The 288358-nt window shown below is 41.7% G+C and overlaps 1 protein-coding gene and 1 long non-coding RNA gene across 3 annotated transcripts; one reads left to right on the top strand and one right to left on the bottom strand.

Moving 5' to 3' along the window:
• Positions 1 to 95048: 95048 nt before the first annotated feature.
• Positions 95049 to 109067, bottom strand: LOC122563294 (uncharacterized). The gene is made up of 3 exons (XR_006315554.2): positions 108968 to 109067; positions 99560 to 99652; positions 95049 to 95811 (listed from the first exon to the last, which is right to left on the bottom strand). It is a non-coding gene; the product is annotated as an uncharacterized LOC122563294 (long non-coding RNA).
• Positions 109068 to 109216: 149 nt separating this feature from the next.
• On the top strand, positions 109217 to 261091 carry trim33 (tripartite motif containing 33). Of its 2 annotated transcripts, XM_043716995.2 has the most exons (20): positions 109217 to 109901; positions 156994 to 157112; positions 176916 to 177063; positions 187636 to 187768; positions 205335 to 205451; positions 209053 to 209167; positions 209254 to 209400; positions 214174 to 214291; positions 214793 to 215040; positions 215606 to 215785; positions 217160 to 217360; positions 219101 to 219248; positions 222845 to 222920; positions 230732 to 230900; positions 232465 to 232817; positions 234187 to 234310; positions 235706 to 235780; positions 250132 to 250284; positions 254618 to 254692; positions 257007 to 261091. In XM_043716995.2, exons 1-20 carry the CDS (start codon positions 109322 to 109324, stop codon positions 257220 to 257222), a joined length of 3495 nt encoding a protein of 1164 aa, XP_043572930.2. In that variant the 5' UTR covers positions 109217 to 109321; the 3' UTR covers positions 257223 to 261091. The 2 variants fall into 2 exon arrangements, with proteins under 2 accessions (XP_043572930.2, XP_043572931.2); XM_043716996.2 differs by lacking the exon at positions 254618 to 254692.
• The last annotated feature ends 27267 nt before the right edge of the window (positions 261092 to 288358 follow it).

Raw genomic sequence — 288358 nt, 5'->3', positions numbered from 1 at the left:
TTAACAATAATTTACAAACATCTAATGTCTTGACCACATTACTGCTGTAAACATGTGCCAGGAAAAACAGACAATATGATTTCTGGTTTGTGAGTCCTTTTGATGGCATCATAAGATGATGAGTGGAGAAATGAAGTGTCTCCTTTCAACAGGTCTTATAAGAGCAGGTTATTGGGATGTGATCCACAGCTTGGAAATTATTGAAACATTTGAACTTCAAGTCATCTCTCATCTTGTGAAGGTGGTAGTTGCAGTAAGCTTGAGAATGTCAGGCAAGTACTGCCATGGAAGAATTTGAAACAAGGGATGAGAATTAATAAAAAGAAAATTGTGAGGCTATAGTTACTCTCTCTGTTCCAATGATCAATCTGCTCTTCTATTGAGGAAAACTCCTATATTGAAGCAATAACCAGAAATTTATTAGCAGCACCATTAAGATCCCTTCAAATTGGAAGAGAGAGAGAGAGAGATAGACAGAGGCCAGAAAAGTCTGGGAACAGCTGGCTTATACAGATTGTGATTCAACACTAGAAACAAGAAACTCTTTCTTTCAAATCTCCAAGGTTACGGTGTCTGCAGCATTGATGGATTCTCCCCAGATGCTTTGCCTCATGAGTTATGAGGGAAGCATATGCTCGATGTATGCCAAGTCTGAACTTTAGAATAACTTCTGGTGTAATTATTGTTTACTCCCTCATGTTTTCACTGTTGTAAACCACTCTCTACAATTCTATTGTTATCCTACTCCCAATATTTTAAGAGTATATATTTGCTATCATTCAACAATTCTATGTTATTCTGAATTTTGAAATGATGTTTCCTCTCTTGTGAAGAAAACAAAGAGACATTTTTCGCTATCCTAAATGAGCCAGGAATTCTCAAAAAGACAAATATACATTCTCTTAATATTAAGTTAAACAAAATTCTTCTACTTCCATCAAAACAGCAATTTAAGGAGTATCAACTCCAAGTACATCAAGAAAATAATTTTCAAAAAAGCTTTCTTTAACTTTTAAAATGATTAGTTTCTGAAGAAACCACATGCAGAATTTTGTTCAGTTCTAGAGGTTCCAGTTATGTGTGGTGGAGCAAGCAAGGTTACACAGAGACATACACTTGGCCTTCTCTGCCTGTCTTCATTCCTATATAACTATGATGAGAATTCTTTTGTCACTTTCCTGCTACTTCTTTTTCTCCTTTCTACTCTTGAAGAAGTCCCTTTTGGGTTAGGTCTCAGACTAAAACCAGCACTGGAAGCTCTATCATGCCTCAACTCATAGTCATTCTTTGAATTGTCCCTTTGGATGACTGTAGAGTTTCTGGGCCTCACTGCTGATCCTTATGCCCTTTTAGCCTAAAGTCTACACAAACAGACTTACAGGAGAGGTCAGGAACGAGAATGCTGACCACTTAGCTTCTCATTTACCCAGGAATACTGAGGCCAACTGTAATAATCTCCATGATAGCTATCTCACTTCCCCTTTGTTGGTTCTCATCCGATAACAGTGACCTGAAGCCAAAATGTAGACTCCAATGAAATGCAGATGATGTTTGCATGTTAGAGGTACCATTCTTTTGGATGAGGTAAACAGAGACATTATGTGATCTCTCAGGTACATGTAAAAGGTCCCATTGTACTATTTTCAAGACAGAAGGCACTGGATGCTACAAAGATATAGATCCTAACAATATCACATTCCAAAGAAGAGTCATTTGGGACTCAAAATGTTAACTCTGTGTCTCAGTCCACAGATGCTGCCAGACCTGCTGAGTTTCTGTAGCACTTTCTGCTTGTTCAGCAATAATCTTCTGCCAGGGCTACTCAGCTTGACTTCAAGCTTTGATTTAAAACAGCAGAATTCCAGAAGTGAGATAAGATTGGCTGCACTTGACACCAATGCAACATTTGACTTCACGTGACATCAAGGAGCTGTAGCAAATCTAGAGTCCATGGGTTTCTGGGAAAAACTCATCACTGGATAGAATCATATCCTTCTAAATTGTTGGGCGCACATGCAGCTGTTCTGATGTTCCACACACGGCCATTAGTGTTGGCACACTAACTATAGCATTGACTTCCAGCTCTGGAAGTTGCTGTTGCGCACCAGACTTGGAGGCTTGTGCAGTCAGTAAGAAAGTGAGAGGGAACGCTGGTCATACCTGGCACAAAGGAAAATGGTAATGGTTGTTGAGGTTGATCACTTCAGTCCTGCACCATCTCTGCAAGAGTTCCTCAGGCAGTCCTAGGCCCAACCACTTACAGCTGCTGCAGCAATTACTTGCCTTCTGTCACAAGATCAGAAGTGGAGATGTTCGCTGATGATTGCACAATATTCAACACCATTCACCTCAGATAATGACGCAGTCCATGTCAATATGCAGCTAGACCTGGACAACATACAGGCTTGTACTGATAAGTGGCCAGTAACATTTGTGCTATACTGCGACAGGTAATGGTCAGCTCCAACAAGTGAGGATCTAACCATTTCCCCATGACATTCAATAGCATTACAATCACTGAATTCCCCACTATTGACATTCTTGGGGCTTACCATTAATCAGAAAATTAAGTGGACCAGCAATATAAATGATGATGAAGTTCTGGATGTAGGTTTTCTCGCTGAGCTGGAAGGTTCATTTCCGGACGTTTCGTCACCCTACCAGGTAACATCTTCAGTGGGCCTACGGGCAAAGCACTGCTGATGATTCCTGCTCTTTTATTTATATGTTTGGGTTTCTTTGGCTTGGTGATCCCATTTCCTGTGGTTATGTCATTCCCTGTTCTTTTTGTCAGGGGGTGGTAGATAGGGTCTAACTCAATGGTGTTTATTGATAGAGTTCTGGTTGTAATGCCATGCTTCTAGGAATTCTCGTGTGTGTCTCTGTTTGGCTTGTCCTAGGATGGATGTGAGGTCCCAGTCGAAATGGTGTTCTTCCTTATCTGTATGTAAGGATACTAGTGAAAGTGAAAAAAAAAACAGGAAATGATATCACCACAGGAAATGACATCACCAACCCAAAGAAAACCAAACATATAAATAGAAAACAAAAATCATCAGCAGTGCTTTGCCCAGAGGCCCACTGAAGATGTTACCTAGTAGGGTGATGAAACGTCTGGAAATGAACCTTCCATTTCAGCGAGCAAACCTACACCAGAACCTCAACCTGAGCTACAAATCTTCTCAAAACTTGCTATGATGAGGGGGTGCTGGTGTTGGATTGGAGTGAACAAAGTTAAGAATCACACCATGTTATATTCCAACTATAAAAAAATGTAACTTCTTACAAAGGAGCAATGTTCCAAAAGCTAGGATTTCCAAATAAACCTGTTGGACTATAACCTGGTGTTGTGATTTTTAACTTCAGCAATATCAATACAATAGCTATAAAAGATGATCAAAGGACAAGCGTCCTGTGATGAACAACTTACTTCCTGACTCTCTATGATTTACAAGGCAAAAGACAGAGTATGATGAAATACTTCCTACTTGCCTGGGTGAGTGCAGCTTCAACATCGGTCAAGAAGCTCATCACCATCTTGGACAAAGCAGCCCATTTAATTCACACACCATTACTGCCATCAACATTTATTCCCTCTACCAATGAAAATGGCATCTTAAATTTTCCAAAATTTCTGAGAGTCAGGGAAGGTCCCAACAGATTGAAAGATAAAAAATGTAACTCCATTATTCAATAAAATAAAACAGAAAGCATTTATGGTACAATGCTACAAGTTGAACCCCAAACCAAATTCTCTGTCCCTTTGTCCACCTCACTGACAACTGCATGAAGTAATTTTTATACAAAACTAGTCGATATGTCCAAAACATGGACAACATTGTTTAAAAAGAAAGGCCACTCAGTTAAAACAGAAATGAGGCAACTGAAGTGCATTTTGTACTCATTCACACAATGTGGCCACCTCTGGCTATTTATTGTGCATCCTTAATAGCTCTTGAGAAGGTATGGGTGAGCCACCTCTCACAGTGCTATTAGGAACAGAGTTCCAAGTATTAGGAACAGTGAATGAATGACTATATATATTGTTCGACAGGGCAAGGGTTGCTACTGTTTCTGGTGCCTAGATTGATACAGGGTGGCCTGACACCTGCCACTTCAACACAACATCATGTTCCCTGGCCAATAATTCCATCCTGGCATTTTGCCAGGGCAGCGAGGAGAGAAGGAGGAGTGAAGCGAGGATTGCCGGGAAGGGCAAGTTTTCCCGCATAAAAAGGGACTTACCTCAGGAGTCGGGCCTCCATTTTGCCAGAGGGGTGAGGAGAGAAGGAGGAGTGAAGTGAGGGCTGCCAGGAAAGTAAGGGCTTAATTTATATTTGGGCAGTGGCTAAACCTGAGATACTACACGTGTAGTATCTCCCTCCCACCTCCCTCCTCTAACTGGAAGAAAAAGACTGTGTAAGGTAAGGCTTTTATTTCTTATCTTTCTTTTTCATTTATTTAAGTGCATTGCTTGGTTTTAGTTAGTTCATATAAAGCTAAGCTTACAATGGCAGGGGACCTCAGACCCGCGGCGTGTGACTCTTGTTTGATGTGGGAGCTTAGGAACGTGTCTGATGTTCCTGACCCTTACACTTGCAAGACGTGTGTCCAGCTGCCGCTGTTGTTTGACCGCATGACGGCTCTGGAGCTGCAGATGGACTCACTGTGGAGCATCCGCGATGCTGAGGAGATCGTGGATAGCACATTTAGTGAACTGGTCACACCGCAGGTTAGGATTGCTGAGGGAGACAGTGAATGGGTGACCAAAAGACAGAAGAAGAGTAGGAAGGCAGTGCAGGTGTCCCCTGCAGTCATCTCCCTCCAAAGCAGGTATACCATTTTGGACACTGTTGGGGGAGATGGCTCACCAGGGGAGGGCACCAGTTGTCAAGATCATGGCACCGTGGCAGGCACTGCTGTTCAGAAGGGCGGGAAAAAGACTCGTAGGGCTATAGTCATAGGGGATTCTATTGTGAGGGGAGTAGATAAGCGGATCTGTGGCCGAAAACGGCACTCCCGGATGGTATGTTGACTCCCAGGTGCCCGGGTCAGGGATGTCACCGATCGGCTGCAGAGGAGCATTCTAAAAGGGGAGGGTGACAGCCAGTTGTCTTGGTGCATATAGGCACCAACTATATAAGTAGAAAATAAAATGAGATCCTGAAAGAAGAATTCAGGGAGTTAGGAGAGAAGTTAAAGGGGAGGAACTCAAAGGTAGTGATCTTGGGATTACTACCAGTGCCACGTGCTAGCCAGCGTAGAAATGAAAAAATAGGCAGGATGAACACGTGGCTTGAGAGATGGTGTAGGAGGGAGGGGTTCAGATTTGTTGAACATTGGGACCCGTTCCGGGGAAGGTGGGACTATTACCAAATGGACGGTCTACATCTGAACCAGACCGGAACCAATGTCCTTGGGGGAGATTTTGCTCCTGCTGTTGGGGAGGTTTAAACTAATGTGGCAGGGGCCTGGGAACCAGAAGAGAAAACAAGTAGGCAGTGAGGTGGAGACTGTAAGAATTATGAAGATAACACTAATAAAGGGAAGAATAGGCAGAAAGCAGGTGAGCACAAAAGAATTGGTGGCTTGAAATACATCTACTTTAATGCAAGGAGTATAATGTGTAAGGCAGATGAACTTAGGGCTTGGATTGGTGCCTGGGATTATGACATTATTGCCATCACAGAGACTTGGTTGAAGGAAGGGCATGATGATTGGCAACTAAATGTTCCAGGATATAGACGCTTCAGACAGGACAGGGAGGGAATTAAAAGAGGGGGTGGAATTGCAATGCTGGTCAGGGACGATATCACGGCTGTGCTAAAGGAGGACACTATGATGGTCTTGGGTAGTGAGGCATTATGGGTGGAGCTGAGAAATAAGAAGGGTGCAGTTACATTGTTGGGGCTGTATTACAGGCCTCCCAACAGTGAGCGTGAGGTAGAAGAACAAATAGGTAAACAGATTATGAATAGATGTAGAGGCAATAGGGTGGTGGTGATGGGAGATTTTAATTTTCCCAACATTGACTGGGATACACTTAGCTTCAGAGGTCTGGACGGAGTAGAATTTGTATGAAGCGTCCTGGAGAGTTTTCGAGAGCAGCATGTCAATAGTCCGATGAGGGAAGGGGCCATATTAGACCTGGTACTGGGGAACGAGCCAGGACAGGTGGTAGAAGTTACGGTGGGGGATTTCTTTGGGAACAGTGACCACAATTCTGTAAGTTTTAGAATACTCCTAAATAAAGAAGAGAGTGGTCCTAAGGGAAGAGTACTAAACTGGGCCAAGGCCAATTATATCAAAATTAGGCTGGAGCTGGGAAATGTAGATTGGATACAGCTATTTGAAGGGAAGTCCACATTTGAGATGTGGGAGGCTTTCAAAGATAGGTTAATGGTAGTGCAGGATAGGTATGTCCCGTTGAAGGCAAAGGATAGGAAGGGCAAAATTCATGAACCGTGGATGACAGGAGAAATTGTACGACTAGCCAAGAGGAAAAGGGAAGCGTACATAAGGTCTAGGCAGCTAAGAACAGAAAGGGCCCTGGAGGAATATCGGAAGAGTAGGACAACTCTTAAACAAGGAATCAAGCAGGCTAAAAGGAGTCATGAAATAGCTTTGGCGAGCAGAATTAAGGAAAATCCCAAAGCATTTTATTCTTATATAAGAAGCAATTGGGTAACTAGAGAAAGGATTGGTCCACTAAAGGATAACGAAGGAAGGCTGTGTGCCAAACGTGAGAGAATAGGTGAGATTCTGAATGATTACTTTGCATCAGTGTTCACTGAGGAGAGGAACATGATGAATGTTGAGATTAGAGATAGAAGTTTGATTAGTCTGGATCACGTTGGCATAAGTAGGGAAGATGTGTTGGGTAGGCTAGAGATTATTAAGGTGGACAAATCCTCAGGACCGGATGGGATCTATCCCAGGTTGCTGAGGGAGGCGAGAGCGGAAATAGCTGGGGCTTTGACAGATATCTTTGTGGCACCCTTAAATACAGGTGAGGTGCTGGAGGACTGGAAAGTTGCTCATGTTGTCCCCCTGTACAAGAAGGGTAGTAGGGATATTCCGGGTAACTAGACCAGTGAGTCTGACGTAGGTGGTGGGAAAGTTGCTGGAGAGGGTACTGAGAGATAGGATCTATTTATATTTTGAAAAGAATGAGCTTATCAGTGATAGGCAACATGGTTTTGTGTGGGGGAAATCATGCCTTATCAACTTAATAGGTGGATAAAAAACTGGTTGAGCAACAAGAGGCAGAGAGTAGTAGTTGAAGTGAGTTTCTCAAAATGGAGAAAGGTGACCAGTGGTGTTCCACAGGGGTCAGTACTGGGGCCACAGTTGTTTGTAATATATATATATATATATAATCTGGAAGAGGGCACTGTTGGTATGATCAGCAAATTTACAGATGACACAAAGATTGGTGGAGTAGTAGAAAGCATAAGGGACTGTCAGAGAATACAGGAGGATATAGATAGACTGGAGAGTTGGGCAGAAAAGTGGCAGATGGCTTTCAATCCAGACAAATATAAGGTGATGCATTTCGGCAAGACTAATTCTAGAGCAAATTATACAATGAATGGAAGAGCCTTGGGAAAAGTTGATGGGCAGAGAGATCTGGGAGTACAGGTCCATTGTACCCTGCACAGGTGTATAGAGTGGTCAAGAAGGCATATAGTATGCTTGCCTTCATTGGACGAGGTATTGAGTATAAGAGCTGGCAAGTCATGTCAAAATTGTACAAGACATTGGTTCGGCCACATTTAGAATACTGTGTACAGTTCTGGTTGCCACATTACCAAAAGATGTGGACGCTTTGGAGAGGGTGTAGCGAAGGTTTACGAGGATGTTGCCTGCTAATGAAGGTGCTAGCTATGAAGAGAAGTTGAGTAGATTAGGTTTATTTTCACTAGAAAAAAAGGAGATTGAGGGGGGATCTGATTGAGGTTTACAAAATCATGAAGGATATAGACAGGGTGGATAGAGATAAGCTTTTTCCCAGGGCGAAGGATTCAATAACCAGATGTCATGCTTTCAAGGTGAGAGGTGGAAAGTTTAAGGGGGATGCATGCTGCAAGTACTTCACACAGAGGGTGGTGGGCATTTGGAACGCGTTGCCAGCAGAGGTGGTAGAGGCAGGCACGGTAGGTTCATTTAAGATGCGTCTGGACAGATGCATGAGTAGGTGGGGAGCAGAGGAATACAAATGCTTAGGAATTGACCAACAGGTTTAGACAGTACATTTGGATCGGCTCAGGCTTGGGGGCCAAAGGGCCTGTTCCTGGGCTGTAAATTTTCTTTGTTCTTTGTTCTTTGTTCTTTATTCTTTGTTCTTTATCCTGGGCCTGCTGCAATGTTCCAACATCGTTCAGTGCAAGCTGGAAGAACAGCAGCTCATTTTCCATTTGAGGATCCTGCAGCCTTCAGGACTCAGTATCGAGTTCAATAATTTCATAATTTGAAAACTTTCCTCTGTGCTCTTTACCCACCTCCCATAACCCTGGTTCTGTCTTGATACGGGCTGCTTTCAACACAGCCAACCCATATTCACCTATGTATGGGCCCCACTATCAGCTTTTGTTTCTCCCTCAGTTACCATTATTCATCCTTTGTCTGCCTAGTTGTCTTTCTCTTCCTCTGAGCTCCATCACCACCTATCTGTGCAATGGCACCCATACCCCATGCCATTGTCCTCAGTCTGTACACCACATTTTCCAGGCTACTAAGAGTACTGAAGAAGGGTAACTGGAATTGAGATGTTAATTCTGTTACACTCTCCACAGATGCTGCCAGGAGTGCTGAGTTTACGCAGCAATTTCTGTTTGTGTTTTGACTCTGGGTGCTTCACCCAGTTTCTATCCTTTTAGACTTTGTACCCATTTGATGCAGCTTGATACATCCATTTCAGAAGGCATTTGCCAATCAACCATATTACTGAGAGTCTGGAGTCTCATGTAGGCCAGACTGGGAAAACATGGCAGAGTTTCTCCTGTAAGAGACATTACTGAATCAATAAATTTACAACAATCAACCTTTACTGCAACTAGCTTTCAATTCTAGATTTTATCAATTGACTATAAATTCCACCAGCTGCAATGGTGGGAATTGAAATTGTCCTGGAGCATTAGCCCTGGACCTTTGGATTACTAGCCCATGACAGTACAACTAAGTCACCACCATAGCCAAACTGCTCAAACGTTGACAGCTACAGTTCCCTGCTTTTGCTTTCTTTCCAAAATAAGAGAAAAGACTTGTATTTATGCAGCACCTTTCACAAATTCAGGATGTCACAAAGAAAATTACAGACAAAGTGCTAATAATTGTAACCACTGTTGTAAAGTGGAAAATGCAGAAGCCAATTTGCACATGGCAACCTCCTGCAAACAGCATTATGATAATAAACAGACAATCTGTTTTTGTGATTTTGGCTCAGGGATAAGTATTGGCCAGGACACTGAGGAAACTTCCCTGAGCAACTTTGATATGCTTTCACAGACCTTTCACATGTACACAGGAGGGCAGAATGTGCCTCAGTTTATCGTATTCCCTCTGTACTGACCCTCCAACAGTGCTGAACTCCCTCAGTACTCACTGTTCCACTGTGCTGCCCTCCCTCAGCACTGACCATCCAATAGAAGTCAGGAATTCTACATCATGTAAATCACAACATGTTTCCTCATTGCCTACCCACCATCCTCAACGCACAAGTCAGAAAGGTAATCAGATACTGTCTATTTGCCTGGATGGGTACAGCTCCAATAACATTCAAGAATTTGACATCATCCGGGAAAAAGCATCCTGCATTTTGGCACATCACCACCAGTTTCAAAATTCACTCCCTCCACCACTGATGCACAATGGCAGCATGTCTACCATCTATATGATACACTGCAACAAATCACCCTCTGGATTGCTGTTACTTCACTGTTTTTGTGTCAGAATCCTGGAACTCCCTCCCTAACAGCACTGTGAATATGCCGATATCCCAAGGACTGCAGTGGTTCAGGAAAGGAATATACCATCACCTTCTCAAGGGCAATTAAGAATATTCAATAAATACTGTTAAAAATGACATAACAGCAATAGGTTTATTTGGAAGTATAGGTAGACAACCCTTCATCTGAAATCCCAAAATCCGAAAAGCTCCAAAATCTGAAGGTTTTTGTGAAGTTTTTATCTCATTAACAATGTCGTTTGGCGTGCAAACAGTTAACCCAACTCCACACCCACTCTGATGTGACATGGGGAGGGCGTGGCCCAGCACTGGCAGGCCTCAATTCTGTGTCAGGGCTTGTAGTACTCACTGTGACTCTGCTGCTTGGTAAGATTTCTTAAAACTTTCACTGTTGAACTATCACTTATTCTGAAATTTGAAAACTTCAGATTTCCGAAAACCAGCTGGTCCCGAGCATTTCAGATAAAGGATTGTGTACTAGCTTTCGGAGCTCTGCTCCTTCATCAGGTAGCTGGATCATAAGACACAGAATGTATTGCAAAAGATCACAATGTCATGCAACTAAAGTTATATATTGAACAAACCTAGATTGCTGTTAAGTCTTTCATCTTTGAAAATGAGTTGCAGATTTTGGTTCATTAATATTTAAATCCCAGAACTTCTTTCAAGTCACATTCTCGAGATTGTTTAAGGTTTTATGAGAAAAAGTGACATCTCAGCTCAGACAATGTATGAGGTTAGAGTCTGTATGTATTCCAATATTGAGTCAGACTGGTTCTATTTCCAAAGTAGGAATTTATAAAATGTAACATGGATTGACTGCCTGAAGATTGAGTGCTTTTTGAATAAAATGGAACGTATCTGCAATTACAATTCTACAAATGCAAATTCACCCCATAGACTTATATGTGTGTGTATGTGCATGGGAGGGAGAGAAAGAGAGAGTGTGTGTGTGTCTGTCTGTGTTTGAAAGAGAGAGTGTATGTGAGAATGTGTGTTTGCATGTATGCATGCTTGGTAGAGTGTGTGCATGAGTGTGACAGAGCATAAGCCTCTGTGAGAGGGCATCTGCATTGGTGTGTGTGTGGGGTGTGTATGTGTGTGTGTCTGAGAGATGTGTATGAGAGATGGTCTGTGTGAGTGTGTGAGAGCGTATAGTGTAGTGGGGTCACCTCTAGTGTGAGATGAACCCAAGCTCCTGGTTGAGGCCATCTTTGTAGGTACCAAAATTGGCTATCATCCTCTGTTGATAGCCAAGTTCGGCACTTATAAGGATGGCCTCAACCGGGACCTTGGGTTTATCTCACACCACAGGTAACCCCACTACACTATACACTCACTCACACACACCCACACACAAGCACACTTACGCACACACCCTATCAAGCATGCACATATGCAAACGCACACTTTCACACACAACCATGCTCACACAGTCAAAAGCACACACTCACACTTTCTTTCTCTCTCTCTCTCTCACACACAAACACACAGTGTCTCTCTCTCTCTCTTCCCCTCTCCCCCTCACACACATGCACACACACATATAAGTCTATGGGGTAAATTTGCATTTGCATAATTGTAATTGCAGATACATTCTATTGTATTAAAAAACACACACAATCTTCAGGCAGTCAATCCATGTAACATTTTATAAATTCCTACCTTGGAACTAGAACCAGTCTGGCTCAAGCTTGGAATACATACAGACTCTAACATCACACCTTTAATACATTGTCTGAGCTGAGATGTCACCTTTTTTTATAACAAAACCTTAAGTTATTTCGAGAATGTGACTTGAAAGAAGTTCTGGGATTTACATATTAATGAACTGAAACTTGCAACCCATTTTAAAAGATGAAAGACTTAACAGCAATCTGGGTTTGTTCAATATATAATTTTAGTTGCATGACACTGTGAGCTTTTGCTACACATTCTGTGTCTTATGATCCTGCTCAACAGTTATCTTATGAAGGAGCAGCACTCCGAAAGCTAGTACTTCCAAATAACCCTGTTGGACTATACCCTGGTAATTTTTAACTTGGTCCACCCTAGTCCAACACTGGCACCTTCACACAATAAATACTGGTCTAACCAGCATCACCCACTTTCCATGAATGTATTTTAAAAAACTACAAGAATGTTATTCTCCTTTTAGAGTTTTGATGCCACTGGCTCTGGTCATTCTCCAGGAGATGCTACGTTTTTTGCTGTGAGCGGTGATGGCTGATCCAGCTTGGAGGGCATCATAGCTGAGTAGCATCCTATCCTTCATTTGACATCCATATTCAACCAATTTGATGGTTTGATGATTCCTTTGCTGAATCTGCAGCTTTCTGATTTCTGGTTTGATGATTCCTTTGCAGTTTTCTGATTTCTGCCTGTAAAGCAAATGGCACTGGGTGCACCTTGCAGAATCATGGAACTCTTCCCTGGTCAACATGCAAGGTGGCCTTGGCTCCTTTGATAGCCCCAAAACCTTCCTGAAAATCTTCCAGGTATTTAATCAGGACTTCACTAAGGCAGCCATTTTCTAATCGAAAAATGTTGATCCAATCTAGGCGAATCTTTGGCAACCAATTTCATCCCATCAATCTTGGGCCTGAGCATTATTCCACAATCAGTGGTAACTGAACTAGCTGCTTCTCAAAAAAGACTGGAACAGAAGTTGTATTCTTAATCTGAAAATGTTCCCCAATATTGGTTCTCAAATTAGACAAGGTCATGAACAAACTTGAGGGTTGGAGTCAAGAGCAAACTTTGTTAAAGACTGGTTCTGTGATCACTGAAACAGCCACGCTGGTATTCACCTCCATTAGAAATGGGTGACCATTGAGCGAGGTGATTATTTTGATTGGTTCTGATTTGGATGTTGCTAAGCAATTCCACAAACAGGCTGTAGGTGGACTTTCCAGGGTGTGCACTCTCCTAGATACTCAATTTCAAACTAGTAGGATTCTTTTGCTGTCTTTGAATCCACATATAGCAGCAACTGCAATGGCTGGCTGGCCTGGATCCTGAAGAAAATTTTAACCATTTGGTCAAGGCTTGGCTTTGTTTTGGGATTTTGCTGTGGGCTGACCTTGGATCCCTCTGTTCAGGAGATGTTCTGAGTAGGTTTATGCAATTGCTTTCACTCAAGTGGTGTTCCCCGAGTTCAGTCAGACTGTTGAGGATGCCTACTTCCATCAGAATACTGTGCAATTTATATCCTGCATTTGTTGCATTTTCTGATGATAAAACCAGTTGTGGTGCCTGTTTGAAGTCCAATTGAGCTTCAGCTAGTAGGTGCTTTTGCGTGGTTACATCATTAATCTCTCATACAAAACGGTCTCTCAGCATTTCATTAAGGGTTAAAACAAAGTCACATGCCTCTGACTGTCATCTTAACCTAATCAAAATTCCCTACATAGTTTCCCTTAGTCTTGAGTAAAGCCACTACTACCTCAGATTTAGAGGTGGCTTGGGGTCGTAATATTCCTTAACTAAATCCATCAACTCTTGAAAGGCTTTAGGATTTAGTGTCTCAAGGCAAGTTATGCTCCTAATAACTGAACAAGCTGTGAGTCCACAAGCTGTCAGGAGAACTACTCGTTGGGCCAGATGAAAACCAATGTCATTTGCTCAGAAAAAAATAATACACTCGTTCCACATATTGGGCCCAATCTTTAACACCAGAGTCAAATCAATCAAGCTTCCCAAATAATGGCATGATGCAAGCAATGCTACCCCCCAACTCAAAGACAACTGTGTTGAGGGAGTTTCTTCAGGACACGTTTTACTCGTCGCCAATGAAATAATTCCACAGAGGCCGGTATCCCATCACCAAGTCAGTCTTTACTTATATATGGAAAGTCCTTGACACTGATTCAGCTCCCAAAGAGCCAGCTCTCAGTGAGAGGATGTCAGCCAATCCTGTTTTTATCTGTTAGCCAAGGCTCCCTCAATAGGCCAGATTAACAGGCCCAATCAGGGAATTAGGGCGGCACAGTGGCTTAGTGGTTAGCACTGCTGCCTCACAGCACCAGGGCACCAGGTACGATTCCAGTGCCGGGTAACTGTCTGTACATAGTGTGTGCATTGTCCCCGCGTTGGCTTGGATTTCCTCCTTGTGCTCCTGTTTTCTTCCACAACCCAAAGATGTGCAAGTTAGGTGAATTGGTCATGCTAAATTACCCATAGTGTTTAGGGATGGGTAGGTTAGGTGCATTAGTCTGGGGTAAATGTAGAGTAATAGGGTAGGAGAATGGGTCTGGGAGGGTTACTCCTCAGAGGGTCGGTTTGGACCTGTTGGGCAAAATGGCCTGTTTCCGCACTGTAGGGATTCTATGATTTTATGATATTCTATGAGGTGCACCTGGCTGACCTTGTTACAATAACAACAGCAGGGATTCCCATATATCAGTGGGTATGTCTGATTATTTCGGGTATGCTTTGAGGACATCTTCTCCACTATCCTCCTGGGAGTCACATGCCATGACTGATCTTCAAGTGGAGCAGTTGCTTCTGGTATGAGCTTGTGGGTTATGTGTCCTGATCAGCAGAGCTGATACTGAGTGATTAATGCTGCAATGTTGGGCATGCTAGCGTGACAAAGATGCAGCTGCTGGACCGGCATTCTTTCCAATGGATTTGAACGATCTTGCAAAGCCATCGTTGGTACTTCTTCAGTGCTTTCAGGTGTCTGCTGTAGGTTGTCTGAATCTTCTTTACAAACAGGAACGTGGGGAAAACTGCTATCCAGTAAAGCATGGCCTTAATTACAAATCTGAGATTCTGATCCTTGAATACTCTCTTGCTCCGTCGGCTGAAGGTTTAGTTCACACTTTGGTAGCGATGTTGAATTTCATTATCTATGTCTGTCTTTGTATACAGAATGGTCCAAATCATAGGAAGAGCGATTATATCAATGCCTGGAGGTTTGAGCATGGATTCCTTTAATTACACAAAGCTGAGTATTGTAATATGATTTGACATCAAAGGAGAAGGTTCCAGCTTTTGGTGGGAGTAGTTAGTGAGGTTCCCTAGAACAGTGAGGGCCCTGCTGAAAACAACTGGTAGGTAGTCAGAAGGAAGGCATCTACAGAAACAAAATCTCATCATCTTAGTCTGAAAGATACCAAGGGGCGTGAGGACAATTATATAATAATTATATAATTAATAATTATTGTAGTTTGGTGTCCGAATAATAAACTTCATTTGGACAACATGAGAACTTATTTACCTAATTAGAGGGAATTCCTCACAACCCTGTCTCTCTAACAATAATGCTCATTGGTCATCTTCAGGAGACAAATAAACCATTTCATGCAATAGACAGCAGGTCCTTTCCAACAAACTTCAGTACTTTGTTCTTGTGAACCAAGGAACCGAGGCAGTGGGTGTTGGCAATGCCTGAGGATCTGGGTATCATGATAGAACCTGATGCTGTCTCCAACCAAGTCCACAATTGTATTATTTCCATTCAGGTCAACTCCCTGACCATGAACACACAGGGAGTTACCAATCTCCCAGCTGAAATGAAATGGTAGCACAAATCAGATTATTAAACCTAGTGGTTTCCTGCAAGTCCAGTTAACACTGTTTATTCACTGGGTCAGTAATTTTAAGGTGACAATTCAGAGCTGACAGAATCTGTCATATTGCAAAAAACACAATGTGCTAATTTTATCCATTTCTTGGAATGGATTTATGGAAATTCCACATGCCTTACTTCAGTCGCTCTGGTGTAATCTTGCCCTCAGCAATAACCGCATGAATAAACACAGTTAGCTGGACTAACAGGATATGCACTCCTTCATCACATCCAATGTCCTCTGTAGCAGCAGATCCCTATGAGAGCAGAGAAACATGAGTTGTCTCTCTCCAGCTAATGCAGCACACAGCTGAGAAAACCTCTCGCTGCAGAGGTTCAATAATAGCCTGGAGGTACCTATAGTCTTTGGACCTCTGTCTCCGAGGTGCCTCTGTGCTGCAGAAGGTACTGGACTTGCCACCTACTCCACATCAGATAATTTAATAGGCCTGTATGTAAACATTACATGTAACAACTCATTCTGTTCCAATGAGGTAAGTGATAATACTTGGCCAATTGAATATTTTAAAACTTTTTTGTGCTGGTTCTGTCCTAATAATTGCCGAGTCATGTTAAAGGAAATTTGTATTTATCTTTAGTAATTGCATACTTTCAAAATGTAGTCACTGCTGTTGTGTGGACAAATATTGAAAGAGCAGGGGCCTGGTAATAAATAATGAAGGATAATTTGTCTCAGAGGTTTTGCTGAAGGATCAAGGATGGTCAGAATATTTAGAAAACCCTGATATTTCTTGTGATGCCATTTGAAGGTAGTGTGGGACGTGAACCAGACGGTGATATCCGAGAGATTGCCCTGAGATTGATAAAGGAGAAGAATATCACCTCTGGGAACTAGTAGTTGAAATGTGTTATGACAATCTTTACGACATTAATGGAAAAAGAACTGAGTGGCAAGACACTAGAAGCTCAGAGTAAAAGATAGATCGCTTTGTACTAGTCCACAGATCCCTGAGACAGGCCAGGTTAATTAGGTCATTAAGAAGGAATGGGGGACACTTGCGTGTATCAATCAAGGCATTGGTCATAAGAGCTGGGAGGTAAGGATCTTGTGACACAGTGTTAGTTCCCTATCTCTGAGCCAGGAGGCCTGAGTTCAAGTCCCATCTACTCCAGTGGTGTGTAATGAACAGGTTGATTAGAAAATTAAAGAGTAAGGCGATTGCATCTTGCAGTGCAGAGGTAGTGTTCCTGCGCCTAGGCCAGAAGGCCTAGGTTCAAGTACCACCTGCTCCAGAGGTATGCCATAACGTCTCTGAACAAGCTGACTTTTTAAAAAAAGAGCAGGCAAGTTATGTTGGAGCAATACAGAACTTTGGTTAGATCACAGCTGGAGTACTGTGTGCAATTCTGATCACCACACTATCAATAGGATGTGCTTGCACTGAAGAGGGTGCAGAGATTCACCAGGATGTTACCTGGGGTTTAGCAATGAAGAGAGGCTGGATAAGCTTGGGTTGCTTTCTTTGGAGGAGAGAAACTTGATAGCAGTGTATAAGATTATGAGGGGCATGGAAAGGATGGATAGGAAGCAGTTGTTCTCCTGAGTTGAAGGGTCAACAACAAGGCAACACATTTTTAAGGTAAAAAGCAGAAGGTTTAAAAGAGATTTTTAATAAAATATTTTATACCCAGAGAATGAAGAGGATCTGGAATGTACTGCTTGGAAGGGTAGAAAGGACAGGAAACCTCACAAGCTTTGAAAAGCACTTGGACAAGCATTTGAAATGTCATAACATTCAAGGCTATGGGCCTCATGCTGGAAAGTGGGGCTGGTGTAGATTATGCATTGTTTTGGCAGTACAGACTCAATAAGGCCAAAGAGCATCTTTGTTCTGTCTTATTCTGTGATTCTATGATAACTTGCATTTATATAGTGCTTCATGGTGTCCCATTAAGTTTTACAACCAATGACGTTATTTTTAAAGTGTGCGTATTGTTGAAATCTAGGAAATGTTGCAGCTGATTTGAACACAGCAAGATCCACAAACAGCAATGTGATGGTGACTAATAATTTTTTATGATATTGATGTTGGTGGAGGGATATACAGTATATATTATCCTAGACACAGGAAGTAATTCCTATGATCTTCCTCAAATAGTGCAGTGAGATGCTGTCATAATTCAGACTGGGGACAAGCAAAGCTAAATAACAGGCCTCATACTGTTCAACGTCTAGCTGACAGTGGCTGTTCACCTGAAAGATTGACTGCTGTGATTTTGGAGAAGATTTGTAGCTCAGGTTATGGATCAGGTTGTAAGTTTGCTCGCTGAGCTGGTAGATTTGTTCTCAGACGATTCGTCACCATGCGAAGTAACATTCATCGGAGGCTCATTGATCATATTGCCTATTACGGTGACAAAATGTCTGAGAACAAATCAGCGATCAAACTTACAACCAGATTGACTGCTGTCAGGTGTCAGTATTAAATACCTTCCAGATGGACATCCTTAGTTAAATCCAAGCCAAAACTATATTGACCATTACAGACCCACATTTGGATGACTGCCATGTCATTGCCCAAACTATACCAGACTTACAAATCACTCATGATCTCTTTAACTGGGCTATCAAAAAACTTGGAGATCAACCCATACCCACTTAGCCAAATGTTACAGTTTCCACATATGTTGAAGCAGAGATTCTGAAATATGTTGAATATTTCCCAGATCTACAGCCTCCTCTCTCAAAGGGCCACCATTGAAGTGCAGATCCGAGACTGGATCAGCTGCAACAGTTCAGCCTTCAATAAACTATAGCAGAGTGTTTGAGAAGAAAGATCTCCACATATCAACAAAAGTCCTAGTTTACAAAGCAGTTGTTGTCACCACACTCCTGTATGCAGTAAGACCTGGATGTACGAGTGACACATAACAGCCTAGAGAAATTTCATTAGTAATGCCTTTGCCTCATGCTTCCGATGCAGTGGGAGTGCCATTAAATATTTGCCAGTGTTCTTTTGGAAGTAAGGTTCACAAACATTCAGACAAGCTTCCAACAAAATCAAGTTTGTTGGACCGAATGCAGTGTTGTATGGTCAAAAACACTCTCCTCCCATGTTGTGTTTTCTTAACTCTTAGACGGCTAATATTCCAGGGGAGGACAAAGGAAATGCTTCAAACCCTGAAGCTTTCCTTGAAGCACAGCGACACTGACCATAATGATGGGAGGAACTTGCTTCTATTGTACAGTGGTGACAAGTTATCCAACAAGTTGCATGACACTGTTGATTCACAATGTTGAATGATCAGTATCTGAGGAGGAGAGAAAAGGAAGCAATCCTGCACTTCAAACGTACTGGCCCAAAGATCAAAATTGCAGGTCAAGAATTGGCATGTTCATTCATATCAAGTCCCATGGTACAAACTCACAAACCTGTGGCTATGTCATTCTCGAACTGAGAGACATTTAGCACCACGATTTCAAATCAGAGAGAAGATGCAGGGGTTTGGTTCACCACCTCATTGAAATACCATCAGCATTCCATCAATATATTCAAAGCAAAGGATAAATCTCTGTGGACTGTGGCATGAAAATCACATTAATATTCTCAGAACAATTTAACATGTCCACTATAAGCTATAATCTTTCCACAAGAAGGGAAAATCCCTATCAGGTTTGCCACGATCTTTTATTAAAAAGTAATGTAACATCGGCACAACAAACCCTGAAACCTGGGGTTCCTGTCTTTTCAGTGTGACAGCATTGCATAAGCTTATTTTCAAGATTGTTTTAGAGTCACTAACTTTGTTAGACTGACTATTATCTTTTCCTAGTTGTGTTGATCTGTAATATATAACAGGCTGTTTTACACAGCCTATTAAAACATACTTATGAATCAACAGAATCCTCAGTTCCAGGGCTTGTCACATTCTGTAGAAAAACATGGGACACCTGTTATCACTTCCTCTCTGGTAATGGAAAAGCAGCTCAGACATATCCTGATGCTAGGCTTGCAGGACAGTGACTACCCTTCATCATTGTGTTGTTGGCTGTCAAGCACTAAGGATATCCTAAGGTCATAAAATCAAACTATAAAGTTTGTTTTTTCATAAGCAACTGTACAGAATCAATCTGCTTTGGTTCTGTATATAAAGACTTTTTTATGAATAAATTATGTTTTTGAAATAAAAAAGGAGAGACATAAGGTTAAGCAAGAGGGAGAGAGAAACATGAGAGAGAGCACTCAGTAGATGTCTCACCAAAGACCATTTTAAAAAATGGTTGCCTTTTATGTCTTCTTCAGTGCACATATGATCATAGGCCTTCTTTTTTGATATAGTGACACCCGAAGATTTATCATGCCTTTCTGGGGGAAGGTAAGGGTATGAGGGATGGTGCAGGAGTGATTGGTATTGGAAACAGTGGCTCTTGCTGTATCTCCTCCTGCCTTGTGGCCTTATTTCAGATTAGGTTAAAAATCACACCTCACCAACAGATATTCCAACAGATTTATTTGGAAGTACAAACTTTTGGAGCGCTGTTCCTTTGTCAGGTAGCTAGTGGCGTAGGATCACAGGACACAGGGTTTATAGCAAAAGATCACAGTGTCATACACTGATATGATATATTGAACAAACCTAGATTGCTGTTAAGTCTTTCATCTTTTAGAATGGGGATGCAGGTTTTGATTCATTAATATGTAAATCCCAGAACTTCTTTCAAGTTACATTCTTGAGATAGCTTAAGATTTTATAAAAAAAAGGTGACATCCCAGCTCAGACAATGCATTAAAAGTGTGAGGTTAGAGTCTGAACGTATTCCAACCTTGAGTCAGACTGGTTCCATTTCTAAAGTAGGAATATATAAAATGTCACATGGATTATAAAACAAAATTGACAGCTTACAGATTGTGTGCTTTTTGAACAAAATAGAATGTATTTGCAAATATAGTTCTGTAACTCACACACACACACACACGTGGAACGTTCTCTCTCTCTCTTTCTCTCTCATTGTCTCTTACCCTCACATGCACGCACACATACATATAAGTCTTTGGGGTGAATTTGCATTTGCAGAGCTGTATTTGCAGAAACATTCCATTTTGTTCAAAAAGCACACAATTAAATGTTAGAAAGTTAGGCTTTTGCACATCATTGTCCATGCATTTCAAAAATCCAGGATAAAAACAAGAAATTGATCACTTAAAACAAATTAGTAATGAATAAAAATGACCACTAAAAAGTGCCAACAGATTACTTAACAGAACCTTTTTGGTTTTTTCACTTAAGAAGCATAGAGAGAGACTTATCCGGTCCCACTACGGATCACCAGGGAAGTAAATGGTGAATTGGGCTGAGCTAAGGCTTTGGGGTTAATTAATACCAAATTTGTATTCATCCTTGACAGATTGTAGACCAAGCTGATCTCAGTGGAAATTATCTGAAAGTGTGGCTTGGTAATGGGTTGCCTCATAACCTGGGTTTCAGCCACTCCCACCCTGCTTTGAAGATAGGTTTTTAGGTGTGGGAAAGGAGGAGTTGGACAAGTCCGGCACACTCTCAGGCTGACACATTGTTCCCCTCTCACTCCTTCCTTCATAGTTGCCCTCCTTCATGGACTCACTCCTTCCCTCTCTGTCTGATACTCACTCCTTCACACACTCATTTAATCCCACATTCCCTCGGAGTCTCCTAATTCTTTACAGACTCTTTCACTCCCTAACAGATTTTCTCATTCACAGATTCCCTCCTTCTCACCTTCACAAATCTATTCACTTTGTCATAGACTCAGAAAGGAGAAAGTGAGGACTGCAGATGCTGAAGATCAGAGTCAAGAATGTGGTGCTGGAAAAGCACAACAGGTCGGGCAATATACGAGGACCAGGAAAATCGATGTTTCGGGCAAAAGCCACTCATAGACTCACCCCTGCCTCATAGGTTCATTCTCACTCTCCATTCCAGACTGCCTCCTTAATTGACTCTCAGTCTCTCTCCCTTATTCCATAGGACCTGTGAAGTTTGAGGATTTGTTTGACTCTGGAATGATTGCAATGCTGTGAAAACATTTTTCTTCTCTCTGTGCTATTTAAAACTCAAGCGGCCCTGGATGCAGACTGTTGTTCCTGCTGCTCTTCCTCATGAGCTCTTGCCACCATCTTGTGCTTCTTAAGGGGTCCACAGCTGTGTGGAATGGAGAGAGACTGGCTAAAGTCAAACATAGACCTGTGGAAACTAAAGAGAGAATCTGCACCTTCTCACTGTTTGCTGCTTCTCCAATCATAGACCATTTCTCCCCATTATTTACTACTGATAGCCTCACAGACAGAAAAATGGTTGATGAGTATCTCTACAGCAAATCCCTTATCCATTCTTCTATGTGACTTGGCAAGGCCTGACAGGCTGCATATGCAGCCTTAGGGCAAGCATATGATTCTGTCTGTTAGACAAGCTTGACCCTCATAATGTACACTTATTTTGTGCAGCATCCCTTGACGTGGCACCTTGTCAAATTCCTTTTGGAAATCCAAATACGCCACATTTACTGGTCCTCCTTTATTCACCTTGTGTTACCTTTTCAAAAACAGCTTTAATGAATCTTTTAAAATTGATTTCCCTTTTAGAAAGATAAATGTATTGTGATGAAGCTGCTCCTTTAAGGTTATGCAGTCCTTGGTTTTTATTTAGAGATGTCATGAATGACACAGATTCTGAAATGTCTGGGGTGTAGGGTTTATGTCGATTCTCCTGCTCCTCGGATGCTGCCTGGCCTGCTGTGTTTTTCCGGCGCCACACTTTTCGACTGTAGGGTTTTAAGGCCAATTTGATACTAGGTAACAGATATTGCCTCAGGCAGAGGATTTCAAGTTTAAAAAAACACTTATACAATAAAAGTGGAGTGGCCTGTTCTCCCAGCTCAACTTTTCTCTGGTTTGTTTTTTTAAAAAGCCATACTGTGAAAAAAGGCTGCTGGACCCAAAGAAGGAGGTCCAGGCTGGTACTCTGTCTCTGATTCCTATTCTGTAAGAACCTGTGTTTGATTTTACCTTTTGTGCTAAGGCGTGTTTATGGGAATTGTTGCAAGTATTTGGAACAGCATCGTTAAGTTGGGATGAATTGTTGGGTTTGCAGAGTGGTTAAGTTATTAGGTATTCTGTTTTCTGTTGTTTATGTTTCATTTAGTAATCTTGTAAATTAATTCTTTTTTGTTTAAAATGAAGTGGTTTGACCAGCTGATTCTCTCCTGGAATAGCCACATTACACCTGCTTAAAACAACTAGCAAAGTTAGGGTCTGGGCTACCTTCTTGAAATGTTTTGAGGGGGTCTGGCCTGGTCCATAACAGCATATTCAGCCTGATCACACTATGATTTTCTAAATATCCAACTATAAGCCCCATGATAATAAATTCTGACAATTTCTTTGATAGATATTAGATTATCTGGCCTATAGTTCACTGATTTTGTCTCCTCTTCTCAAGGTATTACTTTGATTGTTTCCTAATCTATAGGGGCCCTTCCAGAATCTATGGAATTTTTGAAGCTTACTACCAATATGATCTTTGCAGCTACTCTTATGATGCAGACTATCTGGTCCTGGGGGCTTGTCAGCTTTAGCTCTGATAGTTTTCTTAACAACTTTCCTTCACATACTCATGCAGACCCTCTCTCTTACACACACTCTCTCTCTTACACACACTCTCTCTCATATACACACTCTCTCTCATATACACACACATACACTCTCCACATTCACACCCAGGTACACACCCTCTCATGAGCTTATACTCCATCACACTCATACACACACTTTACCAAGCATGCACACATGCAAACACACACACTGTCACGTGCACTCACACTCACATGCACACATTCATACTTTCTCTCTCTCCCTCACACACATGCACACACATATAAGTCTACAAGGTGATTTTGTATTTGCAGAATTATGTTTGCAGATACATTCTATTTTGCTCAACAGTGCACAAACTGCAGACAGTCAATGCACTTATCTCTCAACTTATCTCTCCACCCTGGAGGCTCCCAGCCTCCATTCCTGATGAAGGGCTTTTGCCCGAAACATCGATTTTCCTGCTCCTTGGATGCTGCCTGACCTGCTGTGCTTTTCCAGCACCACTCTAATCTAAACTCTGATTTACAGCATCTGCAGTCCTCACTTTTGCCTAGACAGCCAATACAGTCAGTCTATCCAGGTCATATTTTATAAATTCCGCTTTGGAAATAGAACCAGTCTGACTCAAAGTTGGAATACAGACAGAGTCTAAATCTCACAACCTTTAATACATTGTCTGAGCTGAGATGTCACCATTTTTTTATAAAGCCTTAAGCTATCTCGAGAATGTGACTTAAAAGAAGTTCTGCAATTTACTTATTAATGAACCAAAACCTGCAATCCATTTCAAAAGAGAATAGACTTAACATCAATCTAGGTTTGTTCGATATATCATTTCAGTTGCATGGCACTGTAATCTTTTGCTATAAATTCTGTGTCTTATGGTCCTGCTCCACAGCTACCTGATGAAGGAGCAGCGCTCCGAAAGCTAGTGCTTCCAATTAAACCTGTTGGGCTATAACCTGGTGTGTGATTTTAAATTTTGTACACCCCATCCAACGCTGGCTCCTCCATATTACTGAATGGTGCAGCAGACACAAATAACGTACTCTTGCTCTTATGAGTAGTTGCTTCTTTCTGTGTGATCAGTCAAATGGCCAAACTAGCTGGCAGTGACCTCCTTGGACTGCCACTTTTATACTCCAAAACATAAACGTCTCAGACCACATTGACGACTATCAATTACTGATATCTTATCACTAATCTATAATCGTCTTATCTGCAGCCTGAGGGCTCAACGTCATTTACACTATCTCTGCCGGAGTTGCTCAAGTTGAAGGCTTATCTGCTGAACTCTCAGTCATTGACTTTTTGAAATAAAGTATTCCAAATGAGCCTTTCTAGTTTCCATAGTCTGACATGATTATTTAGTTCTTATCGGCTTGACCTTGCAGCTTGTCACAGACAAGGATACCTGTTTACTCAGGAAATTTGGTTTAGATTACTAAAAATAGTCTCAAACCACATCAAACATTCTACAGAATTTGTCTGGAACTTGGCTCTCAGTGTACTGTTTCTTTCCAGTCAATGAAATTATAATGTAGATTTGCTCAATTCAGATATGTCCACATCTCCCCAAACTCCTCATAGCAGCAATTCAAATATTTTATGTGCTTCCTTGGATTTGGTATGTGATCAAATCTATGTTATAACTTGACAGAATGCAACAGCAGTATACCTTCAACAATCTGAGTACAGAGGAACCTTGATTATCCGAATGAGATGGGCGGGCATTATTTTGTTTGGATAATCGATTATTCAGTTAATCTTGATTCAATGCCTCTCCTCTTGGGTTCGGAGTTTTTAGAAGTTTGTTTTATCCTCCTTCTGCCTACCTTGCTCTTATTTCGTCTCAGGGTTTGTTTCTGAGCAGACACACACTTGTGTGTAAGGGACCTGCAGCATTGCTGAAGCATCCCCCGATCAGTTCAATGGGATTGACACAGCAAGCAATTGCTAAGTCTGCTCCCCATTCGGGAGACTAGGCAGCAGCACACCGCACATGAGCCCCCGCGCACCCCCCACCCCCATCTACCCCCAACCCCGTCCATCAGCCTGTCTCTCTGTCGGGTTATATGTGTATATATGTATTTGAATGAACTGGAATTTAAACCTCTTCAGGTTTACTACAGGACTTGTTTTTGAAATATCACAAATAGTGATACAAAATAAAATCACTCTAAATCCATCTCTCTCAACAAGCCTCTGTGACCACAGCAAAATTCAGTGAAGCTTATGGGCGAACTCCACAGAGGAGCGGTTATAACTGCACTTCCTCTTGAAACCTCAGTCCAGTGCTTCCTGCTGCAAGAGGGTCTGACTCAGAGAGTTTAGGGTGAAGGGGAATGGGATGGGATTGTCCGTCCCCAGGAAACAAAGAAAAGTCTTTCTCCCACAGTGAAACAAATTGGTGGTTAATAATGTGTGCACATTTTGGAAGTTCCTGAACCAGTCCAATTATACTCCATTTACAGAAGTTACAGGAATAGAGTTCTAAATCTGTCCTTGATCACTCTTTCTCCTTATTACCCTCACTGTTTGTCAGCTTTGACTCAGTGGTAGCACTTTTGCGAATGAGTCAGAAAGGCATGGGTTCATGTCCTACGAGAGCACATACTCTAAGCTTAACACTTAATAATGCATTTTTTTAAAGAAACATGATTTTGAATTGAGCCTCTGTTTTCCTGCTCAAGTGGAAGAGGTCTGATGAAGCATTTCAAAGAAACTCTGATGTCACTGACGCATTGGCTGATACTTATCCTAATCAATGTCTCCAATACTAGAGTGACTGATTAGTTATCTTAACTGCGCTCTACAGATATAAGTTGGATGCCACGTTTGCCTTTAAAACAACAGTGACTACATTGGGTATAAACCACTTTGAGATATCCTGAGGATATCATAGAATCCTTTCAGTTTGGAAGCACGCTATTTAATGGGCGGCACGGTGGCACAGTGCTTAGCACTGCTGCCTCACAGCGCCAGAGACCTGGGTTCAATTCCCGCCTCAGGCGACTGACTGTGTGGAGTTTGCACATTCTCCCCGTGTCTGCGTGGGTTTCCTCCGGGTGCTCCGGTTTCCTCCCACAATCCAAAAATGTGCAGGTTAGGTGAATTGGCCATGCTAAATTGCCCGTAGTGTTAGGTTAAGGGATAAATGTAGGGGAATGGGTCTGGGTGGGTTGTGCGTCGGTGTGGACTTGTTGGGCCGAAGGGCCTGTTTCCACACTGTAAGTAATCTAATCTAATCTAATCTAATCTAATCTAATCTAATCTAATCTAATCTAATCTATTTGGCTCTTCAGGTCCATGCCGACTCACCAAAGAGCATCCCACCCAGACCCATCCCCCTAACCTATCCCTGTGACCCTGCACTTCCCATGGGTAATCCACTTAGCCTGCACATCCATAAGATTGTAAGACATAGGAGCAGAAATTAGGCCATTCAGCCCATCGAGTCTTCTCCGCCATTCAATCATGGCTGATAAGTTTCACAACCCCATTCTCCCTCTCTTTCTGTAACTCTTGATCCCCTTGATACTCAAGAACCTATTTATCTCAGTCTTAAATATACTCAATGACCTGGCCCCCATAGCCTTCTGTGGCAGTGAATTCCACAGATTTACCATTCTCTGGCTGAAGACGTTTCTCCTTATCTCCATTCCAAAAAGTCTTCCCTTTACTCTAAGGTTGTGCCCTCAGGCTCTAGTCTCTCCTACCGATGGAAACATCTACCCAGCATCTACTCTGTCCAGGTCATTCAATATTCTGTAAGTTTCAATTAGATCCCCCCCCCCACCTCATCCTTCTAAGCTCCATCAAGTATAAACCCAGAGTCCTCAAATGTTCCTATATGTTAAGCTTTTCATTCCTGGGACTATTCTCGTAAACCTCCTCTGAACATCTCCAGGGCTAGTACATCCTTCCTGAGATATGGGACCCAAAACTGCACGCAATACTCCAAATGTGGTCTGACTGGAGCATTATAGAGCCTTAAAAGTACATTCCTGCTTCTTTATTCAAGTGGTCTCAACATAAATGCCATCATTGCATTTACCTTCTTAACTACTGACTCAACCTGCAAGTTTTCCTTGAGAGAATCCTGGGACTTGAACTCCCAAGTCTCTTTGCACTTCAAGCTTCTGAATATTCTCTCCATTTAGAAAATAGTCCAGGTTACTATTTTTCCTACCAAAGTGCATGACCTCACACTTTCCCATGTTGTACTGGACACTATGGGCAGTTTAGCATGGCCAATCCATCCAAAGTGCACATCTTTGGACTGTGGGAGGAAAATGGAGCACCCAGTGGAAACCCACACAGGCATAGGGAGAATGCACAAACCCCGCACAGATATTCGCCCGAGGGTGGAAATAAACTCCAGTCCCTGGTGCTGTGAGGCAACAGCGCTAACCACTGTGCCATCCATATGGAGACATGCCAATCCATGCGTTTTCTCTCCTGTAGAATGACAGCTCCAACACTTATCCAAGACTGTTTGCAAAACAGAAATGAAGATGTAAAAATTAACTTTAGACGAAACTACAAAATGGTTAACAGTGATCCAGCAACTTTTGTTGTGCTCAATTGACTTCACTGAAGGAGAAAGTAGCAGAGTGTAACGCACACTGTTATTTCACTATTACTCATTCTGCACAATCATGAGGGGAACTTATGCACCAAAAGTCTTAAAAGAATAATGACTGCTTAAAAAAGTACTTTCATCCAGCACAATCCGTAAAGTGATTTGACATTGCTAACACCAGTATCCTCTGCATTCTCATTATCCAGACAGAATAATTAATGTACGTGAATTGTGCAGTTCACTGAAATAAATAACTTGCTAGACTTGTCTTATTGTAAAATCTTACAACACTGAACGTTCATTCAGCCCATTGCTGTTATGTTTTATGTTGAAGTTAGTCTCAAACCACAGCTTTTTCTCTATCACCTCACAAATAAGGCCCATTAAAGAACATAGTCAATTGCATTTCAAATGTTGCTACAGGATCTGATTTCATCACCTTTCCAGTTATGCATTGAAAATCTTAACAAATACTTAGAACATAGAACACAGAACGATACAGCACAGAACAGGCCCTTCGGCCCTCGATGTTGTGCCGACCCATGAACTATTCTCAGCTTGACCCCCTACACTCTCTCAAAATCATCCATGTGCTTATCTAAGGATTGTTTAAATCTCCCTAATGTGGCTGAGTTGATTACATTAGCAGGTAGGGCATTCCACGCCCTTATCACTCTCTGAGTAAAGAACCTGCCTCTGACATCTGTCTTAAATCTATCACCCCTCAATTTGTAGTTATGCCCCCTCATACAAGCTGACGTCATCATCCTAGGAAAAGACTTTCACTGTCTACCCTATCTAATCCTCTGATCATCTTGTATGTCTCTATCAAACCCTCTCTTAGCCTTCTTCTTGCCAATGAGAACAGGTTCGAGTCTCTCAGCCTTTCCTCATAAGACCTTCTCTCCAGACCAGGCAACATCCTGGTAAATCTCCTCTGCACCTTTGCCAATGCTTCCACATCCTTCCCGAAATATGGGGACCAGAACTGTGCACAATATTCCAAGTGTGGCTGCACCAGCGTTTTATAAAGTTGCAGCATGATATTGTGGCTCCGGAACTCAATCCTTCTACGAATGAAACCTAACATACCGTATGCCTTCTTAACAGCACTATCCACCTGGGTGGCAACTTTCAGGAATCTATGTACATGGACTCCAAGATCCCTCTGCACATTCATACTACCAAGAATCTTGCTGTTGACCCAGTACTCTGCCTTCCTGTTATGCTTCCCAAAGTGCATCACCTCACATTTAGCTGCATTGAACTCCATTTGCCACCTCTCAGCCCAATTCTGCAGTTTATCCAAGTCCCCCTGCAACCTGTAACATTCTTCCACACTGTCCACTGCTCCACTGACTTTAGTGTCGTCTGCACTTATATGAAAAAAAGTGCTCAGTTCTTGTCTAATTTTTATACCAATTATTTTAAATTTATGATCTCTGGCTACAAACCCATTTGCTGGAGAAAACTGTTCCTATTTAGTCGATCAAAATCCATTATTTTCAAAACTTCTATTTAGTCTCTCCTCCACTTTTGTGGCCTGAGGAGACCATTGCTAAATGCTCCAATGTCTCCAGAAAGCAAAAATCCCTCTTCTCTGGCATCATCCTGGTAAGCCTCCTCTGAACTTACCCCAGGGTCTTGACTTCCTTCCTCAAGCATGGCACCCAGAAGTCTACAAATTCTTAAGGTGAAGTCTAATTCGTTATTTGTATATGACTTCCTTGTGTTTGTAATCAATATCCTTATTTACAAAGACAAATATCCTATACAATTTCTTCACCATCTTATCAATCTGCCTGGACTCTTCAAATCAGTACTCGGGTCCCTTTGCACTTCACTTTCTGTCAAAATAGTACAAATGAGATTATTTTGCATCTGTATGTAATCTATCCAAAGTACAACATTTTCTACTTACCCATATAAAATCACATGAGCCATTTGTCTTCAATTTTGCCAGACTGTCCACATCCTCCTGAAGTTTGCTACTATCCTCCTCTTAACTACCTAACAAGGTTTGGTATCATCTTCAAACTCTACTCTCCGTGATCATGTTCACGTCACTAAAAACTACAAGAAAGACAAAGATCCTGTTACTGAACCAGGGATGCCAATCGCTGCATGCTTCTCTCCAGAGGGAAAAACATGTGTTCATCACTATACTCTGCCTCCCACTGCTTCATCAATTCTGCACCAAATTAATGACATGGTTATAAGCTTGCCCAAGACATCAGTTTGATTTGATTTGATTTATTCATTGTCATGTGCAGTGAAAGTACAGTGAAAAACTTTGTTTACAAGCAGATCATAGGAAGCAAGATCATACAGACCATAGACAATCATAGAGTCCTATAGCACAGAGACAGGCCCTTTGGCCCAAACTGATCCATGGTAACCAAAATATATGTCCACACTAATCCCATTTCTCTGTGTCTGGCCAATATCCTCCTAATCATTTTCTATCCATGTATTTGTCCAAATGCCTTTTAAATGTTGTAAATTACCCGCCTCAACCATTTCTGCTGGCAGCTCACTCCATACGCATACCACCCTCTGTAAAAAAGTTGTACCTCAGGTTCCCTTTTATTCTTTCCTTTTTAACCTTAAACTGGTGCCCTCCAGTCCTCGATTGCCCAAACCTGGGAAAAAAGATTGAGTGCATTCACCTTATCCATGCCTCTCATTATCTTACACACATCTATAAGCTCCCCTCTCAGTCTGCTACGCTCTAAAGAAAAAGGTCCTAGCTTATCCAGCCTCTCCCTATTACTCAGACCATTGAGTCCAGGCACGTCCTTGTAAATTTCTTCTGCACTCTTTCTAGTTTAATGACATCCTTCCTATAGCAAGGTGACCAAAACTGAACACAATACTCCAAACGCGGCTTCACCAACATCCTGTATAAGATTAGATTACTTACAGTGTGGAAACAGGCCCTTCGGCCCAACAAGTCCACACCGACCCACCAAAGCGCAACCCACCCAGACCCATTCCCCTATATTTACCCCTTCACCTAACACAACAGGCAATTTAGCATGGCCAATTCACCTAACCTGCACATATTTGGACTGTGGGAGGAAACCGGAGCACCTGGAGGAAACCCAAGCAGACACAGGGAGAATGTGCAAACTCCACACAGACAGTCGCCTGAGGTGGGAATTGAACCCGGGTTTCTGGCGCTGTGAGGCAGCAGTGCTAACCACTATGACCATGCCGCCCTCATCAACCTTCCTAGTCACTTCATCAAAGAGCTCTAACAAACTTGTGAGGCATGATCTCCCACTCACAAAGCCAGGCTGACCACTCCTAATCAAACCCTGTTTTTCCAAAAGCATGTATATCTTATCTCTCAGAATCTTCTCAAGTAACTTACCCACCATAGATGTTAGGCTTACTGGTCTATAGTTCCCAGGCTTTTCTTTGCAGCCCTTCTTGAATAATGGCACAACATTCACTACCCTCCAGTCTTCCGGGACTTCACCTGTGGCTAATGATGATGCAAAAATATCAGCCAGGGCCCTACAATTTCTTCTCTAGCCTCTTGCAGTGTTCCTGGATATATCTGGTCAGGACCATGAGATTTCTCCAACTTCATATATTCTAATACATCTAACACCTCCTCTACTGTGACATGGACAGTCTTCAAGATATCACCACTAATGTCCCCAAGTTCCTAAATCTTCATGTTTTTCTCCATGATAAACACAGAGGAGAAATATTCATTGAGGACCTTGCCCATCTCCTGCAGTTCAACACATACATGTCCACTTTGGTCCTTGAGGGGGCCTATACTCTGTTTAGTTATTCTTTTTTCTTTAATATACTTAAATGACATCTTTGGATTCACCCAAATCTTTTCAGCCAAGGCTATCTCATGCTCCCTTTCTCACCTTCCTGATTTCCTTCTTCAGTCACCTCCTGTATTCCCCATATACCTCCAGGGATTCCCTTGATCCCAGCTGCCTGTAACATGAGCCACGCTTCCTTTTTTCTGGTCAATGCCTCAATATCTGTTGTCATCCAGGGTTTCCTATTCCTGCCATCTTGCCCTTCACCCTCATAGGAACATATGGAGCTTGAACTCTAGCTAACTCACTTTAAAGGCCTCCCACTTGCTGGAAGTCCCTTTGCATCCGAACAAATTACTTCAATCAACTCCTGCAAGCTCCTGTCTAACTCCATCAAAATTTGCCTTGCCTCAGTTTAGAACTTGAACCTGGGGACCAGTTTTTTCCCTCTCCATAACTATTTTAAAATTAATAGAACTATTGTCACTGTCCCACAGGGCTTCTCCACTGTCACTTCAGTCCCTTGTCCTGCCCTGTTTCCCAAGAGTAGGTCGAGTTTTGCCCCTTCCCAAGTAGGACCCTCTATACACTGCTTGAGGAAACTTTCCTGAAGGCACTTAACAAATTCCACCATATCTAAGCCCTTAAAGCTCTGGCAGTCTCAGCCTATGTTAGGAACATTAAAATCCCCTATTGTGACAACCCTATTGCTCCCGCAAATCTCCCCAATCTCCCTGTATATTTGTTCTTCTAATTCCTGTTGACTATTCAGGGGCCTATAGTACAAACCCAATAACATCACCATCCCCTTCTTATTTCTTAGATCCACTCACAAAGACTCATTGGATGATCCTTCATTTACTTCATCTGACTACTGCTGTGATATCCGCCTGAATCAAAAATACAACTCCCCCTCCCCTCTTTCCACCACCTCTGCCCTGACTAAAGCACCTGTACCGTGGCACATTAAGCTGCCATTCCTGTCCCTCCCTCAGCCATGTTTCTGTAATGGCTATAATATCCCAGTCCCACGTACCTATCCACGCCTGAGTTCATCAGCCTTACCTGTCAGCCCTCTTCATTGAAGGAGATGCAGTTTAATCCAACAGGTATTCCTTGCTCCCTGTTATGTTCCAGCTTGACCTGTCTCTTCAACTTACTATTTCTGATTACAGTCTCTCCTTCCAGCCTTGCACTTCCCTCTATGCTACTGAGGATCCCCACCCCACTGCCAATCTAGTTTAAATGCTCCCTTGCAGCACTAACAAACCTGGCCGCCAAAATATTGGTTCCCCTCCAGTTCAGGTGCAACCTGTCCCTCTTGAACAGGTCACCTCTGCCCCACAAAAGATCCAAATGATCTAAAAATCTGAATCCCTGCCCCCATCACTAATTCTTTATCCACTCATTCATCAGCCAAATCCTCTTATTCTTACCCTCACTAGCATGTGGCACTGGAAGTAATCTGAAGATTATCACTGATGAGGTCCTGGTTTTTAACATTTTTCCTAGCTCTCTATAATCACTCCTGAGGACCTCATCCCTATTTAGATAGAACATAGAATAATACAGCGCAGAACAGGCCCTTCAGCCCACGATGTTGTGCCGACCATTGATCCTCATGTAAGGTAAACTTAATGTACGAACCCTCAAATTTCTGTGACCATATGCATGTCCAGCAGTCTCTTAAATATCTCCAATGACCTCGCTTCCACAACTGCTGCTGGCAATGCATTCCATGCTCCCACAACTCTCTGCATAAAGAACCTGCCTCTGACATCCCCTCTATACTTTCTGCCAAACAGCTTAAAACTATGACCCCTTGTGTTAACAATTTCTGCCCTGGGAAAAAGTCTCTGGCTATCAACTCTATCTATGCCTCTCATTATCTTGTACACCTCAATTAGGTCCCCTCTCTTCCTTCCCTTTTCCAATGAAAAAAGTCCAAGCTCAAACCTACATCAGTTCTACCTACATCATTTGTGCCAACGTGTACAATGATTTCTGGCTGCTCCCCCGCCCCCCCTTGAGAATGTTCTGCAGCTGCTCTGAGACATCCGAGACCCTGGCACCTGGGAGGCCACACACTATCCTCGATTCCCGTTTGCGGTCACAGAATCTCCTATCTGACCCATAACTATCGAGTCTCCTACCACTAAAGACCTGTTTACCTTTACCCTTTCCGACTGTGTCCCAGAACCAGTCGTAGTGCCCCCAACCTGGTTACTGCTGCTTTCCCATAAATGGTCATCTTCCCCCAACAGTATCCAAAATCATATACTTGTTTTCAAGGGGAATGGCCACAGGGGATTCCTGCAATCTCTGCCTACTCCCTTTGCCTTTCCTGGTGGTCACCCGGCTACTCTCTGCCTGTACCTTAGGTGTGACCACCTCACTAAACTCTTATCTGTGAAGTGTTCAGCATCTCGGATATTCCTGAGTGTATCCAGCTCCAGCTCCAGCTCCAGCTCCCTAACATGGTCTCCCAGGAGCTGCAGTTGGGTGCACTTCTGATAGGTGTAGTCATCAGGGATGACGGAAGTCTCCCTGAACTCCCACATCCTGCAGGGTGAAAAAATCTCAGGCAGAGATGTATAGTTTACTTCGCACAGGGTGTGCGCGAGGCAAGATCAACAATAGCAAGATCAGCATTATTTGAACTTAGAGAGTCAATTCATCAATACAAACGGTCGGGAAGAAAGCTGTTCTTGAACCTGTTGGTGTGTGTATTGAAGCTCCTGTGTCTTCTGCCTGATAGAAGGGGTTTAGGAGAGGTTGAAGATATGGGGCTGAACTGTACGCTTTTACAGCTGATTGCATGTTACATTGACTTTTTTTTCAAGGATTCTCACCGAGAGGCCAATGAGATTTCTCACCACATCTTACCAAACATATCTCATTAACAACCTGTCCCAACTCTATGATGTCCCGCGAGTCAGATTCTATCCCATCTTACTAAGCGCTTTTCCAGAAACAACTCACCACTTAAGGTAAATCTACTGAAAGACTGGTGTCCCTGGTAACCATACCATGCTTAAAAGGCCTCTATTCACCAGAACAAGCAGCCACAAAGCCACGCTACTCATGACGCAAAGCTGTCATGGCTGACACATCCTCACACATACAATCAATCCCATTCTCTCACCCTTGCTGCTGTTTAGCCACCAGGTCTCATAGCTTCTTGAAAGTGAAGTCCCAGGTAGACAGGGTGGTTTGGCATGGTTGCCTTCATTGGTCAGAACAATGAGTACAGGAGGTGAGCAATCATATTGTGGCTATACAGGGCTTTGGCGAGGCCAATATTAAAAAAACTGTGTCCAACTCTGGTGTCTCTGCCTTCAGAAGGATGTTGTTAAACCTTAAAGGGTCAGAAAAGATTTACAAGGATGTTGCCAGGACTGGAGGGTTTGATCTAAAGGAAAGGCTAAATAGGCTGGGGTTATTTTCTCTGGGGCATCAGAGTCCTTATAGAGATTTACAAGATCATGAGGGGCATGGATAGGGTGAACAGCGAAAGTCTTTTTTCAGGGTAGGTGAGTCCAAAATTAGAGGGCATAGAGTCATGGAAATATACAGCAGGGAAACAGATCCTTCAGTCAGACTCGTCCATGCCAACCAGATATCTTATATAAATCTACTCCCATTTGTTAGAATTTGGCCTATTTCCCTCTAAACCCTTCCTATTCACATAGCCGTCTAGATGTCTTTTAAATGTTGTAATCGTACCAGCCTCCACCACTTTCATACACGCACCACTCTCTGTGTGAAAAAGTTGCCCCTAAGGTCCCTTTTATATCTTTCCCCTCTCACCCTAAACCTATGCCCTCCAGTTTTAGATTACCCCATCCCAGGGAAAAGACTTTGTCTATTTACCCTATCCATGCTCCTCATGACTTTATAAACCTCTATAAGGTCACACCTTAGCCTCCGACGCTCCAAAGAAAATAGTATCAGCCTATTCAATCTTTCCCTTATAGCTCAAACTCTCCAACCCTGGCAACATCCTCATAAATCTTTTTTGATTGCTTTCAGGTTTCACAATATCCTTTGTATAGGAGGAAGCCAGACATGTACACAATACTCCAAAAGTGGCCTAACCAATGTTCTGTACAGCCTCAACAGGACCTCCCAACTCCTATACTCAATGCACTGACCAACAAAGATAAGCATATCAAACACTTTCTTCACCATCCTATCTACCTGCAACTCCACTTTCAAGGAACAATGAATCTGCACTCCAAAGTCTTTTTGTTTAGCAACACTCCTCAAACCTTACCATTAAGTGTATAAGTCCTGTCCTAATTTGCCTTTCCAAAATACAACACCTCACATTTATCTAAATTAAACTCCATCTGACACTCCTCGGCCCAGTGGTCCATCTGATCAAGATCCTGTTGTACTCTTATGTAACCTTCTTTGCTGTCCACCTCCAATTTTAGTGACATCTAAAAATTGCTAACCATACTTCCTATGTTTAAGGTAAGAAGGTAAAAGTTTAAAAAAGGACCTGAGTGGTAACTTTTTCATGCAAAAGATGGTGCATGTATGGAACAAGTTGCTGGAGGAAGTGGCGGAGACTGGTGCAATTACAACATTTAAAAGACATCTGGATGGGTATATGAATAGGGAGGGTTTAGAGGGATATGAGCCAAATGCAGTAATAATCAGACTGAGCATATTCTCATACAGGTAGACATTCATTGTTCCAAAACCCTCAGGACCAGCTGTCTTTCGGATTTTGGAATTTTTCAGATAAGGGATTAAATGACATTTTCATAGTAAAATAAACAAAAAATTACCAAAAAGCAGACACACCTGTGATTAGTACGAGCACTGAGACAAAATTGATGCCTGTCACTGCTGGGCCATGCTGCTCAGTGACGTGGGTCGAGTGGGCATGGAGATGCGTTAGCTGAATGCACGCCAAACAACCTTGTTAATGAGAAAAAACCTTCAGGAAAAACATTGGATTTCGGTGCTTTTTGGATTTCAGAATTTCAGACAAAAGATTGTCTATCTATACTTACGGATATCCTCACCAGATTCACGCAAGCCATTCGCATCTGAGACCAAAATGCCTCAACAATAACATGTGTTAAAGTGTGTCGGAGAATTGTCCAATTTCAAATACAGCTCATACATAGACCCTGTGAAATTGACACGCTTGTTTATTTCACAATATTGTGGGAAGAGGTTAATGACCGCTCAAGTACAAAATGGCCGCTCTGCACCGATGAGTCAGAACCTCTTCCCTCAGTTACAGACATATGCAGTTTATAAAGGGTTACAAATAGTTGATAGTTTAATAATATCGAAAAGGGCTACTAATATTGGTAATCCAAGATAGAGGACGGAAAGAATTTCTGGCTGTAAGAGCTGCTCCTTTTTTTGAGGTATTTTAGGTGCTGGAGGTAATTTCCTCGAATTCCAGGAGCAGCAATTACTGTTTTATATGCTGTTGCATTGTTTTGAAACTTTGGAAAAAAAAAGTCAAAACAACAGCAGTTTAAAAGGAAGAAGAGCAGACAAAGGAAGCACGTGGTGAGGACAGCGCAGGAGAGAGCGAGAGAGAGAATCTGCACAGTTACTGCCTTTGCTGTTTGAATTCGTGTATCGCTGGACATCGGCGTGCATCTGGGAAAATTAACAAACAGTGAAATTCACAACTAATCTTGGAGGAACTGTTGGGCGAAATTCACAGCACAGAATCAGATAAGTTAATTGTTGTTTTAAGTCTGTTCAAGAGAAAGGCTGCAGTAGTGAGTATAGTGGATTCTTTCTTGATTTTGGAGATAAGTCTCTTGATTAAACTTAAAATATAAGCCATAGCTATTAATTTAACCCGGGGCAGTGTTTGTAGAGGAATAAGATGGTGTTATTTTCTGGGTCTATAGATTGTGAAGGAGCAAAAATGGCCTTTGCAGTAATATGTACTTCTTGTCAGATGTGAGAGTTTAAAGCAAGTTTAAGGGTTACTGCAGATTATATCTGCCGTAAATGCTGTTGGATACGAATCCTATCAGATCGAGTGGGTGGGTTGGAGAGACAGATAGAAGCGATGAGGAATTTTCAACAGTAACAGTATGTGATGGATGGCAGTTATAGGAAGGGGGGAAAGTCTCAGATGCAGTCACATAGATGGGTTAACTCCAGGAAGGGTAAGAGAGATAGGCACCTAGTGCAGGAGTCTTTTCTGGATATACCCATTTGAAACAGGTATGCTGTTTTGGAAAATGTAGGGGGTGATGGATTCTCAGGGGAACGTAGCACGAACATCCAAGTTTATGGTATTGAGACGGCTCTAATGCAATGAGGGGCACGTCGAGTTCCAAGAAATCAATTATGTTCGGGGATTCTCTAGTTCGTGGTACAGACGTTTCTGTGGCTAGCAGAGAAAAAGCAGAATGGTGTGTTCTTTTCCTGGTGCCAGGATCAAGGATGTCTCAGAGAGGGTGCAGAATGTTCTCACGGGAGAGAGGGGCCAGCAGGAGGTCATTGTCCACATTGGAACCAACGACACAGGAAGGGAAAAGGTTGAGACTCTGAAGGGAGATTACAGAGAGTTAGGCAGAAATTTAAAAAAGAGGACCTCAAGGGTAGTAATATCTGGATTACTCCCAGTGCTACGAGCTAGTGAGGGCAGGAATAGAAGGATAGAGCAGATGAATGCATGGCTGAGGAGCTGGTGTATGGGAAAAAAATTCACATTTTTGGATCATTTTGGATCATTGGAATCTCTTTTGGGGTAGAAGTGACCTGTACAAGAAGGACGGATAGCACCTAAAATGGAAGGGGACTGATATACTGGCAGGGAAATTAGCTAGAACTGCTTGGGATGATTTAAATTACTAAGGTGGGGGGGCTGGGACCCAGCGAGATAGTGAGGAAAGAGATCGATCTGAGATGGGTACAGCTGAGAACAGAAGTGAGTCAAACAGTCAGGGCAGGCAGGGACAAGGTAGATTAATAAATTAAACTACATTTATTTCAATGCAAGGGGCCTAACAGGGAAGGCAGATGAACTCAGGGTATGGTGAGGAACATGGGACTGGGATATCATAACAATTACAGAATCATGGCTCAGGGATGGGCAGGACTGGCAGCCTAATGTTCCAGGATACAAATGCTACAGGAAGGATAGAAAGGGAGGCAAGAGAAAAGGGGGAGTGGCATTTTTGATAAGGGATAGCATTACAGTTGTGCTGAGGGAGGATATTCCCGAAAATACATCCAGGGAAGTTATTTGGGTGGAACTGAGAAGTAGGAAAGGGATGATCATCTTATTGGGATTGTATTATAGACCCCCCCAATAGTCAGAGGGAAATTGAGAAACAAACTTGTAAGGAGATCTCACCTATCTCTAAGAATAATAGAGTAGTTATGGTAGGGGATTTTAAATTTCCAAACATCGACTGGGACTGCCATAGTGTTAAAGGTTTAGATGGAGGAATTTCTTAAGTGTGTACAAGACAATTTTCTGATTCAGAATGTGGATGTACCAACTAGAGAAGGTGCAAAACTTGACTTACTCTTGGGAAATAAGGCAGGGCAGGTTACTGAGGTGTCAGTGTTTATGGCAGCATGGTGGCACAGTGGTTAGCACTGCTGCCTCACAGCGCCGGAGACCCGGGTTCAATTCCTGCCTCAGGCGACTGACTGTGTGGAGTTTGCACATTCTCCCCGTGTCTGCGTGGGTTTCCTCCGGGTGCTCCAGTTTCCTCCCACAATCCAAAGATGTGCAGGTCAGGTGAATTGGCCATGCTAAATTGCCCCTAGTGTTAGGTAAGGGGTAAATGTAGGGGTATGGGTGGGTTGTGCTTCGGCGGGCTGGTGTGGACTTGTTGGGCCGAAGGACCTGTTTCCACACTGTAAGTAATCTAATCTAATCAGTGGGGGAGTTGCTACCATAATTCTATTCGTTTTAAAATAGTGATGGAAAAGAATAGACCAGATCTAAAAGTTGAAGTTCTAAATTGGAGAAGGGCCAATTTTGACAGTATTAGGCAAGAACTTTCAAAAGCTGATTGGAGGCAGATGTTTGCAGGTAAAGGGATGGCTGGAAAATGGGAAGCCTTCAGAAATGAGATAACAAGAATCCAGAGAAAGTATATTCCTGTCAGGGTGAAAGGGAGGGCTGGTAGGTATAGGGAATGCTGGATGACTAAAGAAATTGAGGGTTTGGTTAAAAAATAGAAGGAAGCATATGCAAGGTATAGACAGGATAGATCAAGTGAATCCTTAGAAGAGTATAAAGGAAGTAGGAGTATACTTAAGAGGGAACTCAGGAGGGCAAAAAGGGGACATGAGATAGCTTTGGCAAATAGAACTAAGGAGAATTCAAAGTGGAGTTGCAGGTAGATAGGATAGTGAAGAAGGCATTTGGTATGCTTTCCTTGAGTATTGAGTACAGGAGTTGGGAGGTCATGTTGCAGCTGTACAGGACATTGGTTTGGCCACTGTTGGAATATTGCATGCAATTCTGGTCTCCTTCCTATCGGAAAGATGTTGTGAAACTTGAAAGAGTTCAGAAAAAAATTACAAGGATGTTGCCCGGGTTGGAGGATCTGAGCCACAGGGAGAGGCTGAACAGGCTGGGGCTGTTTTCCCTGGAGCATCGGAGGCTGAGGGGCGACCTTATAGAGGTTTACAAAATTATGAGGGGCATGGATAGGATAAATAGACAAAGTCTTTTCCCTGGGATCAGGGAGTCCAGAATTAGAGGGCATAGGTTTAGGGTGAGAGGGGAAAGATATAAAAGAGACCTACGGGGCAACTTTTTCACGTAGACGGTGGTACGTGAATGGAATAAGCTGCCAGACGATGTGGTGGAGGCTGGTACAATTGCAACATTTAAGAGGCATTTGGATAGGTATATGAATAGGATGGGTTTGGAGGGATATGGGCTGGGTGCTGGCAGGTGGGACTAGATTGGGTTGGGATATCTGGTCGGCATGGACAGGTTGGACCGAAGGGTCTGTTTCCATGCTGTACATCTCTATGACTCTATAGACTAAGGAATCATTCAGGGTGAAGGAAGCTGTTTAGGCCCTGATGCCTGTGCAGGCTCTTTAAAATGCTTTCCAATTATACGTACATTCCCCTGTTCTGTCCCTGTAACATTGCTATTTTGTTCCTTTTCAAGAATGAGTTTGGTCTTGTTCTCTGGAATTCAGTAGGTTTGTGGTGCATATGGGTCTGCTCATTAGTAATCCTGTTGGGACAATTCTTTCTGTTGGTTAATTTATGAATCCTTTTAATCAATTATTGAAATCATCACCTGAATGGTAACCACAAGGGTGATTCCACTCAAATTGGGGTCCCCTCCATTTATATTGCCTGTGGTTATTGGGGCAACTCTCTATATCAGACAATTAATGTCAGCCATTTGTTATTCACATAAACATCAAATACAAAGGCATTGTTCTTTTATATTGTGAATTGCTTAGTTTGGACAGGCTCAGCTGTTCGTTCACAGCTGTTTAACCTCCAATTATTTCAATGAAGTGTTTATAATAACATTCTATGATTTTATAGCTGGGAACCAGACTAGCACACTGACAATATCTCATTCTCAGGCTTCTTCGAGTTCTGAATCAATCATGAGTTCCTCATGTGGATTGCTTTAACTAGTATAACCTAGTGACTAGTACGGTTTCTTCCAGCCGTACAATCCTCTGAGAGCTCTGTGCTTCTCCAGTTCTGGTAGATTTGAGGTTAATTCCAAAGTGTTCAATGGGGGATCAGTCAGTTGCCTGGACATTAGACTCTGGAATATGATCCTAAATCTTTCAGCCTCTCTATCTGTCACACCTTCTTTAAAGACACTTTCTAAAACCTATCTCTGACCAAGCTGATGTTCACCTGCCCTTCGTTTCCCTACAGGAATCAGCATCAAATTTTGTTTGATAATCCTTCGATGAAGTATCTTTGTTTGTTTTACAATAGGCATTGCACAAATGCCAATTGTTGTCAGTTTATAATGGAGTGGATCAATTTTTTCAAACAGTACCAAATGTTAAATGTTACTGGTTCATTCATTCTTTGCTGCAGCTGTATCTTTCTGTCTCTGTTTTACTCCAGCATCTGTCTCATGTCTGTCGCGATGAGAAGAAAAAAAAGTATTGATTTTCCTTCATCCAGTTTTCCTTCCTGTTAGGCTCATGCATGAGATTCATTAATAGCAATGATCTCTGACCTTTGGCTAACACAGGCCACCATAGGGGTGCATGCCCTCCTACCTCTATCCCCTGCAGCTTTAGTTGGCTGAGTTCTTTTGATTTACTTTTCGTGTTTCTCTTGCTTTTCTTTCCCCGTGGCCTGTCTTTCTTGTAAATTTTGGGCAATTGTTTCCTGCATGATAAAGAAATGTATTTATTGTGAGCCAGTGACCGCTTTGTAACATGAGATTTGTACACATAGGCAGCACAAAGATCATGAAGCAAGGGTTCTTTATTCCATTGGTTTTAGGTCATTCCAACTCTAAAGGGAAAGGAAGGTGAAACACGGAAGATACAGTATTTACATAGAATCAACTCTGTGGTTTGTGTCTGGTGAGAAAGCCCTTTGTTTGTCTGCTTCTTCTCCACCTAAACTTCCTTCCCTCAAAGCCACCCTTCATACAAGAAGTATTTGTTCATCTGCTCCAGTTGCTCTGCTCATTGCCTTCTCTCACCATCACCACCTGCTGCTGGAGGTCCCAATGCAACTGTTACAACTGTCCTGCTTCGTGACCTCCCTCACCACATCACTTGCAGGTGGAGGCTGTGTTCTGCACTTCCCTGCTTGAGGCTTGCTAGCCTTGCAACTATGCATAGCTTACAGTGATGTTTGCAAAGTCATAGATAGAGTCATAGAGACGTACAGCATGGAAACAGACCCTTCGGTCCAACTTGTCTATGCTGACCAGCTATCCCAACCCAATCTAGTGCCACTTGCCGGCACCCGGCCCATATCCCTCTGAACTCTTCCTATTCATATACCAACCCAGATGCCTTTTTCTTCTCAGAGCTTGTCTCTCTGTCCTCTTGGATGCTATCTCAAATACCTAGCTCAGCCTCGTGTGATACTTGTCTATCCATTCATTGACCTGGTCATCTCCAGAAGGTGTGGTGAGCCCAAAGAAATGGTCCAGCCACGAGTGGTATTATAAGCATAAACCAGCTCCAGAAGGGGCTCAAGCTACTTTTATTTACTTTCAGGAAGTAAGATGCACAGATGAGCATGAAAAGTACAGTTGAATCATTCACACTTTCCATTATCCTCTGGAAGGATACATGTCTTGACAATGCTACTGATGTGGCAAAACTCCTGTAGGATCTTGCTCTTAAAGCCCCTGAATCTGACATGGATTAACTAAACTGTACACTGTGGGAGAAGGGGAAACCATTTTGATTTCAGAAGCCAATTTTCCTAGCTAAGAGGGGACATACCCCCAGTATCCACAATAAGTGATGTCTCAAGTGATACACAGGGAATGACTGTGAACAAGCCATTTCCTAATCAGAGGAAACACGTTAACTAAACGACTTGCTAATGGGATTATCTCACTGACAATGATACTTCACCTCCGCACCCATTGGCAGGAGCCCCAATGGCTTTCTCGCTCTATGGGGAACCCTAGCTAAAACAATGCCTCCGCAGACAAGATATCATCAAACTACTTAAAGTTGATGACCACAGGCCATGAGCCACTTTGCAGAAGATGCAACTAATCGGTGCTGTCAGACCATTAATATAGAGTCATAGAGTCATAGAGATGTAAGTATGGAAACAGACCCTTCGGTCCAACCCATCCATGCTGACCAGATATCCCAACCCAATCTAGTCCCACCTGTCAGCACCCAGTCCATATCCCTCCAAACCCTTCCTATTCATATACCTATCCAAATGCTCTTAAATGTTGCAATTGTACCAGGCTCCACTACATCCTCTGGCAGGTCATTCCATACACGTACCACCCTCTGCGTGAAAAAGTTGCCCCATAGGTCTCTTTTATATCTTTCCCCTCTCACCCTAGTTCTGGACTCCCCGACTCCAGGGAAAAGACTTTGTCTATTTATCCTATCCATGCCCCTCATAATTTTGTAAACCTCTATAAGGTCACCCCCTCAGCCTCCGACGCTCCAGGGAAAACAGCCCCAGCCTGTTCAGCCTTTCCCTGTAGCTCAGATCCTCCAACCCTGGCAACACCCTTGTAAATCTTTTCTGAACTCTTTCAAGTTTCACAACATCTTTCCGATAGGAAGGAGACCAGAATTGCACGCAAGATTCCAACAGTGGCCAAACCAATGTCCTGTACAGCCACAACATGACCTCCCAACTCCTGTACTCAATACTCTGACCAATAAAGGAAAGCATACCAAATGCCTTCTTCACTATCCTATCTACCTGCAACTCCACTTTCAAGGAGCTATGAACCTGCACTCCAAGGTCTCTTTGTTCAGCAACACTCCCTAGGACCTTACCATTAAGTGTATAAGTCCTGCTAAGATTTGCTTTCCCAAAATGTAGCACCTCGCATTTATCTAAATTAAACTCCATCTGCCACTTCTCAGCCCATTGGCCCATCTGGTCCAGATCCTGTTGTAATCTGAGGTAATCCTCTTCACTGTCCACTACACCTCCAAGTTTGGTGTCATCTGCAAACTTACTAACTGTACCTCTTATGCTCGCATCCAAACCATTTATGTAAATGGCAAAAAGTAGAGGACCTAGCACCAATCCTTGTGGCACTCCACTGGTCACAGGCCTCCAGTCTGAAAAACAACCCTCCATCACCACCCTCTGTCTTCTACCATTGAGCCAGTTCTGTATCCAAATGGCATGTTCTCCCTTTATTCCATGAGATCTAACCTTGCTAATCAGTCTCCCATGGGGAACCTTGTTGAACACCTTACTGAAGTCCATATAGATCACATTTACTGCTCTGCCCTCATCAATGTTCTTTGCTACTTCTTCAAAATACTCAGTCAAGTTTGTGAGACATGATTTCCCAAGCACAAAGCCATGATGACTATCCTGAATCAGTCCTTGCCTTTCCAAGTACATGTACATCCTATCCCTCAGGATTCCCTCCAACAACTTGCCCACCACTGAGGTCAGGCTCACCAGTCCATAGTTCCCTGGCTTGTCTTTACTGCCCTTCTTAAAGAGTGGCACCATGTTTGCCAACCTCCAGTCTACCGGCATCTCACCTGTGACTATCTATGATACAAATATCTCAGCAAGAGGCCCAGCAATCACTTGTCTAGTTTCCCACAGAGTTCTCGGGTACACCTGATCAGGTCCTGGGGATTTATCCACCTTTAACTGTTTCAAGACATCCAGCACTTCCTCCTCTGTAATCTGGACATTTTGCAAGATGTGACCATCTATTTCCCTACAGTCTATATCTTCCATTTCCTTTTCCACTGTAAATACTGATGCAAAATATTCATTTATTATCTCCCCCATTTTCTGTGGCTCCACACAAAGGCTGCCTTGCTGATCTTTGAGTGGCCCTATTCTCTCCCTAGTTACCCTTTTGTCCTTAATATATTTGTAAAAACCCTTTGGATTCTCCTTAATTCTATTTGCCAACACTATCTCATGTCCCCTTTTTGCCCTCCTGCATTGAGTAATTGAGTCATAGAGACGTACAGCATGGAAACAGACCCTTCAGTCCAACTCATCCATGCCGACCAGATATCCCAACCCAAAGTAGTCCCATCTGCCAGCACAAGGCCCATATCCCTCCAAACCCTTCCTATTCATATACCCATTCAGATGCCTTTTGAATGTTGCAATTGTACGAGCCTCCACCATTTCCTCTGGCAACTCATTCCATACACGTACCACCCTCTGCATGAAAATGTTGCCCCTTAGGTTTCTTTTATATCTTACCCCTCTCACCCTAAACCTATGCCCTCTAGTTCTGGACTCCCCCACCCCAAGGAAAATGCTTTGTCTATTTACCCTATCCATGCCCCTCATGATTTTGTAAACCTCTATAACGTCGCCCCTCAGCCTCCGACGCTCCAGGGAAAATAGCCCCAGCCTGTTCAGCCTCTCCCTGTAGCTCAAATCCTTCAACCCTGGCAACATCCTTGTAAATCTTTTCTGAACACTTTCAAGTTTCATAACATCTTTCTGATAGGAAGGAGACCAGAATTGCACGCAATATTCCAATAGTGGCATAACGAATGTCCTGTACAGCCGCAACATGACCACCCAACTCCTGTACTCAATACTCAAGGAAAGCATACCAAACGCCTTCTTCACTATCCTATCGACTCCACTTTCAAGGAGCAATGAACTTGCACTCCAAGGTCTCTTTGTTCATCAACACTCCCTAGGACCTTACCATTAAGTGCATAAATACTGCTAAGATTTGCTTTCCCAAAATGTAGCACCTCACATGTATCTGAATTAAACTCCATCTGCCACTTCTCAGCTCAGTGGCCCATCTGATCAAGATCCTGTTGTGCTCTGAGATAACCTTCCTCGCTGTTCACCACACCTCCAATTTTGGTGTCATCTGCAAACTTACTAACTGTACCTCTTATGCTCAAATCCATATCATTTATATAAATAATGAAGAGTAGTGGACCCAGCACCGATCCTTGTGGCACTCCACTGGTCACAGGCCTCCAGTCTGAAAAACAACCCTCCACCACCACCCTCTGTCTTCTACCTTTGATGATGAGAATCACACGATAGTGTTCCATGGATTCTCTAAAGATAACGGCAGACTATAATGCCATTGCTACCACTGCCGTGAAAATGTTTCAATACAATGAACCGGGGAAATAATAGTGGTATTTAACGTTAAACTATTAACCAACTAATCTTCTAGGACCTGGGTTCAAATCCAGCCATGGCAGATGGTGGAATTTAAATTCAATAAAACTCTGGAATGAAGAGCCTAATGATAATCATGTCACCAATTGTCAGAAAAACACATCTTGTTCATTGATGACCTTTAGGGCAGGAATCTGCCATCCTTAGCTGGTTTGGTTTATATGTGACTCTTGACCCACAGCAATGTGGTTGATTCTTAACTGCACTCTGGGCAATTAGGGATAGGTAATAAATGCTGGCATAGCCCATGAATGAATAAAAAATAACCTTGAGAGAACAGCATATCCAAGAATATGCATGCACTTCCACACAACACAGAAGCCTCTTGACATGTAGCTCTATGAATTCACTGGGAATGATCTTCTGGAATTCCACGTAAGTACTTGTTGAAGGGTTTGGATCACCGACAACACTACATTAGAAATCACACTCTCTGTGATGCGTGCTGATATTACTTCTATCATCTGAATAGCTGCCTGGAGGGATCCATTTTAGGGAAGTACACCAAACAAAAAATAGACTCAAGGTGCACCTTTTGAATGGAGCAGAAAAATGGGGATTAGCAAAGAAACAATCCAAAGTGAAATTATGGGACTACTTTGTAGTGCAATCAAACACGTGAACAGATTCCAACATCATCATACCTTAAATGCTGATTTTGTCATAAAAACTAGATTATTAGTTCATTTGAGCAAAAATGATGGAATTTAAGACCTACTAAGGTGTAAACTCATCATTTGAATGATATCTCCCTTACTAGGACTGCTGCATTTTACACATTCCCTTACTTCTGTGACAAATTAGGGAAAATCTTAAATGGTGAGGAAAGACTGCCTTATCCTTCACCAGTCCTGCACAACAAATCCCAAACACAGACCATGTTTTAAGTCCTACTAATCTATCAAACTCTATCCACATTGGGGAGACAGGACGCCAACTTGGGGATCACTTCAGAGAAAATCTCTGGGTCACCCACACCAACCAACTCCACCACCAAAAACTTCAACTCCCCCTCCCACTCCATCAAGGACATGCAGGGCCTGGCCCTCCTCCGTCACCAAACCCTAACCACCTAATGCCTGGAGGAAGAATGCCTCTTCTTCTGTCTTGGAACCCTGCAAACACACGGGATTAATGTGGATTTCACCAGTTTCCTCATTGCCTGTCCCCCAACCTTATCCCAGTCCCAAGCCTCCAACTCAGCATCACCCTCTTGACCTGTCCATTGTCATTCCCATCTATCCACTCCACCCTCCTCTCCGACCAATCACTTCTCCACCCACCTTCATATACCTATTGTATTCCCAGCTATTTTCTCCCCAGCCACATCACCCTCTCATGTATCTCTCAGCATCCCGCCACCACCCCCCCGCCACTCCCCCCCACCCCACTCCCCCCCCCACCCCCCCCAGCCCACAAGCCTCATTCCTGATGAAGGGATTATGGCCAAAATGTTGATTCTCCTACTCCTCAGATGCTGCCTGACCTCTCTGCTTTTCCAGCATCCCACTCTCGACTCTGATCTCCAACATCTGCATAGAGTCATAGAGTCACAGAAATGTACAGCACATAAACAGACCCTTCAGTCCAACCTGTCCATGCCGGCCAGATATCCCAAACCAGTCTAGTCCCACTTACCAGCACCTGGCCCATATCCCTCCTAACCCTTCCTATTCATATACCCATCCAAATGCCTTTTAAATGTTGCAATTGTACCAGCCTCCACTACTTCCTCTGGTGGCTCATTCCATACACATACCACCCTCTGAGTGAAAAAGTTGCCCCTTAGGTCCCTTTTATATCTTTCCTCTCCCACCCTAAACCTATGCCTTCTAGTTCTGGATTCCCCCACCCACTCCAGGGAAAAGGCTTTGTCTATTTACCCTATCCATGCCCCTCATGATTTTACAAACCTTGATAAGGTCACCCCTCAGCCTCTGACACTCCAGGGAAAACAGCCCTAGTTATTCAACCTCTCTCTATAGCTCAAATCCTCCAATCCTGGCAACATCCTTGTAAAATGTTTCTGAACCCTTTCAGGTTTCACAACATCTTTCCGAAAGGAAGGAGACCAGATGTGCATGCAATACTCCAAAAGTGGCCTAACTAATGTCCTGTACAGCTGCAACATGCCCTCCCAACTCCTATAATCAGTGGTCTGACCAATAAAGGAAAGCGTTCCAAATGCCGTCTTCATTATCCTATCTACCTGCAACTCCACTTTCAAAGAAGTATAAAACTGCACTCCAAGGTCTCTTTATTCAGCAACACTCCCTAGGACCTTGCCATTAAGTATATAGATCCTGCTAAGATTTGCTTTCCCACTATTTATCTAAATTAAACTCCATCTGCCACTTCTCAGCCCATTGGCCCATCTGATCAAGATCCTGTTGTAATCTGAGGTAACCTTCTTCGCTGTCCACTACACCTCCAATTTTGGTGTCATCTGCAAAATTACTAACTATACTCTTATGCTCACATCCAAATCATTTATATAAATAGTGAAAAGTAGTGGACGCAGCATCGATCCTTTTGGCACTCCACTGGTCACAGGTTTCCAGTCTGAAAAACAATCCTCCACCACCATTCTCTGTCTTCTACCTTTGAGCCAGTTCTGTATCCAAACGGCTAGTTCTCCCTGTATTCCATGAGATCTAACCTTGCTAACCAGTCTCCCATGAGGAACCTTGTTGAACGCCTTACTGAAGTCCATATAGATCACATCTACCGCTCTGCCCTCATCAATCCTCTTTGTTACTTCTTCAAAAAACTCAATCAAGTTTGTGAGACATGATTTCCCAGGCACAAAGCCATGTTGACTATCCTTAATCAGTCATTGCCTTTCCAAATACATGTACATCCTGTCCCTCAGGACTCCCTCCAACAACTTGCCCACCACTGATGTCAGGCTCACCAGTCTATAGTTCCCTGGCTTGTCCTTACCACCCTTCTTAAAGAGTGGCACCACGTTTGCCAACCTCCAGTCTTCTGGCACCTCACCTGTGACTATTGATGATAACAATATCTCAGCAAGGGGCCCAGCAATCACTTCCCTCACTTCCCACAGAGTTCTAGTGTACACCTGATTAGATCCTAGGAATTTATCCACTTTTATGCGTTTTAAGACATCCAGCACCAGCTCCTCTGTAATATGGACATCTATTTTTCTACATTCTACATCTTCCATATCCTTTTCCACAGTAAACACTGATGCAATATATTTGTTTAGTATCTCCCCTATCTCCTGCAGCTTCACACAAATGCTGCCTTGCTGATCTTTGAGGGGCTGTATTCTCTCCCTATTTAGTCTTTTGTCCTTAATGTTTTGCAAAAACCCTTTGTGTTCTCCTTAACTCTATTAGCCAAAGCTATCTCATTTCCCCTTTTTGCCCTCCTGATTTCTCTCTTAAGTATACTCCTACTGCCTTTATATTTTTGTAAGGATTCACTTGATCTATCCTGTCTATACCTGACATATACTTCCTTCTTTTTCTTCAGTCCTCACTTTCTCCAAGAGGAGGTCGGTGCAAAGGGATGCAGATAGGTTAAGTGAGTGGGCAAAAATTTGGCGCATGGAGAATAATGTGGTAAATTGTGAACTTGTTCACTTTGGCAGGAAGAATAGGAAAGGATAGTATACAAGTTAAATGAGATGGATTGCTGAACTTGGAGGTACAGAGAGCACAGATGTTTTGGTACATGAGTCACAAAAAGTTTAGCTTTAAGATATGGCAAGCATCTAGGAAGGAAAGTGGGATGTTGGCACTTATTGCAAGATAAATAGTATATCAGAATAGGGTCTTAGTGAGACCGCATCTGCACTATTCTATACTGTTTTAGTCTCCTAATTTATAAAAGAATATAACTTCAATAGAAGCAGTTCACAGAATGTTCACTCATTGGTGGGGTGAAGAGTTTATCTAATGAATAAAGGTTGAACAGGTTAGGCCTTTGCACATTGGAATTTAGAATGAGAGGTGATCTTAACCTGCTGCAATGCACCATTCCCTTATATGTTTCCAAGGTTTTGTGCACTTGGATTATCAAGGCCATTTGTCACCAAGAGAAATAGTCCTTGCATGCCTAGATAGCAGCACACACACTGATTATAGTCCATAATGGAATGGGTACAAGAGTTTCAGCTCTCTCCACACTCTGTACATACCAGCTGTCATCACAAGCTCTGCCGTTGGACAGCAGAGAATCAGGCACTTTGTTTGTACAACCATGAGCAGTTTAAGCCCATATGCCTCAATGCCTCAATACTCAATGCCTCAAAGATTCTGGAAGAAGCACACAGATCCTAGTAAGTTTTCTTATGGGATCTGTAGGGGAGCAGAAGCTTCTGTTCAGGATAGAGCAGTGTACAGCCCCAAGCCAGTGAGAAGGCATGAGATGACTGCAGTGCAATGCCATGATAGTCATACAGCGTGGCTGGTCAAGCAAGGTAAGGGAACACACCATTACCTTCCATTAAGTCAGTGTGGAAGCATTCATCATCCTTACAATTGGTTCTCCATCAAGCTCCCTTAAAAAGCTTTTAATGCTGCCCTGACTGGTCATTATGGTGCAGGATTTACTTAGTGTCACAAGACGATTACCCACTTTCACTTTCCAGCACAAAACTGCTCAGTTCTAATGGATATTCTACATTATGTCTCAGATTTCTTTTTCCCTCCTTGTTGCATCTCTTAATCAGAGGTACAAACAAAACTGACTCTTTAGCTGCTGAAGTATTTTCATCTGGTTTTTCATTTTATAAAAATTGAACAAATTCACTGAAAATCTTACCTTTCTCCTCAGCAAAAGAAGATAATAGGTATTAAATCGTATGTCTTAAAATAATTTCCTTGTTTCTTATATGTTTAGAACTGCAATATCATATTCAGGACAAAATTAATACAAGTTATTATATATTTCAAAGAGAACGAACAATTTATGCTCAGCACAATGGAATGGACAGACTTACCTGTAGTGCGTTTATAATGAAAATCAAGAAGCCAAAATGCAAACTAACAGCTTTTTTTTTAACCTTCTCCACCAAGAATTCATTGAACCATAAAACTGCACAGCACAGATGGAGGCCAGTTGCTCCATTAAGCCTGCCAATTATTCTGTAGAATTATCCAGTTAGTGCCACTCTCCAGTTCTTTCCCCTTATCCCTCTACTTTGTTCCACTTCAACCATTTATTGATTCGATTTTGAAAGTTACTATTCTACCAGCCTATCAGGCAGAGTATTCTAAATTTTGACCACTCATTATGTCACCTCTGGTTCTTTTTCCAATCATTTTAAGTCAAAGCTCTCTATTCACCAACCATTCAATAGAGCAATTAAAATTGAGCTGTCATAATCATTTTTCCAAATAGAAAAGCCCTTTATGTTTTACTTTACTTTATTGAGTCTCCTTTTAGCCTGCAAAGCTGATTAAGGTTGGTTAGAAATGTAGACTAAAAGGGAAAAGGGGGATGTGGGAAACATTTAAAGAAATCACCTGCATTTAAAATTTTCAACAAAATGCATCTCAGGCTTACTAGAGAAGGTAAGGATCATGTTCAACAAGATTGGTAGCTAGGAACCAGTAAAACATGACTGAAGATTGATAGAAAAGGGATATTATAAAATGAGGCAAGTCAGTTAGCTCAGTTGGCTAGGTGGTTAGCATGTGGCTTAGAATAATGCGAACAGTGCAGATCTGTAACTCATTATCAATTAGAAAAACTTATGAGCTTACTCCTTGCTGCTCCTAAGTGTGAAATACAAGGGTAAAAACAGCTCAAGATGAATCATAAGCAGAAGATGTGCCAAGGAACAGTTTCTGTGCAGATCATATAGAGTAAATAGATTATGAAGATAAACTAACCAGAAATATAAACACTATTTGCACGGCATTCAGAAAGATATAAAAAGCAGGAGAGTAGCTAAAGTAAACATCTGTTTCTTAGAAGCAGATGACAGAAAATTACCACAAAGAATAAGGAATTGGCAGGCAATTTGATCAAATACTTTGTGTATGTTTTCATAGTAGATGACATAAATTTCATACTGGAAATAGAGGGGTAACCAAGAAGATAACGAGACTGAGGAGCATGAAATATTTAATGTTAGCAGAGGAAAAGTATCACAGAATAAAGAGATTAAAAGCTGACAAATTCCTTGCATTTGATGACCCACATGCTGAATTCTAAAGGAAGTAACAACAAAATAAACTGGTCACAATTTTCCAAAATTCCCCAGATTGTGGAATAATTATAGTGCTGGAAGTTATCAAATGAAACGCTACTTCCAAGAAAGGAGAGACAGAGAAATCAGAAAACTACAGGCCAGGTTAACCTGGCATCAATCAACAAGAAAATGTTAGAATTGCATGCATTTTGAAAAATCAATTATTGACTGGATTTTTTTACCATACCAGAAGTCCTAGCACAGTGCCTGAAAGTGGGAGGAGACCTTACTTCTTACTTCTGCTGGTGCTGGCCAATTAAAAAACCTTCATTGGGACCATCTTTCAGACAAGGGTATTGGCCAACCTCAAGAGCTGCCAATTTAATCAGAGGTCTGCGAGCTTATCAGTGTAATTGTAATGGTAGCAGCACTGAGGCTTCATTGTGGATGAGAATACACTCCAACTACAGAATGTCCATGAAGACAGTCAAATGTTGTGAGGAAAGGTGGGATGTGAAGACCACGCCAGTGATTTTGATGTGATGGAATGAGTGTTCCCTCAGTGGTCCATCCTTTGATGCCCATCAGTGTTTACCTAGGCATCTTCTTACATGTTGTGGGGCCTCTCTACTTGGATAAAGTGCACATTGAGACAAGAACTGGTTCAATTGCCCTCTCACTGGGTGTTTGTGCCACCAAGTTTCCTGAATTTAGCATGGCAGCAGGAAGACAGTGAATCCCTCCTCTAATGCCAACTCCCATCATTTTGCCAACTCTCATCATTATGCCAGCATTTTCATCTCTTAGCCCACACATTGGCCATGGAAAATATAGCCCAGCATTTTTTTGTGAAAGGGAAATCATGCTGGACAAATTTATTCGAGCTATTTGAGGAGGTAGCTGGAAGGGTAGATAAACAGGAATCAGTAGATGTGGTTTACTTGGATTCCCAATAGATATTCAATAAGATGCCACTCAAAAGTTGCAGTTTGAGGACTAATAGAGTTGTGGGCAATTTATTAGTTAACATTAGTTGAAGATTAGTGGACAGACAAGTAACAAATAGTAAGATAAGTGACATTTTTCAGTTGGTGGGCTATAACTGGTTAAGACCCACAAGGGCCAATGCTGCAACCTCAGTTATTTACAAAATATATTAATGATTTACAAAAAAAAGTAGTGTATCCAATTGATGCAAAGTTAGGTGGATATGTAAGTTCTGGAGGGGTTACAAAGAGACTGCAAACAAATATGGCTCAGTGAGAAACAAGATGAAGTATGATGTGGGGAAGTGTAAAGTTATTCATTTGGTCATAAGAAAACAAAAGCAGAATATCCCAGCATTTTTTTAAAAAAGGTGTAAAAGTTGTAAAAAGTTGTTCTCATTCAAGGAACACCCGATGTTGGCACATTGTCACAACAAGAAATTAGAAATGCAATTGACATGTTGGTCTTTATTACAAGGAGATTGGCATATAAGTACAAAGGATTCTTATTACAATTGGACAGGGCTTTCAGGAGATTACACCTGTAGTATAGTTTTACATAGTTTAATCTTCACATTTAAAGAAAGATATATTTGCCTTGGAGGTAGGATAACAAAAAAATCACTGGATTGATTCTGGAGAAGGGAGAATTGTCCTATGAATAGCAAATAGGACCTATCTTCTGGAATTTAGAAGAATTAGATGTCTTTCAAATACACACAATGCTGTCACTTCTCAAGGGCTACTTTATGTCTTTGGAGCACAGATTTTGCTGTTGACTTACTTCAATCACTTCACAGAAAGCAGCTAAAGTACTCTGAGATTTGAAATCATTGTTTCATAAAACCTGCAAATATTTAGTGCACATTTCTGGCTATTTCTGCACAATGATCATTTGTAAGTTATTCCAGTTACATAAGATGGTTCAGTTGACCATACATTTTATCTTATTTTACATTTCACACTTCAGTACCTACCTGAACAGGCAGAGATGTAATCACAATTTTTTGGATCATTCATAGGCTAGGCAACATTTGTTGAGAGAAAGAGACAGAGTTAACATTTCATATCGGTGAGGAGAAAGTGAGGGCTGCAGATGCTGGAGATCAGAGCTGAAAATGTGTTGCTGGAAAAGCGCAGCAGGTCAGGCAGCATCCAAGGAACAGGATGCCCGAAACGTCGATTCTCCTGTTCCTTGGATGCTGCCTGACCTGCTGCACTTTTCCAGCAACACATTTTCAGCTCAGATTTCATATCGGTGGCCTCTCATTCTTTCTCTCCAAAAAGCCCCACATTATCTAAGGGTTGCCAATAATGGCCCAAGTCATAATATCAATATGGTGGAAGGCAGGTGTCCCCAAGAGCTATCTCAGCTGGTACAGAGATTGAATCCACATTCTTGGCATTAATACATGCCATATTCCACCCATCTAGTCAATTGAGTTAACTGACATTTTGGCCTTCCATTAAAACTTGAAGATCTTACAGATGTAATGGGTTTTAAGTATAAGAAGTGAGGAAGGATTAAAAGGGAAGGCGATTCACAATGTGCAAGTGTCATGAGCAGATAATATCATCAGGCAGAGATGTAGGAAGTTAGTGGTGGAGTCACAGTCCTCCGAAAGTATTGTTCAGCTGAATAGTGAACCCCAAGGGCCATCATAAAAAATATATGTGAGGATACAAATTAGAAGTAGGAATAGGCCATTCAGATCTTTGGTCTTACCTCAACATCCAATAAACGCATGACTGCGGCCTCAACCTCTGTTGCTATCTTTTGATTCCTTTTGTAAGTCAAGAATCTAAAACATTTTGAAAAAATTATCACTGACCTTGTCTCTACTCCTTTCTGACAGATCTGTCAGATAACTCCCTCCCCAAGGAGGGAGATAGCAAGAAGGAGAACGATAGAGATGAATATTTCAGGTACTGACAGAAATGCCACATGCACTCTCTAATATAGCAGACAGGATGGGCAAAGATAAACTCAGTTATTAGGAGATTGGTGATTTATGGAATACTTGTACTGGAGAGAATGGCTACTCCCATGGAGCTTTAAACACATGTCTCAACTGAGTCGGCATGTATTTTCAAATGCTGTGATCTTACAGCACATCATTAATTGCTGCCAAGCTTATATGGTGGTACCAGAGATGGATGATAACACAAGGAATTGGGAATTTTGCTAAAATGGGGAATGTGAGTAGCCTGCCCATGTCTTTGTTGAAGCCACATGAGATGCACTATGTCGAAGTGGTAGGAAGTGTAAGTTTAAGAAATTATACACTACGACAACAATAAATCACAACAGTAATTTACAAAATGTTTTTGTTAATTTTCATTTCTTTAGAATGACACATAAAATGTACTTCCACATTTTCCCATCATTGTGTCCCAAGTGTCAACTAGTGCTTTCACTTGTCTCCCTGGTGAAAGCCAAAGATGACATGTGGATGATTATTTGAACTTCTCCTCCTGTTCACACAGCACAGTGCTGTCATCATCGTTTCAATGTGCAATCCACTCTAGAGGATGTCTTCTCAAAGCCCTGTGCAATTGGAAAAGAATCCCCTATCATTGGACACCAATCTTCTCGTAAGAAAGGCCGACATGTCTGTGCACTTCTCCATAGATGATGTTATGTCCAACATATGATACTCAAATTCTTAGTCTCAGATCAGTGAAGCCAATCTACTATAACCCTTTGTAATTGCTCCAAGCATAATCTGTAGGGCTGGTGTTTTAGGCGGCACAGTGGCTCAGTGGTTAGCTACAGCAAACTTTGATTCGGTTGAGAATGAGTCAGTAAGTTAGTGAGAATACCCAGAGGTCATTGAAGACATTTTCAAATGACCTATTGGTGTTATGATCCCCATACAGTTTAATAACTTGTAAAAGGATTTGAATTTAAATGATTAATTGGAAGTGTAACAAGAATTCAAGTTTTAAAACTTCTATTTTAACAACTAAAAACATTATTGAAATACAATTTGTTAGACAATTTACACAAAGTACTGAAAATATTTCACATTTAACTTTGAGAAAATGGTGGATAAATATATCCGATTACAAAATGGGAAAGCTTTAAAATGAAAAGAAAGCAAGGAAGGGGTCTCCAACAATCTATCAATCTCAGCCTTGAATATGCTCAGTTACTGAATATTGAAAGTTCCCTTAAATAGAGAACTTTAAAGATTCACAACCAGAGGTGCAGATCACTGTAATCTAATTGAATGGCAGAACACGCTCAAGGAGCTGAATGGCCTTCTCACTGCCTTATTGAACAAGAGGAACAAATAAATCTCATACTACCTCAGCTTTGATTCCACTGTTTTCCCGTATTACTTTATGATTTTCTTCTCATTCATCCTTATGCAGTTTTAATTCTTGTTTTCATTTCTTTCGTGCTCATACTTGTTCACCTTCACTGTCTGCCTCATGCCCATTATCTTCTTAATTTCCTTTGAAAACTTCATTTTTCAATCTACTTCACATGGGTTTTCTGTAGTCTAGTCCTTCTTCTCACGTTGTCAGTTTGTGTGCATGCATTATATTTCGGTTCCTTTGTCTTTCTTCTTCCCTTAGGTTCTTTTAAAGGTTTCATGATTTTGTTAAGTTATTAAATTGTAATATATTGTTAATCATTGTTTTGTTACCAAATGTTCCAGAACGTGAAGAATCAGCCAATTGAGAGCACACTCTTTACATTAACAAAGATAGATAACTATTTGACAAAGGGTCAGGCAGCATCTGAGGAGCAGGTAAATCGATGTTTCGGGCAAAAACCCTTCATCAGGAATACAGGCAGGAAACCTCCGGGGTGGAGAGATAAATGCCCCACCCCCCCCCATTTACCTCTCCACCCTGGAGGCTTCCCGCCTCTATTCCTGATCTCCATGGATAGTGATGAAGAAAGGTATAATAAAACAAGAAGAAGATACTGTCTGTAAGTCAGATGCAATACTGGCATCTACACCTCACAAAAAGCAGGACAAATCCAAACCAGCCAATTACTACCCTGTCAATCCACTATCAATCATCAGCAAAATGACAGAATGGATTGTCAACAGTGCTATCAAGCAGCATCTTTACACTGCAATAGCCAGATCACTGACATTGGATTTGGGTTCTGCCAGGGCCACTCAGTTCTTTTACAACTTTGATCCAAATGTGGACAAAAGAGCTGAATTCAAGAGATGAGTTTAGAGTGCCTGTCTTTGACATCAAGGTGTGTGACATCAAGAAGCCTCAGAAAAACTGAAGTCAAGAGATTTGGGAGGAAAACTCTTCAAAATGGTTGGAATTACGTGTAGCACAAAGGAACATGTTTGTGATTGCTGGAGGTTAAGATGAATTATTAATTTTATCAGCAATATTATGTGCTGAGACCAGCATTCTGTGAGACTGGCAGCATTGTGACATTCAGTCATACAGAGAGTTCTAAGTGTAAGTGACTGGTAACATTCAACTCTGTCCTGTTATAGGGGAATGACTTATTGCAAGTCGTTGATAGATCACTCAATACATCAAAACGTCACTATAAAGCAACTCCAGTGTCCCAATGAGTTGAAAAAAGAGAAAAAGAGACATGTTGGGAGCATTTTAGATGTTCTGCAGGGAAGGTTTAGCTAGATATTTTCTAATCAACCTGTTCAGAGACATTATTATACACCCTGGAGCAGGTTGAACTTGAATCTTGGACAACTAGTCCAGTGGCAGGGACACTACCACTGCACCACTAGAACCTCATTATACTGCGGAGAAGGCAAGCTGAAGTCAGCCTATGAATAAGTGCTTGAGTGCAATTTCTGAAGTCCAAGGGAGCATGGATCCAAGGAAATTACAGAACAGGAGTAGTCATTGAAGGAATCCATGACAGAGCAGACCTGAATTTTCAAAGCTAGATCAGCAATTTGAAGATTTATAATCCTTTGTGTAGTTTAGTGAGATTTGATCTCCCACCATGTCATGGAATAATAGGGACGGTAACAACATCCCTAATTAGATCATAAGATAACTTGATGATGATAGCACCCAGAATCACAACAAAATATTGGCTATCAGCTCTGGCATGACATAATTTGGGGGCTTTAGCTGTACTTGTAGTCCACAAACAAACATGAGTGCTTGGTTGAGGCTATCACGGTGAATTTTACTTTGGAACTCAAAACTGAAATGGCTTTGTCTGTTGCTATGACTTTTCTGGGAGGGAAGATTTACACCTGATTGATTTGCAAACATTCATCAAGGTTAGTTTAAAAGCATTGGCAGAAACGTTGAAGTTAGAAGTAAAACAAGAAGTGAAAAAAAGCCGTGGTAGTTGAGGTAATAAGCTAACAACTAGGATTGGAAGAAAAGTCTAAGCCAGAGGAAACACAGCTTGAGTTGACTAGGATTCACTTGCAGATGGATCAGCTTGCGGTAGAAAAAGAGACAATGTTTAAACTTACCCTTCAAAGATACAAAAAAAATGAGAAGGCATGAATGCAGTAAAGAAAATTTAAATCACATCAGCAAAAGTAGCAGTTCAGGGAAGGAGGGAAGTTCTATTTGGAGGTTCGCTTTCAACAAAAATCTTCCTTTGGTTCCTGGATTTATGGAAGGAGATATATTTTCGTCAACTTGAGATAATTGCTAAAAAATTGATAATGCCAAAAGACTCATGGAGTCTTGTACCATAAAATGTCATAACTGGTAAAACAGTTCCTCCCAAACATTTTCCCACTGTGACCCCATTTTGAGGCTTGAAAACTGTTGCAACTCCTTGAGGAGTGGCAGGGGAGTGGGAGAAGACCCATTGGAGCAGTAGGAAGTGGAGATCAGCCATTGATTCTTCTGAGCTTGCAACACCAAAGTTTAAGCTTAAGACCCTCACTTTAGAAAGCCATGTGACATTTATGGGTGTTTATTCTAATCTTTCAGTCAAACAATCTTCAGATTGTGAGGCAGTTAAAACTGTGACACTTAACATCAATGACCTTGTTTCTGAAGCTTGCCAATTAAGGTTTAGGGTAAAGGTAAAAGCTACTCAGACAACTATTGAATTCACTAAGGAAAAGTATGGGAACAATGCTTTTCATCACCAACATTAGTTAGAGAAAACTTTTGAAAATGTGAGGGCATTCATGATTATGCAAGAATCTAGGAATAGTATTTCAGAAACAATTAATAAAAATAAAATAAAAACATCTGATTTGGTATCTAAAACCAACGCAGCAGCAGCTTTGACAGATGGTATTTCACATTGAGAAGTGAAACAATTAAATCTCATATTTTGTCCATTTTAAAAATAAAGATTATTGATCCCTGAGAAGGTCAGAAATAATTTGGTGATTTCACCTGGAATCCTAACAATAAGTATAGCGATCTGGTCTGCAATCATAAGTAGGTTAATCATCTCAGTCCTAGGACATTACTGTAGGAACTCTTCAGCATAGTGTCCTTGGCCTCACCATATTGAGCTGCTTCAATAATATCTTACTTCAGTCATCATGAGGCTAAATGGAGGGATATTTGATGTTCTGCATTTTTCATGATTTCTCAGATATTGAAGCAGTCCCTTATCCATATGGTGTTACAGACAATGACCATTTCCAATATGGAAGAAATTAACTATTTTGCTTTGACATTCAGTGGCATTACCATTACTTAATCCCAAGTATTAACGTCCTGGGGTTACCATTGACTAGAAATTGAATTGAAACAGCATGAAGACTGAGCAAGTCAGAGGCTTAAAATTCTGCAGTGACTAACTCACCTCCTGATTGCCCAAATCCTGTGTGCTATGTACATGTCAGGAATACTCCCCACTTGTCTGAATGAATGCAACCCCACCAACACTCAAGAAGTTCGTCACCATCCACCTTACTTGATTGGCACCATATCTATTATCTTAAACATTCATTCTCTTCAACAGTGGTGCACAGTGGCAGCAGTGTGTACCAACTAAAATATCCACTGCAGGAGCTGAGCAAGGTTTCTTCAACTGTACCTTCCAAATCTGCAATCTCTCCCATCAAGAAGGACAAGGGCAGCAGATACAAGGGAACACCACTATCAAATTCCCCTCCAAGCCACACACCATCTTGGCTTGAAAATATATCGCTATTCCTTCAATGATGCTGGGTCAAAATCCTGACCTTCCATGCATTGTGGTGTACTTATACCATATGGATTAGAGCAATTCAAGGGCAAAAATGAATAGGCATTAAGGCACTAGATCTCATGAATACATTAATAAATAGTGTATAACTTTAAACTACCTGCATTCAGACTTCAATTCTCCATCTTTGTTTTTTATTTTTTTTGCAATGGAGCAAGCTGAAGGCATAACATTTTGTCATTCTGTTACCTGTATTGCTACACTCTTTCTTTTATATTGACTTCAACTACTTCAGACTTTATCCACTTTTTTGATTTCCCTGTATTCAACTTCAAACCTCCCTTAACCTTTCATTTCCAGTTCAGCCAATCCCATGAAATTTCTTTCATTATACATTTCCTTATTCATTTCATTTAATATAACTTCAACCAATTATCCATTTCCTGTTTTCTATTGCAGCATTTTACAGATCATGGTTCCTCTTCATATGTGTATGTGTTTAATTTTCATTTCCACTTCCTCTATTCCTTGATAAATGTTGTTCACCTGTAGTTTATTCCAGTTCCATTGTCTCCATAGATATTGCCTGACATGTTGTTTATTTTTCAGTCTTACTTTTCTGCTTTTAATTCCTTCTTGTACAAATCTTAGCTGCCTAATTCAATCACGAGTAAGTAATAACAACACCACTTTGTCATTCAATGGAACAATTTGTTCTTGTAGCTGGCCGATCTCACTACTTGTCCAAAGAGCTGTCACCATCACTGCTTTTCAGCCTCCACGACCTTCTCATGTAACAGACAGTGACAGAAAATAATCAGAAAGGCTAATGGAATTCTGGGCTTTGTACCTGGAAGACTAAAATACAGGAGGCATAAGCCATACTCCAGTTAAGTCCTGATTAGATCACACCTTCTGACAATTGTACCTTAGGAAGGAAATGTTTTAAAACTCAGAAAATGCTGGAAATATGGATCGGTGGAGAGAGAAACAGCATCAATGTTTCAGATGGCTAACCATTCAATTGAAACATTAATTTTAAAATTCTGTTGTGTTAAGTACCGGCATATTCAACACCGCTGGTACTACTTAACAACCAATATGTTGTTCATGTAACCTACGCACTTCTGGTACATGCTGTGCGGAATATTATTTTAGGCAGTATGTTCATCTTATCAATTCTTGGTTTCTGATACCTTTATTGACCAGGACTGTTCTAATGTAACTGTAGCTTAACATAAACAGTATTTGTTTCAATACAATGTAAACTACAATAATATATACAGAACAACCTTGATTATCCAAATGAGATGGGCAGGGAGTATTTTGTTTGGATAACTGATTGTTCAGTTAACTGATCAGGGTTCCCATAGCAGCGGCAAAAACGGGAACAGAGTACTGTGGCGACCCTATTCCTGCTCCTGCTGCACTTTTATTTAAATTTAATAAAATTTTTATGGGACCTTGAGATCTTGTTTAGGTAATTTGAAATTCGGATAATTGATGTTTGGATAACTGAGGTTGTTTTGTATTCTTACTACAGGCAGTATATTGAAATAAATATTTTGTAAGAATTCTTACGATAATTCCACAAATTTTCTATGAGCAGTCTGTGCATAGGGGTTTACAAAAGATATTTGAATTGAAGGTGCAATTATACTGCTACCTTAGCATCACTGCAAAGTAACTTTCACTTGAGTCCTGAACTGGTACAACAGGGTAATGCTGCAGGATCTCCCAGTAAAAGGCCACATAACATGAGTTCTGAGGGTCACTCAAGCTGAAACATTAACTGATTTCTCTCCATAGATGCTGCCAGACTTACTGTGCTTTTCCAGCACGACTTTTGTAATATGACTCGAGCTTGAAACTGCATTTTCAGCAGCAATGCATCAAGTCTGATTCCCCATTACTAAGGTGCTTTGCTGTTAATTCCTGAGTATCTTAAAAATTGCAGAAATCATTGGCACAAATCTTCAGATATATTGTTACGAAGTCGAAAGAGTGTATGTACACATTAAGATAAGGTATGTTCTGAATTTTAACATAAACTTAAAGTACAGCCACAGCTGCCAGAACAGCTAGGAAGCAGGCTGTTCCAAAATAGATACATGTAATAATTGGCTGTTAAATGGATACCTGAGTTTTGGTTGCTGTTTGACAATAAATAAAATTTAACCAATTAATTTAAATTATGCTAAAACCCAATTGAGTTTGAATTTATTGTATTGACAACATTGGACCAATGAGAGGGAACGATGTTGGGGATGTAAAAATGTGGGCATTTTGAAAATTGGTCAAAGCAGCTGCCATAGAGCCAGAGAGCTAATTGTCCATTTAACATTTTGCTCTCAAAGAAGTTGGAAGGTACTCTTTCTCTATCAAAAAGTACTTTTTCCTGTAAAACATACTCACAGTAAAAAGAAAGAAGATGACCCAGGGAGATCAGTAGATGGAAGAGTGAAGATAGTGGAAAAGACAGAGACTGTGTGGACTTGAGATTAAAGTAATATTTAATAATTGTATTATTGGAATAGCATGTTAATAGAATTGGGTTCAGTTAAGGGAAAGAATGTTTGGTTTGTTAATAGTTTTATTTACTGTTCACTATTAGAGTTAGGAAAATAAATCGTTATGTTTTTTTAAATAGTGGAAATTAGGATATTCTTTCACTCCCTCACACCTTTGACAGTTTACAGGAGAGGCAAGCTTTTCTGGGTATTTAGTTTTAATTAACAGAGGGGTTTGACCTCCGTGTTGTAATATGTTAAGATGTTTGTTGCTGCTGTACATCGGTTCTCAGTGGTAGCTCTGATGTGTGCATATGTGCCGAAATTCTGCATGTTTAAACTAACAACAGACAGAATTAAATGCCTAGACTGCATTATGGATTCCTTTTACATGACATACCATTGGAAACTTAGGCTAGATGCTCAGAAGTTGTCCAGAAATTTGCTCAGAATTTAACTCACTCTGTCAACCGCATGCTTAAGATTGAGGGTGAAAGATTTTGGTAGCAGAAACTGTATCTGGAAGGTCTTAATAACAGTAGTGTCGAAACATTTCACATTTCAATTATTTTCTCACTCATGAGGCCAGTGAACAAATTCTGGAAAGATAGGGATTTCCAGTGCACTCAAAATTGAAAGCCCTGTTGTGCACGAGGTCAATAGCTGTCAGCCATGAAGAGCCCTTCACAGCACAACACATGTAGTGACAGGAAAATTAAAACGAAAAGTTTCTGAGAACACATAGGTGACTCTTCATTGCAAGCAGAAGCTTCTAAATACTGCCACTTTATATCAGCATCTATCCGATTGGGCATCATTGTAACTGCAGCTGTAACCATCATGCAACACAGCCTATCGATCCTTAATGCCTTACCATGTTTGAATCCTGTCTAGGGGAGTGCTACATTTTCCATAATGTCCAGTGTAGCGTTACATCTTACCATTATTCATTCCATTGTCAACTTGGAAGGGCAGCCCTGTACGATGAGTGACCAGACCCCTGAGTGATCTTGCTACAGCTCCCAAATGACTTACTGCTAATCTGGTTGAATGGACACTGGCCCAGTCTGGGACTGAAAACAAAATGGAACTCCTGGACCTTACCTCCTTAACTTTCAACCAACCATGTCCAAACCCCTTGACTGATATTGAATTATACCCTTGAGTCAGAGTCATAGAGATGCACAACACAGAAACAGACCCTTTAGTCCAACTCATTCATGCTGACCAGATATCCCAACCCAATCTAGTCCCACCTGCCAGCACTCAGCCCATATCCCTCCAAACCCTTCCTATTCATATACCAATCCAGATGCTTTTTAAATGTTGCAATTGTACTAGACTCCACCACTTCCTCTGGCAGTTCATTCCATGTATATACCATCCTCTGTGTGAAAAAGTTGCCCCTTAGGTCTCTTTTATATCTTTCCCCTCTCACCCTAAACCTATGCCCTCTAGTTCTGGACTTCCCCACCCCAGGGAAAAGACCTTGTCCTTACCACCACCCTTCTTAAATAGTGGCACCACATTAGCCAATCTCCAGTCTTCTGGCACCTCACCTGCGAGTATCGATGTTACAAACATCTCAGCAAGGGGCCCAGCAATCACTTCTCTAGCTCCCCACAGAGTTCTTGGGTACACCTGATCAGGTCCTGGGGAATTATCCACCTTTATGAGTTTCAAGACATCCAGCATTTTTCAAGACGTCACCACTGATTTCCCTACATTCAATATCTTCCATGTTTTTCTTCACATAAACACTGATGCAAAATACTCATTTAGTATCTCCCCCATTTCCTGTGGCTCCACACAAAGGCTGCCTTGCTGATCTTTGAGGGACATTATTCTCTCCCTAGTTACCCTTTTGTCCTTAGTGTCCTTTGGATTCTCCTTAACCCTATTTGCCAAAGCTATTTTTGCCCTCCTGATTTCCTTCTTAAGTATACTCCTACTGCCTTTATACTTTTCTAAGGATTCACTCGATCTATCCTGTCTATACCTGAGATGCCGGTGTTGGACTGGGGTGTACAAAGTTAAAAATCACACAACACCAGGTTATAGTCCAACAGGTTTAATTGGAAGCACACTAGCCTTCGGAGCGACGCTCCTTCATCAGGTGATTATGAAGGAGCATCGCTCCGAAAGCTAGTGTGCTTCCAATTAAACCTGTTGGACTATAACCCGTTGTTGTGTGATTTTTAACTTTGAATACCTGACATATGCTTCCTTCGTTTTCTTAAACAAACCCTCAATTTTTCTTGTCATCCAGCATTACCTACACCCACCAGTCTTTCCTTTCACCCTGACAGGAATATATTGTATCTGGACTCTTGTTATCTCATATCTGAAGGCTTCCCATTTCCAGCTGTCCCTTTACCTGCAAACATCTGTCCCCAATCAGCTTTTGAAAGTTTTGCCTAATTCATCAAAATTAGACTTCCTCCAATTTGGAACTTCAACTTTTAGATTTGGTCTATCCTTTTCCATCACTATTTTAAAGCTAATAGAATTATGGTCACTGGCCCCAAAGTGCTCCCCCACTGATACCTCAGTCACCTGCCCTTCCTTATTTCACAAGAGTAGGTCAAGTTTTGCACCTTCTCTAGTAGGTATATCCACATACTGAATCAGAAAATTGTCTCGTACACACTTAACAAATTCCTGTCCATCTAAACACTTAACACTATGGTAGTCCCAGTCTATGTTTAGAAAGTTAAAATCCCCTAACATAACCTCCCTATTACTCTTAGAGATAGCTGAGTTCTCCTTACAAATTTGTTTCTCAATTTCCCTCTGACTATTGGGGGGTCTATAATACAATCGTAATAAGGTGATCATCCCTTTCATATTTCTCAGTTCCATCCAAACTTCCCAGGATGTATTTCTGGGAATATCCTCTCTAAGTACAACTGTAATGCTGTCCTTATCAAAAATGCCACTCCCCCCTCCTCTTTTGTCTCTCTTTCTATCCGTCCTGTCGCATTTCTATTCTGGTTCATTAAGCTGCCAGTTTGTCCATCCCCGAGCCACGTTCCTGTAATTGCTATGATATCCTCGTCCCATGTTCCTAACAATGCCCTGAGTTCACCTGCCTTCTCTGTTAGGCCTTTTGCATTGAAATAAATGCAGTTTAATTTATCAGTCCTACCTTGTTCTCTGCTTTGACCCTGCCTGTCCTGACTGCTTGACTTGCTTCTTTTCTCAACTGTACCAATCTCAAACTGTTCTCTTTCCTCACTATCTCCCTGGGGCCCTCACCCCCCACCCCCACCTTACTAGTTTAAATCCTCCCAAACAGCTCTAGCAAATCTCCCTCTCAGTATATTAGCCCCTTTCCAATTCAGGTGCAACCTATCCTTCTTGTATTGGTCACTTCTACCTCAGAGGAGATTCCAATGATCCAAAAATGTGAATCCTTCTCCCATACACCAGCTTCTCAGCCATACATTCATCTGCTTTCTCCTCCTACTCCTACCCTCACTAGCTTGTAGCACCAGGAGTAATCCAGACATTTCTACCCTCGAGGACCTCCTTTTTAAATTCCTGCCTAACTTTCTATATTCTCCCTTCAAAATCTCATCCTATTCCCTTCCTATGTCATTGGTTCCAATGCGTACAATGACCGCCTGCTGGTCCCTCTCCCCCTTGAGAACATTTTGCACTCTTTCTGAGACATCTTTGATCCTGGCACCAGGGAAGCAACACACCATTCTGCTTTTTCCCTGTTGGCCATAGAAACGTCTGTCTGTGCCTGACTAGAGAGTCCCTAAACACATCGACTGCTTGGAACCTGACGGACCCGTCATTACGTTAGAGCCTGTCTTGATATCAGAAACTTGGCTGTTCGTGCTACATTCCCCTGAGAATCCATCATCCCCTATATTTTCCAAAACAGCGTGCATGTTTGAAATGGGGATAGCCACAGAAGACTCCTGCACTACCTGCCTACGTCTCTTACCTTTCCTGGAGTTAATCCATCTGTATGATTTATCTACAACTTTTTTCCCTTTCTGTAACTGCCATCCATCTAGCATCCCCTGATTGATGATAGTCTTTCTTAGGTTTACTGAGGACCCCACCCCTTAGACTTTGAGACATAGCCATTTGATTGAGGCCCATACAGTGTGTTTGCTGCATAAGTTGCTGACACTTGATGTGGCATTGAAATAGCACAGTGCTATAAGACAATAGACAATAGGTGCAGGAGTAGGCCATTCTGCCCTTCGAGCCTGCACCACCATTCAATATGACCATGGCTGATCATCCTTAATCAGTCTCCTGTTCCTGCCTTATCTCCATAACTCTTGATTCCACTATCCTTGAGAGCTCTATCCAACTCTTTCTGAAATGAATCCAGAGATTGGGCCTCCACTGCCCTCCGGGGCAGAGTATTCCACACAGCCACCACTCCCTGGGTGAAGAAGTTTCTCCTCATCTTTGTCCTAAATGACCCCCACTTTCACTGGTCATTGCTAATATATATGACATGTTGCTTGTCTTTATTAAGAGAAAAGCAAGACAGTGTTAGATGTACCTATAAGTCCGGAGTGACATGTTTCCTTTTTGTGTATTGTCACAAGGCAAGGCAGAGATGCTGTGAGTATCCAAGTAGGTGCAGAGTGAATTTACTGCAGTCAGTCCAGATGGTTGTGTTGCAGTAAGTTTGAAAACGGGATGTTATACTGCAGTCAGTTTGTAGACGGCCTCTGCTGCAGTCAGTCTGGGATGGGGGCTATGCTGCAGTCAGCCAAGGGCAAGAGGGGTGTGGAAAGGGCAAGCCTTGCTGTAATTTTGGGGAGGGCGGTATTCGACAGTCGGTGGGGGAGTGGAGAGGGGGCTATACTACAGTCAGAGGGGAGTGGAAAGAGGGGCTGTACTACAGTCAGAGGGAAGTGGAAAGGGAGCTATACTGCAGTCAGTGGGGAGTGGAAAGGGGGCAATACTACAGTCGGGGGGGAGTGGAAGGGGGGTGGCATATCACCATCGGGGGGAATGGAAAGGGGGCTATACTACAATCAGGAATGAGTGGAAAGGGGGCTATACTGCAGTCGGGGGGAGTGGAAAGGGGGGTCATACCACAGTCAGGGGGAAGTGGAAAGGGGGGTCATACCACAGTTGGGGAGGGGGTGGAAAGGGGGCTATACTATGGTCAAGGGGAGTGGAAAGGGGGGGTCATACCACAGACAAGGGGGGAGTAGAAAGGGGTGTGGAAAATGTGTCTAAGTGTTGCTCCTGCAGAAGTCAGGTACTCAGAAGTCATAAAGACTCAGTGTGCAGAAGTGATAAGACCCAGTGTTGCGTCAGCAAAAGTAATAAGACTCAGCTATTAAGGGGGGGTTGCACGCTAACAACAGGCCACAGACAGATGTGGTAAGCCGATTAGATTAGCAGATGCACAGAGCAATACAACTGTCACATATGAAGTAAAAGGGGAGGTACAGGGAGGCTTATAAAAAACTGTATGAATGTGCAATAATATTATTCAGAAGTGTGCCTACTTTGCAGTCACCTGGCTTGCGAGAACGTATGAATAAAGACTGCTTCGGAATTTGACTTGGCAGTGAGCTTCGTTTCTCACAATTATAGGCCAATTAGCCTAACCTCAGTTGTTGGTAAAATTCTAGAATCCATCATTAAGGATGAGGTTTCTAAATTCTTGGAAGAGCAGGGTAGGATTAGAACCATCGTCAGACCATAGCGAAACAACGGTTGGAGGAAGAACGCCTCATCTTCCGGCTAGGAACCCTCCAACCACAAGGGATGAACTCGGATTTCACCAGTTTCCTCATTTCCCCTCCCCCCAGCCTGTCTCAGTCAAATCCATCAAATTCAGCACCGCCTCCCTAACCTGCAATCTTCTTCCCGACCTCTCCGCCCCCACCCCAATCTGTCCTATCACCCTCACCTTGACCTTTTTCCACCTATCACATTTCCGACGCCCCTCCCCCAAGTCCCTCCTCCCTATCTTTTATCTTAGCCTGCTGGACAAACTTTCCTCATTCCTGAAGAAGGGCTAATGCCCGAAACGTCGATTCTCCTGTTCCCTGGATGCTGCCTGGCCTGCTGCGCTTCTCCAGCAACACATTTCCATCTCTGATCTCCAGCATCTGCAGACCTCATTTTCTCTTCTAGGATTAGAACAAGTCAACGTGGATTTAGTAGGGGGAGGTCGTGCCTGACAAACCTGTTGGAATTCTTTGAAGAGGTGACAAGTAGGTTAGACCAGGGAAACCCAGTGGATGTGGTCTATCTAGACTTCCAAAAGGCCTTTGATAAGGTGCCACACGGGAGGCTGCGTCCAGTTTTGGTCCCCACACCTCAGGAAGGACATACTGGCACTGGAGCGTCCAGCGGAGATTCACACGGATGATCCCTGGAATGGTAGGTCTAACATACGAGGAATGGCTGAGGATCCTGGGATTGTATTCATTGGAGTTTAGAAGATTAAGGGGAGATCTAATAGAAACTAACAAGATAATACATGGCTTGGAAAGGGTGGACGCTAGGACATTGCTTCTGTTAGGCGAGGAGACTAGGACCCGTGGACACAGCCTTAGAATTAGAGGGGGTAAATTCAGAACAGAAATGCGGAAACATTTCTTCAGCCAGACAGTGGTGGGCCATTGGAATTCATTGCCGCGGAGTGCAGTGGAGGCCGGGACGCTAAATGTCTTCAAGGCAGAGATTGATAAATTCTTGATGTCACAAGGAATTAAGGGCTACGGGGAGAATGCGGGTAAATGGAGTTGAAATGCCCATCAGCCATGATTGAATGGCAGAGTGGACTCGATGGGCCGAATGGCCTTACTTCCACCCCTATGTCTTATAGTCTTAACTGGGGGCCTCATTCGGGATACTGTCATCACCAGCGGAGTGGTCACCGTCGACAACTGGGAAGACGCATCTCGTTCCTTTTAGAATGGTCCTGTGTCTTTTGTCGGTGAGTGCCCTGTCCAGGCGACTGACAAGGATCCTAGAGGAGTCATTCTGAACCAGGGCAGGAAAATAAGGCAGGCACAGAATGGTAAGCACAGCTGCAGTCAGGCAACTCCGTGCACGGACCAAGGTAAGAAAAGAGACTTTTAAGTATTACCTTGGTGACTGGGGGGTATGATACCTGTCGAATTGAGGGACTGATGGGTTGAACACCACAGGAGGCAATGAACCTCGGGGCAAGTGAAATAAGACTCCTGGGAAAACGGATAGAGAAGTCTTGGAAAAACATCCCTCCGGAAAGTTCTTTGGGAGGAATGTTCCCCTGGGTTTGATTGGGGTTAGAGTCCCCAAGGTTTGATTGGGGTTAGAGTCCCCTGGGTTTGATTGGGGTTAGAGTCCCCTGGGTTTGATTGGGGTTAGAGTCCCCAAGGTTTGATTGGGGTTAGAGTCCCCTGGGTTTGATTGGGGTTAGAGTCCCCTGGGTTTGATTGGGGTTAGAGTCCCCTGGGTTTGATTGGGGTTAGAGTCCCCTGGGTTTGATTGGGGTTAGAGTCTCCTAGGTTTGATTGGGGTTAGAGTCCCCTGGGTTTGATTGGGGTTAGAATCCTCTGAGTTTGATTGGGGTTAGAGTCCCCTGGGTTTGATTGGGGTTAGAGTCCCCTAGGTTTGATTGGGATTAGAGTCCCCAATATAGTATGAAAACTATGACAGGAAAGGAGGAAAAATCGCCCTTGGCACTCCCTCCCCCTTGGGACGCCCCCGCCATATAACCCCGCCAAAATGAACCTGACGATCTACAAGCCGATGGTGCTAGGTTAGGGGTGGCGGCTGGTGGTGAACAAGGTGTGGGGGGGGGAAGATAAGGAACGGGTGAAGGTTGTGAGGTCAACGGTCCCGAAAGGAGGACTGACGAAGGAAGTAAAGCAACTAGAAAAGGATATTGAGGAATATCCGTTCTCAAAATTCAAGGAACAACACCCGGAGACAAATGTATATCCTCTCAGGGAAGTTCCCATAGGGCAGGGAATAATTGGCTTTGTAAATGCCCCTTTAACAAGCGGCGAAGTCAGGACATTTAAGAAGGAGACGAAACTTCTTATTGAAGATTCTGTGGGTCTATCTGAGCAAGTAGATCAATTCCTAGGTCCCAATCTATACACTTGGACAGAGTTGATGTTGCAAGCGGGCATCAGAGCCGCCCCGCATTTGCCACGGGACTATGCCTACATCGGTAAAACTATAGGAATTCATTTTGTGTTTTAAACGGCAGCCGCAGCTTAAACCCACAGAACTCAGCAGCTGCCGGTCCGCCTACGTGACCGGGAGATGGGAGCCAGAGGACAGATCAAATCCACACTAGGCCAGACACTAACCATGACTCATAGACAGAAACTCCGGAGCTAATAAATTAATATGGAAACCCATCTCCTAATCAAATCAAGAGACTGACTGAAACACACCCATATTCATCAATACAGAACCATCCTGACACAAAGGACAGGCATCCACCAGACATGAACGAACAGACTAATACACACCAGCACCCCAAGGGAACAAAGGGGGGTGCTAGTCCCCAGTTTTCACAGAGAGAGACAAGCAGATAGTACCCGGACCTGTTTACATAATCCAATTAGCACCCTATTGTGTGTACACTGCAACTCTCCTGGGACGGCAGGAAACCCACCATTTGCACCTACTCCAGTGATGATGGGGAACTATCATCCCATTCATACTCAAAATCCTCACATCCTGACAACGAAAGGTATATAATGTGTAGCAGTGCGCGGGAACAGCAGAACAGCCGAGATTCGGACCTCGGTTGGTCTCCGCCGGTGTTACTGTATCAATAAACGTTACCGATTGTTGAACCGCACTCTGGGCTCAGACTGATATCGTTTCATTTGCACTAACAATTGGGGGCTCGTCCGGGATAACGACGGCTGCTGGATCCCTGCGACGGCACTGGGTGAGTATCTTTACTCTTTTACTTCTCGCGTAAAAGTCTCCCAGTGCCCCGGAAGGGGCTTCACTGCTGGCCGTTATCTGAACCTGTGAACAGAGTGAGTCCGGCAGTCGTGTAATGGTAGAGTACTCTTTAAAAGTGTGTGTGTGTGAGTGATCTTTTGCAGGTGGGCGATTGGGGTCGCGGAACACTAGTAAATGTGTGCGTGATTATTATTATTGTCGTTTATTGTTAATGTGCTACTGTGACTGACGGACTATCCTTGGACCGACGACTTTAGGTACGAGACCCCGACAGATTGACCCCCCGCCCCCCCGTTTAAAAACCGACCAAACAAGCCTTCCTGGTTGACCTCTGCAGTGGGAGATAGGGCACCGCATTGTACGTTGAACCCAGTTTTAGCGCCTTCCTTGCGTACGCGGTAGAGGCTGGGAGGTCTACGCGCACCACAAGAAGGGAAGTCCTCCAAAGCAGCCTGAGACGCGGAGCCTCTGGGGCAAGCGACGGTTACGCGCTCTGCCCATTGACTTCGCGGTCCCGAGGTGTTGGCCTCTGCAGGATCAGGTGCGGTTAGGTCTGAGTTCACGCCCCCCCCCCCTTGCACTCGGGCCCCTGGTTCACGCCCAGTGTTCGTGGGGTACATACGGCCGCTGAACGTCAGGCAGTGAGAGAGAGAGACTCACGGAAACCCAGGGTCGCGCGCTCAGGAATCAACACACGCCCCGTCTGAAACTATCCCCACCCCTGCCCAGGTTGACCCGCGGGGCTAGGGTTCGACTTACAGGGAGTGGGCTCCCCGACTGGGAGATTAACAAGCTAGTGCCAGCGCGCCTTAGCACGCCTGCTAGCTTTACTTTAGTTTAGCTTCTGTCAAGTTACACCCGCTGCGCCCCTACCATGCGTGAAAGCGCGGCTGAAGACCCAGATTGGAGGCCGGAGGGTTCCCTTACCCGTTTTATAGCCGACGAGAATAAAAAAGTTATTAAGGCTATGCTTCGCTCAGGCTGGCGACCCGCTGACCCGCTGGATGTACAGTGCGAGTGGCGGGCCCGTCAGAAGAAAGATAGGTACGAGAAAGCTTGTGTCCTGGTGCTACAGGCACACGTTAGGCTTGCTGGCAAGGTTCAGCTTTATGTCCAAGACAAGAAAAAGCAGGCCACAGAGCACCTAGAAGCCCAGGCGCTTGCTGCCCGTATGGTTTTACTGACCTTATCCGATGCGCCCAGCGCCCCGCCGTCCCCCACCTGGGACTGGGAGGGGCTCACGGACAATCTGGACCCCCGGGAATCACGCACAGGCTACGTCCGTGCAGCCCCGGTGAAAGTTGAATATACCCCCGGGGGAGGGGAGAGGGGGCGGGCCACGACCCTTGCCCATAACCCCCGCCTTAAGATGACCTACGTCTCCCTGACCCCGGGCGACACCATGAAACTTCTGGACAGGCTCCCCGCCCTTAAGCCTCGGCACAATAACGCTGAATTTTGGCAGAGGCTTAGGGAGATGCAGATCTGCCACAACCTTCACAATAGGGACGTGGCCGGCCTGGTCCGGATCAAACTCCCGGAGAACCTGTGGTCCAGGCTCCAGCCTGTGCACCAGAATGGGTCCTGGTGCGCTGACCTCAGCGACAGCCGTCGAGAACAGGAGGTTGCCCTCGCCGACTTCAAGGCTGATGTCAGCGAGGCGCTCGGCCATACACCGGTCGACTGGAACGCCATTGTGGGAATCACTCAGAAACCTGGGGAGGGCGCCCAGGAATATGGGATCTGCAAGATTGAGGCATTCCGAGCACACAGCGGGGTTCCTGACGCTGATAGGCAGAACCCCGCATTTGTCCAATTATACAAAGACGGCCTGAGCCCCGCACACCAGGCAGTCCTATGGACAGGCCTGGTGCCCTATGTCACCTTTGCGGAGCTTGAGAACTGGGCCATGTGCCTTGACAACCGTGCGCCGCCCGCCGTTGCAGCAGTTTCGACGGTCGGACTGGACGTTTGCTTCCGCTGCAAATGGACGGGGCACCGCAAAGCCTAATGCCCGCTCTCTTTCCAACGCCCTGGGGTCCGGGTCCGAAGGGGGGCCAGCCACCTTCACAGCCACACTCCTCCCCCCCCCCCCCACGACCAGGATCGCTCCAAACAAGGGGTCAACAGCGACCCCAGCGCCCACAAACCCCGCAGCCCAAGCCCGAAACCCACCACCCCTGACTGGGATCAACTCAGTTGGGGCCAGCTGCTCGAGCTTTTACAGCTGCTGGCCCGACGCAAAGACTGAGTAGCGTCGGCCCCCATCCAGGGAGCCGACCCCCGTTTCTGGGTTTCCGCATCGCTAGGGGGCCGCCGATGCAAGATTTTGATTGATACGGGGGTGTCGGTCTCCCTCACCGACCTCGACATTCCCTCAACCCACCACTCCATTTCAATTAAAGGGGTTGGGGGAAGCTCGGTTATTGCACGCCAAAGCGAGGCCGTCCTCCTCGAGGTAGACAACATTTTACTCCCCGTGCATTTCTGGGTTTGCCCAAACTCGGAGGGGACGATTATGGGTATCGACCTTCTGGGCGAACTGGGGGCGGTGGTGGACGCGTTCCACCGCCGCCTCCTGTGGACATCCCGCAAATTTCACAAGAGCGCCCACGAGGGTAGATGGGTGCCCACTAAATCCGTCGCTGCGCTTGCCCCCAGTGTGCCCATCGCCTCGGACTGGGCCAAGGATGGTGCCTTCGGGGCCGTCTGCCAACTAGTCCCGGAGGTGTGGGCCGTGAGCAAGCAGGACTGCGGCCTCGTCCGCTCCCCTCCTGAGCGGATACCCGGTCCCATACACGCCCTGCACCGACAATATACGATTAAACCTGAGGCGCTGCGCGCCACTGAGGCAATCGTTGCCAAGGTCACCCGGCACGGCGTCCTGCGCCCCACGGTGTCCACCACCAACTCCCCTATATGACCAGTCCGGAAGCCGGATGGGAGCTACAGGCTCACCATCGACTACATGGCACTCAATAGGGTCACCCCCAGAGACCACCCTATCGTAGCCAGCCTGACCACCATCTTCAACGGCCTCGAACCCTCACACCGGATCTTTACAGTCCTGGACATGGCGAATGGCTTTTGGTCCATTCCCCTGCACCGTGACTCACAGGACAGGTTTGCCTTCACGCTGCGGGACAGACAGTATACATGGACCCGCCTGCCGCAGGGCTTCCACAACAGCCCTAACATTTTCCACAGGGTCATGAGCCGGACCCTGGAGAGGTGCGACCTCTCCCCCTTCTCGAGCACCCTCCTACAGTATGTAGACGACCTTTTGATCGCGTCCACGGACGCACGCCACCACCTGGGAGCCCTGGCCGCTGTCCTGCGGACCCTTGGCCGGGCAGGATTCAAAATAAGCCCCACGAAGGCCCAGGTTGGACTGGCTAAAGTCTGGTACCTGGGACACGACATCAGCTAGGGAAGCAAGACCCTACCCCCCGACTGCAAGTCGGCCATCGCCGACATGCCGCGGCCGGACACAGTCAGGAGAATCTGCCGCGTCTTGGGGCTTTTTAACTACTGCCGCTCTTTCATTGTACATTTCGCCACTCTCGCCAAACCCATTCAGCGCCTAGTGAAGGGGGGCAGGCCAGGAGCGGAGAGGGTGGTATGGGGACCCGAACAGGACAACGCTTATTCTAAGTTAAAGTCCCATCTCCTCAGCGCCCCGGCCCTGCGCCTCCCCGACCTATCAAAGCCCTTGCACATCTTTTACGGCCTCGAGGGAGGGTTTTACAGAGCTGTTGTCACCCAAACCTCAGGCGACCACATGAGACCAGTGGGTTACTACTCCACAAAGGAGTCCCCGGTCGTGAAGGGCATGCACTGCTGCGTGGCGGTGCTGGATTGCGCCGCATGGGCGGTCTGGGTGTGTGAGTCGGTCACCATCCGGCCAGATAATTTTACACACTAGACACACGATAGTCGAACTCCTGAATACGGGCCGCCTCTGGACGGTCTCGGATGCCCGCAGGGCAACTTGGGACGCGGTTCTCCTCCCCCGGGACCAGTCCATTCAGATCGTTAGGGACACAGGGCCAAACCCCGCCGACGGGATTATCGCGGTAGGGGAACCCCACCATTGCCAGGCCGCCATCAAATCGGCGGAGGGGGACTGCGTGGCCAACAGCCCGGTCCCTGATCCCGACCTGACCGTGTATGTGGACGGCTCACGTAGGCTTGTCGAGGGATGGGCGGTGGTCGACCATACCGGGACCACCCGAGCACAGGGAACGATGGGGGGGCGACACCTCCGCCCAGGTCGCGGAGCTGGCCGCCCTCATCGCCGCACTCCGCCTGGGAACAGGCAAGTGGGTAAACATCTTTACCGACAGCCAGTACGCTTTCGGGATAGTGTGGAGCCCCCGGGGCTTTATTACGGCCGTCGGTGGCCAGATTAAACACAAAAATACGGTCGCGACCTGGTGGCGGCCGCACGCCTCCCCCTGCTCGCCACGGTGGTGAAAATCAAAGTACACCAGCGGGCCACCACCGCTGAACAGCTAGGGAATCATTGGGCCGACCTGGCTGCCAAGGCCGCCGCAGGCGCGGTGCTACCGCCCGCGTATGCAGCACCGGCTACTGAGGTCCAGGACGTGAACGTCGTGGACATCCAGAAATGCGCACAGCCCGGAGAGGTAGAGGACTGGCTGGCAAAGGGCGCAGCCCGCGACCCCAATGGAGTGTGGCGGCATGGCGGCAGGGTCGTGGCCCCCGCGGCCATCAGAACAACCTTGATGCAACTACACCACGAGCCAGACCACGCGGGCCGCGGCAGAACGCTTGCTAGGCTCCAGACCGACTGGTGGTGGCCTGGCCTCGGCCGCGACGTGGCCAAACACTGCCCCCGATGCGTTGTCTGTGCCCAGCTCAACCAGGGGCGGCCCCTGCGCATTCCCCTGGCGCACCAGCCATGGCCCAAGGGGCCCTGGGAGAACCTCCAGGTTGATTTCACAGGCCCCCTACCCTCCAGCCGTGGCAAGAAGTATTGCCTGGTGATCGTTGACCATTTCACGCGCTGGGTAGAAGCCTTCCCTACACGGGACTGTACATCCGCCACCGTGGCCAGAGTGCTGGCCTTCGACATCTTCCCACGCTGGGGGGTCCCCCTCCAGATTGACTCGGACCAGGGCACGCACTTCACTGGGAGCGCAATGAAACTGGCCTGCCGCCTCCTAGGCATCAGACAGCGCTTCCACGTCCCATTCCATCCCCAGAGCTCCGGGATGGTCGAGCGCATGAACTGGACTCTCAAAACAGCGATCGCGAAGGCGATCGCCGAAACAGGGCAGGGCTGGGCGGACGTTCTGCCCTGCATACTGATGCGCTTAAGGGCCACCACAGGCCGCTCCACTGGCCTCACTCCCTTCGAGCTCATGACGGGAAGGGCCATGCGACTACCAGAGAACATCATGGTCGGGGGGGAAGACATGGCTCCCCTGAGGGACAGGGTGATGCGCTATATCAGGCAGCTCGACGCGCAGCTGCGGGCCCTTAGACAAACTGCGCGCGACCAGCAGGACATTAGGGACCAGACAAAACTGCAACCGCATCTGCCCGCCCAACCCCTTCCCGGCGTTGGGGACAAAGTCCTGGTCAGGGCTGCCCCCGACCGGCCCGGCTTCGCCCCCCGGTGGCTGGGACCGCACGAAATCATCCTCACCAGCGACACTTGTGCCTGTGTCGACATGAAAGGAAAGGGCAGATGGAAACACTGGTCCCAGCTTAAACCCTTCCCTTAAGCCCTGACCGGACAGAACCCCCCCCCCCCCCCCCCCCCACCTTTGACTTGACTCTAACCGCCTCCCTTTTCTCCTTACAGCGCGACGGGCGGATCGGTCCTGTGGGGCCTGCTCCGACACACACTAACCCTACATCCTTGGTAAGGGTGCCTCTCTCTCTCTTCCTCTCTTCCCACAGATCATGCTTCACCAGTGCACCGCTCTCCTCCCTGCTCTCCTCTTCGCCCTACGACTGATGCCTTCTTTCCCCGAGATACATGACAACTTCTACCGCCACGGTGTTGCCTTCAACGCATCCGACGCCATCTGTATTCCTGCAAGGGACAAGCCCGACGAGATCGACGCTGGAGGTCCTCCCGGGCGTACAGACACTCTGTTTATTCTGCACGTCGGAGCGCGACCCGCGGCCGACCTGCCTCCGGCGTGCTGAGGCGATGGACTTGGGGGCTGCATGTTCGGGACAATGTGTGCCATGCCAGAGGACCTCTCCTCTGCCCCGACCTTTGATGCTTTTACTTTACGGGATCTGTCTGTTTGCGGGTATTATGAGCCCACCAATGCCGCGGTAATCTCCTTGTATTTGTGCTTTCCACCCACCCCAACCACACCACCCCCGACTACAACTCCCGAGATATTATGACAACGTCCAACCCGAGGTCGTACCTGTGCTGGTCAATATATCGGGCATCCGGGTACCGGACTATTGCACAGCACAGGTACGCAACCTATACGCCATGATGGGGAAGGAGGTTATAGAGAGGGCCATAGACGCCATGGGGGCAACCCACTACCGGACCGACATACATAACACACACACACAACGACACAGACGTGACATAGTCAACGAGGCTCTCACAGGACTCAACACGGGGACATCCGTAGTAAACTCCCTAGACATCCAGGGCCTTAACAAAAAGATCGAGCAACTAAAAGGGGTAATGAGGGACCTGCTACAGAGGTCTCTCACAAATCAGGCAGACCAGACACTCCTGGAGGAAGAGGGAGCATACATCCAGCTCAACGACATTGCAGTCCTGGAAACACACGCCCACACCATTAACCGCCTTATAGACCGGGAAAGAGAAAACACGGCCCATATCCACGAGGGGCAGCTGTGCCATGCGTATGGCCTGTGGATGGTAGCCCAGATCCGGCATAATCTTGACCAGGTCCAAAGGGGGGAGGTGCCCGACTGGATCGACAGCGCCAAACTGGCCTCACTCGCGGGGCGCTCCGGGTCGCTCGACAGCCGGACTCTGAAGGGTATGACCAGAGTATACCCAGTGATACCTGACTGTGAGGTCAGTGAGGCGACAGGAGTCGGGATTGTCCTCCTGATACCCGTGGTCACCCCAGGGTCTGGGCCATTTCCCCTGTTTCACATTGAGAACATCGGAGTCATACGGGAAAACGCTTCCCTCAAATATCGTTTAGCTCACCACACAGCCATATCTCAAAACGGCGCTGTGTACGGGGTGCCGTTTACAGGTTGCAAGCGGCGGGAGGCAATTACCATCTGCCCTCACCCCTTACGAAGGAGTGAAACAGTGGAATGCGGGTTCAACTGGACACAGGACTGCACCCTTGAAATCCAACCCACGGGCCCCCACTTCACTAGGGTGGGGTATGGTGGAAGGGGACAGTATTGTGTTTCCACTCTTTAAACCTCATTTTGGTATAACGGACTGCAGTGCCCGATTCCCCAGCACGAGTTCTGCTTCACCCCCAGGCGCCCAGTCACGGTTGGGTAAGCTCACATCTCAGAGGTCCGACGACGGAACCCCGAGTCCATACAAACTACTGACAAATTCAGGGACACCCTCAGGGAATATCAGGAGCCCGAACAAGCCCCCATCCCACATTTGGTCGAGGTCTTACGGGAGCTTAGGACCCGGGTAGGACACTCAGTGAAACTGTACCACCAGTTGCAATCACATATAAAGGACCTAGAGGAGGACACAGACACAGCTCTGCAGTCCTAGGGGTGGGCACAGAAGGTGTGGGATTGGGGCCTAAACATAAACATTCAGCCCTGGATCCGAATCATCTCGCACACCATTGTAGGCATACAGTTACTGCTGGCTCTGGCGGCGTGTCACTCATGCCGTTAGCACAAGAAACGAAAGACCAGAAAGACCATGCTCCACGCCATAGACTCCTGGCGGGCGATCAGGCACCACGAGCTGACAGGGCTCGAGTTAATGTAACCATCTCTCGGGACTATCCAAAGGCCCCATGACTGCAGCATGACGGCCGGCGTAATGTATCGGGCGAGGAACCGACTTTCAAGATATCGGCATCAGGGGTGTGGACGTGTCCAACCCCTTGCCGAAAGGGGGGACTACAAGCGGACATCAGAGCCGCCCCGCATTTCCCACGGGACTATGCCTACATCGGTAAAACTATAGGAATTCATTTTGTGTTTTAAACGGCAGCCGCAGCTTAAACCCACAGAACTCAGCAGTTACCAGTCCGCCTACGTGACCGGGAGATGGGAGCCAGAGGACAGATCAAATCCACACTAGGCCAGACACTAACCATGACTCATAGACAGAAACTCCGGAGCTAATAAATTAATATGGAAACCCATCTCCTAATCAAATCAAGAGACTGACTGAAACACACCCATATTCATCAATACAGAACCACCCTGACACAAAGGACAGGCATCCACCAGACAGGAACGAACAGACTAATACACACCAGCACCCCAAGGGAACAAAGGGGGGTGCTAGCCCCCAGCCCTCACAGAGAGAGACAAGCAGATAGTACCCGGACCCGTTCACACAATCCAATTAGCACCCTATTGTGTGTACACTGCAACTCTCCTGGGACGGCAGGAAACCCACCATTTGCACCTACTCCAGCGATGATGGGGAACTATCATCCCATTCATACTCAAAATCCTCACATCCTAACAACGAAAGGTATATAATGTGTAGCAGCGCGCGGGAACAGCAGAACAGCCGAGATTCGGACCTCGGTTGGTCTCCGCCGGTGTTACTGTATCAATAAACGTTACCGATTGTTGAACCGCACTCTGGGCCCGGACTGATATCGTTTCATCCGCGCTAACAATGTCTATTTTAAATATTCTCTTCACTGGGGAAGAGAGAGGGACGATCAGAAAAGCAGCTATGAGGTTGTGGGAATGAGAACACCCTCCTGGGGAGGGAGTTATGTCAGCTGAACAGAAGTTTCCCAATACAGACCCAGGCTGGGAAACAACGAGGCAGATGACCAAATCCAGATGAAGGACCTCAAGGACTTAATAATAAAAGGAATCAGAGAGGCAGTCCCTAAATCCCAGAATTTAACAAAAGCGTTTGAGGTCCGGCAAGAGAAACGAGACTCCCTTAGCATTCTTACAGAGACTGTGGGACTCAATGAGAAAGTATTCAGGTATGAATCCTGAGGATTCAGTAGCTCAGGGCCTCCTTAAAATACATTTTGTGACTAAGGCATGGCTGGATATCCAAAAGAAAATACAAAAAATTGAGGGATGGAGTGAAAAATCATTGGATGAATTATTGAGAGAGGCACAGAAAGTGTTTGTAAAGAGAGAGGATAAGAAGCAAAAACAGAAGGCGAAAATGATGATAGCCACGGTTGATGAGGTAGTCAAGAAAAAGAATTAGTGGAAGGATTAAAGAAAAGTTTGATCCATACCTCTATGCTTACATTACCTTCCCTAGATAAGCTCTTTCACTTGTGTGCCACTGTTGATAAGGGAGCAGCCCTAGGAGTCCTGACCCAGCGATGGGGAGGGATGAAACAGCCGGTAGCATTCTTGTCTAAATTATTCGATCCAGTTTCTAGGGGCTGGCCTGAGTGTGTGCAGGCAGTAGCAGCAACTGCACTACTGGTGGAAGAAAGTCGAAAACTCACATTCGGCAAGGCATTGATAGTAAGCACCCCGCATCAAGTACGGGCTATACAGAACCAGAAGGCAGGGCGGTGGCTTTCGGACTCTAGAATTTTAAAATACGAAGCAATTTTAATAGAGAAGGATGACCTCACGTTGATCACAGACACTTGTCTGAATCTAGCTACTTTTCTCTGGAGGGGGGAGGACGTAGCTCCCTCGGACCCAGAACACGACTGCCTTGACATCATAGAATATCAGACTAAAGTAAGAATGGACCTTAGGGACATCCCTCTCCACACAGGGGCCAGACTGTTTGTGGATGGGTCCTCCAGAATAATTGAAGGCAAAAGACACAACGGATATGTGGTAGTGGATGGAATGGAGGGGAGTGTAGTCGAGGCTCGTAGGCTGCCCAATAACTGGTCGGCACAGACTTGCGAACTCTATGCGCTAGAATGTGCTCTTAAGGCCCTGGTGGGGAAGGAAGGAACTGTCTACACAGATTCGGGGTGGGACACACATTTCGGAAAATATGGCAGGAGAGAGGACTGGTAAACAGTAGAGGTAAAGAACTGGCTCATGAGGCATTAGTTCAGCAAGTATTGGAATCCCTTTTGCTGCCAAAGGAGATAGCCATAGTCCACGTTAATAGTCATTAGAGAGGAGATGATCCCGAAACAAGGGGAAATAGGTTGGCGGATGAAGTCGCTAAGGTGGCAGCTCTGAACCCACAGGTCACCCCGATATTTACCTTGGTCCTGACAATACAGGAACCTGTGGGAAGACCACTATTTAGTGCTAGGGAAGAGAAGGAGTTGGAGAAACTAGGGGATTACGAAAACAGTAGAAGGGAAATGGGTGCTACCCGATGGTCGGGAAATGTTATCTAAGATGCTGATGCGAGAAATCATGGCTGTCCTACATCAGGGAAGTCATCGGGGAGTGCAGGCAATGTGTGATTTGGTTCTTAGGAAATATGGACGTAAAGGGATATACACGATTGCCAAACAGATATGTGAAGGCTGTATAACATGTAAGAAGATAAACAAGAAGGTACAAAGGAAACAGGTCCCAGGTGGGAGAGACCCTGGGCTAAAACTATTCCAGAGCATACAGGTGGATTACACTGAATTGCCCCGGGTAGGAAGGCTAAAATACATGTTGGTTACAGTAGACCATTTATCCGGTTGGGTGGAAGCATACCCCCTGGTCACAGCAACAGCAAGTGGGGTGTCTAAGATAATTCTTGAGCAGATAGTTCCCTGCTATGGGACAGTGGAGCATATAGACTCGTCCCGGGAAGCCACTTCACCTCTAAGGTGCTCCAGGGAATAATGCAAAGTTTGGAAATCTTCTGGGATTTTCACACCCCCTAGCATCCTCCGTCTTCAGGGAGGGTTGAGCGGATGAACCAAACTCTTAAAAGACAGTTGTCCAAATTGGTATTAGAGACCAGACTCCCCTGGACCCGATGTTTGCTGATAGCACTCCTACGAGTGCGAACAGCTCCAAGGAAAGATTTGGATCTGTCCTCTTATGAAATATTGTTTGAGCTGCCATACTTGGGAACGACAGGGGGACTGTCAATCCCTGAGACTAAGGACTTGTTCTTAAGAAAGTATCTACTGGGCCTGGCCTCCTCTTTGTCTTTTCTCAGGAGACAGGGTTTACTCGCACAGACTCCATCTCTCGATTTTGCTCGTTCACCCAAGCCAGCCGGGAGACTGGGTCCTTGTGAAGTCATGGACAGAGACTAAAGTACAACCGGATTGGGAAGGGCCGTACCAGGCTCTTTTGACTACCGAAATGGTGATAAGAACGGCAGAAAAAGGTTGGACTCACTACACCAGAGTTAAGGTACCAATGGAGTCTCCGGTTGAGAAATAAGTCTGGACAGCTGAATCATCGAAAGAACCATTGAAACTCAAGCTAAAAGACTTTGAGTGACTGATTATACAGTGGCAACGCGAGCGCGGGATAATTTCTATAAGATTGTATATTAACTCTCTCGGTCTTCAGCACTATTTTTGGAAGAGGTGGATACTTAGGTATACTATCTTAACTCTCCTAGTCTTAGGATTTCATCGAACCTTGGTGTGGTCGTCTTCCTTGGTAGTAATGGTCCCCGAGAGTGCAAATCCGCAAGTAATAGATACCAATGCCTGCAGCCTAGCTGATTGTGGAAATGTAGAAAATCAGAGACAATACAGCTACTCAGAGATACATCTTAAGTCCTACAGGGTTGGCCTTGGGGGTGGTACTTGGATTAATCCACTCATCACAGTACACCGGGGCCCCTTCCGGCCAGCTCTTGAGTGTCCCGATAAGAAGTGTAACCCAATATATTTAACGATAAAGAAAACCACATGGTACGAAGTGGTTCTGGGAGGGGACACCTATCAGGTCCAATTAAATGAAACATTTGGGATAGAGATGAAAGCAAAAGGGAAGGTTTTCTCAGGCTGTTGTTTCCGCATACAGGTGGGCAACGGGAAGTGGCCAGTCGAAGTAAATGAAAAGAGCACTCAGATGCCACAGGTATATCCTTTCGCCCCTTCCAATGACCCTAAGGTGGTAAAATTTATAGAGGTAAAACAGACCATCGAAATAGAAACTGGCTACGAGGATACAAATGCCTGGCTTGAATGGGTAAAGTACACTGTGATAAGTCTGAACAAAAACAATTGCGATGCACGTGCCTCCGGTAGGCCAGTGGCCCAGGTAGTTCCCTTTCCGCTCGGGTGGCAGCGAGACAGGGAGGGCATGGAATGCATGATATCCCTGTATCAGGATAAGACTGCATGGAATAATGGGAATTGTACTTCCCGATCACTAATGTTCTCTCCCTTGGAGAAGAAAGATTTAAAAATCCTCCCCCCCCACGTTTTTGGCCATGGTCAGAAATCACATGTCGTGTGTTTGCAGACAAGGTCTAAATCAAATCAGAGACTTGGGAGAGCTGAAATCGTGTATCGAAATTGAAAATGTGACCGGAACAGACAAGGGAGGGAACTACTCAGCGCTGCAGGTTCCCTGAGTGGATCTGTGGCGGTACTGTGGAGGGAGAATACTGAGACCCACCCTACCTCCAGATTGGGGAGGCATATGTGCAATTGTACAATTGGCAATCCCATTCACCTTGGCATTTGAAAAGGAAAGGATTGTGACAAAAGGGAGTTGGAGTAAAAGATCATTATTGGAAACCTCTTTTGATGACCGTATATACCTAGACTCTATCGGAGTTCCTAGAGGGGTGCTGGATGAGTTCAAGGCTCGCAACCAGATTGCAGCAGGCTTTGAGTCGGCTCTCTTCTGGTGGGTAACGGTCAACAAGAATGTGGATTGGATAAACTATATTTTCTATAATCAGCAGAGGTCCATTAACTATACTAGGGATGCAGTCAAGGGTATAGCAGAGCAGCTCGATGCAAGAATGGCTTGGGAGAATAGAATGGCCTTAGACATGATCCTAGCTGAGAAAGGCAGCGTATGCGTGATGTTAGGGGGGAGCTTTTGTACCTTTATTCAAATAACACAGCGCCCGATGGGTCAATCACTCGAGCCCTGCGGGGGTTGACTACCTTAGCAGAGGAGCTGGCTGAGAATTCAGGAGTAGACACATCGCTCACTTGGTGGCTGGATTCATCGTTTGGGAAATGGAAAGGTATAGTGGTCTCCATACTCACCTCCTTGATAGTGGTTGCTGGAGTACTGATAGCTATAGGATGTTTCATCGTACCTTGTGCATGGGGACTAACCCAGCGGCTGATTGAAACAAATGCCCCTAACAGGTAGTCAGCGAGAGGAACTCTACCTGTTGAACAATAAGGGGATTAATGATCTTGAAGAAGTTTCAAAGATAGATGAGGTCTCAGGAATGCTGCTGACAAACTTGGAGGCGGCCTCTGAGGGATATGCAGAAGACAACAAAATCTTAACCAAAAAGAAAAGGGGGTGTGGAAAATGTGTCTAAGTATTGCTTCTGCAGAAGTCAGGTACTCAGAAGTCACAAAGACCCAGTGTTGCGTCAGCAAAAGTAATAAGATTCAGTTATCAAGGGGGGTTGCACGCTAACAACAGGCCACAGACAGATATGGTAAGCCAATTAGATTAGCAGATGCACAGAGCAATACAACTGTCACATATGAGGTAAAAGAGGAGGTACAGGTATAAATGTGCAATAATATTATTCAGAAGTGTGCCTACTTTGTGGTCACCCGGGTTTGCAAGAACATATAAATAAAGACTACTTCGGAATGTGACTTGGACTAAAATTATTTGGCAGTGAGCTTCGTTTCTTACAGGGGCTATACTACAGTCAGGGTGGAGTGGAAAGGGGGCTATACTGCAGTCAGGGGTGAGTGGAAAAGGGGGGTCATACCTCAGTCAAGGGGGGAATGGAAATGGGGTAATACTAGTCAGGAATGAGTGGAAAGGGGGCTATACTGCAGTCAGGGGAGACTGGAAAGGGGGGGTCATACCAGAGTCAAGGGGGGAGTGGAAAGGGGGCTATACTACTGTCAAGGAGAGTGGAAAGAGGGCTTTATGACAGACAGGGGGAAGTGGAAAGGGGGCTGTACAATAGTCAGGGGGAGTGGAAGGGGGGCTATACTGCAGTTGGAGGGAGCGGAGAGGGGACTATACTGCAGTTGGAGGGGAGTGGAGAGGGGGGCTATACTCCAATGTGGGGAGTCGAAAGGGGCTGTCACTTCAGTCATGGGGAGAGGGAGGCCTATCACTGCAGTTAGGGAGGGAATGGAGGGGGGCACTCACTGCAGTTGCAGGAGAAGGGGGTGATGTGCTGCAGTTGGGGAGGGGAGAAGGGTTGATCTGCAGTTGGTGGGGGAGTGGATGTGGGGCTATCATTGCAGTCGAGGGAAGGGGGGTTGTCACCACAGTTGAGGGTGGGAAGTAGGGGTGCTGTGTTGCTTGCCACATGTAGTCATGGACAACACCAAAGGCACATTGACTGTCTGCATACATATTCACGTTTTTTCCTTTTGCTAGTTCCAGTGCTTTAGTGAGTGCTACCAGTTCTGCTACCTGTGCGGTCTGACTTCCATCAATCCTTCCAGAAATAACTGTTTGTAACTTATCATTTATCACAGCCCATCCTGTTCGGGGCGACCCTGCTACTTATTTTCTTGACCCATCCAAGAGGGTCTCCTCAGCTGTCTCTAGGAGAGGGATCCTGTATTCGCCCCCTATCTTCATTCCCTCTATATCCCCACAGTTGTGTGGTTCCCCTGTGTTTAGAATTCCCTCAGCTGGGGTTTCTCCTCTATCCCTAACTATTACCACAGACTGACTTGGGGGTAAAATAGCTGCTTCCCACTTTGCACTTCTCATATTGGAGACAGCCCTCAGTTTCCCTGTGTTTAGCATCACTACTAGGGTGTGTTTAATGTGGAGAATGACATTCCCTGTCATTACTATGGGCTCACTAAAGAGCCAAGCAGTGCAGTCTAAGGCTGCTATACACCTGGGGAATCCAGTGACTACTGGCCCTTCTGTAGTTGAGTAGTACCCTACAGGCCTTCTCCTGCTACCGTGTCTTCGATGACCACTGCGGAGTAAACTCCTCCCTCATTATTACAGTGGATGCGAAAATCCTAGCTGGGATCTGGCAGCCCAAGTCCAGGGACCGATATGAGTCGAGTTTTAAGCTGACTGTATGCCTCCTCCTGTTCTGGCCCCCAGGTTACAGGTTCCAAGACAGGCTTGCCTTCTTTAATTAATCTCTGGATTGGTTCAGCCAATTTTGCGAACTCGGGTATAAAGCTCCAACTGTAGTTGAATAGCCCCGTGACCTTTCTGACCCCCCCGACAGTGGCAGGTCACGACATCTGTTGGATTGCTTTCTTGTGGTCATTGGGTATTTCGTTGAGTCCCTGGGATATGAGGTATCCCAGGTAAAAGTCTTGTGTTTTGCCAATTTGTGCCTTTGTGGGGCTGACTTTTAACCCTGCGGTTGCCAATTCCTGTAATACTAGCCTTAAAGATTCCTGGTGTCCTGACTCGGACTCTGAGGCAATTAGGATATCAACTACATATTGGAGGGCAGTAACTCTACTGGTAAATCTATTCTCTTTAGGATGTCGCTCATCATCCTGTGAAAAATAGAGGGGTTGTTGTGGCAGGCGAGTCCACGTGTACTGCCTGTTCAATACTATAAAAGCGAATTTATTCTGGGACTCAGGGTGTAACGGAATGGACCAGAAGCCATTGGCTATGTCTAAAACAGTAAAAATCTTGTGCTCGAGGGCCAAGCCCTTTAAGATGGTTGAGGGGTCTGCTATAATGGGGTGCAATTTGGGGGTGACCTTATTTAGCCCTGTATAATCAATGGTGAGCCTGTAGCTCCCGTCAGACTTTATTAGTGGCCACGTTGGGGAATTAGTTGTACTTGTGGTTTCTTTCAGGATTCCCTGTTTCACTAGTCCTTTCACTATCTCCACAACTGCTTTCTCCACTTCGGGTTTTATTGGGTGTTGCCGGTGGGGCTTATGCTCTGGTCCGGGAACCCTTATCGGGTCTCTGTTAACTAGACCTGTATCTAACTTTGTTTCTGACCAGGCTCCACAGATGGAGGCGCAGATGGCTCCAAATCCCCCCTTTTCGAGGTTCAAGTCCCTACTGGTGGCTGTAGCCACTTTCATAATTTCAAGGTGACTTGTAAGTTTCCCAATCTCAGTTTTCTGACCGTCCTGTCTGGGCCAAATCAATTTCCCTTTTGCACAATCAATTAGAACATTATATTCTCTCATGAGATCATTGCCCGTCATGGTGCCCTCGTTATTTTGGCATACATAGAATTTCATGGGGACATATATATTGTTCATTTCTACAAGAATAGTTTTTCTTAGGTAAGCTGGTGTTTTATCCCCTCGTACCCCAGTTAAGTGAATCATTTTATTGTGTGGGGTAAGGTAAGTTTGTGATGGATACAGCCGCTCCTGTGTCCTCTAACATTTCACAAGTCCTCCCTCCTATTACTGCGGGTATGTGAATTCTCCCCTCTCACTTACCCTCATGGATGGGGGCAGCCGGTTGTCAGCTCTGCTAACCTTGGCACTCCCCTGGTTCCGTGGTGGTCTGGGTGGTGTTTGGGGATGCCCAAAGCTTTTTCCAGCGCACTGCTTGCGTGTGTCCTGTTCTTTTGCAGTGGCTGCAGTATTTTACATTGTTCCCTGGTGTATCCCCTGCTTGTGGGACCCTATATTCTCTAGCAAAGTGTCCCTGTTGGCCACAGTTGTAGCACAATCATTTTATTCTGCTCTTGCCTCCAGTAGGCTGCTTTTGTCATTTCTGCATCCTGCACCTCCACTCAACTAGGTCATCATAATCCTGGGACATTATTACTCCCATTTTCAGGATGGCTTGGTGGGTGCTCGATTGCCCTTCTTTAAAAGCTTGGATGAATGCCCGATCTGGGTTTGCTTGCCTTGAGCTTTCCTGATGGACCCTAAATAATCATTCCCCATATTCAGTGGCTCCTTCCCCTTTAAGTTGCTTAGTGTCCATGATCCTGCACCAGTTTGTGGGAGCATTCCTCTGGATTCTCTCTTTAAGATTGGTGAAGGGGGTGGATTGAGCATCTATCTCAGCTGTGAGGATGACGGCATGTGTCCACCATCCTCCCCTAAAGTCTCGGGCTGCTGTGGCATCGGGTCAGCCAGCTACCTGGCTCCACTTGTCCGCTGGGCAAGCTCCCTGGACAAGCTGGTGTATGCCCTCAGGTGTAGTTGGTGCCCGACCCATAAGGTATCCAGCTCTTCCCAGAACCTGGTATTTGCGCTCTGGAGCTGTAATTTGCCCAGGGAGGCCATAATTTATTGCCTCTCCCCTGGGGTGAAGGGTTTATAATTTGCTTTGGGCTGTGAGTCTGTTACTCCTCTGGTAATGGGCACTAAGTTATACTCTTGCATGGTTTGTCCAACAGAGGGAGCAGTTGGTCCCTCCTGGACAGTCTTATAGGAGGGGAGAGAGTCAATCTCCCTTTCCTCCTATACTTTTTCTAATCTTTGTTCCAGCTCTTTTATCCTATCCTTCAGCTCTTCAATTTGTTGTTGGCCTTTTCTCCACCTACCTGTAGCTAATTGATACACTAACACTACTCCTATCTTTTTAGTTTTGTTTCATTTTTGTTTATCTATCCACTCTCTCTGTTGTGCTAATGTCTGGAATGGATCCCAACCACTTTTCTTCATTTGCTCTGTCAATCCTTGTCTGTTTGCCTTGTATTTCTCAATAAGGGAACCTGCAGTGTTCCCTTTAAAACTTTGATCTACCATTTAGCAGATTGTGTACCCCTGGATACCACCAACAGTAAAGTGTTCCTAACCAGTGGGGACTTCTCTACCCCCGGCTAATAATACCGTCCCAGCACCGTCCGTACGGCTGTAGCAGCCTCCTTGTAAGCTCTCTACTGGTGGGAATTCTCTGCCTGAGAAATCGGTACCTACCGGGAATGCTGGCTCAGTAGGGTGTGCTCTCTACCAGTGGGATTTCTCTACCCTCCCGGTCACCTCCACTGACCCAACACCCCCTGATAGGCCCAGAAACCTACCTCTAGCCCAGTGTGCTCTCTACCGGTGGGACTCATTATCCTCCCGGCCACCGCCACTATTCAAGCTCTGTCATTCTACTACAGACTGACGGGGTATCACGGTTACTCTCAGTGTCCATGCTCCCCACCTCGGTAACGTGCACTCCACTGAGGTTTGGCTCTTGGTCAGGGTGATCAGCTCCTCTTCCTCACCACATTGGAAATTACAAGTACAGACAGCACCCCACTTTTAACTGAAACTCTAACTGGACTCTGTGTTGTTCACCCTTAGAGTCCATTACCTGACTTTGCCACTTGCCCCTCACAACTCCTAGTGCCTTCGGCGCCTCAATTCCCACTTCATATCCCAATCTTCACGTGGGGGCTACCCCTCTTAACAACCGGTTTAGGGCAGGACTTTTGAGACAGGCACTACCTTGTCCTCTGGCTGTTTCAGCACAAGCAGCAGGCTCTTACAACAGTTAATACAATTAACACTTATTCTCCACAGACATGCACTTAACTGTAAGAAATCAGACACTACAATCGGTATACCTTTTAAACTGTGTCCTTGGCCCAGTCTGACTCTTCCCATTTGCAGGTACAAATTTGTTCTTACCCCAGCTCCCCAAACGTAGCCTTCGACCAGGGCTCCAGTAACAAGAACCCTGCTCGCAGCACCAATTGTTGCGGGATAAATCACCAGCCTTGGAGTCAGAGTCAGAGTCGGGGTTCAATGACAGAGTTTATTGTACAAGGAAATTCTGGAGTTCCGACGAGAGAAAGACACCAACAGTACATTAGTCATTTGTGATTCTTCTCTCAACCCGGAGCACGTCAAGATACTTTTATACATTTTGTGATATAATAGGTCAGTGATGAGATTATATTGTCTCTGTAACATAGTTTGTTTGTTGTAAACATTGCAGAATCGGTCATAGTTTTGATACAGTCATTGTCAGTTCCAGCGCAGCCTTTGTTAATTTCAGTGTGGTTGTTGTCAGTTTCAATGTCTGCGCTGAAGTAATGGGCGCTAATCCCTCTTCCTGAGAAGGACGATTACTGCAGCCCTGGTTATTAGCACTTTGTACTGAGTCCGTATCAAACTGTTAGCATTTTTATCAAAGGTGTTCGCTGGGCCCAGACACTTCGGCGGGCAGTATACACTACTCATGTGTATTCTGTTCCCCACCCTCCTTAATCAACTTGGCTGTGAGTCATTGTGCTGGCATTCTGGTGGCCACAGGCAGTGTCTGTGTTTGCTCTGCTATCTCTTTCCATATTGTATCCAGCGGCCATCTTGTGTGTCAAGTGGTCAACCTAAAGCTCAGCTGCTATCTTGTGTATCCATGTGTCAAGTGTCACCCTTTCCCATGCCATCTCCCACTTCATTTGCAAACAGGAATATATGTGAGATCCCCATTCTGAATGAAGAAAAATATGGCAAACTAAATCAAGGTTCTTTGCCAATAGTAAGGTCGAGAGAATTATGCCACCAAAGGAAGGATATAACAGATGGGCCAAAATATCCCCTTCAGCCTTTCTTTGTTATTTGAACAGATAGTTCCAATTATTTGACTGGGGTTCTTGTGGCACAGTGGTGGTGTTCCTACATCTGAGCTAGGAAGCCTAGGTTCAAGTCCCAGTTGCTTAAGTGTGTTTAATAACATCCCTGAGCAGGTTGATTTAAAAAAAATGCAAACAAGGAATTTTTCACAGGCTGTACAGAATATTTTAAAACAGACTTGGAATGTTCATTTAAAGACAAAGCTGCTCCTTTTATAATCTTGGAATTAAGAATACTGCAAACTATGTACATCTGTCACTGTATCCACCACCTGCCTCGCACATTGCAGAGTCAGGAGATTGTACATCGGATTTATCAACCCTCTCAGAAGCCATTGAACCACAGGGAAGACATCTTCAATAAAGAGAAAAAGACAGGAGGTGAAAGATTGTGAAGCTCTTCAGGCTGAACATTCTTTGCTGGGCCCTCTGCTTTTTGTCATTTATATAAATGATTTGGATGCGAGCATAGGAGGTACAGTTAATAAGTTTGCAGATGACACCAAAATTGGAGGTGTCGTGGACAGCGAAGAGGGTTACCTCAGATTACAACAGGATCTGGACCAGATGGGCCAAGAAGTGGCAGATGGAGTTTAATTCAGATAAATGCGAGGTGCTGCATTTTGGGAAAGCAAATCTTAGCAGGACTTATACACTTAATGGTAAGGTCCTAGGGAGTGTTGCTGGACAAAGAGACCTTGGAGTGCAGGTTCATAGCTCCTTGAAAGTGGAGTCGCAGGTAGATAGGATAGTGAAAAGGGCGATTGGAATGCTTTCCTTTATTGGTCAGAGTATTGAGTACAGGAGTTGGGAGGTCATGTTGCAGCTGTACAGGACATTGGTTAGGCCACTGTTGGAATATTGCATGCAATTCTGGTCTCCTTCCTATCGGAAAGATGTTGTGAAACTTGAAATGGTTCAGAAAAGATTTACAAGGATGTTGCCAGGGTTGGAGGATCTGAGCTACAGGGAGAGGCTGAACAGACTGGGGCTGTTTTCCCTGGAGTGTCGGAGGCTGAGGGGTGACTTTATAGAGGTTTACAAAATTATGAGGGGCACGTATAGGATAAATAGACAAAGTCTTTTCCCTGGGGTTGGGGAGTCCAGAACGAGAGGGCATAGGTTTAGGGTGAGAGGGGAAAGATATAAAAGAGACCTTAGGGGCAACTTTTTCACGCAGAGGGTGGTACGTGTATGGAATGATCTGCCAGAAGATGTGGTGGAGGGTGGTACAATTGCAACATTTAAGAGGCATTTGGATGGTTATATGAATAGGAAGGGTTTGGAGGGATATGAGCCGTGTGCTGGCAGGTGAGACTAGATTGGGTTGGGATATCTGGTCGGCATGGATGGGTTGGACCGAAGGGTCTGTTTCCATGCTGTACATCTCTATGATTCTATGATATGAAAAACTTTTAAAAGATCAAAGTAACAATGTTGGGAGGGGGAGATCAAAACAGAGTCAGAGACCAACATACAAATATAGAAGAATGACAAAGAGTATAGTAACTTTTAGGTTGCAGTTCAATCAAAAGACAAAGGGACTTTAAAAGCTGAGTGATCAACAAGCTGAGAGACAATTTTTGTTTTATTTAACAGACAGAGTCATAGAGATGTACAGCACGGAAACAGACCCTTCGGTCCAACCTGTCCATGCTGACCACATATCCCAACCCAATCTGGTCCCACCTGCCAGCACCCGGCCCATATCCCTCCAAACCCTTCCTGTTCATATACCCATCCAAATTCCTTTTAAATGTTGCAATTGTACCAGCCTTCACCACTTCCTCTGGCAGCTCATTCCATACACGTACCACCCTCTGTGTGAAAAAGTTGCCCCTTAGGTCTCTTTTACATCTTTCCCCTCTCACCCTAAACCTATGCCCTCTAGTTCTGGACTCCCTGACCCCAGAGCAATGTCACTGGCATTCAGCTAGTTACTATTAATATTAAATAGTTTGTGCAGATCTTGTGATTCAAAAATCAGAAGAAATTGCTACTTTCCATCTTGACAACAGCAACTTCTATGTATTTATGCAGCACCTTTAGCATCATAAAACACAATGGGGTACTTCACGTGAGAATTATAAAATAAGATATGACAATGTGCTCTGGTTTCCTTACAGTCTAAATATGTGCAAGTTAGGTGGATTGGCCATGTTAAATTGCCCTTGGTGTCCAGGGATGTGCAGGCTAGGTGGGTTAGCCACAGGAAACGTAGGGTTACAGGGATAGGGTAGGAAGGTTAGTATAGGTGGGATGCTATTAAGAGGGGTGGTGTGGACTCGATGGGCCAAATGGTCTGCTTGTGCACTCTATGGATTCTATGATTCTAAATATATAATGCTGTTAACATAGCAAAATGTACCCAGTGGCTTCACAGAAGTGTTTTGAACAAGGTGTCCCATAATGCAATATTAGGATTGATGATGCAATATGAGGAGCAACTTGAAGGGGAAATAATATAAAAACAGGCTAAGGAGTTTACTGAGAGCATTTAAGGGTTTAGGGCTTTGGTGGCTGAAGTCACAGTTGTCAGTTGTGACATGGTTAAGATCTGGAATGTTCAGGTCGGAATTAGAGGAGTGCAAAATCTTGAGGATTGTAGGGCTAAATTAGATTGTTATGTAAATAAAACTCCACAGGCATCCACTATACAGAAAGTGTGATCATTGTTATATCTTTGTCACTATAACTTTCAACGATGTGTCAAAATCTGGAAAGGATACGTTTCCTGAATTCGTCACTGTCCCTTGCAGACAATATGTGGAGGAACCAGTGTTGGACTGGGGTGGACAAAGTTAAAAATCATACAACACCAGGTTATAGTCCAACAGGTTAATTTGGAAGCACTTTTCACAGCGCTGCTCCTTCTTCAGGTGGTTGTGAAGCAGAACCATAAGATACAAAATTTATAGCTAAAGATTACAGTGTCATGCAAGTAAAATTATATAGTTAACAAACCTAGATTGTTAAGTCTTGCATTTTTTAGAATGGGTTACAGGTTATGGTTCATTAGTATGTAAATCCCAGAACTTCTTTTAAGTCACGTTCTCAAGATAACTTAAGGGTTTATGAAAAAAAAGGTGATATCTCAGGGATGTCTCAATCTTGAGATACAGACAGACTCTGACCTCACACCTTTAATGCATTATCTGAGCTGAGATGTCACCTGGGATACAAGTTGATGCAGCCTGTTGGTGATGTCACAAAGCAACTTCTTGGAAATTGAGCCCGAACTTGTTTGCAAGTTAAAAATCACACAACACCAGGTTATAGTCCAACAGGTTTATTTGTAAGCATTAGCTTTTGGAGTGCTGCTCCTTCTTCAGGTGGTTGTGAAGCAGGACAATAAGAGACAGAATTTATAGCAAAAAATTAGCGTCATGCAAGTAAAATGATATATTTAACAAACCTAGATTGTTGTTAAGTCTTTCATCTTTTAGAATGGATTGCAGATTTTGGTTCATTAATATGTAAATCCCAGAACTTCTTTTAAGTAACATTCTCAAGATGATTTAAGGTTTTATTAAAAAAAGGTGATATCTCAGCTCAGACAATGCATTAAAGATGTGAGGTCAGAGTCTGTCTCTATCCTAAGATTGAGACAATCCCTAAAATGTCACTTTTTTTATAAAACCTTAAGTCATCTTGAGAATGTGACCAGAGGTGTTAAAGACCCCCATGTGTTCGTTGTCTCTGTGCAGATTCTTGACTTGAGACCCCAAGTTACACCCTGACCCATCGACACAGAACTTAACAAATAGACTCTCGTAGAAGCTTACTTTGGAAATTGTTTAATGCGAGGAAATTGTCCCGCTGACATTATCCAAACAATATTGGTGGTCAGATTTTGGCTAAGTGTTGCACCATAACAATTAAATTCTTTTTTCACTTCTGCATTGGGTGAGATGCATGATCTTACTTCATTGGTTATGCTGTTTTTGGACTGCTCTTTGTCTGCCACCACCCAACTGATCTTGCCATCAGCTGCAACTGGAACCATCAGCTGCCATTGAAGAGGAGATGATTCCAGTATATTCTGTGAGGGAGAAAAATAGACCCACCAAAATCAGAACTCTCTGTCAGACAAAAGAAATAGATGGAGAGTAGCAGAGTGCAGGTGATGATACCCAGTTGATAATACAACTGAAAACCAGGATAAATAAAGAAAGTTAATTGAGAAACGAAATAATATAGTCATAGAGATGTACAGCATGGAAACAGACCCTTCGGTCCAATCCATATAGTCCTACCTGCCAGCACCCGGTCCATATCCCTCCAAACCCTTCCTATTCATAGACCCATCCAGATGCCTCCTAAATGTTGCAATTGTACCAGCTTCCACCACTTCGGCAAGGAGAAAATACAGAAAGAGCTAACATAAATGGAAATATAAAAGTCTTCTACAGGCACATAAATATTAAAAATCTGGGAAAAGGTTGAGACAAAAAGGAGATTTGCATATAGAGGTAGAAAATATGGATGAAGTACTAAATGGATTATCTCATTTTATCAACCATAAGAGGTGATGCTTCTGAGGTCACGGAGGTAGGAGAGGTTGTTAAGACACAGGATGAAACAACATACTAAAATTGATAAAGAGGTTCTAAAAGGTAGGCATCATATTTGAATTTGATAAGATGGCAGTTCAGATATATACAGCTGAGGACACTGAGGGAAATAAGAGTGGAAATTGCTGGTTCACTGGTCATAATCTTGCAGTTTTCTATTGATAGGGTACTTGGTACCAGAGGACTAGAGACACCTTTTCTCTAGAAAAGATGAAATGATAAACTCAGTAAGTACAGGCCAGTCAGTATAACCTCAATGGTTGGAAGCTTTTCGTGAATAATTATTTGAGAAAATTAAAGGTCATTTGGAAAAATATGGCTGAATTAATAAAAGCTAGAATCACTATGTTAAAAGTAAATGTGTTTATCTAAAAAAAGGAATTCAACAAGTTTGATAGCATCTGCAGAGAAAGAAAGAATTAATGTTAACCCAGTTCTGAAGAAGAGCAATAGTGGACTCAAAATGTTCTCTGTAGCTTAGTTCTGAAGAAGAGACTTAGCAGAGTTGAAATATTAACTCTATTTCTCTTTTTACAGATGCTGCTAGACCAGATGGGTTTCTCCAGAACTTTCTGCTTTTATTTTAGATTCTCAGTACCTGCAATATTTTACTTTTATTTAGTGTTTAACTAACTTCATTGACATTTTGTTTTTGGATCAGGTAACGGAGAAAGTTGATGAGAATAATACGGTACACACAGTGGGTCGACTTCTAAAAGGAATTTGATAAAGTGTCACATAACATGCTTGCTAGTTGAAGCTTGAGGAAAAATAAGAACAGGAACAGCATGGATACAAACTTCAGGAAATCAAATGTAGTGGGTGCAGTTTGTTTTCGAACTGGAGCTCAGTATTTAGTGCGCTTCCTCAGGGGTTGGGACTAGGGTCACTGCTTTTCTTGGTGAACAATAATGACATAATCTTGAGCACAATTTCAAAATTTGCAGATGGCATTAAATTTGAAAATGTATGAACTGTAGAAATGATAATTATAGAATTCAAGACGACACAGTTGAAGGAGTAGGCAAACATGAAGTAAATGTGATTTAATGTGGGCAAGTGTGAATTTCTTTGTAGGAAGAAATTTAAAATTAGAATACAATTCTAAAGGGGCTACATGAACAGAAAGATGGGGGTAAAGGTGCATAAATCATAGAAGGTCGTAGGACAGATTGATAAAATGATTATAGAGTCATAAAGATGTACAGCACAGAAACAGACCCTTTGGTCCAACTTGCAAGGTTGGGCCGGCTGGACTCATTTCCACTCTTGTTTACACGTGTGAGTGGTGACTTGATTGAAGTGTACAAACTCCTCAGTTGTACTGACAAGGTGGACATAGAAAAGATCTTCCTCTTGTGGATAAGTTCAAGACTAGGTGACAGATCACAGTTTTAAAATTCGGGTTGCCTTTTTTAGGACAAACATGAGGAGAATTATTTTTCTCTCAAAGGGCTGTGTGACTAGAACTCTATCTCAGAGGGGGTGATTGAATTGGTTAAAGAGCGTAATGAATAGATTATTCAAAACATAAAATGCTGGAAGGCACAGCCAGTCAGGTAGCATCTGTGGAGAGAATGCAAGCTAATGTTTTGAGTCTCGATGATTCTTCATCAGAGCTGACGTGAAGTGTGGAAGGGGAGCATTTATGCAAGAGTGTGGGGGTGGAGTGCTGGGGAAAAAGGGTACTAGTAGTGCAGATTAATTGATTGGAATAGATAATGTGGATAGATTATTATTAGGCAAGGGATACAAAGATTATTGGGGTAGTTGGAAATTTGGAATTTCAAACATAAACACTTTAGCCATGGCCTTATTGAATAGTGGAACAGGCTTGAGTGGCTGAATGGTCTAGTTTTGTTCTTATTTAATAGGTTTATAAACAACAAGTTTAGATATTCTGAGAAAGTTGATAAGCGTTTTTATATAAGTATTCAAAAGCATAAAAAACCTAGACAAAGTAAGTGGAACAAAACTGTACTCATTGGTGGAAGGATTAAGAACATGAGGGCATGAATTTACAATGACTGGCAAAAGGGTTTTGTGTAGAGGGTAATTGAGCTCTGCAATTGTCCGAAACTGGTGGAAGGCTTTCAGTATACAATATGATAGCCACTTGAAGAGAAAATTTACAGGGCTACAGGGAAACGATGGAAGAATGGAAATAGCTAAATTGCCCTTGCAGAGAGCCAACATGATATCAAGTGTTTTGGCCCTTCTGTGTTGTAAAACTTCAATGATTCTAGCAAGCCAGAATGATTTTCAACAAGGCTGACTAATATGTTTGACACATAGACCGGTACAGGCAACATTCCAATATCAGTTTATGGTTGAGCTGAATATACACAGTGGGGACAGGGTATGTTTTTGTTTGTTATTAACAGATGGGCTGAATGTCCTTGCTGATGTATACCTGCCTTATGATTTGTGATCTAATGAAGCAATGGCAGCTCCTGCTGGTGAGTAACAGCAATGCTACTAATTAATCTTCTTGGCATCACTTTTGTATTTAGCTCAAGTTTCCAAGAAACAAAAGGAAATGGGAACAAGTGTCTGAAGTGTCAATCTTGGTTACATTTAGCACCATCTTTCTTTTCCTTTAGGAAAATACCAAGTGGATTATCAACTTGTAAAGTCCAGAATAACATTTCTATTAAGGAGAAGGTAGCAAACAAATATCAGTTGGAGGAATGTATACAGACCAATAGCCTGCATTGATTTTCATGTTAAACATTTTTCCACTGAGTGTCCATATTCTATCTTTTCCTCTTAAGTGTTAGTCCTGAATGATTATTGTCACAACAAACATTCAGCAGGGAAATGATTAAATCAGAGTAAAGTTCAGATTGCAAACTCAACATGGTTCACAAGCATCATCTGTAAGAACAATCCAATGTGGCATTACAGGAGAAAATCAGCTGAACTTTTGCTTCAGCAGAATGTTATCCCAGTTCTTTGTGAGGGTTGCTAGAATGTTCCTTAAAAAAATTGTAACAATATTACTGTGCGGGGAAAAATGTGGAGCCTAAATTCCTTATCTTGTCTGTACAAATGTTTCAGCTGTGGCTCCGTGATAACACTCTTGATATTGTGTTAAAAGATTGTGGGTTTAATTCCCACTCCCCCGACTTGTGCACATAACAATAAAAACGTGCATGCACATCATTGGATGTCCCAAAGCATTTTACAGCTTTTAATAATTTTCATCTGTCTCACCTGAAAGCAAGCACCTCTAACAGTGCAGAATGTTCTCAGTATGGTGTAATGTCAGCCTAGAGACATAAGGCTTGTACCCACAATCTTCTGACTCTGGCAAAAGAGTGAACATAATTCAGAATGACATTTCAGTACAGTACTCAGGAGTGTTGCATGCATCAGTGGTGCCACTTTTCTGGATGAAACCATTGCTTCATTTCCCCCCTCAGGTGAATGTAAAAGAACCAGTTGTACTATTTTGAAGAAATCAACATCAGTAAAACATATTATCTCACTAAGTTTGTAGGACTTCACTGTGAAGATGTTTCCTACAATACAACATTGGTGTCATTTCAAAAGTACTTAGTTGGTTGTGAAGCATTTCTAGGCTTCTTAAGGGGAGGGTGTGAGAGACTTGTGTGACTGGCAGGAGGGAAAGCTGTTTAATCCACAGTGTTTTTAAGTAAAAAGCACTTACTTTTCCATTAGGTTTTTAGGTCAGAGTCAAGCCTACAAGTTAGGCCATGTCCATTACTTAAAAAACCCCAGCAACTTAAAGGGACCTCACATCTGTTAGCCCTCAGGCAAAGTTCCATGGCAGCCACTGCTACTTTGGAGTTTGCAATCTCAAAACTTTGGCTGTCAATTCCACTGGAAGTCATGACCATCACCATGGGAGTCCAGGACTTATCATGATAAGAGGGGCCGTTGCATGGGACCAATATTATCTGAATTTCTTCTCTGAATCATCCCAATTTAGACATACATTTCAGCTTTGGTGGAACTCCCTATGTAAAATTGTGGAAGCAATTTCATTATATGGACTGTGGGAATTCAAGGCAACTCACCACCACTATTTCAAGGGCAACAAATGATGAATTATAAATGCTGGAAGGCCCACATTTCAAAAATAAGTAAACAATTGTGGCTGTCTGTGACATGGCACACACACTAGTTACACAGGATTGAAAATTATATTCAGTTAGAAAACAACATACTGAAAATAGAAATGTCAGATTGACAGAGATGGCACAGTTCTGAGGCCAGGTTGAATACTCATTGCATTGACAGCATGAAAGGAATTTTATTCTACATGTGGGCTAAAGTATATTTGTCTTAAGAATGATTGGTGCTAAGTCTGGACAAAAGGCAGAAACATTTCATTGAACACCAAAAGTGCATGCACACACGTTTGCACAAGCACAGAGTCAGTAAACTTTGTTACCTATGGTTATCTACTTCACATATTATTGTTATGAAAAATAATTGGTAAAATGTCCACCATGATTCTATAATTAAGTTGAAATGTCTGGAAATTTATTTATTGATCTGTCAAGTAGTATAGTGTCATATTACTCAAATCCATATCTTGTATACCTGCAAACATAAATTTGCTAAATTAGGCTTCTGAACAAGAAATTAAGGAATATAATTTTTAAAACACACTAAGGAATTCCAATTCATTCATTCTCAGAGATTTCCAATATTATACTACATCTTACATCCTCGGTCTGTTTGTCCTTATGCAACCGACAAACTATTTGAATCCAAGATGGGGCAATAGAGTCTTGTGGTCCTAATAAACTTCAACTGTCTCTCGCTCAATTCAATTTTACTTTAGCTTCTCAATAAATCTAACCATAATATCAATTTGGCTGAGTTGATAGCATTGTTTACATTGATACTTTCACTTGTAGTTGCAGGTGGGTGGAAGAATAATGAGTGGATCTTCTGCCTACTCTGATTTGTCAAATGTCTGGGAGGAGTTTTGAAACTACCTGCATATGTTTCCTAGCATTGACTAGGATTGGAATTTTCCTCTTGCTGGATGCTGTTGCAGGCCAAAATAACATTCTGCCTAACACATTTGAGCAGTGTTACGTTTATATTTCAGTGCTGCCGTGATTCAAAAGAAAGAGGTTGTACATCACAGTGATTGGCAGATTAAATCAAACATCACGTTTCTTCAGTTGTTTGAAATATGCAGAGCACAGACCACATACACCAACCCGCACTTGAAAAACATGAACAAAATGTCTGTTAGCTATGATTCCTCATTTGGGTAAAACTTGTTGAAGAATTCCAAGTGCACTTGTTACAATGTTAACAACAAATTTAAGATAATCAATTGAACTCATAATGTGGCTTATTTATATTTCCTAAAGTTCTCTTTACAGCAAAAATCAAGTTCTGTACTATTAAGTAATTGATTCTACCAGTATCCTTTTTTGCATTGGTAATGTTATAGTTAAGTAACGTAGGCTAATGCTCTGGACATGGGCTCAAATCCCACCATAGTAGTTTATATAATTTAAATGCAATTATTAACACTGGAATTTAAAACTAATCTCAATAATGGCAACCATGAAACTATCATCACGTGAAAAGAAATCTGCTGTCTGTACCTGATCTGCCTACATATGACTTCAGACCCTAGTACTATGGTTGACTCTTGATAGCCCTCTGACATGACCAAGCAAACCAGTTCAACGCAACTCAGGATAGGTGGCACATGCTGCCCATTCCAATAATGCCAACATTCCATGAAAATTCCCCTGATCTCCTTGATTGATTCTGCTCGATACATGCTTAAGAAACAATAAATTTTTCAAAAGAGACTTCCCTTTTATAAATAAAACAAATAACTGCAGATGCTGGAGATCTGAAACACAAACTGTAAGTGATGGAGAAACTCAGGAAGCCTGGCAACAGCTGTGGAGAGAGAAAGAGTTCATATTTCGAGTTTAGTAATGGGACAAGGTCTGACATGCTGAGTTTCTCCAGTACGTACTGTTTTTGTTCCTTTTCATAAAATCATGTTGACGTTGCTTGATTACATTATGATTTCCTAAACGTCCTGCTGCTACTTCATCCGTAACAGATTCCAGTATTTTCATAATGACTGATGTTAGACGAGTGGCCTATAGTTTCTAGCTTTGGGTCAAAGTGATATAGGTAGGTTACATGAGTGGACAAAGATCAGAAAAATTGAGTACAATGTGGGAAACTATGAAATTGTCTATTTTGGCTGGAAGAATAAAAAAGCATATCTAAATGGTGAGAAATTACAGAGCTCTGAAGAGCTAACAGATCGAGGTGGCAGAGCACCTTCATTGCAATAGGTTAAAATGCAGATACAACAAGTCATTAGGAATAGTATGTCATAGTGTATGGAGAGGGAACTGGATCACAAAAGTAGGAAGTTTATATTTCAATTATAGATTGCTTTTAATAGACTACATCTGGAGTACGCTGTACAGTACTGATGCCCTTATTTAGGTGCAAAAGTGGTGGGATCATGGAGAAGATTTGTAGGAGAAAGTGAGGTCTGCAGATGCTGGAGATCAAAGTTGAAACTTTATTGCTGGAACAGCACAGCAGGTCAGGCAGCATCCAGGGAACAGGAGATTCGACGTTTCGGGCACAGGCCCTTCTTCGGGAATGAGCAGAGAGTGTTCAGCAGGAGAAGATAAAAGGTAGGGAGGAGGGACTTGGAGGAGGGGAGTTGGAAATGTGATAGGTGGAAAGAGGTCAAGGTGAGGGTGATAGGTCGGAGTAGGATGGAGGCGGAGAGGTCAAGAAGAAGACTGCAGGTCAGGAAGGCGGTGCCGGGCTGGAGGGATCCGGCTGAGACAAGGTGGGGGGAGGGGGGATGAAGAAACTGGTGAAGTCCAACTGGTGAAGATTTTTAGCTCAGGCTGTGGATCAGGTTGTGGGTTTGCTGTCTGAGCTGGTACATTTGTTCGCAGACATTTCGTCACCATGCTAGGTAACATCATCAGTGAGGAGAAAGTGAGGTCTGCAGATGCTGGAGATCAGAGATGGAAATGTGTTGCTGGAAAAGCGCAGCAGGTCAGGCAGCATCCAGGGAACAGGAGAATCGACGTTTCGGGCATAAGCCCTTCTTCAGGAATGAGGAAAGTTTGTCCAGCAGGCTAAGATAAAAGGTGGGGAGGAGGGACTTGGGGGAGGGGCGTCGGAAATGTGATAGGTGGAAAGAGGTCAAGGTGAGGGTGATAGGTCAGACTGGGGTGTGGGCGGAGAGGTCGGGAAGAAGATTGCAGGTTAGGAAGGCGGTGCTGAATTCGATGGATTTGACTGAGACAGGGTGGGGGGAGGGGAAATGAGGAAACTGGTGAAATCCGAGTTCATCCCTTGTGGTTGGAGGGTTCCTAGGCGGAAGATGAGGCGTTCTTCCTCCAACCGTCGTTTTGTTGTGGTCTGACGATGGAGGAGTCCAAAGATCTGCATATCCTTGGTGGAGTGGGAGGGGGAATTGAAATGTTGAGCCACAGGGTGGTTGGGTTGGTTGGTCCGGGAAGAAGATTGCAGGTTAGGAAGGCCCCCACCCCAGTCTGACCTATCACCCTCACCTTGACCTCTTTCCACCTATCACATTTCCGACGCCCCTCCCCCAAGTCCCTCCTCCCCACCTTTTATCTTAGCCTGCTGGACAAACTTTCCTCATTCCTGAAGAAGGGCTTATGCCCGAAACGTCGATTCTCCTGTTCCCTGGATGCTGCCTGACCTGCTGCGCTTTTCCAGCAACACATTTCCAACATCATCAGTGAGCCTCCAGTTAGGCGTTGATGTTCTGTCCCACTGCTATTTATCTGTCTTGGTTTGTTGTGGTAGGTGATATCATTTCTGGTTCTGTTTCTGAGAGGTTGGTAAATGAGGTCCAATTCTATATGTTTGTTAATGGGGTTTGGGTTTGAATACCAGGCCTCTAGGAATTTCCGTGTGTGTCTTTATTTAGCCTGTCCCAGGTTTAATGTATTGTCCTAGTCGAACTGGTGTCCCTCTTTGTCTGTATGTATGGATTCCAGTGATGGTTGGTCATGTCTTTTGGTGGCAATTTTCCTACCCATTTATCCCATGTAATGTTTGTTGCTGTCCTTGCATTGTATTTTGTATACAATGTTTGTTCTGTTAATTGTTGGTACAGGGTCCTTTAAATTCATCAGGAGCTGTTTCAGTGTGATGGTAGGTTTATGGGCTACCATGATGCCTAGGGGCTAGAGTAGTCTGGTCACCATCTCTGAAATGTCTTTGATGTATGGCATTAGACAATAGACAATAGGTGCAGGAGTAGGCCATTCTGCCCTTCGAACCTGCACCACCATTCAATGTGATCATGGCTGATCATCCTTAATCAGTATCCTGTTCCTGCCTTATCTCCATAACCCTTGATTCCACTATCCTTGAGAGCTCTATCCAATTCTTTCTTAAATGAATCCAGAGACTGGTCCTCCACTGCCCTCTGGGGCAGAGCATTCCACATAGCCACCATTCTCTGGGTGAAATTTCTTCTCATCTCTGTCCTAAATGGTCTACCCCGTATTTTTAAGCTGTGTCCTCTGGTTCGGCACTCACCCATCAGCGGAAACATATTTCCTGCCTCCAGAGTGTCCAATCCTTTAATCAGATCCCCTCTCAGTCTTCTAAACTCAAGGGTATACAAGCCTAGTCGCTCCAGTCTTTCAGCGTAAGGTAGTCCCGCCATTCCAGGAATTGACCTCGTGAACCTACACTGCACTCCCTCAATAGCCAGAATGTCTTTGCTCAAACTTGGAGACCAGAACTGCACACAATACTCCAGGTGTGGTCTCACCAGGGCCTGTACAGCTGCAGAAGAACCTCTTTGTTTCTATACTCAATCCCTCTTGTTATGAAGGCCAGCATGCTATTAGCCTTCTTCACTACCTGCTGTACCTGCATGCTTACCTTCGTTGACTGGTGTACAAGAACACCCAGCTCTCTTTGTACTGCCCCTTTACCTAAATTGATTCCATTTAGGTAGTAATTTGCCTTCCTGTTCTTGCCACCAAAGTGGATAACCATACATTTATCCACATTAAACTGCATCTGCCATGCATCTGACCACTCACCTAACCTGTCCAGGTCACCCTGTAATCTCCTAACATCCTCATCACATTTCATCCTGCCACCCCGCTTAGTATCATCAGCAAATTTGCTAATGTTATTACTAATACCATCTTCTATATCATTAATATATATTGTAAAAAGCTGCGGTCCCAGCACTGATCCCTGCGGTACTCCACTGGTCACTGCCTGCCATTCCGAAATGGAGCCGTTTATCACTACTCTTTGTTTCCTGTCAACCAACCAACTTTCAATCTAAGTTAGTACTTTGCCCCCAATACCATGTGCCCTAGGTTTGCTCACTAACCTCCTATGTGGAACTTTATCAAAAGCTTTCTGAAAGTCCAGGTACACTACATCTACTGGATCTCCCTCGTCCATCTTCAGAGTTACATCCTCAAAAAATTCCATAAGATTAGTCAAGCATGATTTCCCCTTCATAAATCCATGCTGACTCTGACCTATCCTGTTACTACTATCCAGATGTGTCGTAATTTCATCCTTTATAATAGACTCCAGCATCTTTCCCACCACTGAGGTCAGACTAACTGGTCTATAATTTCCTGCTTTCTCTCTCCCACCTTTCTTAAAATGTGGTACAACATTAGCCACCCTCCAATCCGCAGGAATTGATCGCGAATCTATCGAACTCTGGAAAATAATCACCAATGCATCCACGATATCTCGAGCCACCTCCTTCAGTACCCTGGGATGTAGACCATCAGGCCTCTTGTTTATTTATTTTTGGTAATAGTGAGCTTTGAGAAGTTTGTACCTCAAGTTGAGGTTCTGGACATAAGTTTGCTCGCTGAGCTGGAAGGTTTGTTTTCAGAGGTTTCATTACCATAATAGGTAACATAATCAGTGAGCCTCTGGTAAAGCACTGGTGGTATGGCCCGCTTTTCATTTATGTGTTTTGGGTTGGTGATGCCATTTCCTGTGGTGATGTCATGTCCTGTTCTTTTTCTCAGGGGACAGTAAGTCGGATCCAAATCAATGTATTTGTTGAGGCTCACTTTTCTTTATCTTGGTATGCTGTTGTTTAGTGTTGATGGCTTGTTCTGGCATACCTGCACATTCATGGTCAGTCATGTTAGTGTACAGAGTTTTTCGGCGCGAAATGTCTCATTCATATTTGTGGAGTTGGTTGTGGGCATCATTTACCATAACTGCTGCAAGTCCATGTGCTGTAGACTTTGTAGTGATTGATGCAACTGAATGGTTTGTTCGGCCATTTCAGAGGGCAGTTAAGAGTCAACCACATTGCTATGGTTCTGGAATCACAGATAGATGAGAGCAGGCAGGGATTTTCTTACTTTAAGGACACTGGCATGCTTTTTGTGTTTTCTACTGTGAAGACTGAAATGTTGGCTAAAAGTTTGTCATTTCCTATATTTGTACATGCAGATAAGAATTTAGGTGGTCCACACTGAATGAACCTACTTTTCACTATTACAATTTAAAATGTGAGATCTCAATTGCTCAATTTCAATCCTGTCTGTACCCGACCTTCCCTGGTGGCCACGCCCTCCTTGCAGATTAATGCTTGATAGCCAGTTTCATCTTTGTGACCAGTTCTGGAAAACATTTTGCAATGTTAAAGATTCTGTAAGTAAGCTAGTGTCATTTTGACAAATATTTATTAATGTTAACTGGAATCCCTGTAGGCTGGTACAATTATAACATTTAAAAGGCATCTAGATGGGTACATGAATAGGAAGGGTTCTGAGGAATAAGGACCATATGTTGGCAAATGGGACGAGATGAATTTAGTCAGCATGAGTTGGACCAAAGAGTTTGTTTCCATGCTGTAAATCTCTATGACTCTAAGAGATGGCTTTGGTTAGTTGCTGGACACAGTAAAACTCTAAGGTTTGTTTCTCAGAATTACAGGAATCATAGAATCCCTACAGTGTGGAAACAGGCCATTAGGCCAATAAGTCCACACCAACCCTCCAAAGAGTAACCTGCACAAACCATTCCTCTTCTTTATTACCCTATATATACCCCTGACTTATGCACCTCACCTACACATGTTTGGATTGTGGGAGGAAACCAGAGCACCTGGAGGAAACGCATGCAGACAAGGTGAGAATGTGCAAACTCCACACAGACAGTCGCCCGAGACTGGAATTCAACCTGGGCCCATGGCTCTGTAAGGTAGCAGTGCTAACCACTGAACCACCATGCCGGTGATAAAGAAACTCTTGACCTTGGTTTTCATACCACTGAAATATTATGATCAAAAGTTTAAATATTATTTTGGATCATCATAGGAACTACATACACATGGTGAAATTTGTTAAAGCAAACATAGAAGCCATGGAAATTCTCTTGTTATTTTCAATAACAAAACATTAACAGTAGCAGTGGTGGAACAGTTCATTTGTCAGCCTCTGAAACCAAATGACAGGCAACTATTCTTTCACAATATTAATTAAAACATGATATTTTAACATTGATGATATCTGCTCAAAGGAAAAGGTCATAACTTAATTGCAGCACCTATTTCCTGCAGGAGACCACATAAGTATTTAAAATTATCACAGGGCTTTGCTCCTAAGTGTAATGTCAAGTTTTTTGGTCCTCTGCAACTATGGTGACTTTACTTTTAATTCCAAAAAGAAAATACAATTCATTGCTGACAGAAGTCTATTTCTCAAATTTGTTCTTAAGTGTAACCTGAACATTTGCTCAAACGTGTAACATGAAAATTACTGCTTCTCAACAATCAGTGCTGAAATTGTGTTGCTGGAAAAGCGCAGCAGGTCAGGCAGCATCCAAGAGCAGGAGAATCGACGTTTCGGGCATGAGCCCTTCCTGAATAAGCCCTTCTTCAGGAAGGGCTCATGCCCGAAACGTCGATTCTCCTGCTCCTTGGATGCTGCCTGACCTGCTGCGCTTTTCCAGCAACACATTTTCAGCTCTGATCTCCAGCATCTGCAGTCTTCACTTTCTCCTCAACAATCAGTGACCAACTTCATTTTCTGGTTTTAATTCTTACTCATTCTCACAGAGATGTACAGCACAGACACAGACCCTTCGGTCCAACTCTTCCATGCCGATCAGATATCCTAACTTCATCTAGTCCCATTTGCCAGCACACGGCCCATATCCCTGCAAACCATTCCTATTCAAAAGCCCATCCAGATGCCTCTTAAATGTTGCAATTGTACCAGCCTCCACCACATCCTCTGGTCTCTTTTATATCTCCCCCCCTAAACCTATGCCCCTCTAGTTCTGGACTCCCTCACCTCAATGGAAGACTATTTACCCTATCCATGCCTCTCATAATTTTATGAACTTCTATAAGATCACCCCCTCAGCCTCCGATACTCCAGGGAAAACAGCCCCAGCCTGTTCAGCCTCTCCCTGTAGCTCAGATCCTCCAACCCTGGCAACATCCTTGTAAATCTTTTCGGAACCCTTTCAAGTTTCACATCTTTCCGATAGTAACAGTCTTAAACATATACTCATTATGTATGAAATTGAGTATACCATCAGTGTTGTAAAGAGAATTAAATAAAGTGCACTGGTGACTACCTTGCAGCGATTTCAAAGCGCCGTGGGTCTGCTTGTCTGACTAAGTGCTACGGACACGTGACACCAGCCCGCCATTTGCCGCACGTCGGCGACCTACACAATCAACTGGAACGAACCGACGACGTGCCGTGCGTCCTGACATCTGCCATCCCCTGCTGGGCGGCGTGGGTGCAGATGACCAATGACTAGACGGGTTGTATCAGGCGGCGGGACGCGGGCGCGCTCGGCCAATGAACGCCGCTGTTGGAGGTGGCGGTTGGTCGGTGTCGGACAAGCTCGAGAGAGTTTTGAATGTGAGCGTGCGCGGAGCGCGCGGGAGAGCGAGCGAACGAGGGAAAGAAAGGAGGAGAAAAGATGGCGGAAAACAAAGGTGGAAATAATATAGAGGCGAACGGTGTTAGTGAGAAGAGCGGCCTGCTCGACAAGGATGAGGACAGCCGGGAGAAATCGGAGCCGGAGGTTAATGCGCCGTCGGGATTGGCGACGACGTCGACAACGACAACCACAGGATCAATAACAACAACAGCGGCGGTACCGCTATCATCGGCCACGGCGGCTGAGGGACCGGGTCAGAGCCCAGGCCTGAGTCCGGGAGCAGGTCCCGGACCAAGCCCAGGGCCGAGTCCGGGACCGGGACCAGGCCCAGGCCCGAGTCCAGCGTCAGGAACCAGTCCGGGTGGGGGCCCAGAGAAAACGGTAGCCGTCCCGGTCGCGCCTCAGGCCGCGGCCCCCGCTGAGGTGAATCTGAACCTCTTGGATGAGTGCGCCGTGTGCCGTGAATCGCTACAAGGGAAGGAGCCCAAGCTACTGCCCTGCCTCCACTCCTTCTGCAAGCGCTGTCTGCCGGAACCGGAGCGTCAGCTGAGCATCCCTATCCCCGCCGCGGGCAATAACGCCGCAGGAAATAACGGAGACTCGCCGACCATCCAACAGGGTAAGTACCGACTCGCAGCCCTGGGTTAGGGGATCCACCCGGCCACTGCGGACTTCACTGGCAACTTTTACAATTTAATGCCGTCCTCTCTCGACATATCAAATTCCCCGAAGTTGTGACATGGTGAACTCCTCTTCCGATTGCAGTAGTGTGGCAAATATTTTGTCAGTTTCTAACTTGATTTGGTGCCTTGGGTAAACAGAATACGTGTTGCAAAGGAATGCAAGAAACCTTGGTTGTCTCACGTTGTGTTGATGCTTATGAAAAAGGTTTTAGTTTGGTTCCAAAAATAAAACCTTAATTTGTATCTGTTTCGCACTATATTTGTTTGTCTTTCGAAGTGGTGACGGCGTCTCTTAATGTAGATTATCATTTGTAATGGTCAAGAGTTCACCTTGTAAGTACTACAGAACTTCTCTTACATGAGAATAGACAAAGAATCCAGATTCAAACGTACCTTAGGTTGCGCATATGTTGACATGTTTTTCCCGAACTTACTCTGTCTGCATTTTTGTTTTAATAGCATTTTTTTCACGATTATTTGTGTAGTACTCTGAGTAGACCTGGTGTGTTATCAAATGTAAAACTGTATTTGAGTGTCATTGTGTAATTAGTACTGTTCAAGTATGTTATATTAATTATATTTGAATACATACTACACAGCTGATATATTTAAATTGGGATTTCAAATAGGACAAGTTATGTATTGATAAATTGGTTTACAAATTCTTGCTTCCTCCCAATGAACATATTTAAAATAAAACTGAGCTGAGCTGAACAAATTGTCTATTTCAAAACTCTGCAAATTTTAGTACAGTTCTGTTGTTAAAAATATGCTATTGTTGTAAACTCAATTCCACCTATTTTTGAGTCAGATGTAAGGTCTGTCCTATCTCAAGTTCTTTAATTTAAAGTGAACACCATATCATTCTTTAGTTTTGACTTGTGTAGTTCAAGCAGAATTCACTTCAATAGGTAAGAGTTGGCTGTATCCCAACCAACCAATTTCTCCCCTGTTCAAGATTTTTTTCAAACGTTGAGTTATGTTCAACTCTTGCACATTCCTGATTTTAATTACTCTTCCTAACCCCCTTTGCCTCCTAAATCCACTTCTATAAGACATTCTGTGATAATTACCCCAAATGGGGTGACACGTAGCTCAGTAGTTAGCAGCATCAGGGACCCAGGTTCGATTCCAGCCTTGGTCTGTGTAGAGTTTGTACATTCTCCCAGTGTCTGCGTGGGTTTCCTCCGGGTGCTCCAGTTTCCTCCCACAGTCCAAAGATGTGCAGGTCAGGTGAATTGGCCATGCTAAATTGCCACTAGTATTAGGTGTATTAGTCAGAGGGAAATGGGTTTGGGTGGGTTACTCTTCAGAGGGTCATTGTGGATTTGTTGGGCTGAAGGGCCTGTTTCCACACTTCAAGGAATCTGATCTAATGTATTTTTGAGCATTTGTTTCAATTGTCCCTGCTGTAGCTTGGCGTCTTGCTTTATATTGCCTCTGTGAAGTAACTTGGCATTTTGTTGCATTGGAGTCGCTACATAGAAAGTTATTTCAAATGTGCTAATAGTTGTTAGTATATCAATGGGCAGAAACTGTTTTGGAAACTATTTGACAATATTAATTAGATAATTGTGCAATTGGAGATAGCAGGTGTAAGCTTTGCATGACAAAATACATTTTAAAATTCTGATTAAATCCCTCTGGCTTTGGTGATTGACAAGGTAAACAAATTATTTAGTTTTATGATTTCATGGAGTTGGGTGAAGTTTTTTAATTGTTCGTTTGAGTTATCCTTTGTACAAATGGCCCTCCTCTTAGCCCTCAAAAAATAAGGACTTGTGAATTAACTTGACCCGTTGCTGGTCCAGACCTTCTGAATGAATGAGTGGTTAACCTTGGGTTGTTTATGCTGAATGTCAGGACCTGGAAGAAATTCCTTTTTGTGCGTACGTGTGACACTAATGTGCAAAATGTAAACTTCTGATGGACAGAGATATGATTTGGATCATCAGCAGATCCTTTTGCTATTGGCTCTGCTATTGTAGATATTTTCTAATCACCCTGGTCAGATGTTATGACACCTATCTTGAGCATATGGAACTTGGACCTGGGTGTCATGAATCCCTGGACCCTGTGCTTATAGATTTAGGCTGCATGCCTTGGACTTGCCAAGAAATTTACTTGGGGAATAGTCACACTGTTAATCACAGGCATTTGGTATGAACAGAATATTCAATTGGAAAGGTCTTATACATTTGGAAGTCAGCTTGCTGAACAATTAACACTGCTCCCTACACCCTACATTTAGTCCCTTATGCAATGCAAAACATCCTAGTACGTTGGATAAATCTATCCACTTACTACCTATTGGATAAACAAATAATTGGCAATAAATGCACTCAATGATCTGATGCATTTTATCTTTTAATTTGAAGCACTTCATACAAGACTTCTCTATCCTTACAATGAATGAAAGGATCTACAAACTCAATATGCAAATTCATTTTAAAATTTTTTAGCACTTAAAATATGACATAACATGGCAAGTTCAATGGATCAGATTGACAATTGCTCCATTGTTGGCCTGAAGGAGGGGTGTGGTATTGACCATTCTGCACTGCATTGTGGCCACTTGTTATTTGTTTTGGTTACATTCCTTAGATGGGATAGAAAACCCCTAAATCTCCAATGCACATGGGTAAGTAATGTGGCATTTTCCACTGGCAGGAAGATTTGGACTAGTATTTTCTCAGCAACTGCTCTGTTCAAAAGATGTTGGATATATGAAATAAACATAAGCATGGAGGTTAATTTTGATAAACTGTGAAATGCCATAATGCCTGTTGCAATGGTTGAGTTTGACTGTTAAAACTTAGTTTTGTGAAAATACCTGATCTTAAAAGTAAGAAATAGCAATTATTTAGAAAAACAAAATTAAGGTTTAAATTTTAGTGCTTCTGAAAAATGTTCAGTGGAAGTGATCACCAGGAATTACTTCACAGCTGAGCATGGTCGCTAAAATGGTATAGCAGCTTTAAGTCACGTGGTAAGCATGGGTATTTGGATTTGACAAGCTTGAATAGGCATTTTTGTAATTTGTTACAATTGGCTGACCAAATGAACGAGGAAGGTGAGCAAAACAAGTATAGATTACTAATCTGTGACAACTTCCTATAATGAGGCAAATGTAGTTTGATCGTTCAAACTCTGAGCATATGTTTTTCTTTTTTCATGCAAGTTCTTTTCAGCTTTGATAGATGAACAGGATTCAGTGCTGTTATTTGAAAAAGAATAAGTTCTTCTAGTGTTTGGGGTAACATCCTTCATCAAACCATGCTGGTTTGACACAGGTTGCATTGTAGCTTTGTGTATGCGAAATAGAGCTGACTTTGTTTACACAAATCTATTCATACACTGCTTTACTGATATACAGACAGGGTACAGCATAGATAATATTTATTTGATCTGGATCCACTAAGACCATTTGTGGGATCCAGCAGCCAACAGCAAAGATCAAGGGGCTGGAAAAGACCACAACTGTGTTGAAATTGTCATCAATATGAAGCAGTACTCGTCTTTCTAATTATCTTTGAGCTTTGTGGTCTGTCTAGTTTCATAGAAGTGGAAGAAAGTAAGATGGAGGCTAAAATTCAATTCTATCACTGGCTTCAGAATGGCAATTTTACTGATGGACTTCAATATTCCTGCAAGTAATTGTTCTGTTGTTAACTATTTTAAAGAATGCATCAGAATGTCGGCATATTTACATTTGCTATTGATCTGGTGTTGCAGAGAAATGATAATTGTTTGGTTTGTATCATCATGCCAGAAGAACACAGCAATTTGATGCTATTTGAGTCTGGTTAAATATCAACTGTGAATGTTATCCTTTTATAGCCATTTTGTAACCAGAGCTTCTAAGGCAACCAAGTCAAGGTGATGAGGTAGGGATGGAGAGAAAGGTGTGGTGAATTACTGCTGTTCAATAGTTCTACCTTTTTCAAAATATATAAATTGAGAAAGAAAAAATCTTATTTCTATTTTTAGCATTAAAATGATTAATGTATGTACAGTGTTTTATTGTAGTTGTGGTAAATTTTGGAAATCTTGATCTGGCAGTATCCTGGCCACTTAGGAAAATGCTCACATCTCTCAATAGGTAATACTTTAATGGGGGATACGGGTTTAATACAGGTTTTTTTAATAACAATGAGTAAATTTATTTTTGTAGGAGATAAGAATAGTGTAATCTTACAATGAGCATAGATTGTGACTGCACCTCCATATTGAATAAGTTTGCAAGGGAGGCAGTTACTGTAACATGGCATTTATGCTTTGATTGGGCAGTATTCATTGACAAATTGCAGACGCAGATTTATTAAATTTCATCATTGCATTTCATCCAGATGATTTTTATTACCTCATTGATCATAGTGGTAATTTTGGAAAAGGTGCCACTCTTTGGGGGGGGAAAAAATCGCATATTGGAGTGCTTATGAAAGTATTTCCCATGCACTCTTGTTTGCTAATCAAACACATGCTTCTTGCCAAACAGAAATATGTATATAGTTTAGTTGGCTGCGTGGCCAATTTGTGGTTCAAAATGAAGCCAACAGGTGTGGGTTAAATTCCCACACTTTGAGGTTACCATAAAGGATTTTCTTTTTCTCTATCGTCGCCTGAGGCATGGTAACTCTGTAAAGAGCTATATAGTCTGATACGACTAAGATAATTTTACTGTTGTCACAGTAGTTCTGAAATTAAGATGCTGAACCAAGGGTGTAGGTTTGCTCGCTGGGCTGTAGGTTTGATATCCAGACGTTTCATTACCTGGCTAGGTAACATCATTAGTGGCGACCTCCAAGTGAAGCGAAGCTGTTGTCTCCTGCTTTCTATTTGTATCTTTCTCCTGGATGGGGCTCCAGGGGGTTGTGGTGATGTCATTTCCCGTTCATTTTCTGAGTGGTTGATAGATGGCATCTAGATCTGTGTGTTTGTTTATGGTGTTGTGGTTGGAGTGCCAGGCCCCTAGGAATTCTCTGGCATGTCTTTGCTTAGCCTGTCCCAGTCGAAATGGTGGTTTTGTTTGTACCCAGTACAACCCATGGAATAAAACCAATGTCATCTACAAAATTCCATGCAAGGACTGCCACAAACACTATGTAGGACAAACAGGAAGAAAGTTAGCCACCAGGATACACGAACACCAGCTAGCCACAAAAAGACACAACCCTCTCTTCCTCATAGCCTTACACATGGATGAAAAAAACCACCATTTCGACTGGGACAACACATCTATCCTGGGACAGGCTAAGCAAAGACATGCCAGAGAATTCCTAGAGGCCTGGCACTCCAACCACAGCGCCATAAACAAACACACAAATCTAGATGCCATCTATCAACCCCTCAGAAAATGAACAGGAAGTGACATCACCTCAAACCCCAGGAACCCCATCCAGGAGAAAGATACAAATAGAAAGCAGGAGACAACAGCTTCGCTTCACTTGGAGGTCGCCACTGATGTTACCTAGCCAGGTAATGAAACGTCTGGATATCAAACCTAGAGCTCAGCGAGCAAACCTACACCCTCAACCTGAGCTACAAACCTTGCAAAAATGCTGAACTAAGTTAGATAACCAAAGAGAATTTAAGTTTGCTATTTAAGTATGGATCATTTGTAGTGATCACCTTTATTGAGAAAAAAAAATACAGGTAGTTTTTTGATAATGTGTTCCGGCAGCACGATTTGCTTATAATGTCACTCAGGAATTAAGGAACGGTATTTTTGAGAATGCTTACCTGTGTCCTCAACAGCGCTATTTCAGCGGTGATTGTTTCATTCTGCGTATGCGCCGATGTCAACTGCTGATAGAGCAGCTTTCTGTAAGAGGAACTGTAGTAAGCAGCTTTCTGAGAGAGATACATTAAGTAACTTCCTGTGAAAGGTACGCTACTCCTAGATTATCCCTTTTTTTAAAAAAGTGTAGGGACATGGTGACAAGAATGTTAGTAAGATGCATTCTGGTGATTAAAATTGCAGGTGGTGAATGCAAAACAGAAGCTATAACACTGGAAGAGGCGCACTTTCTCTCTCTCTCTCTCTCACATACACTCACACCCCCCCACGCGCACACTCATACACCTACACACACACTCACAGGCACTCGCACTTCCACATGCTCTCACATACTCGGTCACCCCTGCGCGCACGTGCATACAAATTTGTGAGGTGAATTTGTATTGCAGAATTACGTTTTATTTTCTCAAAAACTGCAGAAATCTATGGAAGATTCTGTATATTGGGACACAGTCATACTTTAACCTCACACCTTCGATGCATTATCTGAGCTGAGATTGTTACAGATATCTTGAACGTTCTGGGATTTACATATGAAGAACCGAAACTAACGTCATTCTAAAAGACGGAAGACTTAGTCAAAATTTGTTTAATATTACATTCCATGACACTGCAATCATGATGCTATAAATTCTGTCTTATGATTCTGCTCCACAAGCACCTGATGAAGCAGCATTTTGAAAGCTAGTGCTTCTGAATAATCATGTGTGGACTATAACCTGATGTGATTTTTAATTTTGTTCACCCAGTCCAACACAAACATCTCCAAATCATAGATATTGTAAAATGTTTTGAGTGTAAGAAGACAATATATATGACAAGATTGCTTAACAGGAACGAGGGAGTCTACCTTTATGCACCATGATGATCCTCTGTCCCTGCATTAACAATATTTTTAAAGTGTACCGTGATTTTTGAGCAATCATGAGTGATATTTTTTGTTGGTCTGCCCTAACCGTACTTGTCCCATAGGCCCCATCACTTATATTACACAATTTTCTATTAAGTGAGGTTTTGCTGGAATGCAACTACAGCTTATAGGAGAACTATCTGTAGGTATTCTATGAAGTGCATTGGAAGCATTTACTGTTGGGTTGCACATAGATTGTAAATATAAGAGTAATAACAGTCATGTTTTCAGTTGGGTGTTTTGATACATTTTTAATGTCAGAGTCATACAGCACAGAAACAGATGCTTTGGTTCAACTCATCCATGCGGACCACGTTTCCCAAGCTAAACTAGTCCCACTTGCCTGCTTTTGTCCCATATCCCTCTAAACCTTTTCTATTCATGTACCTACCTAAATGTTGTAACTGTATCTGCATCAACCACTTTCTAATAGGAGTTCATTCCACAAATGAACCACTGTGTGAAAAAGTTGCCTCTTAGATCCCTTTTAAATCTTTGTCCTCTCACCTTAAAATTATGCCACCTACTTTTTAACTTGCCGCGTGAGAGAAAAGATCTTTGCTATTCACCTTATCTATGCCTATCACAATTTTTATAAACCTCTCCTTGATCTCCTATGATACAGTAGAAAAATGTCCCAGCCTATCTGGCCTCTCCCTTAAATTCAGATCTTCCAATCCAGGCAACATCCTGGTAAATCTTTTCTGCAGCCTCGCGAACTTAATAATATCCTTCCTATAGCAGGGCAACTAGAACTATACACAGTACTCCAGAAGTTTTCTCACCAATGTTCTGTACAACCTCAACGTGATGTCTCAACTCCCATACTCAGTGGTCTGAGAATGAAGAGAAAGTGAGGTCTGCAGATGCTGGAGATCAGAGCTGAAAATGTGTTGCTGGAAAAGCGCAGCAGGTCAGGCAGCATCCAGGGAACAGGAGAATCGACGTTTCGGGCATAAGCTCTTCTTCAGGAATGCTTTAGGTCAAAAATTTCTTCTGAATAGGTGTTGTCCAATTAGGTCAATGGGCTAAGGGTCGGCAAATGGAGTTAAATTTGGATAAATGCAAGATACTGCATTTTGGTAAAACAGATAAGGGCAGGACTGATCTAGTTAATGCTAGAGATCTATGTAATGCTGTCAGACAGAGACCTAAGAGTTCAGGTACATTGTTCATTGAAAGTAGACAAGGTGGTTTAAAAAGCATTTACTGAAGACAAGCGTGGTAAATGCTTTTTAAACCACCTTGTCTACTTTCAATGAACAATGTACCTGAACTCTTAGGTCTCTGTCTGACAGCATTACATAGATCTCTAGCATTAACTAGATCAGTCCTGCCCTTATCTGTTTTACCAAAATGCAGTATCTTGCATTTATCCAAATTTAACTCCACTTGCCGACCCTTAGCCCATTGACCTAATTGGACAACACCTATTCAGAAGAAAGTTTTGACCTAAAGCATTCCTGAAGAAGGGCTCATGCCCGAAACATCGATTCCCCTGCTCCTTGGATGCAACCTAACCTGCGCTTTTCCAGCAACACATTTTCAGCATTGATCTAATTGACCAAGAAAGATCCCTTTGTATTCCTAGATAACCTCCTTCACTGCAGTCCTCACTTTCTCATAACTTATTTCACTGTCAACTACACCACCAATTTTGGTGTCATCTGCAAACTTCCAAGCCATGCCTTCTAAATTCTCATCCTCAATGCTTATGTAAATGAGGATCAGCTATGTTTGCAGCACCATGGGTCACAGTCCTCCACCACTACCCTCCACTTTGTACTGTCAAACCGATTTGTAACCAGCTAGCAAGCTCTCCCTGAATCCCATGTGATGTAACTTTGCTAATCAGTCTACCATGTGGAACTTGTCATAGTCTTTGCTAAAGTTCAGCCGGACAATATCTACCATGCTGTTCCCATCAATCTTTTAGATTATGTCCTCAAAAACACTCAATAAACTGTGGTCACCTCTCACCGCAGACTGTTAAATTTCAAGAGGCAAAGAACTATCCCAGATTTCACTATTTAAAGTAAAAATTAACAAGTTTATTTTTAAGCCCAAAAGAGAGCAGTAAAGCACCAGCTGTATACCACTCGTTTCTCTTAAACCTATCTTTTGTCTCCCACTCTACAATACTGGTCCTATTTTTAAAAATAAACCCCGATTAAGAGTTACAAAAAATTTTTTAATCAAATTTCAAAGCTAGTCAGCTTTGTCAGTTCTCCTTTGTAGATGTTTTGCTGTGTTTTCCTGGGTCGTGTCGTCTTCAGTCTTCTGCAAAACTTTCTTCTGAATAGGTGTTGTCCTGTTCCTGCCTCAGTCGAAGCAAAATGCTCAGAGACAGTATCGTTTTATCTCATTTATTTTTATTCTGGGCCCTGGAGTGAGAGAGCATGATCGCCCATGTGCACAGAGACATGAATTCTGTCTTCTCTCGAATAGCAGATTCTTAGTAAATTATATAGTCACTTACAGGGAGGAGCATCCAAATAAGGCAACGTACATATTGATTAGGTGACCGTTACAATCAGCGAGTGTCAATCGTAAAGATTAAGCCATCTGCTGTTACTCAATGAATGTTCTTAACCTTGTTAACTGGCTTCACAATGAATACTTTTCACCTTGTTAACTGACTTTACATACTGAATGCCTCTTCATCTTGTTAAATGGCATTGCATAGTGAATGCTTTTCCACCTTGTTAACCCACTGCCCTTGTCTCCAGCACCTTATTGTTTACTGCAAGTTCTTATCTGATCTGAGTCATGCTAGCTGAACCTTTTTGTTTCACAAAAACTCAACTCTTTCCCTAACTGCTCATACCTTTGAGAAAGTGTATAAGGTACCTTTCAGAGAGCTGATTAGCTAGCAATTCATACTTGTTGGTTTTCTTGGCAGTTTTCGGTAGTTTTCTCCTAACTGTTCAAATGTCTGATTTTTATACTCCAACATAGTGGATCATTTCATTGTTTTGATGTCCTCCCAAACAGTGAAATTTAAATTTGATTTTGGTGACTGAGGCATAATTTAAACTGGCCGAATTTGAATTTGTTTTTGTTCCATTGATAACGCAGCACCAGCAAAGTGTGTCAACCAAATGGTACATTTTTAAATATTTCAGTACATTGTGCTTCTCTAAGTCCTTGCCAGCTTCCTCTCTCTTAAAGGTGCAGTATCCACCTATACCTTCATAACAATATGCGCCATTACTGTTTCATGGCTTCTTCTATCCCCTTCATCCAACAATGCTTAGATTTGGTCTCTTTATTTATCACCTTTTTTGGTATGCAAGTAGGCTGTACTTGAAATTACTATTCTTTCAATGTACATGTTGTATTTTGGATCGTTTGAGTTGATTGAGGATTAAGAATTGTATTCCTTCTCTTGTACTGTTCAACATTTCTGCTTTGTGTACTGCATTCTTTTCTGCTAATCCAATACAGATGAACCTTAATTATCCGAATGATGTGGGCGGGAGTATTTTGTTGGATAATTGAATGTTTGGATAAACAAATGCCGGATAACACAATTTCGCCAAGCGTTGGGACCTTGCAATCTTGCTGGATAATCCGAAATTTGGATAATCGCGGTACCTCTGTATACTGATGACTACCCTCCACTGTACTGGTGGACCTCTGTGCAAGGCAATCCAATCCATTGTTAAGGTATAACCTACTATTTTTAAATAATTATTTCCTATCCCTGAATTAGTCCCAATGTTAAGTGAATCCAGAGCTCCCGTCCTGCAATATATTTCAAGCCACATTATTATTCTTAACATGCAACATTATGTAGCTTGTAATTCAGAGGTGTTCAAGATCTTAATTTCTTCAATGCCTAACAGATAAGTTGGCGAAAAGGCAGGTATGTGATACAGTGCCTTCAACAGCACAGTTCCATTCCAGAACTGGCTGAGGTTGCCGCTTTGGAAGAATAAATACTTTCCATTGAGCACTGCTTTAAGTGGTATACCTCTAAAAGACTACTGCACTTCCTGCCTCTAACTGTTACAAATATCCAACTGTCTACTGACCTGATCCTCTGAGATTATTATCCCATTGGAAAGTTTGACCGAGCAAGTTCAGATCCTTCCTTTCAAATTCAGAAATCCTGAGCTTGAGCTGAAGCATTTGGATGTATTTGCTACACATGCTGCTTTCTGTGAGAATTGAAGAGTGTGGTGCTGGAAAAGCACAGCTGGTCAGGCAGCATCTGAGGAGCAGGAGAATCAGAGTTTTGAACATAAGCCCTTCATCTCACCACGGAAATTCCAAGTGATAGGTTTCAACTGCTTTCCACATCCAAAACATCTTTAGCCGTCTGTTAGAATTCATAAATACTTTGTATAAACTTTTAATTAACTCATTTAGACTTGCTCTTATCCGTTCACAGTTTTTATACATCTAATCCAAAGACAGTGCTCCTTCCATAACAAGAGTTAATAGTGAAGGCAGGGGTACAAAGTCCACTGAACCTATATGCCTCATCCCTCTGTCCCCTTTAAAAAAAAATTGCTACAAAATATTTAAGATATTTGGACAGTTACTTGGATAGGAAAGGTTTAGAGGGATATTGGCCAAACACAGGCAAATAGGACTGGTTCACTTCAGGAAACCTGGTCGGCATAGAAACATTGGACCGAAGGGCCTGTTTCCATGCTGTATGACTGTCACTCTATTTGATGATGCTGATAATATTTTCTTTTTAACTTGGCTCACATTTGGTCACACCTGAACTGCAGACTCACTAAACAATCTTATCCGTACGTTGTCAGGTGATGTCATTTCTTGACTTTATTCTCGTGCTTTCTCTGCCTTCCTCACTCTTCCTGACTCCCTCAGGCATTCCTCCTTGAGTTGATGTAGTGTATGATCTTATTGAATGGAGTCGCTCAATAGACGGTGGATATTTCCTGTTTCTTAGTATTGCATATTCCACTAGTTTGTTAATGTAGTTTCATATCTTTATCTAAAGCAGAATGGAGCTGAGCTGCTCACGTTTCATTGAGGTTTTCTCACACTCCGAATTGCAATATTTGAATAGTATTTTATATGTATCTATGTAAGTAGGTTAGGCCGATAAATGATATCTGATCAAAAAATGCGCAGAAGACGGTGAGAATTTTAATTTGCACCTGTAGATGCTTTATGTTGTATTATCCACTGTTTCTTTCACATTGCTGGTTTTGTGAATTAGGACTGGTTCAAGCAAAGTCCCTAGGTCTGATTGCATTTCCTGTAACTGTTAGAACTTGTTTGTTATGCTTTGCACCAGGAAAGTTGTTCAGTTATCATGTGAATGTAATGCTGATCATCAGACCAATTGAAGTCTATTAAAACGAAGTGTTAAATCTGGCTGTGTGGAGTTGGCACTTTCTCCCTGTGTCTGTGTGGGTTTCCTCTGGGTGCTCCGGTTTCCTCCCACTGTTGGGTTCTTTTCCAGAGGTTTCTCACATGAGATTCAATTTGTGCGCAGCAGCTTTTGCAAACCGTTAAAGTTATTAAAGCTTGTACGAGCCAGATGACCCCTTTGATCCTATCATGGGTGTGTGAAGTCATGTCAGAGGCCCCGAACAAAAAAAACACACCCTCTTTGTACAGGTCATTTGGTAATGCTCATAGATATTCTGTTCCCCTCCCCACCCCCACACCACCATAACCATAACCACAACCACATGTTACTCCAGGTACAATGGTAGGATGAGGTTATCCATGGAGATAATGAAAATGCCCTAATCCTGCAGAATCGTGATGCAAGTGATTTCCTGACTCAAGTGATTTCCCAAGACCATGATAAGTCCTAGCTTCGGGGGATGGCTATGAAAGCATTTTTGAATGAAAGGGATTGAATGAGAGTTCAGTTTGATAATAGGAGAGTAGCAGTAAATGGCTGTCCAAATGAAGTGGGAGTCAGCCACATTCCTGCATGTGTTGTCCCCACCCACTTTCAGAATCTGAAGAAAGACAGTGTGGTTTTAACCCTTTAACATTACATGAATGTCCAGAGAGAGAGTACAATTTAATCTTTTAACATTACACCACAATCCAGAGATGCGCAGGTTAGCTGAACTGGCCATGCTAAATTGCCCATGGTGTTCAGGGATGTGTAGGCTGGGTGTATTAGTCAGGGAAAATGTAGAGTAATAGGTGCAGAGGAATGGGTCTAGGTGGGATACTCTTCGGAGGGTCGGTGGGACTTGTTGGGCCAAATGGCTTGTTTCCAGATTGTAGGAAGTCTGATTCTAAATCATTTAATTGCTTAGCATAGAATTCAGAAAAATCAAAAAAAACAAAAACCCATCAATTTTTAAACCAATTAAAAAATAAGATTAGGAGAAATAAATCTGACAACTGAACTGCTGTGCAATTATATCTTCTGAAAAAAAAATTCTTTCTTGACAACCTAATCTTTTTCAAATGCTGGAGGATATCTTATTCCAGTTCTGTAAATATTATATTCATTCTTTCTTTCTTTCTTTCTTTCTTTCTTTCTTTCTTTCTTTTCTTTCTTTCTTCTTTCTTTCTTTCTTCTTTCTTTTTCTTTCTTTCTTTCTTTCTTTCTTTCTTTCTTTCTTTCTTTCTTTCTTTCTTTCTTTCTTTCTTTCTTTCTTTCTTTCTTTCTTCTTTCTTTCTTTCTTTCTTTCTTTCTTTCTTTCTTTCTTTTCTTTCTTTCTTTCTTTCTTTCTTCTTTCTTTCTTCTTTTCTTCTTTCTTTCTTTCTTCTTTCTTTCTGTCTTTCTTTCTGTCTTTCTTTCTTTCTTTCCTTTCTTTCTTTCTTTCTTTCTTTCTTTCTTTCTTTCTTTCTTTCCTTTCTTTCTTTCTTTCTTTCTTTCTTTCTTTCTTTCTTTCTTTCTTTCTTTCTTTCTTTCTGTCTTTCTTTCTGTCTTTCTTTCTGTCTTTCTTTCTGTCTTTCTTCTGTCTTTCTTTCTGTCTTCTTTCTGTCTTTTCTTTCTTTCTTTCTTTCTTTCTTTCTTTCTTTCTTTCTTTCTTTCTTTCTTTCTTTCTTTCTTTCTTTCTTTCTTTCTTTCTTTCTTTCTTCTTTCTTCTGTCTTTCTCATAACTTAGCACATCTTGTCCAGTAGTCCCTGTGTTCGATGTGGGGATAAAGAAAACAGAAAAAGGCAATATCCAACAACACCTTATTCCAGCCTTGTACATACAATTCTACTTAACTCATTCATTAGCTTGTGTAGACTTTCATATAACTTGGCACGTGTGCAGTAGTCCCAGTGCACTTCTGTTGCATTTTGTCAAAATTACTTTTAAACCCAATTTCAGTTCTAGCTGAACCAAGACTTGAGCGTTATGCATTAACTTTCTTTCCCTGCTTTTAAATGCTGTCTTCTTTTAAGTTGAATGTGTTCTTTTTGATGGACTAGCTCCATATCCGTCTTGGATGAACTTCCCCTTAAGCTAAATTACTGGTGTGATATAAAATACGTATAAATCAGAGTTTAATGTTTATTTTTAGTTTGTATTTGGATTTTGAGTTGTAAGTATAGGTTTTCTGTAGAGTTAATTATAAACTTGAGTATTTGTATGGCCATAGTGAATTCTTTTAACAGTTTTGAAGGCTACTTTGGCAGTTTAATAGCTGTGTGCCCTTTAGAGTTTTATGACTTTGTGTGGACGATTGTGCTTTAAGATCTACTAGAAATTTGTATAATTGGATTATTTTGTAGGACTAAGAGAAACACTCCATTTGGAGAGATTTTTGTTTGTTCCAAAACAAAGTAAAACATTCTGTGAAGTCCTTATGAGTACATGTTTAAAGGAATACTCCTGAGAAGGGGAGAATATAGCAAGACTAAATAACTTGGAGTTAAGTGTTAGGCTAAAACCCTGAAGAGGACTCTAAGCTGCGTTGTTTAAAGTGTCATATATGGTAGCTTATTTGAGATTCCGGTCTAGATCAAAGTCACAGTTACTGTAAACATATTGAGGTGTGAGTACTGTACAAGGGTTGTTGGGTAAGCCATAAGGGGTTTTTGTTTAGATTTGGTGATTAAATGTTTTGACTATTAATGACAATATATTTTTAAGCACACAGTATATCTCTTTGAATTTGTGCTGTAATTCAATAGATTGCTTTATTCTATTTATCTCCTCATTTTGTTTGCTTCATAAACTTTGATTCTGTTATTAAAGCAAAATCTGCAACACCAGGCTTGCATTTTGAGAAAGGACACCAGTTAAGACTAGAACAAAATAAGATTTGTTACGCCACATTGCAATCTGGGATCTGATTTATCAATCAATAACATTAGCTGAATTCATAACCTTAACAGTAAAGCCATCCAATTAGATTTCTCTTCCCAGTCACTTTACTTGATGTAGATCATTGGCAACAATGGCGCCTGTCATAAGAGTTAGGAACAAAAGTAGACCATCTTTCAGTATGATCATAGCAAGTCTTGTGCTTCACCTTCTCAAGCAAAGTAGCACCATAAGGGATCTGCAGTGGTGTACAGGAGGCGGATCTGGATGACAACCTGGTCCCAAACCTGAATGCTTACAGAGACCAGGGTAGATATTTGTGATCCACGCTGATCTCTTGTTGATCAAGGGATGGACAGGGCTCTCGACAGACCAGTTCTCTGGTATAGTGGGGCAAGTCCTGGAATAGATGGATATTGTCATGGATCCTCTGCTCTGGGATTCTGTTGGACTATTTGGAATGGATCACGTGGTTCAGCATGGATGTCAGGAGAGACAAAACCTTGTGACGATCTTTTGATCTGTACACTGAAAAGGGAGGCGAAAGTGAGGTCTACAAAGACCGTTGCCTCCATGACTATCTGGTTAGTTCCACGCCCCCTAACAACCCACCTTCCTCTGCCACTGCAAGAATTGCAAAACCTGTGCCCACACCACCTCCAGCCTTACCTCCATCCAAGGCTACAAAGGAGCCTTCCACATCAATCAAAGTTACACCTGCATTTCCACGCGTCATTTATTGTATCCGGCGCTCCCGATGTGGTCCCCTTTACGTTGAGGAGACTGGACGTCTTTTCGATGAGCGCTTTAGGGAACGTCCCCAGGATACTCTCACCAATCAACCCCACCGCCCCGTGGCCGAACATTTCAACTCCCCCTCCCATTTTGTCGAGGGCATGGAGGTCATGGGCCGCCTCCATCGCCATTCCCTCACCACCCAACGTCGAGAGGAAGAATGCCTCATCTTCTGCCTCGGAACACTTCAACCCCAGAGCATCAATGTGGACTTCACGAGTTTCCTCATTTCCCCTCTCTTCACTTTACCCCGATTCCAATCTTCCAGCTCAGCACCATCCTCATGACCTGTCCTACCTGTCAATCTTCGTCCTCACCTCCATCCACCTATTGCACTCTTAGCTACTTTCTCCCCAGCCCTACTCCCCTCACATCTATCTCTCCACCCCAGAGGCTCCCAGCCTCATTCCTGATGAAGGGCTCCTGCCTGAAACATCGATTTTCCTGCTCCTCGGATGCTGCCTGACCTGCTGTGCTTTTCCAGCAATCTTGACACTGAAAATGGAGACAGGGTGCCAGTCTCTTAAGAAACAAACATTCCTTTTCTTGGGCAGTGGAACCTTTATCCTACACCAAGAAAGGGGTAACTCCAGTTGTTAAGGCTTCTTTCAGGCGTTTGTAACTCCAGCATGGTGTGTAGTTAAACGAGCTCCAGCCTTACCAGGTCAGGGATTGAATATGTCACCTGGTGCACGGAGGCTGCCAGAACTCAGGAGAAATGCACTGTTGAAATGTTCAGGCAGTCAGTTCTGGATGCAGTCAGTATGAAAATTCCAGTACACATCTGCCAAGACCCTCAAACTCCCATTTACTGACATTGCTAGGTCCCCTGTCCTTGAGTAAGATTGAAATCTCTTTTCCCCCCCCCCCAGTCCCTGAGGACAATGTAGTGGTCTTCAATGGGGCTTTCATCAAAGAAATATGTTGACCGACCAAGGCAACATTTAGGTTCAAAGTGGACTATTACATCTCCTTGTAGAATAGTCAGTTAACCAAAAAAAAGTCTTGCACTGGTTCCTTAACTTCAAAGATCTGACTGAAAAAGTGGGGCCAGTAGGTTGTTTACCCTGACAGACTTGGGTACAAAGTGATCTCTCCTTGCCACACCAGACCTTAGGTGACTTTGTTACCCAGAGTGGTGTGGATTTCTTGCAGAGGGCAAATTGCATTTTTTCTGTGCCTGAGCGCTGAGATGTTGAGGCCAGCAGCACCATGCCACCCACCATCACCATCTCCCTTAATATGTGGAGCGGCATGTGAGGCTTTTGCCTCCTTCAGAAATCCATTGAAGAATGTCTTGAATTGTTGCTGGGCATTTTAGGTAGATCAAAAAAATGCTTCAAAATGGTTCCTGTGGTCCAAAACATTTATATTCTGACAACTGAAGTTCTTCTTGAGGAAATCTCAGGCAACCTCAGAATGAAGGGAGACTTTGCAGAGGGCACTTGGGAATTTATGACCTCGCTGGAAATGAGCCAAGTCATCCCCAGTGTTTGATTTCTCTGGGCAGTTGTCCTCCATGCCTAAGCCCTCAACCTGCAAGTGAGGCCCAAAGGGCTTTGTTCCTCTGGAGGTCCAAGGTACTGGTGTTGAAGTCTCCTTCCTCAATCCAATGACTCAGTAACATCCAAAGCATCAGCAGTTAACAAAGTCCACTTGTTGCAAGATGCTGTGCCACTTCCAGCATAGGTACCTTACCCCACCCCCGTCTCCCTCATTCTGACAACCCTTTCTACTTCCTCCCAAATCTGTCCATAAAACTAGAAAGGTGGGGGAAAGCTTGAACAAACGAGTAGTTCAGGGAAGTCACACGTCTGAGATGTTTTCCTCGGCGTAGGCATGCTTTGGCATTGCAGGAATGGGCTTGGGAATCTTGAATATGGTGGCTCAAGCTCCAGTTCGGGCACTCGGCTGAAGTTTTATGGGCTTGCAGCTGTCACACGTGTCACCAAGGACATTTTTGTTTGGAGCAATACAGGGCTAGGAACCATGTTGATTTGAACCCTTGAGATGTGGTGGACCCAGGATTATGAAACGATGCACCCTGGAGCAGAGGGAGTCAGGAACCACGCATCTCCATCTGTTGCACCATGTTGATTTCAGGCAGTAAATGGATGTCCTTCTCTGCTCTGCTTACCATCTTGAGTGGCAATATCCAGCCCAGGCTTCCTCCACCCCATATGTTATTAACTCCAGTCACCCACTGTGGCCAGGCACTCCCTTCCACCAACCACTCATATCTGTGATGCAAATTTCTGACAGTAGCTGCCACTCCTGACTAGTCCAGTAACATTACCACAATGCCATTGCCTCCACACGTTTCCTTCTCTGGGTTTAGGACATTTGCCCAGTTACCAATACATCTTTCAGATTCTATAGTTTTACTGTCAGACGTGAAGTTTTCTTTTCCATTTATAAAGCCTTACTGCTGCACCAACTTTATAATAACATTTGTTCCATTTTAAAATGCGTTTCTTGCCTTCCTGAGTGAACTGTATGTGCCAATTATTTATCAATGTTTTTCTTTCTTGTTTAGTGTCCTAGCCTTTTATCCATTCCTTTCCATTCAAAATGTTGGTTTGAAATATTTTAAGCTGCTGGTTTTGCATTTATTTGCCAGTGTTGTTTCACACTCCACTTGCTTGAGCCTTGAATAGGCATCTGTTAATAGGCATGTAGTTTTGTCAATTGCCCTTTTTTCTTGAATTTTTCCTGTTCCTTGGTCATACTGAAGCAGAATCACGGTCATCACTTTATCAACTGTTTCCTTTTTTTTAGGCATTTTGCTTACTAATTGCACTCATTTGATTATTCAAAATTTTCCTTCTGTGTTCAGCTACAATTTGCTTAGAAAAACACTTGCGACATAGTACAAAAAAGTCAATGTGATGTTTTTGGATTAATTAAATCCAGAATTCGCTGCTTTATTTGGAGGTTCCACTCTCATTTTCCAATTTCATCCTCCTGTCAATGATGTGCATTTTTAAAATTAATTCATAGAATTTGGGTGTTACTGGCTAGGCCTACACTTATTGCCCACCCTGATTGAGCCAAGCACATTGTTGTGGGTCTAGTGTCACCCATGTCTGTCAGATTTCATCTTCTCTATTGGATGAGAGTGAACTATGTCACCACCTGACATTGTGGGATTCAAACCCATGTCTCCAACGACTGGTCTAGGTATTTCCTGATGAAGGGCTTTTTGCCTGAAATGTCGATTTTTGACTACTAGTCTAAAGACGCTGCCACTATACCCAGGCTTCCACTATTGTTTGAACAAGGTCTATGTAACAGGTCATACAATGAATTTTGTATCCTTGTAAAAATTGCAGCAATCCTGGTTTTTAAAGCAGTTCCTATTGCATTTAATACACAATCAAAAGTACAGGGAAAAAATAATGAAGGCATGGTCTTCAGAGATTTGTGACCTCAACCTTTCGTGATCTTGCTCTCCATTTAAGTTTGTGTTCCAGTGTTGTTATAATCATCTCCAGTTTATTTTCCACCTCTTTCCCCCTGCCTCAATCACCCCCATCTCTTCTCCTCCTCTTCCTCCTCCCTCCCTCCCTCCCTCCCTCCCTCCTCCCTCCTTTTTGCTTTTGAGTGCAAACTTTGAGATGTTGGAGATACTTGGATTGTTTTCATTAGAGTGTTAGAGGCTGAGGGGTGACCTGATAGAAGTATATCTAATTTTGATAGGCATGCAAAGGTTGGATAGTCGAATATTTTTGCCCAGGCTGGAAATGTCAAACACTAGAGGGCATATGTTTAAGGTGAAGGTGAGGAGGTTGAAATGAGCTGTGCGAGGCAAGTCTCCTCCACCCAAAAAAAAAAGAGGGTTCTAGAATTCTGGAATGCTTGCCCGGAGAGGCAATTGAAGCAGACATGACAGCAAGAGGCATTTAATTAGATATGTGAACTGGCCGGGAACAAAGAGAATGATCATGTTCAGACAGATGGGATTAGTTTGGAATGACCTAATGGTTGGTGCAGACGTGGTAGCGTGAAATGGCCTGTTCCTGTGCTATTCTGTTCAATGTTCTATTACCATTTGACATTTAATTGCTCAATAACTCTGTCCTTTGACTTATTTTGTCACTAGGTATTAACCAACAAATGAAAAATATTCAAGCTGCAGAAAAAACATGAAGCTGACTGCTGTTCCCATCCACTTCCTTATTTAGGTTTATGCAGAAATGTTTTTGTTTCAGTTCTGTACTATTTTATACAAAGTTTCAGTGCTGAATTATCATTTATCTGAACGGTCAGGACTAGTTTGATTTCTTGCATTTTGCATTAATTCATCATCCATCCCTACAGTTTAGAAACAGGCCCTTCGGCCCAACAAGTCCACAACGACCCTCCGAAGGATAACCCACCCAGACCCATTCCCCTATGGGCAATTTAGCGTGGCCAATTCTCCTAACCTGCACATCTTTGGACTGTGGGAGGAAACCGGAGCACCCGGAGGAAACCCACACGGACACTGGGAGAATGTGCAAGCTCCACACACAGTTGCCCGAGGCTGGAATTGAACCTGGGTCCCTGGTGTTGTGAGGCAGCAATGCTAACCAGTGAGCCACTGTTGTGACTAGTTTGTGAGGGCTAGTTTTGATTATGTTTTCTGTAGAATAATCAAGGTATTGGTATGATCTATGAATGGACAACTTAATTTTCAAGTAAACAGGCAAGATATCAGAAAAAGAACATGGTTGTTTTAATGAGCTCACTAAATCTGAGTTAGTGGAATCCTCAACTTATTGGTGAGAAATTAAGCCAAATTTTGTTGGTCAGTGCGAGGGGAGCAATAGTTATTTTTGGTCGATGAGGGTGTTGAGCATTGTTTTTAAAAAAAAATTGGATGGGTAGGCAGCCTCAAAGGCAGCAAAATATCTTGAGGATCCAAAAATGCACAATTTGTGAATTGCATTGATATGCAATCCCCCAACAACATTCAGGATTTTTTTTTATAGTTTCCAATAATACATTGTAAATGGACAAGTTCACCTTTTTATGAAATGGAGTAAAATTATTCCCTCAACAATTTGAGCCAATATTCAAAAGAAGAGAATTTGACCCATTCACTAACTAAATAGAGAAGGTAGTGTCACAGTGTGGGTAATTTTCAGTGTATCTTCCTAGAGGGAAGACCCTGAACTGAAACCAAGAAATTGTGTATCTCATGCAGGTTTTTTTTGTCAGCAGCTTCCAAACTTGCAATCTGTATCAGGGCAAAGGGCAAGAATAAGGGCAGGAGATGCATGGGAATATTGCCATGTGCAAGTTCCTATCCAAGTCACAAAGCATTCCAACTTGGAACTACAGGTAGTTCTCCTATGGTACCATAGTTGTGTTCCCATGCAATGTCATGTTATAGAAAATCATGCAAGAGAAATAATGGGGCCTATGGGAAAAATAGTTGGGGTGAACTACCAAAAATACCAGTAAAAGTCGAAACAAAAATACTTCGCCTTATACAAATGATAGCACAGTCTAAGTAAATTTTGACCTGTTGTATTGTACTGTATAGTGCAATTAATTAGAATCTGCAACTGATTACTATCGATTGGCATCTGTACCTGCTGCCTGCACTACATTCTAGCCAGTCTTCTGATCCCATCCAATGGTAACACTGCACAAGGCAGATCCCAGAATGAAAACTGCCTGAGTAGAATAAGGGCTGAATTATAAATTTCTTCACAAAGTGTCAGTTTAGTCAGATTTTTTGGAGGATTTCACATTGTGGAGCTTGGGGATATCACAATTTTACAAAACCCACCTGATTTATTACCTACTGCACCCTTTGCTGCCCCTCTCTCACATTCAGTACCGTCATAACATGTGCTATTTCCAAAACAACTCACCACTTCCTGGATATCCCAGAATTGACCAACATCCATTTCTGTAAGAAGAAATTGTGCACTTAGATAAGTGCTGTCATTCTGGTGTTGCCCTGCATGGTTCCTGACGTTGGCTCTGGACATGGCAGGCAATAGAAAGTTGGTGCCTCTCTTTGTGGGCAGATGCTGCTGATGGGGATGGAGTGGTGCAGAGGCAGGACATCTTTTTTTCCCAGGCCAACAGAGGATGCCATTCTACTGGAACTATGCCAATCTGGACCAGTGCAGTTTCAACCATCTGAAAGAATGTCCAGAATGTAGGAAGAAGATCAATGACCACCTTCACTCAGCTGTGAAAGTGCCATCGCTCTCGCTCCCCTACTGTACCCAGTCATTTCCTGGAACACCATCTTCACTCCATCATCCTCGCTAACATCTGACCCTGACTAACCCTGTATCTCATCCCCACAGGCTGTCTCCACACAGGCACCAAAAGTAACATTGTGCCGCCCGCCTTTCCCTACCTCACCCACTATGTGCAAAGTTCCCTGACTCTGGCCACCCTGTGCAGCTGACTGACTAGGGCCAGGCCCCTGTACTGGTATTTGTTTTGCAGTTAGTTACTATAGTGATTAGTCACTAAAACACAGATTCATGTGAGCCTGCAGATATTCTCTAACATCTCAGCATAGTTTTAAAAAAGAAAAGAAGTTAATACAAAAAACAAATCCTAGTTTCAAACTACTCCTCAACACCTTGTACTGTTAGTTGAAACTTTATCGCTGGAACAGCACAGCAGGTCAGGCAGCATCCAGGGAACAGGAGATTCGACGTTTCGGGCACAGGCCCTTCTTCAGGAATGAGCAGAGGGTGTTCAGCAGGAGAAGATAAAAGGTAGGGAGGAGGGACTTGGAGGAGGGGCGTTGGAAATGTGATAGGTGGAAAGAGGTCAAGGTGAGGGTGATAGGTCGGAGTAGGATGGAGGCGGAGAGGTCAAGAAGAAGACTGCAGGTCAGGAAGGCGGTGCCGGGCTGGAGGGATTTGGCTGAGACAAGGTGGGGGGAGGGGGGATGAAGAAACTGGTGAAGTCCAAGTTCATCCCCTGTGGTTGGAGGGTTCCCAGTCGGAAGATAAGACGCTCCTCCTCCGACCGTCGCGTTGTTGTGGTTTGGCGGTGGATGAGTCCAATGACCTGCATATCCTCGGTGGAGTGGGAGGGGGAGTTGAAATGCTGTGCTACAGGGTGGTTGGGTTGGTTCGTCCGGGTGGCCCAGAGGTGCTCTCTGAATCGCTCCGCAAGTAGGCGGCCTGTCTCCCCAATATAGAGGAGGCCACACCGGATGCAGTAGATGATGTGGGTGGATGTGCAGGTGAATCTGTGGCGGATATGGAAGTTTCCTTTGGGGCCTTGGAGAGAAGTGAGGGGGGAGGTGTGGGCGCAAGTGTTGCACCTCCTGCAGTTGCAAGGGAAGGTGCCGGGAGTGGAGGTTGGGTCGGTGGGGGGTGTGGATCTGACAAGGGAGTCGCGGAGGGAGTGGTCTCTACGGAAAGCTGATAGGGGAGGGGAGGGAAATATATCCTTGGTGCTGGGGTCTGTTTGGAGGTGGCGGAAGTGACGGCGGATGATGCGCTGTACATGGAGATTGGTGGGGTGGTAGGTGAGGACCAGTGGGGTTCTGTCCTGGTGGCGGTTGGAGGGGCGGGGCTCAAGGGCGGAGGAGCGGGAAGTGGAGGAGATGCGGTGGAGGGCACCGTCGACCACGTCGGGGGGGAAATTGCGGTCCTTGAAGAAGGAGGCCATCTGTGTTGTACGTATTTTGAACTGGTCCTCCTGGGAGCAGATGCGGCAGAGACGAAGGAATTGGGAGAATGGGATGGCGTTTTTACAGGGGGCAGGATGGGAGGAGGTGTAGTCCAGGTAGCTGTGGGAGTCGGTTGGTTTGTAGTAGATGTCCGTGTTGATTTGGTCGCCTGAGATAGAAACAGAAAGGTCTAGGAAGGGGAGGGAGGAGTCCGAAGGGGTGGAAGATGTTAGTGTAGTGGATGAACTGTTCAACCTCCTCGTGGGAGCACGAGGCAGCGCCGATACAGTCATCAATGTAGCGAAGGAAAAGATGGGGGGTGGGGCCAGTGTAGTTGCGGAAGATGGATTGTTCCACATACCCTACGAAGAGGCAGGCATAGCTGGGGCCCATGCGGGTGCCCATGGCTACTCCTTTTGTTTGGAGAAAGTGGGAGGATTGGAAAGAAAAGTTGTTCAGGGTGAGGACCAGTTCGGTCAGTCGAAGGAGGGTGTCGGTGGAAGGGTACTGGGTGGTACGGCGGGAAAGGAAGAAGCGGAGTGCTTTGAGTCCTTCGTGATGGGGGATGGAGGTGTACAGGGACTGGATGTCCATGGTGAAGATGAGGCGTTGGGGACCGGGGAAGCGGAAAACACTCTCTGCTCATTCCTGAAGAAGGGCCTGTGCCCGAAACGTCGAATCTCCTGTTCCCTGGATGCTGCCTGACCTGCTGTGCTGTTCCAGCAATAAAGTTTCAACTTTGATATCCAGCATCTGCAGACCTCACTTTCACCTTGTACTGTTAGTCAATCCCAGTGAAATTTCACTCTTATCTCCACTTGAAGTTTTTAAATCAACAGAATGCTCCTAGCTTCTTGTCCTCAGGTTGTAGTGACATTTTCATGATGCATTTCCAAGTCCACTAGCACAATCATTTCACAACACCTTTCAGGAAGCTCTTCATGAGAGCGCACAACCCAACTGGTCACGTGATGCCGATGTGGAGTCCACTCCGCGTTCCACAATGCCTAGTGCCAGGGATGAGAATCGCTTCACAGAGAACGGGAATTCGCTTTATCAAAAAGGTCGACAATTCACATTGCATTTAATAAACAAGCGTTATAGGAGATCTACCTATGTATTGTTCTTTCTCCATTATCATTGGGTCAGAATGATGAAACTGTCTTCCTTGCAACTAACTACAATCCAAAATTGCAGTACTTCAAGAAGGCAGGTAACCACTCTTATCAGGGCATGAGAATAGGTAATTCAAGGTAGTGAGCTGCGCCAGCATTCCGTGAATAATTTTTTTCAAAGATGAGAACTGTTGACAACTGAAATTGTATATAGCTGCTATGAGTTAAATTTTAAAAATTCATTCACAGCATGTAGATCATAATCATACAGCACAAAAACAGATCCTTCAGTCCAACCAGTTCACGCCATAGATAAGGTGAAGATTAGATTAGATTAGATTCCGTACAGTATGGAAACAGGCCCTTCGACCTAGTAAGTCCACACTAACCCTCCAAAGAGTGACCCACCCAGACCCATTCCCATACCCTGTATTTACCTCTGACTAATACACTGGACCTCTGACCACTGAACACTATGGGCAATTTAGCATGCAAATTCACCTGACCTGCACATCTTTGGATTGTGGGAGGAAATCCTTGCAAACACAAGGACAATGTGCAAACTCCACACAGTTGCCCGAGACAGGAATCGAACCCAGGTCGCTGGTGCTCTGAGGCAGCAGTGCTAACCGCTGAGCCACCTCCTGTAAATGAAGGAGGCGTGTAGATTTGGCATTATCTTGTTCCTAAACATAACAACCACCTGTTTTTATTAACATATCCTTATCTGGTAGCGAGTATGCCATTTTATCTTTGTACTTCGGTGTCTTGCAATATTAAACTTCTGAACACACAAAAAAATTGCTTAAATTGTGAAAACTGAGTAACCAGTTTTCTTTCTTGCTTAATGAAATATGATACTAGCATTGTTTTGAAATATGGATGTTGAATCAGTGCCAAGTCTTGGTTGACTGCTGGCAGATGAGAGGCATAAAGGGGAGAAATAAGATGGGTATAAAGGTAAATCATGATACAAAAGATAACTAAATTCTGAATCAGCAAATAAGTTGTAAAGGAGAGAAAAGGAAAATCTTAATGTCACAAATTGAAATCTGACTATCAATGCAAGGATGAAGGCCCAACGCTACTATTAAAACATATGCTGCTGTAAGAAAGAGCCTTAGTTAATGCAATGCAGGGAGTCCCTAATTTACCAACATTTGACTTCAGAACACGATCTCATGCCAGGGTGAAGTTTTGAAGATCTAACATAGTTATTTACTTATGGCTGTTACATCTTTCTGCATTGTGTTCTGACCTGCGCACAAATTGATTTGTGAATGGACTCCAGAATGGAACAGATTTGTGAGCCCAGGGTTGCCTATGGTTTTTTCTCCATACCTGTTGAGCACTTTACAGTGGGAAATCCTGAAGTGTTTTTCACATTAGATGTTGTAGATCTAATCAAAAACAGGATAGGAATACCAGTATGCAATGTAGATTTGGGAAAGCCATGAAGTGATCTCTAATTCAATTGTAAAATTAATGGTGGAATTAGTTACTTTGTTCTGTGTTCACTATTTACTGTGTTGCATACAGTAGCTTTAGAAATAATTTAGTGCACTTGTTAATCCAATCTTTTGGAGCAGTTTTTGTCAGCATTACTAAAGATGGGGCAACTAATAAGTAGCAAATCTGGAAAAAATTGAGGCCATTGATTGCTCGGTATCTTGGTTCCCATCATGATTTGGAATCCACAATGCAACAACAAATTAGATCACAGCTCTGCCCTTGTACAACGTTCAGTCATGGATGGTGGTGAACAATTAACCAAAGGTAGTTTTGACAAATATTCCTTTCCTGATGATGGAGGAGCCTAGCAAAAGAAAATGTGAAGCATTTACATCTTCATCCAGAAATGCCAAGTAGATTATCTATCTTGGTCTGTCTTGAGGTTCTCAATCTGATGCGAGACTTCAACTAATTCATATCAAAGGTAACAAAAGGACAAAGGCAATGGATGCGGCAAAGGCTTGAGCCCTGGCAGCATTCCATGTGAAGTTCTGAAGATTTGAACTCGAGAACTAAGTATGATCCTAGGCAGTAGAGCTGCAACACTGGCAATTGACCTGACAATTTTTAAAAAATAGCCAGGGTACGACCAGTCTACAGAAAGCAAAACAAATCCAATTCAAGCAATTATCATCCGATCAGTTTATCCTCTCATCAGCAAAATGATAGAAAGTGTTGTCAATTGTTATCAAGCAACAATTGCTGAGCAGTAATTTGTTCTTTGATATTCAATTTGAAACCTGCCTGGGCCATTCAGCTCTGGAACTTATAAAACTTTGGTTGAAACATAGTCAAAAGAGCTGAGTTTAAGGATAGGTGAGAATACTTTAACATCAAATTAATGTTTGACTGAGTATGACATCGAAGCTGAGCGTAAATGGTTATTGGGATTCTGCAAAAGCTATCCACTGGCTGGAGTCCTATCAAGTACAGTGGAGGTTTTTTTTGTTGGAAGTCAATTATCTTCTTTTTAGAATATTGGTACAAGAGTTTCGCATGTTGGATGTTGTAGGAGTGTCCTAGCCTCCATACTATTTGCACTTCTGTACACTGGAGCAATTCAAGTAGATGTACAGAGGAACCTCGATTATCCGGCATTCAGTTAACCAAATTTCAGATTATCTGAACAAGATCACAAGGTCTTGATGCTTGGCTAACTATATTATCCGGCATTCAATTAACGGAACAAAATGCTCCCTGCCTGTGTCCTTTGGATAATCGTGGTTCCTCTGTACACTGATGCTTGTGCAATATTCAGACTTGAGCTGTTAAGTTGGCAAGTGTAATTGTTGCCACAGATGTGCCATGCACTAGCCATTTTAGTAACTAGAGAGAGTCTAACTATTACCCTTCGCATTTAGTGATATTGCCATTTCTAAGTCTTTTATAATCAAACTCTTGAAGGTTAGTATACCAAAAAACTGAACTGAACAAGCCATATAAATGCTGGGCCAGTATGGCTCCTTCAAGGGGAAGTCATGCCAGACAAATCTGCTAATTTTTTTAGGAAGTAATGAGCAGTTAGACAAAGGAGAGCCAGTAGATGTGAACTGGTTAGATTTGCAGAAGACCTTTGACAAGGTGCTACATGGAGACTGCCAGTTAAAATAAGAGCTCATGGTATGAGGGGTAAGGTATTGGCATGCTGACTGAGGTCTTTTCCAGGATGGCGACCAGTATATCGTGGAGATCCACGGGGTCAGTGTTTGGTCCACAAATTCATGTTATACATTAACAATTTGAATGAAGGGACTGTGAGGGTGTTTTTGCAAAGTTTGCAGATGACATAAAGATAGGTGGAGGAACAGGTACTGTTGAGGCAGGGCAGACTGTAGCAGGATTTTGGGCACAGTGGGAGAGTCAGCACCAAAGTGGCAGATGGAATGGTGTGGGGAAGTGAGGTTCTACACTTTGGGAAGAATAGTGACATAGAATATTTTCTAAATGAGGAAAGACTTCAGAAATCTAAAGCACAAAGGAACTTGGAAGTCCTAGTTTGGGATTCTATTAAGGTTAACATAATTGGTAGTTAAAAAAGAAAGTGAGGACCGCAGATGCTGTAGTGTCAGATTCAAAAATTGTGGCTCTGCAAAGGCACATGAGGTCAGGCAGCATCCAAGGAACAGGAGAGTCGATGCTTTGGGCATAAGCCCTTAATCATGAATGGGGTGGGAGGGGAGCGGAAGGGGTCTGAGATAAACAGGGTGGGGCTTGGGAGGTAGCTGGAAGGGCGATAGGTGGATGCAGGTGTGGGGTGATTGTGCTAAGTCAGTGGGGAGGGTGGAGCAGATAGATGGAAAAGACGATGGGCAGGTCAAGAAGACAGTGTTGAGTTGGAGGGTTGAATCTGGGATGAGATGGGCAGGAGGGGAGATTTGGAAACTAGTGGTGGTTAGAACCATTAAGTGCATTGTTAGCATTCATTTCAAGGGGGTTTGAGTGGAAGAGCAGAGGTGTCCTCCAGAAGCTATATAAGGTTCTGGTCAGACCACACGTGGAATATTACGAGCAGTTTTGCACACTGTATCTAAGGAAGGATGTGCTGGCATTTAAGGGTGTCCAGAGGAAGTTAATAAGAACTATCTTGGGGATGAAATATTTGTCATATGAGGACAGTTGAGGATTCTAGATCTGTACTTGGAGTTTAGAAGGGCAAATCTCATGGAAACTCATTTGAATTCTGTGGGGCTTAGAGAGAGTGGATGTGGGCAAGATGATTCCACTCGTCGGAGAGACTAGGACCAGAGAGCACAGTCTGACTCAAGGGATGACCTTTTAGAACTGACATGAATTTCTTCAGCCAGAGGGTGGTGAATCAGTGGATCTCATTGCCACAGAAGGCTGTGAAGGCCAAGTTATTGAGTGTACTTAGCATGTAGAGAAGTTCTTAATTATTAAGGAGATAAAAGGTTGCAGGGAGAATGAGGTTGAGTAACATATCAGCCATGATTGAATGGCCTAACACTGCTGCTATACCTTATGGTTAAAAGAGTGGGACAGAGGATAAGAAATGGCTGGGGAATTGCTTGCCTCCCCCATTCCCATAATCTGTCAACCACTTACAAGGTAGAAGGCAGGCGTGCAATGAGATATTCTCCACTTACTTGGATGAGTGCAACTCCAACAGATTTGAAGTTTGACAGAACCCAGGATTCAGCAGGCAACTTGATTGCTCCCAACAGCTTGCTTTCTCTTTTTTTCACTTTTTTTTTCTTCAATTCTTTCTTTGTTTTCATTTCCTTAAAGTCAAGAGAGTGGTAGGTGAAGGAGGTGGCCTCTGGTGACGGCAGCAGCAATGCCAGGACAAGCCAGACACTCTTACACCCCAGCACGGGGTCTCCTGTTGAGCGAGGAGTAGGTCCTCTGCTGGCTTACCCAGCTTGGACACTCAGGCTGGGCCAAGCTCTAGGTCTGCAACTAGGCTTGGGTGCCTGAAAGAGCAGAAGCATCAGTGAAAGGGCTGGATGGCGGATCGGTGACACTATCTGGTGGTGTGTCAGATGGGGAGCAGAGGCTTCTTCCAGCCCAGCAATGATGTGGCTTGCAGCAGCCTGACATGGTCTTTGGTGGAGGCTTCTGGCCTAGTATGCCAGCGGGCTGATATGGTAGTCTCGGCCTGTTATCTCGACGTGGTATTCTCATCCTGGAATGGCAGTGTGATTCTGTCTGCAGCTTTAAGGTATTCCATCGTTCCTTAATTAGCTTTCCTCGAGCCCAGGAGCCATTAGCTGAAATCTAACGAACTTTGTCTTTAATTTTACAGAAAGTCCCCAGGTTACGAATGAGGTCTGTTTTTCTTTTCATTATTTGTAAGCTGAATTTCTGTGCAAGTCAGAACAGATATGGGCTAGTTATTCCATCCATTCGTTAGGATGAACCATTGTACGTAACTTGGAATTTTAAAAATAATTTTTCAAAATGAGAAGCTGGAGTTCGATTTCTTAGTCGGGTGTTCGTAACCTGCGGACTTCCTGTACTTTATTATGATGTATGACTTCTGTCATTTATATAGGCACCAGAGTGTGGTCACCTAAAGCTGCTCACTTTTTCATATAAATGTATATGTGATAAATTTCTATTTTATCAATTCAAATTTTCACTCATGACCATAGCACATGGCAACTGTAGTATATCCTCTGAGACGCACTGTGCATCTTAGTAGACAGCACTTCAAAGCATGTGACTTATGCCATTTAGAAGGGCAAGTGCAGCAGGTGCATGGAATTTTACTATCAAGCCCCTCAACGCCAGGTTATCATCCAACAGGTTTAATTGGAAGCACTAGCTTTTGGAGCACTGCTCCTTAGCCACCAGGATATGTGAACATCATTTAGCCACAAAATGACATGACCCACTTTCACTAGTATCTTTACATACAATTGAGGAAGGACATTGTGGATAGATGGAGTTGTGGCTAAAGAGCTTCCCTCATGACCGTGCGCACCTCAATAGCTATGTAATCTCTGAGGGAGCCAAGAGGTTTGCACGTTCTCCAAATGTCTGCGTGGGTTTCCTCCCGGGTGCTCCATTAGGTTGATGTGGACTTGGGCCGAAAGGCCTGTTTCCAGACTAGGGAATCTTAAAAAGAAGTCAAGGTGGAAAAAATCTGATGCCATCCTATCTCTTGGGTATCTGAAGCCAGTTAACCTGTAAAGATGCAAATGCAAGATGATCTCTGCCATAGTCAGGAGTTGGTCGAGTTCCCTCCAGAAAGTGCAGCCAGCAGCTGCAACATTAGCGATATGTTCCTGAGCGCCATTTTTCTTTTTGAAAAAGCTTAAACTCCAGTTTGTTTCAGATCCATTTTAAACAACCTGCTTAGACATATTATCATTTAAATCTGGACTAAGTGGAACTTGAATTCAGGCCTTTTGGCCCAGAGTTTAGGAACATTACCACCACACCACGAGAGCCCTCCCAGTTTGTTTCTACTTAGTGTTGTCTTAGAACATGTTTATTATCTTAATTCAACAGGAACGTTATCGAGCTCATCATAGTTGTGGCAGAAGAGGGCAGCTTTGAATAATCTACAGGTCGTTATGCTACAACGCGGCAGTTGTGTTCTGCTGCAACCTCGGTGCTATAGAAAATCTCACTATGGAAAACCATTATAGAAAATTGTACTATATTGCTCTACCCATTCAGTTGAAAGTTGCCGTTATCCAAACATGTTCAATTATAGCCAGGTTGTGCTGATGAAATTTGCTTTAGAGTAGAATGACCTATATCATAGTTTGCAATTTCTAAATCTGAATTTGCACTCCATTCTGAGTTCAGATTGCTGACAATATTCACTGTCATTATCAGCTGTCATCAAAAACCTTGCAAGTTCCTCCTGCGAAGAGTAGAGAGCCATAGTGAAGGCGGCGTTTGGTATGCTTTCCTTTATTGGTCAGAGTATTGAGTTACAGGAGTAGGGAGGGCATGCAGCAGCTGTACAGGACATTGGTTAGGTCACTGTAGGGATATTGCATGCAATTCTGGTTTCCTTCCTATTGGAAAGATGTTGTGAAACTTGAAAGGATTCAGAAAAGATTTAAAAGGATGTTGCCAGGGTTGGAGGATTTGACCTATAGGGCGAGGTTGAATAGGCTACGGCTGGAGCGTCGGGGGGGGGGGGGGGTGGAAACAAAAAACACATTCTTTGGTCTCTTTCAATTAATAAAATTTCCATGAATTTTTTTTATGCCTAGTTTTGTGAATGCAATCCAGTCATCCTAATTTTAAGTATGTTAAACAATGTTTTAAAGCTATATCAAATGCCATTTTCCTTTTGTTCTGTTCATATTTGATATGGGTCCTTCTACATCAGCTATTCTGTTCAATTGCTTTTTCTGTGCTTCTCTGAACACATTTTTAAACTCCAGATTTTGAACCAGGGCTTTTTCCTTGAAAGAGTGGTACATTTTTGATTTTTATTACTTGTTCAGGAGAAGTTTATTGATAGTGAATGCAGAAAAAGAGTTTTAATATTGAGAGTAAAACCCAGTGAAATGTTCATGTGGATTTGCTTGATGAGGTTTAGTAGAATGGATTGACATGCATAATCAAAGAAAATTCTTGCTGAAAGTAGAAAGCAGATGCAGATAATATCATAACAATCTCATATGTGGAACTTTGAAAGGCCTTTGAGCTGATAGACTTGTGACATAAGTGGAGTTGACACATAGGTGATGGCAAATGGAGTCAAAAGAATAGGAGTAGGCTAAATTAATTTTCCCTTCAGGGAGCCAGTGCAGACATGACTGGCTTGTATACCACTTATACTATAGTAACGCTATGATACTGAGATTTGAGGAAGTTGGAAGTTTTTGGTCCTGTGCTGTGAAAGAATATCCTTGTCTGAAATGTGGAAAACCTTAATTTTATTTGAGAAGTGTCTTCCTGGGGCTTCAAGTTACCATGACGTTGCAAGATAGCAAAAATATCACAAGACTCATCATGCTACATATCCTATGTTGTCTCTGGCTCTACCTGTAAAATTACAATGTATAAGGGTCAATGCTGGAACTTCTGATCATAATTTCCAGTGTGTTTTGGGGTTTGGAACGACTAACTCGGTGACAAATTTTGTAGGTGGTACTAAACTGCAGTACAATGCAGTACAAAACAACAGAGTAAAACTTACAGACTGGGCAGTTATGTGATCAATTAATTTTGGCATAGCTAAATATGAGATCATGCATTGGCTGGAAATATGGAAACCTCTGCACTTCAGTAAATAAATTGGAGTCAGAGGGAAGGGATCTAGGAATATAAGTAAATGAATCATTAAAAGTAGCATTGTAGTTCAGCAAAACGCTAAATTGGTAACAAAACATAAGAAAGTGAGGACTGCAGATGCTGTAGATCAGAGCTGAAAAATGTGTTGCTGGAAAAGTGCAGCAGGTCAGGCAGCATCCAAGGAGAAGGAGAATCGACGTTTCGAGCATAAGCCCTTCAGGATTCCTGAAGAAGGGCTTATGCCCGAAACGTTGATTCTCCTGCTCCTTGGATGCTGCCTGACCTGCTGCGCTTTTCCAGCAACACATTTTTGAACAAAACATGAGAATTTATTTCTCGAGTAAAAAAACCTGATTACATGTTAAACTTGAAGGATACTTTGGTCAACGAAGTACTGTGCAACAGTTCCGATCTCCATACTGTAAAAGAAAAGTAGATCAGCTCTAGGAAGTACAAAAAAGATTTAAGGGTGGTACCAGAATTTATAGAATGTTGCTCACAGGAACGATTGAATAAATTAGGATTACTTAACTACAAAAAGAGGTGATCTTGTTAGGTTCTTTTCCTGAGGTTTGACACATGAAATGTAATTTGCACACATGAACTTTTGCAAACAGTTAGAGTTTATTAAAGCTTGTGCAAGCTAGGTGACCCCTTTGACCCTTTTCACAAGCATGCGAAGTTGAGTCAAAGAACCCCTGAACAAAGAAAACACATCCTATTTATACAAGTCAGTTGGTAATGCTCTCAGATATTCTGGCCACTCCCCCCACCATAACCACATGTTACCCCAGTACAATGGTAGGGTGAGGTCATCCATAGAGATAATGTAAATGCCCTAATCCTGGGGAATCGTTATGCAAATGATTTCCTGACTCTGATTCCCCAAGCCAACGTAGGTGTGATATGTCCTGTCTTCGGGGGATGGCTATGGAAGCATTTCTGAATGGAAAGGACAAAATGAGAGTTTAATTTGATAATAGCAGGAGAGTAGTGATAATTAGCTGTCTAAATAATGTGGGAGTCATCCACATTCCTGCATGAATGTCTTCTTCACCCACTGTCAGAATGCTCAGTCTCTGGAGGTAGACAGTGTAGTTTAACCCTTTAATGTTGCATTAATGTGAGATAGTCAGGAATATAATCCATTTTAATCTTTTAACATTACAATCTTGTCTATTCTTTGAATTATGAATTAGAAATGGTAAATTTGGAGACGATGGACTACCTAGAAATTTTAGAACTCAAAGCCATAATAACTTCTCTCTTTGTGAAGTGAGCAACAAATGCCAGTAAGTTTGTTTTTGTGAACAAGTTGGTCTTTACTATTGATTTATCTTTACTCCAAGCAAAATTTGCTTATTTTCAGTGGTGCTGTCCATTTTATAGGTGCCATCCCACTGATCTTATATTTAAAACTTTTAACTTAATATATTCTTTTGTTGGTATGATTTTACTGTTTATTCTGCAAAACATAAGTTTTTATGCAGTTGTTAATGATCTATTGCGGCAGGTTTTATTGCAATATGTGGCAGATTTAGCTGGACTGTTTTGTACTGTTGCTTTTTGATGTGCTGTTTCATTAATCTGTCTTGGCAAAAGGCTTTTGATAAGTTCATTAGATTACATTACAGTGTGGAAACAGGCCCTTCGGCCCAACAAGTCCACACCGACCCGCCGAAGCGCAACCCACCCATACCCCTACATTTACCCCTTGCCTAACACTACGGGCAATTTAGCATGGCCAATTCACCTAACCTACACATTTTTGGACTGTGGGAGGAAACCGGAGCACCCGGAGGAAACCCACGCAGACACGGGGAGAATGTGCAAACTCCACACAGTCAGTCGCCTGAGTCGGTAATTGAACCCGGGTCTCTGGCGCTGTGAGGCAGCAGTGCTAACCACTGTGCCACCGTGCCGCCCACAAGTTTTCATGTATGAAGTCAAGTTGCTTGAAGCAAACTATGTAAGATTGAACTATGAATATGCAAGAAAATGTTTTCCAGCCTGTTTTACTATCTCCACCTGCTTAGTCAAGTTTGTATCATTGCTGTCATACTTGCCTTCTTTCCAAAATTTGGCTAGACTTCAATTTTAGTCCAGTATTTTTAAATTATTCAAACTTAACCTAGTACTTTCAAAGTAAACCACTAAGATTTTTTTTTGCATCAGGATGAAAACAGTATTGAATTAAATGGCAAGTACTTTGGGTAATCTTTTTGTTCCATCTCTGTCCCCATCAGGCTACATAGTTGGGGGAAAAATACTAAAGAGGCTGCAAGTCCGAATTAACAACAAATTGGAAATTAGTTTTTGAATAAGAAATTAACTTAAAATTTTGTTTTAGTCCATATCAAATAGATGATGGAGTTAGTGATGAATTTGAACATCTCCATTGTCTGTAAATATTGCCCTGATCTTCCAGTTATTACTTTTCTAATTTTACCACTGCACTTGATTTGTACGTTGAGGAGTCCTAGTTCCAATGAAACTCAGTACAAAGTCAAAAGAACAGACTTATCTTTCTGTTGAAATTTTGCACCCTGCTGGGTTTAACGTTGGATTTGTTGATTTAAATTTTATACAGCTCCTATTCTGATTTAACATCAATTACTAGGAATGGGGTGTGACTTTATCAGATCCACTGCTTTCCTTCAAATCAAGTTCAACTTATGCACTTTGCACAGGGGTGATGAAAAGTTCATGGCAGGAAATTTCTTCAGGTGCTTTCACATGGTTTGTTGTTTGTAGTCCAAAGAGAACAGTATTTAATTTTGCTTTTATTTTTGCATCATTGTCACTGACACGTGAAGTCATAAATGTTGTATTGATTGTCTTGGTGACTTGAGACCATGTATCCATCGTGACTTTCATAAGCCAAAATGCCAGAAGACTTATGAATGCTATTGATTATCCAAACATGGGAATATTTATGTAATAGAGTTCAGAGCTTAGTTCAGTCAGTTGCAATATTATTTTAAATTATTTCCAACTGCACATCCCTACCTTAGTGCTCCTTGTGTTTCACGTTAAAAGTTGACCACTTCTAGTGTGATTTAACTGACCCCCTGGGTTTGGCAATTGAAATGCTAAAGTGGAGGGGGGACATGCAGAAATCCAGTAGTTCTGCCAGTTACCTGATTTAAAAAGTCTGCTTGCTGATGATGTCGGGCAATTGAAAGTCCTTGGTTAGCTCTGGACAATATTTCATTCACAGTTCGCTAATCAATTTTTTTTAAGGAAGTTAAATACTGTGTATTATAGGATGCCTTACCCCTTTTGTCCGACTTGAGTGAATAAGTGTGGTAAATGGCTACTTTTCTACAGTCTTTCTTCCTTAAAGGGTGCAAGCTGTTTTATACTATATCCTCTCAAGTACCATTGTCTTCAAGCATTCAGCCTTAATTTGCTTGGTTAAGGTTTTTACTTAAAGCAATTCTGTTCATGTATGGGCATGGAAATAACCCTTCACTTGAATGTGTTGATGACTTTTTAAGGTTATGGGTAGTGTAGCTCCCAATTAGATATTGAAAACTTGGTTTGAAAAAAACAGTTCTCTTTGATCAGAGAAAGTATCGTCTCCCTCCAGCCTTTGGTTTTTCTCTAACTTGAGGAACACAAGCCCTGTTACACTTAACTGAGTTGACTTACTGAACATTGATCATAGATGGCTTATTGAACATTTCCAATGGACTATCTAAATCCCCAAGGAAAGTTTCAGATAGATAGGATAGTGAAGAAGGTGTTTGGTATGCTTTCCTATAATGGTCAGAGTATTGAGTACAGGGGTTGGGAAGTCATGTTGTGGCTTTACAGGATGTTGGTTAGACCACTGTTGGAATATTGCGTGCAGTTCTGGTCTCCTTCCTATCGGAAAGATGTTGTGAAACTTTAAAGGGTTCAGAAAAGATTTACAAGGATGTTGCCAGGGTTGGAGGATTTGAGCAATAGGGAGAGGCTGAACAGGCTGGGGCTGTTTTCCCTGGAGCATCGAAGGCTGAGGGGTGATCTTATAGAGGTTTATAAAATCATGAGGGGCATGGATAGGATAAATAGACAAAGTCTTTTCCCTAGGGTGAGGAAGTCCAGAACTAGAGGGAATAGGTTTCGGGTGAGAAGGGAAAAAATATAAAAGAGACCTAAGGGGCTACTTTTTCATTCAGAGGGTGGTATGTGGAGTTATTTTTGATTTTGACAAGAATTTCATGTAACATTCAGGTATCACCCCCCTGCACTCCCAGTAGTGTTTATACTTAAGCTCACCGCTTCAGCCAAAGCTGCTATTTGATCTGTTGTACTTTGTCAGCTCTCCTTTCTCAGCAGTTTCCTTGTAAATCCCAATAGGTCCCAATGGGTTCTCTTGCAACTTCAAGCAAACTGCACAACGGTATCCCACCTTGTAGTAATGGAAACATAATGATGGTATTTTGCCATCAATTGCATTCAGCCTCCCCTTTCTGGCCTGAGGACCTGGGCACTGTCAGGAGCCTTTCCCATCTCTGGTTAGCTGCCTTTCTTTTACCTCACCCCTTCTATCTATCTTATGTTTGTGGGGGTGACAGAAAAAGTATCTGAATTTGTGGATCAGCATGTAATTTGTCAACCATGTCAATGCTTATCTGATGGTGTGGAATCATCTGGTTCTCTTGAGTTCTTACCAATAGAGGCAGTGGAATTTTAAACTTTGATAGTTAATTCAGAGCGTCTCCACCTTTTATCTGCATTCAGTTGTCTTAAATTATTTTTCTTTACTATCTCAAATTCCATACAGGTCTTTCCAGGCTGCTTTGGAATATGCTAAAATCTATGCCTGTAAGTCTTGGGGCCAACTCTTATCATGGGTCCAAAAACAGAAATTGCTGGAAAAGCTCAGCAGGTCTGGCAGCATTCTGTGCAGGGAAATCAGATCTGAGGAATGGGCACTTGACCTGAAATGTTAACTGTGATTTCTCTGCACAGATGCTGCCAGACCTGTTGAGCTGCTTCAACAATTTTTGTTTTTGTTTCTGATTTAAAGCCTCTGCAGTTCTTTTGGTTATCTTAACAAGGGTAACATTTCTGGTACCTCATAATCTGTAGAAGCCTCATCAGAAAGCTAGAGCAAGACTGGATGCTTAACGTCCAGGTTTTTATATGGCTTTTAGTAGAAAGAGTGGATTAAAAAAGAAAGGTGTAGCAAAGATAGTACCATTGCCCTTGAAAAAGATGCAGTTCCTGAATTAGAATCTGTATGGCTCAATGTGAGAAACAGGAAAGAAGCAGTGACCTTGTTGGCTATTTATTATAGGCCTGCAAGTAACGGAGATGAAGTAGAAGAGAGTATGTGTAGGCAAATTATGGAAATCTGCAGGGCAAGTTGGGTTGACTTCAAATCTGCTAAGATAGCCAAGAGTGTGGGTCAAGGAAGGGGATAACTTTCTGCAGTGTATACAAGAAAACTTTCTGGAACAGTACGTTTCCAGTGCTATCAGAAAGGATGCTGGATCTGATCCGAAGTCATGAGGCAGGCCAAGTGTAGAAAATCACTAGTTGGTATGTCAGTAAGTAGAGGTCGCAATTTCCAGACTATCTACAAAAGAGGTAGGTGTGAGATGAGAAACTACTTTACTCAGTTGTTAGGATTTGGAATGCATTATCTTGGTGAGTGATAGAGGTGGATTCCAAGAGAGTTTGGTGTATATTTCAAACTCTTTCAAGAGAGTTGGATATATATTTGAAAATGATGGATTTGGAGGACTACGGAGATAGGGCTGGCGAGCAAGTCTAGTTGGATTGCTCTTTCAGGAACTGGTCCAGATAGGTTGAATGGCTCTTTGTAAAATTCTATAATTCCAATAGTAAGCCTAATGAGCGTGACCTGTCGACCTGTTTTGCAAGAACAAAATCCAGTTGTCTTTTGGTCATCCTCATCTGTTTGGCTATATTTTCAAAAGAAATCAAACTCTTCTATGTTCCTTTCAAACTTCAGGAGGGCATGTATAAATTTAAATATTACCCCATTTATCCTTGGATTGGACTCTGATCCTTCCTCGTTACAATGTTCCTGAGTCTGCGATCTCATTTGTGTTCTTGTAAACAGTTGCAATGATATTCTGCCCTCTTTCCTTGCACCTCTGTCCTGAATGTCTTTTTTCTTTTCCCTTTCCTTTTGTTTAAAAAGCTATTTAAAATTGGAGAACTCAATGTTGAGTCTTCTGGACTGTAGGTTGCCCAGGTGGAGGATGAGATGTTCCTCGAAGTTGTGGTCTGATTTGTTGTGGTAATGGAGGAGACCAAGGAGGTTATGTCAGAAAGCAAGTGGGATTAAAGTAGGAAACCTATCACTTTCATCCCCACCTCCATCTCTTGTACTCTTGCCTACCTTCTCCCCAGCCCCACCCCCCCTCCCATTTAACTCTCCATCCCAGAGGCTCCCTGCCTTCATTCCTGATGAAGAGCTCTTGCCCGAAACGTCAATTTTCCTGCTCCTTGGATGCTGCCTGACCTGCTGTGCTTTTCCAGCACCACTATCATCTAGACTCTGATTTCGAGCATCTACAGTCCTCATATTTTTGCCTAGTAACTGGGAGGTCAGGTCAGCCCCTGCAGGCCCAGCTGACATGCTTAGTGAAGTATTCCCTTAGTTTACAGATTTACAAGGATGTTGCCAGGGTTGGAAGATTTGAGCTATCAGGAGAGGCTGAGTAGACTGTTGCTGTTTTCCCTGGAGCATTTGGGCTGAGGGGTTACCTCATAGAGGTTTATAAAATCATAAGGGGCATGAATAGGATAAATAGACAAAGTCTTTTCCCTGGGGTGGGGAGTGTCCAGAACTTGAGGCCAACGGTTTCGGGTGAGAGGGGAAAGATATAAAAAGGATCGAAGGGGCAATCTTTTCTACACAGAGGGTGGTCTGTGCATGGAATGAGCTGCTGGAGGAATTGGTGGAGGCTGATACAATTGCAGCATTTAAAAGGCATCTGGATGTGTATATGAATAGGAAGGGTTTGGAGGGATATGTGTCAAGTGCTAGCAAATGGGACTAGATTGGGTTGGGATATCTGGTCAGCCTGGACGAGTAGAACCAAAGGGTCTGTTTCCATGCTGTACATCTGATTCTGTCTGATGTCTTTTGACCTTCTCCAGTTGATGATATCCCGCTTCCACTTAAATGTTTTCATTGTCAATATCCATTCAGCTCCCAGTTTTGTGCTATGACTAAGACTGTGGAGGAGTTATTGTTTGTCTTTAGACTGATTACTCCACAGGTGACAACATTAATTGTTTTATTCGGTACCCAACATGTCCAATTGTATGCATTCTCTATATTAGGACGACAATGGAAAGGCACACATCTTTAATAAGCAAAGTGATATTGGTTTGCTTTATTATAAAACAAAGCATTTAATAATGATGCAGAACTGTTTTAAATACAAAAGTATAAACACCTCACCAGATGATTCTAAAATATAAACATCTGCATGCATCAAGCAAAGGGAGGAGAAAAAAAATCTCCAGAGATTCACTTTGAGAGGAACAAAACACTTCTGGCAAATATCTTAGTTCTTCCTAGTCAACCTCTTCTGCACCCCCTCCAGTGCCAATGCATCCTTTCTCAAGTAGGGAAACCAAAATTGTACACAGTATTCCAAGTGTGGCCTCACCAGCACCCAATATACTGCTGTAGCACAACCTTCCTATTTTTAATCTCCATCTGTAGCAACAAAGGACAGCACTCATTTGTCTGCTGCACCCACAAACAAAAGTTTTGTGATTCATGCACAAGGATATCCAGGTCCCTCTGCACTGAAGCATGCTGTAATTTTTCACAATTTAAATAATAGTCCACTTTGCTGTTATTTCTTCCAAGATGGATGACCTCATGTTTACCAACACTGTACAGATATCAGCTCTTTATCTGAAATCCGAAAAGCTCTGAAATCCCAAGGTTTCTTTGTAAAGTTTTTTTCTCATTAACAAGTTTGTTTGGCATGCAAACAGTTAACCTAACTCCCCACCCACTTGATGCATGTCACTCAGATGCAACTTGGGGGGTGCGTGGCCCAGCTCTGGCAGGTCTCAATTCTGTTTCAGGACCCATTTTACTCAGTGAGTCTGCTGTTAGGTAAGATTTTAAAAGAATTTCACCATCAAACTGTCACCTATTCTGAAATTAGAAAAATTCTGAATTCCGAAAACCAGCTGGTCCCGAGCATTTCTGATAAAGGATTGTGCACTTGTACTTGATGTGCCAGACCCTTGCTCGCTCACTCAACCTATCGCTGTCCCTCTGCAGACTGTGTCCTCTGCACACTTTGCTCTACCACTGATCTTCGTGTCAACTACGAACTTTGACACCCTACACTTGGTCCCTAACTCTAAATTATCTTTGTAAATTGTAAACAGTTGCGGTCCCGAGGCAAACCAGTAGCCCCTGAACCCCAACCAGAAAAACACCCATTTATCCCCACTCTTTGATTTCTGTTAGTTAACTAATATTCTGTCCATGCTAATAAATTGAAGGTGCATTGCATTATGAGTAATCTTATGCAGTAGCCTTTTGTGCGGTACTTTGTCGAACACTCTCTGTAAATCCAGATAAGTCCCATCCATTGGTTGCCTGTTGTCCACCATGCTCATAGTGTCCTCAAAGAATTCCAGTAAATTAGTTAAGCGTCACAGCCCTCAGAGAAATTCCTCCTCATCTGCCTTAAATGTATGATCCCTTATTCTGAGATTATGCCCTCTGATCCCAGTCTCCTCCATAAGGGGGAACAACCTTTCTACATCGACCCTGTCAAGTCCCCCTAAGAATCTTATAATTTCAATAAGATCACCTCCCATTCTTCTATATTTTGATAAGTTCAGACTCGATCTCTCAAGCCAGTCCTTCCAGACCTGATATTAGCAAAGCAAACCTTCTCTGAACTGCTGCCAATGCCACTTTATCTTTCCCAAGATAAGGGGCCCATAACCTGTTCACCTTATTCCAACTGTGGTCTCATAAGTTTCTTGTGATGTTTTAGAAAAACCACCTCCTTTTATGCTCCCTTTGAAGTGAAGATCAACATCCCATTTGCCTTACTTATTACACACAATTTGGCTGCTAGATTTTTATGATTCATGGACGTGTACTCCTAGGTCCTTCTGTTCTGTAGCTTTCTGCTGTTTTTCTCCATTCTAATATATTCAGCTCCTCTATACTTGCCAAAGTGCATAACCTCTCACTTCCCCACATTATATTCCATCTGCTAAGTAATAGATCCTAAACATCAGTAAAGGTTTGAATTTGTGCCAGAGTAGAATTAGAGTTCATCAATATCCTCTCAATCTCAGCAGCATTCAATTTAACCCAACAAGGAAATCATTAATTTCCCAGCTGTATACACAAAGTAAGAGCATTAAATGTACCTTATGAAGACTAGTGAGGACACAACTCGTGTTCACAAAGCTGGAATACTATAATCAAGCTGTTACAATCCCTTCTTACTGTATTTAATATCTCAATCTGAATTTAAAATTAATTGTTGACATAATGTTTGTTATAAAACCCACTAACTACCATGTTTTTTCCCAGATATTTGGTCCTCATGTATCTGCAGCCTGTAGTGAGAAATATCACATAATTTGCACACCCTCCATTACATCAGTGATTTCAAGTTTTCCTAACTCTACATTAGCTGAGAGCTCCTTTTGACTGGTTTGAAACCGTTCTCTACCATAGCAGCTTCTTTTGTACTTGCAACCTGCCTCTCTCCCTGATATCGTCCCATTTCCTCCTACCTTGCAATCTCCATTCTGTCCTCCGCACCCCCTTGTTACCTTCCTGTCTCCTGGCCCATCTCCTAGTACAATTATAATCCCCCTGTGTTCTTATCAGTTCCCTCTTCTACCCAGCGTGTTTATCTCTTTGCTTCCCCTCTAAATTGTCCCTTGCGCTCCTGGATCTCACCCTGGACTTTGGCTTTCCCTGCTCCCGCTTGCCCTAGTGACACTTCCACTGCTGAGACTGACTTAACTAGCTGCTTACTGTTCTTGCAATCAGTTGGTTTCTCTCCAGTGTTTGTTGCTGGTGGGCACACTGTTATACCTATGATTAGTTCGTGCCAAGGGGAGTAGATTTTCCAACTTTTTTTCCATTCTGTTTAAAGAGTTGACTTTGCTCCCATTTATCCCTCAATTCAATTGTCTAAGGCAATTTGGAGACTTTCAGGGTTTGATTTGTCTGTTGTCTCCATGTATTTTAAATGTTGCTTTCCTGGTTGTTCTCCCAAAATGTATTATGAAGATGTGGGTGTACTGTACCTTTAAGAAAATTAAAAGCTCGCAGAACTACCTTACAGCACCAATTGTTCTGAACAAGATACAATGTAATCTCTTGGTCCAGCAGCTAGTGTAGCTGGTTGCCTGGAGACATTTTTAAAAAAAAAAATTCGAATTGGGCCAATCAGTTTAAATTATACCCGAAAAATAGTCGGCTCCAATCAAGTTTGAATTTAGTATATTGACAATATTAAAAGCCAGTAACACAATCCGATGCTTTGGGGGTATAAGACCAAACAGTTAGGGGAGAACTACCAAGCCACCGGTATGTACAGACTGCCTGAAACACAGCTCTCTTAAAGGGGCCTTATTTGTCAATGCCCTGTGAAATAGAAATCCAGAAGAAGAAAATCTACGGAGGAAGATACCAAGAGAAGATTCGACAGCTGCCTGGTTTTGAAATTTGAATTTTTGGTAAATCTTACTAGAATTATAGAAGGGAAAGTAAAAGATCGGTTAGAGTAAGGAGTTATAAACAGTTGTTAATTGTTCTCGTACTTTAAGAAATAAAGTTGTTAATTTTTACTTTAAATAATTCTTAGCCCCTCGAATTTTCACAGATTACTGCGTAGGATAAATCTTGTGTTGCTGGTTTAGTTTAAACAGGGGGTTTACTTGTGTCGTAACAGTACTGCATGCTTACCTCTGCTAAATCTCATCGAACATTTCTCTTTGCACATTCGACCTCCTTAAGTAGTCTCAACTTCGTATTTGTTTCCATCTTTTGTCATTTGTATACTTTAAAAATTTGAATCCTGTTATCCAAGTTTAGGTTATATGTAAGATCTTTGTGCTGCTGCTAAGCAATACTGCTATATATACTAAGTCTAAAAAAAGCCATTCAACATTTCTTGACTACCCAAGAGCACTTGTTTCTGTGCTCCCTCTTCATCTTGAATGACAAGAACTGTTTGTGTGTGGCACTTTAACAAATCGAGATAAGACAATGCGAAGCACTGCATTTGCAATTTAGTCCTTCTAACCTTATTTGTGCTGTGCAATGCCATGATCAAGTACTGCGTCTAATTGTGGTGAGAGCAATTTGAGGTGAGGAAGTATGACTAACCAAAAAGCTTATTGCTAACAGTATTGAATGTGACATTTTTTACTTGCAACACAATGGTGCTAATATGCTAAATAAGCTGGTGATAACTGTCTGTTGCAGTATTCTGTCATATAATTTCACTCTTCCTGTGTCACTTTCTACTTTTTCTTGTTGAGGATAACTGTGATTTTGTTATTGACACATTCACAAAAAAAAACCTCAACTTCTGTCATGTGAGGCGTTTGCTCTGTTTGTCTGCACTTGAAAAATTCAATGTTATTGTTTCTTCAGGGAGTTTTGCATTTGACATAATTGGATAATCTGGGAGTATGGTGCATGGATGCCAATTCAGTCGATTATGAAGTAGTTGGAATGATTCTCCTTAAAAAAACTTATGATGGTATCTTGCAAAGGTTTTGAAGAAGCATTATTGCAATTATGGTCAAGGAATGGAGTATACTTTAAGTCCTTATAGAAACTTTCTATTCTGTGCCCATTCAAAACTCTGCAAAATACTGTTGAGTTTAGGAATGAGTTTAATAAAAGATGGAAAATTGGAGCAAAAAAGAATACCCATGAAACCGTTATCTAAATTGGTTCTGAATGGGGCTGCCCATGAGTATGGCAGCGTAAGATATGTATTGAAGAAATTTTAAGCTTATCAGGCATAAAGTGAAGATCTAATAATCAAATAAACTTGGCCAGTTGTACTATACAATAGATTGGCTGGTTATTTTTGTGCCAGAACTCATAATTTCTCATCTTTTCATTTGTTGGAGAATTAGAACTCGGCTGTCATTACATGCTGCAGTTCTGCCTGTCCCCCAGTGTTGTGAAAGATGGTCTAACTACATTGACATGGAGCACTCCAAAGATTGGACCACCTGTCCCTCATGAAGAGTTTTATGCAGAAAAGAGACCTTCTACTTGTCAGTTAGCAAGTAGTCCCACGTGTGGGCGGCACGGTGGCACAGTGGTTAGCACTGCTGCCTCACAGCGCCAGAGACCCGGGTTCAATTCCCGCCTCAGGCACGTTCTCCCCGTGTCTGCGTGGGTTTCCTCCGGGTGCTCCGGTTTCCTCCCACAGTCCAAAAGATGTGCAGGTCAGGTGAATTGGCCATGCTGAATTGCCCGTAGTGTTAGGTAAGGGGTAAATGTAGGGGTATGGGTGGGTTGCGCTTCGGCGGGGCGGTGTGAACTTGTTGGGCCGAAGGGCCTGTTTCCACACTGAATGTAATCTAATCTAATATTATCTTTGAGACCTTGCAGACAAAGGTGATGGTAGATCCTGTCGGGTGATTCCTTGATCAGGCTATTTCAGACGTTTGGCAGAATGCTTCATTACCAGAATTTGCAAATGAACACCAAGACATAACTTGATTGCGATAAGTAGTTTCAATCAAATCCTTCCTACACACTGTCTTACTCTACACATTTCCCACTATTCACCACTACCTTTGCAAAGAGGGTTGAAGAGAGATGCAGTGATTCTGTTTTGTATTTTATCCCAAGCAGCGCTCTGCTCTCCTGGCTGTTCCCAAATGGACAGAACCCTACAAACATTAACTGTATCTAGGGAACCATTATTTTGTTGAAAGATGCTTTTGGTCTGCACAAAACTTGCTGTTATTTCACTGCAAACAATTAACCTTGACCAAGTGTTGCATGTTGGCTCATTCCAAAGTCCAGGTGCTGAAGTGCAATGGGGAAAGGTCATCTTCAAAGACATTAGATTGCTTGGGTTGCGTCTTGGGTAGAATTTACATTGTTAAGATCAAGAATATTAAAATTGTATTGAGGTAGCTCAGAGTGGAACAATATAGAAAAAAGATATTTCTAATGCAGTTGCTAATTTTCAATTTTGAAATACTTTGACTAATGAGTGGAACATGCTGTATGAAGAAGTTAAAATTTAACATTGTTTTAAATAAACCTTTTCAAGAATATAGTTAATACAGGTATACAAAACAATACATGCATTTACAATTAATCATGCAGTGATAGCATTAAAGATCCTTTAAAAGAAGATAAACTAGCTTTCTGTATATTTTGCACCTGTTTTTTGTTTCCAGTCAGAGCTTGGATCTACTAGTCTTAGCTGCAGTATTTAGTGTCAGGGAAATTGCAAGAAGCAAGTTGCTATGTAGTAACAAGGATGTGTTTGATGTTTTCTTCCCAGCCCTTGAATTAAATGTCAAAGTAAGGGTGTGCATTTAAAGAGGACAAATTTATAAAGTCTGGTATGCTGAATGCAATTAGAAGTTGAGATACCTTCAAATCATTTTCCCGCATCAGTAAGCCCAAATAGTAGCCTGAAACAGCTGTCACTGCTGAAACAGACTTTTTTCTGCCATTGATTCATGATCTGCAGAAGAAATCCTCAAAGGACCTCTTGCACTCAGCTATATTTGCAAATGCATTTTTTTGAAAGATTGAAATCATGTGGAAATCTACTGAGTTATGTATTTGGGTACCACTTGTTTGCAAGATTAAAGGCCATGGCTGCGCAGACTTTTGCCTAATTGTATATCTTGCTGGACTGGATCCATTGTCAATTTGGGGAAGTTGATCAGTACTTTGTTAGTCATTTAAGATGTTTTACCATCAAAGTTTGACTAGTGCTGACTTTAATGTTCTTGAATCACCTCATGTCAACTGCTGAGACCTAAGGGGTGGGGAGGAATTGTGGCTTATTGGAGCATTGTGATGATCTGACAGGGCAGTTCCTGCGAGTTTTTTTTAATGTTCTGTTGACTTTATCCACCTTCATAAATACTTCAACCTTGAAAAGTTTAATTAAAAACTCCAAAATTGCAAATGGAAAACCAATGTATCAATAAACTATTTTAAGGCTGCCATTTTTGCTCCAGTGAAATCTATTGTCTTTGTTTATAATTTAATGCATCTGTGAAGAATGATGTTTCTTGAGATTAAACTTTTTTTTATTTTGCCTCTGCCCCAGTTGGTGTGATTCGGTGCCCGGTGTGTCGCCAGGAATGCAGACAGATAGACTTGGTCGATAACTACTTTGTGAAGGATTCATCAGAAGGAACAAACAACTCTGACGAGAAGTCATGTCAGGTAGGGTTGATTTTTCTTTTCAGATGAAGTTGAAATAACAAATACAACACCAAATAGTGTTAATAATGACTGAATCTATGCATTTTCTGTTCATCTGTCAAATCAAAAATATATTTCTTTTTATAAAGAAAGGTTCACCTGTAGTTGATTTTTAAAAGGAGGACAAGAAGCTTGTTGGGTTACGTTATGGATGTGTAAAAGATTTATAGTTGTGAATACAGCGCATTGCAAAGTTGCTACTCTTGTTTCTTGAAGACAGAACAGTCAAAGTGACCAGAACCTTATTCCAAGCAATTGCTGATGATCTTGACTGATGTGACCATACCCTGTAGAATTAACTTGTTGTTTTTGTTTTTCTGTTTGTCACAGAAAATATGGAATCTGTGGCTCAGTTGGTAATACTCTATTCATAAACTTAGAAAATAGGAGGCAGATGGCTGTCCCAAAATTCTCATTCAGCCTTTGATAGGTGTACAAATTGGAGTGAAGCTGGTTATTATATAAGACAAGATCTGTCCAAGGTGCACTTGGGTCTTGTAGAAAAATCTATGGTTAGACTACTGGGAGCCATTCAAAAGGAATTGGTGAAAATGTAAAGCTAATATGTTCCTTTAAAGATGAACAGTGAGACCAAAAGTTCCAAACAAACCTTAATATTGAGATATGCATGGGATTGGATAAAAGAAACACATGGTAGATGCCATGGGCTCAGGCAACTGGAAATGGTAAAGTAGTGGTTTTCAAATGGGGTGTTGCAACTTGCTGGCATGCTGTGAGTGTGCTGTAAAATGTTGTACAAAGGTAAGAAAAATCATTGTTTCATCTTAACCAACATGAATCAAAATTAAACTAAAACATGTGAAAATTAATTTTCAAATAAAACACAAGGTGTCAGTCTTTTGATTCTAAAATGAGCAAACATTTTAACTGTTGAGTACCAAAGGGCAAAAAATGGCAACTTGTGATGGTTTAAACTAGTGACCAAGCAACAGCATTTATATGATTTCTTGTCAAAGTGACATGAGCTAACATTAGCATATGTAGCAAAATTGTCTGTGTCCACATTTCTCTGCGAAATCTGTTCTGATAAGTTTGTTGTCAAAAAGATGATTTCTCCATTAATTCAGTGAAGCATCTGTACCCAAAGAAAAGAAAGAACAAACTGTTCAAGGACAGTATGCTAAGGACTGTGTGGTCTTTGGATTTAATAGAGATGCCATTTGCCTGTTTACTAGATGTCATCCACAGAGAGAAGTTGGCAAACACTGTGATGGTATCAAGTAAGTTAAAAGGTCATTTGCCGTCAAAAATATCCATCTATTGACCAAATACGTGAAACGACCACAAAACATGAAGCAGACCTAAAGTTTAACGGCATGAGCCAGGATGTCAGATAAAGATCAAGACGCCAGTTAACTGGTGGCTGAGCATGTAACAAAACCAAAAATCTCATTCTATTGGCAAACTTTAATCATACCAACATGTGAAAGAAGTTGTACTGTTAGAAGCTGATAGTGCAAAAGAGATAAAATCTCACTCTTCAATAATACAGTTGAATAGCGAATGGAAGATACGTCTGCTGATATCAAGGAGATGCTGCAACATAAGTTAGCTACTAGTGGGAAGTTTGCTTTGCAGATTGATGAATCCACTGATTTAAGTGAACACTTAGTTTCTGGCTTGCGTTAAATATGTTGCTGAGAACTCCATACAGGGGAATTTGTTTTTGTAAGTAGTACTGAGTCATGTCACTGGTGAAGAAATACTTTTGGGTTCCAGATACCTAGTTGAGGAAAAAAGTCTTACCTGGATCATGTGTTGGATCATTTGCACTGCCTCCATAATGTGGGAAATTCAAAGAATTTCTCAGTAAGGCAAAAGAGCAAAATCCTGATATTTACATCAACCATTGCATCTTCCACTGTGAACCTCTTGTTGCCAAAGAAATGCCACTACAGATAGCTGCAATGTTGGAGCAAGCCCCAAAAGTCATGAATTACATAAACTCTCAGCCATTGAAATCCCAATTGTTGACTAATTTTGTGTGCGGAGAAGGGGGCCATGCATCAAAGTTTACTGTTGCACACCGAGGCGTGATTAGTTATGCAGGATGAGGTAATCTCCTATGTTCATGTGGTCCGTGAGAACTGACATGGTTTTCAATAATGCATGGACTTTCTTTTATAGTCTATTTGTTGGTTAGCTGGCATATCTTGCCAGACATTTTCAGTCATGTGAATGAACTATATCTAAAGTGCAGGGGAAGAAAGAACCAATCTTGGCCATCAAAGATAAACTTCAAGGATTCATAAGACCATAAGACATAGGAGTGGAAGTAAGGCCATTCGGCCCATCGAGTCCACTCCGCCATTCAATCATGGCTGATGCGCATTTCAGCTCCACTTTCCAGCGTTCTCCCCGTAGCCCTTAATTCCTTGAGACAACAAGAATCTATCAATCTCGGCCTTGAAGACATTTAGCGTCCCGGCTTCCACTGCACTCCGTGGCAATGAATTCCACAGGCCCACCACTCTGGCTGAAGAAATGTCTCCGCATTTCTGTTCTGAAATGACCCCCTCTAATTCTAAGGCTGTGTCCACGGGTCCTAGTCTCCTCGTTTAACTGAAACAATTTCCTAGCATCCACCTTTTCCAAGCCATGTATTATTTTGTACGTCTCTATTAAGTCTCCCCTTAATCTTCTAAACTCCAACGAATACAATCCCAGTATCCTCAGCCGTTCCTCATATGTTAGACCTGTCATTCCAGGGATCATCCGCTGGACACGTTCCAGTGCCAGTATGTCCTTCCTGAGGTGTGGGGACCAAAACTGGACTCAGTACTCCAAATGGGGCCTAACCAGAGCTTTATAAAGTCTTAGTAGTACATCTCTGCTTTTATATTCCAACCCTCTTGAAATAAGAGACAAGATTCAAGTCAAATCTTGGCCTTTGCCACACATTGGTGGCAGGACGTTCATTTGAGATATTTCCAGTAGCATCATTAGTGGCAGACACAGCTGTTGAGGTGCACAGCTTCATTCATACATCTTAAAACTGCGTGAGAACTTTCATTTCTACCTCACTTTGATAAATTGTGCAAGACTAAGACTAGATATGTTTGGTTCACTGATTCATCACAAAAGCTAATGTGAAAAGAAAGAGGACTACAGAGTTCTGTATCGCATAATGAAGCTGAAGTTTGGAGAGCTGTCATTGTACGTCCATGTTCACACTACAGGAGCATGCCATTTGATCAATTGTACCCATGCCAATCAACAAAGATCTGGTCACACTGAGCTCAAGTACATGTGTCGACTCAAGAGCCTGGATTCTCTGGCAACATAAGTGAATATCTATGTACAGATTGCATGTTACGTGAGTTTTTGGTTGAGCAGTTGTTTTCGCTCAGATGGAATCTGAAATTATTTCTCCTGAACACTCTCCTCTTAACCATCTACCTCTTACCTTAAATGTATGTCCCCTGGTTATTGATCTTTATACTAATGGAACAATGCCTTCTTATTCACAGTATGCTCAATCTTTTACATCTCTATCAACTATCCTCCCAACCTGCTCTGAGGAAAGCACCCCCAGCCAATTTGATCTTTCCTCATAGTTCAGACTCTGCAGCCCAGGCAGCATTCTGTAAATTCCCTTTGCACACTCTATAGTTCAATCAAATTCTTCCTACAATGTGATAACAAGAACTGCATGCATGTGTATAGTCTGACTGCAATGTATGAATATCTGATGATCTCTGAACATGTCATTGCTGTACTCCTGCCATTTCTTGCAGCATACCGTTGAGGATTTCAGCATTAGTGTATGTTTCAAAAAGAAAGAAAGAGGGACACACGTATGAGTGGCCTTCTCATCAATTCCTCTCTGGATCAAAAGGCTCAGTGCCATCATCACCTTCCTTACAAAGCTTTCGTCATCTAACATTAGCTTCTGTCCCAATGAAGCCTGGTGCTAAAATCATGCTTTCCTTGGTCACTTTGTTTATCTATGCAAACCTTCCTCACCTCGAGGAGATGAAAAAAAATCAGATTCCTTACCTGGGACAGTACGGTTATGAAGCATGTTCTCCAGTTAACTGCTGATTGCTTCTAGGAGCATTGTGGATTATATCCATAAGTTAACATGAACTTTTCTTGTTTTTCTTAAAATACCAAGCTGTATGTTAACACTGAACAAAGAACAGCAGATGCTGAAAACCAAACAAAAACACATTGCTAGAAAAACTCAGCCGATCTGTTAGCAGCTGTGGAGAGGAAGTAGAGTTAACGATTCAGGCCCAGTGACCCTTTACCTGAAATGTTAACTCTGCTTTCTCTTCAAAGGTACTGCCAGACTGGCTGAGTTTTCTAGCGGTTTGTTTTTATTTGTACAGGGCGACCGCTGTATCTGTGGAATCATTTTCTGCAATTTCAGTTACCTGCGGTTTACCATGGCCAAAACACATTACAGGGAACATTCCAGAACCAGCGACCGGGAATTGCTGAGAAGCTAAGTTTTCCTTTTTAAATGAATGGGTTTGCTCGTATCCGCAGTTTCAGGCTTCCACAATAGGTCTTGGAACATATCCCCTGCGGGTATGGGGGGGACTACTATATATGTCAGTACTGTTTGCCTATGTTGACAGTTCAACTGTACATCAAGAAAGCTGTTCTATCTTTGCCAGAACGGCAAGTTTGTTCAAGTGCATTATTGTACTTAAATCCCATCAGAAAGGTTTACAAATTTATTTACTGGAAATCTCTTTTAAATTAGAAGTTCCAAAACCAAGATTAGAATGACACACCAAGAAACGTTTTTCTATCATCACATAGTAAGTATCCAAGTAAATCTAGTAGCCTTGAAAGGCAGAAGCGTAGCTGCCTTGGGACTCATTGTCATCTTTGCAGCCACAATAGCAGGTTCAGTCGTAACCTTTTAAATTTGTTCACTTATACTATTCACCTGATGAAGGGACAGTGCTCCGAAAGCTAGGGATTTCAAATGAACCTGTTGGACTATAACCTGGCATCATGTGACTTCTGAATTTACCTGTCATTTATACCCAGGTTGACAAAGCATGGACTGGGTTTCGGTACTTAAAAAAAGTGGCTTTTTATTAGATGTGAATAGACTCTAGCTGCAAGGAAACAACAATGAACTGTTGGCATAGAATTCTACCAGTTAAAACATTAATTCCTCGAAAAACTAACCCCATCCCACCCCAAATGTGTGTGCATGTATGTGTGCACAGCCATGAACAAAAAAGGGTGTCATGGACAGAGGAAAAACTGGGAACACAGCAGTTCAGTGGTCATAGTGCATTGAATATCCTGAGATGATTTTTACGCTGATCAGAATGCTGCTTCTCTGGATGCTTCAGTGGTTTGTAGGAGGCATAGCGTGGCTGGCTCACACTCTCAAAACATCTGACTTATTATTTGAAAGTTATAGTGCAGTAGCTGAAAGAAAGATAAACTGGTTATCTTTAACACTTAAATTGGGTTTTGCTGGAGATGTATATCCTGAGCTATTGAAAATCTGAAGGCTTTTCCCTATTTTTGCAGCCCAAAGATGTTCAGCTGCTTGAGAATCAATCTCTCAAATATTGAGTCTCTCAACTGTTGGTAGGCAGAACGCTTTTATGGCAGTAAGTTCACAGACTAATCAGTCACTCGTAACTGTTTGAACTGCTCTCTGTATATGCCCTTGATTGTCGCTTGTCGGCACCTTCTGTTTGAACCGTCAGTGGTATTAAAAAGTGCTTATTATGAGTGTCAGGTTGTAGTAATCCTTGTTCTTAAATCAGGTACTCGCCCTATTTCTGTCCACAATTAGAAATGCAGAAAAAAAAGAAAATACATATTCTTTACATCCAGCATTTTAAAAATGAAATATCATTTCAAAAATGTATTTTTTTTTAAAGAAATGATGTACAAACCAAAAAAAAAGACAAGACTTGCATCCATTCGTTTTTCCTTATCCCTTATACAAACTTAACACTTCTTAAATCTTAACTTTGTCCAGAATATACACTGTTGGAATATGTAGATTCAGTTATATTATCTTTTCTAACAATGTGATAATCTGCATTACGTGGCTACAGCAAACTGCTCCTTATGCAAAGTTTCTCCATGTTTTAAACTTCACTGAAGGCCAGTGGATTATGGTCAGCATGATTTGTCTCCTTGTTATAGTGGTGGACTGAGAAGTCAAAGTGTTGAAGAGAGCCGATGTCACTCCCAAAGTTTCCTCTTCTATAGTAGAGTACTAGTTTTGGTATTTAATTTTTTACAAGGATGTTGTCAGGGCTGGAGGATCTGAGCTACAGGGAGAGGCTGAACAGGCTGGGGCCGTTTTCCCTGGAGCGTTGAAGATTGAGAGGTGATCTTACAGAGGTTTACAAAAATTTTGTATAGGATAAATAGACAAAGTCTTTTCCCTGGAATCAGGGAGTCCAGAACTAGAGGGCATAGGGTTTAGGGTGAGAGGGGAAAGATATAAAAGAGACCTAAGGGGCAACTTTTTCACGCAGAGGGTGGTGCGTGTATGGAATGAGCTGCCAGAGGATATGGTGGAGGCTGGTACAATTGCAATATTTAAGAGGCATTTGGATGGTTATATGAATAGGAAGGGTTTGGAGGGATTTGGGCTGGGTGCTGGCAGGTGGGACTAGATTTGGTTTGGGATATCTGGTTGGCATGGACGGGTTGGACCGAAGGGTCTGTTTCCATGCTGTACATCTGTGACTCTATAAATAGAGAAAATGGTTTCTCTTCCCCACTACTCATCCTGTAATAAGTGTGCACTTACTTCAATTCACTAGCATCAGTTGCCATTTTGAAAGGATTAGAAAAGTTTGTGGTGGTCAACACTGGTTCATTTTATTAGTACAGGTGCACAATGCTTTATCCGAGATGCTTGGGACCAGCTGGTTTTTGGAATTCAGGATTCTTCGAATGTCACAGTAAGTGACAGTTTGGTAAGATTTTTAAAAATGTTACCCAACAGCAGACACATTGAGTAAAATGGGCTCTGAAACAGAATTGAGACCTGCCAGTGCTGGGCCACACCCCTACACGTTGCATCTGAGTGACACGCATTGCGTGGGTGTGGAGTTTGGTTAACTGTTTGCACGCCAAGCAGTTAATGAGAAAAAATGTTTCACAAGAAAACCTTCAGATTTCAGAACTTTTCGGATTTTGGAAAAACTGTTGTCTTCCTGTACTGGCATAAGCTTGTCCAAACTAGTTCATTAATTAGGATTACCTTCTGCCTGTCTAGTAGATGTAATCTTTCACCCCAAACATGAGCTCTTACTATTCAAGGTACTGAGTTTTTAAAAATTCCTCTCAGAATAATCTCACTTGGCTTCATGTATGGTTTCAGTTCTGATGTTCATATCCACCTCTCAAAATTACTTCCCTTAATGAAGTAACCTTGCAGGTAGGTTTGCTACTGCTTTTGAGAGAGTTTAAACTAGTCTGGTAGGGCAGAGATGGGGCAATATTGATGAAATGTGGAGATGCATCATGCTACAGAAATCGAAGCAAGTCAGTGAGTTCAGCTACGTTGGGTGTCAGGAGAATAAGGCAAGGCTAGATGGTATTAATGCTAGGAGTGTAATAGTTAAGACCCAGTTCAGGGTGTGGATTGACACGTGGAAATTTGGTGTTTCCATCAGAGAAACTTGGGTGAGGGAATGGCAGGACTGGTAACTCGCCATTCTGGGGATCTTCAGGTGAGAGAGAAGAGGGTTTATAAAGGGTGGAGGATAGCACAATTACTGCAGTAAGGAAAGATTAGATTTTGAAAGGGTCTTCAAACAAGGATTTGTGCTTGGAACTTAGGAATACTAAAGGGCAGTCACATTACTGGGAGTTTATTATGGCCCCCCAAAGCATCAGCAAGAAATGGAAGAGCAAATATGTAGAAAGTTCAGAGGTGTGAGAGTAGTAATTGGGTAACTAAACTATGTGATTTCAATTTTCGCAACATAAATAGTCATGAGTTTCATGAAACTGGAAACCATTTCATGCTAATAAAGTTTCCTAGAATAGTCACATTTGCTTGTGTTTGGCCCATATCCCTGTAAACCTTTCCTATCCATGTATCTGTCCAAATATTTTTTAAATGTTTTGTTAGTGATTTTACATTTGTAGGGGGCACAGGGATAAGGCTTATTTTCTCAGTGCACTTCGTACCCCCTCACTATTCCCTCTTATTGCAGAGGGAGGAGTGCAAGCGGAATCTTGTGGGAGGGCTGTCATTTGGATGAGACTTAAAGTTGTGAATTGATTAAAGTATTATAAGGCCAGGTCTAGATGAATTAATTAAAAATCATTGTTTAAATAAAGTACTAATGAATTCTAACAGAGTTTAAAGCTATTTCCGATTTGGATAGCAACTGAAACCTAGCAATTGGGATTCCTACATCCCATGGTGCGAGTTGTGTGTCTTAGGAAACTGTGTCAGATATCTCCAAATGCTTCAGCTCAAGCTGAAGATTTCTGAATTTGAAAGCCAACTATAATCACTATGGGGAATCCGCGAGGATGCAAGTTCCCCAGGTCAGACTTTCCAATAGGATCGTAACTTGAGTGGTCAGGTCAGTAGATAGGTGACAATTAGAGAAGGCAGGAACTGCAGGAGTATTTTGTGTGTACCACTCAAAAGCTCAGTGGGAAGATTTCCATTCTTCCAAACTGGTAACCTCAGCCAGTATGTCATGATTTGGAGATGCCGGTGTTGGACTGGGGTATACAAAGTTAAAAATCACACAACACCAGGTTATAGTCCAACAGGTTTAATTGGAAGCATAGTAGCTTTCGGAGCGACACTCCTTCATCAGGTGGTAGCGTCGCTCCGAAAGCTAGTGTGCTTCCAATTAAACCTGTTGGACTATAACCTGATGTTGTGTGATTTTTAACTCCGCCAGTATGGGAATTAAACGATGCTGTTGAAGTCACTCTAGCACAAACCAACCTTTTAGCCAACTGAACTAACAGGAATTGGTGAAGAAATTGAGATTTTGAAGAATGCAACCTTTTGAATTACAACCTTCACATTAATGTTAACAAGAGTAGAAAAAGAGTAGATCAATGTGTGGCATAAATATGGTGCAGGACAGAAGACTTTGGATTCATTATTTCTTCTAAGTGTCCGGATAGTGTTTGTTGTATCTATTCGTAGAAGAGATGGAAATGTGTTGCTGGAAAAGCGCAGCAGGTCAGGCAGCATCTAGGGAACAGGAGAATCGACGTTTCGGGCATTAGCCCTTCTTCAGGAATGAGGAAAGTTGGTCCAGCAGGCTAAGATAAAAGATAGGGAGGAGGGACTTGGGGGAGGGGCGTCGGAAATGTGATAGGTGGAAAGAGGTCAAGGTGAGGGTGATAGGTCAGACTGGGGTGGGGGCGGAGAGGTCGGGAAGAAGATTGCAGGTTAGGAAGGCGGTGCTGAATTTGATGGATTTGACTGAGACAGGCTGGGGGGAGGGGAAATGAGGAAATTGGTGAAATCTGAGTTCATCCCTTGTGGTTGGAGGGTTCCTAGCCGGAAGATGAGGCGTTCTTCCTCCAACCGTCGTTTCGCTGTGGTCTGACGATGGAGGAGTCCAAAGACCTGCATATCCTTGGTGGAGTGGGAGGGGGAATTGAAATGTTGAGCTACAGGGTGGTTGGGTTGGTTGGTCCGGGTGTCCCAGAGGTAGAAGGCCCAATAAGGGATGACACAGTTCTGGGGAACAAAACCGAACAAATGATCATTATGACAGTAGGTAATCATTTTAGTGTTAGTGACCAATACATGCAGTTCAATTTGTAATGGACACGAGGAAGATGTCCTGCAAAAAATGGCTTTGAACTGGGGGAAGGCAAATTTTATTAAAGTGGGATCTGACTAAAGTTGACTGGGAACAGCTCCTTGTGGGTAAATCTACAGATGAGTAGGAGGGAGCATTCAGAAAGAAGCTGGGGAAAGTACACATCCAACATGTGCCCTTTAAGAAAGGAAATATAGGATTAATGTGTTCAGGGAACCCTGAATGTTTAGGGTAATTCGCAACTGAATGAGGAAAAAGAGAAAGACCTTCAAGTCCTAATGGTGAAATTTAGCTGCAGCACAGGAGGAATATTCAAAGTTTGTGAGAAGATTTGTAGCTCGGGTGCTCGTTGTTGTGGTTCTGTTTGCCGAGCTGGGAATTTGTGTTGTAGGAGGAATATAGGAAGAGGAATTTAAGAAAGCAATTGGAGTGAAAGATGGGGAGAAGGTGGTACATGAAAAAGGACTTGTGAACAGGATTAGGGAGAATCCTAAAATAGATGATTAGTACATTGAAGGGAAGAAGTTAGAGAAAGAATAGGGCCAATTAGGGACCAAGGGGTCGATCTGTGTGTAAAGCCAAGGATATTGGAAGGGTATTAAGTGAATATTTATCTTTGGTCTTTGCATTCTGGAAATGAGAATGTAGGTATGGAATTCAGGAGAAGAGATTGTGTGGAACTTGCACAGTTTGACACAGGAAATGTGGAGACATGGGAGCCTCTGCTGGGCTTGAAAACAGACAGATCTCCCGGCCTACATAAATTGCATCCCAGGCTGCTGTGGGAGCCGAGGCAGGAAATTGCAGGGGCTCTGGCACATTTTAATTTCACTCTGGTCATTGGCGAAGTAACAGGACGTTGGCTAATGTGGTTCCAAGAAAGTGGTAGAGATGAACCAGAAAGTTGTAGACCGGTGAGCTTTGTGTCAGTGATAGGGAAGCTATCAGAGAAAATTCTGAAGGGGTGAGTTAATATGAACTTGGAAATGCATGGGTTGGGTTGTCAGCGTGGCAGAGGGAGGTCATGCCGAACAAATTTGTTAGAATTTTACGAAAACGTGTGTAGACAAGAGAAGTTCATTTGGTGTAGTTCACATGGATTTTAGCAAAGCCTTTAATAGGGTGCCACACGGGAGACTGAGAAGGTTAAAGCACATGGAACTGAGAGAAACTTGGTGAGGTGGATCAGGAACTGGCTTAGTAATAGGACACAAAGGGTAGTGCTGTAAGACTGTCTGAGTGACTGGAGGCCAGTATCCAGCAGTGTACCACAAGGATAGGTAATGGGAACTTATTATTTGTTAAATACATAAATGATATAGATGAGAATGTTAAGGAAGATGACACCCCAAGATTTATAGGGTGGTTAATAGTGAAGAAGATGGTTGTAGGTTGCAGGAAGGTAAGATGAGTTGGTCAGGTGGGCTGGGCAGTAGAAGATGGTATTTAATTCTGATAAGTGTGAGGTATGCACTTTGGAAGAACCAACAATATGATGGAGTATTTAATGAATGGCAGGACACTCTAGCTTAGAGGAACAGAGGGATCTTGGAATAATTACCCTCAGGTTCCTGAAGTCAACAGGCATGTGTGATGCTTTCATCAATTGTGGCAGAGAGTATAAGAGCTAGGAGATAATGTTAGAGTTGTACAGAGCATCCGTTAGGCTATAGCTAGTCTACTATTTGCAGTTCTGATCACCTCACTACAGGAAGAATGTGATAGCACGAGAGGGGCTACAGAGGAGGTTCACAAGGATGTTGGTTGTATTGGAGCAATTGAGGTATAAGGGAAGTTTCGATAGTCTTGGATTGTTTTCTTTCAAGAACAGACAAGGCTAAAGGTTGGGTGGGGAGACATGATTGAGGTGTGTCAGACTGAAGGGTATGGATAATGTAAGTGAGGAGCAGCTGTTCTCCTTGGTTGAGGGATCAATCACAAGTGGGCATAGTTTTAGGTAAAGGGGCAGGAGATTCAGAAGGGATTTAAGAAAAATTACTTTTTCACTCTGAAAATGTTGGAAATCTGGAATGCGCAGCTTGGGAAGAAAGTAGAGGCCAAAAACCTTAAACCTTTTAAAAAAAAAAGTCTTTGAACACTTGAAATATTATAACATTGACAAAACATATATCATAACAGGTGCAGGAAATTGTAATTAGCAGCCCATTAGTGCTAGTTATTATGAGTGCACACTTGATGGGCTGAAGGGGCTTATCTGCGCTGAATGACTGTGACTTCATTCTTTAAAATCAATGTAGCTTTGCCTCGTTTGCTTAAATTCCTGAACCTTTGCTTATAATCAACAGGCACTAACTTGTATATAGCCAATATAGTTTTCTCTGAGGTGTCATAATCGCAAGAAACCAGCTCTGACAGTGAGACGTCAATTTCCTGTACTTTACTGGTCAACGTATTCTCCATGAGCAGTGTCCAATCCCCTCTTGCCCATCTCATTTGTCTAACTATTTTCTCAAAGGACAAGAAGGCATTCACCTCCTTCTTGAATTTTACTAGAACCTATGCAAGTCCTTACTTGCCTTCAAATTATGACTCCGGGTACTCCCTACCAAGGGCTGTAACAGTATCTGAGTCTCCTGTATGAATTTTCTCAGACTGTGATTCTGGTTTTCTCATTGCTGTTTCCTGCCCTTGCAATTACATTTGCCACCCCCTTTTCCTTATCTTTTTCTCCCCTTTGGAATTCCATCTCCAGTTTTCGAATTGAACTGTAACTGAATATTACCTGATTAGCATGTTTCACTCCCCTGCTCCCCTTGTATTTCTTCGAAACTCAAATACAATGCTAGAACCTCCGTTATCTCTGCATTATCTGGAAGAGGTAGGAAAGTGATCTCAAATTTACCCACCAAGTCAATGAACCTGTGCTTTGAAATTTCTCCTGTGACAGTCAGGGAGAATTATGCCACCTGCAGGAAATACTTTGTTATGCCATGTCTTAACTCAGAACAGAACTGGGTGTTTTGCTTTATGTATATTACTTACCAATACTACACCCAAATACTATTACTAGTTGCAGATTTGTCCCCGATGAGCAGTCTGTCTAGGGTAACATGTTGGAAATTAAGCTGTGTTATGCCTGGAGTCTTCATCCAAATTAAAAAATTTATCAGAGCTTGCAAAATTTCCCAATTTGTGTCCTTTAGACCAGGTTGACAAAGCATGGAACAGATTTCTGTACTTACCAAGAGTTAGTATTCTTATAAGTAAATAGGTTTCAGCGGAAATTATGAATACTTGTCATACTAGCTAAAACTCTAATCCCCACTACCACATGCACTGATAGAAACAAGACATTGGTTGTTACAGACTAAGGGAAATCTAGGGATGCAGTTCAGTGGTAGTTTGCAAGATTTACTGAGAGGTTCTTGTACTGACCAGAACGCTGCTTCTCTGGATGCTTTCACTGGTTTGCAGGAGGTACACAGTGGATGGTTAACCCTTATAAAAGATCTTGACTAATTACAAAAACTTACTGCAACTGCTGAACGTAGAAGTTGGCTATTTTCAGCCCTTCAGGTAGGTTTTACTAAAGAGAACTGTTGGAGATCTGAAGGCTTCTCCTAACTTGTTCAAACCCCCATGATGTTCAACCTAAGAAACCAGTCTCCACTCTTGATGTTTGTCATCAGTTATTTGTCTTGTTATTGGTTGCATCTCCATTTTTACACTTGGCTGCAGTCTTTCTGCAGTTTCTCCTATTACTGCTTGAACCTGTAGCTGTGTAAATAGTGCTTGCGATGATTGTCAGACTTCTAAAAATTTCAGTAATCCTTCAGCAATCCTTGTCTTTAAAACCATTCTTTTACTGCTTTGCTCCATGACATAAAAATGTAGATAAGACATGATCTTTACAATATCTCACTATAATGAATCTTAATTGTAATTTTCACTTGAGAAATAACATTTGTGCTATGTCTTTCTGAAAGTACATAAATTGGAGTATATAAATTGAGTGATATTGCTTTGTCCTTTTGTGTTAGGTGAAAAAGTGTCTGAGATACTCTCCCAATATCATTTCTTTTACCTTCTCAGAGAAAATGCAATAAATTTGAGGTTCATCTCTGTCGAGGGGAATTTGTTGCAACTACCGCTCTATATTTATTAAGGATATATAGCCTCTTATTTACAGCATTATTTATTTTTAAGAATGATGCATATTTCATTTGGGCCACTGAAGACTTGCATTGAATGTCCAAAAGAGTGATTGATTTGTATTTTAAGACTGTATCTGGTCTATAATGTATATAGGTTAATTGTTTCTCATCTAGCATGAGAATAAGCTGGTACTTTGGCTATGTTCCAGACTTCTTCCTGAGGTGGTTGAAAGTTCCTTTCATTTTTGTTGAACACTTTGGTTAACAGTCTCAGGCCAATGAAAGGACTATTGTTAGTAGAACATGAGCTATTTAAGATAACCAGGTACCTCTAAAAAATTATCTAATATGCTGATTGGACTATACCAGAGACTGTCAATTTATGGGCTGCAAGGCTTCTGGTAAAATGACTCCTTTCTTTTCAGAGTAATGGCAACAGAGACTTCATAAAAGAGTCATTTGGATATTTTAGTGATCATTCTAATGAGAAAGATTTGCTATTTTTAAGAGGTGTGATTTATTCTACTCTTAATCTAGAACCAGTCATGAGGAAATAACACAAGAAAAAGGAGCAGGCCGTTTGGTTTCTCAAGCCTGCCCTCCTGTTTTGTAAAACTTAGGCTTATCTGCCCAGGTCTCGTCTTCATTTGTGTCAACTTGTCACACTCAATTGCTCGATAGTTCAAAAATCTATCTCCCACCTCCTTAAATACATTGTGACCTAGCCTCCACAATTCCTTGGGGTAGAGAATTTCTCGCATTCATTAACCTTTTGAGGAAGAAATTCTTCCCATTGTTGTGGGGAAAAATACCAGTCTTGGAGTCAGAAACTGGGTTCAATGAAAGTTTATTGCACAAGGAAATACCAAAGCTCCGGGGAGAGAGAGGCACCAACACCGCAGTTTTCTCTCGACCCGGAGCACATTTAAAGAAACGTTTATGCATTTTGTGATAAAATAGGTCAGTGATGAGATTATTGTCTTCGTAACATAGTTTGTTTATGGCAATCACTGCAAAATTGTTGATATTTTCGATACGGTCTTTGTCAGTTGCAGCGCAGCCTTTGTTAATTTCCACTTGCTCATTGTCAGTTTCAGTGTAGACCTTGTCAGTTTCAATGTCTGCATGGAAATCCATTGCTGTAGTAATGGGCGCTAATTGCTCTTCCTGAGAAGGACGGTTACTGTAGCCTGGCTATTAGCACTTTATATTGAGTCCATATCACCAATAAGAGGTGTTGGCTGGACTCATGTGTATTCTCTCCCCCACCTGCCTTAAATTAATCAATTGGGTTGTGAGTGCATTGTGTTGGCATTCTGGTGGCCCCACGCAGTATGTTGCGTGTCAAGGTGGCCAACTGATGGCTCAGTGACCATCTTGTGTGTCTAGTGTCACCCTGTCCCATGCCATCTCCCACTTCTCCAGTTTCAATTTTAAATGAATGTCTCTTCATTTTGCAGCTATGTCCTTTTGAGTTTAAGATTCCCAGCTAAGGGGAGCATCTTAACATGTACCCTATCAAACCCCCTCTGGCTTCTGTATGTTTCAATAAGATCACTCCTCATTCTGCTAAACTCTGATGAATAAAGGCTTAATCTATTTAACCATTCTTGGTTTTCAGTCCCTTCATTCCTGAAATGAAGCTAGTGAATCTCTTTTGAACTATCACCAAGGACAGCATACCCTTCTTAATTATGGGGACCAAAGCTGCACGCAGTACTTAAGTGTGGTCTCACTGCTACTCTGATTGTAACAAGATATTTCTATTTTTAAATTCCAGCTTCACAGTAACAGAGGCCACAATTCCATTTGCTGCCATAGAGTCAAAGATGTACAGCATGGAAACAGACCCTTCGGTCCAACCTGTCCATGCCAACCAGATATCCCAACTCAAATCTAGTCCCATCTGCCAGCACCCAGCCCAAATCCCTCCAAACCCTTCCTATTCATATACTCATCCAAATGCCTCTTAAATGTTGCAATTGTACTAGCCTCCACTACATCCTCTGGCAGCTCATTCCATACACGTACCACCCTCTGCGTGCAAATGTTGCCCCCTTAGGTCTTTTTAATATCTTTCCCCTCTCACCCTAAACCCTATGCCCTCTAGTTCTGAACTCCCTGATTCCAGGGGAAAGACTTTGTCTATTTATCCTATACGTGCCCCTCATAATTTTGTAAACCCCTATAAGGTCACCTCTCAATCTCCGATGCTCCAGGGAAAACGGCCCCAGCCTGTTCAGCCTCTCCCTGTAGCTCAGATCCTCCAGCCCTGGCAACATCCTTGTAAAAAGTTAAATACCAAAACTAGTACTCTACTATAGAAGAGGAAACTTTGGGAGTGGCGTCGGCTCTCTTCAACACTTTGACTTCTCAGTCCACCACAATAATAAAGAGACATAATTCATGCTGACCATAATCCACTGGCCTTCAGTGAAGTTTAAAACATGGAGAAACTTTGCATAGGAGCAGTTTGCTGTAGCCACATAATGCAGATTATCACATTGTTAGGAAAGATAATATAACTGAATCTACATATTCCAACAGTGTACATTCTGGACAAAGTTAAGATTTAAGAAGTGTTAAGTTTGTATAAGGGATAAGGAAAAACGAATGGATGCAAGTCTTGTCTTTTTTTTGGTTTGTACATCATTTGTAAACCTCTATAAGGTCACCCTTCAGCCTCCAACACTCCAGGGAAAACGGCCCCAGGCCTGTTCAGCCTCTCACTGCGTAGCTCAAATTCTCCAAGCCTGGCAACATCCTTGTAAATCTTTTCTAAACCCTTTCAAGTTTCACAACATCTTTCAGATAGGAAGGAGACCAGAATTGCACGCAATATTCCAACAGTGACCTAACTAATGTCCTGTACAGCCGCAACATGACCTCCTAACTCCTGTACTCAATACTCTGACCAATAAAGGAAAGCATACCAAATGCCGTCTTCACTATTCTATCTACCTGCGACTCCACTTTCAAGGAGCTATGAACCTGCACTCCAAGGTTTCTTTGTTCAGCAACACTCGCTAGGACCTTACCATTAAGTGTATAAGTCCTGCTCAGATTTGCTTTCCCAAAATGCAGCACCTCACATTTATCTGAATTATCTTGTTGCACTGCATGCTACCCCTGTATTTCATGCACCAGATTCCCCTCTGTAGATTTTTGGATTCTTTCTCCATTTAAATAAGACTATCTTTAAATTTAATCATAAACCATGACTTCCCACTTCGCTACATTAAACTGCACCTGCCAAGTTTTTGCCCACTCATTCAACCTTTCTATATCTCTTTGCAGATTCCTTATGTTCTCATCACACCATGCCTTCCCTATGATTTTTATATCAGCAAATTTGGGTCTATTACACTCTGCCCCATCCTCCAAGTCATTGATAGAGTAGATAATTAAGGCCCTTGGCCTGATCCTTGTGGTGCTCCACTAGTTATCTTTCCAAATGAAAGAAATTAATCCTGACACTGTCATCTGTCTTAGCAAATCCTCAATTAATATATGGCTCCAATGCAATGAGCTCCTGCGTCATGCAATAACCTTTCAAAAGGCATCTTTTCAAATGCCTTCTCGAAATCCAAACACACTACATTTAACAGCTCCTCTTTGTCAACTCTATATATCATATTCTCAAAGAACTCAGCAAATTTATGCAACATGACCTCCTTGTCCTGAAACATTTTAACTTTGATTGCATTAAGCTTTTCTAAATGTTCTGCTATTTCTTTAATAGTGGATGCTAACATCAATGATTTGTTTTGCTGACTAGCCTACAGTACCCTACTAGCGAAAACCAAAATACTGGAATATTATAAATCTGGAATATAAGCCAAAAAAATTTGAACAACCTCGACGTGCTTGGCAGAGTTGAAAAATAAAAACTGACATGAAACGTCAAATCACCATAGATGCTGCCAAACATAATGAGTTTCTCCAGCATTCTCTCTTTTCATAGCTTCCTGCCTTGTGTCTACCTCCCTTGTTGAACAATGATACATTAGCAGCTTTTGAAGATGTTGAAACCCCCACAGAATAGAGTGAATTTGGGAATATTTGAACCAGTAACTTTTTTGTCACTTCTTTGGATGTAGGTAATAAGGTCCTGGGAAAGTGTTTGCCTTCAGTGCTATTAGCTAGTCAAATGCTTTGACTCCTATAATAGAAGCTGTTGCAAGATCCCTATTAGCACCTTGCTTATGTGATGTCTTTGGAATGGTTACAGTGTCCTCCACCATGAAGAACGATGCATAATATTGATTAATCTGCCATTTCCGTTCTCCAATATCAATTTCCCAGTCCCATTGGTCCCACACTGACTTTAGAAGCTCTCTCGTACATATAAAATGGAAATCTTGCTGTCTGTTTTTTATGCTGCTTTTCTGTCTTGTTAGCTTTTTAGTCATCTGCTAGTTCCTAAAACACAAGGAAAGCATTCACAATTCTGTTGTATATCTCTAATTTTTGTTGCTTTGAATGCTATAGTTTTTAAAATTTGGTATTCTCCTCGATTGCTTTTGTTAACCACAGGTAGTTCATACTTATCAACTCCTTTTTTGACTGGATTAAATTTTTGATAAGTATTAATGAAATATGTTTAATGTATTCCTGTTTCGACTATTTCCCAGTCTGCTTTACACAACACTTTTTTTTATATCTCTTAATTGCCCATAAGTAGTTTGAGGACCCTTGTTGGCATTTGAAGCTGCCCTCCCTCAAACTGAATTTGAAATTCTACCGTGTTATAATTTTTACACCGAAGAGGTTCTTAGTTGCGAGATTAATTTAGTCCTACCTCATTATAAGATCTAAAGTGGCTTGTTTTCAACAGTTTGTGCTATATACTCAAAGAAACAATTCCTGATCTCTGCAAATTCATATTTCATATTATAATTATCTAATTTCTCCAATCAATATGCATATTAAAATCTCATGACAATTCTTACCCCCTTTTTATTGACCTGTATTGTTTCGCAGTTTATTCCTTTGTCTTATAGTGAGGCAATTCTTTGGGATCTGTAGGTGATTCCTACCCATGGCTTCTTTCCCTTGTTATTACTTGCTTCCACATCATGATCTATTGCACCTATATCACTACTCTCCATCGCACTGACACCTTTCTTTATTAGTGATGTTGCCCCAACTCCTTTTTGCCAAATTTTCTGGAACATCGAATACCATGAAATATTGAGTTCCCAATCCTAGTTAGCCTGCAGCCACACCTTTGTGGTAGCTAACAAGTCATTTTCATTTATTTTGTTTGTGCCTTCAACTCATTTATCCTGTCACAAATGCTGTATGTGTTCAGATAAAGAACCTTAAGCTCACTTTCCTGGCATTGCCTTTTCATTGCTCTGTACCTCTTCTTATTTCTATTTGATTTTTAATAAAATCCCTTCAGTTGAACCCCTTCCAAACAAATTACTTTAATGAAATCCTGTTTGAAATTTGCCAGGACACTGGTCCAGGATGGTTCAAATGAGCCCATTCAACTCGAACAATACTCTTCCTCATTACTGTGTCAATGGAGAGGTATGGAATTTGTATGCATAGGATACTTAGTCGAAAACTTGTAAAAATGTACATCTTGAAATATGTATTTTTTGGAGTGACTTTTGAGGAGATTGTAACTCAGGTTGATGAAAAGTAAGTTAGCTTGCTGAGCTGGAAGGTTTGTTTTCAGATGTTTCGTCACCACACCAGGTATTTCTATCAATTCAAACCTCTTAGAGTTAAGCAATTGTTTTAAACCATGGTTTACTTCAGTTGCTTGTAGGTTTGTGAATGCTTTGTAATAATGTACTTTGTCTTTTGGATAATTTGAAGAAAAGTATTCCACCCACTGATTATTTTTGGGCTTACAGGTGTGCACAAGCTGTGAAGATAATGCAGAAGCCAGCGGATTTTGCGTGGAATGTCTTGAATGGCTCTGTAAGACATGCGTTGAAGCCCACCAGAGAGTGAAATTCACCAAGGATCATACAATAAGAAGGAAGGAAGATGTTTCACCAGGTTGGAAATTAATTTTCCAAATGCAGTTTTAATATTGTAGGTTTGGTCCAAACTTTCAAAACAGCGATGTGGTTTGCTGGAAGGAATCTAGATGGCAGTATGATCATTATTATGGTTTAATGTGGTGTTATGCACCTTGTCATAGAAATGTACAGCATGAAAACAGACCCTTCGGTCCAACCTGTCCATGCCGACCAGATATCCCAGCCCAATCTAGTCCCACCTGCCAGCACCTGGCCCATATCCCTTCCTATTCATATACCCATCGGTCTTAATGCCTCTTAAATGTTGCAATTGTACCAGCCTCGACCACATCCTCTGGCAGCTCATTCCATACATGTACGACCCTCTGCGTGAAAAGGTTGCCCCTTAGGTCTCTTGTATATCTTTCCCCCCTCACCCTAAACCTATGCCCTCTGGTTCTGGACTCCCCGACCAAAGGGAAAAGTCTTTGTCTATTTATCCTATCCATGCCCCTCATAATTTTGTAAACCTCTATACGGTCACCCCTCAGTCTCTGACGCTCCAGGGAAAACAGCCCCAGCCTGTTCAGCCTTTCCCTGTAGCTCAAATCCTCTAACCCTGGCAACATCCTTGTAAATCTTTTCTGAACCCTTTCAAGTTTCACAACATCTTTCCAATAGGAAGGAGACCAGAATTGCACGCAATATTCCAACAGTGGCCTAATCAATGTCCTGTACAACAGCAACATGACCTCCCAACTCCTGTATTCAATATTCTGACCAATAAAGGAAAGCATACCAAACGCTCCTTCACTATCCTATCTGCCTGCGACTCTACTTTCAAGGAGCTATGAACCTGCACTCCAAGGTCTCTTGTTCAGCAACACTCGCTAGGACCTTACCATTAAGCGTATAAGTCCTGTTAAGATTTGCTTTCCTAAAATGCAGCACCTCGCATTTATGTGAATTAAACTCCATCTGCCACTACTTCTCATCCCATTGGCTCATCTGGTCCAGAACCTGTTATAATCTGAGGTAACCCCCTTCGCTGTCCACTACCTCCAATTTTGGTGTCATCTGCAAACTTACTAACTGTACCTCTTATGCTTGCATCCAAATCATTTATGTAAATGACAAAAAGTAGAGGGCCCAGCATCGATCCTTGTGGCACTCCACTGGTCACAGGCCTCCCGTCTGAAAAACAACCCTCCACCACCACCATCTGTCTTCTATCTTTGAGGCAGTTCTGTATCCAAATGGCTAGTTCTCCCTTTATTCACTAAGATCTAACCTTCCTAACCAGTCTCCCATGGGCAACCTTGTCGAACGCCTTACTGAAGTCCATATAGATCACATCTACTGCTCTGCCATCATCAATATTCTTTGTTACTTCAAAAAATTCAATCAAGGTTGTGAGACATGATTTCCCACACACAAAGCCATGTTGAGTATCCTGAATCAGTCTTTGCCTTTCCAAATACATGTACATCCTGCCCCTCAGGATTCCCTCCAATAACTTGCCCACCACTGAGGTCAGACTCACTGGTCTATAGTTCCCTGGCTTGTCTTTACCGCCCTTCTTAAAGAGTGGCACCACGTTTGCCAACCTCCAGTCTTCCGGCATCTCACCTGTGACTATCTATGATACAAATATCTCAGCAAGAGGCCCAGCAATCACTTCTCTAGTTTCCCACAGAGTTCTCGGGTACACCTGATCAGGTCCAGGGGATTTATCCACCTTTAACCGTTTCCAGACATCCAGCACTTACTCCTCTGTAATATGGACATTTTGCAAGATGTCACCATCTATTTCCCGACAGTCTATATCTTCCATATTCTTTTCCACAATAAATACTGATGCAAAATATTCATTTAGTATCTCCCCCCATTTTCTGTGGCTCCACACAAAGGCCACCTTGCTGATCATTGAGGGGCCCTATTCTCTCCCTAGTTACCCTTTTGTCCTTAATGAAAAACCCTTTGGAATCTCCTTAATTCTATTCTTGCCAATGTATCTCATGCCCCGTTTTTGCCCTCCTGATTTCCCTCTTAAGTATACTCCTATTTCCTTTATACTCTTCCAAGGATTCACTCGATCTATCCTTTTTCTTAACCAAACCCTCTATTTCTTTAGTTATCCAGCATTCCCTATACTTACCACCCTGGCAGGAATATACTTTGTCTGGATTCTTGTTATCTCATTTCTGAAGTTTTCCCATTTTCCAGCCGTCCCTTTACCTGCGAACATCTGCCTCCAATCAGCTTTTGAAAGTTCTTGCCTAATACCGTCAAAATTGGCCTTTCTCCAATTTAGAACTTCAACTTTTAGATCTGGTCTATCCTTTTCCATCACTATTTTAAAACGAATAGAATTATGGTCTCTGGCCCCAAGGTGCTCCCCCACTGACACCTCAGTCACCTGCCCTGCCTTATTTGCCAAGAGAAGGTCACGATTTGCACCTTCTCTGGTAGGTACATCCACATACTGAGTCAGAAAATTGTCTTGTACACACTTAAGAAATTCCTCTCCATCTAAACCCTTAAGACTATGGCAGTCCCAGTCGATGTTTGGAAAGTTAAAATCCCCTACCATTACTACCCTATTATTCTTACAGATAGCTGAGATCTCCTTACAAATTTGTTTCTCAATTTCCCTCTGACTATTATGGGGTCTATAATACAATCCCAATAAGGTGAGCATCCCTTTCTAGTTTCTCAGTTCCACCCAAATAACTTCCCTGGATGTATTTCCGGGAATATCTTCCCTCAGCACAACTGTAATGTTATCCCTGATCAAAAATGCCACTCCCCCTCCTCTCTTGCCTCCCTTTCTATCGTTTCTGTCGCATTTGTATCCTGAAACATTAAGCTGCCTGTCCTGCCCATCCCTGAGCCATGTTTCTGTAATTGCTATGATATCCCAATCCCGTGTTCCTAACCATGCCCTGAGTCCATCTGCTTTCCCTGTTAGGCCCCTTGCATTGAAATAAATGCAGTTTAATTTATTAGTCCTACCTTGTCCCTGCCTGCCCTGACTGTTTGACTCACTTCTGTTCTCAGCTGTACCCATCTCGGATTGATCTCTTTCCTCACTATCTCCCTGGATCCCACCCCCCTCCACCTTACTAGTTTAAATCCTCCCAAGCAGTTCTAGCAAATTTCCCTGCCAGAATGTTAGTCCCCTTCCAATATAGATGCAATCCGTCCTTCTTGTGCAGGTCACTTCTACCTAAAAGAGATTCCAATGATCCAAAAATGTGAATCCTTCTCCCATACACCAGCTCCTCAGCCATGCATTCATCTGCTCTATCCCCCTATTCCTGCCCTCACTAGCTCATAGCACTGGGAGTAATCCAGATATTACTACCCTTGAGGACCTCCTTTTTAAATTTCCGCATAACTCTCTGTAATCTCCGTCCAGAATCTCAACCTTTTCCCTTCCAATGTCGTTGGTTCCAATGTGGACAATGACCTCCTGCTGGCCCCTCTCCCCCGTGAGAACATTCTGCACCCTCTCTGAGACATCCTTGATCCTGGCACCAGAGAACACACCATTCTGCTTTTTCTCTGCTGGCCACAGAAACGTCTGTCTGTACCTCGGACTACAGAATCCCCTAGCACAATTGATCTCTTGGAAGCTGACGTACCCCTCGTTGCATTAGAGCCAGTCTCAATACCAGAAACTTGGCTGTTCGTGCTACGTTCCCCATAGAATCCCCATAGAATACATTTTCCAAAACAGCATACCTGTTTGAAATGGGTATATCCACAAAAGACTCCTGCACTAGCTGCCTACCTCTCTTAGCCTTTCTGGAGTTAACCCATCTATGTGACTGTATCTTGAGACTTTCCCTCCTTCCTATAACTGCCATCCATCACATACTGTTGCTGTTGAAAATTCCTCATCGCTTCTATCTGTCTCTCCAACCCACCCACTCGATCTGATAGGATTCGTATCCAACAGCATTTATGGCAGATATAATCTGCAGTAACCCTTAAACTCTCTTTAAACTTCCACATCTGACAAGAAGTACATATTACTGCAAAGGCCATTTTTGCTCCTTCACAATCTACAGACCCAGAAAATAACACTGTCTTATTCCTCTACAAACACTGCCCCAGGTTAAATTAATAGCTACGGCTTATATTTTAAGTTTAATCAAGAGACTTATCTCCAAAAGCACATAATCAAGAAAGAACCCACTGTACTCACTCATACAGCCTTTCTCTTGGACAGACTTAAAACAACAATTAACTTATCTGATTCTGTGCTGTGAACTTCGCCCAACAGTTCCTCCAAGATTAGTTGTGAATTTCACGGTTTTTTAATTTTACCAGATGCACTCCGATGTCCAGCGATATACAAATTCAAACAGCAAAGGCGGTAACTGTTCAGGTTCCCTCTCCCCCTCCCTCTCCCCCCTCCCTCTCCCCCTCCCTCTCCCCCTCCCTCTCCCCCTCCCTCTCCCGCCCCCTCTCCCGCCCCCTCTCCCGCCCCCTCTCCCGCCCCCTCTCCCGCCCCCTCTCCCGCCCCCTCTCCCGCCCCCTCTCCCGCCCCCTCTCCCGCCCCCTCTCCCGCCCCGCTCTTCTCCCTTTTAAAACTGCTGTTGTTTTGACTTTTATTTTCCCCAAAGTTCCAAACAATGCGCCAGCATTTAAACCGGCAATTACTACTCCTGGACTTCGAGGAAATTACCTCCAACACCTAAAATACCTCAATAAAAGGAGCTGCTCTTACAGCCAGAAATTTTTCCCATCCTCCATCTTGGATTATCAAGAATTCAGTTAGAGTGTAAAAGCATAAATAGGAACATGTTAAAAGATTGAAATGCATTGCACAGTTGCTTAGTGATTCAGTTCAAACCTCTGATGACTGTTTGAAGTTTGCGCACTCTCCCTCTGTCTGCATGTGTTTCCACCAGGTGCTCTGGTTTCCTCCCACATTCCAACGGTGTGCAAATTAGATGGATTACTAAAGTTATAGCATCCAGGGATGTGCAGACCAACTGAATTAGCCAAGGGAAATGCAGGATTACAAGAATAGAGTAGGGTCTGGGTGGGATGCTCTTCAGAGGGCTGGTGTGGAATCGATGGTCTAAATGTTCTGCTACCTCACTAAGGTTTCTATGATTCTCTGATTGTAATCTTTTGCAAATTGAGCTTCATTAACACCATTAACCTTTAAAAAGAAAGTCGAACTGTTTTTGATATGCATGATTTTTTGGGGTGGCTTGGTCAAACTTTTGGCAACCCCACAATTCTCTTTCAGCCCTTTGTGAATATGGGGTCTTAGCTGAAATATGCATTTTACTGCTTTCTTGACTAAGTGACCAATAGCTCTGCCAAATGTCTTTCTGCCTAATCATAAGCAGTTACAGACATAATCTTCTACTGTCTGAGAGATTGCCCACAAATAAACCTAAAATGAAAAGAACTATCTATCCAATCTCTGATGGAGATTTCAATTCATTAATTTAATTTTTCAATACTATTCTTTGGTCTGTCAAGTATATAAACACTTTAACACCTATGCTTGTTTGACAGTTGGTTTTCAACCTACCCTTGTTCTTGTGAAATTAGATAAATAATTTACAGCTCCAATGAGACCAGGGCCAACTACTAACTTATGGGATTTAGTAGCTCCGTTTCCAAGCCAAGAGACTCCAATGTTTGTTGTTTTTGCACCTCTAACTCTAACTCTCAACAGTTCAAGTAAACTTGGTCCATCCTTTCTAAATATCTAAAATCTTTGAAACAAAGAATGCAGCACCGAGTTGCAAATATTTTATCAAGGTAGTTTATAAGGATGGAGATCAAGATCAAAAGGTAGAAATATGATGAAAATTTGGTGGTTTCAGGATGTCTTTTGGATTGTGCTTTGGGTATGGCTTGCACTGAGAGGAAACATTAAACTGACCATTTCTTTCAAACTTGTTTGGATATAGATGTCAAGGCAAATTAGTTTAGATTTTTAAAAGTTGCTTGCTAATTGCCACAGGTGTGCCAGGCACAATTTGTTGTCAAGTCTGTCTGTCTTTTGATATTTATGAAAGTACTCATTAATTTGCTGACTGTACAGAAATAGAAGCATGCTAACTGAAGAGGATTATAAATTACCTAGGTGGATGATGTCACAGCTGACATGAGATAGATGTATTTAGATGAAATGCACAGACATAAGACAGTAACCTGAGTAAAAATAATAAATAATTTTATGATGACATTTTAGATATAGAGACTTGAGGTTTGGATGCAGGTTTTTCCTGTCATACCTGAAAAGTTAATTCAGTAATGCAGCATGTATTATTTGATCATAATTTGTATTTTCATGTTTGCATCCAAAAAGCTAATTCCGTATGCAATTGAATTTAAAACCAATTTGTTACTTTTTCCATATTAATGTGACAGCTGATCTATATCTAGTTTCCTTTAATTAAGAAAATAGTTAAATTTTGAAAGAAAATTATGTAATGTCAGTCTTGTGCAATTCATATTAATTAAACGACAACTTAAATTACAGAGCAACATTAATGATGATGTGGTCCTAACTGAGACTGTCAAAATTGTTAAATCTGGTTCCAGGCCAGTAACTCTTTTGTTTCATTTAGGCAAAGATTGAGCTTCCAGGTCTTTGCTGAGAGAATAAAACCACAAGATTCCAATTTTGAGCAAATTAAGCATTACTGTACAATCTAATTTATATACAATCTGCACTGCAGACTCGAGACTGACATGAAATAAGTTTGAATTAACATAAACAAAGTTAAACCTCTCTGGCCCCCCCACTTTAAATAGCCGATACAGTCATAATGGAGGAGAAAGTGAGGTCTGCAGATGCTGGAGATCAAAGTTGAAACTTTATTGCTGGAACAGCACAGCAGGTCAGGCAGCATCCAGGGAACAGGAGATTCGACGGTTCGGGCACAGGCCCTTCTTCAGGAAACAGTCATAATAAATCATACCCAGATAGTGATATTAAAAGTCACCAAATCCCATTAAAACTCCTTTTCCCTGGCAAGGGATACTGAGTCTTCACCTTTTTGAAGATCTAATTCAGAACTCCTTCAATAGTTAGTCTGCCTCTGCCTCAAGAAATGCTTAATCTTGGTAGAACAATCGCTTCTCCTGAGTAAGTTTGTCAGGACTCCTAAGACTACTCGTAGGCGTATCATTTATCTGTGCAATTTCTGTTAAGTCGCAAGCTTTGCTGAGCTGTCAATGAATTTCTCTTAGCTGCATCCAGTATTGCTCATGAGCTTTCTTTACCCCACTGTCAACTGCACTGAATGGGTTTTACAATATTAGAGCTCAGTGAATGCTTTAAACCAATTGACTAATTAATTCCCAAAACAAACAGTCTTGCTGGACTGTCATTACTGCAAGCAATGTAGACATATTGCCAGTTCAGCAAGCCACTCACCTGCTGTTTGATCTTCCCATTCTATATCACTTGACCTCTGAAGATAATTTGGCCATAACATTTCGAATATAATAGATCTATTTTGCTTTAGTGGCTTTTGTCCTCTTTTCTACTATTAATAGATTTTGGCTTTAAGAATTAAAGTTTTCACTAAAATACATAAACTTCGCTGTAAGTATTTAGTTCAATGTAATGAATATCCAAAGTGTTTCAAATAGAATTTGTCAGCAAGCCATGTGACTGAAAACTTGATCAAAGGGATTCAAAGGGATCCTTCTTAAAGAGGAAAAGTAGTAATTGTGCAGCCTAGCTAAATTATGCCAACTACAGTCACAAATGACCCTCAATTTCCTAATGAATGGAATTTTGAGTTTGGAGGTAGAAACCTCTTAACCAATAAATGAAAGTCCAAAACAAAACTCTTAAATTGACAACCTATCACAGGTACAGCACTTGGCAGAATTAGTGTTACCATTGTTATATGTGGGTATACCTCTACAAAATTTTAGCAAGTATTTTTGCTTTGAACTATAAAGTCTGAATTGCACTGTCATAAGGCCAACTGTACTATCTTCCTGTCTTCCATTCTACTTATCTTTTAAGATGAATTCATGCCATCTATATTTTCTGTATTGGTTAATCTGTAAACAGTCCCTATTGTAATGGCTACTGATTATAATGAATTTAGAGGAAGCTGTCACCTTCGTTTAGCCAATTAGGCTTAACTGAATTCTTGAATTGTTGTATCACAGTTGCTGTTTGTCATCCCTAGCTTTAATTTACAACAACTGCAATTTATCTATTGAAACAAATCCTTTAGGATATTGACAAATGTTACCTTGTCTTTGAGTTTATCTACAAAAGTTGACTATTCACTGGCATTTGAAAATCTTAATTTTTGTAAAAGTGAACATAATGTGGCTCCATATCATGATAGGTTATGCCTTTTCTAGCATATTTTTCTTGTTCAAAGCTCAAATATTTCATGTCAGAATGGATTATGTCTGTCCTGAAGAGATTTGCATTATTTTCTAAGTTAAAAGAAGTAACCTGCTGTTCAAGATTTAATTTTCATTATATTCCTTTTACATTTATGATTTAAATCCTATTCCTGTTCAGTTTCATCTTTTCCATGATGGGGGTTTACTGTTATTGCTTTTTAGTTGTGGTCGTGTTACCTAGCAATTATACCGATCAAACTCTGATTGATTGTTTACTAGAGTTGTTGTAAACTTGTGTCCCTTATGCATATTTTTGCCAAAAGGAAGAATGACAAAGGCTCTTAATGTTAGAAATTAATCAATTATTTACCTTTTGAAAAACTGGCGCTGCTGCTTCATCCTGATGTGTGTTTATCATTATCCTTAGAAAATAGACTTGGGTTTTTATTAATTTTGTTCCCTCAAGATGTACACCACTTAGGTTAAATGTATTCCAAAGGGTTGCTGTGGTATTACAATGGGGGAGACAGCACTCTTTAAAATATATTCTCTTCAGGGGAGATGCTGCTCAAACCTCCTTTTCTGAAATCAAAGAGTACTTGCCCAAGCACAATTTCATATTTAAAATAAAATAATGACTTCAAATATAGAAGTCCATCTTTAGGCACTGTAAAATTGTACTCATGTTGTCTTTGGGTTCATATCTTTTAACAAGTGCGAGGCTTATAATGAGGTAGGACGTTCTAAAATGGCATCTTCTGTTGTGTAAAAAGTGACACAACACATTGAGATAAAATAATCATTGCTGAATGCTTTGACTTGTCCTAGCTTTTTATTGTTGTTCAAGAAAGTCAAGCTAATTGCCCTGATTGGGATGAAAGGATAAGATGCAAAGCAAAAACATGAAACCATCATCTGCTGGATGACCAGCACTGGTTACCCTGGTCCACTCCTTCATTCTCAACACCTCTACAACACCTTCCCATACAATGTAGAAGGTGATACCGCCTCCCTCCTCACCATCCAAAACCCCAGACATAACTTTTCTAGGTGAAGTTGCAATTTGCCTGTACTGTATTCATTGTTCATAGAGTGGTCTCCTTTAAACTGCGGAGAAGAAATGCAGAATGGGTGATCGCTTCGCAGGACGCCTTTATTCTGTCTGTAGAAATGGCCCAGAGCTTCCAGTCACTTGCCACTCTGATGCACCACCATGTTCCCACACCAACATTTCTGTTGCAACATTCCAGAGACCCTCCGTGCAAGCTCGAAGAATAGCATCTCATTTTCCATTTGGGACCCCTGCAGACATTGGGACTCAACAACGAGTTCAATAACTTAAGAATGTGATTCCATCTTTCCATGTCTTTCACCCACCCTCACACCCAGTCGTGTTATGACATACGTTGCTTTTAGCACAGTCACCCATCCTTACATGTTCCTTGGCTAATTATTACATTGTATTAGATTTAACACAACTTGCCCATTTTCTCAGTTAGCTCATATCACTTTTTCTTCCGTCCTGGTCTACTACAATTATTTTTTCTATAACATGACAAGTCCGTGCGACCCCGTGCTATTCAAAAATCGAGCAACACAAATAGCACTTTGTGTTTGTGATCTAATTGCATTATAGCCAACACATGTTTAACAAGTTCATGTTTTAGAAACGGTACTCCCAATTCACCAATCACATTCAGCCAATTAGTGTTAATGAAAGATGAGTAATAGCAAAACGGACTCATCCATTATCTCCATGTTTATCTACCCGTTTCATATTTTCCCCTCTCCCCAGCTCCCTGCTCCCCAATCCGCTCAATCTTCGGCATATATGCCAGTTTTTTTGAGCTACTGTCAGTTAAGAAGAGTCACTGAACTCAAAATGTTAACTTTTTTTCCACAGATACTGACAGACTCCGAGTTTTGCCAGCCATTTCTATTTTTGTTTCAGCACTTGTGCAGATAACACTACCTGTGGTTGGGACTTGAACATGTGATGACTGCTTTGTAATAAAGTCTCAACTGTTCTTTCAGTTGCTGGTTGTGTAATTGAAACTGATTTTATTTCCCCATGCTGATGACTTATTTTGGTGAAGTAGGATAAATATACATGCAACTAGAAATGCACTGAATAAGTTTAATATAGGAAGATACAAAGGGTTTTCACACCACTTTGCTTCTTATAAGAATCTGCATTCACTTTGAAAGCTGTATATCATTTGTAAATTTAATCTCTCTTAAATTATAGAGGCTGTAGGAGCACCCAGTCAGCGACCTGTGTTTTGTCCTATACATAAACAAGAACAGTTGAAACTGTTTTGTGAAACATGTGATAAACTGACCTGTCGGGATTGCCAGTTATTGGAACACAAAGAACACAGGTAGGCACAATTTGCTTTAAAACAAAGACTGGCACAAAGAGTTCCTCATGGGGTAGCTTTGACAAAATGTGAACGTTTTTGGAAAAGTTTAATAGTATTTTCTGATCGTTTATGTTGAATGTACAGCACAGAAATAGGTCATAAAGTCCAATTAGTCCATGCCAACATGTAACTCTACTTGGGTCCACGCCATTATTTCTTAGCTAGTCTAGTTCATTAATTTTTTCTTTCTGTACATTTCTGTTATCCATTTAGCTACAAGGGGAAAGTGAAGAAGGATATTTTTTCCAAAGCAAATGGAGAAAACCTGGAACTTGTCACGTGATGGAAGCAGTGACAAACGATGATTTCAAAAAGAAATTGTGTCAGCACTAGGGGGAATACACTTGCTGGGATAGAGCATGAAAATGGAACTGACTAGATTGCTGTATGGAGAGCTGGCATGGTCTCAATGGGCTGAATGACTCCCATCTGCGCTGATGTGACTATTTCTGTTTCTAGCTGTTTAGATATGTAGAAGCAGGTGTTTATTGATATACTGTCAAGAGCGTTGCAATTAAAATTGTTTTTACCACCAGACTTGAGCCTCTTAACGAGTCTTTGATGGAATTTAAAATTCTCTGGTACCTCTGGTGTGCAGTTAGATCATGGAACTGAGACTGAAGGGAAAAAATGTGTTTGATATTTCAGAGATCAATCACTTACATTGGACACTTCTTTTAGAGTCATAGAGATGTACAGCATGGAAACAAACCCTTCGGTCCAACTCGTCCATGTCGACCAGATATCCTGAATTAATCTAGTCCCATTTGCTCGCACTTGACCCATAGCCCTCTAAACCTTCCTGTTCATGTACCCATCCAGATGCCTTTTAAATGTTGTAATTGTACCAGCCTCCAGCACTTCGTCTGGCAGCTCATTCCATACACGCACCACCCTTTATTTGAAAAAGTTGTCCGTTAGGTCCCTTTTAAACTTTTTTTCTCTTTCCCCCCCCCCCCCCCCACCCCCCAACCCTAAACCTGTGCCCTCTAGTTCTGGACTTCCCTAAACCAAGAAAAAGACCTTGTCTATTTACCCTATCCATGTCCCTCATGATTTTATAAACCTCTATAAGGTCATCTCAGTTGAGAATTCTTTCTCTTCCATGTGTTTTTTTTTGAATACTTAACTACTTTTTCCCTAAGCATTCAGAGCTCCTTAACATCACAACATTTGGTATGGGGTGATAGGACAACTAGTTCAGAAATTTTTTAAAAAATTCACTCATTGGATGTGGGCATTGCTGGCGGGCTCCCTTATATGCTGCCCATCCCTAGTTGCCTTGGAGAAGGTGGCGGTGAATTGCTGCCTTGAAACCCACAGTGCCCTGGCGAAGGGAATTCCTAGACTTTACAGATACTGAAGTGAGGTTAGGAGCCGAGTGGCCCTGGTTGAACCCAACACTAAACAGATGCTAGTTGATAGCATTGATGACACCTTTCATCAATAAATTGATGATTTGGAGTAAACTGATGGGATGGTAATTGGCCGAGTTGGATTTGTCCTGCTTTGTGTACAGGACATACTTGGTCAAATTTTAACATTCTAGCTTACGTGCCAGTGTTGTTGTACTAGAGCAGCTTGGCTAGGGGAGCAGTAAGTTCTGGAGCTAGCCTTCAGTGCTATTGCCAAAATGTCATAGGAATCCTTATTGTTTGCTGTATCTAGTGCCTCCAACAGTTTCTTAATATCATGTGGAGTGAATCAAATTGGCAAAAGACTGATCCATCACAGATGCCATCCACTTGGCACTTCTGGCTGAAGATTGCTGGTAGAAAATCTGAATTAAGCTTTTTGTACCTTTACATCAGTTGGATCAGTAATCTTTGCAGGGTCTAAAAGAAGAGATCACATGCTGAGACACAGAATTGGGAGGGAATTCAGTACACCAAAGAAGAGGTGTTTTTGCTTGCTTTTTTTTTTGTCTAATTGTTTGTCAAGTTGTTTTTAAACCAAATATTGAAGGCCAGGATCTCGAGCTCAGCACAAAAGAGTGACTTCACAGGTCAACTGTAAATTTATTGGTTGGTGATAGCTACTATTGATTATAAGTTGCATTCAGATTGAAGGTAAATAAGGAAAATATTTCCAGGCTACCAACTAAAAGACGAATACAAAATTTGTACAAACTAAGTTAAGAACTAAGTAATTTAAGTAAGATGGTGGGCCAGGCAATGTGTTGTAACTGCATGATGTGGGAGCTGGTGGACTCTGTTGCGGTTTATAATGCCCACATCTGTAGCAGTGTTGGTTGCTTGAGGAACTCTGGCTCAGGATTGATTTACGTCATTTGATCAGTAGTCAGGGACAGGAGGGTGTGGCTACAAGTGAGGTGGGTCAAGGGATCGAGGAGTCCGACACTTGACCTTGTTTAACAGGTTTGAGATTTTTGCTCCTTGATGACTGAGAGCGGGGACTGCAGGAAGGATGAGCGAACTGACCATGGAGCAATGGAGGGTGGCGGTGGAGAGGAAGGAAGGGAAGGTGGGTAGGGAGAGAAAAGAGAAATGTAGTTGTAATCTGGAATAGTATAATTAGGCGAATAGTCCCGAAGGACGTGCTGCCTGCTTGGTGTCCATGTTTAGAGGATATCTTATCTGGGCTGTAGAGGAACTTGGAATGGGAAGGGAAAGATCTAGTTCTTGTTGTCCATTTAGGCTCTGTTGAGGAAATATGATTTGCCAAGAACTAAATTCAAAATCAGAATCAAAAAGGGTGCACTCCTGATTACTGCCTGCATTATGAGCAAATTGACATCAGGTTAACAAAGGGGTTTATGCATGACTCAAAAGTTGATGTGGGAGAAATTAGTTCAGATTCTGGGGATATTAGCACTAGAGCTGTTCCAATGGGACTCCCTCCACCTGAATCGTGCTGGGACCAGATTCCTGGTGAATTGCATAATTAGGCTAAGGTTAGGGCTTAAACTAAATACTGGCATGAGGAGGTTTCAGTTGCATGGAATACTATGGAAAACGGTAAGGGGAGGGAATGGGAAGAGGGCTCAGCAAAAGTTATTAAAATTTCCAGAACAGGTAATAAGACTGAGCATATGGAAAGGATCAGGAATCTAACTTCAGGCGCAATAGAAGAGGGGGCACCTACGAGAAAGGTGGCAGTTAATGAAAAACAGTGTGTTGTACTTAAATGCATGCACTACAAGTAGTAGTATGCTGCAAGGGGATCAGGGCTGGGAACTTTTTATATCCAAAGATACACCACCTACCCAAAGAACAGGCAGATGGGTTGCCTTGTTCATAACAAATGAAATTAAATCGGTGGCAAAAAGTGATATAGAGTTGGAAGGTGTAGAAATTGTGGGTACAGTTGAGCTACAAAGGAAAAAAAAATCCTGATGTGAGTTGTGTACACGGCTCCTCGCAATAGTCAGGATGTGGGGAAGAAAATAAATAGGGAGATAGAAAAGGTATGTAAGAAAGGCATTATCGCAATAATCCTGAGTGGCTTCAATATATGGATGCACTGGGAAAATCAGGTTCGTCATCGATTTCAAGAAAAGGAATTGGTGGGAATGACTCAAAATCTTTTTGGAGCAGCTTGTGGTAGACCCTACAATGGAACAGGCAATTCTGAATTTGATGTGTAATGAGGCAGACTTGATTTGGGAGTTGAAGGTGAAGGAACCCCTATGGGGCAATGACTGTCAGCATGATAGATTTCACCCTGAAGTTTGAAAGGGAGAACCTGGAATTAGATGTAATGCTATTACAATAGAGTAAAGGTAACTACAAAGACATAAGGGAAGAGGGGCCACCTTTGATTGGGAGGGGAGACAGCAGGGAAGAGTACTAAGTGGAGTCAGCAAAGGTAAGAGTTTGTGGGGCTCATTTAGGAGGCACAGAGAAATTCATCCCAAGAAAGAAGAAATGTATTAAGGGGAGGATGAGGCATCAGTGGCTGACGAGGAATGTCCGGGACACCATACAGGGAAAAGGAAAAGCATAAAATGTGATGAAGGTTAGTCTGAAGCCGGAGGTTTGGAAAGTCTTTAAAAACCAGACGATAACTAAAAAATGAAATAAGATGAAATATGAGAGTAAGCCAGCTTATAAAAAATTTGCAAGAGTTTTTCTCCATCTGAAATGTAAGAGCGAGGCAAGAGTGGACAATAGAACTACTGGAAAATGAGGCTGGAGAAATAGTAATGGGGAGCAAAGCAATAGCTGAAGAATTGAATAGCTATTTTGCATCAGTTTTCACACTGGAAGATACCAGAGCTTCGACAGTAAGGGGATACAGGTGAGTGTAATGGCCATCATTAGAGAGAGGTACTAGGAAAGCTGAAAGGTCCGAAGGTGGATAAGTCACAGACTAGATGGACTACATCCCAGAGTTCTGAACGAAATAGCTGAGGAGATTGTCGAGGCATTGGTGGTGGTCTTTCAGGAATCATGAATCAGGGAGATCTGGAAAATGACTAATGTAACACCCCTGTTTAAAAAGAGAGGGAGGTGGAAGACAGGAAACTATAGGTTGGTTAGCCTGACCTTGATCATTGGTATGATTTTTAGAGTCCATTATTAAGGATGAGATTGTGGAATACCTAGTAGTGCATCGTATTTGGATATTCAGAAGACGTTTGACAAGATGTTACATAGGAACCTGCTAAAGAAGACCCCATGGTAATAGAATGGATTGAAGATGGGCTGACTGGCATTAGGGAAAGTATAGGGATAAAAGAGTCTTTTCAAGTTGGCAGCTGGTGGCTAGTGGAGTTCTACAGAAGTCATTTTAGGATAACAGTTGTTCACGTTATACATTAATGATCTGGGTAGAGGAACTGAGAGCATTGAGTTTGTAGGTGACATTTATATATGGAAGGAAAAGTAATATCAAGGGAGCTGGGAGGCTACAGAAGAATTTGGACAGGCGAGAAGAAGGAACAAAGAAGTACTAGATTCAATACAATGTGGGAAAATTTTACTGGTAGCATGAAAAGAGGTATAGATTATTTTCTAAATGGAAAGGCTTGAAGCACAGAGACTTGACAGTCCTCCATTCAGGATTCTGTTAAGGGTAACATGCAAGTTCAATTGGCAGTTAAGAAGGCAAATGCAATGTTAACGTTCATTTCAAGAGGACTAGAATACAAGAGTAGAGATGTACTGCAAAGGCTCAATTAAGCCCTGTCAGAATACATTTGTATTATTGAGAGCAGTTTTGGGTCTGGTATCTAAAGGAAGGATGTGCTAGCTTTGGAGGGGGTCCAGAGAAGGTTTGCAAGAATGGTCCTGGGAATGAATGACCTGTTATGAGGAATATTTGAGGCCTCTGGGTCTCTATTTGATAGAGTTTAGAAGGATTGTGAGGGGGATTGATTAAAACTTTCAGAATACTGAGAGACCTGCATTGTGTGGTCGTGAAGTAGTTCTCAACAACAAACAAAAAATTGCACTTGGAGTTTCAATTTTTATATTCTACTATAAGGCGCTGATACCTCTTTGAATGTTTCTCACCATTGTCACACAGTTGCATTTGTACAATAAACAAAATATCCTACCAGTGTAAATATGCCTTTACATAATTTGAGATGTACAAGAAATGGACAGTGGCAAGGATGAGGAGAAAAAAAGTAGAGTAAAAAATGGCAAAAGAAAACTATTAACATTTAATACTCGCTATGTTATTAAATATCTGTAAAACTACAGAAATAATTACAAAGATGGAAGTTGGAGAAAGATTTGCAAGATGAAAATTGGCTGCATGAATTTTGCAAAATAACTAAGCCAATAGGATGGCAGAATTATATGCAGAATGTTTTTTTAGAAAAGTGTTGCCAGAAATTACGCTTAATTTGATGTTTAAAATGTTAATTTATTGGCAATGGTGAGAAATGCCTAAAGAGCAGTTCCTTACAATCAAATATTTAAATGATCCAGTGACATGAGTGTTCATACCTGAATTTTAACACACATGGAATCCTATGTAAGAAGAACAAAGTGTGACGTTTTGGCTGGGCGTATGAAAGAATAAGTAGTTGATTGGAACGAAAAGCAATGGTCACTTCTCTGAATGAAGAATGATATTTCAGTCTAGACAATCGAAGCATTAAGTTTAGCCCAAGAAGTTCTGCACTTCTAAAGAAGGGTGGCTGGACTTGAAATGCTGACTCTGTTTTCACCCCTGAGATTAGATTAGATTACATTACATTACAGTGTGGAAACAGGCCCTTCGGCCCAATAAGTCCACACCGACCCCCCTACATTTACCCCTCAGCAGATGTGCCAGATCTGCTGAGTTTCTCCAATAATTTGTGTTCTTGTTTGTTTCCGATCTTTAATATCTGCAATTCTTTGTTTTGTTACATAATAAGCATGACCTTGAGGGAGTAGATAAAAGCCATAACTATACATTGTTTGAGTTTGTGTAATCTAACCCATTTACAAATGCAGTTGTTATTCAAATTACATCAGTTTGTGATGTGATGAGGTGAAAAATAATTTCATAACAAATCAGCAAAAACATAATGATCCTTGATAGTGGTCATGATTGTTCTGTGTAATTTGTGCAGATTCCACAGTGCCAGCGTGATAGAGTATTATATAATTCACTGTTTTAAGGTAACTGTAAGAGGTGTTTTGTGGAACAGTTGAAAACAGTCCAAAATGCCAAATGTGAGGGAAGAGTAAGGTCATCTTTGAAAAGAAGCAATGTAGATTAGATTTTTTTTATTGTATGTGGGATGTTAAGCGAGCAATGCTTGAAAACTGGTTCAGAAGCTTATACTGTTTCATGAAACTTTTCGCGACTGCTAAGTTACTACTATGGTATCTGGAATATCACTTTGTTTGGATTACACACTGTTACTTTCTTGGCTATTGAAATGGGTGTTGTATGGGAAAGTCTGTAACAGATTGCTACTGTATGCACATATATATTTGTATATTTCAATATTTGTATATTGAAATGTATATACATATACATTTGATGTTGTTGATCTTGTTGAAGGTGTAAAATTCAGTTCCTTGATGTAAACATGCTCAGTAATATAACTGGGAAAAAATTTCCATTTTAATAAAAAATTGTAACGCTGGCTTTACTAAAGTGCATTGTATATGGAAAGATGCACTCGTGAGTTAAGGCATTCTTGATGCAAGAAGTCTAAACACTTACATTATGGCAAGTTAATATTCAGGCAGATGGAAAGATTCCATTCTTGTTACCGCATTGAGATATGTTCTCTCGGTTGTCAAGCAGCTTCAACTGTTTTACAACATTTCATTCTTGTTAAATCCAAGTTTTATTTTTTCCCTGTGTGTTGCAATGCCATATTGTGCTAATAAGAGTATACATATTCAATAACATGAAACTATGGTATTGTGAAGAATTTCTAGAACTTGCAAATAAAGAGTCTGATTAGGAAGTCATTGGTGAGTTAATCATATTTATGTTGAACTCCAGTCCCCTTGTTCATCATAGCACAACATTTTATAAAGACATGTTTCCCACAAATTAGGTGAAAGATATGATGTTTAACTAGTTTGCAAAAACTTTAGTTAGAGTTAAAACTTTTAGTTGGAAACTTGTGTGATATCTCAATGGTGATGTGGGGAATTATGAATGAGTTAGCTGAAGATTTAGTACTGTGAAAAGACTAAAGTGTGTAAGCTAAAGGTGGAGTAACTGAACACCTTGAAAATATTCACATAATCAGAAATAGAACAAGCATGGGAACTCGACAATATTTTTTTGAGGTGATAAAATTCATAAACACATGTCTATAGATTTGCTGAAGAAATTTAATTAAGTTTTCCCCCTTCCTCCACCCTTAATAACTGATGGACTAAAATGCATAAAATTTGAAGGTTAGTTTTTGACCTAGTTATGAAATTGGCTGATTGGAGTGAGTCATGATATTGAGCTATAATGCTAATTGGCGGAATATTTTTTCAAGTGTTTCATAAGCGTCTCTGGAACATCAAATATTCAATATTTGTTAATGATTTAGTGGAGTAGAGTGCTGCATGTCTAAGTTTGTTGATGACGCAAAAAGGAGTAGCATTGTAAGCGTAGGCATGGACAATAAATGCTGGTCGAGCTAGTGAATTTCACATTTGTGAATGAATCATTTCAAAACAAAATGCAGATGAAATCTCAATTTCAGGTGAATGGGTAAAACTGTGGCAAACAGATGTCCGTACAAGAAGTTTAAAGCTGTCTCTCTTGCACCTAAAAGTAATAGATCAAAATACTTTGAGAAGCTCAAAACAGTTGATCTCAGAAGATAGCTGGAGGTCCAGGTGCGCACACCATTAAATCATGAACAGATGAGAAAATATTTAAAAGGCTGTTTAAATATTGCCCATTATATCTAGAAAATTAGACCAAACATAAAAGAAGAATTCATGTTTCCATTATGCAAAGTTCTAGTGAGACCACACATTGAGTATTCTAAGCAGTTATGGGTGCTATGTCTCTTATATATTGGTGTTGAAAAGAAACACAGATTCACAGGGTTGTACCTGAATCCAAGGGCTTCACATCTGAGGAGAATTACACAAAGGGGTGCATTCCCTTGAATATAAGGTTAAGTGGTGGTTTGATTGAAGTCTTTAAGATAAATACGGTATTTTAATAGATTAGATAAATTGAAGGAAAGATGTCGGAATTAGCTTTACAAACACACAGCTGTGCTCCCACAACACAATGCAACACACATTAATAGATGGTATAGCACTGGGAAAACTGCTGTTGATTGATCCATATGAAACTGGCTATTAGTGCAATAAGTAAAGATGACTACCTGGAATTATTTGCATATTAATCATATATATGGGGATTTGAATAGAGGGGATAATTTACTTACTACTTCATATTATTTTGGCGATTTGAACGTTATTAGCTGGACCAGCATTTACCTATCCAAATTGACCTTGAGAAGGTGTGAGTGGGCTGCTTTAATGATCAGCTGTGGTTGTTGGTATTTAGGTGCGCCCAAATTGTTTGTGCAGCAGTGAGCTTCCTTAGCATTTTTTTGTACATTTGAAGTTCGACCATAAGACCTGAGAGCAGAACTAGGTTGTTCAGCCTAGTACATCTGTTCTGCCATTCAATGAGATCATGACTGATTTTCCTCAATGTAGGAACACATTACTGCAGATGCTGGAATCTAAACTGAAGACAACAAATGTTGGAGATCACAGTGGGTCAGACAGCATTCATGGAGATAGCAAGCTAATGTTTCGAATCAAAATGACTTTTCATCAGAGCTGAAGGCCCAACTTCACTTTGCTGCTTTTTCTCCATATTCCTAGATTCCCTTGCTGCTTGAAAATCTGTCTATCTCAGACTTGATGAAGGAGCGGTGCTCTGAAAGTTGGTGCTTCCAAATAAACCTGTTGGACTATAATCTGGTGTTGTGATTTTTAACTTTGTCCACCCCAGTCCAACACTACCACTTCCAAGCCATATCTCAGACTTGATTATACTTAGTAACTCAGCCTTAACAGCCTTCTGCAGTGAAGAAATTCCTCCATCTCTGTCTTAAATGTGCAACTCTTTATTCTGAAACTATACCCTCTGGTACTAGACTCTTCCATAGGGGAAAACAATCTTTCTGAACCTGCTCTGTTAAGTCTCATAACAAACATTTATGTTTAAATAAACTCCTCTCTCATCCTTCTATATTCCAATCTATTCAACCTCCTGTCATAAGATAGTCCGTCCATGCCCAGTATCAGGTTTGTGAACCTTGGCTGGACTGGATTCAATTCCAGTATATCTTTTAATATTTTTATGTGCAAGGATAATCTTTAAAAGGAGTTGATTGTTAATTATTTTTCCTTTCCAGTGAAGATACTATCCCCTAATATAAACACACTATTCTGGAGCATTTTCCCTCTTGTGAATATGCTTATTGTCAGTAGTGCATGATTCCATACCAGCCCATCAGTTCCTCACCCAAGTCTTTTTCACTTGTGTCATCAACAAACCAGTGTTATTCTGGATAGTGGCTGTTGGCTGGCTTCACAGAGTACCACAAATAAACTTGAAAGTTAACCTCAACAAGTGTCCACAGTACATGTTTTGTAGTTAGGCTATCAGTAAGAAGCAAGAGTATATTTTCATTTTTAGGTCCAGAATCTGGCCATTCTGTCCTTCAGGTCTGCTGCAGCTTTAAATAAGATGATGGCTGACTTTATTATAGTCTCAACTCTATTTTCCTTTTTCCACTTGATAACCACAGCACCACCCTTCGAGTCTCTTGTTGGTCAAAATCTATCTGTCTCTGCCTTAACAATACTTAGAGACCCTGCCTTCGCTACTTTGGAGAAGAAAATTCCGAAGACACTTAGTCCTCAGGAAAAAAAAACTCATCTTTTGTCTTGAAGGGGGACTTCTTATTGTCAGACAGTCCCCTAACTTTAGTCTTTTCACCATAATATTTCAAAAAGATAATTTTTCATTCTTGGCACGGTGGCTCAGTGGTTAGCACTGCTGTCTCACAGCACCATGATCGCAGGTTCGATTTCAGCCTCGGGCGACTGTCTGTGTGGAGTTTGCGCATTCTTCCCGTGTCTGCGTGGGTTTCTTCCGGGTGTTCCATTTTCCTCCCACAGTCCAAAGATGTGCAGGTTAAGTGAATGGATCTGGGTGAGTTGCTCTTTGGAGGGTCGGTGTGGACTTGCTGGGCCAAAGAGCCTGTTTCCACACAGTAAAGAATCTAATCAAAAAAAAAGATAAAGGCTGAACATGTCACACCTTTCCTTAGAAAAAAGCCACCTAATTGTAGGAATGAGTTGAGAACCTTCTCTACACTGCTTCTAGTACAATTAAGTATTTCCTTAAATAATGCAATTGAAAATGTGCAGAGAACTCTAGGTGTGGCCTTAGCAATGCCCTGTTCAAAAACATCTCTATTTATAAGGTAAAGACATCTACTACACAGAAAAAGACCTTTCAGCCTTTCTCATCCACGCCAGTCAAAAATAACCACGTAACAATTCTAATTCCATTTTCCAGCACTTAACCCAAAACCTTGTAATGCCTTGGCATTGCAAATGCATATCTAAATACTTCAAGATTTTGCAACACTATCCATTTTCTCTTTGGGGACAGGGCGAGCTGCACCTTTAGATTGTTGCTTATGACATCCCCTCATTGATTTGCGACTAGCTTCAGGTATCTCTTATCTATTCCATGCACTAATCAATAAATTGATAGTGAAGAAGGCGTTTGGTATGCTTTCCTTTATTGGTCAGAGTATTGAGTACAGGAGTTGGGAGGTCATGTTGCGGCTGTACAGGATATTGGTTAGGCCACTGTTGTAATATTGCGTGCAATTCTGGTCTCCTTCCTCTCGGAAAGATGTTGTGAAACTTGAAAGGGTTCAGAAAAGATTTACAAGGATGTTGCCAGGGTTGAAGGATCTGAGCTACAGGGAGAGGCTGAACAGACTGGGGCTGTTTTCCCTGGAGCGTCGGAGGCTGAGGGGAGACCTTATAGAGGTTTACAAAATTATGAGGGGCGTGGATAGGATAAATAGACAAAGTCTTTTCCCTGGGGTCGGGGAGTCCAGAACTAGAGGGCACAGGTTTAGGGTGAGAGGGGAAAGATATAAAAGATACCCAAGGGGCAACTTTTTCACGCAGAGGGTGGTACGTGTATGGAATGAGCTGCCAGAGGATGTGGTGGAGGCTGGTACAATTGCAACATTTAAGAGGCATTTGGATGGATAGATATATGAATAGGAAGGGTTTGGAGAGATATGGGCCGGGTGCTGGCCGGTGGGACTATGTTGGGTTGGAATATCTGGTTGCCATGGACGGGTTGGACCCGAAGGGTCTGTTTCCATGCTGTACATCTCTAAGACTCTGATCAGTTGTATACCTACTCGCTTGTGTTCTTGAGTTGTGATTCATTTGCCAGTTTCCTCTGATTCCTCTATGCCTCCCAGTTCATAAATCTTTCTCCATTTAAATATTGTTACCTTTCTATTCCTACCAAGCGAGGAAAGTTCATATTTTACCACAACTTATACTCAACTTACAGCCTTTTGTTGACTCATTTAGCATATCTCCATTTACAGACTACCTGTATTCCTTTCACAATTTAATTTCCTATCTTTGTATCATCATAATTTAGCAAACATACATTCTGTAGTCCATAAACGATAGTCAATTGTGTTACTCCCAGGTTGACCTGAGACCAGACTTGCCTTTTTTTAAAACAGTTAACCTTTTAAAAATATTCTTAATCTGCAAGATTGTTCTATGATGCCCTATTGACATTCTTTTCAGAAAACTGCTCTGAGCCAGTGACAAAATCTTGGGTATTCCTCATTGAGGGGAATTCTCATGTAACTAGGAAAAAAACAGTTGCATGAGCTATTTGAGAGTGCCAAAGAAATCTGCAGTAAAGGATTTCCCCTAGCTATTCCCAACTCCACATCAGCTAGATGGAATAAAGCTTCATAAAATTCCACAAGAGGTCTTGTAAAAGCACAGATGATTATCAAAGCCCAGTAGGGGTTTCTAATTAATACCTGCCTAACCAATTTATTAATGGTAAATATGAGACATGCCTTTCCTCTGTATATTTTTGATATGAGTTATAGTTCTCGATTTAGGCAAAATAATATTGATATGATAAAGCTGTGCCTTGTGGCCATTAGAAGTTGTTCATGCAATTTATGGAGGAAAAACTGTTGATAACTGAATGGAAACATTAGTAACCCATCCCGATGAAGGACGTTGACCAAATCATCAAACCCCTACATTGCGGAAACAGGCCTTTTGGCCCAACAAGTCCACGTTGACTCTCCGAAGATTAACCCACCCAGACCCATTCCCCTACCCTATTACTCTATATTTACCCCTGACAAATGCACCTAACCTACGCATCCCTGAGCACTTTGGGCAATTTAGCATGCCCAGTTCACCTACACTGCACATCTTTTGGCTTGTGGGAGGAAACCGGAGAATCTGGAGAAAACCCACGCAGACACTGGGAGAATGTACAAAATCTACGACAGTCACCCGAGGCTGGAATCGAACCCGGTCCCTGGCGCTGTAAGGCAACAGTGCTAACCGCTGAGCTGCCATGCTGTGTATGGTTTCGACTAGGTGTGTTCTGCTTATAAATGAAGTTGAGCAGTTATGGTTCTCTTGCATTTTTTTGATATTGCAAGTTATTCTTGAACTGAGAACAAGATTCATAGAGGAATTTGTGCTCTGTATGGGTCTTGTTTGATTCCTTTTAGTAGTTCAGTGCACCCCTTTCATGGCTATTGAATGTAATAGTGCCATTTAATCACCTTGGTTTCCCCGTATTTATATTGAACAAACCCAATAATTTTCTCTTGCATATTGAAGCACCTAAAATTGCGAAACTTATCCAATGGTAGTTCAAATACTAGGATTGGTTGGGTTCTCGATTTCATCTTTGATCTCTTTTGCATACATTGATCTTAACTGGAATACTAGAAATCGAGAAGTAGCAAGTGAGGGCGGAGAAAAATAAATGTAATGATTCATTGTTATCTTGGAAATCCTGCTGGAAGTGCCCAACTTTAGCTATTGGTTAAGGCGTTTCATCTCACAGGCACCATTTACTAGGTTCAGACATGAATAGTGACTACTTGGGTCACTCTTTGGAGGGTAGGTGTGGACTTGTGGGGCTGAAGGGCCTGTTTCCACACTGTAGGGATTCTATGAAATGTACTTCCTTAGTAATGATTCTAACTATTTCTCACGACACATCTTAAACTGGCCTGTAGTTCCCTACTTTCTGCTTCTCTTCCTTTTTGACTCAGGGTGGGATATTAGCACTTTTTCCAATCCACTTGAACCTTTTCCATATCAAGAGAATTTACATTATTATAATCAATGCATCCACTATCTCTGCAGTATCTTCCTTTAAGACCCTAGGATCTTGGCCATCATTCTGGGGACTTGACTGCCTTTAATCCCAATAGTTTGCTCAGTACATTTTTCCTTAGTGACAACCATGTTAAGTTCCTCCCTTTATTATAGTATCACTGCATAACTGGCCAGATGTGACACAAATGGCACTATAATTGACGTTACAACAGTCTCCCATTGCTCAGGTTTGATTTTGCATGCTGTATAACCATGTCAACATTGTTTTCAGGATTCCCATGGAGTTCTCAGGGGTTTTAGGTTATCCAATTCCTAAATATACTGGGAATGAGTTTCAGCAGGTAATCCCCAAATTCAAAATTAAATATTTTTCATGAATCTTGCATTTACTAGTTCTCTTCTGACTGGAAAATTTGAGTTCTGGCCTATCAACATTAGCTGGCTGGCACCAATGCCTTAATATCCTGATTGCTACTCAAAAGATATAAAACACATGCAATTAGATGACTTGTAGGCGTCCTGAATACAATGGGACTGTGAATATTTATTAGCAATGGTGCCTTTAATAATTAGGGGATCCCTAATTTAAATTCCTGATTTAATACCTTGGGGGTCCCTCCAAGTGCAGACCAAGCAATAAGATGGAGGAATCTAGGGAGTTGCAGGAACAATAGTGCTCCCGCATTTCTGCTAGAAAATGATTTGAATTTACAAATTCTGGAGATAAATGTGTTTATTTTCCACTTGAAGTTTATACTGGTCCAACCTGAAACTTGGGGAAACCTGGCTTGATTGATCAAATGTTTTTACAGTTTGGTTACTAGAAACCTCAACTATTTTGCCTCTACTTTTAAAATCCAAGCTCCCAAATTAGAATACAATCCTTTATCACAGTGCCAAATTGGTTTCTGGCAGCAACATAAAGCTTTTTGGTAATACTTTGTTGAAATTAATACCAAAATAAATTGTGTTGTAGCACTGAGCCACTTGCAAGCTTCCGAGAGTCTAGTTAGAAAGTTTCACGGCTTTGTGTTACTATTATTATTATTATTTTAAAACTTGGGTTCTAAAGTGGAGAAAAAGTGAATTTTCATTTTTCAGTTCTGGGAAGATTTGACTTTATTTTTCAAAGTCATGGCATTTTTAGTATTTAGTTTCATTCAGCGTTTATAAGACATAAGATAATTTCAACCCAAACAATCAGCAAGCCACTTGGAGATTTGGTTAAGGTGTTTTTTGACTTTAGTTTTATGACCACCATAGAGAACGAGCCAGAAACTGGTTCTTGCAGTGGAAAGAGGCCCTTAAAAAGAAATACTGTTACTATCTGTCTCCAGGCTGTAAGAGTGGGGAAGAAGCCTGTGTTGCTTATAATTCAGTGAGAAGGTGGCTTGTAGGGCTTTCAGAAGATATCCTGAATGTTGTTGAAGACATGAGTTTAAGGAATCTAGGTTAATTATTAGATAAGTTGCCTAAAAGATCTTAGGAAATGCATTTTACTGAAGAAAGTAGCAATCTACCAAATGGAAGCCATACCAGCTTGACAAGAAGCTTTAGCATGGACATAGAGTTGCTCATCACTGAGGTTTTAGTATCTATAAGATAGATAAATCGATCTTTCTGATGTTTTTAATTAGATTCTTCTTTTTTTTTTGTCAAATATATAATCCATGTTTTTCTTTGCAACACATTTTTATGTTCCATTAAAAAATATACTGGCAACTACTTGTGATTTCATATTCAGTGATTGACCTCCACAGTAAATGCAAACTGAAACTTGTGCTCTGAGCAACATTTGTCAAGCTTGAGAATCTGGTGATTGTAATACTGGACAATCAACTGGGATCATTACAATTGTTAAAAATCAGCAGATTCACTGTCTTCAGGGAAGAGACCAGAAAACTTTTTTTTTGCCTATATAACTGTTGCAGTATATAGTTAATGCCAAAATAAATGGACAGCAGATATTGCCTTGCCTGTAACACTCAAAAAAAAAGTTCATTACCTAACATAGTAAAAATTCTTGGCTTTTGTACAGCAAGTTGTATGATATTGAGTGAATTGGCTGCGTTTGGTGCCAATGTGCTGTTTGTGTGCAAATCTAGTGTGTTGGACTGATATGTTATTGCTAACACCAAGTTAGGCAACAGCCAGTAGTGAAAGAGTGCTACTTATATATTCAACAATGGTGAACGGTCAGTTTAATGCCAGATCAGCTCTTGTCAGGTACTTTTAAGGTGGAATTATGCATCTTTTATTGTTAATATAATTGATAAAATACCATCTTCCAAGATGGCGCCAGCAAGATCAGCAGCATTTGGCTGCTGAGTGTGGGGTATGTCTGCTCATGGCTCATGCGGCGGGTTCTGCCACATCCAAGTGGCTTCATCATTGCCTTTCCATCTTGGTGACTTTTTTTTGTTTTCATTGCCCTGGAGCCACCACCTGACGCCATTCTGTGGGAGGCAGGGTCCCCATGTGTTTCCATCCCTGCTGCATCTCGATAGCGGCTTCAGAGGTTGAGGCAACGCACCTCTTGGTAGGCTTGGAGCCATGACCCATCAGTTGATGTCCACCATCTGAGGAGGTATGGAACCCGCCCAGTGTGACTGTCTCCAGCTTGGAGGTGGTGGATGCTGAAGCAACAGCAGGGGTTGAAAAGGAGCACGTTGCCAGGATCTCGGATAATATCAGACAGTGGCAACTGGAGGAGCAGAAAGAGTGAAGTCTCCGGAGAGGGAAAAATGAACTTTTGAAGTTGTTCTAGTTTTAGTAACATCAATTTAGTGATATTAATTTATTCAATATTCTACCATTTATACAATTTAATGAGTATTTTGTTCTGTAATCCAAGATGGTGCCAGAACATGGCAACATGATCCACGTTTCACTGTACATATGACACTGTTAAATGAGCCTGTAATTTCACTTACTGGAATGAATTTTTTTAAGAATGGCAGTTATTGATTAATAACTGGATGATTTTTTTACATGACAAGTACCGTTCATTTGAGTATTAGGTGAGTATGCGGTTGTATTTACAGTTGTTAAACATGTTTGAATACATACTTTTACACTGCAATGCACCAATGAGAATTTTGTGTTACCTTGTAAATGGTATGTTCAACTAAAGTCCAGTTCATTCTTTGGGGCAGATGTGTATACATATTCAAATATCATGACAGAATTTTTTTTAAATGGAAAGGAGTTCTTCCACTACACTGGCCAACATTTATCCCTTCACCAAAGCCACTAAGAAAGATTCTCTGATAATTTATCTTGCTTGTTTGTGCAAACTTGATGTGTGTAAATTGGCATTGGATTTGCTTACATTCCAACAATGCTTTATATAATTAGCTGTGAAACACGGTTTATGAAAGTTGCATTACAACTATAAACCTGTTCTCAATGTGGTCCAGACCACAGCATAACTAAGTTCTTCCCTACAAAGCTAAAATTGATATTTTTCCCTCAAAAACAAAAGTATAAATGTTGAAAGCAGATATTGAGTTGTCACCAGTCATAGCCCATACATGAGGTACCTTGCAAGGATGATATAAACTAAGCAGATTTGAAATTTGTTGATCTACTTTTCTGACCTTGTGGCAGGTTTTGAGAAATAAACAAGACTATTTTCATGAGTGATTTATTTGTGTAAAGTTCACTTTTGTTTTGCTTTACAGATATCAGTTTTTAGAAGAAGCATTTCAAAACCAAAAAGTTATTATTGAGACTTTGATGGCCAAGCTTCAAGAAAAGAAGAATTACGTGCAGTATGCAGCCAGTCAAGTGCAGAATAGGTATGTTCAAGTTAGTGAGATGGAAATCTTAATTTTATTTTTATTTCAATTAGTGCTTCTGGAGCTTGACAGTGTTAGAATGAGTTTCACTAATTTAAAATGGAGTATGCAGGACTAACCCCATGGTTGTCATGTTTGTCTGTAATTGGATCCAGATTTTTTACTTAAAACTGTTTAATTTGGAAGTTTTGCTGTTAATTTGTGAATGCTTAAGTTTCCTAGATTAGTATTTCTTTCTCAAAATACGTATTATCAACGTTTCAGACTTGAGCTAATGTTTGATTCATTTCATCTTTGGCATGATGCTTGGAAATTTTTGTATGCTTACAAATACTGGTGTGAAAAATATATATTCTGATTTATTGAATATATATCCAACAAGTACTCCATTTAAACTTCCACCCTTTCTCTGTAACTGTAACAGCATAAACCTTACTTCCCTTAAGATTTGCTGATCTGGCTTTTCTTTAAATCCATTTTTATGGATTTTTATGCATTGTCCCTTATGGTTTCCTTTTCCAAGCTGAGTTAAATGAGTTGAAAATGTGTTGCTGGAAAAGCGCAGCAGGTCAGGCAGCATCCAAGGAACAGGACAATTGACGTTTCGGGCATAAGCCCTTCTTCAGGAATGAGGAAAGTCCTGAAGAAGGGTTTATGCCCGAAATGTCGATTCTCCTGTTCCCTGGATGCTGCCTGACCTGCTGCACTTTTCCAGCAACACATTTTCAGCTCTGATCTCCAGCATCTGCAGACCTCACTTTCTCCTCTGAGTTAAATGAGTGTCAGAGATACCATTCCCCTGCACCCCTCTATCTTTCTCTCTCAATAAAATGTTTAAAATGTTCCTTTTTCTCTTCCGTGCTTGTTTAGTACAGTCGAATGCTTATCATTTTTCATAGATTCACAGAGGTGTCAGAACACAAATGGTGGTCATTTGGCCCCTTGAGCCCTCACTGGCTTGTTAAACGGAAATCACTATCTCATGCTTGTCCCCCATACCCTTTCACATGATTTCAGTCCAAAACATTCAATGCCCTCATGAATGCCTCAGTTGACTCTGCCTTCACCACAGTTCCAGGCGATACATTCTATACCCGAATTAAATGAAAATGTTCTTCCTCACTTTACCCTTGTTTCTTCTGCAGACAATTACAAATCTATGCCCTCCCCTTGCTGCTTTTATGAGAGGGCATTTTCTTCCTATGATAATGCTGCTCCTTTTAACAAGTTAATGTTGTCCTTGTTTTGGTTTCAAGAGGAGTCATAAAGGCAGAGATGCCAATTTGTCTGGAAATACATAGGAACCTTGATTATCCAACCGAGATGGGTGGGCACTATTTAGTTCAGATAATTGATTATTCAGTTAGTTGATTTCCTCTGAAGCCACAGGATGCGCCTTGTTGGAATTTGACCCAGTTAGCTTTGTGAAGATTTTGCAGTCTTCAGAAGGTGGATGTTTCTGGAATCTAATTGCTTCTGTACATGAGATGATTTGCTGTCTTTTGCTTCATGTATGACCTTTCAGCGTGCTTTCAGGTTCTTCAGCCTTTGGAGGGGAGAGCAATCACAGGCAAAGTCAGACCAACTCGACTTGCATTTCATGCAGGTTTCTAGCAGAGTACCGCTGTGTACCACCTCTCTCCCCTTCTCCCCGCCCGCCCAACAATTTGTTGCCTTTCAGCATACAAAAAGTTCAGTTTTAGAATCCTACTGCCTGTGTCACTAAGATTAGCTGAATCTGCAAAACCCAGGCTTTAGACTGAAGTTTTTTTTCCCTAGAAAATTGCACTGAGCAGTTGGGGGGGAAAACAGATTTTGCCTGCATATTAGTGAAAGCAGGCATAATTTTTCTATCCATGAGATAGAGTTCAGTAATATGCATATAACATACTGCCAACAGTTTTTCTTTAATATATTCAGGTAGTGTCAAGATTTACCATCTATATTAAGTTTGCACAACTAGAATGTACAGTTGGTTCTAATATAATATTCCCGTGCGATCCCCCGTTTTAAGAAAACTGCATAATAGTAGCGTCATTTAAACTAATAGGACTGGGATCATGTCATAACCGAATACAGGTAAGCAAAGTTCACATTCTATAAATAATAGTCTAAATCCTTCAATCGTGTTAAAACCAATTCATGTTGAAGGAGAATAGACTGTATTAACCAAGCTATTATCGAAAATATTCCTTCTTAAAGGTCACACTTTCCTTTAACAGTATCATATTGCTTTTATACAGAGCAGAAAGAGTTTGACAGATTATAATGTGTTTGAGAGCTTGTGTTCTGAGATTGTACTAATTAGCTTTTGATTTTCATTTTTGTGAAGGTGACTTGGCTTCTGGCCCTTTTTTAATAAAAACTAATTCAAGTAGTGAATTGAAACAATATTTCTAAGAAAACGTGACTTAGGATAAATTTCTAAACAAGCTTACAGGTGACACATGGATGAAGTGTTTACTAAGTTGAGCTTTTGTAACTTAAGAAAGGAAGGAGGCCAAAAGCCTCAGTTCTAAGAAAGGACCCATACTAACAGATGTGATTTTTAGCGTCCTCATAGTAAAGCCATTTATTCCCACCTCTGGAACCTAATGAGAATAGCCAGTGAGTTGGAAAGAATCTTATCTGAATATGCAAACATTTGCTGAAAGGACACATCAGTGATCTCAACAGTTGAGTAAAGAATGAACTGGTGAATTAGGGTGATGCTTCACTGGCATTATCTGTAAAGGAAATTGTTGAGGCGAAGGTTGTCTATTCCTTTGTTCATGACATAATATTTCCAACTTGTGATACATAACTTTTTTCCCCTGTGGTGTAATGAACTTATTCTATTAAAAATGCATTGGCTGAACAGATGACAAATTGAAAAAAAAAGCAAGACATATGATCTGAAAAGTCAGATTTCACTCTAGGATATCACTTATAAATTATTGCCATGAGCTAAGTTCTTAATAAGAGAAATAAGTCTCCGATATTTTGGCATTAGCTGTCTGAGTAAAATCTTGAATATTCATTGGCCAGAGTTATTTTTGACATAGGTACATGTTGAACAGGATATGGTAGAGTTTAAATAAAATTGAGAAAATGGCATAGGATTGGTGGAAGAGCGTAGAAATGTTGGAGGGTTGTAACACAGAAACTTTGAGCTAAGATATGATGAGGCCATGCAAGGGTTTGAAACATGGATCAAAATATTTTTACACTCCAGTTCTTCCTTCTGGCTTGTTGATTCCATTTTAATTGCTCCTCAATTAGCACCCATACCTTCAGCGACCAGGCAAGAATGTTAAGATTCCCGTCTTAAATGTCTGCACCTCTCCATTTTTTAAGGCACTCTTTAAAACTTACCTCTTTTCCAAACTTTTTTGTCACCTACCCTAACCGTTTTTTGCATGGCTCAGTATCAAATGTTGTTTCATACCCATGCCTTTGGCGTTTTACTCCATTACAGTTACTGTATAAATTTAAATTGCAAATAGTTCAGGGTACATAAACATCACTTTTCTGAGGCATTGATGAAAAAAAGAAAATTATAATTCTCTCTGAATTGGATTTTATAAACTATCTTTATTTGTTTACTTTTTTTAATTAATAGGTTAAATGAAGTAACCGATACGAACAAAAAGGTTGAGCATGATATTAAAGTTGCCATCTTCACGCTCATTAATGAAATCAACAAAAAGGGCAAGAACCTATTGCAGCAGCTGGAGGTATGACATAGTAAATACTTGCATCGTGGTCATATCCTAGTGTTCATGAATCTTACTCCACTGGGTTGTCTTTGCTTATTCTACAGAATGTGACAAAGGAAAGGCAGATAAAATTACTGCAACAGCAGCAGGATGTTACCAGTCTTGCCAGGCAGGTGGAGCACGTGATGAACTTTGCAAAATGGGCCATTTCCAGTGGAAGCAGCACAGCACTACTTTACAGCAAGCGATTGGTAAGGCAAATCACATCTTTTATATCTGCAAAACGTAGCTTGTATTTCTGTCTGAAGTTAAGGTTAACAGTGGCTTTTGATGGATATGAAAGTTTTCATATAACAAATATAGCCATTCATTTGTGCTGGGTGCTGTTTGACCAAATGCAGAGTTGGAATTTCCTATCTTACAACTGGAATGTCTTAACACCTGTTTAAAATACTGCATCAGAACCTTGAATTATTCTGGCTGCTTGTTTGCTTTGTCTTTTAAGGTATTACTGTTGATTCAAAGTTGTATCCCTAAGATTACTTAGTGTTCAAAATGTGGTCTGAACGTAGACAAATTTATAGAAGACAGAGACCCAACTCTCCCCTGGCAATGTACTTCAAGAGCTGAAAATGTGTTGCTGGAAAAGCGCAGCAGGTCAGGCAGCATCCAGGTAACAGGAGAATTGACGTTTCGGGCATAAGCCCTTCTTCAGGCATAAGCCATTCCTGAAGAAGGGCTTATGCCCGAAACGTCGATTCTCCTGTTCCCTGGATGCTGCCTGACCTGCTGTGCTTTTCCAGCAATACATTTTCAGCTCTGATCTCCAGCATCTGCAGACCTCACTTTCTCCTCCATGTACTTCAAGGCACTCAATCTCAATTAACAACATAACTCTGTCCACGACAGAGGTTTTGCTACCTTGGGATGCTAGTGTGCTGGATGATATAATTGACCAAAAGCAAGCTCCGTGTTTAGTAAGCTAATTTTCAGATTTTGGAAAGAGCATGAAAGTCCATGTTTTAATAAAAATCGAAGTCTACAGCAGTTATTGTTACATCACTTTATGATTACAAGACTTGGATAACCTAGTATCATTATGTAAAGCTACCACAAACATTCCATCTTTGCTGACTGTGAAATCTAATTTGCAACATTAGGTGGCAGGACCAAAGCCCTAAGACCAAGATTCTTGCAACGTGCTGCAACATTGCGAGTATGCTAGTCGGAGCTCAGTCTTGCTGAGTTGATTATGCAATTTGCATTGAGGATTACTAGATTAATTGTAACTTAATTACAGTCTGAAAACCAATCTGAGTCTGCAAGGTGGATCTCCAAACTATTGGATGGGGGAGGTGCGAGAAGTGGTAAAACAACCTTGGACAGTTCAAGATTGAGAAGTCCCTGTCATCAAGCACCCTTGATGTTTTGTGGAGAACAGAGTTAAGCACCTTCGGGAAATCTGACCAGGCACAAAGCCAATACCTGTAACCATCTTTTCAATATTGACTTTATGTGCAGTATTTGCATGGCTATTCAAATTGAGACTTAGCCTTACATGGGATGACACCAACCCGGGTTGTAAAGACAGTAATCCATCGAAGCAACAGGGAATTGTCACTTGATAGAACCTTTTTACTGACATAGAATGCATACCTCCACAGGATCATAATGCGTCAAAATGTTTTTTTAATTTCATTGACGGAATGAGGATATCATTGGCTAACCCAGCATTTATTGCCCATCCTTATTGTCCAGAGAGTAGTTAAGAGTCAACTGTGTTGCTGTGGGCCTGGGGTCACATGCAGGCTGGTATAGGTAAGGATGGCAGTTTCCTTCCCAAAAGAGCATTAGAGAGCCAGACCTTTTTCTGACAATGGATTCATTATCGTCATTAGATTCTTAATTCCAGATTTTAATTTAATTCAAAGTCTGCCATCTGTGTCAGAATTCAAAGTTGGGTCTCTGGATTAACAATCCAGCGGTAATACCACTAGGCTGTCATCTTTTCTCTTGTGATTCAATGGTACTGTTCCTACCTCCTGAACCAGGAGGTAGCATTCAAGTCAAACCTGCTCCGTAGGTATGTATTAACATTTCTGAATTGGTTGACACAAAATATCTAGAATCACAGAAGTGTTACAATACAGGGGAGACCATTTGGTCCATGGAGTCTACGGTGGCTTTCTGAACATTTAACTTAACTCTAACCACCTTCCTTTTTTTCCTGCAACCCTGAACATTGTTTCTATTTAATTAATCATCCACTGCTCTCTTGAATGTCATAACTGAACTTGCTTCCTCCACTTTCAGGCAGTGCATTTCATACCCTAACTACATGAGTTGTGAAAAAGTTCTCACGACATTTGATTTTTTTTTCACAAAAACTTTAAAACTATATCCTCTACCCCTCAAACTGTTTACAAATGGCAACAATTTCTCCCTGTGCACTTTGTCCAAACCCCTCTGAAATAACTCCACAGAGGCCGGTATCCTGTCACCAGTTTATCCTTTATTTGCATGTCGAAAGTCTTTGACACTGGTCCAGCTCCCTCAAAGCCAGCTCTCAGAATGATCAAAACCTCAAACTCATTAACTGTCAGCCAGTGCTTCCTGATTGGATCAGATTAACAGCCCCACATGGGAAACTCATTCTATGAGGTCCACCTGGCTGACCACCTTGCAAGAAACATCCCTCCCCTTCTGAGTTGAAAGACATTGGCTGGTCCTTTTGCTTGTAGTGCCTGCTGGGGCGTTTTAGCACTGGGTCTTCCTCCGACTCTGCGTCACATACAGGTGGCGTGTAATGTACAGGGGCTTGCGTCTTTGGAGAAGTTCACTGTTCCAACAGCAAAGATGTTGATGTGGTGAGATCCACCAAGTCTGTCTCAGCATGAGGTCTCTTCAATGCTTAAGGGAAAGGGGCAGTTGACAGGTTCCGACAGCCTTTCTGGCTGTTCTGATGAGCAGGGCATGTTTTGAGAGTTTGTGGCTTTCATATAGTCCATTTTATTCTTCAGAACCGTCACTCTTATCCAAACTTTATATGTAACTGGTCCTGACTTTGAGTCAACCAAGCCTCTTATCCATGTAGGGTCATTTCCATGGTTCCTACACCAAACTTTGTTTCCTGTGGAGTCTGGCTACTAGCACTGACATCCCTGATGCCATTTCCATCATCATTCCCGCGTTTGATGAATGAACTCTATGCTTTGAGTGGGCATTGACCATGCCTGACAGGTAACCATGTCCAGAACATGTTTTGTTAAAGATTGGTTTTGTGGTCACTGAAACAGCCACAGTTTCCAGTGATAAATCCAGTTGTAGTGCCTGTTTGAAGTCCTGCTGAGCTTCAACTAGTAGATGCTTTTGCATGGTTACCCATTAATCCCACATATCAACTGGTCTCCCAGTATCTCATTAAGAGTTGAACCACAGTCACCAGTTGCCAGTTGTCTTCGCTTAGTCAAAAATCCGGATACGGATTCCACTGGTTCTCGAATTGCCGAGTAAACGCAATAATGCCTCAGCATTAGAGGTGGCTTGGGGTCCTAATACTTCCTAATTAAATCTTTCAAATCTTGAAAGATTTTAGAATCTGGCGCCTCAGGGAAAGTTAGGCTCGTAATAACCGAAAAGCTGCGGGTCCACGAGCTGTCAGGAGAATACTTATTTCTTTTCATCTGTCTCAATATCGTTTGCTTGAAAAAAATAACTAATTCATTCCACGTACTGGGCCCAATCTTTTGGATTGAACAAGTCAAGCTTCCCAAATAATAGCATGCCAGAAACGCTTACCCCAACTCAAAGATGATTGTTGCGAGCGACATAAAATTTATTGACAAAGTTCCTTTTCATAGAAAAGGATGAAAGGAATAATATTTGACTCTTAATCTTTCCCCTTTCCCTCGACTCTTTGTTTAGATTATCTCAATGGGTTGTTGATCAAAGCTACTGCCCAGGATAAGAAACCTCTCCCCTTTTGAAATGGCGAATGCATTGTCTCTGGAATGTTTTGGCTGATTTCCATTCTCTTAAAGCTGACATTGACAGTCAATTATTTGTTTCATCTAATATGTAATTAATAGTCTTGGCATCTGTTGTAAACCAGACAGATCTCTCACCACCCTGCCAACTTTTATATTTATTTCAAGGCAAGTGCTGTATTCTGGATGTAATTTGATTAGTTCACCACTTGGCTTTAATCAAAACACACTTTATTCTTACAACATGCTAAAATACCAAAAAAGTGGCATAATTTTAAATCTATTGAAATACTTGACAAGACAATGTATTATTTAATCTCCCTGATCATCAACTTTTCCAATATAGTTGGCATCCTCAGGTTCTCAATTGCTGATTCTCTCCAGTCCAGAAGAAAGAAACAGCCATCCCTTTTAATTTTTAAGAGGAAGCCTTGCTCTCTAAGACTTCACTTGAGCAACCAGGAACTCCAACTTTTAGTTCAGCAGCCGGCAGAAAACCTTTGACTAACTGAAAGCAAAACTAAATCCTGCCAACTCATGATTTGTCTGTCTCATTGGGGGGAAAATAACCCAGGGAGAAATCAAAAGCTATTTACCAGCTGTCTGTCTGCAGGCAACACCTCTGCACACTGTGACAACACCTCTCTGCGAGAGAAACAGGACAGTACACATCTCTCTTAAAGGCATAGTATCATCACAACGTTCTACGCAAGCTTGTTTCGACTTTGTATCTCTCAACTTTATAACAATATCATAATATAAACCCTAAGTATCTGCATGTTAGATCTATTTTTAACTTATTTAGACTTACTTGAATTAGCAAACTATGTGCAGTTAAGTTGGTCAAGTATGATATAAATGGTAAGCAAAGTAATTGAGGTAAGCCAAATAAATTATCCTGACCTTCACTATCACCAGCAAAACGTGAGCATTAAAAATTACGAAATGGCAGTTTTGAGCAGAGGACTTACAAATTAGTGACAATTATTTACTTGGAAAGATTGAACAGTTCAGTTTAACCAATGATTTGTTTTCCAGATTACCTTTCAGTTGCGACACATTCTCCGGGCACGTTGTGACCCAGTTCCAGCTGCAAATGGTGGAATGCGCTTTCACTGTGATCCTACGTTCTGGGCAAAAAATGTGGTAAATTTAGGTAAGATACTGCCAAGATGAATTATTTTGTAAATGTAGTGTTAATCTTGAGATTAGTAAAGATTATTCTTCTTGTTCCTTACTTTCACCTTCAGATTTTCTTCATGCTTCCCTCGATACATCCATTTAAATGCCTCCACACTTTTTGTTTTAATCCTTCAGTCTGTGCTGTATGTAAACTTGCAGTGATCAAAACTCTAAGCTATTTAATAGCACGTGTTCATTGAAATGTTTAATTCATTTGTGTGTGGTATGGTTTTAACAAGCCAATCTTTCCTGACATGGCTTTTCCTGCTGTACAGACTTGAATTTGGCTTTTCTTCCACAGTTTCAGAATCAATGTTGTTTTACAGCTTTGTACTCTAAACTGAAATATGTTAGAAAAACTATGGTACCTTTTAGAACCACCAAGAGCAAATATTATATTGGTATTTTTAATAATGTACATAATTAAGTGCAGGTAAAAATTAACTTGGAGACTTGATTTTTATTTTCTAACTAGGCAACCTTGTGATTGAAAACAAGCCGAACCCTCCAGGTTACACTCCCAATGTAGTTATTGGGCATGGTTCCCAAAGCCAGGGGCCAGCTGGGGGAAAACCTCAGGGTCAAATTAATCTTGCACAGTTGCGTCTGCAGCACATGCAGCAGCAGTTTGCACAGAAGCAACAGCAGATGCAACAAATGAGGATGAGCCACCCAGTAGGACAGCACCCCAGGACAACAGGGCCACAGATGGTCCAGCAGCAGGTATATTATGTCATATTATAAAAACTTGGTCCATTTTTTCCTCTTGATAAGGGAGGGATAGCTGTTTATAAATATGAGAAAGATGTAACAAAAAACAGATATTGTGCATTTGCTTTTTCCTGTATGACAGTGTTATTATTTGATAATACTATAATAATTATAGGTTAGGTGTCCCATTGTTGCACACTTTGTACAGGCAGAATTTTATTCGCATTGGTTGAGTGAAGGTTTCAACATTTAAGTGTCAAGAAGGGAGGCCTAAAAGTATGTAAAATATGAATTCATCAATATAATTGACTCTCTTATGGCATTATATTGCATTCCACTGAGAGAACTTATAGAAGTTGTGGAAACACTGCAAAATGTGAAGATCATAGGTTCAGCATAGCTGGAAAGCGGATAATTGTGATTCAGAAATTGTAGGTGTGGCACAGTTTGTCTCCACGACTAACCCCCCCGGCTTCTCATTCAAGACAAAGGAGTTTGTACCCATACACAGTCTAAATTGGAAATTTATGAAATTAACTTCCAAGTATTTTAATTATTTTAATTCACGTTTTCTTAGCCACCACGTTTGATTAGCATGCAAGCCATGCCCAGAGGAAATTTGAATGGTGCTGCACTTCAGGCTCACCAGGCACATCAAGCCCACCAGATGAGACTGGCACAAAATGCTGCCCGTATGGCTGGAATGTCTCGACATAATGGACATCAGTACCCAATGATGCCTCAAATGCCACGGCAGGTAACCAGTCTTCCTCAGAAATTTGCAATTGGTAGTTCTAATAAAAAGTAACTGGGGTATATTCCTTCTATCTTAGCTACCCTGTTATATTAAAATTCCTAATGTGATAATATTGAGTGCAAAACATTGTAATTTTATAATCAACCTTTGCAGCTTGCATATTTTTGACAGATTTCAGATCATGGCCAAGTCAGCAATCATGCAAGTCTGGAAACTGAAGAACAGCTTATCTCATTCCTTAAGAATTTGTGTTGGCCTTTGAATCAAATAATGTTCTTGCCTGAGTCAAAGTTATAGACTCAAACCCCATTCCTGAAACTTGACCACATACTTTGAGCTGGTGTTTCCATGCAGAATGGAAGGCGGTCCATCTTTGGGTTCTTCATGCTTTTTCAATACTTGTTGAAGAATTCTATATCCCACATTTAACCCTCAATCAAACCCAAAGCAAAGGGTCTAATCAGTTATTCCATTGCAGTTTGTGGTAGCTTGCAATATGCAGACTGAATGGTGTTCTCTAAATTACAAAGTGGCCATTTCTTACAAAGCCACTTGTGTCACCTCGAGATCATGAAAGTAGCCATCAAAATCTTGCATTTCTGTATATTGTATTCTACTGGGTACATAGATATTGGATTCACTGATACAAAGGCAGGTGGCATCAGCTTATTTTTTTTAACAGAGAACAAATTTATATCAGGTGGGAAAGAATGCATGTTTTGTACCCGGAATTAAATATATATTGCTCCCTCATAGCTAACAAGCATTCCCTCTAATTGCATGCCTATGCAACAGTCTATTAAGTGTCACATTTAACCATCAAGATGTCTACAACTATATAATTGAATAAGGTTTGCTGCAACTCTTAATGCACGACGAACTGATTGCCAAACAAAAGGAAATTAATCAACAAGAGGCAAACCTGACATGATTAATCAGGTGGACTGAACAACTGAAATTCAATCAGTTCAATTCCTGAAGCCTGGAACTATTAGTGTTTGTCTTTTCTGCAGCTCCCTTGCAATCTTTCTGCTGACTGCTTCCATCCCCCCACACTTACTGGTTTCTTACGCCTCTCACTTCCTCTGTCCTAAAATATTGCTTATGGCATCAATGGGATGAAATCTCCAACCTAGAATTTTGCTAACTTTTAATCCCTTTCTCTCCATTGTCTTTCCAGAATTGTCATTTAGAGCCTATTCTTTTGTTCCATATCGGCTGAGTAAAAAAATGAAAATTTGTAATTCTAGAAAGTCCAATTGTTTCTAAGTTTAAAAAGCAAACATTCCTGTTGGAATGGATGGAGGAGTTTTTTTTTTAACTGTTTTATTGAGTATTAAATTAAAATGCATGAACTGTTTTACCTTCTGATAGCATACAAACCCTGGACACACAGGACCATTTTCTGCAGCCTCCGTGCACAACAGCATTCCAAATCCAACCAGCCCTACCACTGCGAGCTTGGCTGGTGCAAACAGAGGGCCCACCAGTCCCACAGTTGCTGCAATTGAGTTGATTCCTTCAGTGACTAATCCAGAGAACCTCCCTCCACTTCCAGATATCCCACCCATTCAGGTCAGTATCATGAGGTTTCCATTGAATAGACTGCTTTTCTTTCAGTTTGTAAAATGTTATAGATAGTAAGTAACTTCTGTCATTTGTCGATTTACTGATTAAATGCAAATAATATTTTTGTCTTCCACCTCCTATAGCCACCGTTGAAGTGTAATGTACAATAAATTTGATTTCAATGAGTTAAAGCATGATGCTGGAAGCACCATATGAACAGTCAAGATTTAAAATGCCTGTTTCTAGGTTGTTTCTGACTAACCGTTGTAACAAGATGATTTGCATGACTGGAGCAGTTTCTCTGGATTAATTTGAGAATCAATTCGCATTAAGTAAATGTTTCCCTGAATGTGCTGAAAGCTGTAGCTTCTTAGCGAGGGGTAGTAGTACCTATGATTTACATAGTAATTGTGCAGTGCCTGTTCAAGAGTGTACAATACAGGAACCGACTATTTGGCTCCCATTTTATGCTCCACATAATCTTCTCTGACCCCATCGTGACCTTCAATTTCTTTTTCTCAGATATTTATCCAATTTTCTCCACTGACTATCCTACCCATCAATCTGATATTTTCCTTGCTGCACATTTGTGCCATTCTTTGGAGAAAGGGATTTATCCTGCATTCCCTTTTCGACCTATTACTATTCATTTTGTGTTTTATGCCATCTTGTTTTGGGCAACTCCAAGTTGGAACCTGTTCTTTATGTATGCCAACTCAAATGATTTCATTAGCTTAAATATTTCTGTTAGATTACTTCTCCACCTTGACTCGAGAAGAGACCCTTAAACCTTTCCTATAAATACATTTTCTCACCCCTGCCATCCTTGTTGCATCTACTCGTGAATCCCTGTTTCTTCTTTTAATTATGCGAGGGTCAGTAACATTGACTCCATTATACTTTTTAATGGATCTGAAAGTGCCATGCAGATGGTCCAAGCTAATTCTTACCAAGTTTATACTCTAATAGTAAATATTTTAATGTTAGTAATATCCACTGCTCCTTGATTATTGCGATGCAATCTGTCAAGTTTAATGGTGGCACGGTGGCTCAGTGGTTAGCACTGCTGCCTCTCAGCACCTGAGACCCGGGTTCAATTCCAAGCTCGGGCGACTGTCTGTATGGAGTTTGCACATTCTCCCCGTGTCTGCGTGGATTTTCTCCAGGTGCTCCGGTTTCCTCCCACAACCCAGGTGCATTAATCAGGGGTAAATGGGTGGGTTACTGTTTGGAGGGTCGATGTGGACTTGTTGGGCTGAAGGGCCTGTTTCCACACTGTAGGGAATCTAATCTTATAGGAAGAGCAGGATTTGTAAAATGAGAGGGTGGGGGGAAAGCACTCTTTAGCCTCAAAAATAGGAATTGCTGGAGAAAATCAAAGTCTGGCAGCATATTTGGGGAGAAGGCTGCTAATGTTTCAAGTCTGGTGACTCTCGTCTAAGTGCTGAGTTTTTCTAGCAATTTCCGTTTTTGAGACAAAATTTCTGGAGAAGATCAGGTCTAACAGCATCTGAAGGGAGAAAGCAGAGTTAATGTTTCAAGCCTGGTAACTACAGTCTTATGTGCTGAGTTTCTGTTTTAGTTGCAGGTCTCCAGCATCTACAAATCTTTGTTTTATTTTACATAATTTGGTCTAGTCATTCCTCCATTCTGTAACATAACTTAAAGCAACGTGTACCTTGATTTGAGTTTTAAAAAAAAACCTGATCCTTTGCTTATTTTCTTCAATATTAATACTGTCTGCAGCTGGATGATGCTGGATCGAGTACGTTAGATAACTTGTTGAGCAGATTTATCTCAGACAGTCACCACCACCCACCATCACTACCACCGCCAGCCTCTTCAGGTTCAAACCCATCCCCTGGACCCTCAGCACCATCCCCTGGACCTGCAAGTAAGCAAAATGCAATAATCTAGAAATAGCCATGCAAATGTATTGACACTAAATAATTGGTAAAGATTCTTAGAAATTTTGCCAGTGAATTTCATTGTTTGTAATTAATCTATTAAGTATTTTTCTAACACTGATTTTGTACTTTTATCAAGTTATTACAAAGTTGTTCATGTAATTGAATGCATTGCCTGAGGAGGTCATGGAATGAAATTCAGTAGTCCCTTTCAGAAGGAAATTAGATATATACTTGAAAGAACCTTCAAACCTTTTGGCATCTAAGGCTAATTAGAAAGTTCTATTCAAAAACTGTGGAACAAATGCCTGCCTCTTGTGTATTATTCTGCGATGTTGTAAGATCCAGAATGCCAGAATGTAATTTCTAGAGTAATATTTGTTTTGCAAGAGCTGACTGAATCTTAAGTGCATACTGTTAAAAGTTGAAAGATTGCATTAGAATCATAGAATTCCTACAGTATGAAAACAGACCATTTGCCCCAATAAGTCATGGCGCTGAGCCACAGTGCTAACCAATGAGCCATTAATTCAGACATCTGATGTATAATTCTAATTCTGGGTGAATTTGTGCTGTAGAATAAATACTTTCCTGGTGTATTTGCATAAGACTTATGTCAGTGGCTTAAATTGAGAAGTGGCATGGTGGCTCAGTGGTTAGCACTACTGCCTCACAGCATCATGAACCTAGGTTCGATTCCAGTCTCTGGCAACTGTCTGGAGTTTGCACATTCTCCCTGTGTCTGTGAGAGTTTCCTCTGGGTGCTCTGATTTCCTCCCACAATCCAAAGATGTGCAGGTTCGGTGAACTGGCTATGCTAATTTGCCCATAGCGTTCAAGGCTGTATCAGTTAGTTGCATTAGTTGGGGAATAAATATAGGATAATAGGGTAGGGGAATGGGTCTAGGTGGTTTGCTGTCCTGAGGGTCTGATGTGACTGTTTCCACACTGTAGGGGTTCTAATTCTAATATATTGCACAGTTAAACATAGTTTCATTTTTGTCCTGAATTCTAAAGGACAGTGAGAAATAATAGGTAGTGTCATTGTAAATTCAATTGGCTTGCTTGAAAATTTTACTGTATTATAACTAAATTCAGTTATACAAATTCTAGATGCGGAAGATTTTTATGGAAGAAGTTCATGCAAAATTTTGCTAATGAATTTTCGTTGCTTTCATAACAATTAGATATCAGTCTTCAAGAGTTGCCCACCAGAACTGGTTCTGCTGATAATCGTCTGTTTTTCTTGTTCACTGGAGCCAGCTATGCTGTAACTGGCCCAGGATGGGATTTCCTCTCAATTATTTTTAATGAACCTGTTCAGGCACGTTACATATTTCTGTAGCAGATGGGATTTGAACTCAGACCATTTGATCCAGAGGTAGGAACATTACCACTGTGGCACAAGAGCCCTTTAATTTTTGAAGTACGCCAACTGCCATGTTACCAGTGTATAATCTGAGTTTTTGGTTTATGAGCCCAGTGGTGCCAGCAAAGAAGGCTGTAATTAATTGCACATGTCCTCCTCATTTAAACCCTTTCTCAACAGTTAAGTCTAGTTGCACAAGTTAAACTAGTGTTATGAAAATTATGTGTATGGAGACATATTAGAACATTCAGCGGTAACTGCTGCCCTTCATGAAAGTGCCACCTCTTAAATTCTCAGCAGACTGTCCTGCGGCTTGGCTATAGTAAGTTGACCAAACACACAACTTGTATGACCACTATTTGTATGAGGCCTGCTTAAGGTCACTTAACATCCAAAACATTCCTCTTTGTAAGACTATTCAGAAGATTTCCAGTATGCTCTTCTGTGTGCCAGGAATTATAAAATTATGTCTTGGTACATAATGCCGATTAGTTTTATTGAACCTTTAAATGGAACTTTGCACATTCCCTGTAAAGGAAAAGAAATAAGGCAGCCCATTAGGGAGATAATGGTTTGGTTAGGATTACATTTAATTGACTTATTTGTATTTGCAGTGTGAGTTGACTGCTTAACAGTATGCAACAAAGCACACTTCATGATAAGTCCCAGAAGAGTACTTGCTTCACTCTTTATAACAGTTACAGTTAACATAACTTTGGCTGTATATTGGGAAATGGGAAATGAGAAATTACTTGTGTCGCCCTTTCCTTCAGCATAATGTTGCACGTCAAATGAGTAAATCAATTCATTATTTGATTGTGGGGTTTCCTTCACCATTACTGAGGAATATGCAATCCCTAGATGTCTATTCCCAAAAGATAGGATACATCTCTACTGTAAGACACAGGATGAAGAAGAGATAAGAACGCCCAACATCAGCAGCGGCACAGCATCTTAAAAATCTTGGGTAATCTGTGGAAGACTGTTTATATCCTTGGATGACCTGTTACTGATTGTATCTGTGTAAACACTACCTGGGATTTGCGTAACAGATTCTCTTTCAAAGGGTCATAAATAATATCTATGTATCATCAGGCCTCTAAATTTTGGTTAAAGTTGAAGCTACTAGACATGCATTCCTAACTGGTAACACTCTTTCATGACCATCTGTAAACTAGACTGCATTGCACACAAATTGTATTCTTGAACTGAGCATTAAGTTCATATTGCAGCATTACTGTTGCTAGCTCCAATCTTTCTGTGATTAGGTCAGACAAATTTTCCTTGGAAATCAATAGCTACTATTTGAAGCAGATGCAGGTTGTTGCATTGTATAGCTTGGATCTATCACAAGGAGATGGTGAGATATTATTAACAAATACTCCTCGTACTTGGTTATGAAAAAATTATTGTTGTGAAGATAACTTGGTCATCAGGAATTTGGCTTGACTAGATGGATCATTTGAGTTCCATGCTTATAAGGTCCACTGTCTAGTGGATGGTGTTGCCTTTCACACACATTCAAAATCTGTATTCAGTTGGTTATTTTGATTCAAATGTTATTCTACCCAGCACTGTGTTTAACAGCACACCTGTTACACTGCAGATGTTGAAAGGGTCAGCTGTTAAGAGTTGTGTATCATCCTTTAGGCCACTACATTTTTGGAAACTGAAATGGACTGCACGAGTCATTAGGTTATGAATATTGAGATTAAATCTTGTTCAAGAACAGTATATAACTTTTAACTCAGTTTCAGATTAATGCCACTGATGTATAAACATTTTTGCTTGAACTCTCGTATAACTGATAAGTCTTTAACAGTGATTTTTATAAAGACACTTGTCATAACTGAAATTTTAAAGAATAATTTGAGCATGTTCTGAAAGTTATGAAATTATCTTCAAGGAATGTCCCTTAGTTTGTGGCAGAACTCTCAAAAAGGCTTATACGCAGTGGCAAATCCAGGAAGAAAAGGTTCACGGAGTTGAAGTTCACATTAAGCTGCATGGTGTGTCATCGCCATAATCGTAACAACTTTGCCAATGCCACTTTATCAATCACATTAGAAATAAAACAGTGAAGTGATCATAAAACCATTGGTAATGATAGAATTCTGATTCCCTACAGGCTGTGCATGCAATGGCATTGTGTTTCATTCATTTAATATATATCGTCAAACCTTCACAGTAACATCTAATAATATCTTTTCTCAGTTGCAGCCTTAGCAATGGCTAACTCCCACACTCCAGTCAGGCCCTCGAGTACTTCTAGCACTGGCAGCAGAGGCAGGTAAGTTCTTTAAAACTTGTCAATGCTCATTTCAGGTGGTGTTTTCCAGCCTCTGTTAAATGAAGTTTTGAGTGAATGTTGACAAGAAAACTGTAGTGCAAGTCTAGTCTGATCATTCATATCATGTTGCGCTATTTGGGATTAGCACAAAATGTAGTATAGATCTCGGCATCTCCAAGGTAACATATGAAACGATACCCAAAATGCATTGAATCTCTTTGGGAACTTTAAGTTTATTTTGGATTAATATTGAGGGAATAAATGCTGTTGTCCTTGTGTTCAAATGATTAAAATTTATTCAACCAGAAGCAGAATCTTGCAAGTGTGATACTGTTTTAGTGTTGATCTGTGTACACTGCGTCGTAAAGTTGTACTGTAAAGGCAGTACTGCTTATAATATGGCAGCAGTGTTAACTACTGCAGTTCTGGTTCTGACTAAGATTCCTATTATTGAATCAACACCACTTCAAAGCCCTGAATTTGTTTACCACTTCCTTCTTGAATTTGTGGTGGAACTAATAAAATTAAGGGAATATTCTGGTAACTTCAAAAATCCAGCCAATGTTAAAGCATTTGGAAATAGTTATTCAAGCACCATTTGAGATGCTACTTCTACTTTAAGACATTTTGTTGATTGATTTAAGTTCCTTTGCCATCGAGAGGCATAATGATCAGTGGAGTTTCAACTGTTAAAATACAACTTCATTTGGTTGTCTGTAAAGTGGCTGTTCCAGTTAGTTCATATTTTGCTATTGCAAATACAAACAATCCGGTATTTAGTTGAAGATCACCAAGCAATATAAAAGTACTTTAGAAATAAAGAAGTACCTTTTAAAGTTTGATAACTGTTAAATGGCAAACCCTACAACCAACTTATATTTATTTTGGACTTTGGTTGTGGACAGCTGTATTAATGGTCCATCCCAAAGTTGTCTGAGAAAATGGCAATTTGTTGTTTTTTATTGCTGAATCAAAATTCTGGAATCTACTAAACGGTGATAGGTGTACTTACACTATATCAAAGATGTGCAACTTCTGCCATTTGGTGGAATTCTAACATTGGGATGATGAACTTTCACTCAATTTTTTTTTTTACTTCGACAGAGGTGTGCTGAAATATGTTGCATTTAGGCATAAACACTACGATGTATTGACACTGGTTTTGTTGGACATAGTGCCAACGTGCAAGCTTCCAGCGAAGGAAGTGATCAAACAGTGTGTCAATCAAAAAGTGCAGGATCTACATTGAGGTTGCATATGGCCAGATGCATGAAGCAGCTGGATGAGTGAGACATTCCTGAACATGGTTGCAGTTTGGGAACAAATCAGGCAGCTGGCAGCTGTTTTTGGAAAGCATGGTTCATAAGCAGTTTGCAAAGATACAGCTGTGTAGCTTTTTAAAGTTACATAGTTAGCAAAAACACCATAGCTTTTCCCACTTTGTTAAAAATCTCTCAATACCAGGTTATAGTCCAACAGGTTTAATTGGAAGCACACTAGCTTTCAGAGCGTCGCTCCGAAAGCTAGTGTGCTTCCAATTAAACCTGTTGGACTATAACCTGGTGTTGAGATTTTTAACTTTGTACACCCTAGTCCAACACCGGCATCTCCAAATCATTTTCCCACTTTGAGCATCCTCAAAAATGTTATTTCAAAGATTCATTATCTTACAAAGCTTGTCCATTTCAATTAAGATGGTTATGTTGAAAATCTTAAAGCACTGCCCTTATGAAAACCCCCATCACCCAACATTTCTCTCAGCAAATTCTGCAGATCTAAAATTTTCCAGGATCAACATTTGGGAGGTGCTGAACTATGTGATGTCAGCTGGCATTTCATAGCTCAACCTTGAATGAGCAGAGTTCCCAGTTTTAATCATCACATACAGTCAACTTCCAGGTCAGGCCTGGATAAAGTTTCTTTTCACGCTGTCCAGTATCCTGTTCTTGCTGTAGAAAACTACTAGTGCGATGTCCATTTCAAACTGGTGTGCACCTTTGGCCTGAATCAATCTCTCTCCCTCTCTCCCTCTCCCTCTCCCTCTCTCTCTCTCCCCCTCTCTCTCTCCCCCTCTCTCTCTCCCCCTCTCTCTCTCTCCCCCTCTCTCTCTCTCCCCCTCTCTCTCTCCCCCTCTCTCTCTCCCCCTCTCTCTCTCCCCCTCTCTCTCTCCCCCTCTCTCGCTCCCACTCTCTCTCGCTCCCACTCTCTCTCGCTCCCACTCTCTCTCGCTCCCACTCTCTCTCGCTCCCACTCTCTCTCGCTCCCACTCTCTCTCGCTCCCACTCTCTCTCGCTCCCACTCTCTCTCGCTCCCACTCTCTCTCGCTCCCACTCTCTCTCGCTCCCACTCTCTCTCGCTCCCACTCTCTCTCGCTCCCACTCTCTCTCGCTCCCACTCTCTCTCGCTCCCACTCTCTCTCGCTCCCACTCTCTCTCGCTCCCACTCTCTCTCGCTCCCACTCTCTCTCGCTCCCACTCTCTCTCGCTCCCACTCTCTCTCGCTCCCACTCTCTCTCGCTCCCACTCTCTCTCGCTCCCACTCTCTCTCGCTCCCACTCTCTCTCGCTCCCACTCTCTCTCGCTCCCACTCTCTCTCGCTCCCACTCTCTCTCGCTCCCACTCTCTCTCGCTCCCACTCTCTCTCGCTCCCACTCTCTCTCGCTCCCACTCTCTCTCGCTCCCACTCTCTCTCGCTCCCACTCTCTCTCGCTCCCACTCTCTCTCGCTCCCACTCTCTCTCGCTCCCACTCTCTCTCGCTCCCACTCTCTCTCGCTCCCACTCTCTCTCGCTCCCACTCTCTCTCGCTCCCACTCTCTCTCGCTCCCACTCTCTCTCGCTCCCACTCTCTCTCGCTCCCACTCTCTCTCGCTCCCACTCTCTCTCGCTCCCACTCTCTCTCGCTCCCACTCTCTCTCGCTCCCACTCTCTCTCGCTCCCACTCTCTCTCGCTCCCACTCTCTCTCGCTCCCACTCTCTCTCGCTCCCACTCTCTCTCGCTCCCACTCTCTCTCGCTCCCACTCTCTCTCGCTCCCACTCTCTCTCGCTCCCACTCTCTCTCGCTCCCACTCTCTCTCGCTCCCACTCTCTCTCGCTCCCACTCTCTCTCGCTCCCACTCTCTCTCGCTCCCACTCTCTCTCGCTCCCACTCTCTCTCGCTCCCACTCTCTCTCGCTCCCACTCTCTCTCGCTCCCACTCTCTCTCGCTCCCACTCTCTCTCGCTCCCACTCTCTCTCGCTCCCACTCTCTCTCGCTCCCACTCTCTCTCGCTCCCACTCTCTCTCGCTCCCACTCTCTCTCGCTCCCACTCTCTCTCGCTCCCACTCTCTCTCGCTCCCACTCTCTCTCGCTCCCACTCTCTCTCGCTCCCACTCTCTCTCGCTCCCACTCTCTCTCGCTCCCACTCTCTCTCGCTCCCACTCTCTCTCGCTCCCACTCTCTCTCGCTCCCACTCTCTCTCGCTCCCACTCTCTCTCGCTCCCACTCTCTCTCGCTCCCACTCTCTCTCGCTCCCACTCTCTCTCGCTCCCACTCTCTCTCGCTCCCACTCTCTCTCGCTCCCACTCTCTCTCGCTCCCACTCTCTCTCGCTCCCACTCTCTCTCGCTCCCACTCTCTCTCGCTCCCACTCTCTCTCGCTCCCACTCTCTCTCGCTCCCACTCTCTCTCGCTCCCACTCTCTCTCGCTCCCACTCTCTCTCGCTCCCACTCTCTCTCGCTCCCACTCTCTCTCGCTCCCACTCTCTCTCGCTCCCACTCTCTCTCGCTCCCACTCTCTCTCGCTCCCACTCTCTCTCGCTCCCACTCTCTCTCGCTCCCACTCTCTCTCGCTCCCACTCTCTCTCGCTCCCACTCTCTCTCGCTCCCACTCTCTCTCGCTCCCACTCTCTCTCGCTCCCACTCTCTCTCGCTCCCACTCTCTCTCGCTCCCACTCTCTCTCGCTCCCACTCTCTCTCGCTCCCACTCTCTCTCGCTCCCACTCTCTCTCGCTCCCACTCTCTCTCGCTCCCACTCTCTCTCGCTCCCACTCTCTCTCGCTCCCACTCTCTCTCGCTCCCACTCTCTCTCGCTCCCACTCTCTCTCGCTCCCACTCTCTCTCGCTCCCACTCTCTCTCGCTCCCACTCTCTCTCGCTCCCACTCTCTCTCGCTCCCACTCTCTCTCGCTCCCACTCTCTCTCGCTCCCACTCTCTCTCGCTCCCACTCTCTCTCGCTCCCACTCTCTCTCGCTCCCACTCTCTCTCGCTCCCACTCTCTCTCGCTCCCACTCTCTCTCGCTCCCACTCTCTCTCGCTCCCACTCTCTCTCGCTCCCACTCTCTCTCGCTCCCACTCTCTCTCGCTCCCACTCTCTCTCGCTCCCACTCTCTCTCGCTCCCACTCTCTCTCGCTCCCACTCTCTCTCGCTCCCACTCTCTCTCGCTCCCACTCTCTCTCGCTCCCACTCTCTCTCGCTCCCACTCTCTCTCGCTCCCACTCTCTCTCGCTCCCACTCTCTCTCGCTCCCACTCTCTCTCGCTCCCACTCTCTCTCGCTCCCACTCTCTCTCGCTCCCACTCTCTCTCGCTCCCACTCTCTCTCGCTCCCACTCTCTCTCGCTCCCACTCTCTCTCGCTCCCACTCTCTCTCGCTCCCACTCTCTCTCGCTCCCACTCTCTCTCGCTCCCACTCTCTCTCGCTCCCACTCTCTCTCGCTCCCACTCTCTCTCGCTCCCACTCTCTCTCGCTCCCACTCTCTCTCGCTCCCACTCTCTCTCGCTCCCACTCTCTCTCGCTCCCACTCTCTCTCGCTCCCACTCTCTCTCGCTCCCACTCTCTCTCGCTCCCACTCTCTCTCGCTCCCACTCTCTCTCGCTCCCACTCTCTCTCGCTCCCACTCTCTCTCGCTCCCACTCTCTCTCGCTCCCACTCTCTCTCGCTCCCACTCTCTCTCGCTCCCACTCTCTCTCGCTCCCACTCTCTCTCGCTCCCACTCTCTCTCGCTCCCACTCTCTCTCGCTCCCACTCTCTCTCGCTCCCACTCTCTCTCGCTCCCACTCTCTCTCCAGGCCAGATTCTTTCACATTAACATGGGTCAAAGGGTGCCTATTGTGTTCGTAAGGAATCTTACCCTTGGCGATCAGCTCATCTCCCTAAGTACAGGGTTTCTATGTGCCTTTTACATTAGTTAGTAAAAGGTACCTATTACCAAAAATATTTGTGGTAGGCCTTTGCTTGAATAAGAATTTTTTTTTGAGCTTGACTTTAACTCTGTACTTTTCCCCACATGCATCAATTAACGCATTCCAGTACTTTGTTACCAATTGAAGTAGAGCAGAAACAGATTTTCAGTTTAAACATTCTTTGGATGTATCTTTATAAAGGCTTTTTTAAAACTGTTATCAACCATATTAGGAAAAGTTTCCCATTCATGCTAATTTTTTTAATTTCCCTCGAGTGTCAGAACCTGAGGGGTGATCTTCTGGAGTTTTATAAAATTGAGGAGTATGGATAGGATAAATAGACAAACGTCTTTTCCCTGGGTTGGGAGAGTCCAACAACAGGGCATAGGTTTAGGGTGAGAAGGGAAAGATTTAAAAAGGACCTAAGGGACAGTTATTTCTCATAGAGGTAGTATGTGTATGGAATGAGTTGCCAGAGGAAGTTATGGAGGCTGGTACAATTACAACACTTAAAAGACATCTGTATGGGTAGATGAATAACAAGAGTTTAGAAGGAAATGGGCCAAGTCCTGACAAATGGGACTAGATTAATTTAGGATATCTGGTCGGCATGGATGAGTTGGACAAAAGGGTCTCTTTCTGTGCTATACATCTACATGACTCTGATTCTGTATAATAAAGCAGCAATAAGTCAGCTGAACCATGATAAATTTGACCTAAATTTAATCAAAAATACAGTCTGTTACTAATTAGAGCATAAAGGAAAGAATAATATTGAAAGAATATTATGCTAATTTTACATCTGGCAGATTTTTTGGGGAATGTTGGGCTTGCAGAATAATGTTACTTGTTCCAATATTAGATTGAGAGTAACTAAATTCATTTCATGTAAAGCCATCAATAGCAATTTGATGCTTCGATTCACCTGAAGCATTCTAACTTGCTATTTTGGGACAATGCAGTTCTGACCTGATAAAATCAGGGACATTTAATTTTGAATCATCCTGATTTGAGTGTAATTCAATTCAATCTGTAGTTCAAGTGCTCAGTAACCACCATATCATCACTGTTTTGTGTTACTTTAAATTTTGCAATCTCAAAAATCTGAACTTGAATTTCTGAGATTAAAATTAACCTTGGTATGATGATTGTAATATTGATTCTTCCCCTTGTAGCAGATCTTGGATTAAAGTTTGATTCTTTGCTACAAACAAGATTATAATTTTCATCTTTTTCTTCTGAATATTGTGATTGAACGTTTCACCAGCAGTAACTCACATGTTCAGTTCTGTATTACACTTGTGAATACTTTTGTCCATTTCTGGTTTCTGTATCACTAATTTGTAAGCTGTATAATAAAGGCAGGCCTGATGGTATTATCGTTAAACTTGCAATCTGGAGACCTGGGTTCAAATCCCACTGTGGCAGATGGTGAAATTCAATAAATTTGGGGCAATTCAATAATAATTTGGAATTAAAAATCTAATTACGAGCTTGAAACTATTGTTGATTGTCAGGAAAAACCCATCTGGTTCACTTATGTTCTTTGGGGACGGAATCTGCTGGCCTACATGTGACTCCAGGCCCCAGCAATGTGGTTGACATTCAACTGGGCAATTAGGGATAGGCAGTGAATGCTGACCTGGCTAGTGATGCCCACATCCTTAAAAGAATTAAAAAATAAAAGCTTCAAACACTGTTCAGTGTTAAGTTTTATTATTGAGGAACGATCCCTGAATTCCAGTAATACTTGGGATGTTATTATCTGGTTGACACTTCTTTGAAAGAAAAGCTGTTCAGAAGACAAGAGCAAACAAAGCTTCATCCCTTTCCTTCAGATACATTGTGTCAAGGCTTTAGTTACTTTATCTTTCGTTGAAAGTGAACATCAAGAAGTATACCAGATCAGAGAGACTCCCAAAGGGACTAGGATTATAATTTCCCACAATAATATGGCTCTTGCACTACATTCTGCACTTGAAACAAGCATGTACTTTGGAAATATCAAATTGATATTACTCAATTCTATGTTTTGATTGGTAAGTTAATGGTAGTTGTGTTTTATGCTCCTAGGGGATATATAAAACTAGGGAATACAATATTTTCCATTTTGTGCGTCCATTGTGTTAATAGAGTGCTTCTAGGTCACGTTTTGCACATTTAAGAGCAGAACGAAACTGCCTATGTTTGTCCCAATGTTGTCTCAGCTTAATCTCTCAGAATTCCGTTAGCTATTTGCCATGTTGGTCAACTTTTGACTTCTCTAAAATTGCTAATTTTACATCTGGCAGATTTTTTGGGGAATGTTGGGCTTGCAGAATAATGTTACGTGTTCCAATATTAGATTGAGAGTAACTAAACTCATTTCATGTAAAGCCATCAATAGCAATTTGATGCTTCGATTCACCTGAAGCATTCTAACTTGCTATTTTGGGACAATGCAGTTCTGACCTGATAAAATCAGGGACATTTAATTTTGAATCATCCTGATTTGAGTGTAATTCAATTCAATCTGTAGTTCAAGTGCTCAGTAACCACCATATCATCACTGTTTTGTGTTACTTTAAATTTTGCAATCTCAAAAATCTGAACTTGAATTTCTGAGATTAAAATTAACCTTGGTATGCTGATTGTAAGTGTACTTCTTACAGCTGTAGCTCCTCTGGTAAAGCTCAAGGTACAGAAAGGGGGATCTCAGTCTTTCGACCAGACCAAGTCAGAGTGAAGCAAGAACCTGGCACAGAGGATGAAGTGTGCAGCTTTACTGGTGCTTCTGTAAAACATGAACATTTAGAAGATGGTCGGAGAAGCGCTTGTATGGTAAATTTGAACTAACTTGTGGCTTAATCAAAAATATTTGTGGTAGACCTTTGCTTGAATAAGAATTTTTTTTTGAGCTTGACTTTAACTCTGTATTTTTCCCCACATGAATCAATTAGCACATTCCAGTACTTTGTTACCAATTGAAGTAGAGCAGAAACAGATTTTCAGTTTAAACATTCTTTGGATGCATCTTTATAAAGGCTTTTTTAAAACGGTTATTAACAGAACCTGGTTATGTTCCTGTGGATAAATTCATTCGTAGTACTTTCAGAGAGCTGCTGGTGTATATTTCATGGTTGTGTATACCTAGCTGACGACTAATATATTGTGTTGCTTGGAAGCAAACTGAATAAGATATAAGCTTGATGAGCTGTAGGATCTAGTATCCTTGTAAATTGTACTCTTGACTCCTCCTGTAATGGAGCTGTTGACTCGTTTGAACCTACCTCCACCAAGTATGTTTTTCGGGCTCTATACCCCTCCTCTGCATTGCACATATGTAATAGATTTTGGCTGCATAGCAAGTCATTGAAATTCCGTTTTTCACAAACCTTATACCACTCTTTCCTGTTGTGATTTTATTAAAAATTGGCAATGCTTATAACTAGTCACCCAGTTGTTAAGAAAATTACAGCTGAAGAGTAAAAGTGGGGAGGAATTTGAAGAAGCATGTCACTGTTCCTGTCCGTTCCCCCCCCCCGGTTACCCACTAACCCCGTTCAACCCTTCCCCCGTCTGCCCCAAGGTCTGTCCAACACGGCCCGTATCCGCCCCCAACCCTGTCCAACACCGCCCCCTATCCATCCCCAACCCACCATCTAAACCCGGTCCAACATTCCATGAAGATAATTCAATTTTCTAAGTGCAAAACTGCATATTTTATCAGACATTTTATTATTTGTTTATAAAGAAGACAGAAATTCCCACAGAAAAAGAGCAGGATTCAAAGTGAAGTTAACTGCATTGTGACTTTAGGCTTTGAGTATAGATAACGTACTGATTTGTGCCCGGGCTAGCACTCTAAAAGCACAGTCATCCTTTCTGTTTTGTAAAGATCATGGAAGTTAAAGGAATTCATCGCATTTTGAATATTTCAGAAAAAAAAACTGGGACATTGACATTCATGTATTTGACCCTGAGGAGACCCTGAATCGTACTTTTGGAAATGGGAAGTAGGAGAGTAGAACCTACAGTTTAGTATTTCAGATATTGCCATAATAGTAAAAAGACATTTGCAATGATTTTTGAACAGTTTTTAAAATCCGATGTATACATTTTGCGCCCAGAGTGTTTTCCATGTAGAGGCTTCCAATAAGAAGTGAAAAACATACTAGGTACTTTACCGCGAGGAGAAGGGGGAGATATAAGCTCAGCTGCCTTGGTGACCATCTCAAGTGATCGAAGCAGTTTCCTTGGAGTAGCTTTGGTACCTGCACCCTTGGACAAAGAATGGGCTGCTGAGGCTCTCTTTGGGCCTAAGAATGGAAGGGGAATTAAATTTCATGACACTTGTATCTAACATTAATTGCAGAATAACCCATGCGTTTACCTCTAAATTTAGATGAGCAGTCCTGAAAGCAGCTTGACACCACCTCTTTCCAACAACTTGCACTCTGAGAGTGAGACTGATATTGAGGGGCTTCGGCAAGTTGAAAACCACGTGAAGTTGGAAACTTTTGACAAGACTGGAAGTTGCAGGCAACTGAATAATACCGTAAATGGAAAATCACCAATCCGTAATTTTGCGCACCGCTCACCACGAGCTGGAGGGGACAACAGCAATAATAAGGACGAAGACCCTAATGAGGATTGGTGTGCTGTATGTCAGAACGGTGGAGATCTACTGTGTTGTGACAAGTGTCCAAAGGTTTTCCATCTTGCGTGTCATGTACCTACACTTCTCAACTTTCCTAGGTAAGTCTATCCTGTTCTTAACATTCTTATAGCGGCAAACTTAAAATTTAGAACTTTAGCTATATCGCCCGTTTTTAGTAATATTTTTTAATACTTAAATTGAAACAATGGATTTTATTGCATTATCTGTGCATTTAAGTTCAACTGTATGAGGCATGTGTCTGTAATCAAATTTAGCTCTTCACATTGAATATAGATCTCCCCTAAATTGTTAGTTAGGTACATATAACTGAGTGCCTGAATGTTATGTTGTTGGCTTGTGCCGTCAAAATATATTGTTTACTTGTTGCAGTTTCCTTTCTTCCTTAAGCAGGAGAAGAATAGATCATAAGACCGAAAGGGATAGAAGCAGAATTAGGCCATTCAGCCCATTGAGTCTGCCACACCATTTGATCATGGCTGATATATTTTTCAAACCCATTCTCCTGCCTTCTCACAGTAACCCTTGACCCCCTTCAAGAACCGATCTTTCCCTGTCTTAAAAACACTAATTTGACCTCCACAACCTTATGTCACTTAAGTTCCACAAAGGCCCTACCCTCTGGTTGAAGATACCCCCCTCATATCTGTTCTAAAAGATTGTTCCCTTCACTCTGAGGCTGTGCTCTTGGTCCTAGCCTCTCCCAATCAGATTTGTACACAATGTGATGAAAAACAAATGACAGAACCTCAGGACGAATGCTTCTGCTTGTGCTCCCTCAACCAAGGGAACTTCCTGTCATCCTTCATGCATTGTCATAGAATATTCAAGAGTTCATTGCCAAATTCTGGAAATGTTTGTTTTGTGTCATAGTACAAAAAAAAAGCACTTTTCTCATTCTGTAAAGAAAAAGTACTCGAAATAAAATTCTTTCTAATGATTAAAACCCATACAGAAACTGACCATGGTGATGAAATCAACATGTGTTAAAAAGAAACACACTAAGGAAATCAAAACATTCTCTGGGCACAGGTGATGTGCACGTGCACCTTAACTTGTTAAAGTGTTATATCCAAATTAAGCAGGTAGAAATATAACAACAAAACAAGTAAAAATTTGGACCAAAAATGAGAAATGAAGTAAAATGAGAAGTCTAAAAACACAGGAGGAAGATATAAATACAGAACGTAACATGTGTAAGGAGTGCTATGACAAATAGAACCAGAGTCATGCAGTTTGGCAATTTTGATCTAAACGATAATTTCTGAATTATTCTGCCCTGCACGGTAAGTTCTCCTAACTTTTGAATCTGAGGTTAATTAGGCTGTTTGCTGATGCTAGAAGGTATTATAATGTCTTTTACAGTTGATTATTGTAAGATTCCTATTTACCCAGAATACTGAATAATTAAAGGTCACTTTTACCCCCTCCTCTTTATTCCCTCTGAAGTGGGGAATGGATCTGTACATTTTGTCGGGACCTGTCGAAACCAGAAGTGGAATATGATTGTGACAATCTGCATCACATAAAGAAGGGAAAAACTGGACCAAGCCTGGCTCCAGTTGACCAAAGGGTGAGTCCCATTTACTGAGAGAAAAGTTTATTCTCCTTTTCAAATTTCTCATTTTTCCTTTATTCAAGCTATGTAGCAGTATGATACTGGTAAGCAATTAGTATAGATAGCGTGATTAATGAGTGTACATTTGGACGCTGAGGAATGCCGAATTTAATATGAAGTATTTTTAAGTTAAAGTTGCGATCCTAAATGAAATAGAGAACTGGAAAAGAATTAAATAGTAATTTAAAAACCTACTGAGGATGTGTCATCAGTAGGCAGGAACTGTTGATTTGGAGAGTTATTGCTTGTGATTTATAAGTGACTTTATTGTGGAAACTAAATGTAAGTTATTTTCCCCATGTTCTGAATCTAAGTTATACTGTTTAAATTTTGTAACATTTTGTAAAAGAATTTGAAACACTTGTAAAATTTGTTTTATTTGTGCATCAACTTACTATCATTGAGAAATATACGTGGTATATGTTGATATGAGTAGGTAATGAATTGAGCATCATTATTACAAGCAGAGTCATGGAGAGAACTTAGAATAGTGACTTTTTAATTTTGGAAGAATGGACTTGTAATTTGCAAAATTAGTGCAATATTCGTAGAGAATTAAAGGAAATTGAAAACTAACCAGAGCAGTAGATTATAAGTCAAAATTACAGTGAGATTTTGCAAAGTCAATTTTGCACTTAAATGCTGTGTTCAGTACTTGTTTAAAGGTTGTAAAGGAGTTTACAAACATTGCTGAAAATAGAGAAAATACAACAAAGCTAAATCTAACCAGAATGTGCTCGGAGGAAAGATTAGAGCAGCCAAAACTTTGGTTTTCCTGAAAGATAATCATTAAAGGAGAACCTCACAGGCCATTGTTGAACTCAAAATCAGTAGGACAAACTGTTATCATTGAATATTATTTTAAAGTCAGTGGATTATTTAAATTAATAGAAAGTAAATTAATAATGTATATTGTAAGAACTAATTTAATTATGAAATGTTTTAAATCTGCCAATTAGTTGGGAGCAATGATTTAAAAATATTGAAAAGTGCCAAAGTTTAAGAATTGGGGTTTTAATGAGAGTCTAGTGATTGTGCTTCTCATCCCAACCTAAGTGGGGTTTGAAGAGAGTAGAGGAATATAAGAATATTAAGGGTAGTGATAAGAAGCAGAGTTGAAGTTGGAGATCATCCATGATCTTATTGAATGGCAGAGAGGGCCTGAGGGACCTAATGGCTCTTTTCTATTTATTTTGTTCACATTTTTGTATCTGAAACTTTAGATTTTTAAATGATCAAGTTTCTCAGGAAACTAATTTCAGGAACAAACCATATACACATAGTTGTTTACAGACCAACCTTAAAATGTTTTGCAGCTTCATTGACTGATTTTTTTGCTTTTTTTTTTAGAAGTGTGAGCGTCTCCTGTTATATCTTTATTGTCATGAAATGAGCATCGCATTCCAAGAACCTGTTCCTTCCTCTGTAAGTGTCTTGGCTTGTTTGTGAAACATTTCTACATTTTAATACCTTTTATGTTAAAACAGCTGTTGCAATGGAAATGCTGTTTCATTAATAAGCTAGTTGCTAGAGAACCAATCTTTTGTGCTTTCATAAACATTTATTTACAGTTATAGACTACAAACACTTCCAAACCCAGCAACTTCATTTTAAATTAGTATTTGTAGGACCACAGTGAAACCTCAGTTAATGCCCACCTCTTGCCTAAATTTGAATATATTTAATATACAATTAGTAATATATAGTGACTTAACTATGTTTAATCATCCCCGTGTGGTAGATGGACTTGAACTTGACCAGTGTGGCCCAGAGTTAGGGATGCAACTGCTATGCCAGAAGAGCTCCGAGTAGTGTCTAAATATAAATTGATTTATCATTGTTGTTAAACCCTTGATAGGTGTAATGGTGTATTTAAGACAATGCTTCTGCATTGTCTACCACACTGTGTATCTTGCTTAAAAGTTGCTTATACACCCATCCTCCATGCTTTGATTCTGACTAATACTGCTAACTTATCCATCTTAATGCATAGCTTTGTGCATTTGCTTATACAACTATGTACCATATCTAGATTCTGGCACCTAAGAACGCATCCACCTTCAGTGTCAGGGTTCTGAGTGATGTTTCTAAGGGGAGATCTAAATGGAAATATAATGAAATAATGAAGATTTTTGTGTGGCTGTGTTTAGATTGCAATGTCTTCATTTTTCATGAGGGTGGCATTTTGTGCTATGATTTCAATTGGTACTAGCACCCATTACTTCACCCATTTGAGTGGCTATTTTTTCATGTGTAAACCTTTATGGGGAATTTGACAGGCTCTTTTACTTGGAATGGGATATTGAAGTTGATTCCAACTTTACTCAATTACATATCCTTTCTAGTAGAGGTGATTAGAAGGGAACTTAAAACTGTCCTCACAAACTAGTATTGAAACCTGAGATTTATTTGAGAGCATTTAACATTTTCCATTTACTGATTAGCTACCCAGTTCTTCAAAAACCAAGCTATTTGTAATTTTTGATTCTTTTCAGTATATTTGAAAAGATCTCTTGGATCCTTTGAGGCTGTGTTTATAGTACCTCCCACTAGTGCAAATACTCTTGAAATATGAATTAATTTCAATTCCTTTCCTATCCCCAAAAAATACATAACTTCTAATATATTGTTTTTCAATCTCTTTGTCAAATGTCTAGAATAGCTGAAACTTAATTTCTTTGACAAGGTGCCGCACATTAGGCTGTTGCATAAGATAAGGATGCATGGTGTTAGGGGTACAATATTAGCGTGGATAAGAGGATTGGTTGATTCACAGGAAGCAAAGAGTGGGGATAAATGAGTGCTATTCTGGCTGGCAATCAGTGACTAGTGGTGTGCCTCAGAGATCGATGTTGGGACCGCAATTATTTACAATTTATATCGATGATTTGGAGTTGGGGACCAGGTGTATGGTGTCAAAATTTGCCGGTCACACTAAGACGAGTGGCAGAGCAAAGTGTGCAGAGGACTGTGAAATTTTGCAGAGGAACATAGATACATTGAGTGAATGGGCAAAGGTTTGGCAGATGGAATACAATGTTAGTAAATGTGAAGTCATACATTTTGGTTGGGTTAAAAGCAGAAGGGTAGTGTTCCAGCTGTACAAGCTGCAGGTGAGGCCACACCTGGAGTACTGTATGCAGATTTGGTCTCCTTAAGAAAGGATGTACTGGCACTGGAGGGGGTGCAGAGGAGGTTCACCTGAGTTGATTCTGGAGTTGAGGGGGCTGGCTTATGAGGAGAGGCTGAGTAGATTGGGATTACGTTCATTGGCATTCGGAAGAATGAGGAGGGATCTTATAGAAACATAAATTATGAAGGGAAGCGATAAAATAGAAATAGATAGGCTGTTTCCACTGGTAGGTGAGACTAGGACAAAAGGGCATGGCCTCAAGATTAGAGGGAGCAGATTTAGGGCTGAATTGAGAAAAAACTTCAAACAGGGGGTTGTTAATCTATGGAATTCCTTGCCCAGGGAAGTAGGTGACGCTATTCCAGTAATTGCTTTCAAAGTTAAGGTAAATACTTTGTTTAAAAATAAAGGATTTAAGGGATATGGTGAAAACGTGGGTAAGTGGAGCTGAGTCCACAAAAAGATCAGTCATGATCTTATTGAGTGGCAGAGCAGGCTGGATGGCCTACTCCTGCTCCTTGTTCTTATGTTGTTAATGTTCTGAAATTGCATTGGAAGAACTGCTAATCACAGTAACAAGGGTGGTGGGGTTGCTGGCATAAACCTTATTGAGGAAACAAAAGACTAAATAAATTTTGAACTTGTGCATAGCTATGATAACACAATTAATTCCTCTAGTAGAATCAATTTGTTTGAAGAGATAAAGCAGTTACAATGTAATTTTTACAACAAGTCCTTACAACCTAAACTCAAATGTCTCTTTATAACTTACTTTTAAATAATTATATGTTGGCAATATCCTGCTGCTATTATTCATAACTTAAGCTTTAATTAGCACTATTCATGAATAATTTTAGTATTCTAGCTAATTCAATCATGTACGGTGACCCCTAATCCCTTTCATCTCTTCTCTACATTAACTAACAAATTGTGCTTATTGTTTCTGATTTTTTTAGCTCTCAATTAGGGATACCCTACAGTTTTTTTGGGGAATTATGAATTCAGTGTCAGCTTTTGTTTAGTTAGTTGCACTCATGCTTCTATGTCAGAGAACCAAGAGACCATGGAGTGTACAACTAAAGAGGCTGCATGGCTTTTGAATGTGATGTGGAACTGACACCATTTCAGGAAGACTGGAAAAAACCTAAAGTATTTTTTAATGAAAAGAGCAGTGGAGTCATCACTTGTCCTGACCAGTATTTAACCCATTGTCAATTGACAAAAATAGATTATCTGGTTATCACATTGTTGTATCTGGGAGTATTCTGCATTTCCTACGTTACAACTGATTCAACTTTGTCACTATTTCATTGTTTTCCTCCATTGGTAAACATATTCCATAAATATTTTCCTTGTTAAATAACCTACTGTATTCAGGTTGCTTCCATTGCATGTTACCTCACTGCTCTTGTGTTTTGGATTATTGACATGACCATCTCAGAAACATAGAACGGTCACAACACAAAATGAAGTCATTTAGCCTGTTGTTATCCTGCCAGCTCTCTGCAGGAGCAATGCAGCTACTCCCTCTCTTAATGCTCCCCTCCCGTAGCCGTGCAATTTTAGTTTCTCTTCTCAGAAAGTTATACAGTTCCACTTTGAAATTACAATTGAATCTGCCTTCATGATCTCCTGGAAGTGCATTTCACGCCCTGACTAGTAGCTGTCTAAACATTTTTTCCTTCCTGTGGCATCTTTTGTTTATTTTGCTAACCACAATAAATCAGTGTTCTCTAGTTCTTGACTGTCCCTTAACTCTAGGATCACTCATTGCTCTAAAAGCTAGGAGCAGTCATGTTCTTTGTGCTCCTTACTGTAGCCTTAGCAGCATCCACAGTTAAACTCTTGGCACTATGGAGCCATCGTTAGCCTGCAATTTGACAATTGCCTGACAGTTCTGAAAATAGCATGTCCTCTCTTAATCACTTTAGCTCATTATGGCTGAAGAGCAAGTATCTCCTGGCTATGATAGCCTTCAGGTGACTCTTCCATGGATTGAGCACTGCGCCCCGTACTGCCACCCACCATTTTTTTATTGCTTCTCATTCTCCAACCAAAATATCAGTTTCTCTGCAATAAACTTCATCCGCCATATATCTGCCCATTATGCTAACCTGTCTACATCAATATGCTTTTGACAGTACCCAGTAGTTCCAAGTTTTGGAATTGACAAATTTTAAAATTTTGGTCAACGCATGCAAGTTTAGATCATTTTAAAAATGCCAACTATTTTAGGAACCTTTGTGCCTTCCTTCAGTTTAGTCCATGTCCTTTAAACCTATCACTCTCCATACCTCAATGGTATGCGCTGATTTGAGTACGTGATTTACCAGTGGCGTGGTCATTCATCAACATAATTGGCTGGTATATATAGACCTCAGATGGATCATCTTATCCTGTGCGAAAAGCTATCCACTAACTATACAATCAATCTGAAAAGCAAATACGTCCCAAGCTGCTTTATTCCATGGCCATTGCCTTAACCACCACCACCTTCAAATGGCCATTCCATTCTTAGCTTGAATCTTCAATGCAAAGAGCTTGACTCTTTTCTGCTGAGATATGGGCCACCTATCTTGCTGCCCTTTCTACTTTATATTTTTATATAGTTTCTCTCCTCCCTGTTCTTCCCAAGACCACTTCTCATCCATGAGATCCACCACCTGTTTCTTTTGTCTTAAACCCTATTAATGCTGATATCCAGCTTAGCTTTTTAAATCCCCATACTTACTAAAAAGTTTTAAATTTGTCAACTGCCAACCCACACACTTCCTCAAAAATCCTTCAAGTGAACTGTCACCATTTGAACCTTTTCTAGGAAGTAATTGAACTTGTTATCACTTCCCAATTTGATACCCAATTCTCCCTCAAGAAATCTGTTATGTTTGTATTCCTCGTGTACCAAATCTGCACAAACCAGTTTTGCAAATGATATCCTGTGACTATTGTGTTTTAGTTTTTCCCCTCAGAGACCTTGGAGTGCAGGTTTATAGCTCCTTGAAAGTGGAGTCGCAGGTAGATAGGATAGTGAAGAAGGCATTTGTATGCTTTCCTTTCTTGGTCAGAGTATTGAGCACAGGAGTTGGGAGGTCATGTTGCGACTGTGCAGGACATTGGTTAGGCCACTGTTGGAATATTGCGTGCAATTCTGGTCTTCCTATCGGAAAGATGTTGTGAAACTTGAAAGGGTTCAGAAAAGATTTATAAGGATGTTGCCAGGGTTGGAGGATTTGAGCTACAGGGAAAGGCTGAACAGACTGGGGCTGTTTTCCCTGGAGCGCCGGAGGCTGAGGGGTGACCGTATAAAGATTTACAAAATTGAGGGGCTTGGATAGGATAAATAGACAAAGTCTTTTCCCTGGGGTTGGGGAGTCCAGAACTAGAGGGCATAGGTTTAGGGTGAGAGAGGAAAGCTATAAAAGGGACATAAGGGGCAACCTTTTCACGCAGAGGGTGGTACGTGTATGGAATGAGCTGCCAGATGAAGTGGTGGAGGCTGGTACAATTGCAACATTTAAGAGGCATTTGGGTGGGTATATGAATAGGAAGGGTTTGGGAGGATATGGGCTGCGTGCTGGCAGGTGGGACTAGATTGGGTTGGGATATCTGGTCGGCATGGACGGGTTGGACCGAAGGGTCTGTTTCCATGTTGTACATCTCTATGACTTTATGACTCCCATGATTAATTTCATAACGTCTGCAATACAGTTAACTGTGTTTTTCTGATGCCTCTTTTCCCACTGGCCAATTCAGTGCTCCTTTCCTGATTATCTGATTGTAGCTGGAGCTACAATCAATAATTTCTGCACTAGTTTTTGTATTGCTTCCTTCAGACTCTTAAATATTTGTATCTGGCACCCTCCCACGTCTTCACATGATGCAACATACCCAGACACTGCATCATCTTCGACCTGTATCTCGGCACCACTGCATGCTTGAACCATTAAAATTTTATTAAAAATGTGTCCAACATTCAGTCCTGGATAAGCTATAGCTTTCTCCAGCTAATCAGAGGGTGGCGTAAGTCATTGCCTTCCCTCACCATTACCTTTGCACCATTGACACCTTGAATTGCCATCGTATTGGCCTCAAAGACTGTTTGCAATCTTTTTTTTTAATCTAATTTGAGATTGTGACCCTTGTTATGAAGGCACTTGATCAGTTTTTTATTCAGGGTTCATGTTAAAGGATCATGGACAGTGATTCATTTGGAGTGCTGAAGAGATTCCTGGACATTCTTTATAAAGAGGACATTGGGAATTTTTTTTAAAGGCACTGGAAGTCTCATGGCTGAATCTAATTGTTTGAACCTGTCTACTGGAAATGGTTTGGAGTTCAGTTAGGGGTAAGGCTTACTTTTTAGAGAGAGCAAAACAGAGAGCAAAATTACTCAGCTGTTACTTTGGTTCTCTTAGAAAGACATTCTGGAGAATCCAGTGAAAGAATTTTTTAAAATTGTTCTCTGGACAAATCCTTGGATTCTCAACAATTCCTGGGCTACCTGTGTCTGCAATAGCCTCAGTGACAACTGCCTTTGTTTAGTGATATCCTTCTACCTGTTTCAGACTCTGAAACCTGTGGTGAATATTACTGCAGCCTACATTTACCTTTTTTATTTTCAGAGAAAGTTTTTTACTGTGTTTAATTGGGGCCATGAATTCAGAAACCTGGTTGATGAATCCTTTTTATTTGAAATCTATATAAAGCATAAAATTGGCCATTTTGATAATTAGGCAAGTAATTTAAATTTATGTTGTGACCAATGGAGTGATGGGGCTGGAGAGTGACATTGTTCTCTTCAACCTCAGTTGTAACGTAAATTTGTTGTCCAAGATGTCCAAAGCTGGGAATGTGAGATTATCATTCTTTTAAAGGCAATATCCACAGCCCAACTATTGAATATGATGGAGCACTTGCAATTAGATATGAGACTAACGCCTAAGAAGCTTAAAATTCATAATCTAGTGGCCAAAAAGTTAAGATTGTAGTGGAAGAACCAGAGGAATGGGTAGAATTGGAAGAAGGCAAAGTTATACTGGACTGAACAGGTTTAGTTGGAAAAGAAAATGTTGGAGCTAGAATTTGAGTGGTGAAGGTAAGAGCATTTCATATAGGGAAAGGCAAAAAAACACATTCAAGAAGCTGAGACTAAAATTACAGAGAAAGGCATAAAGGAAGAAAAATAGATGCCTCCAGCTTCAAGAAAAGATCTAGCTCCAGTCCGAGAACGAATGGGAGTTGTTTGAAAATTTGATGATAGTTATTACTTCAAAAGAAATGCATCTAAGCAGATGTGGCTAAAACATTGCTTCTTGTAAACAGGTTGATGAGCAAAGCTAATAAAATTATGCCATGCTTTCAGAGGAAACCTTACAGATTGAAATGGCAAAAAAGTTTATTATCTGTGTACATGTGTTCGTCCCGAAAGCTTACAGACAAAAATTTTGGATTTTGTGAACCAACCTGAGCAAAGGTGTATAGAATTTGAAGGCATTAGGCAGATTCATCCAATAATAAAATTTAAAGCTAGAGGCCACATGAACATAACAGTGCAGCACAGGAATAGGCCCTTCGGACCACCTTTTCTGTGCTGACCATGGTATTCTAAATTAATTCTATCTGCCTGAATTTGGTTTGTAACCCTCTTCTCTGCCTGTTCATATGTCTGTTCAAATGCCTCTTAAATTTTGCTTTTATATCTGCTTCTACCACCTCCCCTGGCAGTGCATTCCAGGCACCTACCACCCTGTTTGTAAACAAACAAAAACTTGTCTGGAACATCTCTCTTAATCTATCACCCCTCACATTAAATCTATGCCCCCTAGTATTTGACATTTCCATTTTGGGAAAGAGGCTCCATCTTATGATTGTATATACTTCTGTAAGGTCACCCTTCAGCCTCCAACATGCTAGCAAAAACTATCAAGTTTGTCCAACCTCCCCTTTTAGCTAATACACTCCAATCCAGGCAACTTCCTGGTAAATCTCTTCTGCAGCCTCTCCAAAGCTTCCACATCCTCCCTATAGTGCAGTGGTAGTGCAAAATACTCCAAATGTAGACTGACAAGTACAGCGGCAATATGATTTGCCATCTTTTATAATCAATACCCCAACTGATGAAGGCAGGCATACCATATGCCTACTTTACTACCTTATCCACTTGTGTTTCTACTTTCAGGGAGCTATGGACTTGAACCCCAAGATCCCTCTGTGTATCAATGGTCTCGAGAATCCTGCCATTTATTGTATACTTCCCTGTTGCATTTGATCTCCCAGAATGCATCACCTCACACTTATCTGGATTAAACTCCAAATGCCATTTCTCTGACAAACTTTCCAGCTGATCTATATTCTGCTGCATCTTTTGATATCCATCCTGTCTACAACTCCCATCAATTTTCATGTTATCTGCAAGCTTGCCAATTCCAAAAGTTTCATTTATATATATTACAAATAACAGAAGTCCCAACACTGATCCTTGTGGAACGCCACTGATTACTGACCATCTCAGAAAAACGGCAACACAGTTGCACTCTGTCTTCAATGGCCAAGCCAATTTTGTACCCAACTCGGTGAGTCACCATGGATTCCATATGATTTTATCTTCTGGACTTACCTATCATGAGGGATCTTGTCAACTGCATTCGTAAAGTCAATGTAGACAACATCCACTGTCCTACCCTCAATGATCATCTTTGTCACTTCCTCAAAAACTCAAGCTTCTGAGACCAAGACCTCCCCTGCATAAAGCTATGCTGATTATCCCCAATAAGTCCATTCTTCTCCTAATGCAGGTAAATCCTGTCTGTAAGAATCTTTTCCAATAATTTCCCTACCAATGATGTTCACTGGTCTATAATTTCCTGGATTATCTCTGTTGCTCTTCTTGAATAAAGGAAAAACATTGGATATTCTTACCTCTTCTGGAACGTTGTCCTTGGCTAAACAAGATACAAAGATCTTGGTAAACACCTCAACAATCTACTGCTTTATCTCCTTCACTTGTCTGATTTGGTAATAAACGTTGACAAAAGTAAAATGGCAAAAGTGCAGTTAAACTACCTCAGGAATGTAGTAGAGCAAGGACAAATGCTGCCAAGAACAACAAAGGGACAAGTGTTAAAAAGTGTTAATGAAGTTCCCTGCCTCCAAGACCAAGTGGGACATCATATGTTTTTAGAATGTGTAGTTTCTACCAAATTTCAGCAGTCTAGCTGCTTCACTTGCTGCAAAATAAAGCTAAGGTGGTGTGGCTAGGAGATGGCAAGTATTCTTTTGAGAGGTTAAAACCAATTTTTGTTTAGCTAGCGAAGCCAGTGGGATTCTTTTCCAATAAGAACTGGCTCAAAGGTAGAAGACAGAGGATGGTGATGGAGGATTGTTTTTCAGACTGGAGGCCTGAGAAATCATTCACATAAATGATTTGGATGCGAGCATAAGAGATATGGTTAGTAAGTTTGCAGATGACACCAAAATTGGAGATGTGGTGGACAGCCAAGAAGGTTACCTCGGATTACAACAGGATCTTGATCGGATGATCCAAATGGGCTGAGAAGTGGCAGATGGAGTTTAATTCATATAAATGCGAGGTGCTGCATTTTGGGAAAGCAAATTTTAGCAGGACTTATACACTTAATGATAAGATTCTAGGGAGTGTTGCTGAACAAAGAAAGACCTTGGAGCGCAATTTCATAGCTCCTTGAAAGTGGAGTTTCAGGTAGATAGGATAGTGAAGAAGGCGTTTGGTATACTTTCCGTTATTGGTCAGAATTCAGAGATGCCGGTGTTGGACTGGGGTGTACAAAGTTAAAAATCACGCAACACCAGTTTATAGTCCAACAATGCTTCCAGTTAAACCTGTTGGACGATAACCTGGTGTTGTGTGATTTTTATCGTTATTGGTCAGAGTATTGAGTACAGGAGTTGGGAGGTTATGTTGCGGCTGTACAGGTAATTAGGCCACTTTTGGAATATTGCGTGCAATTCTGGTCTCCTTCCTATCAGAACGATGTTGTGAAACTTGAAAGAGTTCAGAAAAGATTTACAAGGATGTTGCCAGGGTTGGAGGATTTGAGCTATAGGGGAGAGGCTGAACAGGCTGGGGCTGTTTTCCCTGGAGCGCCGGAGGCTGAGGGGTGACCTTAGAGGTTTACAAAATTATTGAGGGGCATGGATAGGATAAATAGACAAAGTCTTTTCCCTGAGGTCGGGGAGTCCAGAACTAGAGTGCATAGGTTTAGGGTGAGAGAGGAAAGGTATAAAAGGGACCTATGGGTCAACTTTTTCACGAAGAGAGTGGTAAGTGTATGGAATGAGCTGTTAGAGCATGTGGTGGAGGCTGATACAATTGCAACATTGAAGAGGCATTTGGATGTGTATGTGAATAGGAAGGGTTTGGAGTGATATGGGCCGGCTGCTGGCAGGTGGGACTAGATTGGGTTGGGATATCTAGTCAGCATGGACGGGTTGGACCGAAGGGTCTGTTTCCGTGCTGTGCATCTCTATGACTTTGACTCTAAGCTGGAGAGGGTTCAGAGGAGATTTAACAGGATGTTGCCGAGTATGGAAGGTTTGAGTTATAAAAGGCTGGGACTGCTTTCACTGGACGTTGGGAGGTTGAAAGGCGACATTATGGAAGTTTAATTTCAAGACAAGGGGGCATGTTTTTAGGGTTAGAGAAAAGAGATTTTAAAAACACGAAGGGCAAAATCTTGATACAGGGTGGTTCACTTGTGGAATGAAATTTGAGGAAGTTGATGTGGGTACAATTACAATGTTTAAAATTCATTTGGATAAGTACATGATGAACAAAGATTTCGAGGAATATGGGCCAGTACCAGGTAGGTGGAACTAGTTTAGTTTGGGGTTATGTTAGGCACGGACTGGAGGGTCTGTTTCCATGCGTATGATTCTGTGACACCAAAAGAGATATTCTGCAGTGGTATAAGAAACCCTAGAAATTGCTGCTAACTCTTAAATATTTTGAAGTATTTTTTGTTACCGCTACAAGGCACCTGGTACGTAATGTTCAGAACCCCTTGACCTTGACAGACAAACTCCAAATGCTAGAATGAATTCAACAGAGTTTCTGACTACAAATATAAAGTTTTAAAATCGTCCTCATTGCAGGGAAAAGCAGTGTAATTGCTGATGTTTTGTGTAGAATTTTAATTTGCCCTGAGTTTGAGTACCACAGATGGTGCCAGCATAACACTATTAGTTGTATGCCAAGAATGAATGCGAATATGTGTAAATGTGTTTGAAATTTTTTTTTATTATTTGTTTCATTTGCACATTTTGTAATGAAATGCATTTAATAATGGCATTTAATTTCACCAAGGCTGGAAGTTTTAAGAAGGTGCTTCATTCTTTGAGGTATCATATCAAAGGAAGTTAGGATTTTTTTTATTTGAAGTCATGGTTTAAGCTAACTGCTTGAACTTGATCACTGGAAATCACATTACTGGTGCTTAAAGTTTTGTTTATGTATTGCTTGGGATTCAGCCTGCTACTCAGCTAGTCTAGTGTAAGACTTCAAAAATTGGTGTAGTTCTTCCCTTGGACAGTCTCTGAATTTTAGATGATTCCAAGACACACTATCTGCAACAATCCCAGTGACAGCTGCCTGTGTTTGATGGCACTGTTTAGGTGCACCAGAGCACCAAATGAAAGACATCTTGAGTTTCTCTAAGTCATCTTTGCTTTCAAATGTTGTGTTCAAAACTAATGTCTGCAGAGAAGCTTTTTTTTTTGAGGGTAAATATTTACACTTCTATTTCAAACTGTTAATTAGCTTGCCATCTTTGCCAAATGAATCGTATTTTCACAATTGATCAATCATTTTGTTTTTTTTGTTGAAGAAACATTGCTGATGGATATGCTTATTTTAAACCTTGTATAGAAACAATAAATTATTGGCCATAACAGTAACTGGATGGAGTGCTAACTTCATGTTCTGATCAATGCAGAGGTAGGGATTAGGCAGTGATAATGTACTTTCTAGCCTTAGTGGTAATACTCTTAATTGTATTCCAACTACAATTCCACCACACCTTTTTTATGTGAAAATTTCAACCCTCTGCTGACCCTCCTTTCTTCCATCAATTACAGACTTTAGATGGTTTACAACTGAAATGTCCACATGCTAACATAGCTCCCCATCACTCCTGTTTCTATGAATATATACTTAACTATAGTCCCCCAACATCTCTGTTTGAAAATCTCATCAGTATGTTTAATTCCCTTCATAACCTTGTCCATTCCATAGCAGTAACCTGCTCCTAGTTTTATACTCTTGGAACCCTTCTCGATCCCAACCAAAATCATGCTTCTCTGACTTTGTGCTTGTGTTTTCCGTCCTTTTTCTCCATCATTTTCAACCTAAACTTGACCTGCTTCAACCCTGTACTCTGAGGTTTCTGCTTAAACCTTTTTGTGCTTTCACTACCCTCACCTTTTTTGAGTCATTTTAAACTCTATCTCTTGTAACAATCATTTAGTCACTGCTCTTAAAAATATTCTTTTGCATGGGACTTCCGCAAGGCCTTCAACAAAGTTCCTTATGGTAGACTGCAGGTCAATGAGTTCAAGCTGAACATCACTAGGTGCATTCTCCACATTGCATGTAAATCAGGAAAAAATCATGTGCATTTCATTCTCAACCGTTTTAAGTATTGAAATCACCTTGAAAGTTCACCCATGTAGTACTTCTAACATAGATGAGTACCTGTGGAGGTGATCAACTGAAGGTGCGGCTTCCTTCAGTGTTGGCAAGTGGGTGAGAATGTTGTCCTCCATTTGGCTTGAGAGAAGCTGCAACTTTCTCATAAAAGCCTTCACCAAGTTGTACATTTCATGCACAAAAAGGCCCTTGCACTGCAGTTTCACATTTAATTCATTCCTAAGTGCAGTCACATCAACAGCAAAACCAAGGTCTGCAATCCAGTATGCAACTGAAAGTTGTGGAGTGCCATTCCCTTTCTTCTCACACAAATCTTGAATCTCTTCTCTCAGGTCCCATACACTTTTCAGCATTTTGCCCAGGCTGAGCCACCTGACAGCTGTGCGGTAGCCTATGTCACGATGTTCGGTCTCATTTTCCTCCAAAAGTGCGACAAACTGCCTGTGATTCAAAGCTCTTGCCCTGATGAAGTTAATTATTTTAGTTACAACATCAACCACATGGTTAATTTTTAACACAGACTTACACTACACTTCCTGATGTATAATACAATGCAAAAATACCAGTTTCTATTCAGGGTCATTTTCTGTCACTTTATCCTGCATTCTCTTTGAGTCCCAACAATTTTTCCCGTTAGAGTTGAACAACCATCCATTGTCACACCCTCCAGCTTGTCCCAACGTGTCCAAACATGCATTTGCCTCCGGGAACAAATTATTACCAGTTGTTGTTCCTTTCATTGACAGCATGTCTGCCAGCTACTCTGTGATTTTAAAGTCCGTAGTTATCCCACGTATGAAGCTGAGTAGCTGGGCTGTGTCACGTACGTCGCAGCTCTCATCCAAAGCCAAGGGAAAAAAGTCAAAGTTGACCGCTCTGTGCTGCAGCTGAAGCTCCAGATTTCTCGCGATGTCCCCAATCCTTCTCGTTACAGTGCGTCGGGAGAATGGCACATTCTCAAATGCCTCCTTTTTCTCCAGGCATATTAGTTCTGCAGAGTCCAACAAGCACTCCTTAATAAACGCTCCATCAGAAAACGGTTTAATGTTTCTGGTGATTTTGTGGGATATGACATAAATTGTCTTGGCGTGAGCTGACATTTTGAGGGCTAGCCAGCAAGCATCACTTTTAGCTGTTAACGCACGCACATACATGCACATGTGCGTCCGTACGTAAATAAGAAAAGCATTCTTTTCAAAACAAAAGCAACACAGTTGTATGTATGGCGTAAATACTTTTTCATTTATGTTCTAATTTAAGATTGACCTTATGCGGGCCGGACAGGAACGACCAAAGGGCTGGATAAGACCCGCGGGCCTTAAAATGCCCAGGTCTGTTCTAGAGGTTTATAAAATCAGAAGTAAGGTTAAGGGGCAAGCTCTTTTTCCCAATGAAAAGAGAGTCCAAAACTGGAGGACATAGCTGTAACGTGAGAGGGAAAAGACTTAACAGGGATCTGAGAGGTATCTCTCTCTCATGCAGGGTGGTGCACATATGGAACGAGCTATCAGAGGAAGTGGTAGAATGGGTGAAGTGCAGTGTTTGAAATACATATTTGGACAGGTACATGGATAGGAAAGGTTTAGAGGAATATGGGCCAAAAGCGGGCAAATGGGACTACTTCATGTTAGGAAATATGGTCGGCGTGGACACATTGGGCCAAAGGCCTGTTTCCAAGTTGCACCACTGACTACTAATTCTGAAACTTGATTCTTGGGATACTTTCCATGTAAAAGCCACTATATAAATGCACTTTTTTTTCTTGCATCAATCGTAAAGATTGGGACAGGATTTTGTTTTAGCCTGAATTAAAATGGAATCTTTACATCCTTTTCTTAACTGCCCTCTACCAATATATCCAAAATCCAGTATAAGCATTTTGCACACTGTTTAGTACTTTGACAAAATATATTATTGAAATCACCGCAAAAGTAGGATCATGCTATCTTTTTTTCCTTCTAGGTTCCTGATTACTACAGAATAATTAAGAATCCAATGGATTTATCCAGAGTGAAAATGAAATTGCAGAAAAAGCACTCTCAACATTACCAAACACCAGAGAACTTTGTGGCTGACATTAGGCTCATTTTCAAGAACTGTGAAAAATTCAATGAAGTAAGTACAGTGTGTGAATTTAAATGTGTAAAAATGTCAAATGCACCAAAACCTTCAGGTTCTGTTAGCTGTTTCTGATAGCAGTGTTGTTTTGCTGTTCATTTTAAGAGCTTATTTTTCATATTGCTTTTAGTAATCCCAGTTTTGAATTTCATCTCCAAACCAGAAGTGCAGTATAACCTTTATTGAATTCTTCTTAAAGTAACAAAAGTAAGCATGAATATAATAGTAATTGCAATACACATGGATTTTCAAAAGACAAGTACATTTTGGGCCAGGTTCAGCACATGTAATATCAGGAAGAATGAAATGAAAAGCAAACTGGCTGCATAAACCGTAAAAAAGGGTTAACCGCAGTGAGCTGAGATTGGCAGAGGATGGGAGGTGCGTTTCACAGGGAAATGCTTGAGGCAAATTCTGAAATCAAAATGCATCGTCACAGTTGAGAGAGAGTCAGTGTTGAGGAATATAGCATCAAAGTAAAATCAACTCTTAACACATTTGAAGAACGGTTGTTTAGATATGAAATGAATTTTGGTGTAGTTAGGTGAGAGCTGATTTGTGCATTTATGATTTTAATAAGAATAAGGAGGCCAGATACAACATGGAAACTTAAAGGTTAAAAAAGTGTCATTAAAAGTAACCAGCAAAAGACTGCTACTTGTTTTTTGAGGAAGAATTCAAAGCCATGTGTAGACTATGCTCAGAACTCAGGTATGGTCTCCATATTGCAACAAATATATTGAAGCATTGGGGATCGTGTGAAAACTATGCCCAAGATGGCAGAGTTCTGTAAGTTTTTGTGTAATTACAATATAAGTTCATTCATTGAACTGAGTAGAAGAATTAAGTAGATCTTAGCCTGCTGGACACACTTTCCTCATTCCTGAAGAAGGGCTCATGCCCGAAACGTCGATTCTCCTGCTCCTTGGATGCTGCCTGACCTGCTGCGCTTTTCCAGCAACACATTTTCAGTTAAGTAGATATTAGTTTATTTCTTAAAGCTGCAAAAAAACATTATTTGTAGAATCATTGAATGAATATAGCATACAAAGAGGTCTTGTATGCAAGAATAACTTCTCTAATCTTTCTCCCTTTCTTTTCCTTGTAGCCCTGGAATTTATTTTCCTGCAAGTGCTTATCCAACTTACTTTTGAAACTAATTGAACCTGCTTCTGCTAGCTACGTGCTTAAGCATGCATTCCCCAACTCACTATTTTTAAAAAAGCATCATTCAGCTTAAATTGGTGTCCTTTGATTCGCAGTCATTCCACCAATGGCAACACTTTATTTTGTTTAAATTATTCACGATTTTGAATACCACAATTAAATCTCTGTGAATGTTTCAAAGGAGAAACGGAGCTTGTCCCATCCACCCACATACCTGAAGTCCCTGTTCCCGGAATCATTCTTGTAAATCTTTCCCGTAGGTCTATAGTTTTCAGATCTTTCCTGAGTGGTGCCCTGGGATGGATGCCATCCTCCACTTGAGAATGAATGAACCATTATGTTTTCCAGGTTCTTCATAACTTCCTTGAACTTGTAATGTATCTCTCTATTTATAAACTCCAGCATTGTGTCACTAATTGCTATTTCTGCCCTTGTCAATTGCTGTACTCCCCCAATTTTCTCTCTCTCCCTCCCTCTCCCTCTCTCCTGGTATTCTCTTTAGAAATGTGCACTTTATTTTGTTAGCTCTCCTCTTTGTGTTCCTGCCAAAATGTGTCATTCCATGTATCTACACAATGTGCTTGCCCATTTCGCCAGCCCAGCTAGCCTTTTGTTGTTTTATCACTATCCTTCTCACCATTCATAGTTAGGTTGAGTTACATAACTTCAGTGTGTTCCAGGGAAAGCTAGATCAATACGTGAAGTTGAAAAAGAATAGAGATGATGCTAGGGTTTGAAGAAGAGGGGAGGGGAACCTTGAATGGAACCTAAATGCCAGTTGGAGCAATTGGGTTCAAGGAGCTGTGACTTTGCTGTGCACTACTTTGAATCTTTAAACATGCAGTTTGAAGCTGTTCCCTGATCCACAAAATTTCAGTAAGTCTTGTGTTTTTCTCCTTCTGGCACTTGTTCTTCACTTTGTAGTTTGATGTTTAGTTTGAAAAGCTTGGTCTGTCCATGGTAGCATAACATCAGTACTTAGCCACATCTTCCACAGGATACAGTTTTATTTTGCCATTATAAGCCGAAATGACAAACTTGTTATTTGACAAAATCAGCAAGTGTAATAAAGGGCTAAAATTGTTGTCATAGCATTAATCAGGGGACCCTCACTATCAAAACCCACTTGGCCATCTGCATTCAAGTTCTTCCTAGAATGCCTAAACTCTACTTAAATGACTTAATCACTGTGCTCATTTAGAAACATTCTAAATTTATTTATTGTCTTAGTTAATTTGCTTGAAGAAAACCAAAGATTTTTGGTGATCATATTGTGTTCCCAACAAGCTAGGTATTCCTGCAGGTGTTAGATACAGCTGAGAGTTTTCTCTACTAATTACTGTGTAGATATGCCCCATTCTGTGTACTTGGGTTTACAATCTGACAGCTGTGACAGATTGGAGTCCAAGAATCTCTTATCACTGTGCCTCATATGTAACTTTCCATAATGTGTACTTTGTGGATATCAATGGCCATAAATGAGAAGTGAATGGATTCTAAATATGAAGACCAAGTTATTGCTGATAATTATTTAAACATAGTTTGTTCCTTTCAACAGCCTCTGTCCTTGGGGACCTGGATGGCAGTTATCAGGGCACACTGTGTAATTTGATTTAACTAATACTTTGAAGTTTTAAAGCTTGTAGTCCTTTTAAGTATGTATTTTACTTTGGCTAACTCTGTAAAGCAAGGATGGAAAAAGCCTTCAATGCAATACTACATGCACTTTTGATAAAGTGCTTTTATTTTGACTGAAGTTCCGTACCGGAGAGCTTTTTTTTTTAACTTTGACAGCAAGAAAATGGTCATAAGAATCTTCAAACAGTCTTGCAGTTTCAGCGGTAGTTTGTAGTACAACTCCATGCAACTATATTACAGTACATGATTAAATTTCTCCCTGTATAATTAAAATTGAAGTGCTATTTTAGGCTTATGATTTAAAAGTTCTTTTCTCACCTGTTTTCACCATAAGTGAATTGTTCACAGGCTATCTGATATAGCTACTGAAGTTAGATGATTTTATGAAGTACTTTGTCGTTGTTAAGTATGCTCTGCCTGTAATTTGACAGTCATTTAGATAGCAATGTTAGGTTTGGCAAAATATTATTTGTGCTAGTAACATATATTCAGCCCCTCTGAAATTCTGTCATCCTGTAACTGAAATGGACCTGAACATGCCTAAGCTAAGATGAAGATTTAAAAATTTAGCTATCTATTGCAAAGTTTATAGCTAGACAGTTCTGTAGTTGTTATATCACATAATAAACAGCTCACAAGATCTGTATTCTTACTATTCTGTCCACTTTCTCACATTAGTAAAGCAACCATTGATTTTCTCACTGCTCAGGAAGTGTATCTCGGTCGGCTTTTTACGCAGGTAGCCTGAACTGTTGCTGTGTGGGAAGTTGCAGACGTAGTAATGCACTTCATTAAGTCCAATCCCATGGTTGGTCAGGAATGTAAGTGCTGATTACTACGGATCCCTGAGTATTAAGAGCACTAATCTTTCCCGCACTAAGCCTAAAAGACCAAGAGTTAGATCTTGGTTCTGTAGGTTTCACTACAGAACCATATGTCTTTACTCAGTGGGGGATTTCAATATTAGTCAGTATTCGAGACTTGAGAGTCGACACACAATCTGATATAAATTCTCAAGAAATGCTTTGTTTACTTTTATAACAGTGAGACTGCGTGATAAACTCTGAATAAAACTTAGCTACTCACCAGATTCACAGGCGAGACAGGATATGTACAAATATGCTGCTGTTAGAGATGTAAATTGCCAAAGTTCTACTTTGTGCAACACACGATCAATGCTCAATCTGTTCATATAGTAATATTACACTTAGATTGCTGAAGATAATGGTCACACAGGAAACAGTAAACATTTTAAACTTCAGCAAAGGATATTGAAGATGTTAGCATGACGGTTCCAAGTGATATTGATAGCTATTAACTGCTATATTATTCTACAACTCATTTTGCATTTTTAAGAAACAAGCCTTTTTTCAGCACATAGCATGGATTTTGTTGTAGTACTTAAATTGGTTGAACAAATATGCACTTAAAGGGTAAACTGTAAATATTAAGGAAACTTTGATGTTTGTCTCTATCAGTGCCACATAAAACAAATTTATGTTATGAATTTTATTGTCTCATAAAGGTTACCCTATTACCTGGGGTTCAAAATGGTCCTCAAGCCCTCATGAGGACCAAAGAAAGGGAAATGAGAACCAAGGTAAAACATCACCCCTGCTTATGACAGACCTGTTTCTTTCTCTGCAGTGTGTATCAGTTGAATTTGGTTGTTTATGTAAAGCTGAAATTCCACGTGAGGTTTGTGGAATGGAAAGAATTATTTATGAAACATAATCTCAGAATATTATTTTAGCCACTGTCCATTCTATCAGATTGCATTCATTGTGCAAGGGATTGTTTGACACCTTTGGCTCAGATTCAGACTAGTTGGTGAGATAATGTTGACTTTACTGGCTGTAAGCATTCAGCATGCCATGAATATGAACCCACTGCAGACTGCTGCTCCTCAGTTTTCATTAACATATTAATCTTCAAAAAAAAAAGTTTTAGGTGTAACAAAAGGAAATGCCCCATTAGTGTAGCAGAGGATTGTCATCCATTAATCTCAAGATTGTACAGGGTATGGACCTGGAATGTTTGAATGTGGGTACCCACATACAGAAAATGTTCAGTTTGTCAGCATCAACTATTATGTTACTTTGCGTCCAAAAAGCCCTAGTATTGTAGTATTTGGGATGTTCTACAGTTGTCAGCTAAGCTGCTTTTTTCATTATGTTTTTTGAGTGTGAGAAAATGGATGGAATGGAAATTAACAAAGCCAGTTGGTTTTTATTTCTCTTCCACTGGCCTCTTGGAGTTTTAGTATTATTAGAGCTGTCTTTATTGTCAGCCCTAAGAATGTTTGGAAATTTAGTTCTCAAAGGTCAGATGTGAAATTTAATATTATAATGTTAGACTTTGATTGTGAGATGCATAAAGGTAATAAATACACATTAAAAACAGAAATTCATTCCTCTAAATGCTTTAGTTGTCTTAATTGTCCACCTGGCAGATGATGTAGATGTGTAGAGCAACTGAAATCCTTTTTGTTTAGCTACAAGGCTAATTTATGGTGCAAGTTGTCAGGAACTGGATTTTTTTTTCAATTTCACTAAGCAGATATAAGATAATGAAGTTTGAGAGAGATATAAAGATGTCAAAAAGGCAAAGTATGTATATAATATACTAATCAGGTACTTAATCTGTCAACCTTGATTAAATGGTAGCAGATTGTCAAAGTGGTGGGTTCAAGCTTGGTTTGGAGACCTGAGCACAGGAGTGCTTTGGTGCAGTAATGAGGGAGAGTTTCAAACTTTTCAGTTTGAATGTTAAATGGAAGTCCTAGCAGCTGCCAAAATGTAGATGAAAACAATTTGGTGGCATTATTTGTAGCAGAGCACTGCCGTATACTGGTGGATAGTTAGCCCTCAATTAATCTAATCGTTTATCTGATCATTATCTCATTGATATTTGTGATACCTTCGTTGCATACTGGCTGCCTTTATCTATAATGTGTATATTGCAAGTAATTTATTAGCGGAGGTGGTGAAAGACTACACAAATACAATTGATTATTTTCATTCAGGGATGATGCTTAAAACTTGAGTTAATGTTTGAGGTAGGTTTGAGTTGTGCTTTATGTTTGGTGAATTAGGACACTGTAATTGTCCATAACTAATGTGGTATGAACAAAACTATATATGGAAAGCCTTGAATAGTATTGGAGAAACCTAATATTTTGTGACATTGACATTAAAGCAAATACAATGTTATTTACTTTTATTGAATGGTTATAAAGTGGTGACCGAGGAAAGTGTGTTTTGTTAGCTACTTCTGAGGTACTTATAAAAGCCTTTGACATATTACAGGACATAACCATCTGGTCTGTTGACTGCATGCTTTAAAGTCAGAAAATTTTAAAAATCTGAGAGCATTTGTTTTGAGTGTTTTGTATTCACTAAGATATGTTTTTATATGCACTAACTTTCAAAGGTTCTGCTTTTCTTGAAAGTAGACTTCTTATGCAAGTTGTAACAAATTGAAGAATTTGTCTCAATCACATGCTTGTCACCTGAATGTACTTTTTGCAATAGTGTAGTTTAGTAAGGCCTGGCTTGCTCCTATCTCCTCATCTAAGTGATGTTTGAGACTTTAGACAGTAAGATTTAATAGATTAATTTATTTAAACTAAGACCTACTCTAGCAAATGTTCTTGTATTTGATTGCCAAGCATAGGCCTTGGCCCATTTCCTACACTGAGATCCAAAGCCTAAGAGCACTAAGCTCAGTCAAAAGAATTCAACTCTTCTCTGGCTGAGATCAATTCATCTGAAACAAAATGGGAAATGGAAGGTCTGTATGGATTTGATGCATCACAACTTAGCAGTTCATATTCAAGGGTTTTGTGATTGAATACTTTATGATGCCAACACTGGGTGTAATATTAAATACTTCTGAATTCTTTTCACTTTCAGACCGATTCGGAGGTTGCCCAGGCTGGAAAGGCTTTAGAAAGCTATTTTGAAACAAAGCTACAGATGGTTTATTCAGACAGAACCTTTACACCTCTGGTAGAATCAGATTCCGACCATGAAGATGAAGCTCATATCAGTGAGGATTCAGACGATGACTTCGTTCAACCTCGGCGAAAACGGCTAAAGTCTGATGACAGACCAGTGCACATTAAATGATTTTCCCTGCCTTTCAGGGGAAGATGAACTACTTAGACTTCTCTCCTTTTTCTGCTCACAGGATGTGATCAATATTCCTGTGGCTATCTGCTGGTTGGTTGTGAAAGCTGATACCCACCACACAGTATTTATTAGAGTTTTAAAATGTTTTTGTACAAATAAACAAAACTTTGTTGCATTTGTTCATTATCTAAATACTGAGAGTCTTTCCAGATTCTGTTCCTTTTTTTAAAAAAACCTTGCTGATGTAATTATTTGATTCTTTATGTGCTAAATGTTGTAGGTGGCATATATTTTATTGGCATGCACAAGAAACTGTTTAATGACTACACAAATATTTAATTTACATATTCAGAAATGGAAATTTTCTCTAAGATGGTTATGTTTCACGCAATTATCAGGTTAGATAAACACAGTAGCTCTTGCCTTCCAGGTGCCTGTTCTCGGTTACCTTTTTTCAGCTACCAAGTGTTCAATTCAAATCAGATGCAAAATTTGCAAATGCTATCTATTGAATGTCATTGGGGATTTATTGATTCTGGTGAAGTACATATGTGCACTACAATAATAGCTGCCATTACCATGCTTTATTGAAGTGCCACTATAGTATCTTTTCACATTACAAAAGTACAAGATTTGTTTAATTTAACAAGACAACTGTAAATAGAGGCTTATTTTACAAGTTGTATTAGTACATTTTTGTTTAACTTTGTAGTTAGAAAACTGCAAAGCTGCCACTTAATGCCATAACCGGTAGAATGGCCTGAACGCTCAAACATTGTGTTGCCACTGACACACTGCACTATTAACTTGAAATTTCAAGTAATTTATTTGCTGCAGATATGTTTTCATACCTTTTAAAGTTATGGGGATTTTGAGGAAATTGACCCACAGAAGTAATCCCTTTTCCTGGCTTGTAAATCTGGTTCTACCTATGCTATGGATTTACTATCAGATACTTAATGTGGGTCAAGTACAAAATTTGGCACAATCTAAATTAAAAAAAGAGAATTGTGTGTTGCTTCAGAAGCTGATCTTGTCATTTCTAAACATGTGAAGAGTTCCAGCATTTGACCATCAAACAAACAAACAAAGATATCATTTGATTCAGTGGCTGTTTTTGCTTTTGCCCTCCAGCCTTTAGAATCTTGGTTTGGTGTCAGTAGCGACTGCTGCCACTCTTCTCTTTGATAGCTGAGGCACTGGCATCTGACATGAACAAAGTTTGGTCAGCCTCAGTCCAGTTCTTAATGGGTACAGGCTAGCAAAACAAAACTCTTCATACTACTTTATGCAATGCATGCTATAGAGCATAGATTGTGCCAGAAATAAGGTACATAATGTTAATAGCATAACAGGCTGTGACCTTTTAAAAACTTAACTCAGTCCCTTTTTTTGCTAAACAATTTAACAGGGTGCAATTGGATATAATTATAGTTTTCAGAGTTTGTGAGAAGATTTGTAGCTCGGGTGCTCGTTGTTGTGGTTCTGTTCTCCGAGCTGGGAATTTGTGTTGCAGACGTTTCGTCCCCTGTCGAGGTGACACCCTCACAGGAAGCTCCCAAGCACTGAGGATGTCACCTAGACAGGGGACGAAATGTCTGCAACACAAATTCCCAGCTCGGCGAACAGAACCACAATAATAGTTTAAAAAGATACATCCTGAATTTGACCCAGGCCTTTGCCTGGACCAAAGCAAACTTGAATGTTTACATTAAAATACTAACAGTAAGTCAGAACTTTCCTGCAACACACTCAATGCGTTGTCCTGGTTCAACAAGTGATGCATTACCTGTGTGTTTCAGCTTTTATTTGCAAGGGACAGTTTGTTACTTAGAACGATGGGATGTTGCGTAGAATGGTGTTGTACTATATGTCTAATCATTCTACTTGACTGGGAATGTGTGCTACTGATGCTAAGAACCAAAAATGCGCACAGACAGGAATGAAACCACCATCTTTTACCTTGATCACAATGAACAATTTGCTCATATAATTTAAAAATAAAAGATGAAAGTCATGTATTTGCACGTGGTTGTTTCGAGTTTTGTAACTTGGTCAGAAGTAGATGAAAATAAAGTTATCAATTCTCCGTATTTAAGTCTGCAAGGACATGATGCTTAAATGCTTTTTTAAGTGATTTGATGCCCATTAGTGATGTTTATTTTGTCCATTCATTTACATTGTTCTTTAGAAATATGAAGTTTGGCTAATGGATGAAAACTGATACCAACTAGTTAAATCTGAAGGATTGTTAGTCGTTCTATAATGTTAAGACTTGGATGCCCATTATTGTATGAATGTAAAGCCTTGACCTCTAAATGATACAAATATAGTATAAATATATATATCCATTACACCCTCAAGTATCATTTACACTACAGTTTCAACATTAATAAATTAAGTCATTTGAACCATTCATGACATCTGAAAGAAACTCCAAAAGTCGTATTTATATTGATATGTTAATAAAATATTGTCACTCTTAGAATTAGTTTTCTTTCATCTATTAATACAATTTTTTTTCATGAAACTAGCAGGGATAATTTCCTAATTTTGTGTTACTCAAAAGTATTTATAACTGGTTTTCTACTTACATTTAAAAATAACAACAATAGAAATATTTCTGATAGTTGGAATATGTATTTCTGGTGATTTATCCCTCTAAAATTGCCGTGTTACAAATGATATCTTCCAATAAACATTAACTTATGAAAAGATATGTGCCTACGTTTTGGGCATTTATCTGGATACCATTTATTTTCTGGTCATTTAATTTCTCTGACTCAACTGTTCGTTGTCCCCAAGCAAGGTAGACTTAAATCTAATTGAAGCACAAATTTATCCTTGAACCAGTTTATGGATGGTAATCCTTTTAATTTCATAAATTATCTTCCACTTTTCTTTTTGCAATTTTTTTCTTTCATCTAATATTGAGACTATTTTAATCCCTGGGCTTTGACTTTTCACTTTTGTGTAAACAGCCATTCATACTGAGCTGTTAGTCAAAAATAGATAGTTGTCCATGGTTAGCCATAAGTAGATATTAGTGTTAAGATTTAAATTTGCAGAATGTAAATGTTGATAAGTTCTTTTAAATCAAGGATTTACAGTTCTGTAATTTTCATTAGGAATAATCAAATTTATGGCATTACATCCATAATGTTGATGTGGCTCACATCAACATTATGAATGTGTACTGCAGTTCCTTAAACCAGTGCCAGAACTGTGTAGTGCTGCTATAATATCCAGTTTGAAAAGAAAAGGACTTTTTTAAAGTATGTAGTTTCTGAGGCAAAGTGCTGTTGACATTCTAAAGTTACAATAATTACGAATTTATAAGTTGCACTTTCTTTAAATCTTTTATTTTACAGCAGGAATATGTGCTGTTCCTTGACTTGCAGGCTTTAGACAAATCTAATGTGCACTCCTAATCATGGTTATTTCTCATGCAGGATTGATGTTGAAAAAAAGTCTGAGATTTGATTGTACAGCAATTGTTAATTTTGGTTATAAAAAGCTGCTTGTGTATGCCATAAAAATATACAGCCTCCTTAGCTACTGATTATATTCTTATGTCGATCGTCCTATGGATGAAGTTTAATCGACATCACTTGTCTTTTTTTATGATTGCCAGTTATAACTGTTGCATCCGCTGTGTTTTTTTGCTACTTTGTAACTTAAAGTTTACAGTATTTTTGTCAAGAGTTATTTAAGAGCCTGTCAACAGTTTGTAAATATTATCCGTTTTAAAATATTGCAGAATGTTGTGTTGTAGATGATGAAAGTTGTTGCGTTAGAACAGACAAATGCTTTAATTGGAAACTTTCTCCTTCGTCATTTCTATTAAATTGTACAGCTGGCAAGGGGCATGTAGTGATGGCGTGTTTTTCTTGTGCCAAAAAAGCGGATGTGAGCTTCAGTACAGTCATAGGACATCGTCCCAGCCCTGAAATAAAAACCAACATGTTATTTCTGCTGAATAGATGAATTTTTATGTTTTTATACAATAAGTCAATTTTCTGTACAGTTCAGCCATAAGGCTTCAGCTAACCCATCGTAAATAGATCAAGTTGATGTGAGATTTTTGATCCTGAATTATTTCTTTTAATACCTTCAAAATAGCATAGTAATGTAGCTGAAAGATATTAAACAAAGCCTTTCTTTTGGAAATTTAATCTTGGACCACACAACCTAATGTTTGCTTTGGTCCACTTTTGACTTGTGGTCATTGATAAAGTTAAGGAATCATAGTAAAAAGTTGTTTCGTTGAAAGGAGCAAAAATACTTTTTACAGCATAACACTGCAGAATTTCAGCTAATATGGTACAGAAGAGGCCTTTAGGCCATCAAGTTTATTACTAAAACTATACTATCTATTCTAGGCCCAGTTTCCTGCACTAAGTCTTGAATGTTGCACCAAAGGAGGAAGTTAGAATTCATGCACATGCTGTTGATTTTTTTGTGAAGTCGTATGCTGTGTTATATGTTCTGGATTAGCAAATGACATTTAATATATTGGATTAGATTCCCTACAGCATGGAAACAGGCTCTTCAGCCCAGCAAGTCCACACCGATCCTCCGAAGAATAACCCACCCACACCCATTCCCCTCCCCTGCACCTACCACTATCCGCAATTTAGCATGGCTAATTCACCTAACCTGCACATATTTGGACTGTGGGAGGAAACTGGAGGACCCGGAGGAAATCCATGCAGACACTGGGAGAATGTGCAAACTCCACATAGACAGTTACCCGAGGCAGGAATTGAACTGGGTCCCTGGTGCTGTGAGGCAGCAGTGCTAACTACTGAGCCACCATGCTCAATATATTTGGATGTTTAAGTATTTTCAATTTTTATCAGCTTGAAGTGGGAGGAAAACAAATCCTCGATTTGTTTGAACTTCTCCAATGACTGTTATTTTTGCCCTGAATTAACATTTCTGAATATTTGAGCACTATGGTTAAATTGATTGGCCTGAATTAGAATCCTTTCCATGAGTCTAAAATTTGTGTATCTGACGTGTGGCTCTACTCTTACATCCAAGAAAGATGATAAGATTGCAGGTGTCTACAGATTCCTCCCCCCAAATGTATCTGATCTCATCCCGGTGATTTATCAAGTGTGATTGTCGGAGAAATTAGCCCAATAAAGCAGAGATCACAAAAACACAGATCAAAGTGAAATTAACAAAGTTTATTAACAGCGATATCATGGAAGAGAAATTGACTAAGCTGAAACTCTCTCCGAGCTGGAAATCAAGCCAGGTTTTATCAAAATCCTGTACAATGATGCTCATTAAAATAAGGAAAATACAATGTATTTGATAATTAATCCAGTTATGATGGCGATAATGGCAAAGCAGTTATCAGAAGAATGAATGATTGTATCTACAATGTAGCATCCTGGCGGCATCAATCAGTTCTTAATGGCATCACGAGATTCCAACTCTTTGACAGTAGGTGAGAATGTCCCTTTTAAAGCAATAAGGTGTTTCCATTGTTTCTGTCCTGTGGGCGAGGTATTCTGGTACCTCTCTGTCTGATCTATCCTTTGTGTGACTTTGGTATCACTGGAGTATGAGACTGCTCTTCGTGCTTTGGGTCAGCTGTGTTGATCGGTTCCAGGAAGCTTATTGTTCGTTCATCTTGGAAAGTGTATTCCCTGGTCTGCAAGTGACTATGGTTATTTCTGGCTTCTCTTGTCAGCTTGTTTGGTCAATGCTGAGGCATTCTGCGTGTTTCTTGTATGGTTTGGATAGGCTTGATTTGTGTTCTGTGTGGCCGTGCTGTGGGTAGGTAGGGTGGCAGATCTTTTCCCACAGTGATCAACCTCTTTATTTATTTTTAGACCATCCCTAATCCAACCTTCCTTCTATTCACTGCTTGGCAGCATCTTTACAAGTCTTGCTCAAGCTTGAACTGTTCCAATTTCATAGCCATTCTATGTCACAGGCAACCAACCTAAGGCGTTAATATTGGTCCAATAGTGGTTTGCCTTCACGTCTGTCCACGTTGTAGAGGCGTGAGCACAGACTACAGCATTTGAATGCAGCATGAGCGAGTGTTAACAGTGCTAACTACCCTCCCCCAAACCAGGTTAAATCAAAACTTTGTCTATTCATTAAGGTGGTTGCAAATGATTGGTGCTTTTTGAAGAGCAGAGGAGTTATCTCAGTAAACTAGCCAAAATATTTCAAGCATTTAACTCTTCATAGGTCGCAGAGCCTTCCTGTGTGAAAATAGGTTTTCCATGACATCATAATGACTGCACTTCAGAAAGTGCTCTTGTTTGTTGTTCAGCATTTGAGGACGTTCTAAGAGTATAAATATAATTCCTTTTATCTACCTCCAAAGCTCATCTACCAAGCAAGATCATCTATATTTTCATCATCTCCAGATCTACCCACATTAGTGCACTTCAGACCAGCCTTTATTCTCGACCCTTCATAAACTCCAGTTTATGTAAAACTCTTCGGTTGACAACCAGTCTTTTTTTCCCCATTGCCCTTTAGAGCCTTATCACCCCCAATGATAACATTGATTTTTATTTCTCTCTCTTTCAAAACCTAGCCTGCAATTTTCTTGGCCTTTGCCATCGCAAGTATTTTCTGTAATTCTGTTTTCTCCCACATTGTGCTTTTTTTTTCAAGCCTGCCCTTATTGCACTGACCATCAATTTGTCCTAGAGTTTTCTTTCACTTTGATGCCACCTTGAACAGTTTTTAATTTTGACACAAAATCAAACCTTTTTAATGGCTTTGGTCTGAGTACTCAGTTTGTTGAGAAGTTGTTCCAAAGTCTTGCAAAGGATGAGGTTATTCAGTCAACATAATTTGGCTGTGTTTTGATAATGTTTAATTCCATCCCAAAACACACTTCTTTGTCCCCATAACCTTGCTAATACAATTATGTTTTGAACAAAGAAGATTGTCAACACTTTTAATTTTCTTGCTGTCTTAAAGATTCTAGTGCTTTGGATGCAAAATCTCTGTTTAAAACAATGTGCTAGAATTGTTTGAGAGGGTAAGAAAAATGATAAAGGGGAAGCAGTGGATGTAAAATGTTTGTATTTAATGAAAATGTTTGAGGTACCACACATTTGGCTACTTATGAGCCTTATGATATTAGTACCTCATTTATTAATACCCCATGGTATCAGCATTGCTAGAGAATTGGCTAACTAATTACAGTCAGTTAGGTTTATGGGAACATTTTTGGGATGGCAACCTGTAACTAGTTGTGTGCCACGGGGAAGTTCTGTGACCATAATTATTTGTAAACAACTTGGATGTGGAAAATGAATGTACATTTGTGGGTGACACAATAGGTGGGAAAGCAAGTGAAGAGGTTGACTGTCTATAGAGGAGTATAGATAGGTTAATGAATAACAAAATGTTGGCAGATAGAATATAATGTGAGACAAGAATAATAGAGCAGCTAGATATTATTTCAATGCTGCAGCCAAGAACGATTTGGAATTCCTCATCCATGAATCACACAGCTAGCATAAGAGTTCAGCAGGTAATAGAAAAGGTCAATGGAATATCGGTCTTTATTTCAAGCTGTCCCAGAGAGAATGGTCCCTGTGGCAGAATCTCTTTCAATGCTTCCTCACGCTCCCGTGACATTTTCCCATGCAACCAGAGAAAGTGTAACACCAGTCCAGTTATTTCCTATCTCCTCACTATCCAAAGCCCCAGACACACGAAGGTGAAGCAGCAATTTACCTGCACTTCACTCTATCTAGTCTGCATTATTCACTGCTGGCAGTGTGATCTTCTGTATACTGGGCAGGTGAAATACAGACTGGATGATCACTTCACAAAAAAACCTACATCCTGTCTGCAAACAAAACTCTCAAGTTTCCAGATGCCTGCCACTTCAACACACCACCGTGTTCCCATACAAACCCTTCTGTCACAGACCTGCTGCACTGTTCCACAGATGCTCAGCACAAATTCGAACAACAACTCATTTCCGCTTGGAACCCTGTAGCCTCAGCGGCTCCAAGTTCAATAAATTTACAGCTTGGTACAATCCTCCCATGTTTTTCACCCACCCTCACATCGGCTTTTGTTATGACATGGTTTACTTTTAGCATAGTCACCCATTCCCAAGTCCTTTTAGGCCCATCATCACATTGTGTGTTGCATTCAGCGCAGCTCACCCATTTTCTGAGTTCTTATCATCTTGTCAGCTATTTTTCTGTGCTGGCTTGCTATAACCAGCCTCAAAAAGTTAACTCTGCACTGTTTCCACAAATGCTGCCAGATGTGCTATGTTTTTCCAGCAATTTCTGTTTTGGTTTCTGATTTCCAGCACCTCAGTCTTTGGGTTTTCTACGAGGAGAAGTTTGTTTGCTGAGGATGGTGAGGTTTTGAAATTCCCTACCCCTGAGAGTTGTGGAAGCTGTGTTTGAGTATATTGAAAGTAGACACTGATGAATTTTTGATTATCAGTAAAGAAAACATTTATGGGTAAAAGATATTGTAGTGTTTGACCCACCATGATTCTATTAAAAGGTGGAGCAAGCTTGGAAGTCTGAAAGGCCTATTCCTATTCCGAGTAACTGGAGGTGGAATTTAACAAAACATGCAAGAGAAGTTGTGTCTGCAGCAGGAGGGCTATAAAATTGTACAGGGGGCGAAGAATGTGGCAGGGGAAGGGTAACAGGACCTCTAGCTGGTGGTTGTTGGATGCTGTTCCAATCTATCACTAGAAGGTGAGCTATTTTGCAGCTGTAATTTCCTAGCAACAGTCTTATGTTGCATCAAAGGGGAGTGCAGAATCTTCAGAGGATGGGATTTGTACATTCTGCTGGACCGGTAGGCAGAGGAAGAGGTTGCTTGACCATGGCAGAAGGATCTCCAAGAGTGTACAGCCTGTGGTTGACGGGAATCCACCAAGATAACTGGGACCAAATGCAGGAGAAGCGTAGAAAATGGCACATCTCTTGGTATGTAGAACTCTCACCAACGACCAGTGATGTCAGGGATTACATCTCTCTAGGGTGTCAGTCACTGACTAACATATGCCACTGAGGGCTGACCTGTGTTGCATGATGATTGGTGGGTATCTGATGCTGGGGATACTGGAGATCACAACCTCATTTATGTTTTTATATCTCTAGATCATTTCAAGAATCTACCGGACACATAGGGTGCCACTGGCAGGGAAGTCCGGAGCTGTCTCTCTGCAGCTGTCTTAAACTGAGTTGGTGCATTTCCATCCTGACCTGCCAGTGTATCATTCGGGGTTCATGTGTTTTGCGACCGCTGCATGTTCCCCAGGTGGAATGGCTGTAGTGTGCACAGATTCTGTGTCACCGGTTTGTAACCATGCTCCAGGTGTGTTTTCCATTTCCAGGAAGCACTCCCAATTCCGTTATCTTCTGGGGCTCATCTGTTTGAGGAGGTGGAGGAGGTTGCTGCGGCAATAGGACGTTGTCATGTGGTACTGGAGAGATATGCTCAAACTCCAATGCATCCTTGCAGCAGTTTTCAGGTAGTGATCAATCCATTTATGGCACTAGAATCTCACATCGTTGCTGGACAAGCACCTGAAAGCAGGCATCACTGAACTATGGGGCAATCTCCTGGGAACCATTGCCATGACCATTTCCTTCATCTTTTTCCAGGTGGCTATTTTATTGCTTAAGACACTGATTTTACGTGCTGCTGGGAGGTGGTAAATCAGGTGATTACCGACTTGCATTTCCAGACCATGTAACTTTCAGCTGTAGCCTGATGCATTTAACTGCAGTAGTGCCAATCTGATAGGATTGCCAACTGCAAGACATGCACAGAAAGGTCATTGCAGACAGGTTTGGCTGAATGTACTAGCTGTCACGTGCAGCATGAATCTTTGCAGAGACACAAGTGGGTCATTAGTTGGCCATTTGTTCAAATAGTGGTGTTGTCACCCTCTTCACAGCCCATGTTAACCTCTACCATTGGTCAGCTTGGTGGAAGTAGCATTGATCAACATGGGTCAGAGAGGTTTAACATTTCTCTCTGATTTTTTTCCTACTCTTCCATAATCTGAAAACAATGTCAACTATCTGACACCACCCAGAGCCGCTGCATGTGCCAATAGTGACTGGGTTGAGGGTTAGCTCACGAGATGGTGAGAATTATAGCCTGCAACATAAAAATCCTAAAAGCAAAGGAAAGAAAAATGAAAAGCAGTTGGGAAGTGAATGAGCTTTATTCTATTATTAAAAATGCAATGATCACTTCAGGGAGATGTCTACCTGCTATAATGACTGCACTATGGCATGGCACTAAGTGATGTTGGGTAATTTGACTTGCTTCTTCCAACAGCAGTTTATCATCATCTGCTGTGGGAGCAGAGGTGCTCAGCCAGTATAATGGGAGTCGATCATTTCTGAGTTTCTTTGGCACTGAAGTTGCTGCGGTGCTTTTTGATAAAAAAAAAACTGTTAGTTCCGGAGGCCTGAAGGGAAGCAAGCACAGATGGCACAGCTGAAAGATGGTGCAGCTGGCATGAATGTCACAGAAACACAGATGGTAATGTTGTCACAGGGTTGGAGTTGTTTTTTGGGAGAGCAAGCCTGGTGCATTTGGCTTCTGTAGTTTGTATTTCTTCCAACTATTAATGCCCGTACAGCTGTGATATGGTACAACCAACTTTCTGTGCACTGTATACAGTGAAACCTTTATTTGTCCACAGTTTGAATGCATACGACAGATATGGGAGAGAAGGAGAGTGATTGCTTTTCAGTGTACCTTATCATCTTAAAATTGCTTTCAGAAGTCAGATTCAAAACTAAAAGCAACAATAAAATGTTAGTTGAGTAATTACAATAAAGTTTCACTGAAAGGGAAAGGAGGAGTGAACAAAAGCAGCAATTCTTATTTGCTTCCTTCCTCTTGATTTACTTCCAACAATTGAGTTCATTATTGAGTACTGGCATGCTGTTTCTCTTACTTCCTGATCACATTCTCTGACCTCTCTCATTCTGTTCCTTGCCATGGCCATGAGAGAGGAAGCAGACTGAGCTCAGTTGACTCCAGGACTGCAGTTGAAATTGTGCTGCTCTCAACTGTCATTTGGCTGTTAGACTCCAGTGAAGCTCAAATGCAACTAGTCGTGAAAGAGCTAAGTTATCCTTGACCCGGTTTGAATTGACACACACAGCTTGGACTGTAAGCCAGCTCAGCAGGATGTTCTCAAACTTGAAACCTGAGGTTAACCATAAGCATTGGAAGACAAGGTTCAACTGATTGGAATAACTTGGCTGCTAAACTCAAGGATGTTTCCTGCATATTCCTCCTGACTGACATCTGTGAGCTGTAGGGCTTGTGCTAAATTTTAGAAATTTGTGCTCAGCATGGTATAACCATATTCAGATTTTCACTAGCACCTGATGAAGAAGCAGTGCTCCGAAAGCTAGTATTTTCAAATAAGCCAGTTGATTGGTGTCGTGTGATTTTTGATCTGGTCCCAGGTGCTGACAGAGCAGACCCACTCGAGCTGGTATCACAGTGTGAGGGAATTACCATGGCGTCTTCAACACTGACTCTGGACACCCTGGACTCACATGGCATCAGGTCAAACATGGACAAGGCAACCTCCTATTGATTACTATCTATTATTTTGCCTCAGCTGCTGAATCCATGCTCTTCCAGAGAGCGCACTAGACAGAGGCCTTCAATTTCCTTTGCCAAGCGTAGCTTGGAAGCACCACTATTGACCAAACCCATCAAGTCCTGAAGAACGTAGCTGCCAAACTGAGCCTACTGGCCAATGACAGCCACATCCTGTGAATGAATTTTCTTTTTGAAAAAGCTAAATAATCGCATAACCAATGAATTGCAGGAAGCCTCTGCATTCCTGTCACATATAGCAATGAATAATGGTTGGACAATTAAACAAGGAATTGGAAGAGGAAGGTCTATCACTATCCTTGTCGTCAATGATCAGGTGGCACATCGGTGCACAAGACAAGGTTAATGCATTTGCAATGAGCAGAAGTACCAAGTATAACAGAACCCTTCCGTTCTCCTTCAGCTGATAAATCAGTACTCCTGTATACATCTCAGCCTTCAAATGTCAACCTTCAGCTAATCCAGTTTACTCCATGTGATTACAATAAGCAAAGGCTATGGACCCTGATATCATGATGTTATAGTACTAAAGACTTGTGCTCCAGAACCAAACCTCTAGCTAAGCTATTCCTGAGCAGCTCATAGACTGGAATCTACCTGAAGATATAGTCTCTGCAAAACACTGTGCAGTAGTCAGAAACTTTCCAATATTAATATTTTAGTCCCCTTGCAATAAACAACAACATTTCATTTGATTTCCCAAATCATTTAATAAAGCTGCAAGTTGTGACAGAATTGCAGTCAATAGGAACTAGAGGGACAAACTCTCTACTGGTTGGTGTCAAACCTAACATGGGAACAGAGATTAAAATTTCTTGATGTATCTGCCCATTTTATTGTTTTCTCTATCAAGTGTATACTCCACTGTTTGACTTTTTACAATTGCTCCACTACTTAACAAATGGTTTATTTTCAACCAAGCTTCAGGTTTGTGTTCCAATAACCTGAGCCCAAAGCCAAGAACAGAAGAGGCCACTGACCCCTAGGGTCCATAAGTTCTAACAATGTTTCGTCCTTACATCCTTACACCATGTATCACTGTCATGTTTCAATTCTCTGAAAGTGTGATTGTAGGTAGGAAATAAAGTGGTCAATAACATCTTTTTGGTTTTATTAATAGGGTTAATAATTCAAATAATTTGCTGTAACAACAGCAACTCATTGTATAGCCAGTTGAATGTAACTCAAGATGTTTGCAATATAACTTAAGATTATAACTATTAATAAGATGAGGCTATCAATCGCAAAGTCAACATTTATTGTCTATCCCTAATTATCCCGTTGGGTGGTGCTGGTGAACCACCTATTTAAACCTCTGCTCATGGTGAAGGTAAACCCACAGTACTTTAGGAAGGGAATTCGAAGATATTAACCCACTACACTATATATTTCCAAGCCAGAATGATGAATGACTTTGAGGGAAACCTGAAGGTGGCAGTATTTCCTTCCATCTAATGCCTTGTGGTGCAGTGATAGTGAGCCACTGTTGATCTAAGACACCAAGGTTCAAGCCCAGAGATCTGTAATAATGTCTCAGAACAGGTTGAGTAAAAATATATAGCCTGGCCTGCTGCCTCTTCTTGCGATTTCTCTCCCCTGTTTAATGATTTACAGACCAGGCTATTATCCTGTGGTGAGGACAACAGATGCTGGAGATCACAGCAGGTAAGACAGCATCCATGGAGACAGAGCAAGCTGAAGTAAAGCTATGATGAAGAGTCATCTAGACTCAAACCATTAGCTTGATCTGTCTCCATTAGTGCTGTTTGACCCACTGATGTCCAGCCTTTGTTGTTTCCAGTACACATTCCAGCATCTGCAGTAATTTGTTCCTATTCTCCTGTCTGCTCCCCACCCTGCACTTTCCCAGTGTCCTAATGCACTTCCCCAATACTTTCAGCAGCTACAGTATTTTGCTTTTGTCTCGTGGTTCAATAATACAATGATCAGATTGTTGCATTCCTGGGGTCCGCACTGTAGCAAATGTAAAAACATTGGATTCACCCGGATCATACCAGGAAACTATAATCATCATGAAAAAGCTGAAATTCTGGGACTTTACCCAGCACAGCAGGGAAGGTGAAGGGGAGATTTAACAAAGATTTTTGAAAATTGCTTGGGTTTTCAGCAAGCAATGGGAAATTCTTCTCAAGCTCACTAGAAAAAAAAGACATTGCCTGCTGGTACTGTGATCACAGTGGAGATAAGTAGGATGAACCGTTTTAATTCCCTTAAGAAAGAGAAACATTAGTTCTGAAATGATCCATTCAGTGTAATAGGTTGAGGAGTGATGTGTGGTCAATGTCAATTGCTTTATAAAATGTAGATCAAAACTATGGGGGCCCTCATAAGCAATAGAGACCACTTTGAATATCTTACGTCAGCTTTATGGCTCAATTTGGTGAACGCATTAGAACATTTCCTCTTTTCGTTTCAGTCACTGTTGGGATTTTTTAAAATTAACTTTTCTATCGGGTATTTCGCAGGTTTTTTTTTTAACAGGAGGGGGCTGATTAGTATTATTTTGAGCCGTTGAATTTTCCACTTTTTGATAGATGGCCTGGGAAGTGGACACTGCACTAATGCTGACCTAGTTACCTAAACAGTGTGTGTGTGTCCGGACTGTGTTGTATTTCCTCGGAGTTGATTCTCGGTCCATTATGTTCAGGGAGAATCTGCCTGATTCTGGGTTATGAAGGTTATGAGTTACGCGGGGATTTGACTGGATAATATAAATAAAGACAAGGTGGTCTTCAGGACCTGAAATTCTCAGGTTGCAGGGAAGGTGGCAGCAGTGGCTGCACTGCAGGTCCGATTGAGTCAACAGCTGAGACTCTGCTTTAAGTCTTTGCATGTTTTTCAAACAGTAGATCTGGCCTGAATGGTGTGACTCAAGGCCTGGCTCTTGCATTGATACAAATGGTGGGTTTATAACACAGTGAGACAACCACCCCATTCCACAACTCTAACCCCATCCCCACCCCTCAGCTCTTACCAAAGGGTCACCTCAACTTCCCAATTGGAATGGACTCCTGCTGGGAAAGAGTTTAATAAGCCCTGATCTAGGCTATTTTTCTGTTGCAGTGCTGAGGGAATGCTGCCTTGTCATCAGTGCAGAATTTCAGATGAGTTGTTTAAAATTCATTCATTCATATAGGCAGCCACCCTGCCAGCATTTATTGGCCAGAGGGTAGTTGTGAGTCAACCATATTGCTGTGGATCTGGAGTCACACATAGGCCAAACCAAGTGAGGATGACAGATTTCCTTTCCTGAAGGGAATTATTGAACCAGATGGGCTTTTCCTGACAATTAACAATGGTTTCATGGTCATCATTGGACTCTTAATTCCAGATTTTTACTGAATTACACCATTTGCCGTAGTGGGATTCGAGCCCATATCCCCAGAACATTATCTGGGTCTCTGGATTAATAATCTAGCAATAATACCACTAGACCATCACTCATCTAGGAAACCAAGGCTCCTTAAGGTGAATGTAAATGACGTCATGACACTATTTGAAGACGAGCAGGGACCGATATTTATTCTTCATCCAATATCACTACAACACCAAATCCAATGTGTTGTGATAATGGATAAGTAGAATTTAAAAAGGAAGATTCTATGTCATTGGAGGCAGTTCAGAGAAGATTCACGTTGTATGGAGGGGTCAGCTCATGAGCAAAAGTTAAACAGTTTGGGACTCCATTCACTGGAGTTTAGAAAACTGACAGGTGATCACACTGAAAACTTCTTCAGGGGTTTGACAGTGTAAATAATTAGAGGATGCTTTCTCTCATGAGAGATTCTAGAACCAAAGGATATGATTTCAGAATAAAGGGGCATCTATTTAAGACTGAAATGAGGAGGGATTTCCTCTCTTAAGGATTGGTGAGTCTTTGGAACTCCTTGCTATAGGGAGTTGTGGAGGCAGAGCCCTTGTGTATATTTAGGACTGAGATAGATTCTTGATCAGTCGGGATATCAAAGGTTTCGGGAAAAAGTCAGGAAAGTGGGATGAGGAACATTAGATCACCCGCAGTCCGACAGGAATAGTGGAGCAAGCTTGAGCAGCTGAATGGCCTACTCTTATTCCCGTTTCTCTTGGTCTTTTCAATTTATTTTCATTTATATAGGGCCGTTTATGATTACCAGATTTCCCAAAGTACTTGACAACCAACTAAGTACTTTTTTTAAAGCATAGTCATAGTTGTACTGTAGGAAATACAGCAGCCAATCTGTACTCAGCAATATGTTCATGACCATCTAATTCCCTTTTAATGATATTATTTTGAATATTGGCCAGGCTACTAGTCATTGTGATATTACTGTTTGTGGGATCTTGCTGTGTAATAGTGGCTATATTTCAATTTCTGCAAACTGCTTTGGGACACCCTGGGCTGGTGACCAGTGTTGTGAAAATGCAAGTTCTTGGAATTTCAAAGAACCAGCTGTACTATGAACAGAAAAGCAGGGTGTTATTTCAGCCTTCCAGCTACCATTTCTTCACTCAAGTTAATGAGCTGAGCTGATCTGCAGTGTGTAACATCTTATAATTGCAGAGAATTGCTACAGAATTTGCCTGTGTGAAATGCGGTGCCTTTCACAGTCATTCACTATCTGTGTTGAGCCATTTCTCTCAGCCTGCAATATAACTGCCAGACCAGGGTTCGGGGAATCTAATCATTGACTTAAACTATTCCAGTCACTTTCTTTGTTACTGCAATTTTAGGGTTAATACATCAGCCTGTGGAAACTCCAGAAGAGAAGTGATACATTCAATAGTTATAAAGAAAACCAATCTGTGTTTGACATTAACAAATGTTCTGTTATCTTGCTGGAAAGAAATTGCATGTTTTTTTCCAAGTGTTGCATGTTGCAACGGAGGAGGTTAGTGTGAATCCTAGAATCCCAGACAACTGAGGCGATAACAAAAGGCAGTCTCACACACTTACAGTTAGACCCTTACATCTGTGAGGAAGAAGGAAGAAAACATTTGCATTTATCCATGGTTCCCCTTCAATGAAGAAAATGCAGAAATCTGTCTGTCATTCACTTCTGTTTATCGGACTAGACTGTCACTCAGAGGTATGGAGAGTTTGAACAAAGGGTGACCAGTGTTGGGCAACATTTAAGAGTGAAATCCTTATTGGGAAAGCAACTTTGCAGCTTTCCCATTGACTCTGGGATACTGCCTAGATCAGAAAGTCTCTTGAAAACTATCCAGGAGCCTAAGGCGCACGAACAACAACAAAAATCCCTTAGTGATTCCAGTTCAACATTCCGAGTTCAGGCTAGGCTTCAGCTACGAATCCAAGATTCCCCATTTTCCTCATGGCAGTTCCTGACATTGAATGATGAAATGATGGTTCCAGACAGTTCTAAATCAGTTTTACTGAGTTAAATCCTTGAATCTGACTTTTGGAAAAATTCATTATGGCATTTTCATTGGGTGGAGTCTAAACCATTAATGGTGGAGTATGTAGAATGGTTTTATTTGTAACTGAGAATGGGGAAACTTGGGTAAAAATACAAGGCTTCAAATTGCACTGAGGGATCTCCCTGAAATCTATAATGTTGATGGTGACTTTGAAATGATGTTTAATGTAGTTGTTAAGTGGTCGACAGTGTTTCTGGAGCTCTTGGTGTGTTGGAAGGTAACACACCACTGCTGATTAATAACCATGAGAAGACAGATGAACGTTCTTGGGTTTTCACTGATATCAGCCCCCAGGAGCTATATTTACAGCATGTTCCCCTCAATAATTAACTGGGTAGAACTTTTGAAAGATTGATTTGGAGGAGTTGAATGTGTAGTTTCTTTACTTCGCATTTCCCAGTGTTTCCACAATCAGGGAAATCTGTGGAGTTTCTTTTAAGGATTCCAACCTATTGAAGCCTCTAGCAATGCCCCAAGGAGCTGCCTCACCCTCAGGATACCAGAGACAGTCTGTGGTCTAATGTGGCAGAGAAAGAGGTAACTTGATTTTGGATAGGGGGATCTCTTTATTTCTTATTTGTTCTCCTACTCCCCAGGATTGAGATATAAATGGGATGTTATTAGTTATGTTTATTGGTATATATTATTAATTGAAGTTCAGTTTATTTGAAAATTCTTTAACCAGGCTCAGTGCAATGACAATATTGATATTCATAGCTTCTCTGGACAAATTTACACTAATCTGGTTAAATTCTCAAGCCGAATGTCATCAATTGTTACCTAACTTAATGACATAGGTTAGGTAAGTAGATCCCTCTCAAAAGGTTGCCCACCTCTATGCATTGCTCAATGGTTTAGTTAAAAGACTTTTAAATATATTGATGGTTATCCATTCTTGCAAGATGACTGGCTCACGAAAAGGGGACCAGCCATTATTGACCAGCCCAATAAATTCACTGGAGATGCTATTTCCTGATTTTCCACCAGATGGCAGCAAAGCTTCAAGGAAGAAAGATTCTGCAGCAGCAAGAACAATAGTTAAAAACAAAGTTAAAAATCACACAACACCAGGTTATAGTCCAACAGGTTTAATTGGAAGCACTAGCTTTCGGAGTTCATCAACCACGTGATGAAGGAGCAGCGCTTCGAAAGCTAGTGCTTCCAATTAAACCTGTTGGACTATAACCTGGTATTGTGATTTTTAGCTGAAAATGTGTTGCTGGAAAAGCGCAGCAGGTCAGGCAGCATCCAAGGAACAGGAGAATCAACGTTTCGGGCATAAGCCCTTTTTCCTGAAGAAGGGCTCATGCCCGAAACGTCGATTCTCCTGTTCCTTTGATGCTGCCTGACCTGCTGCGCTTTTCCAGCAACACATTTTCAGCTCTGATCTCCAGCAGCTGCAGCCCTCACTTTCTCTTGTGTGATTTTTAGCTTTGTACACCCCAGTCCAACACTGGCATCTCCAAATCAGTTAAAAACAAATTTGTGTAAAATGAAATTAAGTCATGTGTTTTTAATATCTCTTCCTAATTTCCTTCCTGCCCATGCCTTAATACCCATAATTAGGAAAACAGCTCTCAATTATGACAGAAAAGCAATTCAAAATTATTTAAATCACAATTATTCAGTTTTGTTTAAATAGCAAGAGCTATAAAAGCACATAATAATCCCTGATTTCACCTCACGGACAGCTTTTATTGTTCCATACTACTGTTCCATAGTTTTCCAAATCACTTGCTTCAAATGATAAATGCATAAAAAGTTTTTTTTGTCCCATGATCAGCTGTTCCTCAGGCCATTTCTATTCGAAGGGAGATTGACTGGAGGTGTTCAAAACTATGAAGGGGTTTTGATAGAGTAAAGAAGGAGAAAGTGCTTTCAATGGCTTTGGGACTAATATTGAGATTCCAGATAATTCACAACAGAACCAGGTGCAGAATAAGAATATTTTTGTGCAGTGAGTTATCAAGCTGCCTGACAAAGGGTGGAGGAAGCAGATTCAATTATGTAGGAACATGTGGAAATGAAAAAAAATACAGGGCTAAACAGAGAGGATGGTGAAATTGGAGAGCTGCTTTAGAAAGCTGACACAGGAAAGATGGACTGAATTCTCCTTCTGGATTGTAAGAATCAGATTTGAGAATTTGGTCACATCTCTTTAACTGACTGCCTTAGATAACTTTGCACCAACTGTTCATTTTATGCCTTTTTAAATTAGGAAAGGAGCCAAAGGGAATCAGAGATTACAGCTACATTGGGCTGTCAAACATCAACTGAATTAACACTTAACTAATGTTTGCTACCTGCACAAATATATATTTCCAAACATTAGTGCCAACAGTATCCATCAACTTTCATGGAAGAGTTTCTTAAATCTTATCTTAAGTTATGAGGCAACTGCACATTACCACCATAATATTAACTACTTAAATTGTGTTCTAAAATCTACCAAAATAAGTTCATCAAGATAGGTAAAGACAATTTACTTTACCATCAAAAACATGGTCTCTTTGGTCCCAGTGATCGCATCACAGTTGTCACACCTTACAGAGTAGTTTGTTGTAAAATCAAACCCCACTATTCTCTGAGTCATCACTGATGTTAAAGATTTAGTGAAATACACAGAATTCTCCATTTAACCTGCCTTGCAGACTCAGGTTGATAGAAAGCCTAAACCAGGTTTCTGTAACGAGAAGTTATTAGTTTATTCCAAGCAAATATACTCCAGCTACGGTTGAATATTAATGAACTATCATCATGTAACTCTACTAATTAAAAATCAAACCCTTTCACAAACTCCTTATTTTACTTACACACACTCATATATGCACACACAGTCAGAAATAAAAGGGGATTTTGTTTGGCAAATCAGTACAATGGAGGTGCTGGAATGGTTCTGACATTGATCAGAATGCTGCTTCTCAATCTTCCTTCTCTGGATGCTTTCACTGGTTTGCAGAAGGCACAGGGTGACTATTTCATACTTGTATTAACAAACTCTGACTTGTTAATTAAAAGTTACAACTTACAGCAACTGCTGAAGGAAAAATAAGCTGGTTTTCTTCAGGTTTAAATGAGCTTTTACTGCACAGAACAGAGGGAGATCCTGAAGTTGCCGGAGCTTTCATAACTTCTCCACGTCTTTTTCATGTCACCAAGCTGCTCAGCTACCTGAGAACCAATCACATGGCTGTTGGTAGGCAGAAAGACTTTGTTATCAATAGGTCACTAGCGCACAGGCCAATCAGCTACAGGTCATTCTGCTTTTTGTCAACTTGAATTGACTACAACAGGAATTGTAGAGTTTGTTTGGATAATCATAGAATGCCTACAGTGTGGAAACAGGCCATTTGGCCCAACAAATGCGGACCGACCCTCCAAAAGTAACCCACCCAGTCCCATTCCCCAACCTGTCACTCTACATTTCCTTTGACTAATGCACTTAACCTAGATATCCCTGAACATTATTGGCAGTTTAGCATGGCCAACTCACCTAACCCACACATCTTTGGATTGTGGGAGGAAACCAGAGCACCTGGAGGAAACCCATGCAGACATGGGGAGAATGTGTCAACTCCACACAGGCAGTCGCCCGAGGCTGGAATCAAACCCGGGCAGCAGTGCTAACCACTGAGCCACCAATAACATGAACTTTCTATTGAATGGGTATAATGATTTTCTGTTAACAAACTTCTACACCATGATTTTCTACAGCGTGAGGTTACAGAGGAACACAACCATTGTATTATAGCAGAACTACCTGAAGTTGTTGCCAGCTGAATCTCCATTTGTACATGCCCCTGGTTCCAGCTCATTTGCATCTTCTCTTATTACTGTTATATCCAACATCTGTGTAAATAGCACTTATAATGAGGATTAGATGATTGGCTTTAAAACATGCAGTAATCAATCATTTAGCAATCCTTGATTGTTTAAAACTGTTTTTTCCTCAGTTCAGTCCACAGAAAAAAAAATTCCCTTACACTGCCTGTGGGCCTGAAGTCCTGGGTCCGAGTCCCACTTGTGATGGAATTATGTTGTAAGGTGCTGATTCAATACACTTAGAAATAGAAATGGCTTCCTAATGTAAAGCTCTTATGGCAAAACAGTAGTGGCCCCTCCTCTGGTCCAGCAGGTTTGGGGAAAATTCCCACCTGCTCCACAGACTTATCATAATGGTTTGATTGAAGATATCTGTAGCTACAAGCATGGCTGGTTAGTTCTGATAGTTAGACCCATGTGTGAATAGCACAAGGTCACGGGTTCCATCCCTGAACTGGTCAACGTCACTGCCTTCCTAGCAACTTTTCCTTATTCCAGTTCGGTGGAACTTAAAGTACGTACAACACTATGAGCTGTTATGGTCTACTTGCCTTTCACATCTTCTGAACGTTGTACAAAGATTTTGTGTGCAGTGGTAGTGTCCCTACCTCCAGGGGACCAGAAGGAACTGGTTGAAGTCCCACTTGCTCCAAAGGTGTGTCGTAATACTTTTGAACAAATTAATTAAGAGTATCCTTAAACAAGGACAATCAATTGCCCCAAGGATGAAATAAAGGTGTTTGAGAACAGGCAGTTATTAAAAATGGGTGGCTGCAGTCAATTTAGTATAAAGTGACAAACTCAAATGGTTGCGAGTGGGAGTTGGTAAATATTCCGCAGGAATGTTTCATAACTTTGTATTTGGGAGATACAACAAGAGGCAGCGAGCACTTTGTCATAATGCCCTGTAAGTGATCCTGATAAGGATTACCTTCAAGGAAAATGAGAACCCTCTTTAGGTAATTGTCGGGAACAATCTGTTTATCTGTCAGGGAGGGATGAGTGGATCATTTTTACAGATACATATATCCAGAATTAACAATCACAGATGAACGAAAGGTGACCTTAGGTAGATGCACAAACTGGTCACAAAAGAGGCAGAACAATAAGCTGGATGGTTAACGAAGCAGCAATTCATTGGGACAAAACAGGAATACGTAGAAAAAGCTTTTAAAATATAAATGACAGAGGAAAGATGGCAGGAAGTGCCGCAAGACAGAATCAGTACCAACGTTCAGGATGACAGAATCATATTTCAAAAATAAAATTGACTTAGGAGACTGGGACAAAGAAGGAATAATTGTGCATGGTAATTAAATCTTCCCAATAAGTGTCCCCCTCCCTATTCCATCCAGTCATCTCCCCTATGGACTTCATTTAATGATCCCAATTGGAGTTGGTTGTGATGCCCTTGAATCAAATCAGTTGCTTATCCTGACAGTGTACAGTACACTGACACAGGGATGTACTGAGACTATACCTGGTGTGACATATAGACAGAAGGAGAGAAGGTTGGGGTAAATGAGCAGAAGTAAGTTTGAAACATTAACAAGTGCAAATCTGTTTGAACCCATTACTGGCAGTTCTGCAATAGCCCCAGGGTGTGACAGATTATTGGTTTAGCTGACTGAGAAGGACAATGTTTTAATTGAGTCTGTTAATTAGCTGATCTGTTGGGGGGAGATTAGGTTAATTAGCCATGTCATGGTAATAGATGAGTTGCTCACAAGCTGAATATTTGAATCTCACAAATGGTCACTGGATCATTGGGCTGTTAACAAAAAAAAAGTGAGAGTGATGTGATTGGAGACATTTTAAAGATTGCACAAATGAGTGGTAACTTAATAAAATATGGGATTTTTAAAGTTAGATGATAGATTAATTAATAAAGTTATAAAATGCTGAGATTCATTACAACTATCAAGAGTTGACAGCCACAATAAAGTAACATTTACCTTGAATTGCTAATCTAGGCTTCTGGATATTGAGTCCAGTAAGATAACCACAACAATGCTCTTGTACTTTCTGTTATTCATTCACAGAACGAGGGCATCACTGGCTAGGCCAGCATTTATTGCCCAGAGAGTGGTTACAAGACAACCACAGTGATCTGGGTCTGGAGTCACATGTAGGCCAGACCAGGTAAGGATGGCAATTTCCTTCCCTAAAGGACATTAGTGACTGAGATGGGTTTTCCAACAATGGTCATTGTTAGACCCTTAACTCAAATACCACCATCTGCTGTGGCAGGATTCAAACCCGGGTACCCAGAATATTTTCTGGGCTAACAGTCCAGTGATAATACCATTAGGCCATTGCTATAATCCATTTGAATGTTATGTATATTCTCCCATAGCTGTTGCTGGCATTTTGTTGCCCATTCCTAACTGGGTTTGAACTGAGTCACTTTCTTGGCAATTTAAGGAAGTAGTTTACAGTCAACCCCATATGCCGGTGGTCTGGAGTCACATGTAGGCCTTACAGGGTGGGTCACTAATGATCCAGGTGGGTTTTTATAGTATTGGAAGGTAGTTTGATGGTCACCATGACTGAGACGAATCTTCGATTCCAGATTTATCTATGAATTTAATACAAATCCCACCAGTCATAAAGCTGGGATTTACACTAAAGTTTGGGTTTACTAGCTCAGTGACGTTATCATTTGGACCCCACCATCTCTGAACAGTTTCTGTGATTGCAGAATTTCTATTTCTGACATCAAAGACTGAAGAATAAAGAAAGATGAAATGAAGGAAGATAAAGACTAAAAGAACAAAAGTGTGCATCTATTGCCGGTTGCCCACAATCATTTCCTTCCAATTTTGCTTCCTTTCCCCTCGAAGGTTCTGTCTCTCAGCGTCTAGTCTTGCCAGCTCACCTCAGTGTGTGGTCAGGCAGGAAGGAGTTGGCAGGCTCCTCGTCTGATTTCTCTGGCCCTGTTCTCACAGGAAACCGTGCAGCAGGATGCACTGAGTAATGATCAGGAACAGGAACCTGGGCCGGGAATTGTCATTTATTCTCTCAGTTCCAGCTCAGTGGTGTAAAGACCAATTACTGGATTGCTGCAGCTGAGCCCAGTAAACTGAACACAAGCCCCCATTCTCAGCCCTTCTGCTGTCTGCACATCAGTGTTAGTGTCATCATCGGGAGAGGTATACCTTCCAAGATGGTGTGCCAGGAAGACCGGGAGCATTTGGATTCCTGAGGCCATGTGCTGTTGGTCAACAGCATCCTGACAGAAACCCTGGAGACCTTAAAGAAACCCAGAGGCATGCTCAACAAAGTTAAATACTATTTCTTATTTTCCTGCCTTTTTACTTTTCTGTCAGTTGAACAGAGGATGAAGCTCTATTTAAGTAATTTCTTTTTATTCATTTTTTTTTCCAAAATGGCACTGGATTGTTGCGACAAAACACTTTTCCCTGTATTTTTCCAAGTACATGTGACAATAAAATCATTCACTTATTCATTCACCCTCTATTTTAAAATGTGGAACTCCTGTTCTCTCGGAGAAACTGAATTGTTAATTATCTATGTTACAGAGAAGGCCCTTAAAGAAAATGGTAAATGGTGCAGATTCTGGGCATAGCAATGTTCATGTTCGCAGAGCATTTGAGTGACAAATAAAGTTACATCGCATTTAATACTCTTGCTAATTGTTTCTGTAAGAAAGGATTTTTGGTCAGATCACATTCTTTCCAGCTCTAATTCCTATTTGCTCAGTATAAGCTTTCTTTTATCTGCCAGCCCAAAGCAGCCTGATATTGTGTATATTCTTGGCATGCACTACTCATTCCCCTGTCTAACCCTCAAAAAGAGCATTCTCAGTGTGCTGCAGAGAAACAATTGCACCATTCAGAGATGGAGAGGTAAATAAAGATGTTCAACATCAAAAATCAGATGTAATGAGCATTGGCCAAACTGACTGAGATAAAGTTGCTCGGAGATTTTATTACATAATTCTTCCGAGACGGAACCTCAAGCACAACTACTGTCTAAACAAAGACAAATGCAACTTTCCGTGTTAAGATGAGGTTCTATTGTCATTCCTGCTCACACCCATGAAGGTGTATGCCATCCAGAGTGTGAGTGAAGCCCTCTGTGGGTCTCGCAGTAGAGACCTCTCAATACGTACTGGTACATGTCTCAGATACATGGGAGCACCAACAACTGTCTGTTCATTCCGAGCCACTCACCATCCAGACCTAAAAATATCTCACTGTTCTTTCAGTGCCACTGCACCAAAATCCTGCAGCTCCTTTGTTAAGAGAACAGTGAGCGTTTTTAAATGTCAAAGGCTGCAGTGGTTCAAGGCAGCAGCTTGCAAACATCCTCTACAGGGTAGTCAGGGAAGGATAATAAATACTGACCAACCAGTGACACCAACATCCCATTAACAAATAAAAATAACCTTTCACCATCCTCCCAGTCTACCTTACATACATCTTTTCTTGGGAGCTGTGAAAAAGGTGTTCAGAGCTTTAGACTGCAAACAGCAGCTCACTGCAGAAAATATGAAATGTGGATTTTGTCGTATTTCTGAGCTTTAAATGCGGCAGACTCTGCTGACTGGTATTACCAAGGCAGCAGCTGGAGAGAAACTGATTCACTGAAGGTAATTGAAAATATCCAGCTCAAAATAATAGTTTGTAATATCACCTTCAGGATCATGATGAACATATTCGGATCTAACTTATTAAGCTGTCTGTTGAATAAAGTTATCTACAATCTCATTTTAAATATGTGTCAATATGAATTTGCAACAGTTTGAGGTCAGTTAATTTGGCACAGATTTAGGATGGAACTTGGTCTCTGTAACTCAGCTATTCACTGAATAGATTTACTGAGCTGGTGAGATGGAAACAGAGGAGATGATGAGGGAACACTTTAACTTTAGAAATGATGCGTGGAACTTTTTGCATCTTTTAGTTTTAATTCTTGTTTAAGGACTTGTTGGTGATCCTGCTGGCGTGTGAATATGTTTGTATCTTTTCATTGAGAATGCCTCCTGCAAAGAGGGCCTTACAGAGTTCTGTTGCCAATACCAAATGTTTTCCCTTGATTTTTGTCACTGGTTCACTTTTTAGGTTGTATCTTTATCAGTGAAAAGGTGAGATGGATGGATTGCTCAGTAACTATGATAATGTGTGTCTTGTGTAAATGGTTGAATTTGTTCTAGTTGAACATTATATCCACATTATATCTGACTCAAGGTACCATGTGCTTTTTAAAATTAACTTTTATCTTTTGGTCTTACCTCTATTACTACTCTACGTGCTCTGTTACTATTTCTTCTCATGTTTTGAAATGAATAAACTCTCTTTTTGTTAATTCAAGAAACTTGGTTAAAATAGCTCCTTTTTGAATAAAGGTTTATTTGGTCAGGGAGTCAGGTACCCAAAAGGGAGAGATGCTTTTTAAATAATGTAAATAGCCTAGAGAATCCAGCTCACCACCACCCCCCTTAATTGGGGTATCCGGTCTGGAACTGTAACAACGTGGGGAGTCTCTCTCAGGATCTGGTTCTAATATCTTACAGATCTTTATTTAAATTATGCAATGACAGGGGAAGGAGGCTTCAGGTCTGGAGTGGGGGAAAATGTAAGATTGTGATTCAGACATTTCTCTTTGCAGCTTTGGTAAGATTCTCCTTGGGTCTTTGCCGACCTTTTTAGGATTTGTTGCCGCGTTTAAGTTTTTAAGCTGCTCAATATTTAAAGACACAATGACAGTTTCCTGATTGGACACCTTTTATTTATTTCAAGATTAGAGTGGTGCTGGAAAAGCACAGCAGGTCAGGCAGCATCCGAGGATTCCTGATGAAGGGCTTTTGCCCAAAATGTTGATTTTTCCTGCTTCTTGGATGCTGGCTGATCTGCTGTGCTTTTCCAGCCACCACTCTAATCTTGACTTTAATCTCCAGTATCTGCAGTTCCCACTTTCACCTTTATTTCTTTCCCCCATTTATTCTCATTGGATGGCTGTGGTTTTTGTAGAACTAAATAACTTTTCAGGCTGGCCCTGTCTGGGCATAACTTCCAGTGTGTGGGAAAAGAAGAATCCAACCTTTTAGGGAGCACCTAACTGCAAAGTCATCATCTGATTGGCTATAAACAGCTGCTGTTAGGGTCATAACTCCAGCAATTTTGGAAAGCATTATAATTCTACATTAGCTCAAGAAAGTAAAAATTTATCGGCACAGGAAAAGGTGCTGATCTGTGCACAGACAACGAATTTCTCCTTTCTACTAATCTCCAGTTTACACCCAATTGTACAAGAGTAAAGTTGAAGTAAGGAAAAGTAACTGCTGTGAAGTAATATGAAAGTTCGAGGGTAAGGTATGGTAGGGCAGTTCAGCCAAGGGGACGCCAGTTCTGTGGTACGTGGGGTGCCATGGTAACCCACAACAACCCGACGGTCGGAGGAGGAGCGTCTTATCTTCCGACTGGGAACCCTCCAACCGCAGGGGATGAACTTGGACTTCACCAGTTTCTTCATCCCCCCTCCCCCCCACCTTGTCTCAGCCGGATCCTTCCAGCCCGGCACCGCCTTCCTGACCTGCAGTCTTCTTCTTGACCTCTCCGCCTCCACCCTACTCCGACCTATCACCCTCACCTTGACCTCTTTCCACCTATCACATTTCCAACTCCCCTCCTCCAAGTCCCTCCTCCCTACCTTTTATCTTCTCCTGCTGAACACTCTCTGCTCATTCCTGAAGAAGGGCCTGTGCCCGAAACGTCGAATCTCCTGTTCCCTGGATGCTGCCTGACCTGCTGTGCTGTTCCAGCAATAAAGTTTCAACTGCCATGGTAACCTCAGGGAGACTCTGTACAGGACAAGGTACAAGTAGATGATACAGAGGTCCTGCTCACTGACTGGTTTTCCAATCTGAGTATTGGTGAGAATGATGGATCCTTGGGAGAGCACAGCAAGAGCCAGGCTTGTAGCTGTACACATACTTAAATGGACTTGGGGTAAAGGGAGCTCTACTCTGACTCTGACTGACAATGTGACTGGCCTAGGAGTGCTCAATGTCAATTCTGAGAGCCTAAGATAAGATAGATATTCCATTTCTAATTTGCAAACTTCATACTTGGCAAATTAGTCCAAAATGAAAGCAACTTGACATTCTTATATGCAGGATATTAATGAAAATGCAGTGCGCTTGGGAACTTGAGTCAGCAACACGTCAATCATTTGATCATTCCAAATTGAGGGCCTTGCCATGTTTTCGAATCAATCAATCCCTCATTCACTCACTGTCAATTCAGTCACTTGACTGACCGAAACTTTTGTATCTGACCAGTTTCAGTCAGGGAATTTGATTTGTTTCCTTTTCATTCATTATTTAAACTCCTAATCTCTTCAAAGGCGATGTGCTGACAGATGGGATTCTGATCTTTATTCCCAATGGCCTCCTGAAACCATGGCCTAGATTCTCGAGCACTGAGTCCACGGCTGGAGACCTTAGACCCACTTGCTTTAATTTTCCTTTTCATCTTCAAATGACAGCACAGTTCCCAAGGATTTATTTATGAGAACAGAATTCTGAGATTGCTTGATACATAGGGTTTTATTTTGTTATTAAAAATGTGGCTGAACAAAAGTGATCGTCTCTTTAAGGAATCAAATGTCTTTGTTGTTCTCTGTCCCAGATCAGTCAGAATTGAAATAACTGACCTGAGGAGTTGCTAAGATCAGCGTTCAGGCTAGAGTTCTGATTCTTTGTAATGAGTTGCTCCAGAGGTTTGCTGACACTGACTAGATTACAGTTAATGCTCGTCACTAGTTGCCCAGGGAAAGGGATGGTGAGCTTACTCCTCAACCAATAGCATTTGGGTTTTGACACTGAGGACACAAGGAACATTTGTGCTGCTCAAGTAGTAAGTAATGACCATTTATGGGCAGCTGGGTTACAGAGGAAGCAGCCAGCAATTTATCTCACACACAGGAACCTGTGGTAGTCTGCAATAGTGCCACTTTGTGACTGAAATTGCAGAGCATTTCTGCAGGAGACCTTGTGGAATGGTGTGTATTGTTCCTGCATCACTGCCAGAAACTCTGAGCTCAAGTTCTACCCCAGCACGTGAAAGCCATGGAAAGTGCCATGTAGGTAGTGGGAACAAGAAAGATTCCTGGTCAACCGTGTGATGGAAAAAAAATAGTACCCTCTACTATCACTGTCCATAGCTCTATGCTACAACATGCATGTAAAAATGGACATTGCCATGGCAACTTCGACTCCTGTGGGGACCAGTTGGCAGATTTACCATCAGGATGAAGCTCAATCTCCACTCTGTGTGGGGTGGATTTGGAACCTACCTCAATGACCTGCTGAAATAACTGCACAGAGGCTGGTATCCTGTCACTAAGTCACCTTTTAGTTCCACATGCACTGTATATTAGCTGCTGCCAGCCAGCTCAGAGTCAGTCCCTGAAGTGAAGGGACTGAAACTCCTGGTTTTCTTTACAGAAGGAGGCCATTTGGCCCATTGTGCCTGAACTAAGCTCTCCGAAGGAGGAATTCACCTCATGCCTGCTTACTCTCCATTCATTTTTCCTTCTCAGAAAATATGGACACCCAATTTTGTAGGCTTCATTATTTTTAAACCAATGATATTGTTTATTGTCCATCACCCTCCAGAAGCAATACTACTTCGGCATGAGAAAGAAATAGAGGAACAATGGAGAGGTGAGTTGGGTGAATTAGAGTCAAGTCAGATAGAGTGGAGGGCAAAAGTGAATTTGGATTAAGCGAGGAGGATGAAACTGATGGAAAGGAAAAAAAAAAGTCTCTCAGAGCAATTTACTGAATTAACTCCACAGGAGGTCAGTACCCTGTCAGCAAGTCACCCTTTATTCACATCTGGAGAGTACTTGACAATGATCCAGCTCCCTCAGAGCCAGCTCTTAGAATGAGCAGAACCCCTGACACTCCTGTTTATTTTTTCTTTCTTTTTCTTCTTTGTGTGTGTGTAGGTGTGAGACACAGTAAGAGACACAAGGTGTATGAATCTTTATTCAATTTCCATCACTAGGAAGATAGGAAAACACCCGAGTGGCCAGTGACAAGCAGTGCCCTACACAAAAGGCAATGCTGTGTGATCAAACAGTGAAGGGGAGGGCAGGGATTAAATCAAAATAGAGTTGGAGGGGGAAATGATGCACTCCACTCCCTGCGGCGCCCACCTCTCCCTGAACAACTCCAGGGTGTTGGTGGACACCGCGTGCTCCTTCTCCAAGGACACCCGGGCCCTAACATAACCGCGGAAGAGGGGCAAGCAGTCGGCCCTAACGACCCCCTCCACGGCCCGCTGCCTGGACCTGTTGATGGCCAGTTTGGCCAGGCCCAGGAGCAGACCCACGAGGAGGTCTTCAGATCTGCCCTCCTTCCTCTGTACCAGGTGCCCAAAGATCAGGAGCGTGGGACTGAAGTGCAACCAAAAGCAGAGGAGGAGGTTTTTAAGAAAATCAAAAAGGGAGTGCAAACGCCCACACCCCATATACACATGGTCCACGGACTCCACAGCGCCACAGAACAAGCAGTTGGGCTGGGAGTCCGTGAACCACCGCAATCTGCGGTTGCAGGGGACTGCTGCGTGCAGCACCCTCCACCCCAGATCCCCGAGAGAAAGGGGGAGGACTCCCACGTAGAGAGCCCTCCACTGGGGATCCCCACTGCCCGGTGGCAAATGGGCACGCCAAGGCATGTCCGGACGGTGGATGAGGGAGAAGAGGTGGACGGTGTGCAGCAGCAGTCTATACAGGGCCCGCCATTTTATGTCCTTAAAAGGGACAAAATGAAAATTCCGGAGGCGGCTCAGGTTGTGGGGCACAGTCTCCCGTGGGAAGTATGGGACCCTGGGGCCAATGTGAAATTTCGTCCGGGCTGGGGTGAGCGCGGACGGGATCCCACCGCACACCTGAGCGTCCTCCAACTGGTGCACTACGTCGGGTCCGAGCACCGCCGTTTTGAGGCGTCGGATGGCGGTGGCCACGTACTGGACGTCTACCGCAGCCCTGCTGGCTATGTCCTGCGGCAGCGTCCAGCCCAGGCCCCCGACACCCAGCACGTCCCCGACCCTGGTCACCCTCGCCGCCATGACCCTCCCCTCCGATAGCCACTTGAACCCGCGAGTACGGAGGTGCGGATTCCTGAGCAACGGCTCCCTGATGACAGCCACTACTCCTGCCGGAGGGTAGGCGCGACGCGAGTTGACCATGTTCCAGACAGTGATCAG

This window comes from Chiloscyllium plagiosum, unplaced genomic scaffold, assembly GCF_037043375.1.
Source record: "Chiloscyllium plagiosum isolate Xiang-an unplaced genomic scaffold, Cpla_swu_hap1 HiC_scaffold_26, whole genome shotgun sequence".
In the NCBI taxonomy this organism is placed as follows: Eukaryota; Metazoa; Chordata; class Chondrichthyes; order Orectolobiformes; family Hemiscylliidae; genus Chiloscyllium; species Chiloscyllium plagiosum.
The sequence above is the reverse complement of the archived record's forward strand: the minus strand, read 5'-3'. Positions and strand labels throughout refer to the sequence as shown.

What these genes read in the sequence shown, in the direction of transcription:
- trim33 (XM_043716995.2), top strand. Translation starts at nt 109,322, where the DNA reads ATGGCGGAAAACAAAGGTGGAAATAATATAGAGGCGAACGGTGTTAGT. An exon ending in CTGACGAGAAGTCATGTCAG is followed by an intron (nt 157,113 to 176,915) that starts GTAGGGTTGATT and finishes TTGGGCTTACAG; the next exon opens with GTGTGCACAAGCTGTGAAGA. An exon ending in TTGGAACACAAAGAACACAG is followed by an intron (nt 187,769 to 205,334) that starts GTAGGCACAATT and finishes TTTGCTTTACAG; the next exon opens with ATATCAGTTTTTAGAAGAAG.